General features: G+C 40.0%; 4 protein-coding genes across 15 annotated transcripts in view; 2 read left to right on the forward strand and 2 right to left on the reverse strand.

Moving 5' to 3' along the window:
- zfhx3b (zinc finger homeobox 3b) overlaps positions 1-38,515 on the forward strand; it is a 376,578-nt gene extending 338,063 nt beyond the window's left edge. For 6 of the 7 annotated variants that reach the window (XM_053237890.1, XM_053237886.1, XM_053237888.1 and 3 more), the window contains 6 exons: positions 11,133-11,240; positions 19,877-20,016; positions 21,408-21,608; positions 25,953-26,076; positions 26,221-31,701; positions 31,870-38,515. In XM_053237890.1, coding sequence (XP_053093865.1) covers positions 11,133-11,240; positions 19,877-20,016; positions 21,408-21,608; positions 25,953-26,076; positions 26,221-31,701; positions 31,870-33,587 — 7,772 coding nt within the window. In that variant the 3' untranslated portion in view covers positions 33,588-38,515. The remainder of the gene's footprint in view (positions 1-11,132; positions 11,241-19,876; positions 20,017-21,407; positions 21,609-25,952; positions 26,077-26,220; positions 31,702-31,869) is intronic. The other variant, XM_053237891.1, reaches the window with a different exon arrangement.
- A 32,622-nt stretch (positions 38,516-71,137) lies between these two features.
- LOC113536638 (myosin-11) lies at positions 71,138-243,559 on the forward strand. 5 transcript variants are annotated; one of them, XM_053238119.1, is made up of 42 exons: positions 71,139-71,424; positions 71,767-71,838; positions 72,947-73,039; positions 73,130-73,164; positions 73,360-73,463; positions 102,886-102,949; positions 126,030-126,114; positions 140,505-140,651; positions 141,435-141,518; positions 161,771-161,821; positions 163,047-163,130; positions 164,889-165,035; positions 168,865-168,948; positions 169,845-170,000; positions 171,978-172,052; positions 193,642-193,767; positions 194,674-194,763; positions 198,448-198,510; positions 204,600-204,779; positions 205,796-205,888; positions 206,378-206,524; positions 206,800-206,883; positions 211,119-211,286; positions 216,300-216,521; positions 216,815-217,045; positions 217,641-217,871; positions 220,413-220,535; positions 222,020-222,125; positions 223,405-223,562; positions 224,271-224,517; positions 224,683-224,866; positions 226,958-227,117; positions 227,757-227,924; positions 229,661-229,777; positions 230,555-230,680; positions 233,214-233,381; positions 233,493-233,665; positions 234,837-234,911; positions 234,999-235,092; positions 236,173-236,228; positions 240,400-240,496; positions 242,254-243,558. In XM_053238119.1, the coding sequence occupies exons 7-42, from the start codon at positions 126,040-126,042 to the stop codon at positions 242,488-242,490; spliced, it is 4,827 nt and encodes a 1,608-aa protein (XP_053094094.1). In that variant the 5' UTR covers positions 71,139-71,424; positions 71,767-71,838; positions 72,947-73,039; positions 73,130-73,164; positions 73,360-73,463; positions 102,886-102,949; positions 126,030-126,039; the 3' UTR covers positions 242,491-243,558. The 5 variants fall into 5 exon arrangements, with proteins under 5 accessions (XP_053094098.1, XP_053094094.1, XP_053094097.1 ...); XM_053238122.1 differs by having other exon boundaries at positions 240,403-240,496; positions 242,254-243,557; XM_053238123.1 differs by lacking the exon at positions 198,448-198,510 and having other exon boundaries at positions 71,138-71,424; positions 242,254-243,559.
- Positions 243,560-248,199: 4,640 nt separating this feature from the next.
- On the reverse strand, positions 248,200-269,163 carry dhx38 (DEAH (Asp-Glu-Ala-His) box polypeptide 38). Of its 2 annotated transcripts, none has more exons than XM_053238235.1 (27): positions 268,998-269,163; positions 267,089-267,450; positions 266,613-266,818; positions 265,730-265,885; positions 265,217-265,379; positions 264,975-265,093; positions 263,565-263,641; positions 263,323-263,478; positions 262,319-262,480; positions 260,739-260,846; positions 259,540-259,658; positions 259,292-259,429; positions 258,841-259,027; positions 257,900-258,085; positions 257,474-257,614; positions 257,226-257,336; positions 256,894-257,010; positions 256,086-256,193; positions 255,861-255,973; positions 254,797-255,005; positions 254,486-254,640; positions 254,103-254,258; positions 253,804-253,938; positions 253,090-253,215; positions 251,931-252,026; positions 251,144-251,265; positions 248,200-249,029 (listed from the first exon to the last, which is right to left on the reverse strand). In XM_053238235.1, the coding sequence occupies exons 2-27, from the start codon at positions 267,415-267,417 to the stop codon at positions 248,948-248,950; spliced, it is 3,777 nt and encodes a 1,258-aa protein (XP_053094210.1). In that variant the 5' UTR covers positions 267,418-267,450; positions 268,998-269,163; the 3' UTR covers positions 248,200-248,947. The 2 variants fall into 2 exon arrangements, with proteins under 2 accessions (XP_053094210.1, XP_053094209.1); XM_053238234.1 differs by having other exon boundaries at positions 266,613-266,821.
- Positions 269,164-272,314: 3,151 nt separating this feature from the next.
- LOC113536623 (cytochrome b5) overlaps positions 272,315-275,602 on the reverse strand; it is an 8,205-nt gene continuing 4,917 nt past the window's right edge. The window contains exon 5 of the mRNA XM_026930686.3: positions 272,315-275,602. This exon is cut by the window's right edge and continues 697 nt beyond it. The gene's annotated coding sequence lies outside the window, so the exon portion shown is untranslated.

A 275,602-nucleotide genomic window follows, 5' to 3' on the forward strand; every position in this document is an offset into this window, starting at 1 on the left:
CTGGTACATTCATTCAAGTTGGTTTTATTGTTATTGCACAAGAGACATCATCACAAAGCAGGTTTGCAGAAATCTGGATGTAGATTTAGATCCCTAATGAGCAAGCCAGAGATCACAGTGGCGAGGAAATAGTCTGAGGAATAAACCTTGCCTCAAAAGGGAATGTGAATGTGAATAAGAGTCCTGGGATGAGTCTTTATGATTACAGCAGCAGTTCATTTTGGACATCTTGGGTTTCTCTTTATTTATGCTTGTAAATCCATATTCAGTAAATATTACGGCATATTTTCGTGCTTGTTTTCTTGGCTTCTGTTGTTCTACAGTGTCAGAGTCACACGAGGAACTAGCATGGTCGACGGATTGAGAAATTTGTCCATTTTCATTATTCAAACCCTACACTAGTGCAAGCGAACTATCATCTTCATAGTCAGGGAAATATTAATTTGTGAAATAAATGAATAAAAACAAAAGAGGAAACGTTCTTGGGCATAAACTGTGTTTGGGAAGTGCAAATTGAATTATTTATTCAGGCTGTAGGACAGTAGCCTCGGATTTGACACTAGCATCTAGCGACATCGCTAGATACACATGATGGTGTACATTAGCTGTACAAAGAAGCTTTCTCTCTTTTTTTTTTTTTTTTTTTTTTTGGTTAAGAGCATTTTCCTCCATTCACTTCCCAGACTCAATTACAGTTCTCCAATTTAGTCAGCCCGAGCAGCTCAACCCCTGCAAGAGCGGAGTCAGGAAAGGAGAGGAAAGGTTTATCGAGATCAAATCGCAAAACTTTCTTTTAATTAAGAACACACTGAAGGGTATTTTTGCAAAAGAAATACGAAAGATAGAAAACAACCATCCGTTTTTTTCCTATTAAGGAGAAATGTCAAGCGCGGTGTCTCGCGCAATAGGCTAAGCATGTCCCTTTCGCTGTCCCTCCTGACATTGCAGGCTAATTTTTCATGGTTATTTGAACTGGAAAATGAAAGAGAGGTTTGCGATTATTTCCTATAAATGACAACACAATCGCATTACGCTTCGCTACAAACAGGGAAGAGGATATTGCCTTTTCATATTTCATGTGGAAGTAATGGATGGGTTATGCAAAGAGGGCCCGAAAGAAAGACAAATGGAGAAAGATAGCAGCGAATATTTGATTTGTATTAGAAAGGTCCCTAAGAGTGGGACGAACGAGGCGAGTTTTGCTTTTTTTCAATAACCGGCGGCGGTCGTGAAGATGCTTCAGAGTGTGTGCACAATGTAATCATCGGATTTCCATAGTGGATTGCTATTAGTGGCAGCCGGGGTGGAACTGTAATGATGGGTTGCGTGTGTGTAGGGGGAAGCTGTTCGCTGCACACAGTGGTCTTTTCTCTTTTTTTCTTTTCTTTTTCATTTTTTTTTTTTTTTTTTTTTGGCAAGGTGCAGCGTGAGCTGTGGTCGGTGGCTTTGAACTTTAGCTGTCACAGATTCCAGATCTGGAAAGTTTCACCACAGCCAATGTAAGCAGGGATGCTGAGTACACAAACACATCAATACCAGCCCCTCTCTCTCTCTCTCTTAGATTCCTTAAAATGAAATCGATTAACCAAAAAAATATTCAGAACTCTTGGATATTCTGTTTTATCAGCTAATGCGCTCTTATAAACTTTCATCAGCGCAATGAGCAGTCAAGTGCTTGGCCCCCTTGTGACAGGATGCAGTGTTGTGTGTGAGTCTGTGGGGTGTGTGCGTGTTGTATACACACGTACATGCATACACACAACATACATCCAGGCATTGATTTTCGGAGCCGACACCTCCTAGTGAGCGGTCAACACACGGACAGAGGTACTACAAAGATATGCAAATCCCTGCACTCGATAAATCAACAGGCGGTGGATCTTTTTCAGACGGCTCCCCGTTCAGGCCTGCGGTGTCCAAAGAGAAACGTAAACAGATGAGAAGAACGTTAACGGACAGGCTCAGACCTTGTATGTGCATACCTGCTTGCTTGGTTTGCTCATTTTTAAATTTTATTTATTTATTTTCTTTGAGTGAGGGTCCCTCAAGAAGAGATGCCAAGTGTTTGGCAGGTGATTGATGTTCTTGTAGGGATATAATTTTTTTTTCCCACTGACAAATAAGAGATCTATGTTATATACCAGGGTCGTCAACTGGTGGAAGCAGTATTTCAAGTATTTCAGCTGAGTACTTGAAAAAATGCTGTAGCTGAATGACAATCACTGTGTGAAAGAAAAAAAAAACCTGTCTGTAGTTCAGCAACTCTTGTGATTTCTGTAGAAGATCGTCTATTCCCATCACAATCATATTTATGATTTATCTGAAGGTAGCTCATTGGACCACAGACTAGCTACAGGGCTAGAGACATTAGTTCAGAAAGCGCAGAGTTTTCACAGGCTTTTATAGATTTTTCGTTTTATTTACGCTCTCTGGTCTGATTAGCAATCTGGCTTGTCTTTTAAAAAATTTAATGATGGCAACAGAATGTTAAAAGACAATTGGACAGAGAATATGTGTTTATTCACCGCTGCAAAAGCACCAGTGTGAAGCAAAGCATAACCACTTTGAATTGTCTTATTAATGTCACTAAATGTATAAATAATGTTTAAGTATTAAAATGATTCTGTTGTAACCTGATTTTTTGTTGTTGTTGTTGTTGAATACCCCCTTACACACCATAAGCTTATGAATGTGCTGCTCACGCTCCATCTGCTAATTAATGGCACTTCTGTGTCCAAACCTGAACATGCGGAGTGATGAGCTATGAACTAAATAGCTGTGACAATTTCAGGTTATGCGATTTTTATATCCATTTTTTCCCACCCAATGAAAAATCAATACTTTTTTTCCCGGCCTGTACATATTCAGAGTGCAGTCGTGCTTCCGCTGCTGATGGGGTTAGGGGTGTGTGTGTGTGTGTGTGTATGTGTGCGTGTATGTGTGGGTTGGTTTCGATGTGCGTGTTGGGGGGGGGATTGCGAGGGCGGGGGAGCTGTCAAAACTGTACCATCATATTTTCCGAGCCACTGGTGAATATTTCAGATTTGATGTGACTGTCCTTTGCGACAACACTGGTGTCCTCTATCCTCTTCCTCTTCTTCCTTTCCATCCTCTTCCTCTTTGTCCGCTTCCTCTACCTCTCAACTGGTGTGAATGAGAGAGAAACCCAGGATTAAAGAGTTTTCCCAGATATATTGTGCACATTTTCAGCTTGGGGTAATGAAAGCGAGAGGAGAGTTCCTTCATCCGTTGAGGGGGAGAGCACTGATGTCCATCTGGCCTGTCTTTGTGCACGAAGATGTCCTCGAGGCCAGTCCGGAGATGGGCAGTGAAAAGCACAGTCCACACACACACACACACACACACACACACACACACACACACACTGTCTCGTCATGTGTGTGACGCTGTCAGAAAGCCTGGGAGGAGGAGGAGCGGTTGTGACATTAACCCACTTTCCTGCAGCCAGTCCATTTCAATCTATAGGATAATGTTCATTTGTTTTTGTTTATTTTACTTTAAAAAATGTATTAATTTATTCATTCATTCATTCATTCATCTTCTGGTCAGGGTGGAGGTTGATCCGGAGTCTATCCCGGGAACACTGGGTGGGAGGTGGGAATACACCCTCGTCCGCACACATTCACACACTCATTCACACCTAGGGGCAATTTAGCACAGAAAATCCACCTACATCTATTTTTTGGGTGGTTGGAAAAAAAGGAGGACCCAGAAAAAACCCACACGGACACAGGGAGAACATGCAAAACCCCGCACAGACAGTACCCTGAGAACTGTGATGCAGCAACGCTACCTGCTGTACCACATCAACATACCAATCAAAATAACGACCATCAAGCCACTCATGAGCAGTAAAAGAAAATGGCAACTGAACAGAAGCCGTGTAATTAGTTTAATATTTCATCTGTCATTATTTGGAAATTTTCTCTTAGTGTGGAGGTGAACATCTCTGTCGCATTCGTGATGCAACGAGTGATGGCTGCTTAGGAAAAGGCGTCACTGCTCGTAGCGGCGTGTGTAAATTAGGTTTGCCGATCTCTGAAACAAATCCCGTCTGCGTGTGATCCCAGCTAAGCACCAAAAGTGACTTTGAAAAGGCTTGAGGGATCAAATTAAGTATTGCACAGGAGGGAGGGGAGGGGATGAGGAGGGGGTTACGGGGTTGAATATGGGGTGGGGGGGTGACAGGGGCATAAGGGGAGGGGGTGGTAAGGGGAGCCCCTCGGCTGAATTGTTCTAGGGTGGCGTGAGCTTTCCCTCCTGTTTGTGATTAACTTGCTGTTTAAAGTTTTTGGTTATTAGCCTCCCAGGCCACTGCATCACTTGGGAGCTGGGGTTCCTCCTGCCCCTGTACTGCTGCCTCTATCTCTATCTCTCCTCCTACTCCTTCTCCTCCTCCTCCTCCTTTTCTTCCCCACACCTCCTCTCTCCTCCCTCCTCCCTCCTCCCTCTCCAGCACAGAATATTCATTCACATTTAGATCACGGGGTCACGCTGGGGCCAGAGAGGAGCGAGGCACATGGATTTTTAGGAGCCCGCTCGGGGATCCAGCGTGTAACTCGGCCTCGGCCCTCCAAACCGAAAAGGTAGTCCGCTTGCTTTCAGTGCAATGATTGAGAGATGTAAGGTAGAGGTGTGTGTGGGTGTGTGTGTGTATGGTTGTGTCAGTTGTAGAAGGGTGTGTATGTGAGAGAGAAATGGCTGTGTGTGTGTGTGTGTGTGTGTGTGTATACGTGGATCTGTGGGATGTGTCTGAGTGGAAGGGTTGTAGAGGAAGGCAGGGATGGAAGGAGGGCGTGTGTGTGTGTGTGTGTTGTTAGCGAGTGTGGTCAGTGTGTGTTGCTCTGTGACGTTCAGGTCTCTAAGCATGACTCATGCTCTGTGTTTATGGTGGCAGAAGGCTTTACCTAATATACACCACAGCCGTGTGTGTGTGTGTGTGTGTGTGTGTATTTACAAGCATAGTATAAATATTTAGTGTTTAAAGCTGTTGCATATATTAAACCTTTATTATGTACTTGTTTTAGGTTATAAAGCCTCTTTTTTAGTCCGCTGAGGATGTTTGAGGTTCTCCGTTTGGAGTTCTCCGTTTTGGGTTCTGTGTTTCAACCTTTTTGCTGGCATGGAGCTGCGGTTTGCTTTTCCAGCCATGCTGTCTGACCACTGTGTGTCCGTCCGGATCTTCCAGGAGCGCAATATGCTGTGTGTTCTGGTTTTAGAGGAACTATTGTGTATGTGTGTATGTATCTGTATGTGTGTGTGTGTGTGTGTTTTGGAAAGCAAAAGGGGGGAAGGGGTTCACATGTGGACGGTTCACAGTGGTGCTGATATGAAGACTGTGCAATGCATGAAATCCCCCAGCATGGGCGCCTGTGCCTCCATTGTCCCTCGGACCCCTTCTGTCATTTTCATTTTCCGCCGGCCGGTCCGGAGTCAGTCCAGCTTTGATATAGGGAAGGGGTGCAGGAGCAAAGAGGGAAGGGGTGGTGAGCTCGGGGTGGAGGGGGTTAGGGGACTGGGGGGTGGGATCAAAATAAAAAGAAGAAGAAGAAACCAGACAGGCAGAGAGATAGAGTCCATGAGGTGTGAAATACGATTGCTTTTTTTATCCGACAGCACGGCTTGAAAGAAAAAGGAAGCTGTCCGGAGCGGGACGTGGAGAGGAAAAACAGAAAATGGGAAAATGGTTAGGAAGATTGGGGGGGTGGGGGGTGGGGGGGTAGAGGTAGAGGTAGCCAAGGATTTACAGTGACATGTATACGATAACCAGTGCCTTGATGATCTTAAAGGAAAACTCCACCCTAAAACACATTTAATATATTTATATTGAAATATTTATTGATTCTGCTGTTAATTTGTCACTCGTATTTGCTGCATTTTTGTTTTTTCCTGTGAGAAGATTGCGGTTTTCTGCCATGCTGATGTCACAGGATGTCACTATTATTATCAACACTCTCAAACATGCGTGATAAGAGTCAGATTTTCCAGTTAGCTCCGAAAAACAAAATAAGATCTTCTTTCTGAATCATTTTTCAGCGACTCCAACATATATATTTAAGAAGCAAATATTAAACTAGTGTTGTTGCAAACACTGGACTCAGAGTCCCAGAATGCAGTGCAGCAATATGACGCAGTTGTGCTCAGATATATTGCACATACTGTAGTTGGTTAGTTAGCAGTCTACAAGATTGATGGCAGTATTAGCTTGAAAGTTGAAGCTTTGGAAGCTGATCTGTTTGAGCGGAGTGTACAGATGAGGAGATAAGAAAGCTGGACAGAGGTACATGGTACTAAAGCGCTGCTGCATCGCTCTCTTTAGGTACAGACAAAGCGAGGGCTAAATCGCTATCAATAGTAGGTAGTCGAACAGCATTGTGGGTAATGTAGGCCAACATGTAGATGAAAGAAGTTTAAACTTTAAAAAAAAAAAATTACCAAATACTTCTTGAAGACGCCATTGAAAATGATAAATAATAATGTATACTAGTCAGTTCGGGGTGGACTTTTCCTTTAATAAGAGTATCGAGACAGTATAGGGGCTCATGTCTTGGTAGAAGGCTGCAGGTCTTCCTTCAATCCTTCAATTCAGGTGCGTTTCTGCTTGACCTTTTTTCTGAAGGATTGCACACTCCAGCAGGGACATCGGGTGCTCGTGCGAACGTACACGCTGGCCATGCAGTCGAGCTAGAGAGCGTCGGAGAGCAGTGGGCAGCATGTATTATTTATTTGGTGGTTTGCGCCTGTCAGTACGATTAGTATGTGTGTAATCACTGCTTCTTCCTCGGGAAAGGAGAGGAAAGGCTGCTCGGCTTTCTCATCTGAAGGTAATCTCGCTGTCTTCTGAGTCTCATCTCCAACGTTCACTTCCTGCCCAGCATCTGCTTTTGTCATCTGTGCATATTTCTCTTGCCATTTTTTTTTTCCTGAAACAGCCTTGTACTGTATCTGTCTGCCCCTTCCTCCATCCATTATGTGTGTGTGTGTGTGTGTGTGTGTGTGTGTGTGGCTTGCTTATTCCCAGCTTGTATAGGGTGACACCTATAGGTCTATCAGAGCCCCTACACTGTGTGTGTGTGTGTGTGTGTGTGTGAATGAGTGTGTGTGTCAGAGACAACCAAGGATGTTTTCATGTTTAAAAAGAATCCTAATGCTGACCCTTTTGAACATTTTCTTATCCTCTTTATGCAGTTTTGAGTTCTTCTGTGCATGTATTTTTTTTTCTGCCAGTGTAGTGGATTTATTCAAGATTAGATTAGAGCAAAGGTTTAATATTATTGAATTATCAGGGCTAATTAATATGATTAATTAGAAAACCTTCAGAGTAGCTATCCTACATTTTTTTTTTTTAGAGTTTGTTAGAGTTACAGATTGACCTCGGTTTTCCTCCCAACCTTCCTCCTCCCTCCATTTTCAGCCTCCTCTCGTGACCTTTCATTAATTATAGCTGGCCCGAGTTTAATCATTGTGTAGTACCGCGGCGTGGAAGATGAGATGAAGGATAGACGCAGGCGTCCGGCACTTAAAGACGTAGCGCTCGTCTGGAATTAAACGTCTATATTTCTGCATATATTATGTGGGTTTAGCGTGCGAGGTGCGGTGAGAGAGAGTGTCATATATCTTGATTAAAAAACTAAATGAAGAAGTCGTGTAGAGGCGAGGGAGAGGGTGAGGGAGAGACAGAGGAAGAAGAAGACAAAGCATGAGAGATAGAGCAGAGCGCGCTGACCGAGGCTGGCCTGGGAAATGTTAAAGTGACAGCTGTGTGAGTTTTAATGGACTTGAGTTTTAATGTGCAGAGACAGTGAGAGAGAGAGAGAGAGAGAGAGAGAGAAAGAAAGAGCGCATGTACCTGTGCAAAGTAGGAATTAGACACATGGTTAGCTCTTCCAGAAGTGAAAATGTACTCGAGGATTATTGTGTAATCTGCGTGCCTCTGTCTCTGTAGCGTGAGGTGGATTTCGTCGGATGGGGTTTGTCTCGAGCCCCGAGTGGTGGCTATCATCCCTGTTTCCATGGCTTAGACCCGCCTCACCAGCTCAAGGATGTGCTGTGCGGAGTGGAAATCGCCGGTTGCCTTGGAAACGTAATAGAACATACACATTTATGAAAGAATAAAAAGCAATATATAGGGTGTAATCTTTGGAGAATGCTTAAATCGGCATTTTAAAAATCTGATTGTTCCACTTAAATACTTTTGTTTAAACGCAGGATCGGTCCGTTCCGAGCAGCAATAAGCCCTAACAATGTAATCCATATCAGCATCATTTGCCCAGCTTCCTCCGCACACACAGCACAGACTAGAGAGTGAAGTATCGAACCCAGACGTTACCTGCGCCACTGCTCACTTATCGAACCGCTTTGTTTCAGAGCAACAAAAATCGACTTTGAACTACGACCGGTGCAATTTGCATTTATGAAACACAGCAGATCTGTTTAGCGACGCCATCCGGTGATGTAAAAATCACTGTTGCATTTACAACAAGTCCATTCACACCTTGTCTCGTTAAGGTTGGGGGGAAGAGATGCAGTATTTCAGCGGTGAGCTGAAAGAGCTGCTCTTTACTGCAGTGTTAGTTGTATTCTTTAATTGCTGTCTCATCGTAGCATCATTTTAATAAACAACTATTTAAAAAGAAATAGGTGATTCCATGATTTGGATGCCATTTAACCCTAATAACTCTTCAAATTAAACTTTATTTTATCATTTATGCAACACTGAATACACATTTAACCATTCAAAAACTGTGTTAACTCATCTCAGGCAACAACATTTTTGCATTGTATGTGGTTAACTAGCATCCCTGCTAAGGACACGAGAACATTAAGGACATTGTAATGATTTACTTAAATTGTATATATATTTTTTAATTAATGATTTTAGAGATTCTTTCAAACTATAATTTGTATAACAAGGTTGTACTTTCAATGTAACCTCCTCAGTCAGCATCACAGTATTAAAAATAAAGTAAATTGAATGAGAGAACATACGTTTCTTCTTCTCGTGATCTTCTCCAGAAAATTCGGATGACGCAACTTCCTGTTGAACATGGAACAACTTGGGGAATATTCCAAAATATTTCGTAGGGGTGAATGTGTTCAGGTAACAGGCCAAAGTGAATGAACTAAAAAAAATTCATAAGCTGATATGGACGATTTGTAGAAAAGAATGTTTCAAGCATGAGATGTTAAACAGGTTCACATATTAATGCAAAAAATAATACGATTTATGAAGTATTTTATGGAATCTTTTTGAAGGTAAGGTGTAGTTATAGTGAGATGGGATTGGCAAAACACAGTAGATTTTTGTAGATTTTAATAAAGTTTAAGTTATTTATTTGAAACATGCATGTAGGTTGATGTGGAGGAAACTCTGAATGTGTTTAAAATGCCTTTTAGCTTTGATTTAAATACATAGTTTTAAATGTACAAGACACACATGGTACCTCAGGAATGGAGGAAATAATTTAGGAAAGCCTGCTGTGAGTGGAGCATTGCAAGTTCCTTATTCATGCAAGTTAGCAAGAAAAATAGATAATTAAGCATTCTTAGCTTCCTGAAAATATGCTGCTTGGGCCCCTTTTCGATAAGGAAACACTCGGTTATAGAACCTTTCAGGGTTCGGCCAGAGGTACAAACCCTTAAGAGCATACACAGAGGCATAGTAATATAAAGTTTAATGGATTATCTGGTGGCTGTCGGAGCTGAGGCATGCGATTCAGGTTTCACATTCGAGCCTGAAGGCCCGGGCGAGTCTTCAGACAGCTGGAACATTATTGGACGGTAAAAAGTGTTTTAAGTTCGGGGTTGGAGTGCGGTGATGGAGCGCTCGTGCCAGCTGCACTAAACCACAACGGGATGAATATTTGAACAGAAGCTATTGTTGCCGCATCGATGTATCAATCGCTCACCAGATAGAGTGGAAACAGGAAGTGTGTGTGTGTGTGTGGGAGTGTGTGTATGTTGTTGTTTTTTTTTTTTTTGGGGGGGGGGGGGGGGGGGGGGCTGTTTTCAAACGAACATTTTAAGTACATTTGCTGAGAATTAGCTGACTTGTGTAATAACTGATAAGGTGTATTGACTGGACTGTAGTGCTGTTCAATCAATGGCGGGAGTGTTAGTGTGCAAACATGGACCGGGGGGATAAAACGGGGGCTCGAGGCTTGCACGGGGAGAAGTAAAAAAGAAAAAGAAAAGATTGATGCCCACTTTATTACCTGTTTTTCAGTGTCTTCCTCTCCCTTTACTTACACATAGCATTATTGGAGATCCATTGTTAGGAGTATGCTGCTTTTAAGCAGGGCTGATATATTGAACCAAGGGCTTTTAAAGATGGTTACAGGGGATTTCTGCGTTTGACTTGGCAAAATAAAATGAATTGTGGCCCCTGTTTTAAAAAATTCATGATTCATTTATATATTTTATAGATATGTAGTGCATTACCATGGGTTTGAGGAATGAACTAAGCCAGATATTGGGGAGAAGCAAAGGAGACAGCGGATTGGGACTGCAATTATGATTGTGGGGAGAGGTACCAGAGGGAAAAAAGGGAAATCTCTCGCTCGTCTGTAGAAGTTGAAACAGGCTCCTCGCACAGTTATTTTTCCTGTCTGCATACTTTGCCGTTTGGAAAATGTGTCTATGTCTCTACCACATGTGTGCGGTGTGTGTGTGTGTATGTGTGTGTGTGTGTTTTCTCTTCAGTTTTATGTACATATTAAAACAGAGGAAGCTATAAAGATATTTGTGTCATGGACTTGCATAAATGAAGAATTATATACTTATAAAGAGAGCTGTAAAAATGATGGCAGTAACAATGACTATAATTACAAAAGCAAAAAAAAAAAAAGTAAGTTCTAAAAAAATCTAATAAGTAATAAACGGTTAAATAAATTCTATTTGCTGCTACAAAATTTAAGGGGGAAAAAAGTTAATTACGGAGCATGTGATGAGGGAAAGGCCTCCACCCACTGTCTTTGTGAACACATCAGCCAATGCTCTCGCTGTGCGCTCCTATCGAGGGGGGAAAAAAAGACGCCGCCGTCCCTTTAAGTGCTTCCACCAATTCTGATGGGGTGGTGATTTACATATCCCGTCCTCTCCTCCCCCTTCAGGCGAGCTGAGTGAGGATGTGGAGGCTGCCAGCGAGACCACCACAGACCAGGAGGACCAAACCAAAGACAGAGAGTGTGGGGGGGAGAAGGAGCTCACTAAAGGGACAGGTAAGGCCTATCTTAACTCAGTCTGAAAGGGGGGGGGATGGGGGGGTTCATATAACACAGGGATGAGGGTGGGCAGGACACACATGTTTATTTCTCCAGAGTACTCAGAGTAACCATTTTTATCCTCGGCCTACATTCATTAACTAATTACACCTTTTACCACATCTTTTTTTTTTTTGGAAGCTAGAAACGACTTTCCTCGAATCAGACTTAATTTAATAGCTTTTCAGTTTTCACTCTGGAGGATTTTTCAGTTCATTGGAATTCCCTGATAAATTAGCCCAATCTGACGAAGTGACAAAAACACGTTCGGTCTCCGTAGGGCTCGTGGGCGGAGCTTACAGCACTTGCCATGTGACTTGGCTTCACACATTTTGAAGAGGGCTTGTTGAGGAGGAGGAGGCGGAGGAGGAGGGTAGTGGTGGTGGCAGGTGCAGGTGTCAGGTTGCATGGAGAGGTGTGTTAGGGGTAAAGGGGGGCAGGTCAGACTGTAAATCAGTTTTTTTTTTGCCGTATGTGAGGCGGCGGAGCTGGAGGGAGGCCGAGGATTTGAGAAGGATTGTGCGGAGACGGTGTGCGGAGGTGGGAATGTAGTATGTCGCTCTCAGTCTGCTGCTACGCTACTGATGTGCGCTGACGGCCGTGACAGAGACAGCACAGGACATGTGGCACTGTGTGAGGTCACGTGTAGGGGTTCATAGCTTTAATATGTATCATTCATATCGTAAAGTAGTTGTAGTGTACATTGAACACAGATTTTTGCTCATTATTTGACATTTTCCTCAACATCCGTTTATGCAAAGGTGCTTTTATATATAATAGAGAGTAAATTTTAAATATTTTATTAAATAATAATAATAATAATAATAATAATAATTCTATATAATTTTAATACTGCAACAGGTTTTTATATTAGTTGATATAAAAATTAAATATAAAATATTAATATTTAATATCTAGTGTTATATATTTGTAACATATATATAATAAGCCACAATATTTACAAAATCATTGACAATTTTTTTTACTTGTAGCTAAATCCATAATGGTAGCCTAGTACAGTATGATGCTAGCTAGCAATGCTAGTTAAATCCTCTGTGAATTAAGTAGATGTATGTAATGGAGATGGAGAAAAAGTGACGAAACAAACCACACCATGTTATGTGTATCCTACAGATGGAGAAAAATCTTTCATCCCTTCTCTGTAATCTATTTCTCTACCAACATCATTCAAAACGAAAATTAGAATAGAAACAATCCAGACCGTTTGCATATGATTCATATTTTATGCAGAAAGTCTGAATAGTCAGAATAAAGTTCTTTGCCGTGTTTGAAGCCAAATCTTTGTAAAACATCTTTGATATTCCAACTTTTTAAATGAAATATTAAACGAGCCTTAGCTGTTTGTGCGCTTTGAGCGAGTGGCGCACTTCCTTTGATGGGCAGAAGTAACGATATGCAAAAATAATGTGAAATATATAAAATAAAGTGGCGTAAAAAGCATTAAAACGAGCTATGCGATTAATAATTCAGTCATACCTGTGGTGCTGTGGGAAGATGACTCTTCACATTAGGACCCCTGCATTTGTTTCTGAAAGGCACGCAATTTGATACAAGAATATTCGATTCCTTTCAGGCCCCCCTCCTGTCAGTCGCTAATCACCAAATAAGTGTGTTTCTGTGTTTTCACCAGAGAACGACGTGCTTGCGTATGAAAAATTCACAGGCTTCCCAGCAGCTTATTAGAAACACTTAGTTTAAAAATAGCACGAGCGTTACGAAGCCAGGTCTAGGGTGCCGTTTGATGTCTGAAGAAAGGTGGAAGGGGGAGGAAAAGCAAGCAGGGGGATGGAGGATGGAGGTGAGAAACCTGATGGCATTGTGATCTCACATGCAGGTTACTGCTTAATGGAAGTGGGTTTTTTTTTTTTTTTTCCTACACCTCTTTTTCTATTTATATCCAATGAGGATGGTGTATGACAAGCAAGAACAGTTTACTAAACTCTTGTTTTTGGACTGAGCTGCGTTATAGACGCTGCTAAGCTATAATTTCCAGGCTCTGTTATTAAGTTCTGTGATTAACATTATTGAAGTTGCCTCTCGTCGCTGGAACCTGGCTGCTTTTGCAAATGACACTCGCTGTCAGATAGAGAGCATTAGTGCCAAAAAACCCAGCAACGTCTTCCTTTTTAAAGCTACCGTCAATCTGATGGCTGTCTTTTTTTTTTTCAAACTGACAGTGCTGCTCACAATTCATTAAACGCATTTAGAAAGACACAAGAGAGCCTGCTCGTATGTGTTAAGCATGTCATCTGCTAAAAGACTGCGTTTGTTTGTCATCAAACACACTGACGCTTTTTAAACACGCTGACAGCAGGAGAGAAAAAGAGAGTTTGTAATTATTCGGCATTAAAGGTGAGACGTAAAGACACTGCTTTGGGGTTTTTTGTACAGGGATTAAAAAGTGATGCACTGATCTGAAGGTGGTGATGTAATTAACTGCATTTATACCACAGTGCTTTTGAATTCTGGATTCTGATTGGCCAGAAGGTGTTGATTAATTTTCTAAAGCAGCAGCTCTGACAGTACCGCAGCTGCAAAATAAAAACATGTAATTTGTGATATGGTGAAGTTTTTTTTCTGTAAGGATTTTATTTTAGGTTTATTTAAGATTTATGGAAGGAGTCTCCAGCGTCAGCGCTTTGTTACCTCCAGAGTTAAAGCTGTAACTTTAAATTTTCTGACAATATTCAGGACAGAGCAGTTTATGCTTTGCGGTTTCTCAGTGGCATGACAAGCTGTGTTTTTTTTCATGAGAGAGGAAAAACAGAGGCTGGTGAGGGAACAACTGTTTATAGCTGCTTTAACATAAGTGAGAACTAAGTTATTTCATGGACATGATACATGAAATATAACTATAAACGGATAAAAACTATGATCTGTCATTGTTTGTTTATTAAATAAAAATTGTGATCATTGGCAAATTATGGGGAAAGAGGAATAAAACCCTTACAGCAAAGTAATCATCTTCAGTGTGGTCACAATAACGCCGCTGTATCACACTACACGGTCGCTGATTATTTTCCTGCAACGGCACCACACGGAGTGTTTAATTCATTACATAAGTAAGCATATTTATTTTGCATTGAAGTAAAATCAGCAAGCTACTTTTAAAACTAAAACAGACAAATAATTCCTCAAGGCAGGTTTGTGAATTTTTTTTTTTTTTTTAAAGAATCAAATCGAACTGAATCATTGAATCATCTTAGAGAATCGAATCATTGCCTGCGACTTACAGATTACGATTCAAACCTTCCAAATAAACAATGCAGCAGCTGTTATAAAATATTTAGAAAAGGCCACAGCCTCATCACAAACATCGTCCTCACCTAGCAGAGGCAGAATTAGTAAGATGGAGGGATAGTGCTATAATAGGGACCTTTTCTTTTTTTATCAAAGCTAACAATACACCTAAGCAGAGGGAGGATGAGAGAGAGAGAGAGAGAGAGAGAAGAGCAAGAATGAGAAGCAATGAGGTGGGGCGGAAAAAGACGAGTGCGATTGTTAATATACTTAAGGGCTTGCAGGAGCTGCCACAATATGATTTGACGTGTTTAACATAAATATACAGGGAGGGCTGCGATGGAGGTGCTTTTTCTATAAGGGGGTAAAAAAAGGGAGGGAGGGAGGGAGAGAGGAAGGAGGAATGGAGGTCCCGAGCAATTGAGGTTTATGAATAATTCCTTGCAAACCCCCCTCCTCAATCTCGTTTCATCGCATCGTCCCTGACTTTTAAATTACTGGAGCCGGAGCGAGGGAGGAAAAATAATTTTGCAGAGCAGGTCATCCGGATTGTGACACCGAACACAGCAGCCAGCCAAATTGGTTCCATCTCTTTTCTCTTATATTTACTCAGATGTATGAATCCAGGAGAATGGATACACAAGGGAGTGTGTGTGTGTATGTGTGTGTGTGTGTGTGTGTGTGTGTGTAAAAGAGAAAAAAAGGGGGTATACAGAGCAGGAGAAGGGCGAATATCCAGACACTGACTGTTTCCCTGATTACACTGGTGTACAGCAGCTCCCCCTGGACGCACGAGGTCGTTACTGCAGTCTCCGCTTTCTTTATCAAATGCATTTCATAGCTCTGATGTCCATCACTAGATTTTTATAGGAGCTATTGCATGGACGTGGGACATCATGTAGTGGTGAGTTATAATCGTCATAAATGTACCTGCTGTCAGAGTAGTCACTTGGCTATATTAATATGGCTTTTTAAATTGCTAATATAAAAAAGGAAACTGTCAGCTTTGAAGGGCGATTTGTATTTGAAATAAACTAACAGAAAAATATGATTTTGTATTGTTTTCGTGATGTCGAGAATATTTAGCACCCATTCGCATATCAGGGTTGATAAAATTATTTAAAAATTGTGTATAAAGTTATATTTCTGTTAATAAATTGCATTAAATTGGCATGACGGGTAAAGAGTTGGAATTAGGGTGCTGTTTGATGTCTGAACAAAGAGAGATTCAGTTATTGATTTGTATTTGAAAAACGCTAAAAACTATGAATTTGTATTGTTTTCTTGATGTATATATGCACCTGTATGCGTGTCACCATCTCTGAAAGCGTATCATTCCTTTAAATTATTAGAAATAAAGTGTAAAGTTCTACTTGTGAAGAAAGAAGAGGTAATTTAAATAGTTTTTCTATTTATAATTAACAAACAGTGCAGTCAACAACAGGGAAAGGTGAAAATGTGAGTTAAAAAAGCAAAAATTGTAGGCCAAGTCTAGGAAAAAAAACGCATTTTAGTTTTGTTAATGGATAAACTGGCCTGTGTGTGTGTGTATGTGTGTGTGTGTGTGTGTGTGTCCTCAGACACGGGAAGATTAATAACATGCTTGATAATTAATATCTCCTTTTTAATTCCCCGGTTTTAAATTTGGCTTTGTAGCAGCCGTTGCCCGTAGGCCTACACGGCCGCTTCTTTTACCGAGCACTTTGGAGGTGGTCCTTTCATTTAGCGGCTTTTACGCCAAGGATAGCGTGCTCAATATGATGAGGCTCAGTATGAAGTTGCTTTTGCAGTGAGGCCTTGGTTTGTAATTTTCTTTATTTGAAATTAATTGATGCAGAGTAATTACCTGAGAAATGTGAGGTGAAATGGAATATAGCTCTCTGTCGCTCAGGGCACTGGAGCAGCCCGTAGATTAAAATGACGAGATGTGAAAAGAGGGAGGGGGGGGACAGAGCAGAGGTGGGGTGAGATCTTTTTTTGAGATTTTTTATTTTTTTTTGTATCCGTGGATATTAAAAGTGAATGACTGGCAACAGTGGGGAGTTAAACCCACTTTTCGCTATTAAGGCTTAAATTATCAGGGGAACGAGAACTGGACTTTGTCTTAAAGAGTTTAGGGATATAAGTGAGGTTTGGAGGATAATTACCAGGTGGTGCAACGAGAATAGAGCTTTATATCAAGCTACGGCTGAGATAGGTGAAACAGGAGAGGATATTTTCTGCTTTTCTTAGCCTACATTCCAAAGAAATGTCATGTGGTGTCCAAACTCTTCCCTTGTTCTCCTGCGAACTTGTATTTTAAACCATTAATAATAGTCAGTGTAGGATACAGATAATATAATTGTTTCATATGTAAGGAATAAAACATGCTATGCCATGTTCTTGTAGGAAAATAATCAGTGACAGGGTGGTGTGATGAAGCAGAATTACTGTAACCAGGTGTTCATTCCTCTTATACTACAGCAATTTACCAACGATTGCAATTTTTTATGTATTAAGGAATATACTTTTTATTCGTTTATAGTTATGTCTAATGTTCTGAAACGTCCACGAGACAAGTTAGTAAGGTAACTGTTATTGCTTACATTATAGCAGCTAAAGGCAGTCTTTCCCTCACCAGTTTCCCGTTTTTTTTCTCTCTCTTGATGAAATAAAGACAAAAAAGCAGTTTGTCACCTTACCAAGAAAGCACAAAGTGTTTTTTTTAGTTCAAGGAAACTTTTAAGTCAGCGTTGGTCCGTTCTTCATGCTGCAGTCTCACACACGCTGAAAGCACAGTACGCACTTTTATTTGCTCCTGAGAAGCAAGAACCCCGCGTACCCAGTCAGCCCGTCCTGGCTGAGAAATGCAGTCCATCTCCAGGAGGTGAGAGAAGGTGCCAAAGTCCAATTCACTTACGGGACTCGGCAGCAGTCAGTTTACGGAAAAGGCCCATGAATTAATAATCACTTAATTGACTCGCGAGACTTTCGTTTTTACACTTGGCTTTTGCACCAGGAGAGGAAAGTCCCTGCGTTATTGTTCTTGTCCAAGTGGCTCTTGCTATGAGCAGAGGATGGAAAAATTCGGCAATTTGGTGAAGATGTGAACATCCTGGCTGTGATTTGCCCCAGTAATAAAAACATCAGTATCCTGATTGCGCACAAAACAATAATATGAGCAGTGTATGACACTTCCCGTCATTCCATGAGCTTATTTTTTTTAACATCACTGTATTTTTAGGGCTAAACGATGATGAATAAATATCTCTTGCCCACACATGAAGCTCTGAACATCACCCACACAAACACCTTTACTCCTGTGGGAGGACGAGAGAGACAGAGATCCTTCTGTTAAAAGCTTATGTTCTGGTCATGGTCTTTCTTGGTTAATGGATCTGACCTGCACAGCCGTGTTCTCTTGCCAAACCAACCGTGACACACACACACACACACACACACACACACCATATGAACCAGCAATCTTCTCTTCATTGCTGCCATATTTTGTTCCAGTTTTGCTCCATATCGCATCAGCGTTTCTTTTTTTTCTCTTTTGTGTCTCTGTACAACAGAAAACATGACATAGTAGCTGGACATTAGTCACGGTGGTTTGGTTTGGAAGCAGAAGTACTTTTTTTTCTTTTCTTTTCTTTCTTTTAAGTGAGCGATTGATCGGCTTTATGGAGTCCTAACAGGGCTTTATGTGGTGAAGTAGTGCCCTCCTCTTCACCTGGTGTCGTCTCTCATCCTATTCACAGTACGACTGCAAACAAAAACAAATTACAAACTACTTGTCTTGACTAGTTCACATACTGTATGTGCTGCTTTATAAACAGCTCCACACGTCTCGAGGATTTCCAACAAAGCAGGAAAAAAGATGGAGAGAGAACGGATTGTAGGGAACGAGGGACTTGTGAAGATGAACATGGAGCAAGGAAAGAGACAGATAAAAAGTGCATCAGTGCACCAGTGAGCTGACTCGAGTAGATCATGAAGAGGCAAGGACAGTGCTATAGAAGAGTCCAGAGGTTAATGGCGGTGAATGGGAGGTTCCTTTGTTTAACATTTCCTTTTTATATTGGTGGTTGTGTCTAATGGGATTCGCAGTGACTAGACGCTAATAAGGGCACACTGGATAGTGCACAGAGGCCACTCTTTCCAAAGCAACGGGTCTTTACTGATCCCAGCACTCAGCTGCCCTTGGCCTTGATTGGACCTGACATTTTAATGTCTGCAGAAGGAGCATGGTCAGCTGGGCTTAACCTGACCCACCGTCAACCCTTCACTCTCACACACACACACACACACACACACACACGCACAAACACTTTCTCCTGCTCTCAATTTGCCCTGGACAAATCAGGCCAAATTTAACTCTTTATGGCCTCCTTAGGGGTCTGTTATAGTTTTACGTTTCACACCGGATTCTTTCCAACAGAGGCTCACACACGGTACCTTCCTAGCTCTTGTTGGATTTAGCATCTTTACAAGCACCCGGCTTAACCCGAGTATTTTTACTCAGCTCATCCATGCCTCTGTGTTGTGCCCCTCCTATTCTCTCATCTCTCTACCTCCTAGACTGTGTTAGCCGTTAGCTTAGCGTTGAGCCTCTTGTTATTCGGCCTCGCTCTGTGGAGACGGAGAAGAGGAGACGGTTAATGGCTGCGCAGGTTGCATTAAAAGGATTAGCCGATTTTAATGTTCTGCCAGCTAGCAGAGCACATTAGAGACTTCAGTGACGGTTTGTGGCTAGCACAATGAGGGATTCTCTTTAAGATGAGCTAGGGATGAGCTGCCTATTCCTGAGCTTTTAACTTTCTTCAATGAAGATTGCTTTAATATCAGAAATAGCTAGAATGGTGGGTGCTGATAGTAAGGTTATATCTGGTCACATCTGATTATATCTAAACAGAGGGCTAGTAATGCACAGGCCGCACCAATCACCAGTTTACAGGTATAGAAGAATAAAGACAAACAGTACTGAGAGTGTTGCAGGTTGTGAATAAGAGTCCTGGGATGAGCACAGGACAGTCTTTATGATTACAGCAGCAGATCTTGCGTATAAATCTACTTGGATGAGACGTGGGTATAAATTGTTTTTGGGAAGTGCAGATCTTTAGGGTGTGTCAGACCACTCACAACAGCAGAAAGTGTAGAACAATCTGTGCTACGCCCATAAACATGGCTCTGTAATGATTTGTGGACTTGTATTATTGTAAAAGTACAATAATAATTTATTCACTTATTATTATTTTATGACAAGGTTTCAAGGTTTCTCTTTTATAAATTAAGCATGCTTTCTTTTTTCTGTGTGTGTGTGTGTGTGTGTGTGTGTTTGTGTGTGTTTGTAGCCTCAGGATCCAGCCTGTCAGAGAGGGATCAGACAGAGTCACCGGTTCCCTCCAAACGGCCTCCTTCAGGGTCCGGGGCTTCAGAGAGCTCTCTCTCTTCCAAGCGTCCCCGGACATCTGAGAAGAGCACTGGAGAGCAGGTGAGAGTGATGAATATATCAACTAAATAGAGTTATGTTTCAATCGGAAATGTGTTGACATTAGTCAACATTAGAACAGACATGTATCTGTTAAGTAATGTTGCTGGAGGTTGTCTGAAGTAATTATAATCAGTTCACATGGGGTGAGTGATCTCTGTATGAATCACAGAGATGGGTGTGTCTTCACAATGTACGCATGCTCGTCACACTAAAAAGTCCATGTGTACTTCATACACCTCATTTTAATACATGCTGGTTATTATGAACTTGAGTATACCTGCCTCTTATGAGATCATTAGTAGGTCACATGAAGGTTACATGTCTATAAGATATACCTGTGCTATGAATCAATTCTCTGACACATCCTCCTAAACGTTGCTTATATTTGATTGTTCTGAGTTTTAAACTCAGGCTTGGTTTCTTTTTGGTTTCAGTGGGAGACAACAGACAAGAGCAAGTACCATACAAAAGAGAGAGTGTTTATATACTGAAGAAAAACCGCAAAATCTCTCACATGATTTAACTTAATCTTTATCAAAATGTTACATGGAGTTATTTCTACTAGTCATTTTATAGAAGGATGGATTTGGACAGAACTAAGATCCCAGAGAGTTTATTACTCGGGTAATAATTACATTACCCCACCTGCCCATGTAAGCTGTCCAAACGTGTGCACGCTGTAAAAAAAAAAAAACCTTAGTGACAAAACAGATTCAGAATTTTGTTGCGTCAAACACAATGATGACAAAACTTTGAATCCTTGAAACTAATCCTGTCTAAGTGTGGCTACTGACATCCTGGAAATAATGTTCAGCTTTTGTGCTGTAGATTTTGTGCTGTTTTATTTCTGCATATATCTGTCCAGTTTGTTGTCACCTTTGCAAGATGATTGATACGCAGTATCATGACACGATCATTTTTGTGCTCGGTCATTGTGTTAACATTTACAGTTAACACCAAATTAACCTGAAATATTTTGCTGCCATTTTCAAAATACACATGACCCTCTAAAAAGAAAGGTGATTTTACAGTTACGTGAGAGAACCCACCTCATATTAAATATTTTTGAGCTTTTATCATGCGACAAAGCAAACAACAACTTGAAAATATGCCAGAATGCAGGTGTACGCAATCCCAGAATTAAACTGCCCTTTTTGCATTATGCATGCTTGTCCTGAAGATTACTTTTCTCCCGTTTTTGCTGGTCTTGCATCGCTAATTGTGCAAAAGGTGGAAAATCAATATGATATTCGACAGATGAGAGGCCTTTGAAGTGTGTGCCAGGCCTCTGCCACACTACAGTGCGGGTCTCACACGGACACACACTGTTTGAAAGGATAATAATTCTCTCTCTCTCTCTCTCTCTCTCTCTCTTTCTCTCGCTCTCTCAGATGTACCAGTGCCCCTACTGTAAGTTCACCAACACAGATCTGAACCGGCTGAGGATGCACGTAATGACCCAGCACTCGGTGCAGCCCATGCTGCGATGCCCGCTGTGCCAGGACACCCTTAACAACAAGGTCCACCTGCAGTTCCACCTCACGCACCTCCACAGCGTGGCACCGGACTGCGTCGACAAGCTCATAGCCACTGTGAGTGCCCCGTTTCCTACAGAAAGGTTTTGTTTGGTTCTGTGTGTGTAGTGAATTATGCCGAAAATGCATTATTCACTTTTTCCAAGCTTGTGTTTGGATTGGATTTCATTTTTTTTACCTGAAATCCGATTTCTATATTAAGCATATATGCATATTAATATGCTAATCATTAATAGGCTTTTTACATTTGGCAACCAAATGCCTGCATTGTTCCTCATTTTCATTTGTTTTTCGCAAAACAGGTTAGCTATATCAAAAATTGTGATTTTGCGTCCCCTTAAACGAAACCTCCACCCTCAAACCCTTTTCAATATGTTCATACTGAAGTATTTGTGATATGTTTAGAGATTCCGTTGGTTGTTGCTGTATTTCTGTTATTCCTGTGAGAAGTTAGCAGTTGTACGCTGCACTAAGGCATTGTTAGCACAGTTACAGTGGTGATTAATAGGATAATGGTCAGCTCCTAAATCTCCTAAAGTTCAAGATCTTTTCTCACTTGACTCTTTCATTTTCCATCAGTGTCATATTCAACTTCATATTAATGAGAAATCCAGTGTAGAATTAGTGGAGATGTTGGTGCAAATGCTAGACTCAAAGTCCCAGAATGCAATGCAGCTATATATAGCAGTTGCGCAGACTCGGCTTGGCTAGTTAGTGATTGACGAGATGACAGGCGCAGTGGCATTGACAGCATTATTAGCAGGAAAGTTGAAGCTTCGGAAGCTGATCTGATGAGGAGATAGAGAGTGCTGGACAGAGTGAAGGACTAAAGTGCTGCTGCATTTCTGTTTAGAGATGAAGCGAAGGCTAAATCTCACTGCACTGCACTATCAGCAGGTAGTCGAACAGCATCATGGATAATGTAGGAAAACCATCGAAACCAAAGTGGAAATAGAACATGTTGAAAGAAATCTAAACCAAAAAAAGTCAAACCAGAATTTTATTATAAAATAATAATTTATCACAGTTGTACTAAGTGAATGATGACGTAATGCATTAGAAATGTTTTTTTTTTTTTTTTGTCAAATGTAGAAACACCATGTACGTAAAATGCGTTTTAGAACAGATTTAAAGCTATTATAAAATAATCTCAGCTGTATTCATGCCTGCATATGTCAGATAACCCCTATCCTAATACTCATAACATATGAATTGACCAGGTATAAACTGGATCTATGTTCTGTTCCTGTCTTTTTTAACAACATTGTATGTCTGCAAGTAGAGCACATACTAATTTGTTGCCCTGATTGTATAGCACTATATTGTAAAAGACATCTTGTCCTTCTATTTCTGCACTGTTTACTTTTAACCTTCTGTTCCAAACACGTAAATAAAGATCTTTAATTGTACATAAGTACTCTAGATTCACTATACTAGGGCAAATGTCATGGTATTAGTCTTTTGTAGGGACTTCCTTTTTTTTTAAATTAAAAAAACCCAGAATCCTGTATAGGCTGGTATGAATGGGAAGAGTAGAGCACACGACCTCTTCCTTCTATGCTTTTGTCTACCTGTTTTGTAAGAAAAGCCGGGTGTTTAATACATCAAGGCCCACTGTGGTGATGGTGTGAGGGGCCAAGCCCGGCTCTATGAGGGTGACTCACTGCCTCTTAACCAGCCGCGCCTTAACAAACAGTGTCTCGTCTTCTTCCCTTTCATTGATGACATTTGGAAAGTGTTAATTGCGGCCTGCAGGCGTCCTGTTGACTCATTGCAAGTCAGATTTGATAGGGTGAGAGGTTTGTGATTGGTCGGGTGATCCTCTGCCCAAGTGGTTGTACCGACATGCCCATTGTTTTCATCAGTCGATACAGAGAGAAAGAAAATCTCTGTCTTCTCATTCCTTCTGTTTCGCAGCTCACTCTAGAGCCATTCAGAACAAGCAGATCATTAATATGGACAAATAATTGAATTGAATTTTTTTTCCTTTTTTTTTTTTTAAGCTGCCAGCACCTTCCTCTCTTCAGAAAAAAAGGAGAGAACAGGAAAGCATATATTATGCACATGTGCAAGTGCTCAACAACAAGCAAAATGCATTTGACAGAAAAATGTTTATTTAAAAAAAGAGAGAAAAAATACAAAGAGAGAAGAACAGAAACCATAGGGCGTACCCAGAAACCATGGGGGGTACAAACTTTTGCACTCAACTGTATGAATAGCCTTATCAGAAAACATACTTGGTTCCTATAACTGTACAATTTTGTGTATTTTGTGTACATGGAGAATGGCATACACAGTGACATTTACATAAAGCTTATAACATCGCTAGTTTTAAAAAGAATTAAAAATAAATAAATATATTGCCACTCGCTCTGTAATCCACTTCTTCTTTAAGCAACTCACCTTCATCACCTACCGCATCCCATTGACTCTACAGTGGAGCGTTATTGCAGAGCTGATGGAGGATGCAACAGCTCTATTTTTCCATATTTGCAGTGGAGAAATAATTATGTTTATATTTGTCTGTGGAGTGGAATTGCTCGCTCGCCGATCGCTCAAAGCAAGGGTGCCTCTGAATACCGTTATGCCGTCTCTACTCACCAGCCAGGAAACAAATGATGAACACATTATTAGGGCCAGGTAGCAATATTTTTTCTTTTATGGAGATGATAATGCATCGGTCTCCCTACACCAGTGGCACATTGTAAAAACACATTGGAGCAATACAATGCACATTAAAAGCAGCACCTTTTTTTACAAGTAGAAGGAGAGTAAAGCTACTCCATCCCCTCATGTCAGACAGGCACTCTTAATGAATTCGGAAATAGGTGACTCATTTCTTGCAGACAGTGCATAAAAATGCGAACAGGCTCTCTCTTTATTTGTCTGGTCTTCTCTCTCTCTCTCTCTCTAAATCCCTCCCTCCCTCTCTGTCTGTGTATCATTTTCTGTCTGTCTTAGATAGGGATAATGAAAATAATTGTGCTTCATTAATTCTCAGTCTGGCTCAGATGATAGCCATTTGGAGCTGTGTTTTTGCGAATTAGACAGTCCAAATTAAAAAATGACCTTGGGATACTGGCTGTGCTGGGCTCTCGTGACTTAATGAAGCACTTGTCTAGAAACAGTCCACTTTGTAATGTAAATCACTGCCGTGTTTTGCTTTGTAACTCTCCATACTGGCCACATTAATTTACACCTTTCAGTTTGGAGAAGAGTGTGGTTGAAAGAAAAAAAAATTAAAAATCAAATTTCTTTTCCAGCATGAATCTGCGTGCACTAATCAGATTTTAAAGGATAGAGCTGGCTTAACAGTTCCACTTAACCTCAAGACCAGCGAAGTAACTGCTGGTGTCCTTCATGCAGTCAGGTGCTCCATGATGATTTTGCGTGATAATGATTTATATTTTAGAGAAGCTTAGGAGCACTCTGTATTCTCTGTGTATCATAAAACCTGCCTATGATCATTAGTGGATTTAAAAAAACAGAATGAAGAATATATTTTGAATATAATGATCAGAATAGTTTCTTTTTTATTTAACACACAGATATGAAAGGGTGTGAGGTGAAGGTGGTGTGATGAAAAGAGAAAAGAAGATTGGGACACAAGGACATAAACATAGAATGAAAGTAGGAATTAGATATGGAAGAGAGGCGAGTAGGAGGGGGAGATGGAAGGAATGAGGAATTGAAATGCTGCCCGGGTAGAGAGGCTGATTGTTCTGTTAATTGAAGGAAGGTGAAGCAGACAGTGCTCCATCTCCCAGCCCTTTTTCCAATCTCAGTCACTGATTGTTGTTAAATAGGAGCTGGTTAATGAGTGATTTTGATGAATTGTTATCTTTTTTCCCATTCTGGAAGAGGGAGAGAGGAATAAAGGGGATAAGAGAGGGAAAGAGAGGCATCGAGATGCAACAGAAGCAGGGAAGCTGTTCGGAAAGACAGGGAATTTCTTTGTACTTTGTGCTCTGAGCTTTTCACTGGAATGTGATACACTTTTATGAAGAGAAAGAATTATTTAATTAGGCTCCTAATAAGCTTTTCAGCTGGCCAAGGTAGACTTCTTGGCCCCATCACACTAATTGGCTACAGCAGAACTTTCCTAGAGTTTGACAAACATCATCTGTGATCAAAGTGCAAATTCTTGGAATGGCAAATAAAGTAAGAACACTAATAACATGATTACTTGTGTGGAAGGAAACCTTTCATTGACAAAACCTTTACATGTGTGAGTGATTAATAAGTGATTAAACAAAATTGGACAGTTTTTCTGAGATGTGTTATTCGCTGATCTATTCGGAAATGATCAGACGTTTATTTAAGTTGTCCTGCATTCCATATCAGTGGCTGTTGAAAAGGATTTTAATTAACATGTGGCACACTGTGTGTTTTATTTTCCAGGTGGCAACGTCAGAGGTACTGCCAGCAAGCATGTTCATACCAGTCCCTGGACCGGAGAAAGATTCTCAAAACGTGCCGCAATCCTTGTCTAACTCAACCTCTGAAGACAGAAAGAAGCAGACAGGTGTGAAAGTTTGTTAACTTTTCTGAATACTTTCTGAATACTATCTGTCAAGATATTAAAATAGAATTTAATCATTTGTATTTACATACACATAAAAAGCCCTACTTTTATGTCACTAACATGTATCGTTGTATCTGATTGTAGATGCTACAGATGTTGAAGCTGATAAAGGAATTCCTCTGGTCTCAGACATAATTGAATCTCGCAAGTCACCTCTTGAAGATCAACATCCTGCAAGAGACGACACTACTGGATTCCTCTGCTGGAAAAAGGGCTGTAATCAAGTATTCAAATCCTCCAATGCTCTCCAGATACACTTCAATGAGGTCCACAACAAAAGGCCACAGCTCCCCGTCTCTGATCGTCACGTTTACAAGTACCGTTGCAACCAGTGCAGTTTGGCATTCAAGACAATTGAGAAACTGCAGTTGCATTCTCAATACCATGTCATCAGAGCAGCCACCATGTGTTGTCTCTGTCAGCGGAGTTTCAGGACACTACAGGCCTTGAAAAAACACCTGGAGTCCAGTCACCTTGAACTGAGTGAAGCTGATATTCAGCAGCTCTATGGAGGCTTACTAATGAATGGAGATCTGATGGTTATTGGTGACCCTTCACTTGGAGAGGACCAGGGAGGTCTCATTGATGATGAGAAAGAAGGTGAGGACAGTGATCCTGAGGAGAAACAGAGTCCAACTGGCAGTGATTCTGGATCATTACAAGAAGACTCTGGATCTGAGCCCAAACGAGCTCTGCCATTTAGGAAAGGTCCCAATTTCACCATGGAGAAATTCTTAGACCCTTCTCGTCCTTTTAAGTGTACGGTCTGCAAAGAGTCCTTTACCCAGAAGAATATTCTTCTAGTACATTATAACTCTGTGTCACACTTGCATAAGGTCAAACGGGCTCTGCAGGAATCCACTACAGGTCAACCGGAGCCAACCAGTAGTCCTGATAATAAGCCCTTCAAATGCAGCACTTGCAATGTCGCATACAGTCAGAGCTCTACACTGGAGATTCATATGCGCTCTGTCCTGCACCAGACCAAAGCCAGGGCAGCCAAACTTGAAGCAGCAGGTGGAGGCTCCAGTTCTGTCAGCAGTGGCGGTTTAAGTGGAGGCACCTCAAATAGCACTTCTACTCCCAGCCCTATCCCATCAACTAACTCAACAACCAGCTCAAGCAACAACAGCTGCTCTCCAGCAGGGGTTCAGACAGCACAGAGCATTCTGGGGGGAAACCAGTTGAGTCAGTCTCAGAACCTTGAGACCATGTCTAACTCAACTTCTCATCCTCCTCCTTCTGAGAACCATGAGGTGAAAAAAAAGAAATTTGCAGACATGCTGTCCTCAAGAGGCCACCAGCAGCTCCAGCAGCAGCAGCAGCAGTTGGCACAGGCTCAAGCGCAAGCCCAGGCCCAACTTCAACAAGAGCTCCAACAGCAAGCTGCCCTCATTCAGTCCCAGCTGTTCAACCCACTACTCCAGCACTTCCCAATGACAGCAGATGCACTTTTGCCCCTTCAGCAGCAACAGCTTCTATTTCCTTTCTATATCCCTGGGGCAGAATTCCAGCTAAATCCAGAAATGAACTTGAACAGTTCTTCACTGAACCTAAGTGGCTCTGCTGCCTCCTTGTTGGAGGAGCAAAAGAACCAGGCCCAGCAGGCCCAACAGAGCTGCCTACAACAGCAACTGATGCATCATCATCTTCAGCAACAGCACCAAGCCCATTCCCACTCCCAGGCATCAAGCCAAATGGCTTTGCTTCAGCAGAGTGCATCTCTCTCACACCCTGTAGAAAAAAAACCAAAGTCGCTTGTTCCTCATAGTGAAAAGGACAGAGATCTGCCAAAGGATAAAGAAATGAATGATAAAACAGAGGATCATGCTCCAAAGGATATCCCAGACAATTTAAAGTCCAAAGAAAAGAAAGATATACCACAGACTATAGCTAATTTGAATCAGGACAGTGGATGCCTTCCACCGAGGATTGCATCAGATGCTCGTGGGAATGCTACCAAAGTGCTACTGGAGAATTTTGGATTTGAATTGGTGATTCAGTACAATGAGAACAAACAGAAAGCTCAGAGAAAGCCCACAGGATCTGTGTCTGCACCAGGTGGTATCACTAGAGTTGTGGACCCTGTTGAGGGACTGGAGAAATTGGAATGTGAGGCCTGTGGAAAGCTCTTTTCCAACATATTAATACTAAAAAGTCACCAGGAGCATATCCATCAGGCCTTCTTCCCATTTAGATCACTAGAGAGGTTTGCTAAGGAATACAGAGAACAATATGACAAGCTATACCCACTAAGACCACAAACACCTGAGGCTGCTCCTCCCCCACCACCACCTCCTCCACCCCCGCCACCACCTCCTCCTCCACAGAGGGTACCAACACCGAATATTCCTGTCTCTGCCCCTGCACTCACTCCACCAACTGCGTCAACCCCACAGCCCCAGGGTCCACTACCTCAGATTCCAATGCCAATGGATCTTCCTCTCTTCTCCCCACTCATGATGCAGCCAATGTCCCTCCAGTCATTACCTTCTCAAATTCCTGCGCAGTTACAAGCTGTTGAGCCTGGTCTAGCCACTGATCTTGCACAACTGTACCAGCAGCAGCTCACACCTGCTATGCTGCAGCAGCAACAGAATAAGAGGCCCCGCACCCGTATTACAGATGACCAGCTAAGGGTTCTAAGGCAGTACTTTGACATAAACAATTCACCAAATGAAGAACAAATAAAAGAAATGGCAGACAAATCAGGACTTCCACAGAAAGTCATTAAGCACTGGTTTCGAAATACTCTCTTCAAAGAGCGACAGCGCAACAAAGACTCACCCTATAATTTCAACAATCCCCCTATCACTACTCTGGATGATGTCAAAATTGACTCTAAACCACCTTCACCTGAGCCCCAAAAACCAGAGTCCTATGGCAGTAAGAGGTCCTCAAGGACACGGTTCACAGACTACCAGCTTCGAGTACTGCAAGATTTCTTTGATGCTAATGCATACCCTAAAGATGATGAATTTGAGCAGCTGTCCAATCTTTTGAGCCTACCAACTAGGGTCATTGTTGTTTGGTTCCAGAATGCCAGACAAAAAGCTCGTAAAAATTATGAGAACCAGGGAGATGGAGCAAAAGATGGTGAGCGGCGTGAGCTGTCCAATGACCGATACATTCGCACTACTAACTTGAACTATCAGTGCAAGAAGTGCAGCCTGGTCTTCCAGAGGATATTTGATCTTATTAAACATCAAAAGAAACTTTGCTACAAAGATGAAGATGAGGAAGGGCAATATGACAGTCAAAATGAAGACTCAGTTGATCTCTCACATGAATACTTTTCATCTTCTGGGTCATCAGGTCACACACCAATGTCATCATCCTCAAGCCTTTGCCCTCTTCCACCTTCATCCACATCATTCTCTCATATAACGTCATCTGAGAAGGTAGAATCTACATCCACAAACACATCAAACTCTTTTGATGAGAAATCCAAAAACTCCGCAGAACCATCTCTGGGTCCAAGAGAGCAGTCATCTCTGAAACAGGAAAGCAGTCAACCAGCTGAGATTCCACAACAAAAACCACCACGAGAGGAAAAGGTTCAACTCACCCCAAAGAACACAAAGCTTTCATCACCTTCCCTCTCTCAACAGCAACAACATAGTGCTGCTTCAGCCTCTGCCTCCCATACCAGCCAAACCCCCTCCCAAAGTTCTCTCATGGCTCTTAATCCCCATTTAGCCTCACAGCAGCAGCTGGCCCAGCAAATGATTCCCTACCAGTGTGAGCAGTGTAAACTTGCTTTTCCTTCATTTGAGCACTGGCAAGAACACCAGCAGCTTCACTTCTTGAGTGTTCAAAACCAATTTATTCATCCTCAGTTCTTGGACCGCCCAATGGACATGCCTTTTATGTTATTTGACCCCAGCAATCCTTTGCTGGCTAGCCAGCTCCTTGCTGGAGCATTGCCACAAATACCAAGCAGCTCTGCCACCTCTCCATCAACACCTACATCCACCATGAACTCCCTAAAGAGGAAGCTAGAGGAAAAAGCAGGCACTAGTCCAGGGGAAAATGATAGTACCAACAGTGGGGAAGAACCACAAAGAGACAAACGTCTTCGAACCACTATTACACCAGAGCAGCTTGAGATCCTGTACCAGAAATATTTATTAGACTCTAACCCCACCCGAAAAATGCTTGACCATATTGCTCATGAGGTGGGGCTCAAGAAAAGGGTGGTGCAAGTATGGTTCCAAAACACCAGGGCCAGGGAAAGAAAAGGACAGTTTCGGGCTGTTGGGCCAGCTCAAGCCCATCGTCGTTGTCCCTTTTGTCGTGCCCTCTTTAAAGCTAAAACTGCCCTGGAAGCCCACATCCGTTCACGCCACTGGCATGAGGCAAAGCGTGCTGGTTACAACATAACACTTACTGGTTTGCTATCTGAACAAGATGGCATGCACTTGAAGATGGATCCTCAGGATATTGCTAACTTTTCTCATATTGGTTCTTCTAATAATGACGGCCAGTGCTCATCTCTGTCACCTGTGAGTAAAACCATGGACTTGTCTCCCAAAGCACTTTTAAGTCCAACATCGATTAAGGTTGAGGGAATGGAGGAATTTGAAAGCCCAACCATGTCATCAGTAAATATTAGCTTTGATCAGAGCAAGCTTGATAATGATGATTGTTCTTCTGTGAACACTGCAATTACTGACACCACTACCGGTGATGAGGCAAATGCAGACAATGACAATGCTGATATGAAGCACAGCCACAACAGTGGAGACTTCTTGTCTAAGACTGGAGGATCAGTCCCATCTCTTGAGAATGATGACCAGATGTCTTCAGGACTAGTGAGTCCTGCAACAAGTTATTATGCAAAAGACTTTGAAAATGAAAACATGGTGGATTACAGTGAAACATCTAGTCTGGCTGACCCCTGCTCACCAAGCCCTGGGGCATCTGGAAGTAGAAGTATTGACAGTGGAGATAGGCCAGGCCAAAAGCGCTTCCGAACTCAGATGACTAACCTCCAGCTGAAAGTCCTTAAATCCTGCTTCAGTGATTATAGGACTCCTACGATGTTGGAGTGTGAGGTACTCGGCAATGATATTGGACTCCCAAAAAGAGTTGTACAGGTCTGGTTCCAGAATGCTCGTGCTAAAGAAAAGAAAGCTAAGCTTAGTATGGCTAAGCACTTTGGAATCAACCAGACTTCATATGAGGGACCTAAGACAGAATGCACCTTGTGTGGTGTAAAATACAGTGCACGTCTCTCAGTGCGGGATCACATCTTCTCCCAGCAACACATCTCCAAGGTGAAGGAGACTATCGGAAGCCAGCTTGACAAAGAGAAAGAGTACTTTGACCCAGCCACTGTTCGTCAGCTAATGGCCCAGCAAGAGATGGATCGCATCAAGAAAGCCAATGAGGTTCTTGGTCTGGCACAACAACAAGCCATGCAGCAACAAGGGATGTTTGACAGTCCAGCCTTGCAAGCCCTCAATCTGCAGTCGGCCTATCCAAATCTGCAAGGAATACCCCCGGTTCTCCTGCCAGGGGTTGGAAGCCCTTCCCTTCCAGGTTTTAACTCAACCAACTCAGGTATGTCATTGGTAGCCTTCAAAATGTCAGATACACCATATATTGACTTATTTGATAACTAGTTTTGCAATGTATCCTTTTTTTTACGCTGTGACATTGATTGTATTGGTTATTTGTCTAGTGTTGATGCACAGATGATCGTATTAATTCTGTGTTGTTTTCTTTTAGCTTTAACCCCTCCAAAACCTCCAAACATGCTAAACATGTCCGGTGCCAGTGTACCTTCACCCAGTCTCCCCACATCTGGTTTACCCAACAAAATCCCCTCTTCTTCCTCTTTGGCCTCACCCAGCCCAGCTCAGGCCAGCACTTCTGTTGCCCACTCAACTACTACTACCACACCCACATCAAACTCCCTGACCACCCAACTAGGCCCCCGGGCTGATCCTCTCAAAGAGCGTGAAACTGAGAAAGCCAGGGAGAAAGAAAAGTCCAAGGAAAAAGTCGAGAAGCCCTCCACACCATCCTCAACTGCGGGTACTCCTGCTCCCTCCACTTCTGCTGCCAGTGCCAAGAAAGAAAAACCAGACACAGCTGTTCCAGCCACCTCAATGCCAACTCCTGGCATGGAATATGTGGTTGATCCTGCTCAGCTTCAAGCTCTGCAGGCTGCTTTAGCATCAGATCCAACAGCACTGCTTACCAGCCAGTTCCTGCCCTATTTTATGCCAGGTTTCTCTCCATATTATGCCCCTCAGATTCCAGGGGCACTTCAAGGTGGATACCTTCAGCCTATGTATGGTATGGAAAGTCTTTTCCCCTACAACCCAGCTTTATCACAAGCCCTGATGGGGTTATCACCAGGATCACTGCTCCAGCATTACCAGCAATATCAACAGAGCCTGCAGGAAGCACTTCAGCAGCAGCAGCGACAGCTTCAGCAAATCCAGCAACCGAAAGCAAGCCAAACCCCAGCTTCTTCTCAGCCTTCGGTGGACCGCAAAGATTCTGCCAAAGATCCAGTAAAAACAGAGGAGAAGAAAGGCACTCTCCCAGTTGATACCTCTTCACATAATAACTTACCCCCTGAGCAGCATGAAGTGGATGGTAAAGGTGCAGACCCTCTTCTTGACCAATACATTGTCCCCAAAGTTCAGTATCGGCTGGCGTGCCGCAAGTGTCAAACTGTTTTCAGCAAGGAGGAAGCAGCTATCAGCCACCTGAAGTCAATCTGCTTTTTTGGTCAGTCTGTGGCAAACCTGCAAGAGATGTTGCTTCGAGTCCCCAGCAGTGGCAGTATAGCTGAGGGTAGCCTCTATGACTGCCTGGCATGTAATGTCACTCTGGATGGGGACAAAGCACTTAGTCAACACCTGGATTCATCCTTGCACAAACACAGAACAATCACGCGATCAGCCAGAAATGCCAAAGAGCACGCTACTAGTTTATTACCTCACTCTTCAGCCTGCTTCCCCGATCCTAACACCGCATCTACCTCGCAGTCTGTCACCCACCCAAACAACACCGCAACATCCCCCCCGCCAACGACGTCAAACACCACGCCATCCTCATCTGTGTCTGCATCCTCATGCTCCTCTGCCACAGCTGCCACACTTAACACCACAGCTGCCAGCAAACCCTGGCCCCAGGCCCCTTTCTCTAAAGCTTTAGCTGGAAAGCCCAATGCCACCCCTTCGACATCATCCTCTTTTCCTCCAGTATCCTCACCTTCAACGGTTACCTCAAGTTCATTGAGCACCTCAGGGGTTCAGACCTCGATACCAACAGACGTCTTTACCGACGAATCTGACTCTGACAGCAGTCAGAAATCAGCAGACAGGCTGGGCAGGTTGGCAGAGGAGCCACAACAGCCCAGCTGTCTCAAAGACAGTGATAGTTGTAGTAGTAATATGGCTAGTGTAGGAACAGACTCCATCAGACTGTAAAAGAGCTTTCAACGATGGACGATATTTTAAAAAACAAAAAACAAAAAAATAAATAAAACACAAAAGCTAAAAAAAGCGGCGATGTTTAAAATATGTTTAAAAGTATACGAACCAATTTCAGAAAAAAAAGATGTGTAAAGACTAACTGCAATTCCAAAGCTTGTAACCAAAAATTTAAATGTTAGTGGATTGTTTTCCCATATGAACATGCTGGTTTTAATTTGTTTCAACTTAAGTATATAGCTATATGTATACACATATATTAAATTAATAAAGAAGAACACTGCAGCTTGACATGTGGATAATGCTAAGGGAGTGCTGCACTGCAAAGGACTGCCTCAAAACCGCAAAAATCAGATGGGCCCCAGATTCTGTCTATACAAAGAACTCGATAATGATGCACACCTTGTTTGCATAGGTATGTCCACCTAATAGCACAGTCACACAAAGCCAGTATGTACTGTATGGGAGAATAGTCTTACCGTTTTCTTGCTATCTAAGCATTCAAATACCAATGGCTTGCTAATGAAAAAAAGAATGATGTAATGTCTATTTTATTCTCAGGTCAACAGCTCACAACCTTTTTTATGTTACATTATTTTATTCATTTCGTTCCTGACAAATGAGAAAACATTTCTGTTTTTGTATTACTTTTAATAGAAATTCTTTTGGAAGTGATATGAACTAAGACAGAGCTTTCTGGGAATCCAAATGGGTAGCTAAACTGCTAAAATTCTGTTAAATGGGATATAAAACTCTCCCACCATACCCAAACAAGAAATGCAGTGAGGGATTTTTTTTTTTTAAGAAAAAGAAAAAAACCTGTATTTATGATTGATATAAACATTTTTCGTGTTAAGTAGATTGTTGCATTGGAAATAAATTTAAACAGTATGGTAGATTGAATAATCTTTGTGTACATTTAGCTTTTGTATTGTCCAACCTTAAAGCGCTTCATTTGATGTTGTCTTGGTCATTCCAATAGACTAGATTAAGGAGCAGGAACTGATCTGTACTTTATTTCAGTATAGTCAAATCCGCATCTTGGATTTTGTTCACCCAAACTGCCACCAACAGACTCGGCAGAATCCCTTTGGTTTCATGAGGGGTTTCTTTCCTTTGACGGTTGGTGCAGCACCTGACCAAAAAAAGGAAAAGAGATCTGTTTTGAAAATTATTATTCACTTATATTTGTGTTACCTATTGTGCACTTACAAACGTCTCGACTTACTTTATCTCTGTCTTTTTTTTGTGTGTGTGTGTTAATCTCTCCTTCCTTTTTTTGCTTCCACTGCATTTTGTAGGTACGGAGATCTTTCTCCTTTGGCACTACAAAGCAGATGTGTATTTTATGCAGTGTGGCTGCAGTCTGTTATGGGCTTTAATTTTTTTTCTTTTTTTTATTATTTCTTCCTTTTTTTGTTGTTGTTGTCATACAAGAAAAAGAATAATAATAATTCTCACGCTTTAAAACGAAAAGAAAATCCAAAGACTAAACACTTTCACCATTGGTGCATAAAGATGAGAAAAGAGGCTTCTTTATACTTGAGAATTTGTTGCAGTTTTTAAGAAAAGAAAACAAAGTTTTAAAATAAAAGGCGTACGCATCAGAGTTGCCGTCTTTGCTTCTTTGCAAGCAGACAGGTAGCTTTTTTACGTAGAAAAATACCAAGAATACCAAAAACCAAAAAAGGACATTCGTCCTTGCATTGTGGAGTAGCACCATTACAGAGCCATTGCAGTTTGTAAGATAGAAGTGGAGAATCTCTTTGTTTAACTCTTCTTGTCACACGAGATACTTTTTTTTTTTTTTTTTTTTTTAAAGAAAATGTATAAGGTCTGGTCTCTGAGGACATACGTTTTGCTGCTAATGTAGATTTTGAAAAAGAAGAATACCTAGATGCATGCTCATTTTACTTCTTGGCTAAGCTTTAAAAAAAAACAAACAAAAAAAAAAACTGAGTAAACCATTTCCCTGCCTCTGCGACATTTTTTCTTCTTGTTGCAAAAACGGAACTTTGAAGACTGTGAATATATGTTCCAAAGGACATTTTGGCTTTATTGTTTTCTTTCTTTTTCTTTCTTTCCTTCTTTCTTTCTTTCTTTCTTTCTTTTTTAACAGACCAATGTCAAAAAGCCAATGATCTGTTATGTTTGTAAAGAACAGTGCATTCCAAATAGCGCATCTGATTTCTTAAGAAATGACAGCATCTTTATATTGAATTTGAGTACAAGTCTATTTTCTCCCACATTAACAATGACTGTAATTCCGCCATCTTGGGTTAATGAACATCGCCGTTTTTGGAGTCGTGTAAGGGAGTTCACGTCCCTGCAGCCAGTTAAGGCTGTTTGCGCACTTGAAATAGATCATCATGTAACAGTGGCTAACCAAAAATGTACATATTGTAATGCATCTGGTCCTAACATGTCTCACTGGTCTAGTGTCATCATGCCTCTCCGTCTTTAAAGAGTCTGAGAAAGAAATAAAGTGTGGAATGGTGGCCTCCCCTTGTGGAAAATCAAGTAGGGACCTGCCCCAGGTTTCTGCAGGGTGTAAAGCCAATTTTTTGGTGTGTATTACTACAGCTTTTCCAAGGGACATCTTCATTCCAAAGCGTTATAAGACTGGAAAAAAGCAGCAGTGTTTTTATTTATTAATATTTTAGATGGTGATTCTTACCTTTTTGTCCAAAGAGGTCAATGGAAATGGTTCTGTTTAATCCAAATTTCCCCATTTTTTTTTTTTTCTTTTTTAATAAAGAGTCTTTTTCTCACCAAAAAGGATTCATTTGAACTGGCCACAACTGTACAGCAAGTGTATTGGCCTACATGGTACATTGCTGCAATCTAGGAAGTGTGTTAAAGAATGTTACGTCTTGCAGAGCAATGTGATTTGGTGTTTAAAAAAAAAATCTGCATGCTATTGAAATTTGGTCGATTATTTTATTTTATTTTTTGGTATGCAAAGCTTGCCACTTCTGTTCAATCCTGTTACCTAAAATATTTTTTTTCCATAATTATTTGTAAGAATTCTGATGTATAGTTTATTTTTTAATGCTTTTTGCTTCGACTTTCATTTCAAATCATGTCGGACATTTATTATTTTCATATAACTATTTGTATTTTATTTTCTGTATATTAATTTGTGTTGATGTTTTTTTTTGTTGTATGCATAAATTAACGTTGTAACACCAGCTTTAAATTTCAATCACTTTTTTTTTTATTCTAAGACCTGGCCACTTTAATGGTGTACCAATGTTCCTCTATTTGTCTTTCTCGACAATGTTTGATCTCTTGCTTCCAAAGTGTTCTCTTTATTTAATGGGCTCTTTATTTTGTGAGGGATGAAGTTCAGATCCTCACAATCAACTCTGCCAGCATGGACTGTGTGTGTTTTGTTTTGTTTTTTTAGGAGTCAACATCAGTTTATTTAGTTTTGTATTTTATTATTTTTCTCCACTTTCATTTCACACCAAAACATTCAAAACTGCAAAGCTGTTTCTTCAGTACAAGGGAAAGTTTTTTTTGTTTGTTTTTTTCCTCCAGAAAGTCCTAATAATTTGGTAATGAGAAATTGATACTGAAGCACTGAGCAGTTTTTTTTATTCACTTCATTAAATATATGTATGTGGCCAAAGCATAATGCAGATGAAAAGTTGGTGCCCCTGATGAGTGTATATTTATTGTGGCACAACGCAACACATGACTGAGATACATCAACTCTCATTGGGATACTTGATTTTTTTTTTTGGACACTTTGCAAAGAGAGACAGAAGGCAGGTTTTGCTGTAGAGGTCATCCTTTTTGCCCACTGTGAAGAAACATGTATACAGATATAGATATATTTAAAGAAGACATCAACTTTTTTTTAAATGACAAAGAAGGAAAACAAAGAGAACCGAACTCTGGGAAGCTTTGGAAAATGTCGTTAAAATGTCTAGGAAGGCTGTCAAAACTGGGGATGGGAGCCAAAGGCAGGAAAAATAATCAGAGGCGCCTCTTGATATCAAGTCATTATTTAATTACTGACAATATGCCTATGGAAACAGACTCAGCAACCAGTGGACATACAGAATGTGAAAACAGAGAGGAATAAACCTGGAGACTTCTGGAAGTGGCTGGATCAGCCGCTTCTTCGGAATCGTGGATAAAATCCACAGGATGGACAGTACCACGCGTCTCTATTTTCACCCAGTCCATGGTGTTGCTACCTGTTTCATTTCTTCGTCTCGCCGACGGACAGCACTGACCTGGAGTCAGCCGAAAAAAATCTCATCAAACCATTGAAAAATAAAGGACTCGCTGTTCAAGGAGTGTGAGGGGTTTTCTTGGCTGTCATTCCTGAGGAAGCAGTTAAACACGAAAAAGCAAATGAAACCAAAATTAACAAGCAACCAAACAAAAAAAAACCACGAGCTCCAATTTCAAAGACAAACTGCTACATGGAGCTCTCTGTTCCTTTCGTGACTCCTGGTGCCACAATTTTTTTTAATGCTTTTTTTGTTTGTTTGTTTGATTTTATTTTTTATTTTCTTGAATTATTCCTCCTTTGAGCCTCACAAGAACGGCTCAGTGGCTCCAGGTAGCCCACCCGAGGGTAGAAAAAACAGCCTTGCAATGTACAAAAAAAGAGCAAGTTAAACCAAAAATGTTGTTCTTGATGTCTTTTCTATACTGTAGTCTTGTTAGCTTTTTTGTTACTGTAATTATATGATGAAGATTTCCAAACTGTACCAAATTACATGGAGACTAACATACATAAACCACATGGAACTTCAGACTTTTAAAGAAAAACTTTTGTCACAAAAAACCTTGTTGTCCTAGTTAAGTTGATTGTAGATGGTAATTGAATATACTCCTTTGAAAATATTTCATCAAGTATGTTTCTTGCTCATTGTGATACATTAAAAAGTATGAGCATAAATGCATTGCGGCTCCTGACTTCATTTCCTGATTTATGAGACGAATTTCAATCACATTCTTACACAAACTCTAGCTAAGTTTCTTAAATAAATGAGAAATAATTTATGAAAAAGAATACTACTGCAGTGTTTCACAATTGAACAACAGTATATATGCTAGTATACAGTAAGTTAAAAAAAAATTAGTGAGGTAAATATATCAATGTAAATATTCGGAATATAGTTTTCTTTTATTGAGGTGCATATTGTAACATCATTTACAGAATATTTGGTTTATATAAATGGCATCACTGTTAAAGCGTCCACCTAAGGCTAAATGTTCACAATCTTAGTATAATTTTGGAAAACACACTTTTTGTTTGAACCCCATATTAGGTCACTCGCTAAAAACGCTTCGCAGCATCGCCTGGCTTCGACTCTTACATCGTCTGAAAGATGCTGAAACCCTGGCTTATTACCTCTCATAACCTCACTCTTAGATTGCTATAGTTCTCTCTTCTTTGGCATCTCAGGTAAAACTTTAAATAGATGCCAACATGCTCAGAATTCAGCTGCTAGAGTCGTTATCCTGTATTGAATCAACTTAAATGTAAAAAAACAACTTTTTCCTACTTCGTTCTTTTTTCTTCAAAACAAATTTCCTCTGTCTTTTTTTAACAATCTAGGATGTTACAAAGACACTACATAAACGGATTATTATTATTATTATTATTATTATTATTATTAATATTATATATTGAAACTATAACCAAGCCTAATTTTAAAAAAATGCTATTAAAATGGTGCACTTGGCCACTTTCTCATAGTTCATTCTCTTGTCTTATAAATAAAAAGAGAATCACATGAGAAGGCTTCTTTGGTCAGGACAATAGACAAGATTAATTGAATCACATTAAGAACAAAATGTGCATCCACTAATTAGAAGTGGCTGTTTTCAGCTAATTGAGGCTAATTGCAGCTTCGAACCAATAAAACTCAGTGTGAAGTTATATGATTCATTCTGACGTCTGTAGTGGTTCAAATACAACATTGCTTAAAATCAAGCTCTATTTTAAAGACTGGAGTCAGACAACAGAGGGTGATGACTTCTCATTTCGTGTATATGCATGTGCATATACACAATATAGCTAAGTATGTGGCATCACACCCGTATGTGGGCCTTTCCCAAACTTTGGCCGCAGAGTTGAAAGAATGTCTGTTTATGACATTAAGAATGTAATGCTGTAGCTTTACAATTTCCTCTCACTGGAATTTTGGCCATGCCCAAACCTGTTCCAGCATGACAATGCCCCTGTGCACAAAGCAAGCTCCATGAAGACATGGTGTGTGAAGGTTGGAGTGGAAGAACTCGAGTGTCCTGCACAGAGCCCTGACCTCAACCCCACTGAACACCTTTGGGATGAACTGGAACACCGACTGCACCCCAGACCTCCTCGACATCCCAACATCAGTGCCTGATCTCACTAATGCTCTTGTAGCTGAATGAACACAAATCCCCACAGCCACGCTCCAACATCTAGTGGAAATTTAGTGCAATATGAGATCAAATTTGAGGGGTTTTTTGCCAATTCTTTGACAGAAAAATATAGATACAGTATATTTCACCAAAACAATTGGTAAGTGTTTTTATTAAAGGTTACTTTCTAACCTTGTCTTAGTCTCTTTACATCTGTCTGCAAAAATCACGTTGCGTAAGGACTACATTACCAAACGCAGTGGTAAAAATGGTCAGTCTGTTTAATCATAAGCCTAACCAAACATAAGCCTAACCAATTCAGCGCTTAGACACTATGTGTAGATGACAATGCGCAAAGTTTTAAAAATGTTTAATTGATCTCATAACAAGACAATAAAAACAAATTTAGCAACAAAACAGAGTGAATCAATTAGCAATTATTTCTTCAACGATGTTACCGTGAACAGAGATCAGTGGAGTGAAGAGACGACGATGAGGCTCGTGTATAAAATGCCGCAGGTGATGAGACAGAGACTGATGTGGCTGATGCTGAGAATCATTGAGAACTTTCTCATTGTAATCTTATTCTTTTATGGAAGCCCATTTCCGCTAGGTAGAAAAGAAAAAAAATTCCATATCATGTTTATTATTATATTATATTTTTGGCAGCAGCAGTATGGCCTAAATAATGGACTTATTATCTCAGTTTTCACTTATATAAATTTTTTTTGTTTGTTAAATTTCGACGTCTCACAATTTTGATTTATTATCTCAAAATTTTGAATTCTCTCTCAATTTCAATTTATTGTCTCAAATTTTTTTGACTTAATGCCTCAAAATTTAAATTTAGCATCTCAAAATTTCAACTTATCTCTAAATAACTTTAACCTACTGACTAATAAATCAAAATTTCCAGATAATAAGTCAAAATTCTGACATAATAAAAAAAAAAATCACCTTTTTTCTTTTCTACCTTGAGGAAATGATCTTTACAATTTTTCAGTAATGTGGTTTTTTGGTAAATAGTTTGGGTTATAAATGTAAAGGTAGATGGCCATCTTTTTGTGGAATTGGACTGAAACCTTCAAATGCTTTAGATTTTCTCCCTTTTCACTTTAAAATGCTAAAACTTTACTTCTGATTAAGATACATATTTCAGGAAAGATTGTACTTTTCAGACCTCCGTCACTCAAATACATTCCAGTGGTGGATTCGAGCTGATGCGCTGCTAACTGCTTAATAAGGTTGTTGTTGATTATAAGGAGGACAGAAATGCTTCCAGATGGTATATGAAAACCTCAGGGTGGACATTAGGCTTTCAGTTCTGCAATGGGCTTACTACAATCAGATGGGTTCTCCTGTCCTGCTGTCACTGACACTAGCTTTATGGTCAACGCTTATATAACCAATATGGACACGTTTTTATTTCCGTACATGAGCAACACTAGAAATGTGCCGCAGCTTGCAGCTATCGATGAAGGCCTTGAGTAGCACTGTATTTTTATCTTCACTGCGCTGTCAAAATTCAAAATAATGCTTCTCTAGGCACAGTGTTCCCTTAACCTTGTCATTTTTATATACTGCTATTTTTAAAATGGGTACAGACTTCATGACACGGAATTGATAATTTCTCTACACCCCTCACCGAAATATTTTTTTCCTCTCATTACAAAAACAGCAGCCAGTAGATTCCTGTGAGGAATGTGACACAGTTGCATCATATTGGTTTGATTATAATGCAAGATGTCTCTCTGTATGAAATGAGATGCTCTCACAAAACTGGAATAACACCAGGGGGTGGATGCTGGGCCTCTTTCACTGCTCACCAAGGGGAGGAGGGAAGGAACCTCCAAGGCCATGTGTTCTCCTATTAAAGCTGCCTTTAATAATAATAATAATAAAAAGAACTGCTTCATTATTATTATTATTATTATTATTATTATTATTATTATTATTACAACTTTACCGTCATCTGCTTCGTGCACCTTTCCATCTGGCACCTCGTATCATCTGATTTAAGAGATTTGTACAAAACGAGAGGAAAAGTGATACCACAAGAAGGGTAGAGTGACAGGATCCACAGTAAGGTCAGTGGGCAGGGATTTGGCCTGGTGTCTGAAAACATGTTTTTCACCACATCCCTGCTCGTGTTTCCCGAGCCGTTGTACATAAGCTCTCCTGTTTCCAATATGTCTTGCCTGCGGGGATGGTATTGTTTAAAAGTTTCTATACGATACGTGCCAGTGGATCCCCTGCAATGTGTTTCCCTCTGTAAGCATATGGTTCTAAAGGAGCTAAAAGATGTTTTAAGGGTCTCCTAGGCAGTTTAGTGCTTTAATACCTCCCATCACTGTCTTACCAATCAGAGCTGAAAGCAAGGACCATCCTGGTGAGAAGGGGATCCAGATTCACTCAGCATACTGAGCCAATTAACATGCAACGGTACATCTCGAATAAATTAAAAACACCCTAATCGGATCAGCGTGAAAAGCCACTTCCTTTTCAGCCCTTGACCAGATGGCACCAACGCTCAAATGAGGCATTGTGCCAATGCCAGGTCCAAGCTGTAATGTGTGAAATTAGGTTAACGCCTAGGTTAATGCGGAGCTCCCCCTTTTACTTCATGTGGCCTGGAGGTGAAAGGCCCACCTCTCTGAGCTCAAATGTAGTTACCCCCTAGCAGACCACTTGGTGATGAGGAAGCTTGTGTTTCTCCCAGCAGAGGAGCCGAGGACTTGTAGAGGACTCTTAGGGGTCCTTGATTCTTCTTTCTGAGTTGCAGAAAGAAGTATTATCACATGGATTGCCCTATGGTATACAGTGTAAGCTTCACTACCAAGCATTTATAGTGTACAGTTAAATACAAAGGTCACAATCTTTGGGGGAAAAAAGGTTAAATTTAGCCTCTTTAGGCTTGCTGTTTTTTGTTTTTTTTCAAACACCTGTGCATGTTTCTACATGTAGTCCTATGGGAAGGTGGGTAGAATGTGGTTGCTTTTATGAAAGAATGTGGCGCTGCTACCAGCATTTTTTTTTTTTTTTTGGTCACAGCAGAACAAGTTTTTCAGAAAAGCTCCTATCAGACCAATCAGATCACAGCTCCGGGATCAGGCAAGAAAAACAAGCATGGGAAGCAATGAGTGAAAAAATGAGTCTTGTTAGTAAATGAAAATAAGGACATTTACAACAAAATATTTAATTACCAATATTCCAATGTTGTACCGTAACTGTTTATTTTTGGGATGTTCACTTTAATTGTACATACGATCTCCATTTCAACTGTATTACTGGTTATAGGCTAGGCTAGTTATTTAGCTGATACTAGCTAGGACTGGTAAGAGTGTTGTTATGGTTACAGTGTGAACGTCACTTGAGCAGTTTTTCTTTTTTCAGTGCAAAAAGTGACCTGGCCAGCAGCTTTTCTAAAAGCAGTGTAAAGGATTCTTTGGTGTCCATCTGGTAGAACCCTGGTTCTACCTGGTGGAACAACTGATTTCTTTTTATTTGAAGTAGAAATTCTTTAGAAATTCAAAGAACATTTGAGGAACTCTTTGTAAATGTCGGTATTCTTTCAGCCAGAGTGACTGCAATGGCACAGGTTTATGGAATGTAGCTCTGTGATCATTGGGATTGTTTTAAATGGGAAGCACTGTTGTTTCACTGGCCACTTAGAAGCCAGCTTTATGCCCACAGAAACTTGGAGGAAAACCACAGACCAATACAGCTTCCCTGGTTTTAAACAACCACTCCAGTAGTAGACTCTGCACTTAACAAGCGTATAAGCATTATCAGTAGCTCTACAGTCTTGTATATAATCCACAGACCTCTCTTTGGAGATATGTACTGTCACAAATTCCTCCTCTCCAACCCCAGCACGGTTCTGAGCATGGTGAGCACAGTATCCATATGCTTTTGTTTACACGTCTGTGAAGTGTTATTTTTAATTTGAGTCCACTTTCAAATCTTGGCTGTTTTTTAAAATTTGTTTACTGATATTCCTTGATTGATGCTATTGGCACACATGCGTCCTGTCCCTCTCTCACCTTTACCAAGAATCTTTCTTGAAATCTTTGCCCATGTTTCTTTTTCTAACAGTTTAATTGTTGGCTTAGCAGAAAACCTTCTGCTCCAATGCGCAGGACTAATCCCTAACACACAGTCCAATGCGATAATGCGATCGAACATAAAGTGAAGCATTTTGTTTGGTCAGGGACCATTTTGGATTGGTGGAATGGGGTAAGGTGGTGGTGGTGGTGGTGGTGGTGGGGTGGAGAGGATAAGGTTCATATCCATGCACGCTTTGAATGATTCTCCTCTCTCTCCTCTTTCATTCTTCCATTTCTTGCACCTTTAGCTTCGGTGCCACTGTGTCTTCCTTCCGTATCGATGTCAAAAGCAAATTACACTTGGGCTGTGAGGACAGGTCAGACTAATTCAATCTCATCTGTCAGGAGAAATGATAGCTGAGGAGGATTTGGCAGGAGAGGCGTTCAGCAAAGGGCTTGATAGATTTAAATAGGAAAGACAAGTCCTCGTTTTGAATTAGGTAAAGTAGTAAGTCTCTGCTTTAAACAAGCTCAAAACAGCCAGTAGATGGTGATCAGATGGAAACGTGATGGGTGAATAGGACCAATTGACCAGTCTGATATCCCAGTCCTCATCTTTACAGGTTTTGTCATTTATTTACGTACAGTTTATTAGGTAGCACTGTCATCTTACAGCTCTTGGGTCCCTGGTTCCATCCAGAGCTCAGGTTACTGTCTGGGTGTGTCTGTGTGGATTTCCTCCAGGTTCTCCAGTTTCTTCCCACCCTTCCCAAGGTGATTTGGTGGCTTTCAATTCTCCCTAGGTGTGAATGAGTGTGTGCACGGTGCACTGTGATGGACCAGCGTCCCATCCCGGTTGTATTCTCGCCTCGCACCCAGTGTCCCCAGAATAGGCTCCGGATCCACCATGACCCTGACCAGGTTAAAAAGGTCTTACTGAATGAGGAATAAAAGAAGTAAACAGTGTATTCATTTTGGTTCCAAACACAGTAAGCACAAAGATCATTTCACCAAAAAAAATACTTTTGCCAAATTAAAATGAATAAATTTATGTATCGGCAAGAAATAAATCCAAACTTAGTTTCTGTACAGTCAGTAAAGTTTAAAATAAAACATTACAAATGAAAAAGGTAGTTAAGAAAAAAAAAACAATAGAGAGTACAATCAATCTTTGCGAGTTGATTGCTGATATTCTTAATTATTTTTGTATTGGAACTCAATAATTTACATTTATTTATGCAAATTAGGCTTTCATCTAATTAAATCCACATAAATTTGCATACTTAATAAAAACCAACAGTCTAGTCTTTTGATGCTGTTAGGATTAAAATATTTTTTTCACTGTCAAGATGCTCTCAAGAGAAAGACTTTTTTTAATAATTTTTGAAAATTATTATTATTGCTATTAATATCATGCACTGCTGTAAAAAATATAGCATTTTTCAGTATAATATTTTGGGCAATTCCTCTGTAATATCCTTTCGAATAGGAGTAGGAATGAAAATAATGTAGTGATACATAGAAACCGAGATTTTTGTGGAAATTTATGTTTAAAATGCAATGTGGTTTTATTGACTAGGGTTTTTCCACTCTAGTAAGTGTGGTTTACAAACGAATTAGACATAAGACATTAAAATATTGAGGTAAGACATTACAGGTAGAAACAACTATTTTGGTCACAAAAATCATTTTTTTCATGTATTTGGATAAATTGTATCTGTCATCTCTTAGACAGTAGCAATAAATTCAACAGAAAATGTTTTATTTCACTGTTCTTGTCCACTTATGACCATCTAAAACTTTGGTGAAAGCTGTAAGCTCCACCCACTCAGCACAATCATTGTCATGTCATATATCCCTGAAAAGCTTGTTTCCTGATATATACATCAATGTATGTGCCATGTTATGGTTACAATGTGTGTAGACAGATTAGTGCCCTCCAAAAAATGCAGTTAATCTTATGTTGAGGTTCCGAAGTGTTCCTGTTGCAATTCTACAAGAATGTTAGGGGGATAAATAAACAGCTTGCGAGCTGTGATTGAACTTCACAGTTGTCATGGAGTTTTGCCGCTCTTCTGTCTGAAGCCCGGGGGAACGTGGATAGTGTGTGTGTAAGAGGGTGTGTTGGCTGCCATTGGCCCACTGGCGGTGCATTTCCGTCTTCTGGATACAGGATCAGGTGTCGCAGTTTTCACAGTGCCTTCTGGTTCTGTTTAACAGGAAATGAGCTCCATCAGATGGAGTCTGAGCAAAACTGAGCAAAAATCGGGCCTGACAGGCAGGAATATTAGCCTTTGACGGCAGCCAATAATTGAGTGATCGGCTCCCCCCTCTCCCCGGTAATGAAGAGAATATGTGCAGGGAATGTGGCTGCCCTTTTCTTTATTCACTAACTGTCTCTCTCTCTTTCTTTTTCCTGCGCTTCTCATTTCTCCAATACCAAATAAATCACTTCAACAGAAATGGACATGTAGTTGTTTTCACTTCAAAGTTTCTCTTTAGGTCTCATCTCAGTAACCTAAAAGCGATGTTATGTAGAGAGTGAGAGAGAATGCGCTGAGAATTCTACACATAAGAGAAAACTTCTTTAACCCCTGGGATGTTTGTGGAGATTTATGCACGGAATGTATATGGTGCCATAAGAGAGTGGATCATTACACTTCATTATGGCTGTTTCTTTTCCCAATGCAAAAAAAAAGATAATGCAGAGACCATGCACATATGGTCTTTATCCATTTGCTGTCTATGCTACTGAATGGGCTTCTCAGATTGTTGGAGAGGTCTGGTAAAGCAATTTAACAGCTGAACATGTGGAAGTCAGGAGTGAGTGAGACAGAGAGAGAGAGACAGAGAGACAGAGAGAGAGAGAAAATCCATATATCTCCAGCCATCACACAGAGGAGTGCTTTAAAGTGGAATAAACCCACTCAGGATCACAAGACCATGCTCGTATTTAAATCCCAGGTCATGTGTGCTTTTAAGTGTGAACATTCTTAACTTACACCTGCATCCCTGAACATTCCCAGTGTAACATGTCTGCCGGACTAAGTGTCTGTAGGAAGCCATGCTTGTTCTAGGTTTAAAAACAGACTCGGTTACACAAAACTCTGCATCAGGTTTCACACGGTTCTGGGAAAAGATCTGAGCCACAGTGAGGTTTTAATATAATAATTGTCCTAAAGCTTGCTCTTATTATTATTATTATCATTATTATTATTATTATTTTTTAATTCCAGCTTTCTTCATAACTCTCTCCTGCATTTTTTTCTCCCTCTCTTAACCAAAATCATTTGTTGTGTGCTGCTGTGGGAAGGGCTTTAGGACAGGGCCCTGACCCTGGGCTGCTTGCTCTAATGATGGGAGGATGAAAGCGTTTGCGCTGGTTCCCAGGCCGGCCTGATAGGGGGTGCAGGCCTGTGAAATGGGGAGATAATGGAGACCAGGTGTGCTGTGAGTGCCAGAGACACTCCTCAGCGTGTGAGCTCGTCTTGCCGAGAGGGAGGGCGTCCCTCTGCTGCTCTCAAACACCCAGTCAGGCATCTCAACACTCTCTCTCTCTCTCTCTGTCTGTCATCCACATCTTTCTTTTTATCTACATTATTATTATTATTATTATTATTATTATTATTATTATTATTATTGTTCCTTTTTGTTTTCTCAGCTTATTGTTGCTGTTAGCTTTATTAGTCCACCGGACTCCTTAGGTTTTTATTGTCTGATAGTAAAGACATTTCGAAGAATGTGGGCTCTACAGAGGAGTGTGATTTTCTGCACTTGTAATGCATTTGTGTTGCCTGGCAGTTCATTGAGGTATTTCTGGAGACTTAGTCGAGCAGTGCCCAGTGCTCCAACTATGCCCAGAATCACACAAGCCCTACTAGGTCTCAGTCTTGAGGTCCATGGTTTTGCATTGTATTTCTACCTCTTTCACTGAGACATTTGCATCATCTGGGATGGCTTTATTAACGTCTGGATGGCGTGCATTGTTTATTGCAAATAGGTGCCACATAAAGTGTATCAAGTTTAAGGTAGCAGTAGAAGGGGCTGTTGAGAACAACGGACCAGTAGTACATTTTTTACTTTTGCAAGTACATGTTTAATGCACTGATTCTCTAATTTATGTCACATTTTTATGGTTTTCAATTGACTCACCCTCGTACCTTTCTAAAAGTCTAGGTTGCTGGAGAAAAAAATGTATGAGGGAAAAGACTAGCAGGAAGAAGGAGGGGAAAAGTGTTGACTCTTAAAATGGGAGAAGGATGTGCACAATTTCACGACGGTCCTGGAGGACGGCATTCCAAACTGCGTTCACATATTCCAATCTTACACAGCAAAATATAACATAAAGGCAGGATGGGATACGTAGACTTTGAAAAGTAGAGGACCAAGAATAGAACCTTGAGGTACACCTCAAGTAACAGGAGCTGAAGAAGATTTGTGTTTGTTGATGGTAATTAAACAGGTTGTAAATGTGGGTTTAATATACTTTAATAATGTGTGGCATTTTCTTTTAGTTTCTTACATGCCTTAGCTACCAGCAAAAAAACACAAAAGAGGCCTTAGCTAGCTAGTGCAATAGACATAATAGACACAGCTAATTTCATTAGCTAATTTCTTTGTTTAAAAGCTTTAATTTGTATGGCACTTCACGGATGTGAAGTGTTCAAGTTCAAGTTCAAGCTAGGGTTTGTTTTTAGGGGGCTCTCTTGCCGCGCTTCTGCTTTCTCGCGCACCACTTGCAACGTCCTCTCCCCTGGCCACCGGCATCAGGCAACGCCGAGGGCTGGAGGCCTGGTCCCCGCAGCAAGCTGAGATCGCGTAGCTTCAGCAGATCATCATGCAGAGAAGCTGTAGTGTTGTTTCTGAAGTTTAGAAGTGTCTGGCGGTGGTATACACGAACGCCGGTAGCTCCGATGTCCATGTGCCGTTAAACGTCGGGCTAAAGACAAAAATAGCACCATTTTGTATCTGGAGTGGCCGCTGCGTACTACTGCCGCGCCGCCATCTAGAATTTTTTTACGTCTATTACACTATTTGATGTATTAGACATAAATTTAAATTCAATAGCTACATAATAAACATAGCTATTTTCAGCTTGCCAAAATAGCAAGTTGGTGGCCTGGTTCATAGCGCACTTCCACAGGTCTTCTGTTCACAAAGTGCCTTACAGAGGTTTCTTAAATTGAAAGCTTTTTTAATTTAACGAATTAATTTATTTTCAGGATACTACGCCACTTCACGTCCATTTTCAGCTCTGGTGCACAGTTTATGATTAAAATAACAGCATTCTAACAAACCATCTTTATGTACCAGTTATTATTGTGAGCCTGAACTAATCACGCAAACAATAATAGTTTTTGTCACAAATCCATTAAATCCACTACTCGATGCTAATGTCCAGTGTTGTTAGATGTTTAATTTGAAAAGAAGACAGCTGAAATAACTAAATGCTACCCACTGGAATCTTACACAAGGATACAACTAGTAAAAAAAAACATTTTCTGTTTCTGACTTACAAAGATGAGATGGATTTCAGAAAGGAGATCATATGTTTCAACTTGGACCCAACATTCTTGCATAATATCTCACGCTGTCTCTTGGTGTAGATTTAAGGGAGAAAAAAAGCAGATTTCTGGAAGAAAAAACAAATGGCCATCTCCAACTCCCTCCCCCACTTGACTTTCTTGGAGCACCGGTCCTTTAGGACACCTGGGAGTCATGATACATTGATGTACCACTTACCAGATTTGTCTCAAAGTCTGATGTAATATTGCATAAATACATCTTTTTATGGTACTGCAATGCTTTAAGAGAAGACAGATAGACTGCACATGCTCTCTCTCTCACACACCATCTGTCTTTCTGTCTGTCTTTTCTTATTTCTCTCTTTCCAGCATGCTCTTTTCTTCGTCTCTTTCTCATATTCCCTTGCTCTGCGATGACGAGTATCCACAAGTTTGCAGCGTAGATTAGTTTTCACCTTATCTCTCATTCAGAAACGCCTCTATTTGTTAAGCGTTTACCCCTGGCGGCCGTGGTTAATCTGAAGTAGTTGAAGTTTTAAAAGAAAGGTCAGGCAGATCAGGCCGCAAAAGTGTTTCTAATCAGAGCAGACAGGCTCGCAAAGCTCCTCCGTAATTACAATCTAATTAGCAGGCACCAGACGAAATCCAGCATGCCATTTGGCATCAATAATTTAACTCTTTAGTGACTGGATTTAAAAAACACGTGTGAAGAGAAGGCAGCATGTATCTCTACTGCTGTCTCTTCTTTATCATCTAATAACAAATAACATGGTTGCAAATTTCAAAATCACATGACTTGAGGTACTATTTGCATACTAATGATATCACATTTACAAATATGTACATAAAATAAAAATAGGCTGTGCATTTTAGTTCATTCACTCAACCCTGTTACCTGAACACATTCACCCCTGTGAAATATTTGGAATATTCTATGTCACAAATCACATGTTCAACAGGAAGTTGCATCATCCGAATATCCAGACAAAGATCATTGGAAGAAAAAAGAGTAAGTACAATCGTTCATTTTAGTTGACGAGGTCACTTTGAAAGTGTAACCCTGTTAAACACATTATAGATTGAATGTAAATGGTTAATTAAAAAAAGGTTTTAGACTGTTCTTAATGTCCATTAGCATGGATGCTAGTTAACCACATTTTGTGTCTTTGGTAGTTTTGTGCTTAAAAAATAACCTCAACCCTGTTCCTTTCATTTCATTTAAGAACAAAATGCAGTTAGTGAAGAAACCGTGTGAAAACATGAGATATTGTTGCCTGACATGAGTTTTCTTCTATTAAATGTTGAAAAAGGATCAAATTAAAGTGATATTTAAGAGGTACAAGATACCCCAATTGTGGAATCACCTTCAATCTGCTTTCAAAATCCGAGCATTTTTTAAAAAATATTGTATAAAAGTGTCGCACATTGATCATTATATCATCCTTGATGAAAACACATGGTCTGAAATGACAGACTGAGCTGAGTTTCAGATGTTTCTAGAAGGCAAAGAGGGGGTTTAGTCACTAAATGCCTGTGATGTGCAGAGACAGGAAGCTGACAGATGCTAAAGCAATCGTTTTCGAAAGAATATGGGAATATTTCAAAGAGGACGATTTGATTTACTCGGTCTGGCTATCGAATCGCAGGAAGAGCAGACACATGCATCACTTCCAAATGAAGCATTAAAAACACAGAAATCTTGCTGAGTTGGTATATTAAAAACTCGTGTGTGGTGAAAACAGTGCTTCGTTCAGTACATTTCTGCTGTTTTAATTACAGCCCAGGCCTGGTGGAGAGAATCATTTTGACGTACAATTGTGTAGCAGTATGTAGAGTTATTGGCGTTCAAAGTACTTCTGGCAGAAGAGAGCATGCTGAGAGTTTGAGCGGAGGGAAATAGGATTTCAAAGACAGATCCCTATTACTTTGTGAATTAGGTTGTTTGCAGAAGAAAAGTGAGCTGTACCATTGGCCAATTGACTGGCCTAGATCGCATTTTTGTGTCCATTCCTCTTGGACTGAAAGACCTGATGGAATAAGTATTGACTGGTGAGGAAGGATTTGCAGGCTAAGGTCTGCTAAGCCTGTGTGTGTGTGTGTGTGTGTGTGCGTGTGTGTGTGCGTGTGTGTGTGTGTGTGTGTGTGTTTCTATAATACACAATATGTATCATGATACAACGATTTTCCAGCAATACAGTAGTGTTGCATTTAACAAAAAAAAAAAACTCTTGTTCTATTATTTATTTAATGTCTACAAAAATGAATTTTTATTTAGAAATATAATACATTTGTATTATTTATTATAATATTAATACAATTATTTATCATATAAATATTTAACACTGCAAATATTTTTTAAAGATTAAGTATATTTACTTAATGTGTTAAATATTTATAGAATAAACAGTGTTAAATATTTATAGAATAAACATACAGTAAGTATTTTTATACATAAAAAGAGAAGCGAGAGGTGAATATCCAGACAGGTTTGTGCTGACAGGAAGGCTACAGTATCTCAAACAACCATTCTTTATACCCATGGTGAGCAGAAAAGCATCTCAGAAAGCACAGCATGTCAAACCTTAAGGTGAATGGGCTACAACAGCAAAACACACACACACACACACACACTTTGGGTTCCACTCCTGTCACTCAAGAACAGAAATCTAAGGCTACAGTGGGCAGAGGATCACTGAAACTGGGCCCAGGCATGGCCTGGTCTTTTTCTAGTCTTCCAACTTTCCAGTTTTTTGCTCACCACAGTTACAAAGCGTGCATATTAGAGTTATTATAGACTTCCTGTCAGCATGAAACTGTCTGGCAATTCTTCTCTGACCTCTCTCATCAACAAGGCACTTACACCCACTGGATGTTTTTTGTTTTTCACACCATTCTGTGTAAACTCTAGACTCCTGTTATGTGTGAAAATCCCAGGAGATCAGCAGCTTCTGAAATACTCGAACCAGTCCATCTAGCACCAACAGCCATACAGGGTCAAAGTCACTGATACCACATTTCCCCCATACTGATGTTTGATGTGAACTTTAAGCTCTTGACCTGTATCTGCACGATTTTTTACATTGCACTGCTGCCACGTGATTGGCTGATTGGATAACTGAACGGATGTTCAGGTGTATAGGTGTTACTACTAGGGTTAGGGTTACTTACATGGAATACAAACAGTAATATAAACATGTGCACAGTAGCAAATTTAAACTGTAAACAAGGAGCGCATAGTAAGACAAACGTGTGTGTGTATGTTGCCCTATATTTTCCCATTCCTGTCTCCTGTCACGGTGCAGAAGTGCCGTATTCTCTTTCACAAGCGTAAACAATATTTTTAACACATTATTTCCCTACATCAATAAGCGTCGACAATCTTGTTATGGCATATTTATGCAAGACACCTCATAATGATAGTGTGGATCTGTGCATGCGTAAACACAGGATGTGTTTCTGCAAATAACGACTTCATAATCAGAGCAACCTTCTTATTTTTTATTTATTTATTTATTCATTTATTTTTTGCAGTGCTTTATTGCACCTTAGAGGCAATGCGCCTTCTTTTTAAGAGCACCACACATCTCAGACTCACGAATATACAAGTTTATTAAAAGTCAATCAAATTTGAAAGTCATTAGCGTTCCTGAGATTTTGCATTTCAGTGAAATTCGGTAGGATGAGGTGACCCGAAACGAATAATATTACGGAAAAAAAGTTTCCTCTTTCTAAAAAGACAAATGCTCAGCAAAAACTAATCTCGTATCTGATGATAATCTCGTAACAAGAAAATTGCCTCTTGCATAGATTCCAACCCTGTGTAGGTGTAGGTGTGTTAAGCCCGGGACGAGAGATGTTTTTTCCGTTTCTGAATCGATCTTGTGGTGTGAGGACATCTCGTTATTTTGGAGCTTCTTTAGCAGCGACGTTGTTGGCTAACAAGCAGTTCTGGGTCACTCCCTCAGCGTGTCCGTGATTCACATCCATAGGGAGTGTGTTTGCAGGCTCCCACATGAATACACGCACACGCACACACACACGCACAGATAGGACAATCAACCCAAGGTCATTGCACGTTAATTCCACTTGGGTGTGCAGTTGTGGTCTAAAATTAATAAGGCCACCTTTTTTGAATGCTCCATATAGTAAATGTGGGGCAATTCCTCAATGCCCCCCTCACCCTGTCCCCCGCCTACTACAACTCCCCCCCTTCCGTCCTCCCTAGACATATTAATTTTTGACCAAACGTCCCCGCTTGACTACTGTAACGAGGTATGATGTATTGAGCCCGGGCTGTTGCCATGGAGACCACAGTCCCCTGTTAGTTGTCATTAGAGCACAAACAAGCGCTGGCATCTAATGTCATTCCAGTCTACATGAGGGACAGCGGTATACGTGTGTGTGTGTGTGTGTGTGTGTGTGTGTGGAGATATTCCCCTCCCTGTGCATGCATACAGAAACACCTCTTATAACACACTCAGCATTTAAAATATTTGGTTGGAGATTAATCAGCCTGTTCCATTTCCACATACAAGCAGAGATCAGTGTGTGTGTGTGTGTGTGCGTGTGTGCACGTGTGTGTGTGCGTACTGGGGGGAGAGCCTCTATCTTCCTCGCCTCTTTCCAACCTTTCAGAAATTGAAGTTGAATCTGTAGATTGGAAGATGGAGTCCGCATGTCTTATAATAATTGCGTTCCTCCTTCTGCACTCTGTCATTTTTCTCTCAGCCTGATAGTCCACACTCGAGCGTATTTCACTTTTTGCGTCTGAAGCCTGTCCATCTTACATAAAATTAGATATAAAATAACACACGTAATTATGACATCGTTCCATGCTTACTTCTGTGTTGTCTCATAAAGCTGTTTACAAGAGAAACATCATATTAAGGGAGACATACAGTTTTCATACATATGAACATATGAATATATATTATATAAATATACCAAGCTGCTAGGCTTTTGAACACATGGAGTGTGTTTTTGTATGTTTTATTATAATTTGCCCACTATTGCCCATTAAGTAAGGACAAATATTAAACATCAAATACCTAAATCTTGCCATTTAAGGACTCATCCACTCTCAGATTGTAATGAGACTCTAAATGCGTGCACTTGAAGTTACCGTAAGTCGAGGGTTGTCTTTCAGATGAAAGTAGACAGTGTTAGTATCAACTGTGCAGTTTCATTAGAGTGATCCGGATCAGCCTTTTCTAGATTTTTCCAATAAATAAACATTTCCGCTCACAAACATTTCACAGTTCACTTCTAACTATTTCTTGTTCTATTATTTAGGATTTATTTAATGTGAACCCATTTCTATGAGTTTTAACCAAACATGTTAACACAGGGTGTGTATAGTACTATGTAAGGAATAAAACACTTGTGGACATGCTATTATAGCAACAATGGGGGTGGTGTGATGAAGCAGAGTTACTGTTACCACCCAAAAGTTGATTATTTTCCAAAACCTACACACCCTGGATGAGTGTTTTATTTCTTTTTTACCATAGCAATTTGGCATTTAGAATTTTTCATTTCATATTAGAACGAACCTGTGATTTATATTGGCACGACTGTCAGAGCTACTGTTATTGAAAATTAAATCAAGAATTCAACAGCGCCTTGGTGTGTATATATATATATATATATATATATATATATATATATATATATATATATATATATAGTTACTTGACAGCAAACCTTTCAAGTGGATACATCTCATGTTCATTCAGGTTGCTTTTGTAAGTGACATGAAAAGGTATTTAACAAATTGCGGTTAAAGTGGCGCCGCTTTTGTTGCGAGATATGTTAGTGTGTAATTTGCAAGCCGGTGTCTAATTGTTCAAACTTGACCTGTTGCGCTTCTCTCAGCTTCTAGCATTTGCCGGATAAAACACCAAATGAACATCTCAGAGTGAATCTGTGAATCTAGAGTGGAACAGTGGCTTCTTACGCTGTCTGTGGAAGGAATTAGGGAGAAATGAAGGTGAATTATGGGCAGCCCTGCTGGTGCTGAAATGGCTGTAAAAACAGGAGTGTACGGGGAGTGATCACAGACAAGTCATCAAACTCATAACGCCGAGCAGAGGACAGCCATCCGCTCTGGAACCTTCCATGCAAATGCTCCCTGTGGAGTTTCCTCTTATTCTGTCATCACAACTTCCTCACTGCTGCTTTCTCTCTCTTCACACACACACACACACACACACACATACACACACACACATGCTCTTCCTTATGATGGCCTCTCTCTCTTTTTTCCTTTCATCTCTTAACTAAACTAGACTTTAATCCATAGCACAATAAACACAAGCTGGCCAAAGCCAATAAATAAGATCAACAACTTGCCAAAAAATGACCCAACATAATCAAATTTGTGGCCTTGTAAGAAGAATTTATTCCATATTCATACATTCACATGGAACTGCTTCACAGATGTCCTGTCCAACACTAACATATGTCTTAGCGGTCGCAGGCAGAGGACAGTTCATCCTGTAAAAGACAATCTTTCTTCTCTGTCCATGCATTTGTCTCTCTAAAAACCCATTCGCACAATTCTTACACACCCCTCCTCCTCACCTCTCTCTCCAACTTTTCTCATCTCCTCTGAGAACGAATGTTTCCTTCTGAAAAACAGCACAAAGCCAAACACAGGTTATTTCTTTTTTCTTCTTTCTATCTTTTTTTTTTTTTTTTTTTTTTTTTTGGGTTGCACACATCTGCCTGTGAGCGAAGCCGGGCTTTCACACCTGGAAGTAATAAAGGAGAACACAGAAAGAGAGAGAGAGAAATAAGGAAGGATTAATGTTCGGTGTGAGGAGGAGATTATGTTCTGAGAGAAGACAGGAAGGAATGCCGCTTCACTTTCAGCCCCAGACAACAGGAGCGAGGAGATGCATTTGAAAAAAAAGAGAACATGTGAGAAACATTAACAGCTACACACAACCACGAGTGATTAAAATGAATTTTTAATAATAAGACACCATAAACTGTCACATTCTTCTATAGTTTATAGTTTATAGTAAAGCACAATGCTATGCCCATTAACAAAGCTTTTTAAAGTCTATTATTCTTATACTACAGTTACATTTAGTCATTTAACAGATGCACATATCCAGAGCAATCTGATGATATAATATTAATATAATGATAAATTGTCACAGTACACTCTTCTGAGATATCAAGTCATCTATTGAATCTTTAACCTTTATATTGTGATACATACGGTGTATTGTGAAATGTCTTCAAGTATCATGATATGATATTTTTGTCATATAGTCCACCCCACATCCAGAGCAAACTATAAAACATGCAAATAGCTGAAGATTCAACATGACAGAGTGTTTGGAGAATCTGTAAGGATTCATAATCCAAGTGTAACTAAAAAACAAACTGATGATATGAAACCTTGTCCTCATGTATACAGATACATTTGAAAGGTTGAAGATTTTCACCATTTTCTCCATTTTGGTTCTCTGCCACATTGACAAGCTGGTTTTAAAATACACCTTTCGAAAACACTTTCCAACTCTGGCCAAATTTGAAAATGTGGTGAAACTGGAGCTATTTGATAAAGCTGACAAATTCTCAGTTCTGGTAACATAGTATAGTTACATTTTTCGACGTGATAAAGTGTTCAGTACAGAGGAGTTTATGCTTTGTGGTTTCTCTGTAACATCACTAGCTGCATTTTTTTTTTAACATAAGAGAGTAAAACAGAGGAATGACTGTTTATAACTGCTATAATGTACGTGAGAACAGGAACTAACTTGTTTTCTGTACATTCCACAACAATAAATGGATTAAAAAGTACTATGTGTCATTCTTTAATAAACAGAAATATGAGACGTTGCATTGGCAAATTGCTGTGGTATAAAAGGAATAAAACACTTCAGGACTTGCTGTTATAGGAAAATAATCAACAACATGATGGTAGTGTGAGGAAATGCAGTTGTGGAGCTGTTAACTCTTCGTTCCTATAACAGCATGTCCTGAAGTGTTTTAGTCATCTAATGTAGAAAAAAATTGATATAACTGGTATATACATTAGCATGGACCTAAACTGGATGATCAGTAACTACAAAGAAAAAAAGAAAAAACAAAAAAGTAATGCATAGAAAACATACTGTTATGTACTATAAACCAAAGAAGTTTCTTCAGATGCTTTTCCATTTCACTATCCAACATGGATGTCTCACTCACTTCTTGTTTTTTTTTCTTTTCATTTTTGATATCAAGCTGGACAACGAAAGCTCAGGATAAATGTTTGCTGAGGTTCTGAGAGTATGAAAGTAACAGAGAAAATCACGCCAGCTTGTTAAGGGAGTATAATTAATCCAACAAGCGCCACTGTACGTCCATACAGGATGGATTTTTTTGTGAACTGACTGAAATACCAGGCCCTCAGGACTTTCCCTGTTTTCTTATAAGCAGCTAAACTGAGATCCCATGTACTTGCAATGAAAAGTGACAGGAAATTGACTAAAGCATTGGAAATCAATGGAAAGTAAATGCACTTCTTAAGTACAAGTGAACAGCTGAGAGCTACCTTCTGTCTCTTCTCTCCTTTTCCCCTCTTTCTCCCCTCTCTCTCTCTCTCTCTCTCTCTCTCTTGTGCTTTCAATCTCTGTCTGGATTGTAGTCCGAGTCAATACCTGGCTACCAAAGGAACACTAAATACAAACAGCCTGAGATTGAAGTGTATGTGTAAAGGTTTCGACACACCGTAACTCCATAATGTCTTCTCCCACATGAGTTTTCTGTCCAGGATAGACAGCTGACTACAGTGGCCTGTAGTGGCTTGCATAAGTATTCACTCCCCTTGTAGTGTTATATCCGGGAACAGAAATGGATTAAATGGGATTATAAAGCATGGATCTGGACACAATATTGAAGTGGGAGAAAAGGCAATATTCTTTGCAAAATTATTTACAAATTTACAAAAAGCATCATCATCAATTCCGGGTTGTAGATAAGTATAGGTTATAAAAAATATCCCAAACTTTCAACGTCCCCATACTGCCAAAGATACACTTGAATGGTTCAGAACCAAGAACATGAATGTGTCAGTTAAAGCTCAGACCTCAATCGCAAATCCTCAATTCTTGAAAATCTAAAGTCTCCATCTAATCTGGCAGAACTTGAGCAATTTTGCCAAGAAGAATGGGCAAAAATATCAGAATACAGATGTGCAAAGCTGATAGAGACATATCCTAACAGACTTGCAGCTGATTTTGGCTCTACCAAGTATTCATCCAGGAATGGGTCCACAAATATCTGCTTTTTTGTTTAATTAATCTTTGTGTCACAATAAAACATTTTGCATGTTTAAATGTTAGACATATTGTGTAAAGATCCAAGTTATGTCCATTTTGATTCCAGAATAGGGATATGTCAATACAGATAGTATGATGGTATGAGTATCAGCCTGATACTGGGCTCATTTACTCGTACTCCAATACGGACATGATATACCAGGTGATAATATGTTACGTAAAACCTAGTACATGTTGTTGTGAGAATGAACAGGGAATGTGAAATGACTGCTATCTGGTGTATTTCATGATTAATGATGGCAATCAAAGCAGCTTGAAAAACTGTGCTCTCTGAAAATATCAAGATGACGGACTACAGAGTCTTCCTACAATATAAGTAACCTTATAAAAACATCCGTCCATTTTCCGTACCTTATCCTACACAGGATCGCAGGGGAGCATATCCCAGGGAACTCAAGGGACAAGGTGGGGGACACCTTGGACGGGGTTCTAACCCATTACACGGCACAACTGCACACACTACGGACAATTTGGAAATGCCAATCAACGCATGTCTTTGGGCTGGGAAGGAAACCCCCAAAGCACAGGGAGATCATGCAAACTCCACACACACAGGGTAGAGGTGGGAATCGAAACCCCAACCCTGGAGGTGTGAGGCAAATATGCTACTAAGCCACCATGCCTCCCAACCTGGTAAAACGTCTTAAACATAAAACTCACCATGATGCTAGGTGAGTGAAAGTAACAGCTCTTATCCAGTATGTTGGTCTTGACAATCAGCCGCTATCGGTTATTGAAAACGAGGGACTCGGAAGCAATGAAAACAAAAATGTGCTTTTCTTACAGCTGTACAGGAGCACTTTTCCGACGTCGAGCAAAACCTGCTCTCCACTGCAGCCCTACTCTATCCCAGGTAATTAATGTAGTTAGCTAATGCATGCCATTTGAAATTAACTAGCTAACATTATAAAGAACAAACGTAGTAATATAAGTGAGTTGACATGCATATGTATGCTTTTCATAGCTGTTTTTTTAAACCAGGGAAACATAAAGAGAGATAAATAAAATGTTCTGTGACATCCCTGATTGATTAATACTAAGTAGAGTACTCATTTCTGTATCTACAAGTACCAAAAAACATATACTCTGCCTGTAAAAAATGGTATCGATGCATCCCTTCTACAAAATGTGGAAAAGTTCAAGGGGGTATTGTTTCCTAACACAAAGGAAGATTGTGGTTTATGTCAATAAAACCCAAAGCATAATGAACGTTATTCCAGAAACCAGATCGCCATTATTATGCAAGCAGCAGCATAACTTGACATTGGTGTAGCGTTAAGGAGTCTGCAGAGGAAACAATAGCTCAGTATTATGCAATACAGAGTGCAATCCAAACACACAGTAAGTTATGTTCAGTGCAATCGAAGAGTAGGGCCCAGGAGAATGCTTACATAGCTTCTCTCTCCCCATCGGAGGAGGCGGGAGCCACAGTTAAACCAATTATTTTCAAAAACAACAACTCAGCTTTGCAGTGGGGAACCTTTCACTTCTAAAAGAAAACAGAAAACGGAGAGATATTGCGAGGAGGAAGTGGAGGTGTGGGCGTCGTTCGGAGGGAGCCGGAGTCGGCGTTCAGACGGAATCAAAACAATAAAGCTTGATTTATACTTCTCCAAATGATGTTCCTGTAATCGAGTCAATCCTCCCCCCCACCCCATGCCTCCTTCTCTTCTACCTCCTCCTCCTCCTCCTTCTCTTCTAACTCCAAATCCATTTACCATGTTTGGCCAATGAGGCCCCAGGAGTGCTTTGATGATGTAATGCCCCATACAGGTTTAAAAGACTTTCTTCTTAATCCAGACCACCGCTGTCTCTCCGGAGATCAATGGGGGTGGTGCCTGATCAATGGCATTACATACAAATCTCTGTCACTTTCCCACAAACGGTGCTGGCACACAATCTGTCTCGGTGCCAGCTGCCTGTCTCTCTCTCTCTCTCTCTCTCTCTCTGTCTCTGTTTTTCTGTCTATGGAAACACAGCTGATTGCAATAAACAGAGCAACAGGACCAAAACATGAATGCCACCTTTAATGAAGTACTTCTTGTGCTTAAGAACTACTGCTGTAATCATAATGAATATCCTATACTTAGTCCAAGACTCTTAATCTGCTCATCCTGACATCCTCTCTCTTTCAGAGTCTCAGTACCATTTTTTTGTTGCTCTTCTACACCTGTAAAACGTAATGATTTATAATCCCACCGTCTGAAGAGGACACGTTCCAGATTGAGTCAAGGTTTCTTCCTCATGTCGTCCCACTGTCGTCTCTGCCTTGCTCATTAGGGAACTAAAACTACATCTGGATTTCAGTAAAGCTGCTTTGTGACAATATCTACTATTAAAAGTGCTACAAGGAAAAAAATTGAAGTAATGAAGATTTTATAGAAGGTGGTGCAGTTACACAAATAATAATGTGTCTATTATGAGTATAGGTCAGATATGTGCTTGAATTTCTTTCTTTCTTTTTTTAAAAAAAAAAAAACAAGTTAATTCCAGTGGTCAGTTCCCTACGGTGGTTTTATGCACGTTAAAGCACAGTTGCTTGCTTTAACAAGAGCTTTGCTGCTCATCCTGGAAGCTTAATGGTGTGAGCACATGTGGGAAGAGAAGAGAAGCTCAGCGGATTTGTGCGTTATCAACTGCGGGCCTTGGTTTCATAACAGGAATGTTCTGTCGCCTAATCTGTAGCCAACACTTTCATTTGCACGTAGAAAGGATTCTCTGGGGAGATTAAAGGTGTTGTGAAGGTGGTGTGAAAAAAAAAAGAAAGAAAGGAAATTAGCGAGGAGGACGAAGGTCCCTGTCACAACATAGCCAAATGTAAGTAATAAACATGCAACGTCGTCCCTGACAGCTCATCTGCACTATTACACACACACACACACACACACACACACATGCACAGACAGGGATTAAATCTATTGCTCCATAAAACTGAGGCTGTTCACGAAATGGAGAAATACGAAGCAGAAATAATATTTCAAGTATGATTAGTTCATCCGCAGGGCACCTTGTGCGATTGGGTGTGGGTGCATTGTGCACGATGAGCGGTAAATTATATCCAGCCTTTGAATGATTCCTGCAGGTCCTATTACGACACTGAGAGAAGGGGGGGGGATGATGGAGGGGAATGAGGGAGAGGGAGTGAGGTGAGAGAGGAAAAGCAGCTGAACAAATCGGATGAATTCTGTTTCCAGCTGTCTGACTGAACAGGATGGGGTGGAAGGTTTTTTTTTCCCCCTGAATGCTCAATGCACTGAATGCATGGCTGGGTATGAAATAAAATATGCATTTTATAGCCCCAGTTCGTTGTTACATGCAGGTAGCAACTGCAAAAACACTCTTACTATCATTCACACACACACATGTTCCACCCTAAAGATAACTGTATCTATCCCCACTCCCCACATCCTCCCACCCCTACAACCACCAACACCACCCCCGACTGTGCAACCTGAATATTTGAGAAGCGCTTGTCTGCCATTCGTCACCTTGACTTGGTTATATAGTCGCTGACGGAGGCATTTGTGTTAGCACAGATTGCCTTCTTGAAGAGCAGGCATGCGGGATTGACCTGCTCCTTTTTTTTTTTTTTTTCTGCTCGCCTGTATTTCAGGGCGTTCACGTTCAGGGTTTTTCCTCACTCAGCTCAATTAAATGGAGTAGAAACTGGGTATTGTATCTACATTTTCCATTCTGGAAACCCTGTTATGAAGAGATGCTGCGCCTAAATGTTAGTCAAGTGCATTAATTTCTCCAGTATTATCAGATATGTGAGGAATAAAACACAACATGGTGTGATGAAGCGGAGTTTCATTTCCTCCAAAGTCAAACATTTTTCTAAAGCATCACAAAGAGTACTATTCTTCTTATTCCACAGTAATTTTCCATTGGTTGCATTTAATTATTTATTAAATAATGATACACTGTACTTTTTATTCATTAATACTTACATTTAATGTAGGTGCAACATCCTGGAAACAAGCTAACACTTACGTTATAGCAGCTATAAACAGCTGTTCCCTCACCAGCATCTTTGTTTTCTCTCTCTCTTGAAATTAATAAGACAAAAAAAAAAATGTTAGAGAGAAACCGTAAAGCTGAAACGTCTCTGTCCTGACGGTGTTGGAAAACTTAGTTACAGCTTTGTCTGTTACAAAGCACTGACACTGGATGCTCCTTCCTTATATGTTAAATAAACATCTCCTCACAGAAAACTTCACCATACCAACAGTTACACACAATTTTTTTGTACTGTGGCACATCCACCATCATACAAGTTCCTGTGTTAGTTGTCATGATTTGCAGCTGCACTACTGTCAGAGCTGCTGTTATAGAAAAATTCTGGCCAATCAGAATTGAGAATTCAAATGTGTTGTGGTATAAATTGGATAAATTTTGAATTGAAGTGAAAAAATACGAATAGTTGTTGATATCTTGAGAATAAATTCTGGTAGATATAAAGAGATAAACCAGATTTTTGTAGATTCAGCATCTATTTATTGCATAGTGTTGCAGTAACAGTTTTTTTTCTTGTGCATTTCATCTTATACATGACATTTGTTTTGATATTCAACTTCCAGGCTTGTTGTAATGCTCAGCAACCACCCCGGAACGCACATTAATGTTAGGCTGAAAATACTGCATGACATGTTCCTCATGCAATTTGCAGCAGGCTGAGAATAAATTATACGATTGAGTTGTAAACCAGCGCCGTGCGTTAAGGTTACAAGTCAATCACGTCATTCACATGAGTGAAATAGCAACGTCTAAAAATATGGCCGCATAAGAGATTAGCCTTTCAAACGGTCAAACGAGGCGCTGTTTTATAAATGGAATTTATGGACACAAGTGTTGACATCGGCCACTTGTTCTGAGGGCTCAACGTTCAGCACAGGATGAGCTATGAAAACAGGTGAGGCTCTGACAGAGATCCAGTTTCCCATAAGTCACCTTTCTGTCTGCGGGACATGACTGGCCTCTGCTGCCCGCGACCTCTCTCACACCTCCAGCCCTACAGCCGTCCTGCCGAGGTCAGAGTTCAGTTCAGAGGAATCGTAAAAAGAGGAGTCAGGAAAATACAGGGTTGAAAACCTGAAGCATAAAAAACAGTCCTTGTATTCACAGTCAAATGTGAAGAATTACTTGAACTTTACGTGGGTTTTACACACTTTTCACATGTAGTGCATGTGTTTTTATTTTCACGTGTAAGGCATCTGGTTTCACTTTTATGATGTGATTTTCTTACAGATTTCTTCTCAGCAGGTAGCATTCCCACCTCACAGCTCCAGGGTTCCCGGTTCAATCCTGAGCTCAGGTTACTGTCTATGTGGAGTTCCGCAAGTTCTCCCTGTGTCCGTATGGGTCTCCTCCGAGTTCTCCGGTTCTCCACCTCCCCAAAAATATGCCAGTCAGTAGACTAGTGACTCTAAATTGGCCCTAAGTCTGAATATATGTGCATAGTGCTTTGAGATGGATTGGTGCCCCATCCAGGGTGTATTCCCTTCTAGTGATCCCAGGATAGATCCCAGGATTCACCACAACCCCTGATCAGAATTCCTTTTCACATGTCGTCGCATATTATTTACAAAATCACACATGTAAAATGTGTGCAATTTTTCCGTAAGGGCTGAAAAGAAATTACAGAGTCCCTGTGCTTTCAATATACACTGTTCTTGCTGTACTTACATGTTAGAATATTAATCAAACCTTATTTTCCCACTAAACATGAAAAAAAAAACAGCGAAAAGCACCCAGGACATTTAATGCACAGCATTAATAATGTGAGTTAGGCTTGGGGGGGGCCTGTTACGAGCAGGGAAAATTAAAATGAAGGGAATCTTGCACCCCACCTCCTACTTTAATTGCAAATTTAAATTCCCCATAATGGATTCTGACATCTCAAGTCACCAAAATCCATCATTCTGAAGGGTATTATTCCTCAATTAACCTGTCACCCCAAAGCGCCTAGCGTCTTTCTGCCCTGGTCTGCACAAAAGAAATGAAGAATTCTAATTACCTTCAAATGTAAAGCAGATTGATAATTCACTCCTGCCACGTCTTCTCTCCTTCTTTCCACATATTTCCTACGCTCTCCTTCACTCAGGGGAAAAAAAAAGGCTGCGGAAAAGGGCCCATTCATTCCCATGGACTCTGTTTGGAGAGCTGATTTTTGACCTTGAAAGCAGAGTGTTCTGTAGCACATAGAGCATCCTTGAGCATCCTTGATTCAAATAAGCTTGAATTTGGCTTTGTTTTTTGTTCTTGTTACTCTGACTTTATTCAATATATTCATAATTATTCTTACTGTTATGGATGACATAATGTGAAATAATGAAAAGGCAAGTGCAATCGATCGAAGTCATACAAAATTGAGGATGGTCTGTGTCATGTTTCGGGAAATGCTAGGCTTTTCTTTCTTTTTTTTCTTTCTTCCTCTCTTTGTTTCTTTGTTTCTTTTTTTCTTTCTTTCCTCTGAGAGCATTTTTATCTATTTACTACAGGTTCCAGATTAGTGGAATGAACAGTGTTTATGCTCTCTTTTGTTCCTGCATCATAATTCTCAAACTATATACAAATTCAAACACCAAGTGGAAAGCTCTAAATCATAACTAACATAATGTATGGCATTATTTTGCTTTATCAAATAATAAATCTTGTTATTAATCAATTGTAACTGTAACCAACTAACAAAGGAGCATAGTATATTAACACGCACTGTATTCAGCGATATTTGTTTAAATGTTAACTAAAGACACATACTGTAATGTTTTTACTCATCCATGACTGAAAATAAGTGCATGTAAATTAGCATTAATTAAATTACAGCATGTAACTTAATGTTGATAATCAGCTGAACTGACCTGTTGTTAACCCTCCATTCAGTCGCAATTATGAAGTCTGTCAATTAAACACTACAAAGGTATTAATCAAGGCTTTAGTTCCTTTGTGAAGTTATCGTTACTCATGGAATAAACACTCATTAATGCTCATTATTTAGCTGATCTGGTTCATTTTTATCATTAAAAACAAACAGATAATACAAGAGTTAATTATTTTGTTAACACTTGGGGGGTGTTCTGTTATAGGAAAATAATCAACAACACGGTGGTGTGATGAAGCAAAGTTACTGTTACCACCCCAAAGTTGATTATTTTCCTATAGCAGCATAATTTTTATCCATTTATAGTTACTTGTTAGTTGTTGTCCATGAAACAAGTTTGTTCCTTGTCAATCACAGAGCATAAACTCCTCTGTCCTGACAACTAGAAAATTACTGCCTGCTACAAAGCACTGACACTGGAGACTCCTTACTTAAATGTTAACTAAACATCTGTTTCATCTAAACATCCATTTTCTTTGTTAAATAATGTGTTCGTTGTTAAATAATAATTTGTTTATTATTACACTTTGATTATGTGAACCTGTGAATGAGCTGTTACGATAGAAACGGTAGCATATTGGTAACAAGTGATCATATTTCTCCTGTTTTAGAATCTTTACATTGGCTTCCTCTCAGGTTTCGAGTTGATTTTACACCCCAAAACGTAATCTTCGCTCTTCGTCCGTCAGACTTGTTTACACTTCATGTGTGATAGAGCTTTCTCTTCTTATGCTCCTAAACTAAGGAATTCACTTCCAGCTGATATCAGACATGCACAGATATTTGGTATTTTTAAATCTTATCCTAAAACATACTTTTTTAGGTTAGTCTTTACTTGACTGTTGAATAGATTTTTTGAGTGTTGATATGTATGCTTATTTTTATGGTTTGCATTTATACATGACTGTGTTTTTTATGTAAAGCACCTTGAGACGCTACTTTTAAAGGCACTATATAAAATAAAGTTGTTTATTATTATTATTATTATTATATTAATATAAACCAGTCAGAGCTGCTCCTATAGAAAACTAATCAACACCTTATGACCCATCAGATTCGAGACTTCAACAGCAATGTGTTATAAAGTGAACTGGGTTTGTTAATGCTAACTAATGCAGTAAATAACGTCAGCTGCCATTATGGTCATTTCTACAAGCTTTGATCTAAGCTCTTTATAGGGTACACATCAGTAGGTTCACAACCTTCTCCTGAAAGCGCTCATTAACAATGTTGAAGCTTCTTTTCACTGTTATAGAACATTAATTATAGAGAATCGTTTATGAGGAACCAGCACAACAATTTAATTGTGCTAACTGACAATGTCTAGCCTTTTATGCGAGTGTGCTAGTCAACGTAGCATGTCTTGCTCTTTGTGACATTTTGAAAACTCATGCCACAATAGTTTTCTTGTCTGTTGCTTGTTTGAACAATTGTTGTACAGAGATAAAGTTCTTTACATAGAAAAAAAAGAAAGCCATAAGTCATTAAAAGAAGTCCTGATGTTACTTTCAGTGTCTCCACATGTAACAATTTTCATCTTTCAATAAGACAAAAGACCATGAAGAAGACGAAAATATTCTACACAACAAAGGCGTCTGACTGTTTGCCTTTTGTTGTGGCTAATGAAAAAAAGATTCCCGTTGACAAGATCCAGCTTAACTCCTCAGTCCGCGATGGTTTCTGTCAGCTACGGGCTATTTTCCTAAACAGCGCCATTAAGAGTGCACATAATTAGTGCTGACAGACACGGCTTTACTCACGCTGTAATTGTGCTTTCTAGCCTTGTCCATGTTATTGTCCCTGTTCATATTGCAATTCACTCACTTCCATTGTTTCCTTACATTTGCGTGGAATTAGATCTTATTATGCTGAAAGCATCATAACATCAGTCAAGTAACGAACAAGTCCTGTCTGCTATTGTATTTATAGAATGGAAAAGAAATCAAAAGCTCATCAATTTTCTTGATTGTAAGAGAGATGATAAAGTGTGGGCTGTGTTCATATGTGCAGTGCATATGAAAGTTTTCACAAAAGATTTCTGTGGTTTGTAGACGTGTTCACCCCCTTAAACTTTTCCACATTTTATAGTGTTATGACCTGGAACTGAAATGGACTTAATTGGGTTATATTTCATATCGCATAACATTAAAATGCGAGGAAAAATCAATATAATCTGCAAAATCTGTGTTCCAAAATTTGTGATTGCATAAGTATTCACCCCCCGTTACTATGAAATGCCTGAATTAGTTCTGCTGCAACTGGTTTGATAGAGAACACACCTAAACAAACCAGCAAGCTATCAAAATGAGCAACAGGACAAAGTTCTGGAAAAATATCACTCGTGGTTTAGTTATAAAAAAATAAAATAAAAAATCTAAAACACTGAACATCCCTTAAAGCACAATTAAATCTATTATTTTAAAAAATGGAAAGAATGTGGCACAACTGTGACTCTAAAGAGGGGATTAGTCAACCAAACTATATTACGGGCTATTTTGTGTAGATTCACGACATATAATTACAACAAATTCCATTTCCGTTCCAGGTTGTAACAGTACAAAATGTGGATAAATTCAAGGGGAGTGAATACTTATGCAAGCCACCACTGACAACTCTAAACAAAATATTATAATACGAATGGCAAAATCCAACCATATGTGAACTGACCTTACTGCTGGCGTTTAAATGTTAAACCAGGCAAAGCAGAAAAGAGGGAGGTAGTGGAGGACAAAGATGGAAAAGAGAGGCCTAGAAAGAAGTGAAGCGTGGTGGTGATGGAGGGGGTGGATGGACAAATGACTGAGATAAGGCACCTGCCTGCTGGCACAATGACGGACTAGCTGGCAGTCACATCGCAGTTGATTTTTTTTTTATTTTACGAATAATTCCGATTTAATTAAAGGGCCTGAGGAGGAATAGCCTAAGCTCATGGTATAATGAGTTGCCATGGGATATCTTTTTAATAATCTGGGTTTGTAACAAAGACATTGCCAAGTCGTGGTTTGCTTGTGAGTCACTTGGGCCTGCATGGCCATGCACTTTCACCGCTCTGATAAATCTTAGCAAGCCTTGGAACAGCGTAATCTTCTGATTAAAACGATGACCTTGTTCCACCTTCAGCACTCACATACTACAGGAGAGAGTGAACGTGTTTGTCTGGTAAACTTGTACTCGGCTTTGAACAAGAACCCATGAATTCTTTATTTTAAAAAAATCACAAACATTTCTCTCACTTATACCTATTTCTTGCTTGGATTTTGTAATTATATAGTTTTAACTTTAACTTGATGCTGTTTCTTGGGGTTTAACTAAAAATGTCAGTATAGGTTGTTGAAAAACATGATGTTGGAAAACAGTACTCGGTGCAGGAAGTTGCTCTATATTTTCATTTAGCCAAAAAGTGGTAAAAGTACTCAAATCTCTTTACTTTACTTAAGTAAACGTGCAACCTATCTATAAATAAATCGTCTGGTAAAAGTTGAAAGTCGTCTATAAATAAAGTCGTCTGGTAAAAGTCAGCTTCAAATTCTTCACTCAAGTTAAAGTAGTAAAGCATAAACGCTTACTTAACATTTTTCCTAAAGGACGAAAGTAAAGGTATAAGAAAAGATTTTAGTTAGTGATAGTAAATTAGTGCCTCTTTCACCAAGGAAGCAAGGAATGTAGTAAAACATTAGCTAAGGCTACCTAACAACAGCTTTATTCCTAATCGCTCAAATGTTAGCTAGCATGACAATTGGTGTGTCTCAGTCAGCTCCCTCGCTCCCTAGGTGGTGAATCAGTATATCGTGTACACGAGTTCGGGCGCTGGTAAGGACCCTGGCTCACTACACACTGGGACACTGATGAGTCAATTTCCGGTGACATGACTACGTACTCGCGTTATAAAACATCACCACTGGCATTTATCAACAACAGGCAGGACCAATATCTTTCTGACATTATATGTCATATAAATCTGTTAGCTTAATCACACGAGTTTCTGTCATGGTACTTCAAACAGGATCGTAGGCTAGCTAGTGGATTTTTTTAAAATCATTAAACACTTAAAAGTTGTTAGAGTCAAACAAACCATATATACAATGTCAAATAAAGTTGAAATTTGCTAATGTAAGTAATCATTTGAGAGCTACAGCAATAATAACAAACTACTTATATTTGACTGAGAGTTTGGCCGCCATTTTTTTGAGCCGAGAGGCTTTGGAAAATATGACGTCATTTCCAGTAAGGAAACATAGTGAGCATCGGTGCTCCCTGGATTTTGCGGTGCATTGTGAGATTTTTTAGGGAACGAACATCACTTACGAACGTTACTAACGAGCGTTAGTTACTCCTTCCCACTGGAAGGATTTTGTGATTGAGACAGCCCTTAAAATGTCTGACTCCCTGATCAGTGCCCTGACTACTGAACTAGGGAGCTGATTGAGACGCATCCAATAACTCTAACCACCAAATTAGCTAGCATGACAGTAACTCTAACCACCAAATGTTAGCTAGCATGACAATAACTCTAACCACCAAATGTTAGCTAGCATGACAGTAACTCTAACCACCAAATGTTAGCTAGCATGACAATAACTCTAACCTCCAAATGTTAGCTAGCATGACAATAACTCTTACTGTCATGCTAGCTAACATTTGGTGGTTACTCTAATCATCAAATAACCCTAACCATTGGCTACAAATTAATGCTAACAGCTAGCTGTCATAATACAGACCACCTCGATAAAGAAATTATTTTGAAGTTTTCATCATATTCAGATTCATTTTTCACAACATTTACCACATTTATCAAACGCCATTACCCAAAAGTGTTTTGTAGACTTTTATTAAAATTATTATTATCGTATTAAAAACATTTTCTTCATGCTAGTTAATTAGGTCAGGGGCTAAGAATACCATACCAACCCTTAAAAAACTGTTAAGGGAGGTTCATACAGCATAAAAAAACACACCAGTCAAGGGATATGTATTGTATATTTAAAAGAATTTAAAAACTTGAAATATGTTTGGGGTGGGCGGTATGGCAAAAATATTATATCGTGATACTTAAAGACATTTTCATGTTGTTCAATATTCATCAAAGTTAACAAAAGTGGAAAAATGGTCCAAAAAATACGATTTAACAATCAGTTTATGAGCAAAAAAACCAAAGCTAGCACTTGTTGGCGCTGTCGTTTACGGTTACCATGACAACCGTTCACTTTATTGCACCTGCCCTTTGCACGCGCCCTAGATGCTGCTATTCAAACGCCATTTTCATCTGCTCTGCTCGCGGCGCTTGCACGGTCACCATGGCAATCCTCTCGCTCTCTCGCGGTCTCCTCACAAAGCACCGCCCACTCCTTTTTTCTGTCCTGTGGTTGGTCCTCGGCAAACAGCGTTACGGATTTAAAAAATCCTATTGGCTCTCTGGACTGTCTGTCAGACTATGGAGAGGACGAGCGGCGGTAGACACAGATTGCGGGGCGGGTAGTTCAGATTTGTTGACCAATTTAAAAAAAAAGAGTAGTATGAAGTGAAATTACGTTTTCTTGTTTGGCTCGGAAGGGAATTAAATGTCGAATGGAGTGAAGTTAGACACCCAGAGAGATGAAGGAGAACGAATTTGGACGAAATGAGGCACCAGTTAAAGCTCAGCCCCGGCTCAAATGATGCACTGGGTAACAGGTAGATTAGCTAAGTTTTTAGCTAGCTAGCTAGTGTGTTTGTTTGGATTACTAGCCAGGGTGCTAGCTAACTACCTAAATCAAAAGCGAGTGTGAGCACTTAAAAAGTGACAGTGCTTAAATACAAGGTATTTTTACTCAAAGCACAGTCACCTGCAGTTGTTTAAACTGGTTTATCATCAACAGGAGCTGTATGTTTATACACACACAGCCCAAGGGAGAGATGATGCCATACATGTATACACTTCAGACCCTATTTTTTAAACAATGTATGACTGTTCAAAACACCTGGAAGACACTTGAGAATCAGTAATTAACTAGTAAATATTTTTCCCCCTCATAGTTTCCAAATGTTTGGTGTGTAGAACTTGACTGAGGAGCAAGCTGCACACTTGTAACTTCAAGTTAAATTACGGTAGGTCTTCAGAATTCAATATTTACAAGTTCATTTGAGCTTTTCATCATAAATTAAAATCTGCCTTGGGTGGATGATACTGCACACACACTATATTGTGATATTTTTTTATGACATCTTTATGTGAGCCCCAGTATTAAGCACAGTATAATATTTTTGCCATGTTGGCCACCGGTTATTTGTTATCCTGACAGTGGTGTTATAAAGACACCTGACAACACCCACAATATTAGGAAAGCATATTATATAAGGAATAAAACACTCAGTGTTGAGCTGCTGTAGGAAAACAATCAACAACAGGGTGGTGTGATGAAGTGGAGTTGCTGTTACAACTTTTTCCCTCCAATAACAGCATGTTCAGAAGTGTTACCTCTTAAACGACAGCAATTTGCAATCTTTAAACAATTTCTTCTTTTTAAAAGAAAGACACAGCATACTTTTTTCTTTTAAATAAATTCATTATAATTAATTTTGTGGAATGTTCACAAAACAAGTCTAATGTTATAGCAGCTATAAACAGTCCGTCCCTCATCAGCCTCTCTTTTGTTTTCTCTCCCTTGATGTTAATAATACAAAAAAATAAATAAATAAAATAAAATATAGCTTGTCATGTTGGCAAAAAACTGTAAAGCATAAACTCTTCTGTCCAAAGACTTTCCCGTGTCACAAAACTTGAAATTACAGCTTCACCCCTGAGTGTTACAAACGCGCTGACACTGGAGACTCCTTCCATGAACGTTAAATAAACATCTCCTTACAGAAAACTTCACCACATCTGCTGTACAAGTCTTTGTGTTAGCTGTTACTATGGAAACGATACCCTGTTAGAATGAGTGCATTAATATAAACATGTGGTTTGACTACTGTACGAGTCGTGCTATTATAGAAAATTAATCAGCACCTTCTGACCAATCAGATTGGAGAATTAAACAGCACTGTGGTATTAGATGTTGTTATATCTTTATATTGAGGTTGTATCATGATGTATTCGAGCCCTGAATCTGTTTAATTTACAAAGATGAATATATAGTTACTCTTTTTGTTTTGTGCACCAGATTCTTTCTGATTGGCTTTTCAGTCGAACTGACGTTATTTTCCTCCTCTGCAGGAAAACATTACTCAGTTTCCTGATAAATTACTGCTGCTGTGGAAGATGTAGTCAGCTGTTTTGTTCTGAGGCAGCAGGACGCCACAACTGCACGTAATTGTGAATCACAACATTAAATACAAAGACCTAGTGCATATTTTTGAGATTGTGATGTGTTATTAAAATCATCTGTCTATCCTAAAGGACACATTTCTGGACAGTGAAGAAGAAGAAGATTGGTGAGGCTTTACTTGTCAGGTGTTTATTTATGTATGTATGTATGTATGTATGTATTTATTTATTCATTCATTCATTTATTCATACTGATATTATTAAAATGTGTTACGTTTTTTCATAAGATACTGAATATGAAATATTTAGCACTAAATTGTGCAATTTCATTAGGATTTCATGATTATCATTCATTTTTGTAGATATCCAGATTGAAATGATGGGCGGCGAGTGGAGATGCATTAACCTCCTGACACGTTTACCGCACTTCATTTGATCGTTTGGTAACTCCGAGGATATTTTTCAGGTAAGATTTCACACCTAGATGGTTTGTTGTTGTTGTTGTTTTTTTCTGTTTCCTAAGTATTTCTAATTCAGCTGATTACCTCACACTTTGAAATGAAAGAAATGAAATAGATTTAATATTTCATTTCTTAATGATGAAACAAATAAACATTTATCATCATCTCCTCTTTTTTCCACATTATATAGTAATTTCACACTCAAAACCCGGGACATTACCAGTCGCTAGGTGTCACTAGGTGACGTCATAGACTAATCTGCATATTAATTTATTCATCATGAGCGTTGGCAATTACAAATTGGGGTACATGGAAGCTTTTCATGTGGAATAAAATAAAACAGAATAGAGTTTTATCAGAATAGAAAATAAAGAAATTATTTCTTATAGCACCATAAACTAAAGTTAGTACTATAATTTCTATCAAGAAAGCAGACGAAAGGAAGCAGTGACAGTGAGTAGTCGTTAAAGGTGACGCAGTCAGGCGTTACACACTCGTATGTCAGCGGCTGTGACGTGAGCTGAAGAACCATGTCGAGTGCAGGACAGTCACTAACACCTGCTCATAAAGTCACTAGGTTTCTCACTAGGCTCTTTTTTTTTTAAGTTGCCAAATCTAGCAAGGGTCTCTACCCTGGTGACGCTGATCACACAGGATGTGAGTCATCATGGAGCAATGAAATTGGAGAGATTTTACATTACAAACACTTGAATTTGTTCATCATCTGTGTTTTCTCTGTAAGTAAGTCACTTTCTTGAAGTCTGCTGCTGATTGGCTCATAAATGATGCTTTACTTTCCAGAGATTCCTCATGTTCTTTGTAGTCATTTTTTTTTTTCTTTTTTCTTTTTTTTTTATATATATATTTCCTTTTTGCTCCCTAGTGGTTATACCACAGTGCTCTCACCGCTGCGGCCCGGGGTCGATTCCCTGCCAGGGAACCAACCCCAGCCACTGCGGGGTCAGTGCCAGTCCCAAGCCCGGATAAAATTGGGGAGAGTTGCTTCGGGAAGGGCATCCGGCGTAAAAACTGTGCCAAATCAAATACGCGGACCAGTGTGTCCGCTGTGGCGACTCCTAACTGGAGCTGCCGAGAGTGGAACAACAACAACAGCAACATACAGTTGTGTTCAAGATAATAGCAGTCCAACATCACTAACCAGATCAATCACTGTTTTTGGTAGAAATTATATTTCTACATGGCAAATATTTTACTAGTAGGTGTAGTAGAGTAATAGAAAACCAAAAGACCCAACAGTCATGACATGCATGCTGCTGATTCTGTGTAATTCAATCATTAATTGAAAAGGGCGTGTTCAAAATAATAGCAGTGTGGTGTTCAATTAGAGAGGTAAATCATTCTGTGAAAAAAGTGGTGTCAAACAAGTGGCCCTTATTTATGGACGAAGGCAGCAAATGTTGTACTGTGCATTTCTCTCTGAAAATCTGAGTAAAATGGGTCGTTCCAGAAATTGTTCAGAAGAACAGCGTACTTTGATTAAAAAGTTGATTAGAGAGGGGAAAGCATATAAAGAAGTGCAGAAAATGATAGGCCGCTCAGCTAAAATGATATCAAATGCTTTAAAGTGGCAACCAAAACCAGAAAGACGTGGAAGAAAAAGGAAAACTACCATTCGAATGGATCAAAGAATAGCCAAAATGGCAAAGACTCAGCCAATGATCAGCTCCAGGGTGATCAAAGAAAGTCTAAAGCTACCTGTGAGTACTGTAACAATTAGAAGACGCCTATGTGAAGCCAAGCTATCGGAAAGAAGCCCTCGTAAAGTCCCACTGTTGAAAAAAACGACATGTGCTGAAGAGGTTACAATTTGCCAAAGAACACATTGACTGGCCTAAAGAGAAATGGCGCAATATTTTGTTGACTGATGAAAGCAAGATTGTTCTTTTTGGGTCTAGGGGCCGCAGACAGTTTGTGAGACGACCCCCAAACACTGAATTCAAGCCACAGTACACTGTGAAGACAGTGACGCATGGTGGCACAAGCATCATGATATGGGGATGTTTCTCATACTACGGTGTTGGGCCTATTTATATCGCATTCCAGGGATCATGGATCAGTTCGAGTATACTTAAAGAGTATTCATGTTGCCTTATGCCGAAGAGGAAATGCCCTTGAAATGGGTGTTTCAGCAAGACAACGACCCCAAACACACCAGTAAGCGAGCAGCATCTTGGTTCCAGACAAACAAGATTAACGTTATAGAGTGGCCAGCCCAATCTCTGGACCTTAATCCAATAGAAAACTTGTGGGGTGACATCAAAAATGCTGTTTCTGAGGCAAAAGCAAGAAATGCAGAGGAATTGTGGTATGTAGTGCAATCGTCCTGGGCTGGAATACATGTTCACAGGTGCCAGAAGTTGGTCGACTCCATGCAACACAAATGTGAAGCAGTTCTCAGAAACCGTGGCTATACAACTAAATATTAGTTCAGTGATTCACAAGAAAGCTAAATCTTCAAGCATTTTTCAGTTTGTACAGTAAATGTTTGACTTTGTAAAGAAAAATGCAGACACTGCTATTTTTTTTTTCGAACAGCCCAATATTCCTTTTTCTTCACTTTCTGTAAAGCAATAACAAATTTAATAAATTTTTCTTCATGATTTGATTTAGAATAGAATGTGCAGTGTTCCCAATGCATTTGTGTGTATTGGAATAAAAGTTATTACAAGGATTTTGAGCTTTACTCACTTTTTTAAACACACTGCTATTATTTTGAACACAACTGTGTATACTTCTTTTTCCTCCTGTTGTTGTTTCATTGTGCTAATGATTTAAAAGCTGTTGGAAAAGCTGTCCACGAGACGACTTCTTCTTCTTCTTCTTCTATTGGGAATTGTGTATCGTTTTCACTGGTCGTAATTTTCGACACGAAATTGGACACGTAGATCCCATACGAGAACGGGTTGCTTGTGCTTTCGGGAAATATCGGAATTACAGTTGCCACGTAGCAACGCTCCAAATCGGGTCATTTGTCCACAGGGAAGAGTTTGGGGTGCTTTTATTTTTAGTCATTAGGTCTTGCAGACCAAACCGCAGGATTCACAGAAATGAAACTTTATCATTATGTAGTACATAGGGAATCTAGCAACAGCCTAGCAACCAAGTGGATTATCATAGCAACCCGCTAGCAGCACCATAGCAACCACCTGGAATATCATAGCATCCACTTAGCAACACCCTAGAAGCCAGCTGAAATATCATAGCAACCACCTAGCAATACCCTAGCAACCAGCTGGGTTAGCTAAGAAACCACCCAGCAGCACCCTAGCAGCTAACTGGATTATCATAGCAACCTGCTAGCAACTCCCTAGAAACCAACTGGAATATCATAGCAACTACCTGGAATATCATAGCAACCACTTAGCAATACCCTAGCAACCAACTGGGTTAGCCTAGAAACCACCTAGCAGCATCCTAGCAACCAACTGGGTTAGCATAGCAACCACTTAGCAACACTCCAGCATCCACGTGGAATATCATAGCAGCGTTTTAATGCTTTAACCTTTACATATTACAAAATTTTAGCCTTTTAACCATTACATGCTTAATGTTACACATTTTAACATTTTAAAATCAATGTCAACAAGACATTGTAACATCATTAAAATTTTTTAGCATGTCTAGTGGACTCTGTCTAGCCAACATCAAAGTTCATACATGAACTTTAACCTGCTTGGTGCTTCAGTTCTATGAATGTCCGGTTTTATGTATCGATAAGGTGTTCTGTGTCCTCCGCTGACCATAACAACCCATAACAACCATCACCAAACTTAAAACAGGAAGTATCGTGCCAAGTTGAACCAATCACATTACTCGGCATGCAGCGTCGAGAGCGGATAGCTTCCACATCCGATGCGACTCGCACCAGGGTTCAGCTGAAGCGAGTCCCAGACTACCATTTTTTTTTTTAAAGAGGATCAGGGATCGGATCTCTGGACCTGTCCCGGACTCGAAAACAGCTTTCACACTTCAGTGAAGTCTCAGGCCAAAAAAACATGTGCAAAATGACTTAAGGTTGCTGCACCAGTCTTGGAGTTTCGTGTCTACGCTCACACTTAATCCCGTTCTCGATTAATTGCCGTTTAATTCCTGTGTAGAAGTGCTTTTGTGAAAATGCCTGGTGGATGTTCTGTGCAGCTCACCAGCTGCTTCATATTTGTGGCCAAATTCAGGGGGTTTATATTAAATGCCATTACGGTACTACATGCAGATACAAGGCATTGTTCCTTCTAGTCCAAAAAAGATTGGATCTGACAAGGACAGGGGATGAAAGCTCGTTTTTTTTTTTTTTTTTTTTGGCGACTTTATAACTTCATTAATGCCCACACATGGTGCTAAAAGCCATTGCACCATACTGAAAGCATGACAGGTTGATCAATGTTGTTAACTGAATTAGTGTCTTTACATCAAAAAGCTTTTTGGGTTACGTTTCTTTCCCCTGACTGTGCCCATTAAGTGGCCCTTTATTGAATATCTGTACATTACTGGGCAATGTTCCCTTTTAGCCAGCATTCATCAGTAAGAGTGGAGTGAAATATGCGTTATAAGACGGGGGAGGAATTTTCTAACCTGCACCCCCTCTCTGCCTATGTAAATGTATTACTAACACATTCTTCTCCTTCTCGACGTTTAAAGATGTGCTATTTTTCATATCCTTCCCCGCGCTGATGAATGATGAAAGTAGGGCGGAGCGTGACAGCTTGTGCCTCTGTTTCAGGCCTGGTTGGCTGGGAAGACAGGATCTGATGTGCACCTCCAGCTCCTGGTTTGATGAAAGCCGATAAAAGTTTTAGTGGTTTAAAAGAAAGGCGCCTTGTAGCTGCGGGTAATAATAAATGTCTTTTTTCTGTGTTTTAAGGAGTGCTGCTTGAAGGCAGAGATTCAGATTGTAACTGCATTTTGCCTGAGTGTTAGAATGTCTTTTTTGATCTACGGCACACTTGGCACTTGAGTTGCCTCAAATCGTATTGCAGAGGAGCTTCTGAATTGAAACTGAGTTGTGGGGTGTGAAAGTATCACGAGAATACTTTTTTGTATGCATGCACTGCAGTTTACAAGTGAATAGACAACAAAGTTTATCAGAACATCGCATTGTCCATGAGGGGTGGACAAATCACAAATTCATTAGCTAGTCCATGTTTTAGTTTAATTGTTAGTTTAGAAACCTGACTGACAAGGCAAAAAAATTGGTAGCCAACGTAATACGTTAACATGTAACCACCTGCAGACCCAATGAATGAGTATTAACTAAGAAAGTAAGTATTCACTAAGAAACATTTCAGCTATGAAATGTAGTGTTCTGTGCTAGCATCGCACCTAGAAGATATTATTCGAGTCTAGGGTTAGTGTCTGTATGTTCTTTTGATTTGCTTAATTACATGACGAGTAGTACTCATAGCAGGAGAATCACAATATAAGGCCGAAAGTTTGTAGACACCTGACCATCAGACCCATATGTGGTTCTTCCCCAAACTGCTGCCACAAAGTTAGAATCACACAGTTGTGTAGAACGTCTCTGTATGCTGTAGCATTACAATTTCCCTTCCCTGGAACTAAGAGGCCCAAACCTGTTCCAGCATGACAAGCCCCTGTGCACAAATAAATTCATAATAATTTTATTGTTCCTACACGATATTACATTGCCACAATATCCAGTGATGTTTATTTCACAGACCTGTCACCCATTACGCACTTTTTTTTATGCATTATCGCTCAGAAACATGCCAAAAGTGCAGTCTTTTTCTCTCCAGTAACATTGGAGACGAGCCAATAAACATGTGATTTATTTAATATTAATGGACACTTCCTGAAAGCCCCGCCCCCTTCCCCCAATCTCACATGCTGTGACTCACGCTGACTCCTTCGCGTTCCATAAAGGTAAGTGGAGCGTATTCTGAGTTCATTAACGTGAAATAAAATCTACCAGCATATGTTCGACATAGACTTTAACCTTAGTATATTTAGATCAACATTAGACTTTAACCTTACTATATTTATTAGAGGTGCCACCAAAACGCTTTAGCCGAACATGGTCAAAACGGAAGTTGAAAGAGGAAGAAAAAAAAAAGAAGCACAAATAATGTTAATGGTGATAACTAGAAGATGATTAAAGATGATGTTTTTTCTTCCTGCTCTCTCCTGCACTCTCCTGCTCAACAACGAAAATGTTGGCCATGTAAAAGGATTATATCAGTGTGTTGTGGTTGTGTCCATTTTAAAAAAGTTTTTACTGTTTACGGCACATTACTGCAGAATCACTTAAAAATCCACCATTTAACTGAGTTTTTACAATTGCCACAGTTAACAATTTCACAGTTAGTAATATTATTACGCACTGCTGTACTCTCCTTAAAACTGAAATGGTGGAAATGCTCACTTTTCTGTGTTCTTGAGCTGAACGGTTCTGGACGATTAAATCGTTTATGGCGATATTCTCAAGTGGAAAATAGTGAACAGGGAAAAATCAATATCGCACAAGCCTTGTGCATGCTAATCAGTCTGCCTAGTAAAAACCATTCTACCGTCAGACAGATCGCACCTCAGGCTGATGAGTGTGGTGCAGCAGGTGCTATAGTTTACAGCATCACAGTGCGTCACGCTGCCACAAAACGTGTTTAGTTCAAACATGGCTACATACCTAATGGAAACTACTGCAGGTAGTTTGAGGAGTAAATGAGGAGGATTTTTTTTTTTCTTTTTTTCCTCTTTTTCTGGGTAAAAACGAATAAAAAACAAATAGCCTAGACATGAGATCTGCTTGTCCTGGATCCCTGGGCTACTGTTTTTTCCACTCCTATCCATGCATATATCAAAATAATTAATCAAAATAAATTTAATTAAATTGAAATATTATGGCAGGTCAAACAAATATGCTTAGCAAACGCCATCTAAGTCTACACGCATGTGTAGATTTGTACATTTTACATCATTGTACCATTGTCATTGGTGAGATTTCGCTGAAACTGAATTTCACTGGTGACTGTCATTATTTTTTTCCTTTCCATGTTTGCATGCTCAGTGTGCGCTGATGTCCCCAGAACTCCTGACATGCCCTTCTCATGCCCCTCTGTGACATCTCTGTCCTGCCACAGAGATACACCGTCACTCACACTTAATGGCATTCTGCTGTTTACAAGTGGCCGCTTCCTTGCCGCTTCCTTGCCATTAACGTTGTGTAGACATGGGCTCATTGTGAACCGCCTCCCCCCTCTTCTTCCTCAGTGGAACTGGGTCTGAGTGGTCTATCGCTTTATAGGCTATATTCTCTTACACTCTTACACACTCAAAGGTTTATATAGACTCCACTGATAAATAAAGTGTCTCCCTGATGCATTGTGGGAATAGTTTTGGGTTTTGTGATGGAGTGCAGGTCAACACTCCCAGCAAGCCTGTGACTCTGGCTTTAAAGGCATAGTTCAGTGGAAAAAAAAATAATTTACACAATTTTCCACTTACTCCAAAATGTAGTTGTACAGTCTAGCCATGTTTGATGTCTTATTTTTGCCTTTAGTTTTGCACTATGAGGTTAAGGTACACTATATGGCCAAAAGTTTGTGAACACCTGACCATCACACCCAGATGTGATTGCCACAAAGATGGAAACACACAATTGTATAGGATGTCTTTGTATACTGTAGCTTTAAAATTTCCCTTCACTGGAACTAAGAGGCCCAAACCTGTTCCAGTATGACATGAAGCACGACAAGCTCCATGAAGACGTGGTGTGTGAAGGTTGGAGTGGAAGAACTCGAGTGTCCTGCACAGAGCCCTGACCTCAAGCCCACTGAACACCTTTAGGATGAACTGGAACACCGACTGAACCCCAGACCTCCTCAGTGCCTGACCTCACTAATGCTCTTGTAGCTGAATGAACACAAATCCCCACAGCCACGCTCCAAAATCTAGTGGAAGCCTTCCCAGAAGAGTGGAGCTTATTATAGCAGCAAAGGCGGAGTAAATCTGGAATGGGATTTTCAACAAGCACATGTAAATGAGATGGTCATTTGTAGCTCAGTAGTTAAAACATTGGATTACCAAGCAGAAGGTTGTGAATTCAAATCCCATCACCATCATGCTCTTGAGAGAGGCCCTTAACCCTCAACTACTCAGTTGTACAAAATGAGATAAATGTAAGTTGCTCTGGACAAGGGCATCTGCCAAGTGCCATAAATGTAAAATTTAATGGTCAGGTGTTCACAAACATTTGGCCATATAGTTTAGCTAGAAAGAAATGGAAGCAATATCAGTAAACAAAATCAATAAATATCTGCACGTATACCACAGCACTGTTGAATTCTAATTCTGACGTAAACACAGACCATCTGCATAATAATAAGTGAAAATGTTAATATGGTGATGTTTTCTGTAAGGAGATGTTTATTTAACATTTATGGAAGGAGTCTCCAGTGTCAGCACTTTGTAACAGTAAGTGTTGTGCCACACCAGGTCAGAACACTTCACACTTTTTTTTCAGTAACATGAAAACCTACATTTTTACCTTATTAACTATAATCTGATAAAAAGTAAAACATGTCATTCTATAATAAATAAAAGTTTTAATTGTCGGCGAATTGCTGTGGTATAAAAGGAATAAGACACTCTAGGATGTGTTAGTTATGGGAAAAGACTCCACTTTTGGGTGCTAACAATACCTTCGCTTCAGTCCATGCAGATGTGGATTACTTTCCTATAAAAGCACGCCGTGTTTTATTTCTTACGTATCATTCTTAGAGCAAGTCCAGTTCTTCAGTGATGTCACACAGACTTACCGATGTGGTTTAGGACACAGCATGACCTACTGTCATCTCGAAATGTGAACAACGCTTCACTGTGTAGCTGGATGCTGTATCACTGTAAGGACAGCCATCTTGGAAAGCTAGAATTTTTCCTTTTTCCTTAGTAAAACATGCTGGAATTGTAACAGAAATTCTTTCTGCATGATTTTAGATGATCTCAATTCTCATTATGTTTTTACATTTAATATTTTTTCTACATATTACCCAACCCTAGATGATGCTAATAATTTAATAATAGCAAGAAAAATGCTTATAAAAATAAAATAATAATTATAACTTGCTCGATTTAAGGATGCGCTCTTTCTCAGTCTTGGCTGACTAACAGCCTTCAGGGCTCGTCTTCACATTTGAGTGTGTGTTTGTGTATCAGGGGAGCTGAGGGGGTATTAGAAGAGAAGGAAGATGATGAGATGTCTGTCTGTGGTCTGTTTGGCGTTGCAGGCTGCACGAGTCCTGTGATACTTGATCTGATGTTAATGTGCTGCTGTGCGCAAGCGAGAACGTGAGCTAGAGAGGGAGTGAGAGACGGAGAGGGGGAGATGGGCAGATAATCCCGTCTGCCTGATGAGATTGAAGCCCCAGGATTGATTGATCGCCTAATCATAGGAGGAAATGGGCCTGAAAATGAACGGGACTTTGCCCTTGGTGCACCGCAGAGCCCAGGCAGCAGGACCACGGCATTGTTAGAGCTGCAGCTAGACACGGCCCTTAATGTGCACGGGACCTGATTTCATTTGTGTCTGATATACAGTTATACGATCCCCACTAAATGATCAAATAAAAAAAAAAAGGAAGAAGTGGAGATTGGTGCGAGGTGTAAATCAAGCTTTATTGCTGGAATATTACTTTTTTATACTGTCTGAAATTGACGCTTTGAGAAAGGTGAAAGGGAAAAAAAATCCAATATGAATTAGAATGGGTGGATGCCTGGAGACAGAGAGAGAGAGAGAGTGAGAGAGAATGAGCAAGTGGTGGGAAAGAGGGAGTACTGCAAGGTGATACAGGATGTTTTTATTGGAGCTGTTGCTTTTTTTTTTTTTTTTGTTATAATTAAGTTTGCCTTATCAGTCATTTGTCTTGCAGATTAGTTTTTTGGAGTTTATAAAGCAGGAGTATGGGAAAATCCTGTAATGTCACAAGATAACACAGTTTAAAAAAAACGACTTTAAAAATGTACGCAAGATGGAAGCCTCTGTATCTGTGATTAAAGGAGCTGCTCATCCCTGAACTGTCCAGCTGCTTAAGTTTAAAGCCTGTGCCTTTTGCCAGGTATTACTATAACGTCCAAGTCTTAGCGAAACTCAGCCAGTGTACAGATTCAAAGGTTAAATGAATACTGCAGCATTTGTAACTGAATCTCTAAAACTGCTGCTGTCATTGTAAAAAACTGTCCCGTTGCTCATCCCAGGAGTCTTATTCACAATTCATGGTATTAAGCCAGTTGTTTAAGGCCCTCTCTCTATATTTTTTAATATGTGACTGTACACTGGACCAGTAAAGGTGTGGGGTGACAGACATGAGAGAAATTCTTTCCAAGACTGTTCCTAAGGGATATTATTCAAATTTACTCGTCTTTCATTAATAAATTAAACTTATATTGCACACTTTAACGGTTCATATTTAGATTTAATGTCGTGGATCATCCGAGAGACAAGTTAGTTCCTGTTGTCACCTACGTTATAGTCATTTCTCCACCTCTCTCTCTCTCTCTCTCTCTCTCTCTCTCTCTCTCTCTGGGAAACTTTGTAATGCACTGTGACTGTTACAAAGTGCTTACAACTGAAACTCCTTCCATAAATGTTAAATAATTTCCTAACAAAAATTTCCTAACAAAAAAAAAACATCACCACATGAACGATTATTATATGTTTTACTTGTTAAAAAACACAGTTTTTAGATTTGTTTATTATTAGTCTCAGATTATGTGGAGGGTCCCCCACAGAAGTCCCTGTGTATGAGCTGTTACTATAGAAATAATGACGTACTAGAATGAGCGCATTAGTATAAACCTATCATTTATGTTACAGGTGGAACTACTGGCCGAGCCGTGTGACTAATCAGACTAATCAGATTCGAGAATTCAATCGCACTGTGGTATAAACAGGTTTAGAGCTTTGTTGTGGGTGCTACACATAAAACTGCATGTGGAAATACAGCTAACATGCATGAGAAACAGATTTAAATCTTATCTCTCAAACCACTTCAGTAGGTCCGAGATATATTTTAACCATGTTATAATAAATAAATCCGTCTCTGTGAGCTACATTTGACAAACTCCTCCAGCCCGAGACTTAAAAATTGTTAGCATGATTGGAAACAGCACGAAAAATAAAGTACGATTTCATTTTGTTCAAGGAACCCGTGCAGTTCCTGTTGGAATATAATCAGATAATTTGCGTATTAATGCATAATACAGCGATCAGCAGAGACACATTTGACTGCTGTGATAAAAATCTAATCGGAGTGCAGTCCAGATTCTATATGCAGGAAATGACCAGGTGGAAACAGGGTCTTTTGAATGTAGTATTAAACTAATATATGTTTTGACTAAACATTTGTTGGCAGAGTTTAGCAACTGCCTTTAAAGTGAGTTTGGTTTAAACAGTGTCTTTTTTTTTTTTTTTTTTTTTCCTTCTTCTTCTTCTTCCTCCAGAGAAATGTGTTTTCTTATTTGTGGCAATCGTATAATAATACATATTCTCCAGATGCGGTGGATAGCGATTAGGCTAAAAAAATGTTCATAAAAACCGTCCTTTCCTGTTTGAATTACTCCTAGCTGGAGCTTTTTTTTGATATAACTAATCCCCGGATGTGAGAATACATTTCACGTAGACAAGATTAACCTTATTACCAGCTGATGATACGATACAAGTGATTCAGAGTTATCGCTGCCTACCTGTCTGTCTCCTCCTAGAGGAAGGTGTGTGAGCTGCAGTAGTGTGTGTGTGTGTGTGTGTGTGTGTGTGTGTGTGGGCATTCGAGGCAGCTCAGTGAGGCTGCTGAAAGTGCCGGAGCCAACTGATCAATGGCATTTATCACCGAGTCAATACTCCAGTCTATATCACTCTCTGTTTACTCCTGCTCCGCTAGTGGCATGTTAAACTGAGCGTGCTCTAAACTGCCACCCCGGGGCCTCTCTAAAAGCCACCCTCGCCACCACCATTGATTGACATGTCGATTAGCAGAGGAAACTGTTGATAGTGCAGCTCCGTTTGATGATTATGGGCAGCTTGACAAAAGGGCTTTTTTAATTTATACGTTCTATATTAGATTGCGTGATCAGGCGATTCGTTTTAGTTTTATTTGTTAAGTTGGATTATGACAGACAGATGTAGAAAATGTTCACTTACTTGGATTTATAGTGCACAAACACTACATGACAAACATATAAGCATTAGTGCTGAGCAATATGGCAATATAACATAGTGTATTAGAGCTGCAGCTAGTGATGATTTTCATAATTCTGTTAATGTCGATTATTTTTTGAAATGTACTCAACTCCAAAAATATTTCAGCATTTTAATCAACTAATACTACTACAGACCTCGTAACTGTTTTGCAACTGTAACTTCTGACCAAAATAAATATCCGCTGCCTGTCTCGCTAACTAAAACACTCCGAAGCTAAAGTCACTTTGCTTGCCGTGAATCATTTTCGGCTTGCAGAATCGACTCCAAAGTTTGAGCTTGACTCTTTTTTTAGTTTCCGTGTCTGGAATCAGTGAATTAACTCTTTAGTGTGAACCGAAAGCAGGATGGAGACTTGATGTATTAAAAATATATATTGTGTATGCTAAGAAAATCAAACGATGCAGCATTCATCAACCTTGCTGGATGGAAAATAGTTTAACAACTTACAAGGTAAATGATTCACATAGTTTGCACATTCTTCACGACGAGTTTTGTGAGGGCATTTTTTTTTATTATCGATTTTGTCAATTAGTTGTTGCAGCCCAAGATGTAATGTGAGTAATGTGATAAATTATTTCGAGGCACACTTTTCTGAGATTTCACAGACGACATCAGTATTTTTATAACAGTTACAAACGCTGAGTCCAAGCTGCTGATTAGATGTTAAATCTTTACAGTTGTATTTGTACAGAATTTATTATTTCTCCTCCTTTTATTGTTGAATTATTGATTCACTCCTGAAGGAAATGTTTAGGTGATGAGAAGATTTTCTGTTCACAGACGGAATATTTAGTTTAGAAAGTTGTTTGTTGTATCCGGATCATTTTTCTTGCTTTTGTAGGGGTGTGTGATATGACAAAAATATCATATCACGATTCTCGAAGGTATGATAAACCATCAGCAATTGCACTAAAAAAAAAAAAAAAAAAAAAAAAGCTGTGTGATGATCTATTTAATGTCAACAAAACTAACCTTTTTATTTATGAAAATAAATAAATATTTAATACTGAAAAGGACAAAAAAATAAAAACCTATAAATATTTTAACATTTTACCATTTAAAAAATTAAGTACAAAATTTTAACATCAACATGGGTGAAAAACTAATTAAAAAATAACATCAGAACACTTACTTAGTATCTACTCTACAGGGACAGAATGTTTAAACTAAAAAAAATGAGAACATTAAAAATAAAGTGAGCTGAGTTTTAAAAACTGCATCACATAAATCAGATTTGTCAACAAGCAAATAAGTAAAATTTGGTTTTGACGTATAGAAGTATTATAAGTATACAAGTATTGGCACCCTTGGCTTACTATTGGTTGCTCGATACATTTACAGAAAAACAGTAGTTTAGTTACAAAAATCCAGATATAAATTTTACATTTTAAATTTATCCTTGGTGTTTACCCTGTGAGAGAGACATGTGACAGCACTGCATGCATTTAAACAAGACAATAGAATATGTTTCTATAGGATGGAATAATATGCATAAATATATGTACATATATAACCATAAAAATGTTTATATAAAAAAAAATTAATGACTATAACTAGTCCCTGCATCGTAACCTGCAGAAAACTCCTCTGACTTTCACATTTATCTTTGTGTGACGTGATGTGAGTTGTTATGTAATGTTCTTATTCCTGCAAGTAAAAGGTGGCGTTGGGTGTTTTTTTTTTTTTTTCTTTTTCTTTTTCTTTTTTTTCTCTCTCTCAGAGCATGTTTAAGAGAAGGTCAAGCGAGTTGATCTTCCAGCCAAAGTATTAAAAACTTTTCTCCTTTTCGGTTGTAAGCTAAGTTGTATTTCTTAATTCATCTTCTTAATTGCATTTGCTGTTAGCCTGGAAATAATCACAGGCTAATCTCAAATATGCTCTCAGACAGGAAGGGCCCTCATCATCAGTGCCTTTAACACGCAACATTTAATCATTGTCAGCTATTCAACAGAGGGAAAAAAAACGAATTTTAGTCATTTAGTCATTTTCAGGCCGTAGTTCATTATGTTCATCGTTGTAAGGTAATTGCCAATGTTCTTTTTGTAATGATGTACTGTACTTCTGATCCTGCAAAAATTCTAATTTCACACTCTTGGTATGCAGACCTTTGGCTCCTTTCAGTATAATGAGAGAGGCAATTTAGTTATCAAAACACTGTGTTTGGAGAGACTACTATCCACGAGAGTTTCACGTTAGTGTGAAGTCTACATTATAAAGTAAGCTGACAGCCATTGAGAAATAGTAAATTGCGAACTTAGGCACTTGACAGAAAAAAAAACCCTTAAATGACTGTTTTTGTTCTGGATTGTTCAAACAAGGCCAGAGTTCATGAATCTCTCTCTTTTGTCTCTCGCTCGCTCACTCACTTCCCCCCTCCTCACGCCACATCTCCATGCTTTGTTCCCTCTCTTTCTGCTGCTGACTCTAAAGACCTTGCAGTGATTTAATCTCCACACGAATTGAATAAGCTTGACCTTATACAGACAACACTAATTACAAAACCAGATCAGTCCTCTTAATACAGGCCTGCACTTTTGCCATGCAGACACATATTTTTGCATATTTGGCACTTTTGACGCACTGCAGAACCAATTCCATGATGGAGGACTTGGCTAATGTCGAGCTCATCCTATTTGCTTGTTGGGTCAAATATTGCATGGCTTTATTATTTTTTTTTTTTCCCTTGAGCCAGTGTTTTAATTGGCGCTAGGCTTTCCTTAACGTTATAGAACATGATTTCTCCCTGAGCAAGTCAACATTGCCCCACAGCATCTGCGCATTGAAGACTATGCGTTGTGTGCGAGATAAATTCTGAACTATCAGAACCCTGGTTAAGTACCTGCGTCCATTTTGTTATCACATAAGGTAGGTTGTGGGGTGGAGATAATTTTTTTTTTTCCGAAGTTTCTACATTGCTTTTTCCAGGGATTCCCAACATTTATTTGTTAGCCGAACTGCTTCTATCTAAATAATTTGCCTCAACTACCCCTGATGTTATGCAGGTTGTCGTTATGTGAACTTTTGCTTGTTGAAAAAGTGTGTTTTACTCATTTACAGCTTGTGTTGCTGTTTTAATCTGTGCAACCTTGCCTTGTTTGGTTTTATGGCCAGGTTTTCATGTTTGGTTTCCAAATGTCTATTTAAGAAAGCTGGCTTCGTACTTTCATTAGAAAGCTGCTTCAAACTTTACCACACACTTGGGAAAGGGTTTGGCCTTTCCATGCACACAAATCCAAATATTAACGATTCCTCGCTGTACTTACCGAAGGTTTCCCACTTTGGAGCTTTTGTCATCTAAATTGAGCTTGAATGTTCCTCCTAAAGATGGCGCTTTTAGCCATGAAGAATGATTTAGATACAGTAATTTACGCTTTGCTCATGACATGAACTGTGAGTAATTCATTCAACTTCCATCACTTTTTACTTATGAGGTTACAGTAAAATGATACAGGATTAAAGGTTTTAATTAATTTCATTTTATACTTTTAAAAATATATTAAAGTTTAATGCAACATGTCACTGACATTTCTAGCACAGTCTCACAAACCTGCTGCAATGCCACCATGAGCCCCTAATCGGGGAAACCCTGGCTTAGGTTTATATTAATGTGCTTGTTCTAACATTAAACAAGATTCAAGTCTTAAAAAAAAAAAAAAATGCAATCTTTGATACTGTGAAGTTTTCTATAAGGAGATGTTTAACATTTATGGAAGGAGTGTCAATGCTTTGTAACAGTCAGAAGTAAAGCTGTACATTTAAGTTTTCTGACATCTTCATTAAACTAATAACTTCATTAGGCTAATAACTATAAACAGAAACAGAAAATTGTACTCATCGGCAAATGGCTCAGGAATAAGAGAAATAAAACTCTTCAGTTTTGTGGTGTTATAGGAAACTCTGCGTCATCATCTTATCACTGATTATTTTCATATAACGGCACAACACAGTGTTTTATTCCAAATCTCTCTCTCAGGGTAAAGTCTATGTTTGACTGGTTTGGTACCCTGACAGGAAGGGAGACTAAATTCAGGACGGGTACTTGCTTATAGTACGGCTAGCTCGGTAACAGAAATAACGAAGCATAAGCTCTATAAGTGAGCGAGATGTTTTTGCGAAGTTAACAGGCATCTAACAGGCGACTATTTAACTTAAACCAGCCCTTTTTAAGCTGAAACACAAACCTGGTTCATGTTTTATGCATCATTTACTACCTGTAAACAGTTTGTGTAAAGGCGTTTATAGATGATTTATAAGCTCTCTAACACCCCCCACCCACACACACACACACACACACACACACACACACACACACACACACACACACAAACACTTCCCCAGCCCGTGTATTCTTGACTTGAGCAAACTCAAACCAAAGCTGAGGCCCGCTAATGGAAAAGCGGGGTAGATCGCGCCAGTGGAAGTGGTTTTGGGGTTGGGGCACATAAAAGCCTCACGTTTTCAGCCAGCACCAGCTGCAATGTAGAATGTGTGTGTGTGTGTGTTTTCTGCAGCTCTGATTCAGGCTGTGTATCAGATAAAGCATCTCCTTTATGTTGCCCACAGCTTTAAAACCTGTGGAGACCCCTTCACTTAGATTGACTTTAATCTTTGAGCCTTTTTCCTTGTCACCTCAAAGTGTGTGCTGCCTGACATGATAATGATGTGAACCTGTCCAGGGTATTAGAGTTAAGCTGACTGATTAGACTGCACATCGATTAGCCTATCACTCATTGTTGGCCACACCGGGGAAGCCGCATGACACACAACACAAATATTTCTTATACGCTTTTGGAAAGAGAGGCACTGGACCGGATCAAAATATGAAGAATAAATTTACATTATTCATGTAGTCTTATGAATGCGCAGTAATTACAGATGCAAAACCTCATTTAACCATCCTGACTAAAGTATCAAAGTGTAAACTTTTACATCTATAAATAATTGTCGTTCATTTCTAGCCATTATCGCAAAAAAACAAACAAACATTTAATGCTGTACAGTTAAATTCTGGATTCTGATTGGTCTGAAGGTGTTGATTCATTTTCCAGTAGTGCAGTTGCAAATCCTAGGTTTGTATAACACGCTCGATCTAATATGTTCTTGTTTCTATAGTAACTGTAATATTGTAATTCACAGGGACTCATGATGGCCGCTTCACATAATCTGAAACTGCTAATAAACAGATTACAACACGTTAATTAGGGAAAAAAAGTATAATCATTGATATGGTGAAGTTTTTGTACGGAGACATTTATGGAACGATTCTCCAGTTCAGGACTTTCTCTCAAGCTGCGTTTTTTTGTTTTAATTTCAAGAGAAAAGCTGGTGAGAGAATTTCTATGTTTATATATATGTTTATAACTGCTATAATGTAAATGAAATCCGAAACTAGTTTTGTAGACATTCAAAAATGTTAAACTATAAAGTATGAAACGGAAACTTTTAAAAATCATGACCTTCATTAACAAATAGAAAAATGTAATCATTGGCAATTTGCCGTGGTATAAGAGGAATAAAACAATTCAGAAAGTGCTGTTATTGGAAATTCATCAACCACTTCATGTTGGGCCGTATCACAACACCCCGATGTTGATTATTTTACTTTAAAAGCACACCCATCTCATGTTTTACTCTTTACATATTTCTTAACATGTCTGTGTCTAAGAATCAAAATAAGGCATGGAGAAAATTTTTAATTTTCAGAGTTTTAAATGCATAAAATAAACACAGTTAAGACTCTCTATGGCCGGAAGGATGTGGAAACCTGATTATGACACCCATATTTTCATACTAAAACCATAGACATTAAGACGGAGTTGATCCCTCTTTGCTGTTATAATAAGCTCCACTCTTCTGGGAAGGCTTTCCACTAGATTTTAGAGCGTGGCTGTGGGGATATGTGTCACAAGAACCACAAGAGCATTAGTGAGATAAGGCACTGATGTCAGGCGAGGAGGCCTGGGGTGCAGTCAGAGTTCCAGTTCATCCCAAAGGTGTTCATTGGCTATACAGAGACTATACAGTTGTGTGCTTCCAACTTGATGGTAACAGTTTGGGGAGGAACCACGTGTGAGTGTGATTGTCAGGTGTCCACAGACTTTTGGCTGTATAGTGTAAGTACAAAACGATCTGAAAGGGACACTTGTAGTTTAACAAGCCAGTGTCAATAAACACTAATGTCTAACATTAAGCAATTAGATAACTTAAGCTTAAAAGTATTGCAGACAATAATAATATAAAAAGGAGGTTTAAAAAAAACATAATTACAATTAATCATCCAACTATATTACATGCAGCTCTTACAAGTTGAAAATGGCAAGTTGACATGAAAACTAAGAGTATAATATCCTGGCTGTGATGTGCGTCAGTGTCTGTTATGATTTAGAGTCATTCTATTTCATATTTGAAAATGAAATGAAAATCAGATGTCTTTTTGTTTGTGCATCTCCTATACTACTCTCTGCACATTGTGCTGATTGGAATTCTTTCCTGTCGGATTATAACAGACAAATAGACCTCGTCAAGGTTTTCTTCTGTAAGCAGTCATTGTACAACAGCAATCGACTTTTGTTCTCCCTGCGCTTCTAATTCTTCGGATTCTGCTCCTGAGAGGCTTCAGTTAAAAGTCCACATTCCTAATGAGAAACAGCAGAGCCTTGCAAATAGACTGCTTTATACTTCAACGTTATTATTGTTGTTGGCACAGAGAGAAATATGCACATAAATCGACAATATTCCAGATGTCTCACGACTGCATCAGCTGTGTATCTTTTAGTGACCTTTTGAGTCGACAGCCTCAAAGGAAAGGTTAGTGGTCCACTGTGTGGAACGCGTGCTGGACCTGAGGCAGCATTCCCCCTCCTTTAATACACACTCCACTTTGTGTGTGTGTGTGTGTGTGTGTGTGTGTGTAAGAGAGAGAAAAGAGAGCAGTCTGGTAAAGGTTAGGACCCTAGCCTTGTCTGAACAGTCTGAGGCCTTTAATCCAGGAACAAAGTAATTAAGGTCCAACGCTGGAGAAAAGGCCAATTAAAGTGAACTGGAGGCCCACGTCTGGAAAATGAGCACGTTTGCTGCAGAAAGCGAGCCCTTTTATCAGGCCAGTGGGATCTTTTTGCCCGGGTGTTCAGGGAATCGTTAGGCCTGCCAGCCATGAGTGTGTATTATTCAACCATGAGTTCTTCATTTCAGTTGTAAGACCACAACATACTTAACACCCAGGGCTAAGCAGCATTCTGATGAATGAAATACAAAGAGCTACACTATACTGCCAAAAGTATGTGGACGCCTGACTGTCACACACAAATGTGCCCATTCCAAAACTACAGGCATTAACACAGATTTATTCCCCCTTTTGCTGTTATAATGAACTCCACTCTTCTGGGAAGGCTTTCCTCTAGATTTTGAAGCGTGGCTATGGGGATTTGTGTTCATTCAGCCACAAGAGCATTAGTGAGGTCAGGTTCACAGTCAGCGTTCCAGTTCATCCCAAAGGTGTTCAGTGGGATTGAGGTCAGGGCTCTGTGCAGGACACTCGAGTTGTTCTACTCCAGGCTTAACACACCATGTCTTCATGGAGCTCGCTTTGTGCACAGGGGCATTGTCATGCTGGAACAGGTTTGGGCCTCTGAGTTCCAGTGAAGGGAAACTGTAATGCTACAGCATACAAAGACATTCTATACAATTGCGTGCTTCCAACTTTGTGGCAACAGTCTGGGGAAGAATCACATATGGGTCTGATGGTCAGGTGTCCGCAAACTTTTGGCCATACAGTCTACCTCTGGAATAACCTTGCATTTATTGCCATAGAGAAATCAATTCATATTTTGAATAATGATCACATTGAAATAAATGGGAAATGCACCTTTTTTCATATTCTTGTGCTATATCTGTATTGTTGCGTTTTCAACGCAAACCTACTATAGGTGTCTTTGGCGAGAGATCCACTCAAGCTGAGCAAAGACAGTCTGCACTGATGTAGAAGATTTTGGACACGAGCCTGGCTTGATGATGTCTACACCAAGCCAACTTCACGTCAGCCAGTTATATCAGATTATGTTTCCTTAACCTCTGACCATCTAATTAATCTACTCACCCAACTCTTTGGTTCTAGCCAAGCTTTCAGGATCCTGGTTTTTCAGCACCAGCTGTTGTCCATGTGGACACACACTTCTGGCCTGCGATCGTTTCTGCTGCACTTAAACCAGGTCATTAGAGTGAGATTTGCCTGCACATCTGTTAAGCATGCACAAAAAAATTCACTTCACTTACCAGCCATGGGCATCTGCATGTTATTTTCTGCCCTCTGCAGGCTAATTGGAGTAATGAATGCACTACATGATGTAAGATCTTATCTTGGATGATGATGATGCTGGGAAGTGTCTTTGCTGTGAGAATTATTGACAGGATGATGTGAAGTATTGCGCCAATATATGAAGCATTTAATTCCAAAACACAATAAATAGAACATTTTGGTATTCAAGGATGTTTCAAGCCAGGCACCATGGACAGGAATTTCATATTACAATATTTAATGTTATTTAAGGACCTTGTTTGGATGCTTTACATTTAGGCCTGCTCTCAGAAGATGATCTTTTTCAAAACTCTTCAGTCTATACAAATGAAACTAACATTTTTATAGTTTAATACTTTCACAGTTTTTGCTAATCAAGTGAGTATGAAGCACATCAGATTATCTGTAGAAAAGCTGTCAGAGCTACAACTCCTTAACCTCTTTTTTTTTCTCATTATCATCTTTCACCCCTTAAGACAACCTGAGTTCAGCCACAATTAGTGCGTAGGCTAGTGTCACTGGACAGATGAAAATTTTAAATTTTTAAAAATATTTTCAATCTTAACTGTCCAGTTTGGGTGATCATATTTCCCACTGTAGCCTCAGATTCCTGTTCTTGGCTGACAGGAGTGGAACTCGATGTAGTCTCGCTGTTGTAGTCCTTCCACCTCAAGGTGGTGCATTCTGAAGTGCTTTACTGCTCACCATGGTTGTAAAGAGTGGTGATTTGTGTTTCTCTAGGCTTCCTGTCAGCTTGAGCCAGTCTGGCCATTCTCCTCTAACCTCTCTCATCAACAAGCTGTTTCTGCCTGTTGGATGTTTTTGCATCATTCTCTACATATTCTAGTGACTGTTGTGTGTGACAATCCAGGAGATCAGCAGCTTCTGAAATACTCAAACTGGCATCAGCAGTCATGCCACGGGCAAAGTCACAGAGATCACATTTTCTCCCCATTCTGATGTTTGATGGTGCACATTAACTGATGCTCTTGACCTGCATCTCTATGATTGGTTGAATGGATAATTGAATGCATGATCTGGTGTTACAGGTGTTCCTATTAAGTGGCTGGTGATCCATACAGTCTTTCTCACCACTCATTTCCTCTCCTCTTTCCTACACACTCGGGCGAGAACATCGTTCAACTTTATTTGGAAATTATGAAAAGGAGATGGTCTGTGAACAAGCCTGCTTTTCTCCACTAAGCAACAAGGCGGCTGTGTTATCAACTGTACAACATGCTCAAGCTCTGAGAGTCTAATTCATGTCTAATCAGTTCTTTGTGGAGGTGGTTTTATAGATGCCTTGTCCCCCATGGGCCCGATTTAATGCAGTGATATAATTATTATGGGTGTGGGACGTGGCAAAAGTAATATATCGTTAAAAAAAATATAAAAATCAAGCATTGAAATATGAATCACAATTCTGAGGTCGGAGTTAGAAGACTAGCAAAACAAGCTCCAGTGTACTGCTAATTGATGATGCTAAACAGCTAGTTAGCTAGTTAAGTGGATTAAATTAAGGCAAAAAAAAAAAAAAAAGAGCATAAATTTCTGGAGAGAGGATGACTGTCTGGCTATAATCCCTATCCTCTAAAAAAAAAAATTCTGATGTAGCAACGTTGTAGACAGCAGGTTGTTGTTTGACATTTCAGCTATGAGATGTGTGTGATGTGTAGTGTTCTCTCCTTGCGTCACGTAAAAAAAAAAATTACGTTCTTTATTTTCTCTCGATAGGGCTAGCCTCAAGGTGACTGTGTTTTGTGCCAGCAGGAGCGTTATATGATGGCTTTGAGCTTGTTGCTCGGTTTCGTCAGTGTTTCCACAAACCTGCGTGTTCCAGATTCGGAAAAGAGCGACAGCCAGCGCTACAGTGTGTAGTCCAGCAGGCAGCGGGATTCAGAACTACTAACTTGTGCTATAGTTAGAGCAGTGAGGTGTTTTTTTTTTTTGTTTGTTTTGCTACTCAGTAAGGAGTAGTTTTTTTCTTCTAGTTGTCGAATTGCTTGTCCACCCGGTGCCCAGTCTACTGAATTGCCACAATTAGCAACAATGGAATTGTACCAGTACTGATGACACCCACGTTATGTTATTTATCAAGAACCCTTAGTAGTAATCATGCTTGTTAATTAGTATTTCCTGTTTATTTTTTTAATGTGTAAACCATTTATATTATATACCCATTCCTGCCAGTTGCATTTTTCATCTCACAGCCTTGATTCTCTACATTACATCCTGCATGTATATTTCACTCTTTGATCTCCCTCTCGTCTCTTTCTATCACCGTTTCTCTTCCACATACCATTTCTTTGAGCAGACAGTGAGCCAGTAGTGTCCTTTTGAAAAGGTAATGACGCTGGTGTGTTGATATTATGGATGCGTGCGGCGCAGTGTAATGACCCAGCTCTTTATTGCCTGCCGCATACTAATCCCAGAGCTGGAGGAGTGAAATGACACCTGCAGGGTGGTTTGTGTGTGTGTGTGCGTGTGCGCGTGTGTGCGCATGTGCACAAGCAGCACACCCACATGAAACGATCAGCACCATTAAAAATGATCAAAGAAATTACTGCACTGTGCTGCAATGAGCCACTCTCTGATGTGTGGCTAAGTGCACAGACTACTCTCCGTACAGCACACACTGACACGCATACACACTGACACGAATACCATTTGCACTTTTACCTGAAATATACGTGTTCTCTGAGAGATCCCCTGTGTATATATGTTTCGCTTAAATTTGCCTGAGGTGTTTTGAGCAGCACAGGAAATGGCGCTCATGCTTACTCTATAAATTACTGTCAGTATTATGCCATGCTGCCATGCTCTTCAATTATTTATGCATCTATACTGGTAGTATTCGGCAACCATAATCAAATATTAATACATCATTAAATTAAAGCATTAACAGTGTTTTCAGTCTGGCACAAATACAAAATTGGCCTTTTTTTAAATTTATTTTTTTTAACATTGACATGATTTGCACAAACCAAAACCAGTTTTTGAGCTGCCTGTGTAAAGCGCACACGACGTTTCCATTTTGTTTAGCACTGGCGTGTAAATGAGATGTCCATTTTCCAAGGTGCGCTTATTTATTTATTTATTTATTTCAAAGAACTGGCATTTGAGTCACTACGTCATTTGCGTCCGCACGCTGCCCTGGACCGAGCGAGAGTAAAATACAATTTCACCTCGTCCACAGCCTGCAATAAAGCCTCTCTCTCTCTCTCTCTCTCTCTCTCTCTCTCTGGCTCTCATGTTAAATGGCCAGTCTGGAAAGGCAAAGTGCTCCCACATATAGCAAAAAATAGATTCTGAAGGTTGAATAAGTTCTGAGAGAGAAAGAAAAATGGTTGGAGGGGGAGGTGGCTGCATCCAAGACGAGATTGCATTTGTATTCTAATTATTTTCACAAATGTCATTATGATTTTTTTTTTTTTCCCTTCCTCCTAGCACCCGAGGCGAAAGATCTCGGGGAGCCATTTTAGTAAAAGAATCCTCCTCTCTTTTGTTTGTCGCTGGTCTGAGTGAGCAAGTGGCTGTGTGTTAGGTTTGGTAATTATTCCAGGTTTTTATTTATGTGTTGCAAGGTGACGAGTGATGTATGAGTGATGTATGCATGCAGAGGCAGCCTGACGTTTATTCGTGATTTCAGAGGCGATGCTTTAACTAAGGGTCTTGTTTCATTTTAAGGAAATCGGGCTTTAAAGGTGCAAGGATGGGGCTTCTACCTCTCCTCCCTCCCTCCCTCTCTCTCTCTCTCTCTCTCTCTCCCTCTCTACCCCCCCTTTTGATTTATATATAACTCTCTCCTCCAATGCTACCTTTGTCAGGCTTTACTGATACAAACAGCTGATATAAAAAGCAACAGCGGGGTGGATCAGATGTAGTCATTTGCTGATGAAGCTCCTGGTTAGTTCTCTTTTATCATCATATTTTCTTTGCAGTACTTCAATTAATCTTTAATTTAGTCAGGCTTTTAGTGGCTAGTTGACTCATACAATTGCACGTAGTCCTTTAAGAAATGCCATCAGTGTATGGTGCAAACAGCATGCATGCATCTCGGTGTGCTTCATATAAACCAAAAGAGGAAATAAAAGGGGTGTGTAGACAACGGTGTGCATCTTATTCTGTGCGTCATGAAGCTGTAGCGCCACCTGTCCTTACTGTTACCTTAGAGTAAGCTTCACACTCGTCCACACATTCAGCTGGACAAATACAAACACAACCAGACATTGGACCGGATTCCTGCTGCACCTCATTCACTCCCTCCCTCAACATTTCCCATTCATATTCGATTTTCTGGAGCAATGAGATATTAAATGAGAGCTTCCTTTTTTTCTCTTCATCAGCCCACATTGGTGCAGTGGTGCATGAGGAAAAAGGAACGGCCCGTCTTTGTGCTTAACATATGTAATGCCACACTAATCAGCCGACGCTGTGGCGCACAGCGGCCCCACGTTCATCCCGATATGATAAATAATGCAAATGTGGGCAGCGGCGGCAAATGCCAGAGCAGGCACGCGGACGTGGAGAGAGCTGATTGTTGTGCTGTCAGACAGATTTGCATGAAAAAGGGCGGCCTAATTGCGACACTTAGCTGCAGCATCCTGATAATACGGAACAGGACAGCGTTTCTCTATAACACAAATCCGACCAGACCAATTTACCCCGTGGATTTTTTCTTTTTCGGGGAGGGGAGGTGGTACAGACTAGAGACGATGTATTTTTGTTATGAGCAACTCATTGCCATCTTTTCTGGCCATGTAGATCACGTCACCGCGATCAGCCGTTCATTCGAAGCAGCACATAAATTTCAGCCTCTCCTTCAGTTCTCGCTACAGAAATGAACTGCAAAAGAGTGGTTTCAGGGTAAGGGCAGAGTGTGTGAGTGTGTGTGTGGTTATTTGATGTTTGGATGGAATAGGGTGTGGAGCATTGGCTGCCGTAGGCGAGCCTGCCTTCCTTTTCTTCCTTTAATAATAAATGATGGATGTTTCAAATTAGAAAACAATGCAGCGAGAATCCAATTTAGTCTTCGGAGGGAGTATAAATAAATAAAAAAAACCCTCTAGTGGAGTTCTGTATCACCATGCCCCTCTTTTGCTCTAATGCTCACACAGGGCCTAGCGTGTATGATTTAATGCGGCTTGTGAAAATGGCGCCATTATGTACACTATTAACAAATCAAGTGCTGTTCTGCTGAAGAGTGAAGCGCTGGCACTTAGGGGTTGGTGGGTGGCCTTCTGTCTCCTGACACTGATTTATGGGCCCTGTTTCTAATCAAGGCAAGGGCAGAACTCAAGATGGGGATTAGCACAATGCTCAGTGGTGTGGCAAAGCGGGGGCAAAAGCACACTAAGGGGTGGCACCACTTAATTATAGTTGAGTGAAAAAGTTTGCATCTCGTTACTTTGAAATGACGAAACGAGGGCATTTAATGAGTTCAGTTTAATTGGTGAAAAAGTGTATGTAAAGATATTGATGATGAGAAAAAGAATACTTTATTTCTAAGTGTTATATATATTGTTATATATCATGTTCTTGTGCAGATTGGACCTCATGTCTTTATAAAAGATGTTACTATTGATTGAGAAGATTTCATGCAACAACTAGCAATCATGGTGAAGGCGAAGAAGCTTCCTAAACTTCTCAAGGACAACGTTGTTGAACAGTCGAATGAAAAAAAGCTACCCATACCTTAAACATCCCTGTCAATTGGTTAGATAATATGCACGTGGAAAATTCATGGAAACACAACTGATCATCCTTGAATAAGTGTGCCACGCAAGGCTTCACAACTCACTCCCAGACTAATGATAAGGAATTTAAGAGAGAAGCCAGCAGTCATTTGAAAAAAGACATGCAGGATGACCTGAAAGCAGCAGGAACAGCCGTTACCTCATGCAAAACTTCTGCTGCGAACAGAGATACATGTAGAAAAGCATTTAGACAAATCAGAAACCTTTGGCAACATCATACTCTTGTCAAAGAAAACAAAGTAATGGCATGTATGATCTCAAGAACACCATCATAGCCGTGAAGCACAGTGAAGCACAGTGATGGGAGCATCATGATAAGAGGCTGCTTCTCTGCAAACAGTACTGGGCCATTACACATCATTGATGGAAACCTGAATTTAATCTCATCAGCCAAGAAGACGAATCTGTTAAGAAGATGGACGTTTCAACAAGACCACGACCCCAAACATACAGCCAAAGTAACTCAAGAAGGACTTGCATAGCTTAAATAATTTGAACATTGAGCATTTACGGAGAATTTAGAAATTGAAAGTCCATCAGAGGGGGACTTTGGGGATTGAAGATGATTTACCAAGAGGAATGAGCCAAAAAAAAAAAAGAAAGCTACAGAAAGCTAATTACAGCTTTATAACAAAGTACTAATTTTGGTCATTTGTGGCATCTAGATACTACAAACTTGCAAGACATTATGGGTGTAAATGTGAAGTGAATATAACATAAAAAGTACTTTTTCCACTTACTGTAAATGGGGACTTTACTGTCGCTTGGTGTTTGGTTTGTAAGTTAGTGAATCTCCCTGGAGTTTTCTGTTCCAGTTATTATTATTTTTCCATTTTTTGGTCCAGTATTTCCATTTCTGAATGATGGTAATGCTTCCACTAAACATTTTTATCTCCAGCTTTGTGAAAGATTCATATTTTCTGTATTAGGGCTTGTTTGTTTGTGTTTAATCTGATTGACTGGATATCTGAGATTATTTTTTTGGTGCAAAATGAACTGTGACAGAATGACGTTAAAGGCTTCATAATTGCTCTGTAGTTTCTTCATACTGAAGATAATTGACTAATATATGCAGAAGAGCAGCATTTACAGTTTAGCTTTAGAAGTTTTTCTGCTTTTTTCAGCTAAGACCAAACGCAAATAAAATTCACCCAGCTTTAAAGCCAATTCACTGAAGGGGAAAGGACCCTGAATATAAAAGATGCGCATTATCTATAGCCCTATCCAGACAGGATTAAATTTACATTGGTCCTGGGGTAATTTCCTATTTCCAGATGCTACTCTGTGATTTTATTTACGTCCGGATCGGCCATATCAGTGTTTTTCCCCATCCTGCTCTGAGAAAATTACAGGCCGAATTACTTGCTTTTTGTTTTTTTGCCAAACTCAGCACTCATCTGATAATTTTAGTCTAGTCCGGATACACATGTCCGTGATTTTCTATGCAGATGTCGCCTTGTGTTGGAAAAAAGATGTTTGACTGCTGCTGCTTGCTGTATTTAGTCTTGTAGCACGCATCAATGATCCTCCCCCTGATATTAAACACTTCCTGACTCATGACATGAAAAATTGATGCTTTTTGATATGTTGTTAATATGAACTGTGTGTTCAAATAATTGCTGGAACTTTGGGCTGCCTCAAACCGAAATAAAAGCCAGCATCTCTCCTCTACTCCAGTACCTGTATGACTGCTTGGACACCACGTTGTGAATGGAGCGTGATCATATGACCATGTGACACAAACATCTGGGTTCATAGAAAATGCAACCTTGTAGATACTCAAGTCTCCTGTGGTCATTTTATTGCTGTCCAGATGTGAGAGTTTTATCGCTGAGGAGACGTTAAAAAAAAAAAAATTCAGACGTCCCCTTTATAAACTAATCCCATCCGAATAGGGCTTAGGTAAACTTTGAGCTGTGAATTGCGGTCTTGTGAGCCAATAGAAAACAAAATGGCCAGTGTTTTGCATTTCTTTGTCGAAAAATTGGTCATTCAGTAATAAAAGTGCATTTGATATTTGCTTTCGGTATCATGTTTGTATTTGAGCAGACAAGTTGTTTGAGTTCCTTTCACGTCCTTTCATTTTATTATTACACGCAACATCTAACACAGTTGTATAAAGTAAGCATGTATGTGCATCTGGTCGCTTATAAATCCGAACATTTCTGCAGTTGCATATCAGTTCAGTATATGTTTTATTATTTATGTTGTAAGCATGGAGTTGTTCTGTCCACTGAAGTGCTCTAGGGGATTTTCTGGTTTAAAAAAAAGAAAAAAAAGTCCTCTATCTGCCTGCCAGAGAGAAGCAGTGTTGTTAGCAATGTTGGCAGCTCTCTGTATGATTCATTAAGTCTGCTTTTTTTTTTTTGACCCCCTGGAAATGTGATTAGGGGTCAGAGTTGGGGTGGCAGAACCACCCCAACTATTTTTTTTTTCTCCAAAAAGTGGTACCCTGTGAAACCTGTGACTGTTTATGGATTTGCCCAAGCATCTAGTTGCCTGTACAGCGATTCAGTTGTAGATTACTTTTGTCTCTTTTTCCCTTAGTCCACAGAAAGTAATGATGTGTATCTTTTCAGTTCTCAGTCTACATCATTTCAGCACTCTGTATAACCATTTCTCTTTCTTTTCCCTTAACCTTCAGCCTTCCTCCCGCCATTATTCTCATTCACAGTAGTAGTCTACCATATTCTCTTGCTCTATCGTCCCACTGCAGTCCTGTGGTCTAATGAAGCCAGCATGACCAGCGAACCCGAGCCAGGAGGAAATCTGGCTTTTCGCTCTTGCTACAGTTTGCCCTGTATTAAAAAATAAAAAGGGGGAAAAATATGGGCATTCCTTTTTAATGAAGCGTTTCCTCAGAGCCAGGACACAAAAAGCCAACCCATAAAAACTCAGAAAAAGAGAGAGTCGACCAAAAAAAGATTCATGAGCTGTAAAAGGCACATTTCCTCTTTTTGTTCTTGCTGTGATCACACTTCACATCCCTGCTGAAAACAATGTTAATTCCTGCAGCTTGCAGAGTCCAAAGTGGAGAAGGAAAAGTTTACTCAACTCCCTCTGGTGCTCAGCGATGTCCATATGTCCATAATCTCTAAACCATAGAAGTAATCATATTTTTCCTCCCTTCTTGCTTTTATTTCTCCCCTAAGGAACGTTTAAGAGAGGCAAAGCCGTCTGCTGATTTACATCTGCTCCAGAATTCTTTAACCTGAGGTAAGATACCGGCTCTGAGTTCACAAAACAAATCTACACAACAGAGACCCCTTTTACAAGTCTATTATCTATCTTAATCATGATCTAGACATCTTATAAAAAGGCCACAATACCTTCTATAATACTGACAAGAATTTCCCACGTAAGCAGACAAAGCAGCCGTGCAGAAATAACCCTATCCTTTTCATACACTTTTATTCAGTACAGACATTTCTCAATGTTTTTTTTTGAAGAAGCTTTCATATCCAAGGCCAGAGCTATGTGGATTCACCATGGATCTAACAGTTCTCTCTCTCTCTCTCTCACTCTTTCTCTCTCTCCCTCCCTCCCTCTCCTCCTTCTTGTAGTATACAGCATGCGATTTCGAACTATGTCAGCTCTATAAAGATTTTGCTTGGAAAGAGAACAACTCTGCCGAGTACATGTTAGTTTTATTTACACCGAGGTTCAATTTGTGATTTGAGCCGGGGCTCAAGTGGGTCTCCTGCGTATTGTACTTAAGCAGCTACAGATGTTGGACCGTTATGCCTGCGAGATCACGCGTTGAAGCTTGGTCGTCATGTTTGAACTGTATCAGGATCCCAGAAATGGGCAAAAAAAAAAATTCAGAGCTAATAAAATCTGTCGTTTATGCAGGTACAGTGTGGACACGTCACAATATCATGATACGCAAAAGGAGCTCATATCCTGGAGCTCGTATCTATTCCCACATGTATTCCTGAAGGCTTGAGTTGGACTTTCTCTTGTCAAGCCTACATCCTGATCTCATTTGGTGGGGTCAGAGATTTTAGGCCTGGATCTCCTGACAGGACTGTAAATTTTGGAAGAACACGTAATTTAGAGTGGTGACAAGCAGCGCTGGGGCAGCAGGCCCGGACCAGAGAGACTGAGTGATTCAGCAGGACTCTGTAGCTTTATTACATCAACGCTGTGGATACCTGATGCATCACTATACTCCTCAGTGTGTGCATGTGTGTGGGTGTGTGTGAATAAACACACACTAGTCAAATAGTGCAGAGGAGATAAAGCAGCTGATCTGGATTACGGTTGTTAATGTTTGATACTATTTTCATGGTATTTCACTTAGTCTAAAATTTCATGGTGTTAATAGACCAGGTAAAAACACAGTCTGGTGGTATAAATTAAAGGAAATTATATTACAGATTATTTGTACTTCTTTTACACCTCCTTGTGTGTGTATGTATGCATATATATATATGTGTGTGTGTGTGTGTGTGTGTGTGTATATATATGTATATATGTATATATGTATGTATGTATGTATGTATTTATACATACATTTTTCACGTTTTCAGTATTTATCACGTTGTTGTTATAAGCCGAGAGAGCGAGAGGCTGTGAGGAAAAATGGCAGGCTGAGGCCAAAAAAAAAAAAAAACCCACAACTAACTAGCGTGACAGTGTGCAGCACTAGAGTTGTTTGCTTTGGTTCTGTTTAGCAGTGCCGTGTTCTTATGTGCGTTTTTATAGCTGTCACGTATAATAAAGTTAGAAACATGCTTGGAGTGACAAAGTTAGCAATACAGCATAATGTAGCGGATTACACAGCCAAAGGGTTTTCAGTGCAGTCACGTCCCCTGTGCTGGGAAATGAAGGTAGTGTGATTTAGTGCGAGTCTAAAGCTAAATCCAACCTACATTTTTAAGGAGAGTCGCAGCTGGAAGCAAAAAAGGATGCGTACCACTTGAGTAAACATGATTTGGTAAACAAAATGAGCATTAATAATTGGAAATACATTTTAATATGTATTTTTGAAAAAAATCAGTGGTGAGTTATGCATCCAGTCATATACCATTACTAATTGTGACGGCATGACACCATAAGGTAAGGAAGCTATTTCCGCTCGCTGCCGCATACCAAGTAATGCGATTGGTTCAACTTGTCATGTTACGTCATGTTAGTTTTAGTTTTGTGATGCCAGGGAAAGGGTTGTTAGGTTGTTATGGTTATTAATATATAAAAACCAAACGTTCATGCTTACATTTGTGGTGCTTGCACTGAAAGCATCATGAAAAACTTATAAGAATCTTCTTAAAGAAGAACTGCTCTTCGTTTGATGGTATTTCTGCACAATGATATTCAACGATGCTTCCAAAATGTGCTGTTCTTCACTGCTTGAGTGTTGCTGTCAAGGAAAATAATTAAAAAAAACAGCAGGTGAATGTACCTAATGCCTGCTGTTTTGCAAACCTGCATTCACAAACGTGACATATCGCATTGTGCAATCGATCCACAGAAGAAGGTATTTTATGTTAAAGCAAACCTGCAAACCTGAACCCTGCTACGAGAATCCATCCTGAGTGCAGGCTCAAGTATTTGGACTAAGTGTGAAAACGCCTGGACAGGTACAGAAATCTCACAGCTTCCTAGGAAACAGTATGATGCTAGCAGTGTGAATTGTAACCGGAATCCAGTTATCAGATACAACGTGTTTTTAATTTCATGCAGGAGGTTAGAAATGAAAACTGTTGGACGAGGAGAGTAGCCAGTGCATGTTCATCTACTTCAGGAAAAAAGAAAGCAAGACGAGACCACAGCCCTGACTTTTTGTTTACTATGGGATCACATTTCCAAAGTTGTGGTATATTCAGAGCTAAATTCACAAAGTGAAATTCACAAAGTGAAATTAGCTTCTGCCACTGGAAACCAATTCTTTTTTTCACGCTCAAGTGAATTGGCTTTTTGCCCAGCTAATTTTCTTCACTTTGCGGCTAAATGCAAACAAAAGTGAGTTTGACTAGCAGGTACTGGATTTAAAAAAAAAAAAACTCTCAAGCAAGGCTAATAATACTCCAGAATATAGTATTCCATGCAGTTCGACTTAAAGGAGACAGAAGAGATCTAACAGGGCATTCATGCTCCTCCTCGAGCGCATGGGGAAGTGCTTTTGAACCCCATGGTGTTTCTGCATCATGGAAACTGCAGCCTGCTTGCTACGGTAATGAGATCAGAAAGATGTGCATGTAATGGCTCCCCTGCAGTTCAGGCCTTGTGGGAGCGATCAGGGGAGCACAGTCATGCACAGATCACTCATCAGGTTCCAAATGTTCATCTTTTCTTGGCCTGTAATGCTTTTGTAGCGCATTGGCCTATAGATTCCCTGTTGGTCTGATTTTCGCACATTACCTATGCGTGTGCACATGCACACACACACATATATATACATCTTGGATATGGTATTTGAGAAGCGTTACCCTTCTCTTGCACCTGTGTCAGTTCTCACCAAACACCGAAAAGAATTTAGCAGGAGAGCGCTGAAACAAGCCCCACTTAGCAGCACCAGTTTGCCTAATTCATTAAGACGTTTCCCACATTCCAAATGAGACTTGTCAGAAGCACTGACTACAGTTCGAATGCGTTAGCAAGCGCATACATTTCTCTCGCTCTGACCAGGATACACGTCATATCGCGACGACTGGTTTGGGAGCGGCAGTTTAACACTTAATGGTAGCCAGATGCAGGCTGTGAGAAAGCATACACACGTTTCTCACATCGTTTGGCTGATGTGAACTCTTTCCTCATGACCTCCATCTTGCTTAGCCCGACAATGTTCTACCCTCGAGTTATGACAGCTTCTAATTTAAACCGTTTCTGCCACGGCTAATAGCATCCTCATTTTGGCCTTAGAGGCTTATTATCATATTGTGGGACATGATTGACAGTTGACCTTCACGCAAGTTTCTGAGAAGCCAGAGAGCCTGAGCAGGTCATCTCGATCGCTGCAGCGACAGCTTATTAATACTAATCTGATAGAATTACTCAGAACCAATTACTGCCTAAGCTTGGGTGCTGGCAATGGCATTCTACTGCTGCTGCAGGAACCTTCATGCTCAGTCTCCCCATTAGAACATTCCCAATAGTTAGGAGTGCTGTCGGGGAGAACACTGAAAAGGCCACTGCTTTAAGGTCACTTAAGAAAAGTGTGCGCACACAATATTTGATTGCGGGAAACGGGGGGTGGATTGAATTGCTCATTTTCTACTTCTTCTGAAATTTTTATTAGCAAACGCAGTGATATTTGCTGGAACCGTTAAGCAGCTGTATTTTAGGCTGGCTTTCATCTGTATGTATAATCATCAATACAGACAGCCACCTTTAAAGATTATTTGCCACATTGTACAAGATCCCAATAAAATCCTAAATTCTATAAGAAACTATACGATACCATTTGTTCTCCTCATCAGATTATACAAAGAAGATCCTCTGATGATAGACCTGCAACTAAAGGAAATGACTTTTAATTGAACTACATTCTTCTTACATCATCAATCATTGCGATGCAGAAGACAGGCTTGCTTAAACACAAACATTCTTCAAAGTGAGATTTTCTGTCCATTGGCATGTTTCGTTTACCATTCCGGATCACCATTATCATATTTGTAGCTGTCCCATGAGTTTTGCGACATCCTATGCTGCCTTTCTATTGGTGGATTTTAGACAGGCATCATAGCGGCGCTCTCACTAATCACAGACTTTAATCAGAAATGTCTCACATTACCTGAATTTTAAATAACACGAATAACCCGATCTCAGCTCACGACTAAAGACTAAAGTCGCGACCGCGACAGCAAAATTGTGCTGATCATTCTTATCGTTACGTTATAAAAGCTGGCTTTTATTTCAGAGCCTCAGACACAGTTCTCTAGATTTGCTTATAGGTTAGTAGAAGACTCCTTAAGGTAAAACTGTATCCTGCTGTAGATGTGGCACAGAGCTGCGTTCCCACACGTCTGGGCTAAACTGTGAAAGCCTGGATTTAGTACATCCTGAAATAACACCAATTTACTGAACTTTTCATCTGACCTATTACTGCAGCAAACTGTGAACAGACTTGTGAATAAACTCAAACTGTCACTGCGTTTCTACTGGAGTAGACGGTATACTGTGTGCGGCAGCCTGGGAAAACTCTTAAGTTTTCTTTACAAATTTTGACTTTTTTCTACTATGTATTTTTAAAAAATGGTTGTTGTTTTTTTCAGAACTGAAATATTCTTGTTTGCATGTATAAGCCAATGTTTTCAGTAAAGTCTGGTTACCCCAAAAGTGAAAAGAGAGAAAATTGCATTTAAAGATTCAGTTCTAAGTCCACTGAAAGACTCCAACACAATGATGATCTAAAATCACTACACACTGATTTAAAAATCACTATGTATTGATTTAATTTGAATTTAACATGTAATAAATAAAATGTTTATTACTTTTATTCATAGCCTACAGCTGTTTTGCAGCCGTGTTTGTTAAACTGGCCTATTATCTACCTAAAGTATCTTTACAGAGAGCCTAGGCCAGTTTAGAAAGTTAATAAAACATCTTTTCGTCTTTATGCTTTTATAAAGTTGAGTTGTCAAAGTGTGTTATAGGAAAATCCAATATTGTATGCAGCGATATCCAACAGCTTTTTCCCGTCTGCCACACATTTACAATGATTAACACTTTTATTCAAAAGGCTGTTAAAGCCAACAAATCTACAGAGAGAGAGAGAGAGTTTTTCAGATAATGACTGTAAAGTTGCGGAAGCACAGCTGAGCTCACAAAACAATCCAAGCTGTCTTTCTAACATCTGTTTTATAGCACTTGGAATAGAAAAACTCCTTGTGTAACTAGTGTCATATTATTTGTCTTTGCATTGCTAAAACAAACTCTGACAGAACAGATGCGAGAAACTAGAAAAGCACATCTTGTTTCTTGATGACGATGAAACCAGAAGCCATTGCTCACATTAGATTAATTTAAGCAGTGGATGTTTCTGCCAAATATTTGACGTTTGCAGATCTGCATATTAGATTGTATTGTACCTGGTACTGTCTTTTTGCACAGAGTTGCCTATACACTGTATACCTATACGTGTCGGTCCTCTGGCATCGGCTGTCAATCCAGTGGGATGAAGCTGGTGGAACTTGGACTGATGAAGCTGTCAGTACAGTAGATATGGAAGACCCGGTACTCTTTTGGGAGCTTGATAAGGTCAAATGTTACTAGAGTTAACACTGATGGAGTGACTCAAAGCTGAGAGACAGGGAAATACTCCCTCCAGCCTTCACGATCTGTTGGCAAAAAAACCATCAGTTTGTCTCCACCAATCGGTTTCATTTCTTCCTCCCACTACGGGGTGGAAACGTGACCATGGATTCTCTACAAATGGGCAAAGACCCAGGCGGCTGATGATGCAATCTGTGTTGCTTGTTCTGAATGCCATGTTTTGGATGTGCTCTACCATGTGCAGTCACTTTTATGGTTTACTGCATGACAGGATAAACATCAGTGTTGGGTGAAACCACTTCAGAGCACGCAAGGTGGAGGATCTCTCTACATTTTTTTTGCTATAAGAGAACAAGAAGTCTTAGACCAAACAACTTACTATGCGACCAGTTCTCCAAGAAAGTGAAGCTCTAGGTATGGTGTGATAATTAAACATTCTGAAAGTGGCTAGAGAAGAGGAGAGGAAGGGGTTGTGTTTGCACAGAGAGAGATAACATTCCCCAACTGTAACAAGAGTCCGCCTGGTGCTTCCAAACAATATTGCTTTAGCACCCGGGTGAATAACAAAGCAGCTCCTTATGCATATTAATGCCACCACTTTGCATAATGTCTGTTCCATGCAGATGCCCCGTCGGTTCTGCCTTACCTTGCTTGTGCCTGAATAGCAATATTTTTTTTTCCTTAACAAATTGAGTGATTACTCCCCCACTCCTCCACACTCATGTTAATTATACCCCCACCCTCCCCAAAATCTAACATGGGCATGACTTTTCCAATGTATTCTGACCCCCTGCACACACAACGCACGTGTGCATCTTAAAACCATATGCCGGAGGTGTACATGGTGCCAAACGAGCTCCTCGTTACCTCCCCTCCCTCTCCGGCTTGAGCAAGTGCTTTCCGAAGAACTACAGCGACATCTGCATGAATCGTGGCTCCAAAGCGCCAGGCGAAAAACCCAGTGCCAGCCAGCCTGCCCACCCCCCTCGCCCCGCAGCTTTCAATATACCGTATTCATAAACGCTAATTGCACACCCTCATCACCCACCCCTTGCTCCTTTTGCATATTCTAAATCTGGAACCTGAGGGATTTGGTACGTCATGGGTGTAGCCTGGGTGCGACAATTTTGTAAAGCACCCGTTGTAAAACTTTTTAATAACAAATTATAACATATGAGCACTATTATTCTGTTTGTTTTTTCCTGGTAAAATTGGTAAATGAGTTTCTCAGAAAAACAGTAAATTGCATTTAGTTTTCTCTTATTATTTAATTTGTCTCTTTATTTAATTTAGGATACCTAATACAGATGTGTGGTTTAGAAAATATGTGAAATATGTGAGGTTATATTTTTATTTCACTTTCTTTCATTTTATCCGTTTTAATTAGTTAGCGGTTAAATAGGGTGTAACTGGAGACGTCTGTACAATTTGGGCAGTCATGTGTTTCTCTGTATTTCAACAATTCTTCCTCTGAAAAGGGCACTGTGCCAGACAGAAAGAAGGGGGAGACAGTGGGCACTTTTGAAATAAAAACAAAGAATTAATCGTTCGTAATGATTTAATATGGCCAATCACAGTCCAGGCAGGCATACTAATTTGTGCGTCAATTATGCACATAATAGGCTTCGTATACCAGGCAGGCAGTTGGGTGTGGAGTTGCAACTGGGGAAGACGTGTATTTTTTTTCCAACTTTACTCTTGGGAAAACAAAGAAAAAGCTTGGGACAGAATGCCCCTGGCAATTCCCAATCTTCTCCCCACACTCGGTTTCGCTGGGTCCCAACTCACTGCCCTCGGATCCTGCCATCCCTGGTGCCAGCCTGTCGTCATGCCCGCATGCTTTCAACTTTTCCTTTACAAAGCGTCCGTATTATCCAAAGTGTAATCATTTTATTCAATAGAATATCACATCCTAGGGTACTTCATACGTATCATTTTGCATCCACTGGTTGTAATTTAAAAAAAAAAAAAGTTTATCATCATTGGTGCCGAAATTGTCTGGGGAAATAAAAAACGAGAAATATAATCCTTTTTCCTGTGGAAATTAATGGAAACTGATGATCCTTTACATTTAAATGATTCCGTTAATATGTACAAATAATGTATCCACATAATTTAGACACATTTGTTATATGCAAGTCTTCGTGCTCCTCAGATTGTAAGACGTTCAATTAATCCGCGTTTGAAAGGTTGAGTGCACCCACTGCTCCCCCCACCCCCCCACCCCCAATTAATGTTGAATTAAAACGAATTGGCTGGTTGCCGGAAAAGCAGGCGCTCGGCTTTGAAGATTGTCATCGCATAATGAGTCGCTCTTTCCTTTTTTTCAATTTGTGCTCCTCCATTCCCTGCTCTCCGCTGCCAGTTGCCAGTGTGCCTTAGCGATTTAATGATATGCAAATGAAATATGCATAAAACCATTCTGCTGTACGATGATTAAGCACAGAGGACATTAGCCGGTCCCCATCCACAGTCTTGTTGTCTTTTCTCTGTTCCGCTTTGCCCGTCAAACGACACCACACTGTATCAAATCTCAACACTAATAACACCCGAGGACTCGTCATTTTAATAACGATGGTAATATCCAATCGCGAGAAATTAAATTCCAGGCAGGGTTTCTCTTGGCCATGTTTTGTAAGATCCACATACAGTTCAAGCTGCGATCCTTGGCATGTGAAGGATGTGGCTGCAGTGAGCAGGGAAAGAGGAGAGACAGACAAGGATTTCCAGGGAAGGTCTTGGAAGAGACTAGCCTTGCCAAGCATTGCAGTAGCTTTTCTCTGCTTGTTTGCATGTAGTGTGGTATTATGTGAATGCTGGCTTATGGAGAGGGGAAGGAAAATATTCTCCCTTTCTTTTCTTCCTGTCTCCCCATGTCTCCCCCTCTCTCTCTCTCTCTCTCTCTCTCCCTCTCTCTCTCTCTCTCTCTCTCTCTCTCTCCCTCCTTGTCTGTATTAGCAGTCATTTTTTTCTTCTTTTTTGTAATCCATTTGCATAATGAAGACAAGGCGCAATTAACATCCTAGGGGAATTAAAATAGGTAGATCCTCAAAACCTCATTAGCTCCAAATGGTTACAATATCCACGTATATTCCGCGGGAAAAAAAAAATCGTAAACCACGGAACCACGGCGAATTAAAGCTTAAAGCAATTAACAAATGCGTATAACGAATGCTTAATAAGCAATCGTGGCCAAGATCCCCCTCAAAGATGCCAGCATTTGCCAAGCCCATCCTGGTGGCAGCCTTGGCTGTGTCATTTTGAAGGTTATGCCAAGGCAGTGTAGGAAGCGCAAAGATCTTATAATCCCTCCCTTTGGATGACTTCTTCAATTATTCATATTCCACAGTCATGCCCCTCATCCAACAAAAAAAATCCAAGAGGACGAAGAACCTCAAGGAAAAGTTTGGGTTATCCATTCGTGATTACCATGAGTTGATGACGCTCCATCCCCCATGCTAATTCCTGTTTTAATTGTTGCGCCGCGTTTTAACAAATGAAAATGAATTTAATGATACGATCCGATCTTTCTTGTTCCGGCGGCGCCCGTCCTTGGCTCTGTGCCCCGTGCCCGTAGCCTTTTTTGCGGGAACCACGGTAGTGCTCCCCGAACCCGAGAGGTACCAATCCCGGCACGAACGAACAGTTGGTACTGTCTTAATAACATCTGTGTCAGACGGTAAACCCGAAACAAAAACAAAAGCAGGGAGGAGTTTGGCAGTTTCTTCTTTGGGTGGCAAGGTGGGGGCAAAATTAGGGTGCTGAAAATGTTCCCACAGCCCCCCTGCGCTGTTTGGCAGAGTTACAGGCAGGTTGGAGGGGCGGATTCTGCCTCCATTAAGTGTCTGGCATTGTGGCTGCAGGCTTGTTCCTCTGCCTTCTGTGCCCCCTCCACCAAGTTCTTGCTCAGCTGTTGTCTCAGCTGTTGGCTGTTGTGCCATCCCCCTCGTCTTCCCATGCTACTTGACGTTGTCCAGAGTCTACTGCGTGAGCCATTCATCTCCCTGGTGATTGCTGTGAATGTAGATAAATCACACACACACACACACACACACGCCTGCTTGCCCTGCTTTGCATGCCTACCTCTCTGTCATAGCTTTGCTTGCTGCTAAGGTAGAGTTTCGTGCTTTCAGTTTGTTTTTTTTCACGTTTATTTCCCCTCCCATTTAAAAAGTTGATCTTCACTGACCGAAATCCGCAGCCCTCGAACGGATTGAATGCGATTTTCTTTTTAACGAGTCGAGAATAATTAACGGTTCGTTAAGGGAGAAAAGCATAAATTAATCCCAGTCTGTCGACCTGATTATAATTTTATGTGGCGGTTCATTAGTATGCATCTCCGTGTTTGCTGTTTCTCTTTCTTTCCTTTTTATGTGGATTTTGTAAACAGCTGCTCTTGCCCTTGGCACAGTCCCTCAGGTCCTTTCTTGGTCCCTCCTCTTGCTGCAAGCAAGCGATTGGCAGATTGGCAGGATCTGCAGCAGCAGTGCCCATGGTAGACATTCCTCATCGCAGCGGTGAGTGACAGGCGGCTTGTCAAGGTGGTACTTTGTGAATAGAAAAATACTGTGGTTAAAGAAAAGGAGGGGTTTGACACAGAAAAGGAACCGGCATCACAACCCACCTCTTCTCTGTACCAGCTTTCCGTTTTTTTGGTTTTTTTTTGCCCGTTATTTTTTTATTTTTTTTTTTGTGGGGGTTCCTTTCATTGAATCCGTCACGCTAATTACCAGCGTAAACTTTTGTGTGTTTAATTAGTCAACGACGGCATTCATAATGTCTTTGTTTGGTCTTGATTCTCCTTATCTTCAACAACCGACCCGCGACGGGCACGGGATCTTCGTGTACCATTCCCACTGCTTTTCCCTCTTTCTGCGACAGATGCCACAGCAATTTGCTTGCCATCCTGTTCAATCAGCATGGGTATCGCGTTGGCCCTGTGCCATGGCATAATTCGAAAAACAAAATGTCGCCGCAAATCTGAACAACAGAGTCTCTGGAGAAGATGGCGCACAAAACCGCCTTGCCTTCTGCAGCTGTACTACAGCTGCCAACAGGGACGTTGGCATGGTGTCTACTGCCTAGCTGCCCGCCTGGCACGGGGAATAGTGCTGAGAGAGGAAAACTGAGGGAGGTGCTTCCTTACGTCCCACCCCTTTGCCACTCTTCGGACAGCGTCACCACAGCAACTTTATCCATCTTCGTTCTCTCCTCCAGTCTTTGTGTCCTCCATACCCCTTGTGTCCTGTGGGAGAGTGGGGTTTTAGCAGTTGGCATCGTTTACCGTGGCATTGCTTTCAGAAGTGAGATGATTCATCTCTATGCTGAAGTGCCAGTCAGTCTCTCAACCTGTACCCCTACTTCAGTTCTGTTCTAGACATCTGTAGTCCCGTAGTAACCATGCCCGGCAGATGGGTTTGTCTTCATTTTTCGATTCGAGTTTGCACTTCCCACTCAAAAGCCCCCATATGTCTTATGTTGGCCGTATACCAACCACAAAAAAACTCGCTCGTTTGACAGTTTGAGCCAAATGACGCTGGTCCCTTTTTTGGGTACGTTTACCCGCCTACCGTCTGCGCACGAACGCCAGTCCGCCTTGGCGCTACTTGTGAATGGATGGCACCGTGCCAGCTTTTTCCTGCCATCCACATTCGCTGCTTGTTTCTCTTGCTTGCCCACCCCCTCTCCTCTCTGTCTTTTCTCCGTTTTTTTTTTAATTCGCACCCGCCCCTTTTGCTATTTTCAGCTCTTCCTCTAATCACCCCCCCAACACACATACACATACACTCACCCACCCCTTTTTGTTCTATAAGCTTGACATTAATTAACATACGGGTTAATTGATTCTAAAAGCTGAATTGCGCATAACATCGCTCCATCAGCTTTCTGCTCTTAACCCATGCCTTCCTCTTTAGCCTGGCATCACCCACGTGTCCAGCCTGCCTTGCCCTCTCCTGCACGTTGGCGCTAGCGGAGTGACAGAACCTTCCTGCTGCCAACGTCCCCGTGGTAGTGAAGGAGTGAGGACTGCACACTGGGAAGGAGCTTACTGGACTGGAGCTGATTGCAATTCATGTTTTGCTCTCTGATCTCTCCGCAAGATGTTGCAATGGCATTTCGTTATAAATAATCAAAAGTCCTCCTTGCTACCACCTCCCACCTCTCTTTTTTTCAATCCACCCTTCTCCTCCCTCTTTTTCCCCTCCCACCTTTTCTGTCTTTCTGTTTCACCACACACTCTTTCACATATTCATATTCACCTATCGACTCTATGCCCAATGTCAAAGTTTTTATTTTTTTTTAATTATTATTATTTAAAATATATTTTATATTTATGCACCTTTACAATATCAGCATCAGAACATCTCTAATGTTTCTTTCATGAGGAAAAAGTTTAGGCATCATTGCAGGGTTACTGCAGTAAGCACGCTACATACGTCTTCATCGTAATTACCTTTTGTCTTCTGTGATTAGCGCTCGCTTGATGCCATTCTGTGAATTAGCTTGAATTAGCAGTACTGATTAAATGAGTATTACACACACACACTGCTTTCTATCTTTCCGAATTTTTTTTGTGTTGCATGTGCTGTTTCGAGTGTTTGTTAAAAACGAGAAACCGAGCTGCTTTTAATTATTTAATAACAAGCCAACCCCAGACCACCCTCCCCCCCCATCCCCCCCCAAGACCAAGTCTGCCAACTGCCGTTAATTAGTCTGGCATCCGCTCACACAAATGTGAAAAGTAGTACAGATTCATTAAGAGCGAGAACCGCAATCATGTGCACGCATTCTGTATGCATGCACACACTCCACTCTTCTGAACCAGCTGAGAATATAAAATATTATAAAATCTAGCCATTTTAGGGGGAAATTCTCTTTTTTCCCCCCCACTGGTCACATTTGTCCCTCGCTGCTTCGAGTCAAGGAGTTAGAATTCTGGCAACAGCAGCAAATGCGTTCAGGGCGCTAGCACCCTGCTCTGTGGGGTTCAGTTCGACATTCTTTATGACATTCTCTTTTGTTTTCTTTTTTTGATTATTAAATAAAAACGAGCACGAGCCAACTGAGGCAACAAGAGGAATCCATTATGCAAATGGGCTACTATTTGCATAATGTCTTATGCCAGGAATATGCAAATGAAGCGGATAATTTATGAGTGCCTGCGTCTGTCTCTGAGTGTTCCCATAACTTACAAAGAAGGATTTCCTTTTTTTTTTTTTCCTGTTTTCTTGCTTTTTCTCCTCCTCTTCAGGCTGGCACAGATGACATGCACGCACCATTCCTCCATTTCTATACAAAAAACTATACAAGCACACACTGTGTTCTCATAAAGGATGCTGGGGGACAGGATGAGGACTACATGGGGGCCAGGAGGAGGGGAATGCGGAAAAGGGGGCACATAATTCCTCCTCTTCAAAGGCGCCGTGGCAAAAGCTAATTTTCGAAAACAAAAGCGGCGAGACAAATTAATTAACACCACCACCAAAGGAAATTGGGGTTTGCTAATTTAAAATGCAGTCAACCGCCATTCCTCCTCCTCCTAATTTTCATTTTGGGGGAAGGTTTAAGCTGTCTTCTGCCCTGCTCTGCTGTCTTTGCCAGCTTGGCTCAGCACGTGTGCCCTTCTGGAAAATGGGCATCCTTTGCTCTCTTGTGCCGTCGATGCTGATGTAGGTTTAGTGTTGCAGCTTGGTGCTCAAGAGAGAGAGGAGGAGAAGAAGACGGAACGTGAGAGAGAGAGAGAGAGAGGTGGGGAGAGAGAGCCAGCTTCATCGGGGAATGTAAAGGCATGTGTGTGTCTGTATACACTCCTCCAGCGCCCGGGAATGCCAGCATGCCGCCCTGACCTGCACTCCAGCACCATGCTCCATTCCAGGATCCCGGGCACGTCATGCCGCCTCACCCTTCTGCACGCCTCCTTCTTTCCTTCTGCTGCTTGGCTTATTCTAATCGCCTGGCTCTTTTGCATACTTGATCTCTGCTTAATGTGACACACTGTTTGAGACAAAGCAGGCACAGAAGATGATGTCGTGATGGGAGAAAAAGGGGTTTCTCGCACCCTTTCTTCATCCGTTGATTTTTTTTTTTTTTGCATCCTCAAGGCCTCTTTGGTGAAAATAGTGGATCCTGTTGACTTCTTGCACTTTTCGGAGCTAATGTAGATATTTTTTCCATCATTCCATCAGACGAGATTGCCATCGTTGACACTGGACTCACCTGCTCGCTTCAGGGTACTGATGTCACCGAGGCGTGAAAACTCCAAGCTTTACGTAGTGTGTTTGAGAGAAGAAAAGGTTTAGGAACTATTCTTGCCAGCGCATGGACTTCAGACTGGTGTTAAAGGATTTTTTTGAGCTACAGACTTGACCAGGACTGTTGTTTTGTCATGCTAGCTTCATCTTTCTTGCAGATCTTGCTGAAACCTCCTGTTAATTGCCGAGCCGATGTCATTATCTCGCGTCTGCCTAATTTCGTTTTGAGATGCGAATTCATTTGTGTTGCTGTGGAATGATTTGGAGCCGTGCCTTTTTTTGTAATTACTTTTTAAAAAAATTTTAATCATCCTCAAGCCATCATCTTAATTATCCAGATATTGTGGTCCTCATTTGCATACTGATGATTTCACAGAGACAATGAATGTTTGCGTTGAAGATTATAACCTTGAATTCATGGACAGTGTTTTGAAGGGAAAAAAGTGTCGTGTGTAATTAATTCATTTAAAATAACTAGTGATTTTCTTTTACAAAAGAGTGCTTGACGTTAGAGGATTTTTAGTGAAAATATGCATGGCAGTTGCATTTAGAACATCACTATGACTTGTTTGTTGATGCGTATTCAGTTTAATTCATTTGTTTATTATGTTTGTGAATCATTTTCTTTTTTTTAATGCTGTGATGGTAATGATAAACCAAAGAGAATGAAGTGTCTTTAATTATACTTCATCTGAGAAAAGAAGATTAAAACCTTAAAATACCTCAACAGGGTTTTTTTTTTCTTTTATTTACACAATCTTTTGTTACAAGGTGGAGAAAAATGTTAATGATGCAGAAAAAAAGAAGGTGAGTGAGTTGTATAAATGCTGCGTCACTGATAGTTTGATTGAGTCAGCAAAAAAAAAAAAAAGACCAGCATAGTTGTACTTTACTGAAGAGAGAAAATTCATGCAATGTTTATCAGCTTTGCAATAATATTTTTAGCCGTTAAATGCAATTCTAATATTTTAATATTAATATTCTAATAACAATATTCTAATATTCTAGCATATGCGTGGGAACATACCCAGAATTAGGGCTGCACGATATTGAAGAAAAATGCGATATGTGATAACTTGTTAAATAACGCGATATGTGGTATGATAATGCTATGTGTGTAATATCAATTTAAATTATATTTATATATATATTTATATATTTAAAAACTGAAAATGACAACACGTACGTTTCATGTTCTTTTGAGGAAAAGAAAGCATTCTCTGCTTCTCATCTCCGTCACGCTAAAACTGACTTTTCGTAACTTTGTGAAATATTAAAACTCAGTTACTGCATAGCCCCTGCGATATGCATATCACGATATTTACATTTGCAATATTTCGATAATTTCGATATTGTAGAATATTGTACAAATATTAGGGTATTAAGCTATAAAAAAAAAAAGAGGATTTATTGTTACATGTCAAAATATGTACAAAAATGTGTTTTTTTTTTTTTTTTTTTTTATGTTTCCTTGATTGTAAAGTTTTTATATGCGTGAAATACTCTCAGTGCTTGAAACACAAATCCGTGTTGTTACTTAAAGCAAGACCAAATTCCAGCTGCAGAATGTTATTATAATAATATTATTTTCGTATTATCTCAGGCCATAACTAGTTGACTAGTAGCTAACTAGTTGATCGTTTTATGTTAGAGATGAAGATTAATTTGGCCCGTTATTGGGCTTTAATAATGATCAAGGGTCAAGCAAGGCAGCAGAGCATTTTGATCAAACTGTTTGCAAATGAGAAAGTGCTTTTATAACTCTAGATTTCTATATATGTTAACACATTTCTTGATAACACATTTCTTGATATTACAACCCTGAGATCTTGTTATTGAGTCATTTATTACATTTTGAGTTACATACAATTCTTTAAACAGAAATGTTTCATGTTTTTGGTGATACTGCCGTTAAATAGTAAATAGGATATGCCCAATTTAAATGTCCATGGTGATCAATTTGCTTAAAAACGGAACACCACAAAGACGAATACCTACACATACAAACACAGGCAAATCCGAGTCCTGTGACGTCTTCATGAAACACTTAGAGGTACTGAGAGGAATTTAACTTTACTCCCAATTGTACGGTGCTGGGTTGCTGTCACACTTTTTTTTTTTTTTTTTTAAAGGAAAATGTGCTGACTAGAATACTTTTCCTGCTGATGAGAAAAAGATCACGTGACTCACACATTGTAACCATAACAACAATACCATTGAGTCATAGTCTAGTACAGGTTGATATATATATATATTAATTATATAATATAATTATATATAAATAATAATAATAAACACGAAATTTATTTTTCAACGTTATTCTATATTTGGTGAGTGTCAGGCAGCTTAACTGAACATAGGATTGAGAGAAAATTCCCAGGAATCCTTCTGCCACTAGACAACATTTGGAGAACTATATGCGGTCAAGATCAATACAAAACACTAAAGATAACGAGTAAATTTGGTAAAAAAAAATAAAATAATAATAATAATTAAACAGAAATTTTCTTTAAAAATGTAAATGTACATGGTCAAAAAATGACTAACAGTGTAACATGAAATAGAGATGTATGGGTAGAAATATAAGTGTACATAAAGATGAAAATATTCTTTTAAAAAACTTAACAGTTATTTATCTTAAATTTTAATATTAACACACTGACAATGAAATCACTCATTAGAAACCATTTATTTTTCATACAGGATCTGAACAGAAACAGTATTTTTACATTCCTGCTCCAGCATTTTATACCCTCTGTTTAGTTTTAAACAAAATAAAAGTACTTGACATATGATAGCCTACTCCACTTACCAAACCAAAAATGTGTATTTATTTGTAACATTTTCTGAACATCCTTCTATCTCGCAATGTGATTTGTTGCTTGTGGAATCATAGGAAAATATTTTCTACACAAATTTTCCTGCTGTTGCTCCATCTTCCCGAAAACCGGTCTACAGCGGCTATCTAACATCAGGTCTTCCTGTAGCCAGGCAGGAAGTGACGGATTCTGGACAGGAACTTTGGCGTATTGGCAAAATGTTTAGGCTTAGACTATACTTTCGTGAAACACACTGGAACATGGAAAAATAACGTTATTACCTGGTTAAGCATTTCTTAAGAACAGTTTAGAGTGATTTTGTTCACGTTTTCGAATGCATTCAAAAACAATGCATTGTTTTTCAGTCTATGTTTTCACTCCCTGTACTGTATTTAATCCATGACTGAAATCTCTACAGACACGTTCTTCCATCTTTTTTTCTCACTTGTGCTCAGAGCGGCATCCTGATTGGACAGGAGATTAAAAGTGCACTACGTCACTGGGCACTTCTCTAAAGTTGAACACTGCTTGTGGAAGTGTTCCACTGTGATTGGGGGGAAAATGATGGGGAAAGAAAAAAAAAAAAAAACACCTAGAAGCTTTGTTTGAGAGCACACAGTTGTTCATTCAAGTCTCTTCTTAGCAACCTGTAGTAAAAAAGGAGGGTTTATGAGGGGAAAAAATAAAGAGAATGAGGTGTGAAAGTCGCATCTGAATGACAGTTTGAAAGCTGCCAGTTTGCTGTAGTATAGAAACTGAGACTTGATGATAAATATCCAATAAAACCTCAAAAACAAAATTAGGCAACTCGAAACCGATAAAACGCATCACACCACCAAAACCTCCAGAATAAACCCACTTTATTCTAGAGTTTTATTTTTATGTAAATAGCACACAGTGTCCTGATTGTGATGATCCTGAAGTGGCTCTCAAAAGTGTATCTAAATGTATGGTTCAGATTTATGATTGCTTTAATCAAAATGTATTTAATCAAAAACATTTTATTGTGAATTTAAGTATCAATAGATATAGTTAAGGTTAAAATATTTTCATAGGAACATCGATCTTGTTTTTTTTTTTCGTCTCACTAGGATCATTCTTGCATTTATTTTCATTCAGAAGTACATAATAGCAACGAGTACACAGCGTTAATTAAAATGGCTGTACATGTACGGTGTAAGTACATAAGCCGTGTGATGAGTTCCGGTAGTGATTTAGGCGGTTCATTTTAATTAACTCGCCATTTTGTATGGATTCCCATCCATTTGATCGTGGTAGTCAATCGGGATCTGTTTTAAGCCTTTGAAAATCCTTTCCTCAAGGCGTTAATAGTGTAAAGTAATGGAGAAATGCAAATTTAATCACCAGTGGCTTTAAAAAAACACAGGCGTTCATCGATGTGCAGGGAAAATGTTGCCTTTTGATCAGATTGAACCTCAACCTCTTAAGCAGTTCTTCAACAGTAAAAAATAAATAAATAAATAAATAAATAAAAAACAAGCCTGAGGTTATTCTCTCGAGTACTTTAGTGGATTTGTTATTGAGCTTTATTAGGACCAACAGCAGTGTGTCTTAGCATTAAAATAATGATGTTTTTCTCAGAATCAAACTGCACATTTGATCAGCATAATAGCTGTTATGTGTGGTTGAGTTATTAAAAAGCGCTACATAAATTGCATTGATAGTATTTAAGGTTGAACATTTTTAACCTAATTTTTCCATCTGCTATTTTTAATTTATTCTTTCTCAGTTTGAATGGTGAGAGATTCTTGTACACCCCTGTTTTAGACACTTTAAACTGATTGTGGTCGTCTTTCATTGTCAGAATTGCTTTTCTGAAGAGCTAGATCCTTTTTTACGGTTTTCTTTATTGCCCAGAATTCCTGTGGAATATTGTTATTTTTTTAAATAATATTCTCACATTTTTTACAGCCATCCATATGAAATGATAATTAAAGAGTTTTTTTTGTTGCGCTGCCAGCAGGATTATATTAAAAGACAAAACAGAAACCACTAGCACAGCAGTATTCAACTAAAATCCAGCTACATCAAATTCCTTGCTTACAAAAATCTGAATTTAGAATTTAGACAGTAGTTATCTTTTAACACTTAACCTTTTATTAGCTAATGTTCTTTAAATAAGACACATCAGTTTAAAGTGATTGTTTTATTTCACATTGTTGTTTCACTGTAAGGTGAATAATTGAAAATTTACATAAATGCATGTGATTAACCACAATACGCCACAACAGAGGTGCAATGGAGTCGCTGAACTATGGCCATTTTCTTTTCTTTTTTCTCTCTTTGGTTTGATCTGCGTCCGCATCCAGACCGCAGCTTGCCACTTGATGACCTCTGGACTAAAACTTATGCAGATGGATCTGTGCTTGTTGTCTCTTTTTTTTAAAAATTCATTTTGACAGTGAAGAACAGTGAAAGTGCAGCACCTTACCTGACATATACTACATTGTAGTATAATTTTTAAAATATGCTGTGTTTTTAAAACAAGGTTGCAAACTTGCAGACAAATAAACCAAAGGAAAGTAAAATAGCATTGCTTTTATTTTTTTATAAAATGCACAAGGGTAAGACTAAATCCTGTTTATTATAAATATTATAGAACAGGGATCAGCAATTTGATTTGACCTGGGGCTGGTACTGTTTGGGCCTGATCCCGACCCTCAACACCTCTCACCACCTTACACACTTTAACACACACTCATTGCATACAGTGTTGCATACAGTGGTGGAAATCACAACCCACCATTATCGAAGCTGTGATATGTATTATTGAGTTCTTTTAGTTATTACCTGGGATGACGGGCCACTTAAATTGAATAGGTTTAATCCAAAATTCGTTCATTCTTTTATTCAGGTTCATTAACCACTTTATCTTGGTCAGGGTCGAGTCGAGGTGGATCCAGAGCCTATCCTAGGAACACCTTGCGTGAGGCATGGAACATCAGTCCATCACAGGGCACCATGTAACCAAGGCATGAGCGATAATGATTTTTCGCAGATTGCAATTTTCCATTTTAAAATATCACGAATGCGATTTAATCATCCAAAACCATTAACCTAAAAAAACAAAGATGAAAAATGAGCATTTCCACCATTTCACTTTTAAGGAGAGTACAGGAGCTTGTTATAATATTATCAGCTGTGCAGGCTGGAACTGCGGCATTCACAAAAACTCCGTTGAATATAATACGTAGTAAACAGTTTTAAAAAAAAAAAATCACATTTTAACATAATCCTTTTAGAAATCGGTTGTGCGATGTCCACATAGCTCCTACAGCAAATTGTTGAGCAGGAGAGAGTAGGAGGAAAAAAAAGAACAAAAACAGTGCATTGAATCACTTTCTAATTATCATTTCCATTAACAATGTTTTAGACATTAAGGACATTCAACCATTCGTTCTTGAGATATCGTGCTAACCAGAATCTCGGGTGGACGTACAGACGGACCTAGAACAGGAGGCATAAAAATGTTTCTGAAGTGGCGTGCAGGGCTGAAACTTGTTAAACTTCAGTGGCAAAATCATGTACGCAAACCTTTAACAAGTGCACACAGAAATCTTAAATTCACCCGAAAGGTAATTAGATAACTAGATAATTACATAAATAACTGTGTCCTTTAGCTCAGACTGAACCTCCAAAAAAATGTCACCTGCACCCAAAAACATGCAACATTTCGGTTCATTTCCTGAGTCCAATCACTTGGCAAACCCAAAAGACACGGTATGTTTGATTCACTTCCTGCAGTGAGTTGACATTTAGGGTCAAAAGTTTAGAGCTGTTTAGACTATTTTTGGCTGTAACTTTTTAACATTGCAGATTCACATGTCAACTGGGCCATCTCTGGTTTTATTGGTGAGAAAAAGACTGCTCTTTTGGCATTTTTTGAGTGAGTACTCCAATGTTTTCAGAGCATGTAATATCGTGTTGGAGCAGTAATATTGTTACATCACACAAGCCTAATTTACAAACACAGTAACCTGCTCATTCACACCTTTAGCATTTAGCATAGCCAAGTCACATACTGGCATGTTTTTTGGGAGATTGGGAGAATATGTGAAACTCCACTAAGGCCTGAACCCAAGCTCCGGATCGAACTGGAGACCCTGGTGCTACCCTCCACTCCACCATGCCACGCTATCCAAACTTCATTAAATTAATCTGTCTTGAGTGCGCCCATGGAATTTTTCTTGAAGGGTTAAAGGGTTCCCTGGATGCAAAACGTTTGAGAACGCTGATACACTATATGGCCAAAAGTTTGTGGACACCTGACAATCACACCCATGTGAACATCCCATTCCAGATTTATTCCCACTTTGCTGTTATAATAAGCTCCACTCTTCTGTGAAGGCTTTCCACTAGATGTTGGAGCGTGGCTGTGGGGATTTGTGTTCATTCAGCTACAAGAGCATTAGTGAGATCAGGCGCTGATGTTGGGATGTCGAGGAGGTCTGGGGTTCAGTCGGTGTTCCAGTTCATCCCAAAGGTGTTCAGTGAGGTTGAGGTCAGGGCTCTGTGCAGGACACTCGAGTTCTTCAACTCCAGCCTTAACACACCATGTCTTCATGCTCGCTTTGTGCACAGGGACATTGTCATGCTGGAACAGGTTTGGGCCTCTTAGTTCTAGGGAAGGGAAATTGTAATGCTACAGCATCCAGAGACATTTTATACAGTTGTGTGCTTCCAACCTTGTGGTAACAGTTTGGGGAAGAACCACATATGGGTCTGATGGTCAGGAGTCCACATACTTTTGGCTGTATAGTGTATATGAAATGTTATGTACTGTTGCTGCCTTGTGACTCTTGACAAAAGTTTGTTTCGACAACCAGACTCACTTCCACAAGAGTGTAACTCAAGCCTCAGCCATGCAAAAATTCAAGTTAAAAGTTACTCATATGTTTGTGGCTTCAACATGCTGCGGTGCTGGTGTGCTTGCCGTTAGTATTCCATGCTCGGCTTGGAGAGGTGGTGTGGCACGCTTTGGCCAGCCCTGATAAAGCTCAAGCACTTATCACACATGATTGATTTGTTTACTTGTCCCGGGCTGGTCCACTTATCATGTGCTTTATCCCTGAAGCCTGAACAGTGATGGGCTACTGCCTCTCTCTCTCTCTCTGTCACTCACTCACTCACTTTCACTCTGTGACCTCATTCAGCATGCCATTTAACTTTAAAGATATTTTTAGGCAAGGTAAAGAAAAAATAACATTTTGAGATCATCATATGGGGCATTTCAGCACAATGCAGCTATCACGATCCTTGAATTTGCAATTCACTTATTCACTATATATGAAGCTTGTACAATTTATTAATTGATGAATTGATAAATCTTCTTTATACCACAGCGCTGTTCATTTCTTGAATCTGATTGGCCAGAAGGTGGCCAAAAAGGTGGCCAAAAAAGGTAATTTTCTATAACAGCAGCTCTGAGAGTAGTGCAGCTGCAAATCAGAGGTTTATATTCATACTTTATCTTTCCTATGGCAGCAGCTCATTCACGGGGACTTGTACGGCGGCGCTCCACTTAAACAGACTTAAAAACATGTTATCGTTGAATTTTTCTATTAGGAGACATCTATTAAACATTTTTCGAAGGAGTCTCCAGTGTCACTGCTTTGTAACAATAAGTTCTACGGCATGCAATTGGCTGCAAGTGTAAGTAATAACAGGAACTAACTTGTCTTGTCGACCTTTCGTTAAAGGTAATAAATGGATAAAAAGTATGTCATTTTTGTATAATAAATAATAAATTTCATAATAAAGAATAAAACACTTCAGGACATTCATCAGATTCATCACACCATATAATCATTGATTATTTTCCTATAACCGTACAACTCCAAGAGTTTTATTCCTTATTTAACTGACACTAAAGAAATCTCAAATAAAACTTTTTTTCAATACAACTTACACATCACCTATATATATATTTTTTCTTTTCTTTCTCCCCTAACTACCTGTTTCTTGCCTTTTTTTTTTTCTTCTTTGCAGCACACTCAAGATGGATACTTGTCAAGATGATTTGCTGCAGCAGCTTAGAAAACTTTCTCTGTCTGAGCAAGAAGCAAAAATGAAGGTAATTACCACATGACATTACTACAGCTGAACACAGGAGCTGCTACTGACTGGGGCTACCACCTGCCTCGAGAAGAAAGAGTGATGGAGGACAAAAAGAATTGATGTCATTTACAAAGATGGGGCTCAATTAAATAAATTGTGCCTAATTTTCTAGCAAACTGTATTTAATACTAAAGCGATTAGCTGAAAAATCTGTTATTTAGCAGCAAAGAGCTTCGAGAATGTTGAGAAAATCAAGTAAAAAAAAAAAAAAAGCTAAATGATTGATAAGGGATTAATAAACATAATAATAGTAAATGCATAAATAATAGTAAATAAAGATTTAAGAATAAAGAAATAACACCAGTAGCGATCAAGTTTAAATTAAAGTTAATATAGATATTGAAATATTGACAATTGTGAGACAGCAAATTATTCAAAATGGTCAATTAAATCAGAAATTAAAAAACTAAGGTAAGTGCTTTATGTCATATCATGTTGTATAAGTGGAACCACTTCTGATTAGACGTCTACTAGTTAGGAAAAGAAATGCAGTCGTTTACTTAGGATTAAATAAATAGTACTCAGTTCAATATTCATCAGCATACAGAACTGAGGTCTGTGTAATACTAAACAAGTAACCTATGTATTAGACAACAATATTGGAAAGCTGTATTTTATAAGCAGGGAAGCGTTTCTGAGACTAAGGGTGGGTGATATTGCAAAAATGTCATATCACGATACTTATACATTTCACGATATGCAGTTTGTATTGTGATATAAACTGTTTGCAAAAAAAAAGCTGAAGTTCAGTGATACTTTTATTTAAGGTGGACAAAACACTGAAAAAGAGAAAGAAATCTGGTAAATAAGTACAATTTTAACATCATAATAAGCTGCTTCCAATCATGCTATGTTATTGAAAAACAATTACAAGAAGATATTGTGGTGCTGAAGGATTGGGAACTTGAAATTACATCATTTTCGACCAAATGCATCTGAGCTACAAAGTAGGGGAAAAAAAGGTGCACGTCTCCATGTTTCTTTTGTTAGCAACAATCTAGCAGTTATCTGTGATGAGTGATGTGTATTTTCCTCCTCAAAACAGTGAACTGTATAGTCAGTGTTATAGATTTAACAAGCAAATATGTTTGTATGTTAATTAGTCTAAAGTAAATACATGTACATTCAGTATAACTCAGGGTTTTTGGAGACCTTCCTGACTTTCCGAGCAGGAATTCCAACTTAAGGGGTGTTTTCTTTGGTTTTCCTAGTCAGAGTTTTAGTCACACGCAGCATTAGTAGTATCAGAATATTACTGAGATATAAAAAACATGAAAAAAAAAGTATTGTTATTTATGTATGTATGTTGTTTAAATTATTTCTAAATGTAAGTACAGAAGATGAACAAAATCCAGAGCATTCGTAAACAATTTAGTGAAACTAGGAAATCACTAAGGATGATTTCACATGTGCAGTGTTTAGTTTGTTTGAGTGGAATCCTGGTGTGTTCTCCACCTCAGTGCGGTTCTTTAGGAGGGTGAGAACACAGCAATCACTCAGCTCCGAGAGCGTCTCAGTGAGGTGGTCTCTGTCCACTTCCAAGAGAGCAAGAAAGCAATTTGAATCTAAATCGACTCACTGCAGAAAGTGAATTAAACATGCTGGGTCTTTTGGGTTTGCCAAGTGATTCGACTCAGGAAGTGAAGCAAAATGTCGCATGTTTTTGGTTGCAGGTGACATTTTTTTTGTAGGCTCAGTCTGAGCTAAAGGACACAGCTAGTTATTTCTATAATTATCTAGTTATCTAATTATCACCATGCTTGAGTGAATTTTATGATTCCTGTGTGCGCTTGTTAAAGGTTTGTCACTGAAGTTTAACAAGGACATTTTCAGCCCTGCACGCCACTTCAAAACCATTTTTATGCCTCCTGTACTAGGTCCGTCTGTACGCACACCCAAGATTCTCGTTAGCATGATATCTCAAGAACGAATGCTTGAATGTTTGCAGGATTTATATGGAATTATCATTATAACCAGCAAATGAACTGGTTAGGTTTTGGAATTGATTCAAACAGGGCCAAGGACACAGCAAGGTCAAATGTCCAAAATAGTGTTTGAAGTATATTTTTAGCGTATTTAAGGTATACCGATTAGTCACAGAAAGATTAGGCTTGTTTGGCAGTGGCAGCGTCCCCATCAACACCGTCAGAGTTGAGTTCTACATGTTTGATTTTGGTTCCTTTGGTTACTGAAACCAAATAACAAAGCACTCAAACACTCAAGCATGTAGTACCAACAGTATCACACACTCTAAGCCTGTCCATCTCTTCTCAATCTTAAGGACCTAAAAATGACCCAAATTTATAATCAGATTTTCCTGCTCTTAGAAATCTTTCTCGTTCACACATGATCTCCAACTTAAGGGGAACTTGTCATCCCATGAGGCAGTGATGTGTGCAATAAACACTTAAGCAGAGAGCTAAATAATTTACACCAGCTAGCAGCTATGCAATCAGAAGCATCTAAATTATGGAGAGGCATCTCTATGATTTATCTGGATTAGTTTATAAGACTTTCAAGCCCAGCTTGCTCATGATCCCGCGTTTAGCCCGAAGGCCAACTTGAACCTCCACATGCAGATTCCAGGAATTAACAATGAGCATGCATGCAATGCATGAGGGATAACTCTGTAACTCGAGCACACAAGAATTCATCCTCTTAAGTACAGTTAGCTGCTAAAGGCGTGGAACATTTTTGACCAAAAAAAAAAAATTTTTGTTTTTGACTTATGTCTTCCAAAGAGATGAGGAACGTGATCTGAAATGGAAAAAATGCGCTAAAGCTGGTGGTATTTTTAACTGAAAGGCTTAATTAGTGTGTGATAGATGCCTTTAGCTATGAGTCTGGACTCTATCATCCTAGATGGTGGTAGGCTACTAAAGAGGCTATTGATTATGTTTATTTAAAGCCGCAACGAGCAAAACGAACGGCTTATAAAAGCGCACAGCTAATTAGTCACTTATCAATAAAATTGGGTTTGATCGAAAGCAACAGTTATCACTGACAAAAATCCTTTATGCCTTGCAGAGGAGAGCAAGGCAAATCAGAGCGAGCAGATTTTGTCGAATCATTAGCCTAAAGCAGTGTAGGTCCATCATCAGTCATAAAAATTCTCTGTTATAGACTGTCAAAAAAAAGTAGTGGTTGTGGTGTGATGAATCTGGCTTTAGTGGACAAATGAATGCAGGCACACACACAGCACACAGGACAGGAAGTTCTTCCCAACATCTGATTGGTAAAGGTGGAGCTTTCAGGCTAAATCTCACTACTGCACTGCTACAGAGAGCAGGTTACTGCTCACTGCCGAGCGTCTTCAGAAGTCATCTTTAGTGTGTGCTCCAAAAACATCTGGGCTTTTCTAGTCAAGTTTGCCTCACACACTTGCTGAAATCTGACAGCACTATGCTTCAGTATGCATGCGCTGAAGAGGAGAATGATCTCGTTATGCAGCCGGGTGTGGGTGTGTAATGATGTGCAGTCGCTGTAGTCCAGCCATTTGTTCTCGTGCCAGGCTTCACACAGGAGGCACTCTCCGGGATCATCTGTGCCCTCCAGCTCTCTCTCTTCCTTACTTCCCTCCCTCTCGGTTTCTTCGCTCTGAACTTGGCACATTGTGCACGGCGTACTCGGGCAGCTAAAGGTGCTCGTTAAAAGCTATAACTTATCTCGCGTTTGAAGCTAATGGGAGGAATACTGGCCGCAGTGAAAAATAAATTACGTTTTTCCCCCCTCTGTCGGCCTGCCCTCCTAACCCAGAGCGTATTATGGCAGCGGTGAGAGAGTATGCATTACAGATCGGGGGCATTAGAATTTATCTGAGCTGCACAAAGCTGACTGATGCATTCGAAAATAATGTACTTGAGCCCGAGCATTACGGGGACCCCATAACTAATGGACAGCTCTCGCACGTGGCCGGTGCTGTATATCATTCAGCCGGACTGCCTTCTCCTTCCAGACCAGCGCCTTTCTCTCACTTACTCACTTACTTTCTTACAGCTTGTCCGTCTTTTCAGCATGACCTACATGATTGGATGTATTTCGATGGCATCGAAGTCATGCTCAGTTTGACTCATAGCATGAAATAAATTAAGCTTTTATTCTGATGGTTTATTGAATCATATCTGTTGTGTTACACAATGCCATGGCTCTTGAACAATGCTAAGTTAAAGGTGGGGTCAGCGGTTTTTCCGAGCACATTTTATAATATTTGGCGAAGTTCTTCCCACATGTGGGCAGCTTCAATAAAAATATCTGCCCAGAGGAGATATTGTTGCCAGCAATGCAGTCTGGCCAGAAGGCAGTGGGAGATAGGATGCTAATAAGTTCAGAAGGGAAGAGGAGCGCCGGACCCCTGGGACGAGCATGAAAGGGTTTTTTTTGTATTCTTTTTAAAAATCATAAAACAGCTTAAAAAATTACATCTAGTCTGAAATGTATAAATAATCAGAACTGGGCTGGTTTTGTCCACAAACGTGGAATGTTGTCGAAGGTTTCGGAGACAAGAGTGTGTTTGGATCCGAGAAGACTTTTTCCTTTTTATCCTCATTATCTTCTGCTTCCTTAGCCTTGTTAATAAATGGAGCTCTAAGGACTGGAGCTCTGGTTTTGCACTGTGGACCAAAGGTCTGGAATACCTGAGCTAGCAGCTACTCATCTCTGATGATGAAAGATGTGAACGCTCAGCTCCTCTTTGTCCTCGGCCTAATTGGAAATTCATAGAATAGCTAATGAAATGAAACGTGGATGATGTACGCAGGCTTTTTGTATTACACGTCACCGCATGGCATGCTAGTCCCGTGCAGAGTTTTTGATTCTTAAGTGGATCAGATCCCTATTATAAAAGTGTAATGTGATTATAGTGCAGTATAATTGGAAAATACATTGTGTGTGTGTGTGTGTGTGTGTGTGTGTGTGTGTGTGTGTGTGTGTGTGTGGAGAGGGAATAGATAGTAAGTACGTTGGGTCATGTGAATAAATGAAAGTCAACACTCAGCAATTTCTTTTCACATCCTGCTTAAAGCATACTTTTGTCATATAGTAATGCATGAAAGGATCTAAAAAGCAAGATCCATCATTGATTGTGATGATTTAGAAGTCAAGAAGCTTGTTGTCGTTTTCCTTTCTGATTATGTGCACCTAATAAACCAAGGAAATCAGGAACCCCTGCTGATCTCTAAAGTTCTCTTATCATGGAACTTGGAACCACCAAGCCTCTTTAGCTAAAGCGTGACCGTTGAGCCTTGAGTAAAATGGTTCCAAAATTTATTATTCGGCTTTGGCTTTGAGTGGCCAGCATCTGAGCGTCGGTTATCCTCCTGAATAAGCTCGCCTCTGAATAATGGCGGGGTGAATCAGGCTGGAGAGGCACCGTAATAAGCCCGTGTAAAAGGCTTTGCTGGGGAATGGATTTAAACAGGGAGAAGTGCTGAAGTGGTAACGGCGGACGGCTATCGGATAACGCAGCGCCGTTAAAAGGTCGGGTGTGCGGCTATCCCAATTTTAGCTAATCCCCACCGCCTGATTGTCTCTTGAAGTGCTCCCGTGCCGCATACATTCATTAACAGTCCACTAGAGGATTTATTTGATTATTTCCTTTATTTCCGACAACCCCTCACCACACACACGCGTACACGGGCGGACTGTAATCGGTAATTCCCCAAACAGCGCCCATTGGCTTGGTTTGGAACGACCTCATAGAAGCGGAGTGCCTTTTTGTGGCAAATAACCCATGTCTCAATGTCAAGGCATTAACTGATATGGTGTGGTGGTGGGTGTATTTTAATTTTGATGTCCCAAACTATTCCCCGCACCCCCCCCCCCCCCCCTCCTTTTTTTTTTGCACATCAGTGGGCCCCACGACCTCACACCAAACCCCCGCCACGTTGCCGCCTTTCGACATAGCCTCTGTGTAGGTCTCAAATAGAATTTTTAATACCAAGTCATTATCATTTTGATTTCGCACCAAAGGAAAAGGACGACCTCTGGCATTTGTGTGCGAGGCTGATGCTCGGAGCACCGCAGGCAGTCTTGAGCCTGTACACGTCCTAAAGAGCACTGCTGTGAAAAAGAGATGACAGTTTTGTAGATAACAGTCTCGCACTCGTTTATTTCCACCTGCGTAGCTGCTTTAGAAGCAGCGCAGTATTGTGTGTCTCCGTGCACAGCTGAACTTTGTATAGAGGTGAGAGACTGTTGTATTCCGGTGAACTATATTCTGTTCATATAATTTTAATAATCAGATTAGCATTCTTATATAAACCAAAATTCTTCAGTAATTAGTTGTAATTTATTTCATTCTAATGGTAACACATGTATGCACCAAGCACACTGTTAACTGTCCTTTCTTGCGCGCATCGTTATTCAGACTTAAGCACTACCATGATGCAGAGTTTGAAAAAACAGTGGCGTGTCTCACATAAGCGCAATTCTGACCTTGAACTCAAGCGCTTTTTTTTCTTGCATAATGTTGGCTCGAGCGAGGAGCAGTATTAAATCGGTGTTTGTCATGAATCCTCACATTTTTCAACTGGACATGCACTACTTGGACTCTTATCATGACGTTTATTTTGTTTCCACTTCCTGGTTCTGTCTCCGTCCCTGTTTTATTATTGGTCAGTTTCCCAGTTGTGTTCATCTGTTTTCAGTTTAGCCTTTGGTTAGTTTGTTCTGTGTGTTTACGTGGTTACGAAGTCTCATTCATTTAATGTGCGTTTCTAATGATGTGTTTCTGAGTTGCGATTCCGTGATGTCACTTCAACATGGCTTCACTCATAGTGAAAAGTAAGAACAAGAAATAACAGTGTAATTTAAGGTTTTTTTTAAGCAGCCTTTTGAGTTTTGGTTTATATTTAAAATTGCTATATAGTGTGTGATACTTTATTATTTTGAAATGTTAATTTGCTGTCTTTCTGTTATTCACTCTCGTTTGTGTTCCTGTTCATGATTATGGATTACTCTTATATGATGCTGCCTTCCTGTGCTTTGACCAAATGCCTTCAAATAAACTGCTGATTATTGGATTACCTTAAATAAAGAAGCACTTTATTTTTATTTATTATTTATTTTTGCACTTGCATCCTGCCTCTAAGTATCACACATTACAGGTATTATGTCACACTGAAATGTAAGTTTTGGCTTTAAATACACTCTATTTTATATATTAATTGCATACACTTAACCCTTAATTAATCATATCATACTTGTAAATTCCGACTGAAACATTTTAATCAGAGATATTGCTCATCTTGAGTTTTCTATGGATGAAGCTATGATCTACAGTTACTGTAAAAAAAGTGGACTGTAAATGTAGCAGATGAGTGTTTGGTGTTTGGTCAGATTATCCTTGAATTTACAAAAACAACGGCATTACGTTATTAATTCCGTTAATCACTACGTGCAAGTAATTTCAATAATCTGAATGGACCGCCCAGGAAACAAGCTTATGCACCTGTGTGGTGATTAAATGATTATTACTCTGGTGCTCATGTTGGCCAGAGGAAAATGTCAAAAAAAAAAAAGAAATTCAGAATTGTTTTTTCTTTTGCAGTGGATTGTAAATTCAGATAACAGCAAGATTATGAAATATGCAAGTGTTCTGATTTTCTTGGCTAAACAACTGTGATAATCCTGTTATAACGGTGCTGTGCCACCAGGGTTAGCACATATAGTGGCCTCAGGCTTTAAACTATAATCATTAATCCTGGTAGTGTAGGTTTATCTAATGGAGGATTAGATTGTAGCGTGTGCGGTGAGTGGATTTGTTTGATGTGCCTGGAGAACACCATACTTCCATGTGCTAATTAACATCACGAAGAGGATTAAAAACTGCGTATCGTTGCATGTGAATTGTTTTGTTGTGAGGCGAGTACTGTAGAAGCAGCTGTGTTGCTGACCTGTGTGTGTGTGGGTTGATTGAGAGCCATTGGAAAGCTCACCTGTAATGACTAATAGCATTTAGGAGCAACTGAGGAACTGGCCTTGACTCTACACAAGGGGAACAGCTGCTCTCGTCCCGAAAGCTTCCTTTGATTCAGCCACACACACTGCAGTCTTTACCATGTTTGGGGGACGAGAAGATTCTGTAAATGTAATGTAAATGCCTTTTGTTTATCCACCAGCCTATTTTTGTGAAGCAAAAAAAGGAAAACGTCCCATAGCCTGGGCAGAACAAAGCACCTCTCTGCATGTTGTCTATGGCATGTGTATAGCTTTTTCTTTTTTTTCCTGTTCCTTTTAATTTTTTTTCCCCCAGTCCTTTTCAGCTCCGTGGATGAGGTTGCAATTAGCATGCTAATGACATGATCTAAGCCTCTAAAGATCAAGTCAGTAGGAGGCCTTTCTCTGTGTCTGGAGATAACAAAGAGCCTTTTATAGAAATCACCCGATGAAATGTGCTGCATTTATTCCACGTGTCCTGATTTCTTTCAGATACACACACTTGTGTTCTTTTATTATTTTCTTTTTGCCTCTTCGTCTCAATATGCCATTGAGGCCCTGTCTGTCTGTGGCTTGTTTTGGTTAAGTATATCAAGGACTTTGTATTATTCTCATTTAAAGCGCACGGCTTGGTGAATTTGCATATGTTCCCAGACCTACTTGATGGCGCATGCATTTAGGAGCAGAAGTGGCTCATTTAGGAGCGCTTGTTTGGCCAGAAAGGTTAGAGATCAAAGAGGCTCCCAATGTGAAGGTGGACAAGTGTTTGCTAGCCGGCTGTGGATATAGCGTAAGCGCAGGCCTAATGAGGAGTGGCTAATAGCTAGGAGTGGCAGCACGAGTGACGAGGTACTGTTGATGGACTGCACATTCAGCACCATTTGTTTTTGCCGCAGTGGTGAAAAAATGTTTTGTTGCATCCAGTTGACACATACCACAAAAAGGGCATATTGATATATCGATAATCATCATTATCAACAGACTGACCTAATATTTTTTCCAAACAAAGAGACATTCTTTAGTAAATCATTAAGTTCACTAGACGCAAGTGAAACTTGATTTTGACTGGAGTCAGGTTTTATGATCAAATGAGACCTTCTTTCCCTATTTTCCTCCTAATTTGGTCACCTGCCAGTGTAACACACTTTTAGGAAAGCGTTATCTGCCCTCTTTCACATACACAATCTTATGCCCATGATTGCCTAGCGTCACTGTGATTGACAGGCGATAGAGGTATAACATCCCTTATACCCAGAGAACATGGACACTTTTGCTCCCTTGTCTCCTGGCTGTGGCATCACCGGGATTTGAACTCACAATCTCCTGGCTTTAAATGAAAACGAGTTTAAATGAGTTCTTAAATGAAAATCTGGCTTCTTCTGCCAAGAAGTTATAACTAGGTCATGGTTGGATTTTCCAGCAGGACGGTCATCCAAATCTACACAAAAATGATCATTGACCACAGAATCAAACTTTGGACACAGCTTGTGTTACTGCTGATGCGGTGAGCAGCCATGGTGCTTTGACATCACTTGCTGAAGTTGGAGAAGAAAATCCCTAGTAGGAATTCTGAGTTGAGTGGGTAGTTTCTTTGTTTTGTTTTTTCCCAGGTCGAGGTCAGGAATTATGAGTTATAACCTCCAGTCAAATGCAGCGTAACCCCCAATGAAAACCTTTGGGGTGAGCTGAAGCACAGAGTTCACAGAAGAGAGATTCTGTACTGAGGAGTAGTTTTAGCTTCCTCACTCTATATTCTCAGATCTCATCAAACTTTATAGGAGAAGTCTACAACCTTAAAATGATATTGCACAATAAGTTATGTTGGCAAAGGGAGGTTGTACAAAGTTCTGAATGTGCCAATAACTGTCACACATGGTGGATTTGATTATTTTCTTTAAGCAAAGTTAGATTTCTCCCATATTTTCAGTGTGAGATTAAACTCCAGCCACCCTCATTACCCATCTTTACTATGGGGACCAATTCTTGAGCTGACTCTATATGGTCCACAGTTGGAAAAACTGAAGCAAACATTCATCCATATCTCAGGGATATACTGTACTGTCATAGACAAAGAAAACTCAGTTTAAAATTGTATTTCTTTTAATTAAAAATCCTCTCTCAAGTCAAATTCTGTGTTCATTTTTGATAAGCAATGAAATAAAAGCAGTGTAGTGGTAGAGTGGGAGTGTACTCTGCCTTCATCCTGCAGTCAAAGTGAACAAACAGAGGGGTTGAAAGCCGGCCCCTGACTGAGGGTGGGGTGGCGGCGGTTTAAAGCTTTGCACCGTTTGTGTGTGTGTTGAAAGCACCTGGGAGAGGATGCTCGGAGGCCTGGCCTTTGCTCGGCCCCTCTGTTCCCTTTGTTCTCCCAGCAGCGTTAACACACACATGCACACACACACACACACACACACACCTTCTGCTGTAGGCTGTGGATTTGAACCCTGAGTGCTGCATGATGCTGAAATTGAGCTCCAGTCCAAAATACCTCACACTCCGTCACACTCTCATGGCTGCAGATCTGATCCCCCCACCACTTCTTTTCTCCTTTCATGAAATCATTGCAGTGTTTTTCAGCTCAGTGTGTGTTTTGCTGAGTTCAGCGTAGCTTGGTGTATCTGCTATCAGAGACTGAAACGGTGTGTATAGATCAAAATGGACTCGAGCAATTCTACAAATGGACTCCCAGTCAACTAGACTGGAGAAGAAATGCGAAAATAGAGACAGTGATGGAGAAATCAAATGATTTGTTGGAGCACCAAGGAGTCTTTTTTTTTTTTTTTTTTTTTTTTTCTTCTTGTCTTAAATTTTACTGACCGCCCATATATAAAGTACATCAAGAAATGAAGCATCGCTGTTTGTTTGCTTATGTATTTATTTATTTATTTATTTTACTCCGAGTGGCTAGGCAAACTTGCATTTTAATGAACCCATTTGATATTAAGCTGCAAACTCAACAGCTTAGCATCTGTTGCAGGTATGATAAAGTAATCCAAAGGTGATTAGATCTTGATTAAAATGACTGACATTTGAAGCTCAGTTCATTATGCTGAAATGTACAGGGTCTGTTATCAGCACCAGAACTTTAATTAAAGTGGAAGTTCAATTAAGCTTTTAGAAGGAATTGATTTTATAAGCATAGTGTATGACGTGCACTCTAAAAGGGCAGATAATATGCCTTAATTAAAATGTAAATCACGTGCATCCACTACAAATTATATATATTACACTCTTATACGATGATGGGTTAAAAGGGTTTAAATTGTTTTATGTTTGAAGTTATGATCGTACATTTTATGATGTTTAGGATGGAAAAATACAGGGCGTGTGTTAAACTGAGACTAGTGTTATTAAGGTGCTGTTAATCTACATACAGAAATGCAACCATAAAAATTACTCAAATGTGGCTGGAGAATGAGCTTGATAAAGGCTACTTCAGACTATATGTAGCTAACAGCAGTCTTAGAAGTTTACTGTGTGTCGCACTGTATGAAGAGATGCCTATAAAATCCAATTCTGAAACAGACCGTGATATCAGTTACGGTCATATGCTGCAAGTCAGATTATATGATTAAAATCTTCTTACAATGGTGCTATGATGAAATAAAGTGACACCATTCAATTCAGATTTTGCTGTGAAATTCTGACAACTTGTTTGTTGGATATCTTTGGTTGTAAAGGTGCTAAAGTGGTTGCCAGAGAGCACAGCATATTAAGTCTTGTTTAATTTTCATTTATTTTTATTTTATCTTTCATTTAACCAGACAAGTCATAAAGAACAAATACTTAACCACTCGAAAGGGATAGAAACACAAAGTGGTGTGGGGGAAAAAAACAGATTACACCAAAAGCTGATTATCAAATATATAAAAGAGCAAAGGATCCATATCACAACATGGTGGGACAAATTTTAAACCATTTTGAAACAGTGTATTTAAAGAGAAAGCCGTTATCTGTGGTTTGGCCATAGCATTTACAGATTTTAACATTGTTACAAAGATTCAGGAGACACCTAAACTATGCTTTCTTCCTATTTCAGATAAAGCAGCAGTCAGAACAAACAAACAAACAAAAAAATCTCCCAGCGGAAAAACCAATTCACTGAAGGGGAAAGGACACAGTACATGAAAGACACATTTGCGTCTCATAATGGCTGATTTTATCTACATGAGCATTAACCTGTGAATTCACAATCCTCTGCCTTGTAGAAATCGAGTGGGTGGGGCTGTGGTCTCTTTGGTCAGTGAAAAAAAAATGTAGGAGCTACTTAATAATAAGCACTCACTCCTGACATTTCCCTCTCTATTTTTTTCTTACTGTTGCCTCTCACACATCTGAAAAACAAAATGGCTGCTTTGTTCACCGAGGGGGTTTGGGGTAAAATACAGTTTTTTTCTCTCTTCCTGCTAGGATTTTGTAATTTTCTAATAAAAATTGATTGATGATTTTTTCCAAACTTTTTAGGAACTTTTTAACTGAGTATGAAGAGAGTACCTGATATTATACTGAACAGACAGCAGTTGAAGCAAGTAAGCAGGGGATTGACCAGGAGAGCCTTGTAAGAGCGCAGTGATGTGTTTTGAAAGGAGCATTTACACCAAATTTAACTTTCATGATTCGCGACACCATTATACTGACGAAAATTGAAGTGTAAAGGAGCCTTAGAGCTTCATCTGCTAAAGACTAAGTGGATAGTAAAGATCAGACAATCTGGATTGATGCATCTGTTTAAAAGGCAATCCTAATAAACTGATTATTATCAAAAAAGGAGAGGCAACCTGTGTGTGTAAATATATTTCATATTTTTAAGTGGACATAATGTAATAATTTAATAGGCTAGCAAGGTGATCTGCCAGTAACTCTGATACTTAAACTAGTCCTTCTCTACGCCATTATCATTTGCAGATTAATGGTAGGCCTACTCCAGATTCTGAACAAACCTAGTCATTGCTTAAGAATCAAAATCATATCATGTTGTGTGGACGTTTTACACCCTTACTGCCATAATATTTCTTTTAGCATGCCTTACTGATGTTATTTGTATGGAAGATGTTTTTAAATAGACTATTTTCCTTAAGCATGAGTTCTTTCACAGTTCTAATTTGTCGCATTACTGAACATTAGGTTGTCAATTACATTTGAAGTAGCAGCTTTAAAGTCTTTAAAAGCACCTTCAGTTTGAAATGAGTGGTTTGTGTTGGCTGGATTGAGAATTGACTCCTAACAGTTTGTTTTGAGTATCTCTTAGCGTGATGTGCTACGGTTGCTCCTGTGAGATTGACCTCGCGTTCTTTTCCATCATGACCTGCCATTGCAGAGGCCAATTTAGTTATAGAAAATGGATTGACACGATCCCTCCAGTTCACACACGAGCAGTGCTGCAGCAGTGTCGCCCTGATGAGCATGTCCTCATAAATGTGACTTCTGTCAGGAGTGTGTCATATCTGTCTCGGATGTATCGCCATTTCATATTAACTGCCAAGTATGCACGCGTGGAGAGTGTGAGTGTGTGTGCGTGTGTGTGTGCGTGCGTGCTGTGGAGCTAAAGCTGGAGATCAGAGATACAGTATCTGCAATGCTGTGGCTTTTCATGTGGGATTCCCCTTTTTGAATATTATGTAAGCGAAAGCATAATGTGCATTAAATTCAGCAATACTGTATATCAAAAAGAAAGACGGTAAAAATACAGAAATGCGTTGTAATAAATAAGGAATAAAACTGTTATGAGAAAATAATCACACAATAGGAGGGTGTGATGAAGTGGACTTAAGTTGTACATTTTCCAATAACAGCACTCCCTGAAGTGTTTTATTTCTCTTATACCACAGCAGTTTACCAAAGATGACTATTTTTTATTTATTTAAAAAAAATTATGTAACATTTATCTGTTTATAGTTACATTTAGTGTTGTGAAACATCTACAAGTTAGTTCTCCATTTAATTTACATTAGAGCAGCTATAAACGTCGTTCCCTCAGTCTCTCTTCTTTTTCTTATTTTTTTAAATCAATATGACAAAAAAATGTCGTTTTACCAAGCAACAAAACATAGACTTTCCCATGATGCTGACACTGGAGTCTTCTTCTCTAAATGTTTAAACACAGAGACAAAAAAAACATGTTAATATAAACCTGTTATTTGCAGCTGCACTACTGTCAGAGCTGCTGTTACAGAAAAGTAAACACCTTCTGACCAATCAGAATTGAGAATTCAACAGTGCTGTGGTATAAAATGTGTTTATTACATGTTGTAAGTTCATCGATACACACACGTGTTATTTCAGTATTTTGCAGTCCTAAATTCTTTTCTGTTTCAGTTTACTCGAAGCAGTAACGGGCAAATCTTAATCTTCACTGATAGCTGTGTGCATACAGTGCTCATGACGTTGATGATGATCTCCACTCTTTGGCAGGTGGAGGAGCGTGAAGCTCAGATACAGGAGCTACAGGACACGATCACAGAGCTCCACCAGGAGATGTCTCTGAAGGACCAGGACAAACTCAGGCAGCTTCAGCAGCTTGTCCAGCTCGAAACCAGGGTCAAGGAGCTCACACAGGAGGTAGAGTGTTCATGGTCTTTTGGTTCAGATACAGATGTGTACAAGATGAGCGAAAATTTACAGCACTGAAGTCTGAAAAGTTTATACCTTCAGCGTTATTTCATACTTCCTCTAAACTCCTCTGACCTGAAGACTTTCCTGATAAACTTCGCAAAGCAGTGTGACTGTTACAGATGCGTACTACTGAGTCTCCTTCCCCAAATGTTAAATAAATGTCTCCTAACAAATATAACTTCACCACCTAAATGACTGTATGTTTTACTTTGTTAAACAAATTATTTTTAAACTCATTTTATTGTTAGTCTTAGATAATGTGGCACATCCATTGTACCCGTCCATGTATGTATGAGCTGTTACTATAGAAACAATAACATATTAGAACAAGCGCATTAATATAAACCTATCGTTCATGTTACATTCTGAACTACTGTTATACAGAAATAATGCACACCTTCTGACCAGTCAGATTCGTGAATTCGATAATCCTATAAATAGAATTATTCTGAATAAACATTTTAACAAAAACAGTTATTTTTTTTTTAAAAAGTATATTAATTAAACAGCAAATCTGGCTATATAGCTGTTTAATATTTAAGCTATGTTTTTTCTTTTTCTTTCGATACTTTTGACACAAATTTAATACCATATATTAATATATTAAGAACAAAATGAGAGGCTGGTGAAGGAACAACTGTTTATAGCTGCCGTAACAGCAAATTCTTAAAAATGCGTTCATTTTCGTCAATATACTTTAAATGACCTGCAGAACTGGTGTGTGTGCAGTTACAGAGCTCGGCACAGAACATCACTCAGCTCAGACACGAGGCCAGGGAGAGCACTACGAGCAACAGTGTGTTACACAGAGATGTGAGTAGCAGCAGCATCTTGGTGTGTGTGTGTGTGTGCGTTTGAAACATTACATGTACTAAGGTTTCAGTAAGGGAGTCCCACAGCATTTTTCTTTTTTAAAGACATAATGTACTTACTTTTTGCGTTCCATGTACCGCAGTGAATTTGCTCGTAAATGTTCTGAGGAAATGTAATTTATCGGCTGTAATGTTATGGAGACGCAGGTAGAGAATTCCTGTTCTACATTAAGTACAGTTGAGTGCTAAAGTGAAAGAAGACATCCGATCATTTCCTGTGGCAGCTCACTTAAAGTAACACGTTTAAGATTTGATTAAAATTCCTATCGTAATCATTTTACAAAGGAAGAAGATACTTCTGAAGAAACTTTGTTAAGAACTATCTGTCTGCCTATAGAAAGAGATAGATGGATATGGATATAGATATACACTGATCATCCACTTTACTAGGAACACCTGTACACCTGCTCATATATGCAGTTATCCAAACAGACAATCATGAGGCAGCAGCACAATATATGAAATCATGCAGATTCAAGAACTTCAGTTAATGTTCACATTGAACATCAGAATGGGGAAAAAATGTGATCTCTTTGACTTTAACTGTGTCATGGTTGTTGGTGCCAGCTGGGCTGGTTTGAGTATTTCAGAAACAGCTGATCTCCTGGGATTTTCACACACAACAGTCTCTAGAGTTTATACAGAATGGTGTGAAAAGCAAAAAACATCCTGTGTGCAGAGGGTCTGCAGGCTGAAACAGCTAGTTGATGAGAGAGATCTGAGGAGAATGACCAGACTGGTCTGAGCTGGCAGGAAGTCTATAGTAACTCAAATTAGCACTCTTTACAACCGTGGTGAGCAGAAAAGCATCTCAGAACACACAACACATTAAACCGTGAGGTGGATGAGCTACAACAGCAGGAGACCCCATCAGGTGCCACTCCTGTCAGCCAAGAACGAGAATCTGAGGCTATCATGGCCACAGAGTCACCAAAACTGGACAGTTGAAGATATATAATACATATAATACATTCATTATTAATTATATTAATAATAATAAACCAGCATTCCTCATACCCAAAGCCTGTGCATAAGAATAGACAGAACTCCTACTAAAAGTAAAAATATAAAAGCACTAGGATGGCAGTTTACCTGGGACGACGTGTAGTGATTCTGCTGCTATAACACACCTTCTATACCTTATTAAAGTCTTTAGAGGAAATCAGAAACACACATGAAGTTACACAGCTTTTTGAACAGAAGTATAAAACTACATTGATGAGTGTCTAAGAGATATAACGTTGATCAGGATGATGAGCGCTGATTGGTGATTGGACTGCGTGGCTGTGAAACTTGCTCTAACAGCAGATGTGCCACATGTTCAGTTCGGACTGATTCTGATCGGAGAAGCTTGGCATGTTCTCACATCTGGCAGTGGGCTTGCTGATGAAGCTAATCGGTTAAGTCTAATAAATTGTAATATTGTGCAGTTTTAATCAGGCTCTAATTTTATGTAATTGCACTAGAAATTCTAGATGAGGCTAGATTGCAGCTGGATCTGCGAAAAAGAAGAGCAAAGTCTTTAACCCTTTTGTTCTGTTCACTACTTAGCAAGGGATGAGCTGAGACAGATAATAATATTTGAAATGATTAAATATGATTCTGGGGAAGAGTGAAGATGCACAAATTCACTTCTCAAGTGTGTGTGATGAGGTCCGAGTCCAAATAAGACATTGAGGTAATGTAAGGAGGTAGTGTATTCCCAGATTTTGTAAAAAGCATTTGGTGTCATTTGATAATTCTAGAGATAATACAATTTTAGTCCTTTCCATTTGTTACAGGAAAGCACTGAATAATTTTTTTTTCCTCTAATTTTTTTTCTCCAATACCATTTTTTGCTGACAGATGTAATTTCTAGATATTTCACCACTTTTTCAGAATCAAAATGACCTGAGCATAACCTGTATAATATAAAAACTATGAGGGACTGCAGCAGATTCACCAAAAAAAAAAAAAAAGTCATTTTTCATGAGCCAGGCATGTAAAGTATTATGTTTTTTTAAAAAAAGAACAAGTGTTAGTATGGTTCCATGTGAAGTAAAATGGTTCATTCTGACCCAAACAGAAATCACATAATTATACAAAAGAGCGCTGACGTTTTTCTTTGTTTGCCTTTGTTATGAAAATTAAGAGTATTCTTCTCTGAAAGTTATGGATTTTTGGTAGATGGACACATGACAGCACGACACGACAAGGAGTCATTTTTCACTTCGGCTCAGAGACGAGCGTCTGATTGCGTTGTTGGTGATCACAGGGCACGAGGTCATGAACTCTCAAGATCGAGGTGAGGTGTTGAGACTGAGCACATAGTGTGGCATGTGTAGTGCACACCAGCGCATGGAGATGATGAAGAGGGGCCCGGAAACACCTGGACATACTCGGAGAAAACCACACACACACACACACACACACACACACACACACACACACAGATTCGCCAGTTGAGGGCTGTTGTGCCTTTGACCCAGCTTTTGAAAGAGTAGAGGTAAATGAAATGCTGAACTAATGGTGTGAGGGGAGTGGAATAGATCTAGTGAAGAAAAACATGCTTTTATATTGCTAATATTCCAATTTAAAAAAACTGGACATTGAATTACTGTCAGGTGATTATTATTGTTATTATTATTATCACTATGATCTGATTTATTTTTTTGCTTGTTTGTTTGTTTATAGATTGATTGCAAATTTGACAAAAGGATGAATATCCAGTTGAAAAAGTTAGTTCCAAAACTCCTATGAATTATAGATCTATATATTTTTAAAGAATTTAAAATAAGTCCGTTCTCTAAATCAGTTCTCATATTCTCAAAAATAATATTTTGTATTCATAGTTCTTTTTTGTCAGATAATTGTGATGTGGCTTCTTTATCCAGCACACAGCTCCGTCCGTCGAATGCTGCTAGAATAATTTCACACAATGCTCGAACCCTTCTTTGTTTCTCTACTTGCCCCGTGTTTGTGTGTGTGTGTGTGTGTGTGTTTGTGCACACACTATGGCTGTTATTTAAAGAGACGCTGTCTGTGTTTTGTTGTCGAGCGAATGAGCTGGAGGGTGTGCGTTGTCTGTTTAGGGCTAAAAATCTGTTCATGGTGTGTTCGCCGTGCCCCCCTCTCCACCCCTCCGGTCTGAAATCTCAGGAGGGGCTGAATGTTTATTGCTGTTCTAAAGTAAGCCTTTGTTGTTTTGGTGTGTGCTCTGCGTCCCCTTTCTCTCTCTCTCTCTCTCTCTCTCTCTCTCACACTCTCTCTCTCACCCCCCCAGTTCCCCCTTCTGCTTTCATTTTCATTTGGGAAAAGGAGGAGGGGGGCATCTTTCTGGCCGCGGGTGCGTGATTAGAGCGAGAGTGCTTCTCAGCAGGACTCTCTGCTTTATATTCATCAAAAAGAGCTTGCTTTGATTCAGTGCAGCTTTGACGTGTGACAGCGCCACCGAGGAAATCGTGCACTTACATCTCCCCCGCCATTTCGCTCCCTTCTTTCTCCTTTTTTTTTTCCCTCCCCTCCCCTTCATTCAACACTGTCCTCTACATACGCAACATGCCCAACCCTCCGGCCGTGCCATTTTATTAATCTTATACGATTGTTATTATTATCTCATTTCTTCTTCTCTTGTTTATTGAGATGAAACTCAATGCCAAATCACGACCCGAGCCATGTGCAGTTGACTTTTCATCAATGATGTCATTAACTTTACTTGAATGTAAACACTGGGATTTTGATTAGCATTTTACACATGTATGAATAGAGTTCCTTATTATGGTGTTTCGTGCTGATGAATTATTTATGAATTTAGCTGCAGTTTGGTGTGCCATGTGGAACCCTGGTCTGTTCTTCCTCCCTGTGCGGTTCTTTAGGCAGGTGAGGATAGATCAATCATACTTGGGTCCAAGAGCATCTGAGCGAAGTGGTCTCGGTCCACTTCCACGAGAATGAGAAAAAGAGTCGACTCTGAATCGACTCACTGCAGGAAGTGAATCAAACTTGTTGTGTGATTTGGGGTTGCCTCTTTTTTTTTAATTTTTTTTTTTTATGTAGATGTAAGCTGCCAAATTGAGCCAAAGGCCAGAGCTGTAGTGCCAAGTGTTCTGGAAAAGTGGAAAAACAAAACAAAAAAAAACAACAAAAACAAGAAAGGGAGCTACACATAAGTTATTTTTACATATTTATCTAATCATTTATTTAGCACCAGCTCAGTGTCCTCAGTTGGTTTATCTTTTTTTTTCCGTGACTGTATTTCTGACAAATGAGTGAAAGAGTTTTGTGAATATGTTTTCAGCCCTTCACGCTCCTCCTTTGTGGATCATGTGGAACCAGAAGTATAACTTTTGCTCTGACTGACACAGCAAACAGACTAATAGACATGAAAGCACCCTTTCTATTTGTAAGCTAATTTACATTCTTAGATGTGTACATAAAAAAGGTGAGAGTCCAGGCCAGGTTGGAGTTTGAAGATGAAGAGCAAAGGAGCATTTCAAACTCTTTTTTTCATATTAAAAAACAAAACAAAGGAATCAGGAAATTTGTTTTAAATTTTGCCTGGAAACATTTATTTAACATACATTGTATATTAGCGTATGGTGTAAGAAAATTCAACAGTCATGTTTTTTATATTGCAAGTAAAATAAAAATAGTAATAATTACATTGCCAGAAAAGTAATAACAACGATAGCATAGTTTTCTTTGCTTTTGACCTCATGAGTTGCTGCATTGAGGTCTAGTTTTCTCTCAAGCAGCATAAAGCCTTAAACATTAAATACCTTATTTAAAAAAAAACTTTTATATAAGTTAGCTTGTCAGTCTACAGTTTTATATGGAGTGCTAGTCAGGTACGACTCTTAGAGCTCATGCAGAAGAAAAATTTAAATCAAAGAAGAGCAGAACCCAAACTTGTAGCAATTTGTGATTCATGTGTGATGGTGAACCATCGTGGAACGTGTTCCCCACACCGTCTGTGTGATCAGGACTGCTTTTATCTGAGCTTACATGCAGCTTCAGGCCTTGAAAAGTTTACACAGGAGTCGTCTTACTTACAGGGCAGTCAATACCGTCGAGTCTGCGAGAGCTCCAAGTAAAAATCACACATTTGCTTCTCGATTCATGTACGTCACACCAGGGATCATGTGCACACACACACACATGCGCACACACACACACACTTGCCCATCCATATTTGCTTGCCTGCTCTGTGGCTGGCCAGGAAATTATCTGTTTAAATTATTAAAGCAAAATCTGCTAACAAAAAAAAAAAGGGTACATGAATATATGTGTGTGTATGTCCATCTGTACGCAAGCATGTATGTGTGTGTGAAAGCTCGACCAATAGGGTATTAGCTCAGCCCTTTATTCCCGCTGTGCCCTAACTAAGAGGGTCACACACACCCACAAGGTTAGCGCTGGCATTTCATTTCATACACCATCTTACACCCCTGTTTGTGCAAATTCATGCAAACACACCCAGGCACCTCTCTCAGTAAGTGAAAATCATCTAGTCGATTTGCATTCGTGGGCCACTCTCGCTCGCTTCCTGCATTTCTGTTTCTCACAGCTGGCAGCCTGCGGCGCATTTTGTACAGACTCATTCTCACCAAAGCTTTTATTTGGTTATCTGTACAAAAATACATGTAACAGTCATGCAATTCATCACAATCCTGCGTCCACGCGTATACAGATATTTTAAAACATTTCACGAAAGCAGAATTTTCCATCACTGAAAACTAAGCTATTTTGTGTGGACAGGTACGTTTCTGAAAACACTGGGCTCACATCGCCAAGCTGCACATGCACAGTCTGTGTGGTTTCTGTGTCTTTTATACCAGTATGTTCTAGTCCTCTAATCTGATTGGACAAGCAGCTGTCAGTCAGTCAGTGCGTTGCCTGGCAAAACTCGGCACTTTTTAGCTGAGAGCTCACAGACGGCCATGATTGCTCTCTTGACTTCTGGCAGTGGATGTCTGCAGCATCACAAGGATTCGAATTCCTAATGATACGTCAAACACTCTTCTGTTATGCCACTCTGGTCTTTGATAACGTGTTTCACAATTTAAATTTGCTTTGATTTATTATATATACCCTCGTGCCAAAGTGCCAAAATAGGCTACGTGCTGTACTGCTCTTGAAACTTACACTCCAGTGCTACAAAGCACACGGCAAGCAGAGCTTTTGGATAAGACCCCTGTAGTATAACCTTATGCAGTAGTTCCATCTTATTGCTAGTCCACACACATTAATCCTTTTGTTTGTCATTTTTTCATTTTGATCATGTTGGTGCTTTTACCACTCAATATCCACATACATTCATGTTATTTTTCAGGCATTTGATGTAATGTTTGACGGTGTATCACCACCTACTCTGCTGGCGTGCTCATGTGAGCATTTTAAATCCTTTTTTTTTTGGTTTTGTGTGGACAAAGAAATTTTCGAAAGTGGGAATTTTTTTGTTCTTGATTTAATTTCCATTGCAAGCAAGCCTCCTCAATCTGAAGCAATTGCCTCACTTTTATCCTCTTCTTCTTGTTTTGTTTCGGAGTGGGTATTTGAGTCCTGAAGAGCTCACCTCAGCTCTTGATGCTGGGTTAGGTGAGCATTGTCTCAGAATATGGCACTTTGCACAATGCGCATGCTGACAAATTGAATGCAGGAGTGTGTGTTTGTGTACTTGTGTGTCTACAGTCAGTGATTTGCAGTTAGAAAGCCACAGGAGCTATTAGAGTTTGATGGCAGTTTAAAGGCATTTTTATGACTCTGATAGCCATGTGAGGATCTCCTCCATGTGTCATTTTAGCTGAAAGTGAACACTTCAGATCTCTCGCCTTGTGAATACAATATATTTGCGTGTGAGGCTGAAACCGAGCAACCATAATAGAGCAGGAGCGCAAGAGTGTAAAAGTCATCCCTGCTCTGTAATTTCTGATGTTCTCTTGCATGACTAAACCCCAGGGATGACATCTTGTCCAGAGTTATATCTTGGAACTAAGGAAAGGAGATTGTGTTGCGCAAAACACAGTTCAATCTGTTTCTGTTTCACAGTTCAGTACTGTTTCTGGGAGTTGGACAGCACTTAACAGCATCTTTGCTATGCTCAGTGCCATGATGATGGCAGCCATAAACTTCACACTTTGAACATTGTGTTCTATTGAAATTTGCTTGGCTTGTTTTCCAGAAGATATTTGCTTTGCTGCTTTTTTAAAGTGTTTTTTCACGTGTATTTACCTTCTCTCTGACTGTTATTCTGGACTGCAGCAATGCAGATGATTCTTGCACAAACTGACAAGTCTCACTTGCCCGCTGTTTGCCCTCCATTTTTGATGTTTTTATCTGTAGTGTGCGTGTATGATTAAGAAAAAGATTTATGAATCAGGATAATGTTCATTCGAGACCTCCTCAGCATTGCCTCTCTGTCAGAATGTTGGCAGAGCTTCCCTTTGTTCTTCAAAAGCAAAGCTGCTTTAAAAAATAAATAAATAAATAAATCTGCAAGCTGTATATTTCATACCTGAGGAAGGAAAATAGGAAAATAAAGACACTTTGCTTGGCTAGACTTGACAAAGGGCAGAGCAAATCTGCAACATTAACGTTAGCGTCACTAAGATAATCATCCAGACACTTCAACTCAAACTAATCTCATCTTCTGGCACCATTAGATAGCAGAAGCGATCTCCTAGCAAAGCGGAACGGACCAGATCATGATAAGTACCTGTCCTGTCTTAAAATGATTTTAAGTGATGGAGCTAGAGCCAATTACATGCTTCCTGTCAACTGAGTAGATATGAGCTGGGGTTAAGCACTGGAATTGCTGACTATCGAGTCAAACCTCTGTTTGTCCATGACAGTGAATGAATCTGTGTGTCCTGTCAATTGCTGGAAGACCCTTGGAGGATCTATCTCACATTCACTTGATCCTCTCTGGTTCCTTTGGTTCCTCCTTCACTGCATTGATATCTTTGCAACCTGAAACATCTGTTGTGTTGGGTGAAATTGAGGCTTACAGAGTCCTACTTAGATTTGAGATGGGAATGTGCAAGTGTGTGGATTGTTTGTGGTCTGGCCGAAGACGTGATTGTATTTTGATGAGCTCTCTGCAGCAGCTAACACTCCTCTCTCTCATTCCCATCCCAATTTGACACCTGATGGGATCCCAGATGGAATACATAAGAGTTTGGATTGCTGGCAATGTACATAATGACCTAATTTCTTTTTCTTATCCCCTCATTCTTATCAGGCCTTTCGTCTCTCACTCCTGTTTAATCTGTGTGATCGTTCTACTTTCGCTTCCTCCTTCTAAACGCTCTCAATCACCCCATAGCAAGATTTCTTATGTCTTAGTGCCACCCTGATGTGGCATGTCCTAATACCACACACCAGAGGGACTTGTTCATGTACGTGTTGTAAGTTTAATTTCACAGAGAAGTGATAACTTTAAAGCAGCTCTGCTGTTGTGGGTATGTGTAGCAGAGGCACTATTTTCTGCACTGATTCTGAATGAATGATGGTAGACAGTTTCAGGTTAATGCTTAATGTGTCCTGGATCTAAAGAAAGTCAGAGGACTGCGTCAAAGAGGTATTAGATAGCAAAAACATAGAGTCCCTCATCCTGTTGCTGTTTCCATCAACAAGTGAGTCATAACGTGACCGAGTACCCGTGAGGAATTTGATTCTCCTTCTTGCAAGGTACACTATATGGCCAAAAGTTTCTAGACACCTGACCATCACACCCACATGTGCTTGGTCAACATCCCATTCCAGATTTAGTCCCCCTTTGCTGTTATAATAAACTCCACTCTTCTGGGAAGGCTTTCCACTAGATTTTGGAACGTGGCTATGGGGATGTGTGTTCATTCAGCTATAAGAGCATTAGTGAGATCAGGCAAAAGTTGTTCAGTGAGGTTGAGGTCAGGACTCTGTGCAGGACACTCAAATCCTTCCAATCCAGCCTTAACACACCATGTCTTCAAGGAGCTCGCTTTGTGCACAGGGGCATTGTCATGCTGGAACAGGTTTGGGCTTCCTAGTTCCAGCGAAGGGAAATTTTAATACTTCAGCATACAAAGACATTCTAGACAGTTGTGTGTGTCCAACTTTGTGGCAACAGTTTGAAGAAAAAGCACATATGGGTGTGACGGTCAGGTGTTCACAAACCTTTGGCCATATAGTGTATCCTAGCTATCTAGAATGGCTTTTCTACCAGATCCTACGACTTAGACGATCTTTAGCAGTAGTAGTGTCTAATAACCTTCCCATTGAGTACTATGGACATCCCAGGAAGTTCCATTTGGTTGGCTTCTTGATGTCTCTCCAAATGAAGCCATTAGTTATTACTAGTGTGGAAAATTATGTCACCACCCCCACAACTTCCAGAGAAGTTTCCCTACTTTTCGTGAGATGCAGATGACCGGGGTACACATAGTTCCGGATTTGGATGAATAACTGGACTATTCCATACCATGCTGTCTGGTGTCTCTAATTTCAGCATGTTTGGTTTGTGGAACAATTGTGATAGCATGAGAAATAGATTTCCTTCTGCTGCTTTACCTCTGTTTGTCAGTTGAAGAACAGTTTATCATTAAGCTTTCTCGCTGGTTGTTCATGAATCACAGGTCTGTACATTACACACTATAAACCCTGGAGCTTTACCCAGCTTCCTTTTACATACTTCTGTGCTGTCATGGCTGGAGTTACACATACACACCTCCACATCCATACATCATTTTCTGCACATTTTTTTAAAAAAATTGTCTTTACTCCAGTATGCCTTCAGATTTGTCTTTCTATTTATGGCATTATTGTGGGCTGTTGTTTCTCTAATGCGCTGTGTGCTGGGGAGTGTGTATTTGTTAGGATACTGTTTTTGCTTTCCTTCTTTTTTCCTTCCAAGCAAACCAGTCCTGTTTTATTATTCATCAGCTCGACACGGTGCCATATCTCCCTGCAGCAAAATGGACAGCGCGGCGGTGGAGGAAGGCGTGAGACGGATAGTCACGCGCAAGCAACCGCTCCTCCAATCCTCTTGTGGGTTGACGCTGTGTGACAACGGAATTCATTTCCAAAGAACCATTGCCTTTCTGTGTGCGAGAGAGAAAGACAGGCTGCGGTAATGAGCCTCGGCGTTCGCCGCTCCACAGAATTAAAGACATGCACACAAGTCGTCTTTCTCTCTCTTATTTTTCCCTTCTCTAGCTTCCATGGCTGTAAAGCTTGCTGTGCTGCAGTAAAATAGTTTACAGCAGGCAGGAGGAGAGGAAAAAGGAGATGAGACACTGAGCTCCTGCAGAAAAAAGGAGGACCGGATTACTGCAGTACCCCCCTCCAAGTCTAATCACTCATCCCAGGCCATCAATCAGGCCAGGCCAAGAGCCGTGTCGCTTTAAAACCTCATCACCGAGGACACTTTTAATCGCACCCTCTGTGCTAATAACGTAGTTAAGCACTTTTTCCATTCTTCATCACACCACATCAGGATCCCATAAAACCCCTCAGAGAGCGTGGCTAGCGTTTCCGAAAGTTAGGCTGAAACTCCAAAGGCCTTATGGAAGGTTCTGGAAAAGGGAGGGCGGGTGTGTAGCAGCAGAATAATGAGGCCGCAGCCTGGCATAAATCATCTCTCAGGATAAATTGGATTTATTTGCCATTCCAGGGGCCAGATAATCACTCCTACGAGTGATCCACTTTTTTTTTTTTTTTTTTTTTTTTTTTTCTTTTTTTTTTTTTTTGCTTTTTGGGATGGATGGTGGTTTTCACCGGTGGTGTGTGTAGTGAAGTGAGTTTTAGGTTTCTCAGTGTATTTTAAGCCTCTGCAGCTGCTCAGTACTGATTTCAACAAAATGCAATCAACACACTGGATTAAATGTTGTTGTGATTCTTAAATACTACACTCCTTTGCCACAATCAATAAAGGAAGTCAATAGCTAGTCGTCTCCCTGCGTAGCTATGATGTGTCAAACTCAAATGGACTTGTCTCGGCTTAACAACGTCACGCAAGCTACATATTGCAAACCCTCGAAACTGTCCTCTGCCAGTCAGGGCAGCTTTAAAGGCCAGGAATTTCAAAGTCACCCATTGCAAAAGCTTTTTTGTCCGACCTTCTGTCTGACATCTTTAGTTTGTGCACATGTATACTAATTCACTAATATTTCACTCTGAATGTAATCCAATGCTGAATTAATGTCGATAACTGAGGCCTTGACAGAAATTGAATTCTCAGCCAAACAATATCAGAATTCAAAGTCCTTTAAATTCTCATTTTTATTGTTGGGCTCTTTAAGAGCTCCAACATAGACAGATAAAGACTGAATAAAGCTGTGCCTGCTAGCTTTGTAGTATAGTGACCTCAGTAAAAGCAGGGGGAAAATGCTTGTACCTTTTAAGTGTTTTGAAGGACATTTATGGATTTTTATCAAAAATGGTCACATTAAAAGAGTTACGGCTTTTGTTGACCATGAACGGTGTTATGGTCAATTTTGCAAGGATAAGTGGATATGAACGTTGGGGTTTGGGATAAATAAGAAACCATCAGGTAAAAGGTATATTTCACAGTTATATAAATGAATGGCCTTATGACATTGTTTAACTTGAGCCGTCTTTAGACTTGAGCTGAGGTTTCAACTCTGGCTGAATCGCAGTTATTTGACATTAAATTCCCATGTGAAAGGAGCTTTAGACAAAGAAATACATGACACATGACTGTTAGCGAATTGGCTTCTTTTATCTCTAGAAAATAGCTAAATAAACTCGGCTTCAGAGAAAAAGCAGAAGATACACTGCTTTGAGAGAAACACTCCACTGAGTATTAGTCTCACAACTGTTAATCGACTGTCCGTTGTTATGAGACAACAGTGTGTTTCCTTTCGGTCCAGTCACGAGGTCACAGATTTTATTTTCTCATTTTTTTCTATAGACTCAGGGGTATAGTGGATGAAACTAGATGGAAAAAAAACACCTTCTCTAGATGACCCCCCCCCCCCCCCCCCCCACATAAAACCCCAGAACGGCACCATTCGTAGACTAATATCCGCCACAGCCAGCAGGCTCGTGTTTCACATCTTGATCAAATCAAGCTTCCTTTTTTCTGAAGCAGGAGATAGCTGGGCGCTAACTGAGCAGTGCTAATTACAGTCCGTGCCAAGCGGCGAGAATCTTTCAGCTGGAAATGACCCGGGGCTTTTTGTGAAGTATTTTTAGACAAGCCCGTCCCCGTTTACACAGCGAGGTCCGTCTGGTTCGAGGTGTGTGTAGGTGGTGTTTTAATGAATGTTTGACTCATGAGATTGAGAAACAGTGTGATATGATGTTATGCTGGACAAACACAGTGAGTTCTTTTTTGAAAGTGGACATGAAACTCTAGGCTTCTCTATCAAAGCAACAATAAGAGAGGAGGAAACAAAGTCCTGCAGTGAGGTTGCAGCTCTCACATATCTGTGTCTTTCTCTTTTTTTCTTCCTCGTAGAGCCTTCGCACACACTGGAACACCACACACTCCTCAGCATATATGATGAGTGGTGGGAGTGTAATAAACTGCAGCCCAGCGTAGGACAGGTGTCAGGGTGTCCTCTTTGTCAGCCATAAAAGTTAATTAAAGAAGAGGAATTTTTACTGTGCTTGGCCGTTCCACCGTGGACGCTTGGCTCCTGTTTCATAACGGCTTCTCTTGGAGCTGCTGTCAGGAAGCGAATGGCGTGTGTGTGCTTGTCTGTATGTCAGTATCTAACAGTGTGTGATTCTTCTTGTGTGTATCAATGCGTTGTTTACCGCAACTCAAACATGTGAGCAATGCATGATTAAGACCTATCCCACGCTAACATTTTATTTTTACGTTTTGGTCAAATTAGGTTTTTCAGTCCGTTTCGAAAACACAACAGTTATAGAAAAGGTTATGCACACTGGGCATCTGACCTATGATCTTTGTCATTTCCTCCCCCTATTTTCTCTCAATTTGGTCATATACCAATTCCCACCTACGAGCTAGCTCTTCCGTGTCAAACAACAACCACCAGCCAGGGAAGGTGAAGGCTAGCACACGCTTTCCAAATCTTTTCAAACTGCACTGCAGCCGAGCAATCAAAGGAAAGGGCCGTCTTCTGCATATATGAACTCACAGATGTCCATGATTGGCCAGTGTCGCTGTGATTGACAGGGGACAGACTAACACAGCAATGCTCTCCTTCCCATCCAGAGAGCCAGTTTTGCTCTCTTGGACACTTGAGAGATGGCTGTGGCACCTTTGGGATTCGAACTTGTAGTCTCCTGACTACAGGGCAAACTTTTTTCTGTTGCTCCGCTAGGGAGCTATTTTCGCTCGTTTTGACAACAGGAACATAAAACCATCTTTCCTGCAAGCCACAGTGTTGCTTGAATACTATACAAAGCAGTCCAACGTGAAATTGAAATACTTAAACAAAGAAAAAAAACAGTTCTGCCATCTTGGAATTGTGGAGATCTAATGTTTTCAAAAGGAGTATTAAAAAACAGTTGTTAGTGTGAATAGAAAGAAAAAAACGGATAAGGAAAGTGAGTGTTATTGAGTACTAGACATTTGCATTGTTGCTGGTGTAACGTGTATAATGTCCATGTTTGACAAATTTTGCAGAGTTAAGATTCACCTAGGTAAACACATCGAAAAACAAATGTGTTTTTGTTCTTGCATCTAAATCCGCATTTTTGCTCTGACTGCTCCAGGCTTGTTATATCCTAAAAGTGCAAATATTGAAATGAAATTGAAACTCATTGGACTTTTTTTTGTGTTGGTTAATAATAAAACCCTCTTAACATTATTTAAGTTACTAAATGTACAGTATATAAATGCAGGAATGATCAGAGTATGTGTGGTAGAGATGGCACCATTCTGATACACAGGATTAGTATCGAGCTAATATTAGAAATAAAAAAAATTGTGGATCGGATATCGGAGAAATCATATTAGAAATTGGATTATATCACAAATGGCAAAGATTGGAATTGTATTTGGAAAAGAAATGTACTTTTTGGACTGGAAATGTTAACAAAAAAAAAGAGACTGGCCTGATTTTTCTTTTGTTAGGATTGAGCTTATTATATTTAGATTATATGAAATTTAAAGTGGTATCATGTCATCTCCAGTTTGTGACAACAAGCTGTTGTTTGCAGATATCAGAGGAGCATGTTTGTGTCTGTATCTGGACTGAGTGCAGTGGTTCATGCTGTTTCTTCACTTGCAGGTTTGGGTTTAATTACCGAGAAGCAGCCACTGTATGCCAGAGAGCGTGGTGGGAGTGGGGCGACAGTAAAGGATGCATTAAGCAATTAAAGTTAGGGAGGGCAAGAACGAAGCGATGCTACGCTTTTTTTTTCTTTTCAGTAATTGCCTGGTGATCACAAAGGAGGCGAGTGGAGGAAGAGTGAAAGCAATATGCTGTACATCAGCATTTTATACTGACAGTCTTTAATACACACGTGATCTCCCTTTATTGCTCGCACACAAATTCTTCAATAAACCCCCCGTCCATGGCACCACACACACAAACACACACACACACTGCTCTGATTAAAAGCGCAGATCTTTGCATCAGCATGTAATGCAGTATATCATACGTCCCCCACCTACCAACTCACATACATGCAGCACACACTCAGCCTTGTCTAATTATACATGCTTTAATATTTGATGAACAACACGGGAGTTAGCAGCTCGTAGCATCAGCGAGGTGAGAATGCAGGGATTATGTTAACAGCGCTCACGCTGGCTCATCTATGATTTATCTGCTGGTCCTCGCCGCCACACCGGCTGCCCACGTTAAAGCATTTGTCTCGCCTGTTTGCGCCAGATAAGAGAGTGGAAATTCTCAAATGCAACACGAGAAAGCACGAAGACGTGCGAGAGACCCTGGGAGAGAGTGAGACAGAGAGAAAAGACGAGAAGAGAGAGGTGTAACCTTTTGTTTGTCGGTGGTGAGGAATGGGAGGAGGCTGAGGATCGGCGATGAATGCTAATGTATGCGGCACACAGGGCTTTCGGTCACTGATTAGCAGCAGGCAGGAGGAGGGAAGGAGCGAGGGATGGAGAGATGCAGAATGGAATGTAGGACGACCTGGACAGCCACCTCATTTCAGTTAATACATCGCAGCATGCAGTGGCAGAAGGTGCTAGAAAGTCAGGGAGATAATCAAGAACCCAGACACTTACAAATGCTCATGGAGATGGAGCGCCTGATATTGGACTTATTGCCTCGGTTCAAGCCATCATTCTGCTGATAAACAGTGAATGATTTTGTTTTAGAGTACCTTAATCCTCCTATTTTTCCGTTTGAAAAAAAATCTGATGAGTTTCTACAAATTTAATGCACTCACACACTTTTCTGTTTCAGCTACCTTCACTTTTACAGCACAATATAAATAATTTACACACCATGAATGCGCATATAATACATAAATACACATCATAAATGTCTGCACAAGCGAAATTATGCTCAAAAGAGCCTCCCAAAGCAAAAATATATGCACTTGCAAAACTGTGGCTGCCATCCCAGGTTGCACAGTAAACATACCACAAGCAATCGATTGTCTTTACCAATACAGGGCAGTGTCAGGCATTCTTACGCATTTGGAAATGTAGAATTTAGACATTAAATCAAAATAAATGTCTATAGCTAATGAAGGACATGCTCCTGATTGAAGGACAGTAGTCAACCCTGACCTGAAGAGATCTTTGCCTTCAGACACGTCTCTCCCTTTCCCACTGCTTAAACATGATTAAAACAAACAAAATGTGGCCTTATTAGATTATGCCAAAGGACACGAGTCCTCAGCGTCGATGATCTTTTTTCCCGTTTTAATGAAACGCTGCTCAGAATTAACATCGCATCAGCTAATTTGATTTAGTGCTGCCCCTAGAAATGCCAGACTCTCCTGATTGGTCTGTAGATGGCCGTGTTCCAGCTAGGCTAAAAGACTCACAGCAGTGAAATGATAAAATAGATTATGCCTTTAAATCTAACCCTCACTGCAGGTATATAAAGACTGAGTTGTTTGTCAGTTGACTAGACTAGAATTCACAGAGTACTGCCCATGTTGTGCACATGCAACTGGTGATTAGACTTGGGACGATTGTCGATAGTATCGAGAATCACCAACTGAGTCTAACTATCACAATGGCTATCAAGTTGGATGATTTAAATGTCTGACCTAAACACATGGTGTCTGCAAATTTAAATTCAGCAACAATAAATTAAGTAAATGTGGTCGTTTTATGAGGCTCGAGATTCTGGTCTTTAACATGCTACTACATACCCCAGGATACTTATCACACAAATGCCTCTGTAATTACTCAGATCCAGTTTTCCTCCACTCTTATGGATTGGTGTTATTATCCCTTGACACCAGATGTCAGACCAAGCTGTGGAAGAGCTCGAATATCTAGCGCAGCACTTTCTGCAGCTCAGGTGTTTTATGTCTGAGCATTTCCATCCTGCCAGGTCCACGAGCAATTTTGGATTTTAAAGATTTAATTTTTTGGCTCTGCTGTTCCAGGGGAACATTAGAATGGTCAAACTGAAGCTCCCCCACGCCCAATAATGTAAGCTCTGATATATGCATTTCAGTGGATTCTTGTCCTGGTGTTTGTCATCGTAATTTCTGTAAAAGCCCCATGCTAGCCTGAGATACCACAGAAGACGCATGTGTGTTGTCCTGTCCTCTCACCCCAACATTTTTTATTACCCAGGATTGAAAGTTATATTGGGATTGAAATAAGAAATCCATTTATGGTGGCCTCGGCAGCCTTGTCTGTCAGATCCGCTGGAGCCAGAGCCCTTTAAGAGCTATTCCCAGCATAGCCCTGCCTCAAACTCATTGTAAATACCCGCCAGACGGCCCACAGATCTCCCCTCCTGCACCCTGAGAGTCATATTTGCGATCTTAAAATACTTAAATTAGGTTTTAGAAGGTGTTTGAGATCTGTTTGCTTCATGGGTGAGAACAATTTGGAAGTGGTGCAGTTCAATTTATTATATTATTCAGAGTTATATTGTAAAGTAAGTAATGTAAATGTGATTAAAGCAGCTTTTTGAAATTTCTGTTTCTGTGTTAAGGATTTAACTGAATTCACTAAGCATTATGGCCATGCCTGAAAGGTTTTCCTTTCAGCTTTAACTTGAGTAAATTGTTGATTATTATAAATGTAAATTGGGTGCACAGTGTAGGAATTATAGCACTTTTTATAAGTGGTCTCCCCCTTTTTAAGAGACCAACAGTAATTTGGACAATTGACTGCTTAGCTGTTCCAAGGCCAGGTGTCTGTTATTCCCTCGTTATTTCACTTACAAGTAAGCAGATACAAGGTCTAGAGTTGATTTCTTGATTTCTTGGAATCTGTTGCTGTCAGCGCTCAAAGTGGAGCCCAAAGAGCTGTCACTGCCCATAAAGCAAGCCATCGTTAGACTGAAAAATCAAAACAAACCCATCACAGAGATCGCAAAAACATTAGGTGTGGCCAAATCAACTATTTGGTACATTCTTTAAAAGAAAACACATTGGTAAGTTTAGGAACTCCAAAAGGCCCAGAAAACCGACGGGAAACTATAGCGGTGAATGACTGAAGAATTCTTTCCCTGTCACAAAGCAGCTTTACAGAAATATATATATTCAGGATATAAGTTTTAAACTTACAAATTTATCCCTAATGAGCAAACCAGAGGCGTCGGTGGCAAGGAAAAACTTTGAGATGACATGAGGAAGAAACCTTGAGAGGAACCAGACTCAAAAGGCAACCTGTCCTCATCTGGGTGACAACAAATAGTGCAATTATAAATAACTCTCTTCTATAACTGTATACTACATGGTCAAAAAGTACAATTGTGTAAACAGGAAATTCATTATAGTTTTCACATGAAGTCTTATTTTGTTGAAGTTATCAACAGTTCACTGATGGAGACTTGAGTGCAAAATTGATCGTGGCAATTGCAGTCCTAATGCTATCATAGCAATTGTAGTCCTAAGCCATCGTAGCAAGACTGTTCATATCAACCTTTTACAACAGTTGGTCAGATCAAGAACACCCTCAAGGAGGTAGGCGTATCTGTGTCAAAGTCAGCAATCAAGAGATAACTTCACCAGAGTAAATACAGAGGGTTTACCACAAGATGTAAACCATTAGTAAGCATCAAAAACAGGAAGACCAGATTAGAGTTTGCCAAAATACATCTAAAAACCCATACAGTTCTGGAACAACGGATCAACTTGTGCCAGAATAATTAGAATAGAAGAGTATGGAAAAGGGAAGGACCTGCTCATGATCCGAAGTACCAAAAGTAATCGTACAAACTAACGGCTCATGTCTTGTGATTATCTGTCCCACATTTCTTTGCTGAAAGGAGTAAACTGTTGTCTCCTAGTATGCCAAGCCTTAATGAGCTTATGACAGAGCTTCTGAAAATGGCCACGAAAGGAGAAAATGGCTGTCCACAGCAACGGGCATAGCCTTCCTCAGCCCTCCCCTTTTTTGCATCCTCCCTCTCTTGCACATGACAGCGGCCCAAGATGGATTTCCCAGCCACATGAATGCATTCATAAATGTATTTCCCCTGGATTTATTGCAGCTCAATCACAAAATGATGAACAGACTGGAGACCCTTCGGCCTGCCGATCCTCACGAGGGAAAAAGAGAGAGTAGGAGAAGATAGACAGAGCTATAGATGGAGGGAAGGAGGAGTACTGACAGAGATAGAGCCCCCTTCTATATCCCCACCACCACCTGTGAGATAGAGCAGTATAGCGCAGTCTGCCAGGCGAGTCTGCGCTCATTCCTCCAAGCCCTGCCATCAGGGAGTACTGGGCCTCAGCTATAAACTTAATGAAGTTTGACTGAACTCATCAGCTTTTGAGCCATAGTCCCCAAGACTAGAAAAGCAGATGCAAAGGGGTGAAATGCGGAAATTTCCAGGGCTCACATAGAGGTCATTACTTTTCTCCACAAACTCTCACATGGATTTAGATGAATGGGGATCTATAATTTTAACAAATGAGATATATAATTATAAGTACTTTTGGCATTAGTGATCTAGACAAGAGGTCAACGTCCATCATTTTGTATTTAGCTTGCGATCTTTGACATGCATCTAACTTCTAACTTCTTTCTTTCTTCCGTTCACACAAATGCATTACTTTTCCTTTTTTGAATTGTATCTCCTTTATATACTTCTCTCATCTCTCTTTCTCCCTTTACTTTTTGTCCATTTTCTCGTGGTGGGTGGATCTTGCCATGCACTTCACGTCGGAGTCGGTGTGTGTTGCCATGGTGGTTGCTAGGGATTTATCCGGGAGTGACGTGAAAAGTCCGAATATTAAAGGTGTCCTTCTGATGAGGCGAGGCTGTTTGAAGCTGCTTGGAATGAGCAATCACCTTGCTGCGTTCAACACCCCCCCACCCCCACCTCCTTTTTTTTCCCCCACTGCACCTTTCATTATCACATCCACTGTTCTGGGAATATCAGTATTGCCTTTCAAAAACCCAGAACAAAAAGACCGAAGCCAGCACACTACACTATGCTTGCGCTTAATCTGTTTTTAAATTATTTCACATTAGCATCTATGTTGCTAGCAAGCATCACAGTCATCATATTACCGACACGTCTGTCTGCTCTCTATTTCCAAAATCCATGTATCTAACATTCTTTCCTCACCTTAACTGGAGTGCTGTGCTGCAGGCTCACCTCCTGATTGTGTGCTTTTCAAAAGTCCTTGAGACTGAGGCAGGGCGGCTGAGGCTACGGCTGCCATTGTGAGCAGGGCAAAAAGCAATCAGTATTACCTAACTGTTCTCCAAAGATGTTAATGTAGGGCCGCCAGCGCGGCGTAGGGACCAGGTGGCCTCTGCACTTGTGTTAATGGACTTTTAACTCTCAGGGCTCACAATGAAAGAATTCTGATTGACACACACACACACACACATATATATATATATATGTATGTATGTGTGTGTGTGTATATATATGTATGCCTAGAATGTGAGGGATGATTTATTTCCTCTCCCATGAAGTAAGCCATCTCTAATCGCATACACCTACATGATTCCAAACTTTGGGCTTCATTTATCACACTTTATTCATAAATCAGATGCAGTGGGAACAGATTTATGCTGATTATAAGTTGTTTTTTTTCCTGCAGTTAAAGAAAAATTCACAGCACATTATTCTTCACCGCATTGTCCTGACTTACTTTGTTGCTCTTTAGGTGTCCAGTGATCAAACAGCAGCAAGAGGACTAGAACTCTTGAAGAGTGAGGTAGCATACACACACACACACACACACACACACACACACACACACACACACGTAGATTAGAGTTTTTATTTTCTGACATGAGGCTAGTTCACCTATAGTCTAGGGTTTACTTTAAATAAACTCAGGTGCTATCTACGTTCAGGGCTGATCATCAGATAATATGTTTGGCTAGGTTTGCTAGTTCACGTCCTGTTTCAAGTTTCACAATCAGTAGAATAGACGATGCCTTTTAGATACATGGAAATATCATTATTATATTACTAAATGTCAGTAAAGGCCTAATGTTATAAAACAACTCCAGTATTGGAGCCAAGCGTGAAAGCAGCCTAAGCTAATATGAGCCAGTTAGTGTCGCATAGACGATTTATGCATCACAGTCCAAATTACTCTCTCAAATGAGAGAGAGTCTTTAGAGTCTAGTAATTCTTTAGAGTTTAGAATTTCTCTTCTTTAGAGTCATCAGTAATTTTGCCACATTTTTTGAGTAAAAATATGATATAATAAAGAAATTTCTGTGAGAATGATTTTTGTTAGAGCAAAGGTAAATAGTTTCACTGATTATATGATTAGACATTCTAAATGTGTGTAGAATAATAAAGACTTTGTTAGCAGTATATAAAGTTAAATTTTTATGAACTATTAATACCACTCATAAGATAGGGAGATTGGATGGATGGATGGAGTTAGCTAGACCTGCTTGATGAGCTTTCACCTTTCCATAGCCAACAGACTGGTAGTAATTCTGTGTAATTAACTCCTTCATCAACATTTTGCTTTGTGTCATTCTCTCTTATTTCTACAGTGTGACACAGAATAAGTGTTGTTCACTGAAATGTCAATAATCAACTCTTAAAACACATAAATAAGACAATCAATAGTTCTGTAGCACTAAGGAGGTAACTAATAATGATCACATGTTCAGTGTTACAGGCCCAGAGAGAGAAATGTCCTGTCCTGTATATCTCCCTACATCACCACACACACACACGCACACACACACGCACACACACTCACCATGATCAATAACTGATCAATAAGTAGAGTTGGCTACATAATTGCTCATTGCTTGGGAATTAGGCAGGTGCTCACTAGTACATGGCTATATACGAGCACATGACTTATTCTTTCTTTTCTTTTCTTTTCTTTCACGCCTCTATTTGGTTTCCTCTCTGTCTTTCCTTTGCTTCATTTCTCTACATTTTTGGCATGGGGGAAAAACCTGCAGCTGACGCATCGTGACGCGAGCATCCAGAAGCTCCAGAGAGATCTGCTTTTGTCTCATCAGGCCCGCGATTCCCAGAGTGCTCAGGTAAATCCGCTCTACTCATAACCAAACATGTTATACTCTCATTTTTTTTATTTGTCTCTTTTCCTTCATCCGGTTTCCTCATTCTCTCTTTTCACTTATCCAACAAAAAAATAAATTAAAAACAGCATTTCCTTCTTCTCTCCTCTTCTCTTTCTCTTCCTCTTCCTCTCCTTGTGTGTGTGATTGTGTCTCACTGAGCTCGAGCACAATGCTGTTTTGCATCCTACTTTATTGATTGCGCTTGTTGTAAATTGCATGCGTAAATGAATGTGTGAGGGGGCATTTATATCGTGCAATTAAGCTCTGAAGTGCTAAGACAAACATACGGGTTGACGTAAGCAGCATATCATTCGCTCAGGCTTAATAGGACGTACATAAACGTCCAAAATTTGTGTTGATTACAGCAGCGGCTGTGTTTGCATTTCATTTCCACGTCAGGGTGATGGTGTGATGGCAACCCTCCATCACGATTCAAATGCAATATTGATCAGGGAGCGGCTGGGGAGTTCCAATCAAAACCGCGCTGAACGCTTTGCATCCATTTCACCATTCGCTTTTAAGTCTGAACAAAACAAAAGAAATATTCTCACTCTTCTCTATAAAGGAATCCCTTTCTTGTTTCTTTTGTTCACCATGAGATGAGGCATTTTGCTACTCTTTCCATGTTTTTTCTACTTGTAGTGTGCTAATGTCACGATTTAAATGAAGTATTGATCAGTTTAGGAGGGGAGAATGGAGCGAGCGAGCAAGCGATTGTAAGGCAAAGAAAGAAAGAGCCGGGTTATCGGCTTGCATCACACACCGAAAGTCAGAGCGTAGGGATGAGACTGGGCTTTTTTTTTGTTAGGATTAACCACGAAAGAAAGATTCCTCTTCCCCTCACATTTTTTGAATTCTCGAATCCTTCAGGAATTTGAGTGGGATGCCAAAAAGAGGAGCTTGGGAAAGAGACGGCGCTTTTGCCACGCTTGTCCTCACAAGAGCGCAGTCAGTGGTGGAGAAGGTGAAGAAGGCGTACTCGAGTTAGGTGGTGGAGGTGAATTTTGTGGATTACTCTCGGGCCTCTAATGAACGCCGCTGATTAATTGATCCTTGGGATTGTCCCAGGGCCTCCATTTTTACATTTTGTCTTGGAGCAAAAGAGCAATTTGTCGTCATACTGGACTGGACTGGTACTATGGGGTCTGCGTACATCTTCCTTCCTTCCTTTCTCTCTGTGTTGTCCTCCTCCTCTCTTCTCCTCCCTTTTTCTCTCTCTCTCCTCTCTCTCTCTCTCTCTCTCTCTCTCTCTCTGGTGACAATGCTGTGTTAATTACAAGATTAATTATTTATTTTGCGATGCGACACTGTGGGCCTTTACTAAACTTTCTTGATCCAAATCATTACGTTTTCACTGAGGATTTTGAATGGTTTTTCAGAATATCGTACGTTTTTCCATTTCCTGATTGCGTTTATAGTCTTACGTTGTTGCAGTTGACAGAAAAGTGTTTACTTTTTAAATGTCTTGAGTCAAACAACGCATGCAAAATGCCTCGATTTCACATTAGGTTAAGAAGGATTGATTTTTGTTTATTTATTCAGCGAGAAGCTTTCAGTCAGGGGGAAAAATCGGGACGTTAGACATGAGGGACAGAGGAAGGATCGGTGTCTTTTTGCGTTAGGATAGCATCCATGGAGGGTTTCGGAAGAGGCGAGGCTCTTTGTAGTGGATTGATTTTTCTCTTCCTCTGCGCCCTGCCTCCTTTTACCGTTCAATAGCTGGACATCCAGGAGCAGAGGCTGTGGGAGCTGCAGAGGGAGCTGCAGGAGAAGCAGCAGGAGCTGCGGAGAGAACATAGCCGCCTCCAGCAGCTCAGCACCGAGCTCCAGAGCACGACGAGGAACGCTCAAGAGCTACAGGGTCAGGTAAGACGATCACTACCAGGCCCAGGCTGCTCAGGCCCTGTCCATCTCTCTTTCTCTCTCTCTCTCTCTCTCTCTCTCTCTCTCACACACACACACACACACCTTTTTTTTCTATAAACAGAAATCTGTGCAATCATGCGCGTCTTTATTATCGATGTATTCCTTAAATTGCTTTATTTTTTTCCTTTTATGAGCTCTCACCTTGTCATGTTTCACTGTAATTGCAGTGATCATTGTTATGATCAGTATGGAGATGACAGTCTCACCTTGTCTGTGTCACTGAGTTCTGGGTCCAATACTGTGTTTATTATTTTCAAATGATGTGAAAGGTAATGTGACGTGTGTATGATCTTTTCATTACAAACATGAATTTGAATGTGATTGCAATGTGAATGTGATCATGAAGACGACAACAAGAGGTTAGCATGTCATTAACGTGCTTCCAGGTTTAGCATGAAGTGCAAGTGCATGATGGGTGATGAAAGAACTGATGCTTTTCACTTAAGTATGTGAGTTAGGGGTGTAACACAGTGCCACTGTCTGTATCTGTATCTGTTTAGTGCTCCAAATATCTGTATCTGTTTTCTAATTTATATTGGAATTGGGTGTGGCTTAAACTGGAAAGATTTTTTTTCTTTCTTTCAGTAGTGTCAGCATGGTGTTTGTGTCATTCTAGCTCTGACAGTTCCTCAACCTCAGCTACATCACTCCAGTTCATAATTGTCCTCAATGAGGGTTTTTTTTTTTTAATAATTAATCACACTCAGTTATTATTTCTGTACTTGCATCCATAACAAATTTGGTTCATTCCCTTTTCCCAGAATATAGGCTAAGCAAATTAGTGGCGTAATTTAAATCACCGTGAACCTGACCAGGCAGTTACTAAGGATGAGTGAATGCTGTTCGTTCCTGTTAATGAACGTGGTCTTTCTTTGTGCCGCAAGCTTCGTATCTGACCACTCACGACTTTTTTTTGTTGTGTTTGGTGGGGTCCAAATCCCAATGCACCCCTCTAGTCTAGGTATGTTGTGAACCATTCTGGGGAGAGAAAAAAAAACAGTGCACCTCTTTTTCATTTCTGTATTTCTGTTTGTTTAGAACACATTATCTGTTCAATCTGATTAATATATTCATATTCAGTTAGGCCTTCATCTTTAATGTGAATTAGACTGGGCCATGTAGCTCTTACATATGATGTTTTTACTTTATACAGCTCATTCAAACACTAATCCTAATTCACAATATGGATGCCAGGATGGCAGTTCTTGCCTCTTTTACAGTCTCCCCTGCTCTGTTGGGCTGTCGGTTTACTCTGACACATGTTGGGAGGTTCCGGAAAGCTGGATTATCCCTGCATTGGCAGGGAAAAATACGAGCAGGCAGTATGTCTGTTGAGTCCTGTGTCTTCCGAGCACATTTACAGACCAGTGAACATACAAGTAGCACGTTCTCCTGTGAATTAAGAGTCATTTTGCACGTATGTCTAAGAATTCAGCTGTGAGCAGTCAGCAGTCTGATGCATAAACAAACAAGACGATGCCCCCGGCCTGACGCTGGAGCCGGCGAAGATTTGCTTCACCACAGCTCAAAGAATATTACAACCCTCCCTTCCTGACAAAAAAAAACAAAAAAAACTGCTGACCAATCAGAGGCTGGCTCAGCGGCGTCCATCAGGAAACAGCCGTGTCACCTGTCGCTAGGCGTCACGGCAGACTCGAGCGAGGAGAGAGAAAGAGAGCGTGCCGTGCTGAAGGAGGCTGAAAAGTAATTCAGCACAGGCATGACCTGCTCGGTTCTCATTAAGGCTGTGAGCAGTGAGCAGATTGCTGCGCTCTCTCTTTTCCATTCTGTCTACATGATGCATATAAATAATGAGATAGAATGGAAAAGAGGTATGATTGCTGCTTTTGAAGCATAACACTATTTTTATATTGTCTATCATGAAAGCTAAACATGATCAGTCATTTAGAAAACACAGTTATATACACTTATATGCCCAAAAGTTTTTGGAAACCTCACCATCACAACTATATGGGCTTTCTGAACATTTAATTCCAGATATACTCCCTCTTTGTTGTTATAATAAGCTCCACTCTTCTAGGAAGGCTTTCCACTAGCTTTTGGAGCGTGGCTGTGGGGATTTGTGTTCATTCAGCCACAAGAGCATTAGTGGGCATTAGTGAGAGGTTGAGGTCAGGGCTCTGTGCAGGACACACGAGTTCTTCCGCTCCAACCTTGGCAAACCATGTCTTCATGGAGCTCGCTTTGTGCACAGGGGCATTGTCATGCTGGAACAGGTTTGGGCCTCTTAGTTCCAGTGAAGAGAAACTGTAAAGCTACAGCATACAGAGACATGCTATATAGTTGTGTGCTTCCAACTTGTGGCAACAGTTTTGGGAAGAACCACATACGGGTCTGATGGTCAGGTGTTTACATTAAATTAAAAAAAATACTACAAAGAGCAGTAAACAGTAATAAATGAAACAAAGTCAATATTTGGTGTGAAGATCCTTCTCTTTAAAAAAAAATAGTCTCAGGTACAGTGTGTGCAGTTTTATAAGGAAATGAGCTGGAAGTGTTACTGAGCATCTTGCAGAAGCAGCCACAGTTCTTCTGGAGACTTTGACTGTCGACTCGCTTCTTATTTTTGCAGTGAAACCCAGCAGCCTTCATTATGTTTTTTTATCTGAAACGTGTCTCTTGTGTAACCTGCTGCTTTCTTTACTGACATAAAAACATTTTTCTGTAACATTTAATTTTGTGCTGGAAAACTAATGTTTGAAAATCTAAAATGTTTTTGTACTGAATCAATAATGTAGAAGTCATAAAAAAAATCTATAACAAAGTTTGTACTATAAAAATAGGGTGTTTATATATTATATATTTATTTATTTCAAAGTGTTTTGATAAGGTTAATTTTGGTCTAAATGAACTTGCTTGGAAAGAATGAACATGAATAACCAGCATTTTATTGGCGTAAAACAGGAAATTCATGATCGGGACTTTAGGGTAAGAGGGAAGACCTTGCTCTCTCTTGTTATCAGTCAGAGACACACTAGCTAATCTGTTAACACAGAAGAGGGCAGGTATGCGTCCAAGCACCAAAAGCTCATGATCCCTAGCACTGAGAGTTATCACTTTAATGTTCGCGATGTATTTACTTTCCCAAAACAGCAAAGTGTAAGGTCAGTGTTATTAATTTAACCAACTATGGTGAGTGATCAAAAATAAATACTACTATAACCTTATTTAAAACTTAGCCGATGTTGTGATACAACGTCATGTGCTGAACTCGGGGTTGAGGTGCCTTCTCGACGTTATAAATTAAATTGGAATTTCAAGCTGAGGGGGTGTTGCCTTTAATTTTTTCCGAGGCGGAGGTAGAATGAGAACAACTGATCTGATTGAATATTATAGCCACACATCTTAGCACACCTCTTGATAATGTATTACATTCATATCCCGTTTCTCTGTACAGTTACACTGCAGTGTTTTGTCTTGGTACAGAACTGCAAAACATATACAGATGGGTGAGACAATAAAGTAAAACAAGTGTGAGTGCATGGTCGTCTTTCTAAATGTGACTTAGATTGAATGAGTGGTAAGAGGTCTCGCAGAGCTGCAGTCTGATGAAGCAGTAAGAACAGTATCCAATCCTTGTGGCATACAAATCATGTTAGTGTTTACTAGTTTCATATCTTATATGTGTAATCTATTAAACATGACTTATGGAACAGATCCTGTGCAGACAGCGCATTGTAAAGGGGGTTTTATAGCTTTATTTCTAGCTGAATAAAGTGTTTTGTTTGATGTTATGTCTGTCTCGTAGCTACGTGAGGTGAGAACGCGTCTGGTCCAGGTGGAGGCTGAGAATGAAGATCTGCAGCTATATAAACGTCTGCATAGATCTGAGGTAACACTCGCGCCGCCTCAGATAGTCAGCATGTCTGACTCTAGTGCTACTGTTCATAAGCGGTGTTCCAAATTCACATTAAAATGGCTGCTTAGTGTCTTTTTTAAGCCATTTTCTTAAACTACTGTGACACAAAGCTTATAAAGTTTTTTGTTTTAAACAATTGCACTGAATACAAATTTTCTAAATCAATTCTACGGAATTAGAGTTAATAGGTACATCATTTACTGTTCTTATTAATATATATTAAATTTAGATTACTTTTTTATGAGCTATATCACATGCTGTATCATATATATATTTTGACAAAGCATTGTCTCTCTTCTGCAATCCTCAACACTTCTGCCATTTTGAAACTGAAAACGTTATGTACCATAACAAGCTCAGCCAATCACATCATTCGCTTCCTTGACTCTGGAAGCCTACAAAGCAAAGGCATTTCAGCATTCACAATACGTATCACGATATATAGGCTTGTTCTCAAACTGCCATCAATGCATTACATAAATCCATGATTTATGTAATGTTTACAACAATGCACATTTTTGAAATTTAAAGAATAAGTACAATAAGTACATTCGAATCACCTGCTTCCAGCCAATTTGTAGTTGAATTTATTTAAAATAAAATATAAATATATAAATCAAAGTATCCACGATATCTCAGTAAAGTGTATTGTGATTTAAGTTATCATGATATCAATCATTTATTGCCGTATCGCTGAGCCCTAGCCAGAAGCAACATTGACGATGAAAAATTCTCTGATATGACATGAGGAACAAACCTTGACTCAAAATGGAACTCGTCCTCTTCTGACACAGGTGTAGAAGAGTAAAGACATCAGTACTAAGTGCCTTACCTGTGTCGTGTGTGTGTGTGTGTGTGGTGTCCTGCAGGTGGAGAAGCTCAATGCAGAGCTGTCCTCCACACAGAGAGGAAGTGAGGAAGAGCAGGAGACTCAGAGGAAGTTCAGGGAGCTTCAGGCAGAGCTCTCAGCCACTCGGGCTCGGCTTAGAGACTGCCAGGACGGGACACAGGAGGCCCAGAAGAGGGTAGGAGCTGTCACTTCATACCTACATCACTGTTCATTGTTCAAATGTTAAAGCCAAACACACACTGGATTATTTTTACAGTCTTGTTTTTTGGTGATGATGCACACTGCACATTTTGTCTACGGTAAAAGCTTAGGACTTATGCTCATGCTGTACAACACTAATTACCAGTCTGATACTATTGCTGAATCAGCATCAGATCAGACATAATATATTTTACACTCTGTGCCATGAAACATGTATGATGCTGATCGACACAATGTCATGCACATGAACACCCAGGACACAACCTGTCTTGAAACGTGTGTTGTGAAGTTTTCTGTAAGGAGATGCTTTGGTAACATTTATGGAAGGACTCTTCGTAACAGTTGTAAGTTTTCTGACATCTTCAGGCCAGGAGTTTACGCTATGCGACTTCTCAATAACATGACGATCAGTTATTAAGAGAGAGAAAATAAGAAAGGCTTGTGATGGAATGATGGATTGTAGCTGCTGTAGCTGTGAGAACATGTTCCCCAACATTAAATGAAACTGCAAACAGATAAAAAATATGACATTTTGTTCATTAATTAATACAAAAATTATAATTGTCAAGTCAAATTGCTATGGTTTAAGAGGAAGAAAACACTTCAGGATGTGCTGTTTTTGGAAAATTATCAACTTCAGTGTTTGTAATAATCAACTTTGATAATTTTCTTATAACAGTACAGGTCAAAGTGTTGTATCCCTTACAAAAATCATAAAAAAAATCAAATGACTCACACACATTATAAGCTCAAAAAAACTCTATTTTATGTCTAACTTTTCTTTTCTTTGAATTGTCCTTCATTGTGTGAACATGTTTTTTTTTTTTCCACAATAAAAATAGCTTTGATTTAAATTGAACGGTATTTACTTCCGTACGTATGTGCACCTACCATTTATCTTTTATCCCTGGCTCACTTAATTTAGACCACGTTTCTTTAGCAAAGCTCTCAAACTTCATTTCAGCTTTACCAAGCAGCTGGCTGAAGCTAAGCCCTTCATTTGTACACAGGTAGCAATTTTATTTTCATTAATCTGCGCTGCTCAGCGTGGCCTCGGTGTCCAGCTGTAATTTGGCAAGCGATGTGCGTGCGGCGTGGCCTGAGGATCCGAGCCTGAAATAAGTCCTTCGCTCCGGGTCCTCGGCCCAGGCCTCCATTACTGCCCTGCGGGAGAGCCGCTTCAGCCACACACACACTCATACTGTCTGAATGGCCTTGATTTTCCACAGCCGACACTGTGTTATTACTCATCAGAAAGTTTGTTAGGGGTGTGTGTGTGTGTGTGTGTGTGTGTGTGTGTGTGTGTGTGTGTGCGTGTGTGTGTGTGCGCGTGCGCGTGTGCGTGTGTGCGTGTGTGCGTGTGTGTGTGTGTGTGTGGAGAAAGGATTATTGTTCATCCTGTTTGTCAAGAAACTGTGTACCATAGCAGAATCTCTTTTCCAATCTCTACATTTATTACTGGAGCACATCGCAGCTACGGCCTCATATTTATTTATATATGTCCCTCATTTTTCTTTATAGTCAAGGTGATGTGTATAAATTCACCTTTGTTGACTTTGTGTGTGTGTGTGTGTGAGCACGCGCACGGTGCATTAATGATGCATATATCCTCTATCTCCTGTCTGCTCTTAATCCCAGCAGTGCTGGCTCAGGAGCAGATTACTGACAGTGGACATGAGAAGAGTATAGAGCAGGGAGACCTGATGCGAGAGCGGACACACACACACACGCACACTCACACGCACTCACACACACTCCATTTCTATTCCCTCATCTACACTTCTCATTATGAGCAAACAGAGCAGCCATTTTCTCTCCCTCTTTATTTGTTCAGTCGCCATCTTTGTTCTGGATATTCTCTCACCTCGGAAATGTTTTTGTTTGATGATTCAACATTCACTGTTTGAAATGATCTGATTGTGTGTGTGTGTGTGTCTGTGTGCGTGTGCAGGCAGATGAACAGATCCAGCAGCTTCAGGAGGAGGTGTCCAGGCTGAAGCTACAGCATCAATGCGTCAATCAGCAAGTAGGTGCAGTTCCAAACTCGCCTCCATCTTTCTCTTCTTCCTTCCTTCTTTCATTTCACTTCACTTCACCCTCTCTACTACTCTAAAGAGCTGCAGCTTTACAGAACTTCGGGGTCCTCTCATGCATGATAGAAAATCCACCTGCACACATTCATTCAAATAAAACAGATGTGCTGTAAACATAATGATGAGCCGTGCAATCTCAAGGTAGCCCTTCACAACAAAATATGATATATAGTATGTATCGAGGAGAAAAACTATGGCTGTGTCATAGGATGTTTTTTCCAATGCACGTTTAATAAAAAAAACAAGAACTGGTCCAAACAGGAGCCAAGGGACTTAGTTCTAGTCACTTCCCATCAGCTTGAGGAGATGGTCATACTAAAAGTGAGGGTAGTAGTATGACAGCATGAATAGTTACGTCCAACATGGAAAAAATTCTTATTTATAATAAAAACAGTTCCTTTAAATTTATCAGCTCATGTTGGCTGCAAAGAAATAACGTATTACTTAAAAAAAAAAAACTCACTGATGATAACTGTAATGATACCATTTAAATTATTTACTGTTCAACCTGTTGTGGATGAAAAAGTGACAATGAAAACACTTAGGATTAGATTGCGCTTTTTGCATGAAGGGTTCAAGTTTAATTTCTCGAAAGCTATATAAATAGACGTTAATTTGTACAACATTGTGTAGGTGTTGTACATTTTGTGAAGGAATATGCGTAACTGAGCAGCGATGAGTAGTACTGCTAGCCCTGCTCTGACCCCAAGTGCCACTGGTTCCTCTTGTGAAGGTGTTAAAAACAATCCAGCTGGAATGGTACCGGACCAGTGACTGGTGGAAACAGGATCTTGAGACAAGCAGCACAAATCTGACTTTTTTGACATGTCTGTTTTGAGTAGAAAGGTTTGTGAAAGCACAAACAAAAATCTGATAAAAATCGAGTCAGATTCAAGGCATATTTGTACATTTGTATGTGGTTTCAAATCTGATTAAAATCGATTAGACATTCTGTTTGGTCTGATTGGTCAAATTAGATTTAGTGGTTGTTTTTTTTTTCATTCAACATTCATTCATCTTCAGTAAGCACTTGATCTTGGTCAGGGCTGGGCTGGATCCTGGAAACACTGAGCGTGAGGCGGGAATACACCATGTATGGGACGCCGGTCCATTGCAGTGCAGCACACACACACACACATGCATTCACACACATTCACACCTAGGGGCAAGTTAGAGTCACCAGTCTACCTACCTACCTTTTTTTTTTCTGGAAGTGGGAGGAAACTGGCGAACCCGGAGGAAACCCACACAGACACGGGAAAATATGCTAAACACAGACATGGACTAAATCCTGCATGAAAACACGTGATTGCAGGACCGTAAACTTTGTGTCTGTATGTAGGTTTTTGGGCAATGTGGATGTGTAAAAAATCTTTACCTGTGGCGTTACTATGACAACCAGCATGGTCTTGTAAGCAAATATGACTATAGTCTGAGCAGACTCGATTTTGGTTGCTTTATCTGCAATGCGAACACTCGGTATAAAAATCAGGTTTAAATAAAATAACTCAGATTTGCCCTGCTGTCTGAACACAGCCTTCGGGGTTCTTTGCCCTGTGACTGTCTGCCTCGGTGTGTATTTTTCTCCGAGCCCACAGTCCACACGTCCACTGGTGCTCTCAGAAATAGCCAGCTAGTGGGGCCTTTATGGGGGTTAATGAAGAGTCCAGCTCCATGTGAGAGTAATTGGGTCTGATAGCCTCAGTAATAGGGGTGCAGTGGGTACCTCTATGCTGCCCCCCCACCCCACCCCACCCCTTCATAGTCGAACCTGCTCCCCTACACATCCCCCTACCACCACCTCCCCTTTGGAGTGTTAGGGTCCAGCGCGTGGCGAATGATTGCCAATAAAACGTTTGATTGAGAGGAGAGCGGCGCGTGAGCCATAAACAGGCTGGATTCTGCCCTTTAATTTCGACACCACCAGAGAATTGCTTTTGCCTTGCTGCAGAGTGAGCCGCACACACACACCAGCAGTTAGCCATACACCCTAGGAGTGGGGATTTAATTTAGTGTGTGTGTGTGTGTGTGTGTGTGTGCGTGCGTGTGTGTGTGTGTGTTTACTAGTCCTGAGGACAAAGACGAAGGGCTTTTCATTGTGAATTCTCACTATTCTAGGAGCTGCCTCAGTGCTGATAAGGAGGGGGAAAAAAACAATCATTTCATACTGCAGAGTAAATTGGCTGTGCTGCAACTAAGATGGCTACAGCAGCGACACAAGCGAATCAGGATCCTAATTTAACCTCTCTCACTGTTTCTTGCATGCTTTCCCACTCCTCCGATATGACATCTGAAGTGTAGCAGGAAGCAAATGCGAGCTCTGCTGCTTCAAACCATGCTTTGTTTACGGCTTGAATGCCACGCGCGGCTATATTTTCGATGCAGGCTCATTTAGGCTACATCGTGAATCGTGCTACTTGTTTTGCCTCGCACAGGTGACACACATCGGTGTGTATGCATGTTTGTCTTTGCGAACACGAGTGTGTGTCGGCTGCGGCTTGAGCATTGCAGACTCTGATGAAAGGTTAGAGCCAGAGCATATATCAGACACACAACATTGCAGTAATGAAAGGCTGGCCGTGGAGCCGCTCCACTCTTCTGGGAACAGCACGCATTTTTACTGCCTTTCTGACAGCAAGATAAAGTGCTCGTCCAATTAGAAAAATATTTGGAGACATACCTTCCAATGAGGCTCTTTATTTTGGGTTCAAACCCATTTGCCTGTTTTTTTTTTTGTTTTTTTTTTTAAATTGTTTTACTATATTTTAGCCATGCTGCTAAATGATCAGAGCAAACATTTTAGGATTTTCTTTTAGGTTTTGCCATTTCTTTATGTAAGTACTGTCCTGATTAATTCCTCCCTCATTCGTCCAGCCTTCAAAAATAGATGCAGGCTTTATTTTCCTCCATCTTTCCTCCCTCTCTTTCTTTTTTTCTGAGATTGCATTAAAATTAAATTCTCTCTTGTTGTGAAAAGAGGCGCGCGTTAAAAATAATTGGATGTGGGAGAGAACAAAGGGCCGCCTCCCCTTCCTGCGGCTGCAGAGCCCGTTAAGGCGTTGATGCCGAGCGCGCCGCATTGTTCTGCTGTCTGCAGCCATCCCCCCCTCCCCGGCCAGACACTCAGCGCCGGAGAAGTCACTTTTAATGTCTGATAATCAAGGTGAATTTTCAAAAAGCTGCCATTTTCAAATGACGGTGTATACATTATGTGGGGAGACGGCAAGCTTTTCGGGGAGAGGAGGGGCCCCGCTGGTCATGCACAGTGAAAGAGAGACACCTAATGGCCACTGGTGGGGCAACAGCCTCGGTTTGGGTTCTGAAAAGAGGGAAAAAGGGAAAGAGGGAGGGAATAATGGCAAGAGAGCAGCTTCTTGGCACTCTCATGATGTGCGTCCTGCATTTCGGTGTATGATTTTTGCTTTTGATGTGGCAAGGTGTGTGTGTGTGTGTGTGTGTGTATGTGTGTGCGTGCTGTAAGAGATCTTCTGGAGTTTTTTTTTTTTCCTCTTCCAAATAGTGGCACTTTTTTTATTTTCTCCTCCAAAGACATTAGCGAATATGTGAAGGTGGACAGGAAGCGGAACGTGCACAGTGAAACCGGGTTGTGCATCTCTGCCCTGCTTGAGTGTACGCAGATGTACACAGAGATCGATCTCTCTTTACCTTTTCCACTGCAACATATACTGTATGTATATGTCACTTTTTATTTATTTATTTTCCCCCTGCACCTCTCGCCTTTCTCCCTGCCGTTTGCAGCTGCAGCGCAAGAAGCACAATCTGTTATTTGCAGCATGGAGAATGTGATAGTAAAGGTGTGTTTATTTTCTGCAGAGGAGAAGAAATGCTAGGAACAGGACCAGCTTTTGTGTGTGTGTAAGTGCGTGTGTGTGTGTCTGTTTATTTTTTTTTTATGCATATATTATATGCAAAAAAAAATGATGACGGTGTTTATTTTGACCTTGAGCCAGCTTTGGTTATGGAGTAAAGTAATCCGGTGAGCAGGACCAGAGATATAAGGCTGCCTTAGACATTATACATAATAAAAATAGTGGAGATTTGTTTATTTTTAAATACATTTTCTCCAGTATTCAAAACTGTACTGATATGTCAGCTTGTGATATTAGCTTAGCTTGCATACGTGAGGGGTGAAACTGCAGTGATTTTGATTTCCCGCTGAGATACACACACACACACACACACACACACACACACACACTTGGATTTTATGTCCACAGCATCTTATGGAACCATAGAGTTTTATATGAGCCATGAAACATCTTAAAAAGAAAGGACAAAGAAAAGAGACCTGTGATAAAAGTTTTCTTTTTTTCTTCACTACTAGTCTCTTTTTCAGAAGTAAATGTGAATGTAAAGAGTCTTTGGTTCAGCATGCATGTGTTTTTTTTTTTGTTGTTTTTGTTTTGATCATTGATTATCTAAGCCACAGGGTTTGTTTTAAAGCACCTCGTCTTCAGAGGACAGACTTAATGCACCAGCAGAGAAGCAGCCGACCTCGTCCTTTCTCTTTCTTGAGACGTGTCATGCTTTGTGAGATGGATTCTCTCCTGCATGTTTGTGTGTATTTCTGTGAGAGAGAGAGAGAGAGAGGGAAAGCATCTCCTTTGAGACAAGCTCACTCACACACACACACACACACACACGCACACACACTCTCCAGGAATATAGAGAGCTCTTTTAATAGGTCGCTGTCCAAAGTTGTCAGAGGTTTTTTTTTTTTTTTTTTTTTTTGTGCCACACGCTTTTACTCAAGTGGAAGCCGCACTTGGCTTTTAATCGACTGGTTTTTGCTCCAGATAAGCAGATTGGGAATAGAAATCACAGCCCACTTTGTGGCAACTGAGTAGATGTTCTCAGGCACACGTCTACACATGGATTGTAGATCTTAACCCAATTATTTTATTTTTGCTGTAGGCTGAAAAAGATATATTTTTGTTAGCTGTCAGAATGAATTTCACTGTTTAATACTGCTTGTTTGTATTTACATATTACCTATTTACTTATCAGAAATTATATTTTATTTGCTTAACATAAGTCTATCACACTGAAACATATTTTATACGTTTTCAGTTAAATAAGCCTTACATAGAAGAGGAGGCTTTGAATTATTGCATGTCAGTTTTTATCATATGCCTAAAAAGGATCAATTTTCTAAATAAATCTAAACACAAACTTGTCTTATTCTGTGACTGAGTCTTCATATTAGGTGTAAAGTGCATTACATAAGAGTTAATTCACGGGTAGGTGTGCATTACACGATTTTAATGCACGAAGTGGAGGCAAAGAACCACCCGACGTGAAGCGGAGTGCATTAAAGTCGTGTAACGCACACCTAGTCATGAATTATCCCGCTTATAACCATGGTCACTTAACAGCATTGATGTTTTTGGTGCAATATTTGTCGGAAAGGATAAAATAACAGTTTATTTTCGTTAGTTATTTTATGTACGGGTTGTTAGATCTAGAATTCTGCCTTTCTAAATCATACACAGAGATAAAGTAGTGTGATAAGATTACATTTATTTGAATGAATTATAATAAATAGTTATTAGATAGACAGACAGAGAGAGAGAGAGATTGTCTGTGTCTGTGCCGCGTCTCTACTAATAATGAAGCTGTGAGTTTAACTACTGTATGCAACTGTAACTGTATGGTATGGCAGCTGTATGGCATAGTTATAGTATCGTTACAATTGTTTATAGGCAGCGCATTAATATAGAACGGTGATTAAACTGACTGGAACTATCTGCGCATTCAGCGGGTTGAACGCACACCTTCCAGCCAATCAGAATCGAGTATTCAGACAGACCATGGTATAAATAGGGTTATACTTACATATAGTGTAGTGTATATAGCAAATCAGAGGCTGTGAGTGTTTTGAAGAGAACGTGACATTTGTAATATTCACCCTCAATTGGGTGGGAATTGGGGGTGCAGATCTTTAGCACCAAAATAGTCCAAAAGCCCAAGGGGTGGAACTGGATCTAATCCAACTCCTCCCATAAGTCAAACCCCCAACCTTAACCTGCACAATACTGTATAACACAAAACAACACATTAAACACACAACAGCATGAAACACACTGAGTTGTCTCCACCCTGTTTTCTTTTGGCTCGACTCTGCTTGGGTAGGAGGGGCTGGATCAGGTCTGACTCCTCCCTGACTCAACTTTTTTGCTCTGCGGACAGGGGAACTTGTCAAAGCCCGTCCAAACACGAAACATCCCCCAGGACCTTCATGATTGCACTTTCTTCTCCTATTTTAAGAGTCAGCATAAAATTTGAGTTGCTCTTTTGTCCTAAAACATTTTTCAACTTCGAGTACACACACAGTGCAGGTCGTCTTTCTATAGTAAATGTAGTTTAAAACTGCATTGTGTTGCTGCTTCCTGTTACTTCCTGTCCTTAAGCCAGAGCAGCTGGACACATGGGCTTTGGGCTCAAAGAACTGAAAAGTCACTCTTGTACAGAAAGGAAGTCTGTCAAACACTCTGTAAGATCACCAAGCCACGTTTGTGTGTGTGTGTGTGTGTGTGTGTGTGTGTGGCCCCCGCTTGTCTAGCGCCTGTCCTCCACAGAGACCCATATCTGTGTGTGTGGCCGTGGGGACAGCAGCACTCACACACCGCCTGCCCTTTTCTGTGCTCTCGCTGGAGAATAACACCACACCTAACCACTCTGTCCTGCACCGTTTAAAATCTTTCACATCCAAGCTCTGCTTTGTCTTTACGTAACTGTTTTTTTTGTTTTTTTGTCTTATTGACCGCCACACTGTTGTCTTTTTTATATCATGTTTTCAGCAAGCCCTGGAACCATTTTAAGGTTCTGTCAGAGGTGGGAACATCTACAGTTCAGCTGTAGTGTTTGATTTTTGTCCACTTGCTTCAGCGATGCAGGAGCTACCAGAAAAAGCTAAAGCAACGGTCAGTGACACGTGACGTGAAAGACTCACATTCACGTCTGGTAGCGATTACTTTTGCTCATTGACTTAATCGTTGACCTGTGAATTCACAAGCATCTCGAATCCAAAAGGGTGGGATTCTGGCATCTTTGGTTTGTAAAAAAATGGAGGAGAGGCTCTTTATTAAGTAGCATTCATCTTTTACCTCAGTGTTTTCTTATTGTTTCTTGGTGCGCATCTTTTTTTTTTTTTTACTGTATGTATCTCGTCCATCAAATTACACTAGAGTATTTGTAGTAAAATGTTGTTCTCTAAAAATCTACGTATCAATGTTGGCGGTTCTGGGTTGCTTTTTCAGTACATTGCCAGAATTGTGACTGCTAACAGAGGCAACGTAGACGTGATGTCAGATACGAGAAGCACAGCACCACAGCTGATGGCCATTCTGTGAAACCTGTTTGACCAATCACTTATGTTTACTACAAAGAACTAACAGGATTACTTCCTGGTCAGATGCTAACGCCCCAGAGTTTGGACTGGATTAGGACCTAAAAAGGTTTTCAGAACTAAGGCCCAGGAACTAAAATCGGCCACGGTTCCTCTGTGGTTCCTGTGTTGATCGCATTTTTGTTTCTGGGTTCCAGAAGTTGCTCCTGCAGTGGAAACGTTCTTGGGGCCACAGCGTTGGATATGTACTTTGACCTTTAACCTTTATGTGATTTATGTCTCTTGAATGTGTGGCTCTTGTTGCAATATGTCAGACAGATGCTGTTTGTATTTTGTGTGTGTGTGTGTGTGTGTGTGTGTGTGGGATTGAGGATCTGGACCAGAGCCAGCCAGGGCACAGTGCCCACGAGGAGGCAGTGTACAGTTGGCACACACCATGATCAGGCAAAACATCCACAACATCCAGCCCTTGTTCAGTCATGTGTTTTCTAAACACATTGTGTATCATGCTCATTTATGGAAATGGAAGAACGTCTCTCTTGTGCTGTGCATGTACTTATTTTTTTCTAGTTTAGTTGCTTTTTCTTTTTTCTTCTTCTCTTTTTGCCTCATCTCCTCTCCCAGTTCTCCATCCCTCCCTCACTCCTGTTTGTGCCCTTAAAATATTCTGTACATCCTGCAGCAGTTCCACATGACAGACACTCTCCTAATATAATCACAGCGTCTGAATTCTAATTTATACCGTCAGGAGAAAATAAATAGTCTGCTCTTAATTACGGGGAGCCGGCTCCTGCCTTCGGCCGGCGTGATTTATGAAGCGCATGCCGGCGCGCTCCTGCCGCATTTTTCTTAATTTATTTTTAATCTGTCTTTCAATTAATTCTGATGGAAACGTCTTAATGGTGGCAGAGAGGTGCGCTAACGAGAGCAGGCCGAGAGCAGCACTACTCTTTCACTGAAACTTCTTACACCCAGAGATCAGGAATCACGATCACAAACTTTATTAAAGAAGTGAACAGAGCACAGACTCGAGACTCAGAACTCAACTCAGAGCTGTGACTCAGATTGCACTTAGAAAAAAAAAAAAAAAAAGTCCTGTCTATTCCATAAATTGTGTGTACTGTAAATATGAAAATTCTTGTACAAACACTTAACATGTACAAACTCTCATGTGAACAGATAAAGTTCACACACAGTGGATATGTATGTTATTTCCCATGGATACAAAGACAAATCAAATGAATAGTCTTCTTAATTTAATCTGAGATTCTTTATACTAGATTTATTAGATAATCTTCTAAAGTTTGGCAGAGGTTACACTTTCACATACAGCGATTCAGCTAAGACTCAGACTTTACAGATACAGACTCTGGATTCCTCCATCTGTTGCAGCTTGGAACTTTAAAGCCAACTTGGACTTGAATCAGACTTGGCCAGAGACAGGAATAATGTCTTGAATGTAGTCTGACTAAAGTAGTCTGTTAATTCATTTCCTATAACAGCAGCTTGTTCTAATACATTATTGTTTCTGTAGTAACAGCTGATTCACAGGGACTTGCATCGCAGACGTTCCACATGAACTGAAGCAAAAACATGTTATTTAACAAAAGAAAACACAATAGCTGATATGGTGACATTCTGTAAAGAGAACACTTTTGGAAGGAGTCTCCAGTGTCAGGGCATTCTAACAGTCAGAGATAAAGGAAGGTCTACATGACAGAGGAGTTCTACTGCTTTGTGGTTTCTCTGAAACATGACAAGCTGCTTTTTTTTTTTTTTTTTTTTTTTTTAGCTTCTAGAGAGGGAAAAGTGAGCCTCATGAAAGAATGACTGTTTGTATCTGCTACAATATGTTCATTAATAAATTTGAAAAATTGTACTCACTGGTAAAATGCTGTATTATAAGATGAGTAAACCACTTCAGGGCATGCTGTTACAGGAAAATAATCAACAACTTAATAAACCCAATAACCAGTAACTCCTCATCAGCACACCACCATGTTGTTGATTATTTTCCTGTAACAGCACATTGCAAAGTCTTTTATTCCTTCCTTACTGTGTCATATCTTTAAGGAGAAATTTTAGTTAAATTTGACTATACTGATGATATTGTTTTCTCTCTTTCTCTCTCTTTCTACTCCTGCGCTTTTGGAAGGTGTTGGTGCTTCCATGTGTTTAAAACACACGATATCTTAATGCAACACGTGTTATTTCTGTGTTAAGGTGCTCACTCTCTCAGTTTCTCATTGTGAGTTTCTTTCTCCGAGCACTCTTTGTGTCTTATTCCTGGGTTTTCTCGCTCTACATTTATCTATTTATACTTAACACTGATGTGTCCTCTACTTGCTAAGCCTTACTGCTCTTCTTCCAGGGTCATACTCTGTGTGTGTGTGTGTGTGTGTGAGTGTGTGTGTGAGACTATAATCGGCAGTTACTTACCGTTTCAACAACTATCCATTTTTCTCTCTCTGCTTTCATTTTCCTCTTTAAGGAAACAGAGCCCACTTTCAGTACCAAAGCATAGCCGGCGTCACATGAGCAGCCAGAGGAAGATTTAAAATCGCTTTTTTTTTTTTTTTTTTTTTTGGTCTCCTCAGCCCGCTTGTTTCTTTCACACACAGATCATTGCACACCAAGGCCTCCGTTTTCATTTCCCTACACACACACGCAGCAGTTTTTAACTAGGCAGGCCAGGGCCGGGGCCCAGCACTGCCGATCGATAGCCGTGGTCGGCTCGGAGCACCACACGCTGCCTTAATGGGCCCTGCAGGTCCCACCATAAAACACCTCCATGGACCTTAGCGATGGAGCATCCATAAATCGCCTCTCTCGCTCGCGCTCGCTCTTTCTCTCTTTCTCTCTCTTTCTTGCTCTCTCTCTGTCTCAGAAAGCACCAGACTGATTTTGTGCTAGAGCTGCGCTGTGATGTAGAGAGATTAGATTAAAACAGTGATGAGCTCGTACTGCGTGGCAGTTCTCAGGCTTTTGGGTGCTTCGTGTTCCCTGAGATGAGAAACTGGTTTTGAGGCGTTTATAGGGCTTAATTTGAAGATGCGAAAAAGAATTGTAAAGCTGCCATATCTGTTTTTTCATCCCATTTGGATTCATGTTGTTAGGTTGTGTCACTTAAGATGTCTGTTGTTAATAACCTTTAGAAATGGTAGAAAGAACATGTCAAGATCTTTCGAATCTACTTTGCTAAAAAAAATAAATAATAAACAAGTATTATGACATAACGAAAGAAAGTTTCTCTTGTAATCTTTAGCATCCTTATGATATTTAATCAGGAATGTCACATTAATTAGGTTGATACAGTAGTGGGCTAGCTAGCTTACATTATGGCAGGATTTTTTTTATATTTTCTCCATACATTCATCTTCAGTAAGCGCTTGTCCTGGTCAGGGTCTCACCGGGTCCAGAGTCTATTCCAGGAACGTGGGTGTGACAAAGGGGAATACACCCTGGATGGGATGCCAGTCTATTACAGGGCACCGTGCACACACACATTCACACACTCGTTCAGACCTGGGGCAGTTTAGTGTGGCCAGTTTACCTACCAGCATGTTTTTACACAGAAACCAGAGAACCTGGAGGAAACCTTCACGGACACAGTTAGAATGTTTCAGCAATAACCCCGAGCTCATGATCAAACCGTGAACTCTGGAACTGTGAGGCTGTGGATTTTTTTTTTTTTTTTTTTTTCTCCCCATTGCCATTGTTTAGATTGGTTCGTTGAGTGCAATTTCAGATTAATGCAATGGCATTGGGGAAAAGAATCGCTAGATAAGTGAACTTGTTCTCTAAGGTGAAAAGAAAATCCTTCTCCTCCTTCATCGTTTGAAACCATCATCTCATCATTTTTTTAACTGGTAGTGACTAGCAGTGCTGGGATTTATCCTCACCATCTTCTAAAGAGCCACTTTTGGGCCCTTGATCAAGATTCTTAGACCTCAACTGTTTATCCACATGCTTAGATTGTATTCAGTCCTACTTGCAAGTCACTTTGGATAAAAGCATCCTCCAAATGAATAAATGTAATGTATTTACAGTGCTAATGTTCATTTTGGACGTGCACACCAGCCAAGTCGAGATTTGGCTACAGTCAGTACGATTGGATTAATAACCGAGATCAGGCTGGGCAGAGAGATCAGCTGACCAGCTGGCGTCTGTTCTCCTTCTCCCTTCCTGAGCCCCAGGCTGTGTGGACGAGCTCGTCTGTCTGTGTGCGCATTAGCCAAACAGATAGCAACTTTAATTGCCTGTACATGCACTTACTCACCCCTGACGCCCTCCAACCTCGTCCCTGCTGTCCTCTACAAATGAAGAAAAGAAAGCGAGAGAGAGAGAGAGAGAGAGAGACTGACAGGGAGAGGGTGAAACCTGGCATGATTACTTATTTCTGTGGCCCTGCTACACAGTGCCTCTCGCCAAAAATGACTCTAATTCCAAACGGTTAACAAGATTTTTTTTTTCTTTTTAATAGAGCCGAATACGTGTGACAGCAAATAGCTTTCCTATTTGCAGCCTTAATGGCTTTTCCTACTTTGCGCTTCCAATAAGCAGTAAACTCGGAAATTAATATTGCACGCCGCGTTATGATGCAAATGGGAACGAGATAGGAGAGAGCCGCACCTTCACGCACAAAGCTCTGATTAGATCCGTAATTGCATCTTCGTTGGTCCCCCCCCCTCCTCCTACCCACTCTGGCACATTCAATTTTGAATTCGCTTATATATTTATAGAAGTGTTTTAAACCTCGTCATCCGTGTCGGCGTCCGCATGGAGAACACGTTTGATTTACATTGCAGTGTGGTTTTGTTTTTTAAATCAGTGCTAATCAGCAATAATTGGCAGAGCAGAGGAGAAAAGCTTGTCCTTGAGGCCTAATGTCTTTGCTCTCACCTCTAACTGTTGTTTTGTTGAACCATCTATTAGCTTTCCATCTCTGTGTCCATTAAAATGAAAGAACAGTAGTTCTTTACCATGTATGCTGTAAGGGAACTAAAGTAATGGTGTGGGCAGAATTCTTTATTTTGGACTGATATTGGGTATTGAATGGAGTAATGATGCTAATTTGCAGCAGAAAACATTACACACTAGCTTCAAATTACACTGAGTTGTCAAATAATGTGAAATGGACATGTTGTGGTGCTTTCTCACACAGCGTGACACGCATTTGGGTATAAATTAACACAAACAGAGTGCTGAAAATTGTAGTGACAGCAATTTTGAATCACATCATTTATCAACATTTATATATGCTATATGGCCAAAAGTATGTGGACACCTGAGCTTCATGTCCATATGTGGTTCTTCCTCAAACTGTTGCCACAAAGTGGGAAACAAACAATTGTATAAAAAACTTGATATTATTGTATAAAAAACTCAAGTGTCCTGCACAGAGCCCTGACCTCAACCTCACTGAACACCTTTGGGATGAACTGGAACACCGACTGCACCCCAGACCTCCTCACCCAACATCACAACCACTAATGCTCTTGTGGCTAAAGGAACATATATCCCCACAGCCACGCTCCAAGTTCTAGTGCAAAGGGGGAATAAATCTGGAATGGGATGTTCAACAAGCACGTATGATTGTGATGGTTAAGTGTCCACAAACATTTGGCCATTTCTTTCCATTCCAAGTGTCTAGTTTGTCACATATCTGCCACGTGGCTGGCATTTACACCTGACTTCCACCCTTTATCTTGCATATGGTGAGCCCAAAAAATGGCTACATGTCACCATTTTGGCTGAGTCCAACCGGGTTACCAATTGGCTCAGTCAGCAGATGCTTGCTTGACACCACACTCATGCCTGGCTCCCAGGAGATGAGTCCCAGTAACCCTAATCTGGAAAGGGTACACTTTTTTTTGTACCTTTCATAGGGATTAATAGGATCGTTCTTTGTCTGACCTCTCCCCTTAGATCTGTTCACAAAGTCTGGCCTCACTGGAACCCTTTAAGCTCCCGGTGACACAGTCATGTCGTTCAACAATGTACCCAAGGTCTCGATCCACAAAAGGCATGTATATACTTACACATTTATATGTTTCTTTAGTTAAATAGCCAAACAAAATTGTGATGCTTTTAGAGTGATGCTAATCTGCATTCAGAAACTTGTATCACTTCTAAAATGTATGCACATCAGATTTACGCCCCCAGCCAATCCTTTAAAATGCTATAGCCAGCTTCTGTATGCATACATGTGTATTTTCCCAGAGTCATACAGCTTGTGGCTGTAATCTAACTTTGCGTCAAGCCACGAGCTTTACTCTCCACCTTGATTAATGATTGCATACTGGATTTACCTGCTCTGCATTAAAAATATCATTACTGTAACAAGTGCTTAAGGTATTACTTTAGAAAATGGGTATTAACTTCGGGAAGAAACTTTTTATTTAGGTTGCAAGGTTTTTCCGAGCAGTAATGAATCCGAGCCATAATGGATATATTAAACATCGTGCTATAGACCTGGAAGTGAACTCATTAGTAGCTGAAACTGCAAAGTGTGTGTTTGCGTGTGTGTGTGAATGTGGTTATGTGTGCATGCAGGGATGGTGTGTGTATCTCTCAGTTAAACCACTGATTTACAGTGTTCCTGCTGGATTAATGGCTGCAGGTGCTTAAGATGCAGATTATTCCTGTAGGCTGTAAATCTAGTTGGTGATGGAGTATATCTCTTCTTCTCTCTCTCTCTCTCTCTCTCTCTCACACACACACACACACACACACACACACACACACACACACACACACACACACACACAAAACACAACACACAAAGCCTGCTGACCTTTGGACACAAATAGCCAGTCCTATACACTCAAGTCTCTTCAAGCCCTGTGTTGTGTGTATGTGGAGGGGATTTGGGGGTGGAGGGGAGGGTGTCACATGACCAACACGGCAAGCTGTTTCTCGCTCCTGGTTTCCTTGGCAACCGTTCATTTCATGCTGCACGGCACTCTCGTTTCACCTGTCACTTTGGTAATTGCCTCAGAATTTTTCTGGCATATCAGGTAAAAATGATGACGATAATGATAAGACAATATTTATGAACCGCACATTGACAGACAAAAGACAGGTTGGGGCTCGGGTGGTGGTAGTGGAGGGATGTGTTTCATTAGAGAGGAAAGGTGCGAGAGGAGCCCATTAGGGAACATTCCAGAGTTTCTGCAGTCTCGTCATTAGCGCCGTTACCACCACCAGCACAACACAAACGCTCCACATTGTTTTAATTGGGTCACTCTCTCTCTCAGTCTGTGTTTTTCCCCACTATAGAGTGGACAGAATTGCTTCTCTGAATCTTAAGTATCTTTTTGTCCTTGGAGCTGCGCTACATGGGGTTGATTGCTTGACTATAGACTCACAATGTAAAGAACATAGAATGAAATGAGTATATATGTAGAATTCCTTTTGCAGATAGTTGTGGTGCATCTTCAGACATGAGTGCAACTCCCAGTGAACACAACAAGGGGAAATTGGCAAGAAAAATCACAATGATGGAGAAACATTTGTGAAAAGCCAAGATTCAGTGGGGCAATATTTTCAAAAGCATATAACCAAATTTATACCAAAAGCACTGATGCAAGGAGCAATCGTCTAAGTGGTTTCTTGCACTTGTTTAGTAAATATAGGTGAGTAGATATCTGTAATGATCATCAGAGTATTATAAACATGCCTTACCACTGTATAAAGTCAATCCAATGAGATTTCTATGCTCTGTGTGTGCTGCTCCAGTAGATATTACAGTACTACATACTGTAGTATTGCATGAATATAATTTTCTTTTTTTATTGTTTCTAGCTAGAAACCATGAGCGTGCAACCCAAAAATATGCTTGTGCACACATCAGTCACCAGTATCTGGGGTTAAGGGTTACTTTGATTAACAGGACAGCATGTTGCATGCGGCATCACTGGTGTAAATGGGCTTAAGAGGAGCTCCAAGCTGAAAGAAGGCCAATGAAATTGTAATAATTTCGTAAATCAAATTTATATGCATATAACTAGATTAGGAATAACAGCTGGTGAAAATCTTCTGCGACTCCAAGGTTGAGTAGGGGAAGTAGGGGAAGGCTATCCTCCTCTGGCCAGCACTGGGAACCGTGACTGATTTTTAGATCAGATATTACAGGAATTCTGGTTTAAATGGATTATAAGTTATACCAAGGATGCCAATACAGTAGTTATCATTTGTATCAGCAACAAAGGAGAGAATAGCATCTAAAGTGGAGCAGTAACCTGTAGGCCTCAGGTTGAAGAGAATGGGAACGAAATGGGAGCAGAAACTTGTAGGACCTGTAGACCACAGGAGGACAGTAGTAGGATCCAAATGGGAGCAGAACCTTGTAGGTCTCAGGAGGGCCAAGTGGGTACAGAAGCTAGTAGGCCTTTCAGGATGACCATAGTAGGATCCAAATGGGAGTAGAACCTTGTAGGCCTTGGGATGACATCGATACGATTGAAACTAAGCAGAACCTTGTAGGCTTCAGGATGACTGCAGTAGATTTCAAAAAGGAGCAGAAACTTGTATGCCTACAAGGGCCTCCATTTTAACCCCGCTGCTGTCATTTTGAAGCCTACAGGATCCAAAAGGAGCAGAACCTTGTAGGTCTCAGGATGATAGCATTGGGATCCAAGTGGGAGCAGGAAGTAGAAGACATCAGTGTGGCAGGAGTAGCATCCAAATGGGAGCAAAAGTTTGTAGGCCTTAGTATAATAGTACTAAGATCCAAACGGGAGTAGAACCTTGTAGATGCTTGGGTGGCAATAGCAGATTTTAAAAAGGAACATAACCTTTATGCCTTGGGATGATACCATTGTGTTCCAAATGGGAGCAGTAGCTAGAAGACGTCAGTGTAACAGGAATAATATCCAAATGGAAGCAGACCCTTGTAGGCCTTAGGATGTTCTAGTAACATTACTGATAAGGATTTCAAACGTTAAGGCACTGTCAGTCATAAGATTGAGATTGTTAGTCATAGCTAAGATCACCTTAGTGTTCACAGAAACCAGAATACACTTATTTCTCCATCTGCTCTTCATCAGATGTCTGTAACCGTTTGAAGTGATGTTTACAGCGATAACAAACATCCTTTCCTTGTTGAGGGTTTCAGAAATTAGAGGCTGAAAGTGAGGATTTGACTCTGATATTTGCCCTCTGTTTTGAAGAAGAAGAAGAAAAAAAAAAAGCACGAAACCCAGAGCCACATGGAATTTATATTACATGCTTTGGGGGAGAATGTCAGTGGGAATTAATTGATTTGCCCATATTTGTCAGGAAAGAGTAAGCGCGTAACCCAGGCCTGCATTATTAAAGCTAATACCGTGGTGGTTTGGGCAAGTCCTGCGCCGTGAATCACCCTCTGACATGGCCTTGATGATATATGGATATATTATTCAGAGGGTTGCGTAGGAAAAGAGAGAGCAGAGCTTCTCCTCCCTCTACACCCTCCATCCACCACTCATCCCGTCCCCTCTAGAGACCACCTGAGCTCTCCCAGTAAAAGTAAAGACCACTTATAGAATAGCCCGGGGCTGGCGCCTGCTCAAGTGCCCAGAGTTACCCATTAGAGCATGGAGGCCAGGTCTGGAAACACACACACTCACACACACACACAGTGCAATCAAGATACCTGGTGTTGAAGTCGGGGACGGACCTGTCCACCACACTGTCAAAACCGTCTTCAGTCTTTCCATTGACGTACATTTACACGAGCATATTTTGTCTCACCTGTCTGCCAGGAAATCTCACTCTTTTACTTTTTAATCATGGTGAATTAATTAACCCCCAGCCCTCAAATTACTTCTCATAGAGTAATGAGTAATAGTGATGCTCTGGGAGTTTCTTCGAACCCAAAAAAATCCCTTTCATGAATAAAACATGGTTTTCACTAAAGACAGGGTGCATTTTTTTTTTTTTTTTTTTTTTTTTTTTTTTTTTTTTTTTGTGAGGAGAGGCAGCTAGACGAGTCCTCTTTGACATTTGTCATCAAACACAGCCTAGGAGCGGGCAGAAAAAAGAGTGCTGTGGCCATAATCAGTCCACCTCAGTTGTGCTTTGACATGTCAGAAGAGGGGAAACTTTAACATGGACCTCAATGTTGAAGCCGCCCAGAAGCCCTCACAGACAGGGTTAATAACAGCAGCCGCTCTTCACTCTCCTGTCTGGGGAAATGCGATCTCATAAGGTGGCAGAGAGAGAGAGAGAGAGAGAGTAGGATACCAAGCAGCATTCATTTGCAGAGCTGAACAGCTTTAATATTTAAAAACCAAGCCTGTTACGGCACAAGAAATAGGAAAGAGCTCAGGGAAAAAGCTAGAATTAACTGGAAGTGGTGTAAATATTTAATGGCGGTTTGTGCATACAGGACTGGTGTAGGTTGTTTATGGAAGGTGGAGGATTGTAGTGAAGAGTGTATAGCAATGTCTATAAACTATATATCCTCTCTGTCAGTATGTCATAAGACAATAATGTTTACTTACAGTTATACAACAGTGCTGTTCAATTCTCAAATCTGATTGGTCAGAAAGTATGGATGCATTTTCTATAACAGCAGCTCTGACGTTTATATTAATGCGTTGGTCTAATACTTATCAATTCTATAGTAACAGCTCTTACTGGGGCTTGTATAACAGACGCTCCACATAAACTAAATAAAAATGTGCAATTGTTATTGCAAAAAACTTCACCGTATTGAGCCGTATGTTTAACGTTTATGGAAGGAGTCTCCAGTGCCAGCAGTAAAGCTGAAATCTTACAGAATTAGACATCTTCAGGACAGAGGAGTTTACGCTTTGTGGTTTCTCAATAGCTGTTTTTTGTTTTGTTTTTTTTTTTGTCTTATTATTATTATTCTCTTATTAAAGAGGATAACAGGTTCTAACTTTCTGCGGATGTACGACAAAATTAAACATAACTCTGACTGTATAGCACATGATGTTATTAAAAAAAAAAACTTTTTTTTTTTCCTTCCCATGAAGGTCATGCTAAGGATTATGAATTTGTACATGTGAGGCCATCAGTGTGAGTAGAACATTTCAGAAAATTTGTCAAAACATCCTGCACTTTGTAAATCATCATTGTGTGTGTGAGAGAGAGAGAGTGAGAGAGAAAGATGGTGTAATTAAGGTAATTTATCTGTGAGGACATTCACATTTAGCTGACTGATTCTATGGCTGCAGTCCAGACTAACGTCTGTATGTGGTATGTGTGTGGTGTGTGTGTGGGTGTGTGTGTGTATGTTTGGGCTCAGCTGGACATGTGTGTGTACTCAGAGTGTTACGCAAACACAGCCTGTTAGTCCAGTCACACAGCACGGCTTTTTCACATCACTGCCATCCTTTCTGACTGGCAGAATGGGGTTGATTATCAATCACTTTTCAGCTCTGTGTGTGTGTGTGTGTGTGTATGTGTGTGTGTGTGTGTGTGTGTGTGTAGACTTATAACAGATGGGCTCCTGAGATGGACTGAATATTGGAGAGCTAGACACTTTCTCAAGCCCTGTCACTTTAGCAAACATGGGCCAGGCTCCCACTCCGTCCTGCCGAGCGGCCAATAATGGAGTTCACACTTTTATTTCCATATTTCTCTGCCCTTATATTGATGAATGTTTTCATTTGGAGCGAAGTCAGCGCCGCTCTTTATTGTTTTGGCCTGGCCGAGGTGTTTTTGTTTAGGCTACGGCCTTCGAGTGCCTCCATATATCATGCTTGCTCGGCTCCAGCGCGCTCAGCGTAGCCTGCAGAGCCGCCAGTAATTAGAGCAAAGTTGCTGAAGTGATCAAGTTCGGCTCTTTCATTCCGGCTGGTGTGCAGAAGTGAAGTTTCTCTTGTTTACCCAAGGACAGTTCTTCACTTATCACAAAAACTGTAAGCGATCAAGGCGATGAGCTGCGGTTGAGTGTGAAAGTTTGCACCCTCCTTGGTGGCGAGTGTACAAAACAGAATTGCATGTTTATGAAATGAAATCCTGTTACAGCGTACAGCCTAAATATTACAGTAAATATGTCTCATTTAAGTCTCGTCTAAGGCATAAACAAGACACAAAAACAGCTCTCGCACAACTTAATAGAGAAAATATTGACCTTCCATCGAGATGGGGAGATAAAAAGATATTAAAGTGTTTTTTTTTTTTTGTTTTTTTTTAAGTGACCATCACCAACCGTGAAAAATTATTCAATCATTATTCAGAAATAATCCGTTTAAAAATGTGTGTTTTTCTGATTGTTTTTTTTTTCTTTGTTTCTCAGTTATTTTCATGACATCAAAATGACATGAAAAATAACTGATAAAAAATAAAGAATAAAGAAAATTAACTAGTGGAGGGAAAAAACAGCAGCAGGACACCTGAAAAGTCTTTAGAGACACCCGGGTTTTTTGTTTCCTGCGATAATTAAGGGATGTCTGTAAAAATGTCGCAAAGTAAGGGTGTACAAATTTTTTTGCTCTCCACTCAAGTGTATGTGCTACTCCATACCCCATTTCTTCTACGTGTGTTTGAGGCACTTGTGGTGCAGTGGCGCTCTCTCTCCACACCTCTAGGTCTCCGTCAGAGCTTCCTGATAGATCTTTATTTACAGCACAGGAGTCGGAAACAGCTGGTCAATCCATTTAGCCTAAGGCCACTGATTTGTTCGTATTTACTACAACACCCAAAGAAAAGCCGGGGTATTTTTCTCCTCTCTCTTTCCTATTGATCTGGCGCTTAGAAAATCTGCTCCGCTGTCTAAACACTATTGATCCCCATCCACTCGCTCTTCACCGAGCTCCCTGCGCTCGTGTATAAGGGGACTGGATGAATTGAAATTTCATTTCTAACAACTTATTCCTGTTTTTTTTTTTTTTTTTTTTTTTCCTTTTTTCTGCTGACGGCGTGATGGGACAGCAGGTGGCGGTTATGGTGTTGAGAGCAATGCTCGATGAAGGTCAATTGCAGGTGGAGATAAGTGGAGGAACTGTGCATTCAGATCTCTTTAGCGTTCAGCTATGGCCCCGCCCATGGCTGCATGCTAACGTTTAGAGGTAGCGCAGGTGCTAGAGAAGTTTCAGTTATTGCACATTGTATCACAGTTTTTAAATTATTTCGCCTAATTTGGATTTAGTCTCAGTCATCTGGTTGTTATTAAATTTAGTTGATGAAAAATTACAGTAACTTCTGTCACAACTGTCATTTTTTTAAGTTTCCAGAATGAAAATGTAATCATCTCAAATGTGAATACAATAAAGTCTGAATTATTTCCATTTAATATCTCAATATTTTGACTTATTACCTCAATATTTTTGACTTATTTCATTATTTCTAGATGTTATTTTAGTTTTATATCTCAGTATTACAGGGTAGTTTGCCATTATTTGATTTATTTACTCATCTTTCCAAGATATTATGTTGTTATTTTTGAGTTTTTTCAAGATATTTTAATTTCAAGTTATCCTGTTTTTTTTTTTTCAAGATATTATGTCATTATTTCAAGATGTTTTCTCATATCTCATTTTTGCAAGATAGTGGGTTTTTTTGGTCATTTCAAGATATGTTTTGAGATGCCTAATTTTTTCAAGATAAGTTAATTTCAAGTCATCTCATTTTTTTCAAGATATTATGTCGTTATTTTACGATGTCATTCATAGTTACTTCATTATTGCAAGAATATTATTATTATTATTATTATTATTATTATCTCATTATTGCAAGATAGTGTGTTGTTTTTGTTTACTTGTCATTTAAAGATGTCACTTTGAGATAGCTCTTTTTTTTTCAAGATATGTATAATTTCAAGTTATCTCATTATCACATTATGTTGTTATTTCAAGATCTTATGTGATCATTTTCAAGATGTAATAATTTTGAGCTACTTCTTTTTTCAAATTTCGAGTTATCTTGTTATTTCAATTTCATATTATGTTGTTATTTCAAGATACGTCATAATTTTGAGTTATCAAGTTTTCAAGATTGTTTGTCCAACCTCAAAGCTTTAATGTTTAATGTTAGCACACATACAGAGATCGAAGAAGACAGATCCAGAGTCTGTCTATATAAATCCTTTCTTATATATTTACGTTTACATTTATATTTGCATCTTTCTTTCTGTTGGAGACTTGGGTGCGAACATCACTGTGTATGTATTTGTGTGTGTGTTTGTGTGTGTGTTTTAGCTGCAGGAGCGCAGCGTGGAGCTGCAGAGTCTCCAGAAGGCCCATGCCGAGCTGCAGGTCCGAGACAAAGAGTGCCAGAGAGAGCTGAGCCGAGTCAGAGAGGAGCTACACAACGCCACCCTGAGGGTAAAAGCACCACCTATTACTCCGCTCCTCGCTTTTCAGCGCATGTTAGTGGGTAAGATATCGTGGAGCACAGGCCTTGTTTTAATTAACATAAATATTCATATAACGACCACAATGCCACCCCATGTTCCATTCCTTGCTTTTTAGTGGTAATGCATATTTTAATACATTATCATTACCACCATCATAATTCTTATTATGAGAAATGTAATTATGAGATTATACAGGGTTTTTTTTCCCCTCTTTCCTGCGGCCAGTTTTATTCAGCCAATTTTCATGAGCCACCACATACCCCCACCCCCCCTCGAATAAAAACACAGCACAGCTTGTTGATGAAGACAAACACAGAAAGCGGCCGCACCCCTGCCTGCAGGACCCTCCATCTAAATTGCACATCCACCAAGCTTGTCATAAGCCACATTAAGAAAAATGCTCACGCGCTTTGACGCAAATTGGAAAATGGCATTTTGGAAAGCGGGCATTGGAAATTAGAGGTATTAAAATTATAAATCAGATGATGTCGGAGCTGAGAGGCAGGGAGGGGGCGAAGTGGTGAAGAGGGTGAGAGATGAAGCTCCTCTCACACCCCGAAGCCCGAGTCTGATTCACACAAGGCCTCCAGGGTCTGAATGGGTGGGCTTCTCTCACGCCGAATAGGAACGAGAGAGCGGGGAAGATATGGAGAGATGCACAAGAGGATATTGTGTCTTTTTCCGTGGAGTCAAGTCAGCTCATTTAGCAGTTCTCACACCGCCACGCGCTAATGGATCATTTCAGAGGTGTGATATGTATTATGCAAAGGCATCCGCTTGACACTTTACAGCACCAGTGTTCATTCCCAGTGTGCCTCACCTCTGTGTGTGTGTGTGTGTGTGTGTGTGTGTGTGTGTGTGTGTGTGTGTGTAGGCAGAAGAGCAGCATCTGAAAGAAGTCCAGATTGATGAGCTCCAGCGAGAGGTTGACAGGATGCTGGTCCTGCTGGAGAAAGACAGAGAGGTCAGTGAAGTCAAGTACATCCTTATAAAGCTGCACACGCACACAGCAAAGAATTCCAACCCACTCATGTAACTTGTTTTTACCCACGTCTAGAATATTCCACAGTTTAGAGGAACCTGAAAAGCATGACAGCACGCAGGCCTTGGCTCACCTGACCTACCTGTGGTGCTTACTAGGGGTGGGAAACTTCGCTTGTGTCACGATTTGATTCGATTATAAAACAGTTCTTCTTGTGTGTCCATTATTCTATTCAATTCAATTCAATTTTATTTGTATAGCACTTTTAACAATGAACATTGTCTCAAAGCAACTTTACAGAACATAAGAAACAAAAAACATGCAAACAGTCCTAGATGTTAGACAAAAAACTCACTTAGATGATATGAGGAAGAAACCTTGAGAGGAACCAGACGCAAAAGGGAACCCATCCTCATTTGGGTGACACTGGCGAGTGTGATATGAACAATGTCCTTTCTGCATTTATGTATAGTCATGTAGAATTTTATGTGTATATTAATTTGGAGGCTGTTGTCTTCCTCAAAGTCCACATAGGGTTGCCAGCGATGCTTTGAATACCCAAATCCTCACGAGGCAGAAACCAGCTGGAGCTGGTGTATCTCTGGATGCCTCAGGATCCTCGTAGGGTTGGCCTCTGTCTAGCTTTTGTGTTGTTGTACAGTGTTGATATGACCATTTTCATGGAGGACCACCAGGATGGGATATTGTACCTCAGCTGAGAGGTGTGTAAGAGGAAAACAAAAGCCTTGGTTTTCTACAACTGAATAAGGGCACAGAGCCTTAGCAATAAATGTTGCCATAGATACACATTCCTGTTCAATGGTTCTCCCTGGTTAGCCACAATAGCCTACTAATGCTGTTTTGTGTGCTAACACTAGCTCCAAGAGGAAATGCCAGATGTGATTTCTCATGTAAGTATTTAATCTTGGCATAACAAATCTTGCAAATTGCAAAGGTCTCGTCAAGCTCGTTTTTTGACTTTCAGCCTTATAAAGTTCCCAAAAGTCAGCTTTTAATTGGCAGTCGTGACTCAGTGGTTAAAGGCTGATCAGAAGCTGATCAGAAAACTGTCTGCTCCAGGTGTTTCATATCATGGCTCACCCTGTGCTGGTTTCACTTCTTGCCGCAAATGTTCCTTAATTCGTCCACATCTTTCCCTCTCTCTCATTTTGAACATAAACACGACTTCCAGAAGCTGCGTAGCTCTTACGTCTGTGTAGCTATGTAAGAATCAGCCGAATTAAAAGATAAAAAGTTGAAAAGTGTTGAATTGTGTTTTTAATCACAATGCATCATACACACGATTATTTCCCCCACTGCTAGCACTCACACAGTAAAGCTCTCTCTATGCCAAATCCAGGCTAAATTGAGAGGTCTGTACACGTGAATGAAAGCGAGGTCAAAAGCGCTGGCATGCACTTTGTGGTGACTTTGAATGAAAGCGTTCAGTCACCCTGACCCGCGCTCATGCACATAATGAGATTCTCACAGAACCCCGGCTCGTTCTTTCTCTCCCGTGCGCAATTCAATTCAGTTCCATTTACTGGGCTTTATCAGCATAGCCATTATTTAGTTACAGCATTGCCAAAGCATCATCAGAAATAACAACTGAAATGAAAATATATATAAAGTCTTGATTTGAAATGGAAATCTTTTCTTTCTATGTTTTTCACTACATTATTGCTTCTGCTTTTCTTCCACATTTTCACAATGAATCCAGTTTATCATGGAGGTCAAACATGGATTGATTTGAATTCATTCACTGGTATTGGCTAGACACTAAAGCAGAATGTCAGCTCCCAGGATCCACTTTGTAAGGAATGAAACATGATGGAACATGCTGTTATAGGAAAATAATTAGCAAGTAGTGGTGTGATGAAGCAGAGTTACAATTACCACCCCAAAGTTGATTATTTTTCTGTAACCAGAAGTGCTGAAGTGTACTTCTTATATCCCACAGCAGTTAGTCAGACATGTCATACTTTTTTTCTGTACCCATTTTTACCCTTTTCTGAACAAATTCAGCACACCTCTGCCCCGAAGACTTTCCCATGTCAGAAAACTTCATGTTACAGCTTTACCTCTGTCTGTTACAAAGCGCTGACTCTGGAGACTCCTTTCATAAACATTTAACAGAAAACTTCAATAATTCTATGTTTTGGGGTTTTTTTGCTTTTTTTTTTTTTTTTTTTTTATCTGCTTATGTGAAGCGTCCATCATGCAAGTCCCTGGGAATGAGCCGTTACTACAGAAACAATAACGTGTTAGAATGAGCGTGTTAATGTAAACATGTGATTTGCACTTCTGTCAGTGCTGCTGCTTCTGACCAATCAGAATTGAGATTTTAGCAGTGCTGTGGACTCTTAACATGTCGCATGTGTGTTTTTCACACATTTCTGTACACACAAACACTTTCCATGTCTTCTAGCATGATTTATTATTATAATAATAACAGTAGTGCTAATAGTAACTGGTGTTACATGGTAAAAAATCTGTTTAACTTTCAATATGGTCATGGTAGAAGGCGCTGGAGTGGGAGACTTGCTACTCATTGATTCTCAAGCATAGCATTTCTACATACTCGATCTCTTGGTGAGGTCATATCCTCGCATGGGTTTTCATACCACTGCTATATGGATGACACTCAGCTCATCCTCTCCTTCCCTCCCTCAGACACTCATGTTTCTGCTTAGATCTCAGCATGTCTGGCAGACATCACATCATGGATGACAGCTCATCAGCTGAAACTTAATCCCAGCAAAACTGAACTGCTGTTCATCCCAGGTGACTCATCCCCACGTCAGGATCTTGCGATTTCCCTGGACAATTCTCTGATCTCTCTTTCGGTCACTGCACACAACCTTAGAGTAACCATGGACAATCAACTGTCCTATTCCTCTCACATTGTTAATCTGACACGCTCATCCCGATTTCTCCTTTATAACATCAGAAGGATTCATCCATTTCTATCCACATAGGCCACTCAGGTGCTTGTCCAGTCCCTTGTCATATTGAGACTGGACTACTGCAACTCAGTCCTGGCAGGTCTGCCTCTGAGCGCCATTCGTCCTCTGCAACCGATCCAGAATACAGCTGCGTGACTCATTTTGAACCTTCTTAAGTTCTCCCACACCACCCCAATGCTGCAACCCCCTCACTGGCTTCCTGTAGCTACTGCATCAGATTTAAAACACTGATGCTTGCCTACAAAGCCAAAAACAGGCCAGCACCCATCTACCTTAAAGCACTTATCACACCCCACACTGCACCACACTCCGTCCGATCCTCTAGCACTGCGCACCCGGTCCCACCATCTCTCAGGGTACAAGGAAGGTGTCTGAAAGCTGAGTCACTGTCAGTCTTCAAATGACATCTGAAGACTTGCCTCTTCGTGAGGTACATAAATTAGCACTTAAAAAAAACACTTTGTGTTGTCTGTGTGCTTTTTACTGTAATACCTCCTCCTAAAGTGTTTTTAGACTGATTTTTTAGACTTAGTCCGTGACCTAGCGAACCAGTATCAGAATGTATTTATTGACAGAGACTTCAAAGCACTTATGTAAGTCGCTCTGGATAAGGGCGTCTGCCAAATGCCGTAAATGTAAATGTATTCATTACTCTGTGTCTTTTTTTTTTCTTCACTCTTCCTCTCTCTCTCTCTGTCAGGATGGCAGTCAGGTGGAGGAGTTGGAGAGACTGAGGGACGAGCAGCTGCAACTCAAGGACAAGGTCTCTGTCTCTTTGGTCAGAACGTTCTTTATTCAGCAGATCTTCCATGCTGTCACAGGATTTATTGTAGCTGTTTAAACAAACTGTTTCTGTTTCTGATTGGCTGTCAGCTATGCAATAAGTAAGGAATAAAACACACTGTGCGATGCTGTTTTGGAAAATATTCAGTGACAAGTTATTATTACCATCTCGAAGTTGAATATTTTCCTGCAGCAGCACAACTCGAAGTGCTTTATTCCTCTAATACTACAGAAATTTAGCAACAATTGCAATTTAAAAAAAAAAAAAAAAAAATTCTATTTATTAAAGAATGGTGTTGTACTTTTCATCGATATATAGTTACGTTTAATATTGTTGAACGTCCACGAAACAAGTTAGTTCATCTGGTCACTTTTGTTATAATGGCTATGAATTTTTCTTATTTATTTAAGAACTAAGATGTCACTTTTTTATAGAAACATATAATAAAAATCTGTTTAAATCACTAATCATTATGTTGATATTGAGAAGTTCAAATAACATAAATGGGAGCTTTCCTATCTCCTAAATGACAGTTTCCTAAATTTTAGCTCCTGGTTATTAGTCAGCAAAACAAACGCAACGTGTGTCTTTACATTCCTCTCTGTCATAACTACACACCCTGGCTATTAATTACACTGTAATAATGATAAACTTTTATATTTATATAGCACCTTTCATACCTTCATTTAAAATGCAGCTCAAAGTGCTTTACAGCATGAATTAAAAATAGAAATGAGGAAAGGACGATAGACAAAGATAAACTAGTACAATAGACAAATGATAATAATGAAATAATAGAAGTGGCAGAAAAAAGAAAATAATAACAGTATAAAATATATGGAATAAACACTGTGTAGGAAGAGAATAAATATGTAAGTAATGTACCAGTAATAGTTAAAATATAATATTTAAAAAAAAATTGTTTTTTGGGGGGTTGGGGGTGTGTGTGGGTTTTTTTCTTTTTTTTTTTTTTTTTTTGGGGTGGTTCAGTGATAGATGGAGCCTGACGGGTGTTTATTGGAGATGTGTTCCAGATCTTTGGTGCATGAAAACACCACTCCGTCAGTTTCATACATGGAATACTGAGGTACTGAGATAAATAATAATCTTTAGGATGAATAACTGATTAATAAATTGGATGTGTGTGTGTGTGAGGTGTGTAGGGCTATGAGCTCTGAGCCCCAGGTCAGAGTGTATTCCCAGAGCAGCCTCACTGTGTTTTGGGGCTGCAATAAAGCACCGCCTTTAGAGGCCGTCCAAGCGCCTCTTACCGCTAAGTGCTTCTCCAGCGGTTGGACAAAGATTACTCTCAAAACAGAGTGCGGACAGCTTGATTAATGGAGGCCTCTGCCAAGGGCCCACGCCGCACTATATTTTCACACTTACTTACACTCCTTCATTTCACTTGCGCCAACTTTTATGCGCCGGCCCCGTCACCACAGGAGCTTGTCAGTTCGTAAAGGACAAGTCGCCACTTTGAGTCGAAAACTCATTAAAGGCCCCTCGAGACATTTTTGTTTGAACGGCTGTGGGGAAGCTGAATTCGACACGGATTTGGCTGTCGATTGCATGCGTCCTGGTGGTGCTGTTGTATAGTATAGTGTGTGTGTGAGACAGGTTTGGGGAAGTCATGATGAGTGGAGTCACCATTTAAGCATTTTCCAAGGAGGTCAGGAAAACGTGTAAGTCGTGTCACGTGTGTTTGTGTGCTCTCCTACTGTATCTCTTTCTGTGTTTTGTCCCTGCTCTGGCTCCGGTGCTTTAACCTGCCGCTGAGAGACTTGAATAGCGTCACAGAGCGTTTTATTTGGAGGCAGTCATGAAATAGAAAGTGTGTGGCTCCCTTAGTGAGCGCTCTGAAAGGTGAGCCACACTGAGAGGCTTTTAGAGGCTTGTATGAAGGAAAGTACTGTATGCGAGTCAGATGGAAAATTCTAGTCCGCTTTGTATAACAGGTTATCATGTATATACTTGCATGCACTTTTATAGATGTACAACATAGTCAGAATGCTCACAGAAAAAAAAGGCTATTGTGGTAACTATTAACAAATGATATAGCCAACTGGTAAATTATTGGCAGCCTTCATGAAAATGAGCAAGAAAAATGCATCATATGACACACAATGATGTATTTACACACAATATTTTTCCCTAACCTAAAATGTTTAAGTGCATATTTTCCCCTGTAGGGAATAATAGCGCTGAGTCTCCTTTTATGTTTAACAAGGTTGTAGAGCATCTTGAATTCTCCCCCATGAATAAGCTGCTTTATATTCTCAGATGTGTGTGCATGGACATCCATTTCAATTCAGATCACAGCTTTTCAACAGGGTTTGTATCTTGAGACTAAGATGGCCGTTACAAAACAGTGTTTATTTTATACACTGTGGTCAGAAGTATGTGGACACCTGACCATCACACCCATATGTGGTTCTTCTCCAGTCTGTTTAGAATTCTGTTGTATAGAATGTCTCTGTGGGCTGTCCCTTTACTGGAACTAAGAAACCTGTTCCAGCATGACAATGCCCCTGTGCACAAAGCAAGCTCCATGAAGACATGGTGTGTGAAGGTTGGAGTGGAAGAATTTGAGTGTCCTGCACAGAGCCCTGACCTCAACCCCACTGAACACTTTTGAGATGAACTGAAAGCCAACTGCACCCCAGACCTCCTCGGTGCCTGACCTCACTAATGCTCTTGTAGTTGAATGAACACAAATCCCCACAGCCACGCTCCAAAATCTAATGGAAAGTTTTCCCAGAAGAGTGGAGGTTATTATAACAGCAAAAGTGGGACCAACTTTGGAGTGGGATGTTCAACAAGCACATATGGTGTGATGGTCAGGTGTCCGCAAATCTTTAGCCATATAGTGTATGTTTTAGGAATTTATTTTTGCCCACGGTCTTCAGGGGTGCCAATATTTCTGTGAATTGACTGGTACACTATTTACGCTGCTTGAGTATACATATACAGTAAGTAAAAAAAAAAGTTTGGTAATTACACTTGGCTTATTTACATACATATGCACATAGAAATTTAACAGGTGGAAGTGTAATATCACATAGATAATGAGCTGGTGAGTTAAAATAATAGGAATGCCAGATCCACATGTAGATAAAACATCACTTTTATTATTCTGTGTGTTTGTTATAACCTATGTTGGGCACAAAGAAAGTGAATAAGAAGCAAGTTTGGGATTTGCTTCTTTTTGTTTCTAGAAGATGGTGGATTTTACTGGGAACACAGGGGAAAAAACGTAAGATGAAGATAAATAGTGATGTGAAAACATTAATGTGGGAAATGATTCATTAAATTACTGTTTAAAACTTGTGATGATGTGTCTTAAATCCACCAAAAAAGGACATTTGAGATGAGCAAAGAACTTTTGCAGATGCTACACAAACTTGCTACAGAAGATTTTTATGCTTGTTTGGTCAGAGACATTATTCGGTGCAACTGGCTGGCCAGTCAGGGGTCTGCACTATTATTAGCTCCGCCCACATATCCTGGCTTGGCTCTCATGCTTCTTGTGTGGGCAAGAAGTGGAACCGAATTCAGCACGGGTATTTAAGTAAGATGTGGCTTGGTGGAGGATTATGGGTAATCAGCTACAACATACATGTCTTTCACATACGAATATGGCGTAGCTTTAAAAATAATTTGCGGTACATAATTGGATCTTATAAAGGCAACTGTTTTACATTTAATTTGTTTTTAGAGTAACAGTCACTCTCCTAGAGTAAGAAACATACTAAAGGTACAAAGAATCCAGCAGCTAGCCACAAGACAGTTGAATTTCTGTCATGTTTTTGTTCAGCAGTAAAACAAAAAAGACCCCTGGACTAGCCTGAAAAGGAGAGAAGATGGACAGGAGAACAGCATGAGCAGGATGAAAACTGAAAAACAGAATGATTGTAGAGTGTAAGATAAATGAGGGAGAGAGTGGAGGACGTGGCGGACGCTGGTGGTCAGGGGACACGGAGGTTCATTAAAAGCCGCTCCACGATGCCTCTGTGCGCTCAGTTAAAATGCCCGTGAGCTCAGAGTAGTTAATTAACATTTTGTGCTGAGCCAGTCATCTACAGTGAAAAAATACATACCGTACATGTACACAGTAACTGGCAGCATCAGATACTTCTCATATTTGCTGACATTTGCCAGATGTCGTATGATTCGTTCTGAGCCTGAGATGACACTGGATACCAGAACCACAAAAAAATCATGTTGGATATTTGAAACTTTTTTACACTACAACATTAAATGCTTTCCTTCTGTGTCCTTCAGCAACTCTGGTCATTTTCACACTTCTGTTCCTGATTCCTATCATTTGCCCTGAGAGTTCAGAACATTTGCTGAAGTGTGAAAGCTGTTTTCGAGACCTGGAGCAACCAAGAGAACCAATCCCTGGTCCTACTGAAAACAACAGTCTGAAACTTGCTTCAGCTGAAACCCGGAGCGAGCCACATCTAGTGCGGAATCTGTCCACTCTAACTGCCACATGCAGAGTAATGTGATTAGTTCCGTTTGGGTCAAATTACTTCCTGTTTCAAGTTTGGTGATGGTGGGAAAGGGTTGTTACGAACAGTGAAGAAGACAGAATGCCTTATTGATGTACATTAAACCAGACTTTCTTACAACTGGAGCACTTTAATTAGCTCAGCATTGTGATGTGAATGCTTCCACTAAAACCAAGTGAAAAACACACATCTCGTATGGGACCGCATGATGAAAACACTTCTAATATGGGAACGGCTTTTGCACGTATTCCTACACGGTGATGTTCAGTGCATCTAAAAAGCACTGTTTTTCACTGCTTGAGTGTTGGTACCAAAGGAAAATAATAAAAACAACAAAAGGATGAACCTACCATCTACCATTTTTGCCTAAAATTGTGACCTGTGGAATTGCCATATGGAATCAATCCACTGGAAGGAATTCTTCTCCATGAAAGCAAACGAGAGATTATGAACCCCGCCCACAAACAAGCCTAGAATCGGTCCTGAGTGCACAACAAATATAAAAACTCCCTCAGACATGTCTCTCAGCATCATGTGCTAGTGTTGATGGTGAGCAAATGTTTAGCAGTTTTTCAGGTTGTAAGAAAGAAGAAATACAATAGTGTGGAAAAGAGTGGAGGCGAAAAACCCGACCCAGAGGTGCCAACATTTACGGCTTATTTGTCGCATCTGAACGTGTACTGTGAAGCAAGAATGCCGTGACTTGAGATATTAATGCTGTATTTGAGTACTATAATGCTTGCTTTTGTAGCTGTACTTAGTACTAGCCGATACATGGTACGTGGTACTCGGGACTCATATCAGCCTTTGAAATCTGTGCAGAAATAGAGTTTGTGGTAATGACCATCGAGTCATTTAGACATCAGAACTTTAAATAATTCAGCATTTTTGTGGTTTGTGGAATGAAAATGCTAGTGCATGTGTGTGTGTTTGTGGTAAACCTCAGTCCAACCTAATGCACTTGGCGCACATTTTTACTAACGTTCCATGCTTTTTTTAACGTTTTTTTCCACGTAATTAGCAACAAAGTGATTGGTGTGCTATTTAATCTTCAGTAGAAGCTCTAACCCCATCATGTTTTAAGGGATGTTGGATTATTACGTTCGCAGAAGCGAGGGATGAGGGATAGTTTAACAGATAATTATGTGTAATCCACAGTCATTTCAGCGAACGAGCAGCAGCATAGTCGGAGCTCGTATTAGCCATTTGCCATTAAATGAAGACGGGCCAAATCGAGCCATTTCCTTAAAGTGACAAATTGCCACTAAACACACATCACATTGTGGAAACAAAATGGACAGAAGCTCTTACTCTGCTGTTGTGCTCTTATAATTTCCTTATTTTATTTTAAGCGATTATTTCCATTTCTTTTTTTTTTTCTTTTTTTTTTTCTTTTTTTTTTTCTTTTTTTTTCTCCTCTTTTGTAAGTGTATTGTGCTTTGTTTTCATTACAGCTTTCTGTCCACTTTTGTTAGCTCTGATTGGTCCAGTTTATTCACTTTATTGGCTTTGTTTGTTTTTTTTCCTTTTTTCTTTTTTAATGCATGCCAACAGCTTGACGAGCGTGAGGACAGCGTAGCCGCTCTGACCCTGGAGGCGGAGTCTCTGAGACAGAAAGTGCGTACCCGTGACCAAGAGGCAGCCGACCTGTGCGAGGAGCTCATCACCTCCCAGGATGCATTGCAGCGGGTGACTGGTGAGCTCAAGAGCTGCCAGAGAGAGCTCAGAGAATGGGTAAGAGCATCTGATGCTTTAAATTCCGTGTTCTTGCACCAATCTGGAGTATGGAAAGTATGGAAATTAAGCTTTTAAAAGTATGAACACTGTATTATTAAATTATTAAAGATTTATGACACTAAGCTGCTGTATTATTTATAGTTTACTGAAGCACACTGATCTTGAAACATTGATCTGAAAAAGAAAAAAATAGGAAAGAAAAATTCAGTTTGAGTTTTCTGTACATTGTATGCTCCGGGCTACACTTTTTGTTTGTCACTATTATATAAGTAGGGAATAAAACACTCTGTGTTCTGCTTTTCTAGGAAAATAATCAATGATGGGATTTTGTGATGAAGCAATGTGACTACTACCACCCTGAAATTGATTATTTTCCTCCAACAGCACAAGTGTTTTATTCCTTTTATACCACAGCAGTTTGTGAACGAACAGTCATTCCCTCGCCAGCATCTTTTCTCTCTCTCTCTCTCTCTCTCTCTCTCTCTCTCTCTCTCTCTCTCTCTCGAAGTTAAGATGAAAAGCATTGCCAAAAAAACAAATATGTCCTGAATATGTCAGGAAACTTAGTTACAGCTTACAGTACAAAGCACTGACATTGGAGACTCCTTCCATAAATGTTAAATAAACGTCTCATTCACCACATCAACAGTTGCACACTTTTTTTTTTAATTCTGTTCATGTGGAGCGTCCGCCGTATATAACATATTAGAATGAGCGTATTAATCTAAAATTTATTTAAAAATGCATTTCTATCAATCTTTTTCCCATCTTGTTCTTACTGATAGACCATATTTTCAACCTCAGCCATGTGCAGACCTTCACAGCCGGATATTTAAGTGGTTTCCCATATCACTTTTCATTCATGTTTTTTCTCTACACGCATGGATGATGGCTGGAAAACTGCCAAACCCTCAGACTGTCTCCATGGTGGGTTGAGATTTCCCTGAAGACTTAAAGGCATGTTAGATTTGTGAGAATGATGAGAAGAAGTGTTTCTTTTTTTATTTTAACAGGAGGCTCAGAGAGGAGGACAGGAGCAGAGAGTGGTGGAGCTCAAGGCTGAACTGAACCAGCTACAGCACCAGTACACCACCTGCTACTCACAGGTACAGCGTATCCCCTACGTGACTGGACTTAGACTCCAGTCCAACTGGTCCAACCTCTTTCCTTCTCTTCCTCTTCCTTGTTTATCTTCTTCTTCATTGTCCTCTTCTTCTTCTTTTACTTTCTATTCTTGTTTTTTCCTTCTTCTTCTTCTTTCCTTTACTTCTTCCTATTATCTCTTCCTCTTCTTCTTTCTTCTTCTTTTCCTTCTTCTTTGTGTTTTTTCTTCTTCATTTCCTTCTTCCTCCTCTTTCTTCTTCTTCCTCTTTCCTTTTCTTCTTCCTGTTCCCTGTTTCTCTTCTTCTTTCTTCTTTTTCCTTCTTCTTTCTCTTTCTCTTTTATCATAGTAGAAGAAGAACTAAGATAATGTGGCTATTAACTGTTAAGCCTTTATGAGCCTTAATAACATTAACTTGACAGCCCCAATATCACCTGTGTGTCTTTTTGCTGTGTGTGTGTGTGTGTGTGTGTGTGTGTGTGTGTGTGTGTAGCTGGTGGAGGAAGAAGCGTTGGTGTCCAGCTTGAGGACTGAACTACAGCAGGCTGAAGGACAGAGAGACACACTGCTGTCTCAGCTGCAAGAGCAGCAGCATCAGCTCCGTCTGCTCACAGAGAAACAGCACACAGCTCAGCAGGAGGTACCACCACGTCTGCACCGTCAGGGGTGGACACATCAGTAGCACGGGATATTAGTTTGGTTCCCCTCAGGGGTCAGATTGCTAAATCTTTTTTTGTTAACAAACAAAATTAATGTATGTTAATTAATGATGCTTATTCTCTTATTATTCAGCTTCAGGCTAAATATTTATATATGCAGAATGATTTTCCTGTTTTGCGTCAGTCCAGTAGAAGGGTTTGTGGTGTGTGTGTGTGTGTGTGTGTGTGTGTGTGTGTGTGTGCGCGTACGCTGTAGGTGGCCTGCAGAGACGACGCCGTGCTGAAGTTAACCGCCGAGCTGAGCGTTGCTCAGGAACGTCTGACCTCCACGCGCAATGAGGTGCGACCTTTAAGAATCTTTTTTTTTTTTTTCTTCAATACATCCTACAAAGACTATTTTAAATCGAATTAAACCCCTTTACATCACATAGCCTCTCCCTGTCTTCCCTCTGTCACTGCAGAACTAACCCTGAAAATAACTATGAAATGAGAAAATGAGATACTGTAATATTATAATCATTCATTCATTCATTCATTCTTTCTTTCTTTCGTTTTCGTTTCATCTATCTTCAGTAAGCGCTTTATCCTGGTCAGGGTGGCGGTGGATTCGGAGTCCATCCCGGGGACACTGGGCATGGGGTGGGAATACACCCTGCCAGTTCCTCACAGGGCACCACACACACACACACACTCTCTCACACACACACACACACACACACACACACACACACACACACACACACACACTTTCACACCGAGGGGAAAATTTAAAGTCATCAGTCCATCCACTGGCATGTGTTTGGGAGGTGGGAGGAACCCGGAGGAAACCCACACAGACACAGCGAGAACGTGTGGCATTGTACTGTTTATTCTGTTCTTTTATTGTTTTAATTTTGCTAGACCATGCCTTCTTCCTTTTCATCTTCTTTTCTTCTTTTCCTTCTTCTTCCTCTTTCTTCTTCCTCTCCCTCCTCCTCCTTCCCCTCTTCTTCCTCTTTTCTCGTCTTCCTCTTTCATGTTCTTCTTCCTTCTTCTTTTGTTTCTCTACTTCTGTCTCCTTCCTTTTTGTCTTCTTCTTCCTCCTCTTTCCATTTCATCATCATCTTCCTTTCTTCTTCCCCTGCTGTTTCCCCTTCTTCTACTTTGTTCTTCTTCTTCTTCTCATTCTTGTTCCTCTTTTTTCTACTTCCTCCTCCTCCTTCTTTCTCTATTTCTTTCTCTTCTCTTCTTCTTCCTCTTTCCTTTTTTCTTCTTCATCTTCTTTGACTTGTTCTTTCTCTTTCCTCTTCTTCTTTCTTCTTCTTCTTTTTCTCTTTTCTCTTTTTCCTCTACTTATTATTTTTCATCTTATTATTCTATTATTATTATTATTACTATTATTATTATTATTAGACCTTCTCTGAAGGACTGTAAGACCCTCAGGGTTCTCATTTCCCGTCTCTCTCCCCTCCTCTGTATTGGTTAGAGAGAGACGGTAAACAGGAGAAACCTATAAAATCAATTCTATCCTTCATTCCAAGAGCACTCCCTGTAAATTGAACATGAAAGTAAACAGCGGAGAGCGGAGAACCCTGCGTCTGATCGACTGCTTTGAAATTCTCCGTACATGTGCATGCAGTGTTGTGAAAGCCTGCGATGACCAGGTGATCCCTCATCCCTCAAGACTCTTAGCACCAAGCCAGAGCTCTCCGGGGCATTCTGAGGCCTCGGCAGGCCTGTGGAAGGGCAGGATCGAGGGCACAGTGAGGATTAAGCATGGACCTTACCTCTGTCTGTCCGTCAGTTGGAGCAGAAAGCCCTCGCAGTTTTCTTCACTCATCTCTGACCGGTTGTTAGTTTGTTTTCCTGAGTGTCCTTGCGTGTTATAAACAGGACAGTCCTGTCACTTCAATGCCAACTGAACCTTTTGAGTTCCTTGATTATATATATATTATATTTATATTTTCTTCTTTTTTTGATGGAACATTGAATAATGCAACAGAACCTGCTCCCCTGTTGCTTTTTTATCATTAGCATGCAGCTCCAGTTATCCGCTGAATGCTTACGAGCTCCGGTGAAATGTTTGTGATGTTATTTATTTATGTCGCTCCTCTCAATTATTCATTTGTTTATTTATTCATGGCAGAACTAACTGCGATTGGAAAATTCATTTTTGCTGAAGGGCATTCGTCTCCGTCCCAACAAAAAAACAAACAAAAAAAACACTTTAGCATGAAGGGAAGGAGGCATCAGACTAGTTAGTCATTCCTTTATATAGTATTTTCTGAGACTCACATGGAGACATCTTTTTAATCTGAAGATGAAGATGGAACGAAATGGAGGGGGAAGTGAGCGAGAGAATGGGTGTGTGTGTGTGTGTGTTTTGGGGGGGTATACTCGTTTACTTTTTTCTTTTCTTTTCGTTGTTTTTTTTTACATTTTTTTTTTTTTTAACTTTTTCTTTGTCCTATTCTTAAAAACTTTGCACCACAAGAGCCTGGAAATACAGTTCAGAGAGTGTTTTGGTGAAATTACAGTGAAGGGGATGGCTCAGGGATGAACGCAGCTCTGCAGCAGTCTGTGCAGGACCACAATGGGCTTTGATCGCAGATAAACCCCGCCTCGTCCTGGCACGCTCGCCTGCTTTTACAGCCCATTGTTTGCTTACTTTGTTGCCTGTAATTACACGCTTTGGAATTCGGTGTAATTTCACACTTGCGTACACACATGCCATAATTAATTCTGCAAAGTGATCACAGCTCAGAGAACATTAAAGGTTTTTTGTGTGCGTTTGTACGTGCAGAAATATATTCTATTTAATATTCGTCCTGTTTCTGTTTGTCTGGTTTTCAGAGCGTTTAAGAGTTTGAAAGAGAAGCGTCTGCATTAGTGCTGATTTAGGAGTGTTTTGGTATTTAATCTTAAAGTTAAAATCTGTTTTAAGTTCAGAACTTGGGACATTATTGTCATACATTTATCATTAATGACCTCTAGACGATATCTTACTGGACTTTCATTCATTTACCATAAAACTCATATAACACGGGATGTGAAGTTCGTAAGGAATAAAACACTCCCTGTCATTCTGTTAGAGGAAATTAATCAATGACTGGGTGGTGTGATGAAGTGAAGTTACTGTTACAACACCAAAGCTGATTATTCTCCTATAACACCATGTCCTGAAGTGTTTTGTTCCCCTTATACCATATCGGTTTGCCAACGATTACAGTTTTTTTATTTATTAAAAAAAAACATTTTATCCATTTATAGTTACACTTAATGTTTTGGAACGTCCTTGAAACAAGTTAGTTCTCACTCATGGTATAGCAGCTATAAAGTCGTTCCCTCACCTGCTTCTCTTTACTTTTCTTTCTTGAACATAATAAGACAAAAAAAAAAAAAAAAACACAGCGTGTCGAGCTACCGAGAAACGAAACTCCTCTGTCCTGTAGATATCAGAAAAGATACAGCTTTACCTCTGACTGTTATAAAGCGCTAATACTGGAGACTCCTTCCATAAATGTTAAATATGAATAAATATGAAACATTTTTAATCAGTTTATGAGGAGTATCCGCAATAACAGTCCCTGTTACTATAGAAACGATAACATATTAGAACGAGCGTGTTAATATAAACCTGTGATTTTCAGCTACACTACTGTGAGAGCTGCTGTTCTAGAAAATGAATCAACATCATCTAGCCAATCAGAATCGAGAATTTAACAGCACCATGGCATAAAACAAATGATCAACATCTTCTAACCAATCAGAATTGAGAATTTAACAGCACCATGGTATAAAACAAATGATCAACATCTTCTAACCAATCAGAATTGAGAATTTAACAGCACCATGGTATAAAACAAATGATCAACATCTTCTAACCAATCAGAATCGAGAATTTAACAGCACCATGGCATAAAACAAATGATCAACATCTTCTAACCAATCAGAATCGAGAATTTAACAGCACCATGGCATAAAACAAATGATCAACATCTTCTAACCAATCAGAATCGAGAATTTAACAGCACCATGGCATAAAACAAATGATCACAGAGGATTTAGTTCATTCTATAACCTGTATTCTAGGTGTTTGCTCCTGATTGACTCATAAATGACATTTCTTTAGTGTTTTTTTTTCTGTTCTTTAGCCAGAATTGTTTAGCCAGAATCTAACCAGATCTCATTGTGGATTTCCATGTCAGCGTTCCCAGGATTTAAATGCTGGCTTTTGTTCACACTGAACCTCTTCCCACAGAAGTAGCGTTAAATTCTCATGTGAAGTGCCATGTGATGGTGTGACCATTATTACACATTTTTTTGTCCACTTCCTTGCATTGCGTGTGCTACTGGGTAAGAATTAGACATACTCTGTATGCATGGGATGGTGAGAGTCATTAACCGACCCCCTCTACAGCGCACGGCAATAGTGTATCAGCTTTAGTGCCAGATTTCCTCATTTCTCATCATTCTCATTATTTATTTACTGTAATTCTTTGCCCTGCTTTAATTACATTACTTGTTGCTTAAATGTGTCCTACAAAACACGGCAGATAAATAAAGATTGTGCACGTGTGCGTCGTTTGTCTGTAGCTCGCAGGCCAGGTTCAGGAGGTGAAGTCTAAAGCTGAGGAGGTCATGACCTTGGAGGAGGAAGTGAGAAGGTTACAGAAGCTCCTGAATCAGAGGGAGGAGATGCTCGAGGAGGAAAAATGCAAAAATGTTCAGCTTCAGTTAGAAAAAGAAAATCTTCATACACAGGTGAGAGCACCATCACCTTATTATCGATTTCCTTCATTTTATATCGTTATATTCTCCATGTTCTGGATGGTTACACAGCAATAACACAAACCAGTCCACTGGCTGTGCAAAAATCTTATTAAATGAATAATACCCTATTAAATTTTTCACATTCATCACTCCAGCTCTCTGTCTTCAATTTGATTTTTCTCATGTAGATTTAACAGACGCACATCCACTCTATATGTTGCATGTCAATTCGATGGTTACTTTATTTTTGATGCTCTGTCGTGGGGGCGTGGTTAAAACAGCGAAATCATGTTGCTGTTGGTTACTACATTGTGTGCATGAAATGCGTAATGATGATCTCACACTGTTATTCAGACAACATTTAATGCAGTGCATGTGACACATTTTGTGTACACATTTAATAGAAATTGTGATTTTAAAACTTAAAAAAATGGCTGGAATCTTTTATAAAGAAAGCAAAAGCAAAATGTCAGCCTCGAGGGAAAAAAAGAAAAGGAAGGGTGCTGTTCTACAGTCAGTCAGTTGATGGTGCCAAAACAGAAAGTGTTCATAATATATAATGGCGAATTTCTATTTAACGCTCTGGCATCAGGGGGCGTGGCCAAAGCAACACAGTAATTTTGCTGTTGGTCGCTGCATACTTGTGTCTTGATATGTTCCATTGTTGTACAAATAATGCTTACGCACCTTGAAGTTGTGTAAAAGATAATTTTTGTGATGTTTTAACACAATTTGATTCTCCAATCTTTTACCAATTTCTCATTTATACCACCAACCACTACAGTACACAAGAACAGACTGGGTGCAAAACGTCATGCTGATGAGGTCACAACACCAGTGGATTATTTAGCTGGTTTTTGGTCAAGTGGTGTGTGTATGTGTGTATGTGTGTATGTGTGTATGTGTGTGTGTGTGTGTGTGTGTATGAATTTAACGGGAGTATATTTACAGTAGGACAGATCTCTCGGGAGCAGACCACCCCTACACTCTCACGGACGCAGCATCAGCGAAACACATATCGCCGTGGAATTCCAATTAGCCTCATTTAATTAGGCGCTGTAGCTCGTGGCACGGTTCCTTCATTTATTTTAATCTCGTTTATGCACCTTGATTGGTTCACAATATAGCGCTTTTTTAATTAGAGAAGATTGATTCAATCGCATCGATTCGGTATCCTTATTAAATCTAAACAATGGACCCCTCCTTCAGAGCACTGCTATTTTTCATAATTAATGACTATCTTCAGGGGTGGTGTGGTGTGTGTGTGTGTATGTGTGTGTGCATACACACGTGTGGGTGAGTTTAGTAAAGGTATGGAAATTGCTGTTATTAATGGTAGGAGGTATCGGAGAGCGTGAACCAGAAAGTTACAGGTTTGGAACGTAAGCACAAGAAAATATAGCAGTGCTACCTGATCATTTCTTCCTCAAGTTCCTCCATTTCCTTTACTTTTCCTTTTTGAATGAACAGACTCTCTACTGCTCTTACAATTCCAATTCTCTCTCTCTCTCAGGGGTTATAATAATAATGATGATATCGAATAGATAAATGGAATTAAATTAGAAGAAAATTAAAACAAATAACAAAAATATGAAAAGGGTGGCGCAGTTTCAGGATCCCGATTCAGTTGGGAGATTGGGTTGCTGTCTGTGTGGAGTTTCGAATGTTCTCCCATGCAGGTTTCATCCGGGTTCTCCGGTTTCCTCCCACATCCCAAAAACATTCCAGTGGGTGGATTGCTGACTCCGATTTGCCACTGGGTGTAAATTAGAGTGTGAATCTGATGAAATGGCTTCCCATCAAGGGTGTATTCCCGCCTCATGTCCAGTGTTCCTGGAGTCTGAATCCAATGAGAACAGGACAATAAATACAATATTGTAATAAATACAATTTTTCTACTATTTGCATTCAGTCTAAAATGATTCCTGATTTGTTATAGGCTAACAGCATGTAGCCTAGATGTTGTCATTTTGAAAAATACACTTTTAGCAGTGTTTAAATTGCTTATTTTAAATTATATGTGGGAATTGGACCAGCCGAGTTTATCAGAAAAGACTGCAGACAGGTACAAACAGAAATATCTGCAGGATTAAAAAACCGCTGCCACTCACTGCTCTGGAGGGAGGAGTGTGTGTTTGTGTGTGTGTTTGGTTGGTTGCAGCATTATGCAAAGAGGATGAGCGAGGGTCCTCTTTATCTGAAAGAGCATAAAGAGGCTCCATGTCGAGCAGCTGGACTCCGTGTTGAACCCCATTTCTGGCCTTCAACCAAAAAAAAAAGTCGACCCATTTAACACTTGACACTTGCAAAGCAGCTCACAGCTCTTTTAATTTTGTTTGATAACTCAGTTTGTGCAGTGCCTGAGAGCATCCCATTTCTGTCTCTCCTTGTGTCCTGTCCTTTCCCTCTGCGAACACACACACACACACACCCCTTCTCGTCTTGTCAGTATGAAAATGATATTAGAAACAAAATGAGATTTGAAATTTTTATGTTTGACAAGCGACTTGATGAAGGGGTTTCATTGCAGGGGCTTGATCCATGGAAATTTTATGCTAATGGCACTGCTGGCCGAGTTTGGAAATTAATCAGTGGTGGAAAGAGAGAGAGGGAGAGAGATAGGGGAGAGCGAGAGCTCCATAAACAGCTTTCTTTTTTTCTCCTCTCACTCTCTCTCTCTCAGCCACTGAAACTCATCAGAAATAGCCATGGGGTGTTGTCTGTCTGTGTGATGAGGTTGGGAGAGAAATAGGGGAGTTAGAAAATTACACCGCAGCTTAGCACTGATTGATGCGGTAATGTATGCAGCCATGAGTGTAATATTGATTAGACTCTCTATCCGTCTGTCTTCCTCTCCGTCCGTCTGTCTCTCTCTATCGCTTTCATCCGCAAGGAACGTTCATGCCGTCTCTCCTCGTCTCTGCTTATTCTCTCGCCTCTTATTTCATTTATTCTGTGTTCCTGCTCCCCACTCTTCTCTTTATTTCCTTCTCTCTCAGTTAAGACCCAACACACACACACACACACACACTCCTGTTGTCCTCTCACCGTCGCCCCTGAGAGACATTGTTGCAGTCGAGTCACTAATGGAGTCATTATCGGATTTCACTCTCTTAAAACAACACAATTAGTGCAGCGCTCTTAATGACGCTCGCAAGGTAAATGCAGACCAATCTGCCTCTCTGCCTCTCTCTCTCTCTCTCTCTCTGTCTCTCTCTCTCTCTCTCTCTCTGTGCGTGTGTGTTTTACACTACCATGCTGAGGGGACATCAAGCTGAATAAATCACACAAAGCTAATACCGTGTTGTGTGTGTGTGTGTATGTGTGGTGTGTATGGGTGTGTTTGGATGTTTTGAGTGAGCCGGTGTGATTTATTACTTTTCCCCGACGAGACAGCTGTTCCACCGCTCCTTATTTTTGTAATGCATCATCAGCGGGAGGAAAAAAATAATATTATCCCATCTGGCATATTACACTCCGGAGTCTAATAATCTAATGCCGAGCTGCTGTCATTAAAGTGCCACAGGAGCGTTTGTCGGAGCGAGCAGGACTCGCCGCTCTCCATCGCACGCTTATCTCTGGCTGTGATTACACGCAAACATTTTCGTCAATCCGAATGAATTTCATTTTGACTCTAGACTTCGAATAAACTGTTTACATGTACACTAAATCTCCATTTATGTAGTGCTATCTAAAATAAATTTGTGTATGCGAAAAACTGAATTTAATGTCAACAATACTGTAACATCGACAGTCATGTTATGTGTCTTACACACTTTTCTGGCTAGTATCTGCTACCAGTTCTAGCTAGTAGTGGATAACTTACTAGCCTAGCTTGCTTTCTAGATTAGATTATTCTCAGTAATGCAGATTGGTGTAGCTCTGGTGATGAGGAGGTGGTTTGATTTCGCTGTAGATTTGGAGATGGAAAGTCAAGAGAATTTGAGCTGCTTGTGTGCCTTGACTGTACAGTTCAAATGAGACGTCACATCACGTACCGGTGAACGTTCCAAACATACACATGCTGTTATATTTATTTATACTACGGTGGAGTATTGGCGATGAAATATTAACATAACATCAACATGTGGTAAATCTCCTTATAGTCACTCACTAACAATGCTCTTTTTTTTTTTTTTTTTTGCCACCTGAGGTGCAACCTTGATGACACTCAGCTCTTTCCTGACTCCCGAGGAGAGTGTTTTTTAAAAGCATTCGTATTTGTGCACCGGAGGTTTACGAGAAATGGTTGTCTTAAACTCCTTCTGAACTCAAAAGTGTGATGTTTAAATTGTACCCTCCTCAGCATACCTATATATACATACATATATATATATATATATATATATATATATATATATATATATATATATATATATATATATATATATATGTATATATATATATACTCACACACACACACATACATACATATACATTACCACCTCTACTTATATATATCCTTGAATCATGTTCAAGGATAACAGCTAAGTAGAGCTGTTAATGATTGTGATGAACAGATAGTGGTTGTCGTGGTAACATTATAATTTAACAGGTTTGACTGATGCTGAATAAATCGGTGATGAAATGTTCCCGATACTGAGAAATGTGAGCTCGTTTACTAGCAGTTAGCTACCCAGCTAGCTCAGTTAGCTTATATTAATGATATTAGGGATGCCATAAAGAACATTGGGGGCGTTTCCAAATTTGCGTATTGTGTAGTTTGTATATTTAAAGAGTGTTTGAGCGTAGAGAAGTTTCTTGACCAGGTGTAGTTATTTTACTGGGATTAAGGCAAATTAAACGTTTTAAACCTATTAACATGAACTTTTGATTCCTTTCTTATTGTAATCATTTCATACTATTTAACAAAATTCTTTTGTGTGAAGATTTTTGTAATTATTCCAACTCAGCTATAAGTCAGAATGTTAATGTATTTTGTGTGCTTGCATGCTTCAGCCCTGCTAGTTTATAAAAAATTGAATGTCATTGGCTGCATTTCAGTGTGAGAGCCAGCGGGAGGCGCTGTGTGAACTCGGTGCCGAGGTACACCAGTGGCAGCAGGAGGCGCAGGGCCAAAGGGAGAGCCATGAGAAAGAAGTGCGTGAGCTGAGGAGTGAGCTGCGGGAGGAGCAGAGTCGCCTCCATCAGCACAGAGCCAATCTGGAGCGCCTGCACAGAGAGCTGGAGTCGATGCAGAGACAGCAGAGAGACGCCGAGGACGAGGTGAACCTCTTACATATGAGCCATTTACTAGTGTTTTTGTCGTTCCATACTCCTACCTACATGGTCACCTTTTAGGTGTTCAGTTAGAGACTAAAGCTCATATTTCATCCTTCATCAGGGTTCCATTCAAATGGACTAAACGCTGTATATGTGAAAACACACTAAAACCCAGGATACCACTGATGCACTCGTACCTCCACCTCAGAATTAAAATTAAAAGGCTACAGAGTGCAGATTCTTCTGTTATGTTCTTACTGAGCAGTGTGTGTGCGTGTGTGTTGGTGTGTTGCCAGGTCTCCCGTAAGGAAGCAGCTCTACGCTCGCAGGACTCAGAGCTGACTCGGTTGAAGGCCCATCTACTCGAGGCTCAAAGATCGGCTTCGGATGCAGAGGCCCGGCTGCAACCACTCAGCGAGTCTGTGCAGATTTACAAGCAGAAATACCAGACCTGTGTGAGCAAGATCGCGGAGCTAGAGAGCACGCTGCAGAGCCACGAGGAGGAGCGGAGGCAGAGCAGAGCTCAGGTGTTTCAAAGTCTCAATGTACTTTACCTAAAAGTTTAAAAGTCAGACAAAGAGTAAGACAATCCACAATCACAAACAATATGTTGAAGGTTAAAAGAACTTGAAAATAAAAGATTTTTTTACTAGAAATCACGGCAAAAATAAGTTGTAACGATAAAAATAAATCCTAACAAAAAATGAAAAACATAGTTGAAATGGATTTGCTTATTTGCTAACTGAACTTAATTTGCATTTAGACTACATGTTAGAAATGTAATTGTTACAAAGAAACCCTTTTTCTGCTGTATTTAAATGTCGTTGCTTTCTGTTTGGGGGAAGTGAATTAACTGAGTTCATTATAAAATATTGCATGTGGTATAAACTGAAATAATCGCAGTAAAAATCGCCAATCCTGCGCAAAGCTCTCAGTTCCACAATAAGAACATTGTTATAGACGGTTGTAAATAAAGTTCAAACGTTATAGACTGTAGAAGAGTGTGATTTTTACGCATTTAAGATCTGCTCCATGAGTCAGATGACCTTTAGGCCAGTGGTGTGTTAGGAGTGTGTGTCTGTGTATGCTTTTTAAACATGTGTGTTGTGTGTGTGTGTTCAGGTGGTGCAGCAGGAGGAGCAGGTGGTGCGTCTGCAGGCGGAGATCATGGTTCTACGGGGCGATGTGGAGGCGCGCTGTGCTCAGCTGGAGAGCGGTGACGAGGCCCTGACCGCTCTGAGTCGGCAGCTGAGAGACACCAAGAGGGAGCTGGAGCTAAGCCACGCCCACGCGCAGGAGTGTGAGCTGGTGATTGACACACTCCGAGACAACATGGCAACCCTACGCGGTCAGGTCAGAATGAGTATTGGAGATTGCAACTTCTCGGGTTTGGTGTTCACATGGCATGAAGCCAATATGACGTGACGGACTTGAAAAAAAAAAAAAAAGATTTAGAAATCAAGAATGCATCTGCCTATCTGTGTGTGTGTGTGAGAGAGACAGAGAGAGAGAGAGAGAGAGAGAGATGGTTTGGCCTACATTATTCTTATTACGCCATCGATGAGACCATGTGATGATAATACATTACTCAACACTAATAGTTTCATTGTCAAGCTTTTGCTAGATATTACATTTTAGCTCTCACAGCTGGACCAGATGTTAAACCTTTATCTTCTATTTTAAGTGTAATTTTTTTCTGATAAAAAAAAAAAAAAAAGAAGACGACGATAAGTGACCCGCTGCTATTAAGTGCCGAGTGTCTCGACTTGGTGTGTCAGCACATGGACAGGACAGAAAAAGTTAAGCAGCTACATGAGAGTATATTAGCACTGGAAAGAGGATTTGCAGGTGAGCAGTGATGGAGAGAGCGGACACTCTCTCCAGCGGGATTCTGGGAGTTGGAGTTTGTATTGATTTGTAGTTGTTTGAGAGGCTCTGGATTAAGTGTGACACTCTTTGATGTTGTGTAAATGTCACATAGACAGACACAAGCCCCTCCCTTTCTCCAGCTAGACATTTCCTCCCTTTTCATTCCTCTTCTTCTCAGAACAGGGGACATCGCTCCATTAGCAGCCTCTAGATGTTGCATCACACAGAGGCTGTATTGATCCTGCTCTCTTCAAGTTTAGTCCACATCTCACACACACACATGCACACAGGTCTTCCACTCATAACCCCTAGTGAATATGCATGACTTTACATGCAATCCTAAAAACTGTCTTTAACTGAGCGCCTAGTAAACTTTCAGCCTGCTGAGAGAGAGAGAGAGAGAGAGAGAGAGACCAGATGAAGAGAGACAGGAAGCTGGACATCTAATCACTGTATTGTGAGACAGTATTGTTTATTAGTTAGTGTTAGAGAAGTATCCTTATTGATCATTTGGTAAGAATACACACACTTGATGCACACGTGTTGATAAAGTTGTTCAGCTAGCTCGCTGTAATCTGTCTAAGAGCTCAGAGATCCCCTTTACTGGCTCACACAACCAACAGAGTGAGCTAGCCAGCTAAAGCTAGGAAAGGGGAGGGGTTTTGTTCCTACACTTACTAGTTCGTGATTATAATTGGCACATTGATGTTCACAGTTTTATTCTTATAACACTATATTGTTGCGAAGTGATGAATACTTGGGCTGCATCCCAATTAGAGATGTGCACGAGACATTTCTTATCTGTTCCTGTCTGTGAAATTTTCTAAATCGCAATTAATTTTTTAAATAAATTAGTCAATTAATCCACAGGGATCCTGACCAGGATAAATCAGATACTATAGATGAATGAATGAATGAATGAATGAATGCACATTAATAAACATAGCCTTTTTTGTCAGGTGAGTTTCATATCCAACTGCCAGCTCTCACTTTCTTTTTTTTTTTTCTTTTCATTGTGTTCTGCAGGATCCTAATTCCTATACACACCTCTATCCTAAGCCATATACTCTCATGTTAAACAGTGCGTCAGTACACTGGTGGTGTCATTACAGTTTAATGCCCAGTGTGCAGTTTGGACCGCAGCCTTGAGTTCTCCGTAGCTGTCAGAATAATTCACAGACCGGAAAAGACACAGTACAGCCAACATTACACAATGTCTTTCCACAAGGATGTTTTTTATCCCAGATAAATAGATGTACCTGTGCTTCTGGGAAGAGGGAAGTGATGTTATTTGGAGGAAAAGGCCCAATTTAACATAATACCACATTACAAATAAGACAGAGACTGAAATGTAACTTTTACAGTCAAGGCATATGGGCTTTAGGGGCATTTTTTTTAAATTCCAGATTTATATTATTATATAATATTATACTTTATAATACTGTAATATTTGAACATTTTATTATGTCAGTAAAATACGTATGTGTAACGTAAGTGACTAAAAACCATTCACTAGGCGGCATGTCAGAGTCAAAACTTTGTTTAGAGATTTTATGCAGATATTAATGTAAATGTGGCTTGTCTGAATGTGACTCCCATTAACATTTATAAATATTAGCACATCAAATTCATCTTTGATATTTCTAATATTAATTTGTACAATAATTGAATGAAACAGAAGAAGAGATTGTGAGTTTCTCTCGCAACACTGTTTGTAAACAGTGACCCCTAGTTTGGGAACTGCTGCTGTAAAATAACTGGAAATAATTTTACTGTTATGTTCCAGTGCTGAAATTGGATAAAATGCCATAAGAGCAGATTTGGTGAGTTTTTTTTCTCATGTCTGTCTCATCCACACACCTTTATTGCTACGGGAGTTCTGAATTTGCGTTATAGAGCTGCATAGTTTAAAGGTTTATTAAGGGATCTTTCAGTTCTCTTTTAGCACATTCAGATGCAAAGGCTGAAAAACCTTTGAATATTCTTTTAATAAATTCATTAAATGTGATTCTGTCACTTTTCCAGGTGGAAGAGAAGGAGGAGGCTGCGCTGAAGCTCCAGTCTGATTTCTCTCTTTACAGAGCGACTCACATGCACTCCCAGTCAGACTACGAAACCCAAATTTGTCGCATCCGCGAACTGGAACAGGTGACTTCCTCAAACTGAACGCAAACTGTGTGTGTCAAGATTCAGCCGCTCCATCCCGAGCCCCGTCCTGACAGTCTCGGCCCGGCTCTGTGTGACTAATAGTTTGTTGTGGCAGCGTCGTTGAGCTTTAATGGACTGTAGTGGAGCGATCCGTCAGGCTGTCGTATCAGGTGAAGCAGTGGCATCTTACTGTAGCTGCAGCTCCGTGTTAGCATCAGCGTGATTTAGTGGCCCTCTCCTGCCACCGGCCGCTGATTGATTACCCGCTGGCCATGCTGACAGTACCACCATCCACCAGCAACCTTTTAGTGGCATTTTACACACACTTACAGCCCCTCATTTGGCTATTTATACATCTGTAAGTGCCCATGAAATATAGATTTGTTCTGACGGGTGTCAGCCACCGAACCGCAGCCTCGTGACACCTCGTTATTTTAATGGGGTAAAATGAGGGAGGGTCAGACATCAACTTCTGCCACGAACTTGCCTGCCATCCATTTTCCTTTTTTTGTTTTTATTTTTTCCCTCTTTTTTGTTGTTTTTATGTAGCACTCAGCTCATTCAAAGTTGTTTACTGCTGTTTTAATCTGCATAGGTCAAAAGTGCAGTGAGTGGCACACACACACTCACTCACTCACTCACTCACACACACACACACACACTCATTCACTCACTCACTCTCACACACACACAGACACACACACACACACTACCTTTCTGTCTCTTTTGCTCTCTCTGTCTTTCTCTCTTTGTCTCTCTTTTTCTTTTGCTCTCTGTCTCTTTTTCTTTCTTTCTGTCTCTCCCACAATCTCTCTTTCTCTTTCTGTAGCTCTCTTTTTTCCTCTGTGTTTTTCTCTCTCCCTCTTTCTCACTGTCTCTCTCCCCTGTCTCTCACTCTCTTGTTCTTTTGCTTGTTGTCTCTCTCTCTCTTTTGGTCTCTCTTGCCATTCAAACCTTGATATAATAATAATAATAATAATAATAATAATAATAATAATAATAATATTTTACAGGCATCTTAGAGAAAATGTACAGGAAGGAAAAATTAGCCAAAAAATGCCCTAACAAATGGAAAAGGGATAGTGAAAGTGTTGAGAACAGAAAAGTTTTTACATCCAGTTCAAAAAAGGAAATGGAGTAAATGAGAGGAGAGGTGGCGGGTTACACACACTGACATCTGACATGACACACACAAGCTCCAGGTCGGTGTTATAATTAGTAGATGGGACACGTACACTTCCTGGTCTTATTGTCAGATTTGAGGTGACACCTGTCAGGAAGTCGGTGTGTGTATGCGTGGGACATTTCGCATGTGCAGTGGACACTAAGTGAGAGGAGAGGTGAGGTGGAGAGACGGCCTGAGGGCAATGAGGGGGTTTCACTGCTCAAGTGGACCGCTCTTGTGTCTCAAGCTTCTCTGCGCCTTCACCGAGGCACGGGTATAGATATGTGACGTGTGTGTGTGTGTGTATGTGTCCGTCCAGGCGCTCTCCCAGGCCCTGGAGCACTCTGGAACCTGTCACTCAGAGCTGGAGAAGCTCAAAGAGGAAGCACAGGCGCAGAAGCAGCTCAGAGATGGCAGCCTGGCAGGTGAGTGCAACTTCCTGCTCTCTGTCTGCTAATCGTCTTCCAAATGCTTTTCCATCCCTCCTTCAGCAGCTCACGCCACTGAAACTGACTTCTCATGTGGGTACGGCTGGGGAGCTAAAAATTTCAATCTTGCACCTAAACGGTTCTTCAGTTTGTCCCTCTGAGGAACCCTTAAAGGGTCTCTGTGGAGCTCTCTGTGTGGGTCGTGATGAATGCAGGCTTGATACGACAGACAACAGTCATGACAATTCAGCCGCTTGTTGACATTATAATTGTTTTATTTGTTTAATTAAATGTTACTGTACCTTCTTTACATAACTTCAGTATATTTTCTTTTTGGTTTGCCACTGGTTCTCTGTCTCATTCTGTCTTTTTCTACCTGTCTCTTTTTATCTCTCTCTCTCTCTCTCTCTCTGCCTGTTTCTTTGCTTGTGTCTCTCTGTCTCTATCAAATTCAAACACACTTTCTATCTCTCTGTCTATCTGTCTTTCTCTCTCTCTCTCTGTGTCTGTCTCTCCTTCTCACTCTCTGTCTGTCTCTGTCTCTCTTTCTCCCTCTTGCTTTCTCTGTCTCTGTCCGACTCTGTCTTTCTCTCTCACGCTTTCTGTCGCTCCTCTCTCTCACTCACTCTTCTCTCTGTCTCTCTTTCTCCCTCTTGCTTTCTCTGTCTCTGTCCGACTCTGTCTTTCTCTCTCACGCTTTCTGTCGCTCCTCTCTCTCACTCACTCTTCTCTCTGTCTCTCTTTATCTCTTGCTACCTGTCTCTCTCTCCCTTTCACTCTCCCTCTCTCTGTCTGTCTATCTCTGTCTCTTTCTCTCTGTGTCTCGCACTCTCTCCTTCTTTCATTCTCTCACTCATGATACACATTCATCAGCAAAATATATTCAAATCATTTTCAAATGTGATTAAGTATTAGAAACGAAAATACAATGATGAAGAGATTTCACTGCCAAACTGAATGCTTTTTTTTTCCTGAGATTTTGACGAAACTGCATCAGCGATGATGTCACCATTCTCCCTCAGCGAGTCAGAAGTGCTGAAACCTTGCAGTCATGAACAGAAATCCTGTTTTGTTCATTTAGTGTATTACGCGTGGGATATTAGACCATGCACAAGAGATAATGCTGAACGTTTATGTCATTTTAGACCTGGATTGCACTCAGTTACGAAAAAACAAAACAAAAAAATGACACTTCTCACAATTCTAACGATATACATCACAAATTGCAATGCCCTATGGGTTCATTTCTGTGTGTGTGTGTGTGTGTGTGTGTCAGAGGTGCGAAGGCTGCAGGAGTTGATGAGGAAGCTCCAGGCTGATGCTGTGTGTGAGGCTCAGAGCAGACAGGCTGACGTGGACACTCTGGAGCTCAGAGTCACCGAACTGGAGGAAAAACTAGAGGCAGCTCGTAGGCAGTGTGTACAGAAAGAGCAGGTATACACACACACACACACACACACACACACACACACACAGATAGCTTGGCTAAGGCTTATAAGCAGACACAGAGTTTTGACAAGGCCAGCTTCTTCTTTTGCTCTGTGTAGTTACAAACATCAGCTGCATGTTTCATGAAAAATCCTGAATGTTCGCTACTGGCATTTAAGAGTACATTCAAGGTTAATGTGTTTCAATGACAGCAAGCTTTTAAAAAGGTATTATTTGGATTTTGTGGAGTTGAGAAATGCAGTCAATCATCTGAGATCAAGGTTTGACAATTCGCCCACATGAGCCAATGCAGTTATATGAACTGTGAATATCTGTGAATACGAGTCATTTTACACATCGGCGCCTTCTCCAGAGCGCACATCATCCGACAGTCGGCTTTCTTTTCCATCCGTACACACTATGGTTACTCTTTGCTACAGTAGAAGTGTGTTAATCAATAGTCTAGTTAAATGAAATGAAATTGATCTCGTGAGCATAGAATGTGACACATGTACGTGTAACATCAGTAGCATCAAGGTCAACCTCGCCTGTTCTCTAAGTGTAGGAATACCTTAGGAAACGCAAATGTTCCTTTTAGTTGTTTGATGAATAGATTTTAAGAAGAAACTCTTAGCTAGGGTGTCATTCTCCTGACACATAAAGCATTCAGGACGTGTAAATAAGCTCATGAGTTTGCGTCGCCGTGTTCTGCAGGCCGTGCAGAAAAGAGACACGCTTCTGAGGCAGTCTGAGGCAGACCTGGTCCAGGCGCGGGATAAGATCCGAGGCAAGGCAGCAGAGGTAGAAAGGCACGCCGCCACCATTCAGGCTCTACAGGCAGAACTCCGGCAAGCCAAGAAAGAGAAGAGAGAGAGGGAGAACGAGTGCGGCAAGCTCCGCACACAGCTGCTGCAGATCCGTGATGAGCTGAAGGAGGCCCGGAGCAGCTGCAGAGACAGCGGTGAGAAACCCGGGAGATAATATATGAGTATTTGTCAAGTAGTAACTGATCATTTTATGTTTTATGAATAAATATGTTTTACAATGACTGGACATTTATACCATATTTGCATGCAAAACTTATTTTCCCTGTGCGTGTGTGTGTGTGTGTGTATTGGCCTTCCAGCGCAGGAACTGGCTCGTCACGAGGAGAAGGTGCTGCTGCTGGAGGGCGGGCAACAGCGAGCGCAGGAGCAGCTGGCAGAGCGAGTAGCTGAGGTGGTCCGGGCTGAGCAGAGCCAGAGGAGACTTCATGCCGAGCTCAGGAGAGTCCAGCAGAGACTGGAATCCAGCGAGCAGGAGCTCCACGACTGCAGGTACACCTCAAACACACACTCACTCGGTGAATATCGGAGTGAGGTAAGTGCACATCGACTCTCATTTGGATGAATTCTGTACCTCATGTAGAATGAAGAAAGCAGATTCTCTCCACAATTATTTGGGAGATTTGATTTTTGGGGAAGCTGAAAGTAAATTCCATTCAATCCGGAAAGTTCTCTGGCTGTTATCTCCTGCTCAGCCTTCAGAGCATTTCCACGCACACGTGGTCTTCATCGGTTCACGGCCCCACCTCGAGATCAGATGTTTAAACAATCATGAGACGACATGCAGCAGTGACTTCTCAGCACCTTAGCCAGCCGTTTGCCAAAGGTCACTTGTTCAGTCAGGCGTAGGAGCTAATGCTAAAGCGCCGCCATCCGCCTGCCAATACGCATTACGGAGGATTTAGTAATTAAGCGATAGGCTGAGGACTAAATTGGGTGTTTGTGGGCCGTGGAGACGCGGCGAGGTCCCTGCAGCCATGCAGATAGGGGATTCTAATTGCCAGGGATATTGATCATCCTGGCGAGGGTGGGCTCAGGAATCGCGCGGGAGATCGATTAGCTGTTACCGTGGTCGGTTTGTCAATGAGTGAGACAGAAAGAGAGAGAGAGACAGAGAGAGAGAGAAATGTATAAAGGAAAGCAGGGTTTTAAGCTCAGTTTCTCACACTCCCGTAATCGAAAAAGTGACACAGCATTTCATAAAATACCTACCTCATCACCCTCAGTCTGGTGACAGGTCCTGGCTTTGTCTTTCCCTTTTCCTTCTCTTTTTTCGACTGAGTTAAGTTCTTCCATGTTTGGAGTGTTACAGTTTGACATGTTCCTATTTTAAACAAAAATACAGTGAGGTTAATTAAAAACTCACACATCATGATTAATGGAAAACTGATTAGTGTTAGTATATGATAACGGTCTAGAATAGTGCATATGTATGTGATTTGAGACACAACACTAGTTTGGAGGTAGATGGACGGGGGAATTTGTCCTTTTTTTTTTTGCTGAACTATACTGGTGCAGAGTGTCAGGATGGTGAAAAGACTAAAATAGCACATATTAATTTAAACATGTCTTGTCTGAATGTGACTCCCAGTAATTTTTACAAATATTAGTGCACAAAAATATTAATTTCTAAAATAACCAAATGATGTGGGCGAAGATGTAGATACCTAATGAGCAAAGCAGAGGAGACAGTGGCGAGGAAAAAGTCTCTGAGACAGTGTGATGAAGAAACCTTGACTTGACCTTCCTCTCCTGGGTGAGAAGAGTTAAATATTTACAATATACAAGTGTAGAATAACAAAGACAAAAAATACTGAATGTATAGGATGTTCCGCATGAGCAGATTGTGAATAAGAGCCCTGGAATGAGTACAGAACAGTCTTTCTGATTAGAGCAGCAGTTCTACAGCAGCAGACTACAAAACTACAGTATCCAGGTGATTATCCACTGAAACAAGGAGCATGAGGGTCCATGTGGGACCAGCTACAGAGCAGAAAGTAGAACATTAGGATGAATGAGTGACACTGTAACACGTCTGTATGTGGAGTGATTTTACATGCTGTGCTCATTATGAGTTGCTGATAAAAGAGAACAGTGGAGAGAGATGTGATGGGACTTTAATTGGATTAGCTGCTTCGGTTGATGCTTTCTGAGTCGTGATTCAGGCCCTCATGCTCCATCGGTGGCTGAGCTCATCCTCCTCCCATCTCTAATTAGCTTCAGGGCTCGTTCATTAAATGTTTAAGCTTGCCTTGTCTGATTACAGCCAACAACCTTTTTCTGCCACGCTCACCGTTTCTGCACGGCATCATGCTCCAATTAAGACAGAGTGAGCTTCCTGGAGCTTGATTAAACAGTAGAGAGATAGAGAATTACAGCAAATTAGATGTTGTGGAGGAAGTGTGGACTGTAGCGTGATAAGCTGCGATGAAAGTACACCAGCTTTTTCACAGCGCTCACTTCCCGCCTGTAGTCCTGTGGTCACAGAATGTTCTACATTCATTTCTCTTGTATTGCCAGTTTACAAATATCCTGTACACCATGATAGACTGGACAGGCATCATACTCTAGTTTCACCTGCAGGACTCAGCTGGAGCAGGTGAAGCTGGAGGCCGGCAGCAGCAGGCAGGCTCATCTCAGCGCCCAGCAGGAGGCTTCACGGCTGCAGCAGGAGAACCAGGAGCTCCAGGAAGAGCTGAACAGCACCAAAGAGACCTTTACACACATGCAGGAGCAGGTATTTACAACCTCCTCATCCTGGTTGAACAAGGAAAACAGGAAGTTTTTGAATTCAGTTTTTGAACGTATACGTATGGTTGTATATGTCGTATACGTTCTAATGCCGATTTCTCTGGTAACATGCACCACCGTGCAAGGTCTGTGATTCTGCTTCTGCATCTCAATACCTGAATTCTTGCCACCACAAAACATTCCACTGATCCATATTAATCAGTACTGACTGGTCAAAGCTGCTCTAAGTGATTTTGCTTGCTAGTGATAGCTGTCAGGATGTAAAGACATTCATTCATTGATTCATCTTCAGTAAGCGCTTTAGCAGGGCATTACACACACAAACACACACACACACACACACACACTCATTCAAACCTAGGGTCAATTTAGAGTCACCACTCCACCTACTGGCATATTTTTGGGAGCTGGAAGGAAACTGGAGAACTAGAAACCCATGCAAACACAGTGAGAACCTGCACAACTCTACACAATCAGTAACCCAATCTCAGGAGATTTATTTAGCTGTTTTTAAAAATCACTTGTGGTTGCTTTAATGGTGTGCTTGTCACTAAGCATAGCTGATCAGTTATCAGTCTTGCAATTCCCTAAACCCTATGTGTGCGTGTGCGTGTGTGTGTTCAAGCTGAGGGAGCACTCGGTGACGGCTCAGGCTCTGCGTGTGGAGCTGGCACAGGAACAGGCCCGGCAGCAGGAGCAGCTGGACTGGGTACAGAGGACACGTCAGAGAGAGGACAGCCTGGAGTCTGAGAGAGATAAGCTCAGAGCTGACCTGCAAACGGTCAGAAACCAGGTATGCACACACACACACACACACACACAAACATATGCACATACTGTTCATTTTACATCATCCCTGTTTAAACCCTTGTCATCATAAACGTCATTTTTAATCTATCAAAAATAATTATTTGCTGAAAATCTCTCCACCTATACTCTTATTAAAAATACATGGATCTATGAATATATAGATATGCAAATTAGATATGCCCCGTATCCTTCCAATTTTATGAGAATTATCTAACTTGATTAACTGTTTCGCTAGCTCTCATTTTGTAACATCTGGCATGAGCGGAATTTCGTTATGAAAGTCTCGATCATCGTTTTGCTCACTGTCAAAATATACACCAATCAGCCATAATATTAAAACCACTGACAGGTGAATAACATTGATTATTTTGCTACAATGGCACCTGTCAAGGGGTGGGATATATTAGGCAGCAAGTGAACTCTCAAAGCTGATGTGTTGGAAGCAGGAAAAATGGGCAAGCATAAGGATCTGAGCGACTTTGACAAGGGCCAAATTGTGATGGCTAGATGACTGGGTCAGAGCACCTCCAAAACGCAGGTCTTGTGGGGTTTTCCCCGTATGCAGTGGTTAGTACCTACCGAAAGTGGTCCAAGGAAGGACAACCAGTGAACCTGGCGACAGAGAAGGGTAGAGAAGGCTAGCCACCAGAAGAGCTACTGTAGCACAAATTGCTGAAAAAGTTAATGCTGGCGATGATAGAAAGGTGTCAGAACACACTCGTGCATTACAGCTTGCTGCGTATGGGGCTGCGTAGCTGCAGACCGGTCAGAGCGCCCATGCTGACCTCTGACCACCGCCGAAAGCACCTACAATGGGCACGTGAGCATCAGAACTGGACCATGGAGCAGTGGAAGAAGGTGGTCTGGTCTGATGAATCATGTTTTGTTTTACATCATGTATCATGTGGACAGCTGGGTGCGTGTAAGTCACTTACCTGGGGAAGAGATGGCACCAGGATGCATTATGGGAAGAAGGCAAGCCTGTGGAGGCAGTGTGATGCTCTGGGCAATGTTCTGCTGGGAAACTCTGGGTCCTGGTATTCACGTGGATGTTACTTGTGACAAGTACCACCTACCTAAACATTGCTGTGTTTGCTTTTTATGGAATTTATAAAATTCATGTACATACAGATATGCATTACATTCAAAACAATGTTATTACATTTTTTTTTTTGGTTTGTTTGCTTTTATCTTTTTTTCTTTTTTTCTTTTTTTTTTTTTTAAAGCAGATGTAGCACATTTATTACGCTCTCTCCATATTTCCACGGGTAATTTCGTACCAATTTGATTAGGTTCCCTCCAAATTTCTCTTTCAGAACATAGTAATTACTTCCAAACCTCTCAGAGAATGAGTTAGCTAAACTCAGACTTGCTCAGATCCTGAAGAAATGCCCCCCTACCAACCCCCCACCCCAGGAAGGCAAAGCACATTGATCAGCTGACTGCTCGTCTGTATGCAACTTAAATCTAAATCTTAATAAGTTTAACAGATCTGATGCAGTTCGTTACTCATTTACAGTTAAAAATCTATCTCTGTAATTCCAGTTTAATATCTGTCACTCATAACAGACTGCATCTGTCATCTGATTGGTGTGTGAGCAAATCCTCTGGCTGTTAGCTTTAAATAATGCTCTGGTACACATGATAAAGACCAGAGATACCCCACGTGTGATTGTCACCTGTCTTTGTGCGTGTGTGTGTATGTGTGTGTGTGTGTAGCTGCAGGAGCGGGTGTGTGAGCTACACAGCGCCACCCTCAGGCTGCAGGAGGAAGAGGCAGACAAGCGGACGCAGCTGCAGGAGAGAGATGCTCGCATCGAGACTTTCAGCCAAGAGGTTCACAGCTGCTTTTAGAAAACTTGTGTTAATGAATCAAGTGTGTTATAGCATTAAAGAGAATCAGCAATGAACATATTAAAATATATCCAACATTTTACACCATAGTATTTTTTGCACTTTAGTCTGAAATACTACTGCTACTACTGTTACTACTACTACTACTACTAATACTACTGCAATTACTATTACTACTAGTACTATTACTGCTACTACTGTTACTACTACTGATACTATTACTATTGCTACTACTAATACTACTGCTATTACTATTACTACTAGTACTATTACTGCTACTACTGTTACTACTACTGATACTATTACTATTGCTACTACTAATACTACTGCTATTACTATTACTACTACTGTTATTAGTACTACTACTCCTACCACAGTTACTACTAATGCAACTAGTACCATTACTACTACTACTACTGTTACTACTACTGCTGCTATTACTATTGCTACTACTAATACTGCTAGTAATATTACTACTGCTACCACTACTATTTATACTATTACTATTACTAGTACTATCGCTACTACTAGTACTATTATTACTAATACAATAACCACTACTAAAACTACTACTATTACTATTACTGCTAATACTGCTATTACTATTGCTACTAGTACTACTGCTGCTGATGTTGTTATTATTATTATTAATAATGAAAACCTCAGATTAGTTCTCAACATAACAATAATATATTATAAATTCCTGACATGACTTGTGTGTGTGTGTTTGTGTGTGTGTGTGCGTGTGTGTGTGTGTAGCTGGCTGAGCGTAGTCAGGAGATGACACGCTTGCAGCAGCGGCTGATCCAGCAGGAAGAGAGAAACACAGAGCTGAGTACAGAGCTGCAGCAGCTGCGCAGTCAGAGCCGACTCTCTCAGGACGAGGTGAGACACCTCCTTCCTACGAGACACCAGAACTCGTGTTAATGGATGATTTATAAACAATAATTGTGTGAATCACATCACATCAAGTTGTGTAGAAACCCTGTGTAACTGAGTTTTGTGTGTGCACTGGGGCGAGTTCAGATCTCTTAGATAATCGCAGATGAGTCAACATGATGCTCCAGTATAACACCAGTTACAGGCAATGAGACACAGAAAGACTGTCCAAAAATACTATATATATATATATATATATATATATATATATATATATATATATATATATATATATATATATATATATATATAATATGAAACCAGTTTTCCTCATATTGTTTTTTCCTCATCAAGTTTTGATAGAGATTTTAAAAGAGGAAGGCATAATGTTGATAAACTTACTGTCGAGACTTGGTGAAGTCAACAACTGACAGAGACGTCAGGTAATACCTTCTTTTCATTTGTATTCATCTGCACACACAGTCACTGATGAAAAAGGACTTTCGGGTTTAATAAATCACACTGTCGGTGCTAAATGAAAGTATATGCATTGACATCTCTTTATTTATTAAGGCAAACATGCGAAACCAGACCACATATACAGTCTTCATAATGCTGTTCGCTTAGGTGTGTTTTCCAATAAACTTTTTTTTTTTTTTTTGAAACAGCAGCAGGGGTGAATACTTATGCAATCACGACTTTTACTTGAGATATGTATATTGATTTTTCCAGCTGCTTCAATATAATGGACTATTTTGTATAGAATCATGACAATCCTAGTGCATTTTAGTTCACTACAAAATGTAGGGGGTGAATACTTATGCAGGCCACTGTAGATGTCTTGCTGCTATGAATTAATATTAAATAAACAAGACTCAACTGTATGTTCTTATTGTATCTCACATACATTCCTCTGTGTGATCTGAGTGGCCTGTTGTTTCCTCTACGAATTGTTGATGTGAACGCGGTGTGGAAGTGTGACATGGTGGATCGATCGGAGTGTGGAAGTGGAGTGCACTCCAGTCAGTTCAGTCATCTGGACTCATCTCTCTCTCTCTCTCTTTCTCCCTCCCTCTCTCTCTCTCTCTCAGCCTTCACTTCATCCTCTTTAAGTGCTGTCAGTGTTGCACGCTCACAGGCCCACTCTCTGTCCCTCTTTAATTGGTCAAGGAAAAGCAGCCTTGTCATTTTGTGGTCAGCAAACTCCTCAGTCTAAAAAATAAAAAAATAAAAAATGAGGAGCAGAAACCCCATCCGGAGCTGCTTCTTCTCTGCCCTGATTGCAGGAGTAATGATCGGTGCTGGGTGTGCGTGCCGTGCCGTGTGTCAATTGTCTGTTTTCAGTTCTGCCTTTTAAAAATAATTGCTCGTGCTGCAGCTGGATCGGTGCGAGGCCACTAATGATCGCCGCTGGTTGTGCAGAACGCAGCAGCATGCAGGGGGAGTCAGAGCGAACCAGTAATGAGAAAAGATGAGGAAGCTGTATTTCTACGTGTTTGCATTTATAGCACTTATCATTTTGAAGTGTGTATGCATGCGCGTGTGTGTGTTTGCACTGCCTGCATTTTGATATATAGATTAAATATTTTGTAATCATGTATGTGTGCACAAAGCCGTGTGTGCATTCTGTGTCTGTTCTATCATTGAACCTACACACACACACACACACACACAGCGCTCTGACTACTTTAATTGTCTTTGCTTTTTTTTCATTACCTTTATTGGCTCTCTTCTACATCGCATGTGCTCAGGGATTGTGTAAAGGTCATTGTGAGACCTTCTGAATGTTCTCCCACGCACTCTCTCTCTCTGTCTCTCACACACACACACACACACACACACACAGGCAAACTGTCTACCTTACATGTCTTATTTCTTGTTATTAAAGACTGTGAATGTCTTGGATAATATTGCTGTGCAGTCAATTAAAATGATTTCATACTCATGTGAAATATGGTATTTTATATATAACAGTACGTAAGCGTAATATTACATTACAGTTGCAGTATCTCTGGACATGTAAACCAATAAATATAATCAATGTAGGAAGACGTTATTTATTTATTTATTTACTTACTTACTTATTTACACCCAAGAAACAACTGTAGATGGGCTAGGAACATCTCTACATCTTTACCCTCATTAAAACTCCTCCTGTCATCTCTGCTAGTCTAATATCACAAACATTGGCTAACTTAGCTCAGCGATTAGCTAGCTACTATTAAATTCTCTAACTTAAATTAGAGTCTCAGTTGACGTCAACATTTTCACGGTGATTTATTTAACACCAGAGAGACTTACCTTGTAATTGTCCCATAATCATGGAGCGTATTGAGTGTCATCACAAACTGTGCTCTTTGTTTATATCCATTTTATACAGATTTACTGAGAAAGTGATTTTTTTTTTTTTACAGCACAAAGAAAGATCTGAATACCAATACTCATAATTTCAGTATTATCTCCTCACTACATGCGCTTGACTCTGACACAGATAAGCTTAGACGGTTCGAGTTAATAACACTCTGACTTGTACTTTCAGACTCGGGCGCTTGACGGGCGTCTGGCGGAGCTAAACGGCCAGCTGGCACGCGCTCAGCTCTGGGGTCAGCAGCAGCTCGTCTCCCTGCAGTCCAGAGAGGAGGAACTGGTGCTCCTGAAGGTGGAGGTGGCCTCCCTCAGAGAGAACTACTGCTCCAAAGTAGCTCAGGTTAAACATGCTTGCGCGCGCACACACATACACACACAAGCTTTCTTCAGAAGGCTTCTGTCATATTAACCCCTTGGTGTGTGTGTATGTGTGTGGGTGTGTGTTGTACAGCTGGAAACCTTACACACTGAGCTGGACTCTGTAGAACAGAAGTACAGGGCCGCTGTGAGTGAGGTGGAGGTGTTGAGGCAGGCGTTGGGTGACGCGCGCTCTGACAGTTCCCGTCTGCACCGAGAGAGCGAGCTGGTGGTCACCAATGTCAACCAGTGGGTCAAAGAGCAAAAGTAAGATCACAGCACAGTAGGGTGAATACTTCCACACTGCAAAATATGACATCTTAGCAAGTAAAATTATCTAGAGTGTAGTCAAATGTATGTAGTATTTCCTGTTATATGTAGACAATAGGCCAAATCTACGATTATTAATCCTATTTCAAGACATTTTTTCTCATTTCAGGCTTGAAATAATTATATAATTATAATATTTTTATTCCTCCACCACAGAGCGGTAGTTTTTTCTTCAGTAGCTTTCTTCCTGTTTGTATGTTTTAAGGGTATTTCTGGCATACAGATTAGAAACAAGAAGCACTAGACATGGTTGTGGCATAGGCGTCACCATCCACACGATTGGCATCAAGTTCAACTTGTTCTAATTTTAAGCATTTATTTCTACAAAGATGCAAACTTATCTGCCAATAGAAAAGGAAAATTTAATGCTTGAAATGAGTAAAAGCATCTAAAAACAGGCTGAATGCTCTTATATTTGATTTATAATAATCTCATAATCAAATATATTTGATAAATTTGCCGTTAATCAAGATACACACACTGTCCACTTTATTAGGAACACTTGTACACACGCGCACACACACTCATGCAGTTATCTAATCAGCCAATCATGCGGCAGTAGCGTAATGCAAAAAAATCGTGCAGATACAGGTCAAGAGCTTCAGTTATTGTTCACATCAAACATCAGAATGAAGAAAAAGTGTGATGTCTGTGACTTTGAGCGTGGAATGGATGTTGGTACCAGAAGGGCTGGTTTGAGTATTTCATAAACTGCTGATCTTGTAGGATTTTCACACACAGCAGTCTCTAGAGTTTATTTAATAGTGAGCTCCACCATGCTCATGCTTAAACAATAAATTCACAGAGGTAAAGACTCCCAGCTCTAGAGATACTCTCTTAAGTTTTTGAATTTTTTCATAACATATTCTTTATAAAATACTATAATCTCTTTTGCTTTGTAGCTTTACACACTAGGACATCACTGTATTATTATATTGTATTTACTAATTTATTTTTAATGTCATTTTTCTCTGGCACTTATTTCCCAATCTGCAAGCGTGACCCTGTGAATCTCTGTCTTCTTTCATCTCACGTAACCCGAATCTCTGAGTGTTTCCAATGAGACATTACTAGTTCTCATGAATGCTTGTAAACTGCGTCTCACTAGGCAGGCCAACGAGAAGCTCGGCCTCAAAATCAGAGACCAGAGCAAGAAGATCATCCACCTCACAGCTGAAAAAGAGTAAGAGCTGTTAGTGTTTTAAACAGTGTGTGTTTGAGAGATGAGTAGTGTCATGCATAGGCAGAAACAAGTCTTTTCTTCTCCCAGTCATCTGCAGGAGAACGTGGAGAAGCTGCAGGCGGAGATCCGGAGGCTGAGGGCGGAGCTCGATGAGCAAAGAATGGAGGCAGAGAGATTCAAGGTATATTTACAGCATATTTATCTCTCTCTCTATATAGATAGATAGAAAGATAGATAGATAGATAGATAGATAGATATAGATATAGACATAGATATCACTTATTAAATCTTTTCTCGAGAAGTGTGAAATCCAGTTTGCAAATCCAGGCCAAAAAAAAGGATACCTGCTGGATTGTGGGTTTTTTTTTTAATTAACATATTCATGAGATGATTTTGAGATCATGATTTTGAGTCATGTTTGTGCGCTGTTTTCTGTTTAATCATTTTATTGGGGCTTCGAAGTCAAGCAATTTTTGATCCAAGACAGAAAAAAATTAGGTCTTGAAATGAAGTTTGGGTGACTTCATGACCTCCAACAAGCAGCTAAGGAGAATTTATGGAAACATCTTGACTAGAACAAAAGTACTCAGTGTGTGTTGTATAGCTAAAGAGTCTTTTATTTGTGTTTTTATTTCTTATATTTTTTTTATCATATAACTAAATATCTTATTAATTATTTATTCATATTTAAATATTTTTAACATTACTGTTAATATTATTGCATTTTATTATTCCTAATTGTTATTAATATTAATAAATAATAACTAAATGCAAATTATTTGAATTAATTGAATGTGTTATTGGAAATCAATCACATCAGTTACTCATATAATTTGAAAATCGGTTTGATTGTAGTTTTATTTAAAATAGGAAGTGATTTTAATAATTAATTTATATTTCAATACAAAGTAAAATAAGCAAATAATCTCTAATGTCATCAGTAAATATGAGGTGTGTATTTGCCTAATGAGTCTAATATTTGAATCGAGTTGAAAGTGTATTTGTGTATATTCATAAACTACACAACATATTGTGTATTTTCATAAACTAGATCTGTGCTGCAGTTTTAAGGGGAAGACCTCGGAAACTTTCTTTATGTTGGCTAAGATGTTTGAGAAGTCCAGATGTGATATTATGATGAGGACTGTGGGGAACTGATGAAATTCCAGGCACATTGACGTACTACTGCTATGACCTGGATGAATTACAACCTTCAGAGAGTTGTTATTGCATTATAATTGTGTTCACTGCTTTTTTGCAGGTGTTTCAGACCAAGAGCACGAGTGAGCAGCTGCACAGCCGTCAGCCTCCTGCACTGTGAGTGCTCGCACCATCACCACCGTATCTCTTCATTTGACTCTGAGGTTTCAGACAGTATTTATGTCTGTGATCAATTCTTACAAAAAAAAAAAAAAAAAAAGCAGCTTCACAAAAGTTTCAGAAACGCTGATTTTCTTTGTACTTGTGTGCGTATGTTGATCACCAGTAAAGTGCAAAGCGCGTTCCTGACACAGCTCATTTGCATGTAGTGACACCCACAAAACTCCATAAAAGGTCAAGTGCACAGACAGCTGGGAGCACGAAATGAACAATCAGGGTAAAAGCTGAAAGGCAGAAGTGGAAGTTATTCTGACTCACTTTGATGCCTGTAATTGATGCTAAATCTTCCATCAGCTGAGGCGTTTGTTTACGGCTTGCGACTATGCGCAGACAGACCGGCCTGTCCTCCGTTTATACACTGCCATTTCTTTTGTCATAACCGAATGATTTATGGGTTTTATATTGGCTCAGTTTTTTATTTTTGATATTCTTTAATTAACGCCAGTAATATATTAAATGACTGGTTTTCACAAAGTGCTCTCGATGGTACTCTTAGCCCCAGATACTAAGTTTTTTTCCGAATTTATTTTCATAATTTCGGATTTTCATGAATACCAAATTTCTTGTGTAAACATTCGTACAATTGTTTTACGAATAAATCCGTTCATATCCAGCTTTATAAATGAGTAGAAATGTGTGAAAATGATTGGTTGTTAATTCAGGAAAGTCCTTTGATTATGTAAAATAAAACACAGCATCATCGATCAGCAGTGTTGCTGAGTCTTCAGCGTGATGTTCCACTGCTCCACACTGGTTTCTTTCGCTACTAAACATGATTGTTCAAATTTAAAAAATATTGTGTGTGTGTTACTTCAAGTTAAAGGGAAGTAAAAGTGTGTTTTTTGTAATATATACCATTAACATTCAAATATTTCAAAATATATATTCAGAATATATATTCAAATATAAATTTCAAAATTTCTGGCCATATTGCCAGCCCCTAGTTAAAACCTTATATGTGTAAATGCAGTTATTATTTTAGTTTTATAGTATTATTTAGTTTTTTTCTTTAATCTTATATTAAAGATAAGCAAATACCAAGCTGACCTATCTTCACTCTTAGGGGAAAAAAATCCATCTAGCATTTATCAATTAAACATTCTCTGGTTTGTCCTTCTAGTGGAATCCTTAAACTTTCTGTGTGGAAACCTTCAGCAGAGACTCATCTTTCCCTCCCAAAAAAAAAGTTCAAAGTTAAACCCTATTAGAAAGCTAAAATCATGCAGAAAGTTTTAGAGGAACCAGTTCTATTACATGTGTGTCTTATCTTTAATAAACAGCAGTGTGTGATGCGCTAGGTCCATTAGGCAGAAGTGTAAGGCCCGTCGTTTCACTGACATGATTCTGCTCCGTGGACATTCGCTTATCTTCTCTAACGATGTGTAATTGTAAAGACAAACTGTGGAGGAATCTTTTGACATGCCAAACGCAATATTGGCTTTTCCCTTAAGGATCTGCCGCACAGCAGAACCCATTTGGGTTCTGGCCCAGTATCAGGTTCACTAACTGCTGCCATTACATCCTGTCTGTGTATATACACACACACACACACACACACCATCCTGCACCTTCAGCCATGTTAATGTCAGTGCTGGAGGTACAGACCTACTCAAAGTGCTGCACTTTACTAAACTTTACTGAGTTTCAGGGGAAAAACGGTTACTGGAGCGTTAAGTGGATAATCACCCCGGAGACTGTGACTCTCTTGACTAATCATTCAGAGAGAGACAGAAACCAGAGAGCACAGGGATGGAAAATTATACACACACATTAACACACTTGGCTTGTTCACGTAACTGTGTGACTAAATGAAGCCCAGTTAATGTTCGAAGACATGCAGAAATCCTGCAGGCCTGGATAGAGAGAGAGAGAGAGAGAGAGAGAGAGAGAGATGAAATTCAAACAAATAAGGAAGTGAAGTGCTTGATTTGATTTTTAAGGCATATGTGGGTTCTGGTGATCTTAATGTGACTGTGCTACAATACATCCACTAGCTACGTCTTGACCCTCTTGGTCTGCTAACCTAATCTGGAAAAGGCAATGTGTGGCATCTGATATCGTTACTACAGAGCATGAGGAAGAGTGTATTTGGGGAGGTATGAAATGCCACACATTTTAACTGAGAGGATCCAAAAACTGTTCAGAGGATATGAAAAAGTTTAGCAGTCTTTAAAAAGATGAAGAGAGAAGTTTGTTGGACACCTGACCATCATACCCATTTGTGTTTTTTTTGAACATCCCATTTCAGATTTAGTCCCCCTTTGCTAATAACCTCCGCCCTTGTTCTGGGAAGGTTTTCCACTAGATTTTGGCGCGTATCTGTGGTGGATGTGTGATCATTCTGCCACAAGAGGTGAGGTCACTGATGTTGGGTGAGGAGGTCTGGGGTGCAGTCGGACTTCCAGTTCATCCCAAAGGTGTTCAGTGGGGTTGAGGTCAGCGTAACTTGCCAGGAACTGGTCACTGGGTGCTCTTTGCGAAGGGTGCTTGGACGTGCACTATTGGACCAAGAATGTGACTCCTGACACACTAAACATCTTGTTGTTTTAAATTAAATTACTTTTTAAATCTCTTCTTAAATTTGGCATAAGGTTATGCAAACTTTTGCCCTCTGCAGTTTCCCAGAGTTGAGTTTTAAGATTCTTCCTGTGCTTCATTGGTTGGGGGTTTTATAGTCACACTCTCCGTAAACTGCTGGCACTTTGCCTGCACATTTTAAAGAGAAATAAAAAGAACATTGCTTTGATAAGATGCTTTCATCCAAAAAACCCGACTATTCATTAGCACTTTGCTCTTTCCGGTTCACTCGCTGTAACATCCCTCCGGCTGATAGAGAGCCTGTCCTGTTTATTTGGATATCAGGGAATAAAAAAAACTCGTATTCTACGCTTTTCCAAGCAGAAGTTATATGTGGATGTGGCATAAATGGTACTTGGGATTAGATTTTCAGAGCAGATTGCTGTTATTAGCAGGGAAAAAAGAGGGGGGCAGAACACACAGCCGTCTTACTGGGAGGCAATCTATTTTCTTTTCATACAGGGCCGGAGCGGCTCTTAATGCACTGAAGCAAAAGTGCTTTGGTCCGCAACCTTTCACGCCTTCACCTCCTTTATGTGATTGAATAGTTAATAACTTTGATTTGCCTTTGAAAGCGCGTGCTGTGGGGCCTGTTCATCTGTCGGACTACAGAAAAGAAACCCACGTTCTCCTGCTCGCGTTCTCCTCAGGCCATCCTCTTCTTACACAGTATGTGACGTTTGTACTTTGATCTTTTTTGTCTTTCCGACTTTTAAGGGCCCACTTTATCCAAAACTGGGATAAATGGTAGACCTAGAGTGCCGTAGACTTCATCTTGAGTTCATTTCTCGACTTGCCTCCCTCTCTCCCTCGCTCTCTGTCTCTCTCTCTCTCTCTCTCTCTCTCTCTGTCTCTCTCTCAGGCGTCTGCTCTCATCAGTGTGTTTGGTGTACTCAGACCCCCGTGTGAATGTGACCCTCCCTAATTGTGCCTCATGCTCATTTGCTCGCGCCACATGAGGTCCTGATTGCTTATTTATTCTCCTCAGGGCTCCTCATGGACATTAAAATGATTGACTCGTTTCATTCGGTGCACATTTATCAAGCTTTATTTGATAAGCTTTGCTTTCCTGGATATCCACAAACGCCTCATTCTCCCACTCCAAATTCATAACGCACCACTGCGGACTGTTATTCACACGTCTAATTGTTTCTCCAGCTAATTATATGCGAGTGCGAATAATTTTGCATGCACAAAACCTGTTTATCCCAGGCGGAATTAACGGGCACAAAAGGGCAAGCATTAGCAAAGCTGCAGGAGTAGTCAAAGAGCCGATTGTGTATGCAAAACTGCCAGATAGGACAACAACTTAGGAAACAAGGGAGCATGAGGGTTCAAAGATTTTTTTTCTTCTTCTTTTAAAAAGGGAAATGTATATGCAGCCCTGGTTTAAAAAAAAAAAAAAAAAAGATGCATAGTTTGTTAATTGGTTGTATTTTTTTGCTGCAAGTCTGTGCTGCAGAGAGCTCATTATACCTGAGGAAGCCGATGAGCTCCGCTGTGACATTTGACTGTTTGCACTTGTGTCCAGCAGTGACGTGGCCTCAGGGGCTACAGGAGATCCAGAGAGCTGCAGGGAGGTAAAGAGGCAGAGCAGGCTAGCAGAGAAACCAAACCACACTGGAAGGGTAGGTCAGGGTGACAGGAACAGGAAAGAGTCGACCAGTGTGATGCTGATGGTGACGAGCAGCTCAGAGAGCATAGAGCTTATCCGTATTGTCACTAAAATTCACATATGAACAGCAAAATATATGTGAATTGTAAAGGTGTTTAGAGTTCATCTACAGGGTGATTACATTTTTATTATGTATAAGGTGGATATATTTCTATATGATGTGGCTTCATGCACAGATGAGGTTGTTAAAGTCATGAGTTTGTATTAAAGGTAGCTAAATTCATAGATGTGGGTGCAAAATTTTTAAACAAGTTTGCTAAATTTGTAAATGAGGTTGCTGAATTCATGAATCTGTACACGCGGTTGCTAAATACATAAATTCCTTTAAGAGGTTTCTAAATTCATAGACGAGTTTGCTAAATTCTTAGATGAGGTTGCTGAATGCATGTGAAACGTTGCTAAATTCACAAATTTGTGTATGAGGTAGCTAAAGTCATAGATGAGTTTACAAAATTTATATACGAGGTTGCTAAATTTATGAATTGGTATATGAGGTTGCTAAATTCATAGAAAAGGTTGTTAAATTTATAGAAGAGGGTGCTAAATTCATAAATTTGTATATGAGATTGATAAATTCAGACAAGCGTGCTAGATTTATGAGGTTGCTAAATTCATGAATATATATATATATGTAAGTGCTTGCTGAATCATAGACAAGGTTGCAAAATTCATAGATGAGGGTACGAAATCCCTGAATTTGTATATGAGGTTGCTAAATTCCTTAATCTATATACAAGGTTCCTAAATGCATGAATTTATATACGAGGTTGCTGAATTTATATTCCAGGTTGGTGAATTCATGAACTCGTATAAAAGGGCGATACATTCATAAATAGGGTTGCTAAATTCATGAAGTTGTACACAAGGTTGCTAAATTCATAGACAAAGTTGCCAAATTTATGGATTTAGATACGAGATTAATAAATTCATGAATTTTATAAATGAGATTGCTAAATTTTATTAATATTTAATTAATTCTATTAATTTATATAAGAGCTTGCTAAATTAATACACAGGGTTGGTGAATTTGTAGATGAGGTAGCTAAATTCATGAATTTATAAATGAGGTTGATAAATCCATAGACAAGGTTGCTAGTTTCATGAATTTGTATAAGAGCTTGCAACATTCATGTGCAAGGTTGCTAAATTCATGATTTCATATGCAAGCTTTGTAGACAAGGTTGGTAAATTCATAGATAAGGTTGCAAAATGTATGAGTTCATAGATGGCATTGCTAAATTCATGAATTTATATACGAGGTTACTGAGTTGATATATGAGGTTGCTGAATTCATAGATGGGTGTGCTAAATTTATGAATTTGTCCACAAGGTAAAATTTATAGAAGAGGTTGATGAATTCATGAATTTGTATTGAGGTTACTAAATTTATTTATTTATCTACAAGCTTGCTAAATTCATGAATTTGTAAATGAACTTGGTAAATTTGTACATGAGGTTGCTAATTTCATGAATTTATATACGAGGTTGCTAAATTCATGATTTAGTGTATAAAACATTGCTAAATTCATAGATGAGGTTGGTAAATTCATGAATATATACGATTGTTAATTTTTGTTAAATTTCATAGTCGATGTTAGCGGATTCATTTTATTTGTTGTTTTTATTACTTTTTTGACATTTTGTTGCATTTGCTTTAAAAGAATATTTTTAATAAAAGTTGCATCTTCCGTTTTTCCTGCCGCGTTTCAGATCGGGAATCTTGAGCCATCAGCGGGAGAACGTGAGCAGAAAGAAGCCTCCGGCGCTGCGGCTGGAGCGGAGCTGAGGTGTGTGTGCAGAGCCACGCCCGGCTCCAGTTTCGCCGCTGAAGTGGCGCGGCGAGTCGCTCGAAGGGCACTGGAGAGAAGGACCCTATGTAGGGCACATCGCTGGGAGTTTACACCACAGCACTCACTGAATGTACAACATCTCAGGGATTCTCTGTGACACTGAGACTCTTTTTAAAAAGTAATACAGGATTGATGAAAATATCTAAATAGAAGTGATGGAGAATTGGGTTTGTTTATACCTCCGTTTATTTTATAAACCTGTTAAACTTGAATAATATCATGACACTATGATAGATGCTATATGGTATAAGATGATGCCGCTTTTCTTTAGCAGTGAAAACGAGTGCAGTTTTCATTTTTCAGAATGACAGGCGCCGAGTGTCAGTGTTTGTTAATCATCTTGAAACTTGTTTTGCTCTGAGGTAAGTGAAGACGTGAGCCGTTATTGCAGCTTTCTGTGTGTTTGTTCACTGTGGTGATATTTAATGTAATATTTTTTTTGACATTTCAGCATTTGTCTTAAATTTCTCAGAGGCTTTCAGATGAAAACTTTTAAAACCTGGAGGGATTTGAAACCTTTAGAAAGGATTTTCAAAACACATCTAGTGTCTGTTTTTACGTCTGATCTTTTTTACAACACTAATGTCTGTTTCTCTGAACATAAATCCATCAGTGTGCGCGCAATACCTGTGTTTTGTGTGACATTTTGTTTGTTCACGTAACTGTAGTGTGTAAAGTGTGTCATATTCCTGACAAATCATGTAGGCAATAATTTATATTTACATTCATGTAACGTCAATCTAGTGTTCCTGTGTCAGTGATGTAAAGTTGTGTTTAAGTCGGGACTGTCCCGTATGCTCAGGACCAGGCGAGTTGTAACTGCGTGATCTCTGAGCCGTAATCTCAGCACAAGGAGACCTGCTCTGCTCAGGCAAAATCAATAAACAGCATTCTCTCTCACCCAGCACTCAATACACAACACTTAAGGTGTCTGTGAAAACTAAAAACGCCAATAACTGTTATTAATGCCCTGAAATTTTCCAAAGCACAGCATTTAAGGCTAAGTCTGTCATTCTGGTTACTGCCAATCCTTTCCACTCACTGTGAATTTTAAATACTACTACTACTGATAATAATAATAATAATAATAATACATACATACATCTTGAATTTGATGTGACATTATGACATTATTCCATTAGTCATCATTTATTGTGTAAGGAATAAAACACTTCAGGATGTGCTGTTATAGAAAATTAATCAACAGTCAAGTTCATTATTTTCCTATAACAGTATGCCCTGAAGTGTTTTATTCCTCTTATAACACAGCAATTTACCAATGATTATGTCTTTTTTTTATTAAAGACACATTGTACATTTTATCCGATTATAGTTATATTTAAAGTTCCCTGAGACAGTTCCTTAAACATTTGTTCTCTCACCAGCCTCTTTTTTCTCTCTTGCAGTTAATAATTAAGAAACCGCAAAACGTAATCACCTCTTTCCTGAAGATGTTGGAAAAATTTAAAGTTACAGCTTTACCTCTGACTGTTACAAGGCGCTGACAGTGGAGACTCCTTCCATAAATGTTAAATAAACATCTCCTTACAGATCAACGATTACACACATATTTTGATCCATTTATATGTAGCGCCCACTGTGCCCTGTGAATGAGCCGTTACTATAGAAATGATAACGTATTTGAACGAGTGCATTAATATAAACCTGTGATTTGCAGCTGCTGTTATAGAGAATTAATCAACACCTTTTGACCAATCAGAATCAAGAATTCAGCAACACTGTGGTATAAATGAAAATAATCATCACTGCCTTATAAGGTGATTAATAAAAACAGTGAGATGCTTATAGGAGAAAATACGGTCCAAGTGAAGGAGGAAGATTGCACTCTGGTGATTTTTTTTTTTTTTTTTTTTTTTTTTTTTGAAGGAATAAAGCAATACATTGTAAAGCGAGGCACATTGCAGTTTCCTTCCTTTTTGATTTTGATGGAACAATACGCCCCATATCCCTAAACATCCCCCCTCTCTAAGCAGCTGATGTACACAAATACAACATAACATTGCCCTGTTACAAAAGCACATTAACACAGCCGCCATCACACTTGCTCAAGGCATGAGCCTGTGCATATCAGAACAACACAAGAGATAAGAGATTATAAAAAATTAGTCATTCTGTGAGACAGATTGCATTGCGGTCAGAACAATGAGCACTGCAGGACTGAGAGGGGAAAAAAGTCGTGTGTAAATTAACTGCTAGGTAATTCTTTCAGATTCCCAAAGTATGACAAAATGGGTTCCTATATTGAGTACAATTTTTCCACTGATCCCTTCAGTGTAAATTTTTCTCTTTTCTAGTTTAAAAAAAAAAAAAACTTATCTTACAGCCAACTGATGGAGGGCTGGTGGATTTCCAGCTCAACAAACGGGCCAAGTTAAAGTTACATTTATTATATCTGTGTTCCAAAAGTAGCTATTAAAGGGCAAGGCCTCAGTGTTACCTCAAGAGCCTCGCTGATGGTTTTAAAAACCAATGGCCAGTAATTATCTAGACCGGATATGTGCCAGATTGGCAGAAGAAAAAGAGCATCCATCACAAGCAGCGTCTAACCCAGGGTATATTCTGGCGAGCCGAGCCTTACTTAGATGAACCCTGTGCAGAACTTTGAAATGTAAGCCCTAGTCTAGCAGAGGATGATGATGAATGGACCCTTTTAAGCACCTCCTTCCAGTAGACCTCAGATAACTTTATACACAGTTCATCTTCTCATCTGGATTTAATTTTATCCAGGTTGTGATCTTTAAAAGACATGAGCTGAGAATACAAAATGGAGATCAGTCCTCTATTACTAAAATTAAGAGTAAGGTTGTCCAAAACTGAGGTAGGCGGAAGGTCAGGAAAAAAGAGAAAATTATCCTTGACAATGCGGCGAATCTGAAGATATCTAAAGAAGTGGTTGTATGGGCGGGCTTACATTCTGCGAAGAATAGCATTCTGCTATTAAATAAATCAGTACACAAATATTTGACACACGTCAGACCGCTTACTACCCACTGTCTAAATGTTACGTCCAATGTAGAGGGGGAATAAATGATTTTTGTAAATAGGGTCCAGGACTGATGCTGATGTAAGTGACATCAAAACTGATTAAAAAGTTTGACCCAGTGGCTGGGTTGGTTTCCTGCCCAGGAATTGAACCTGAGGCTGCAGCGGTGAGAGTGTGGGATCCTTCGCCACCAGCCCAGTAGAAAGCACTACAGGAGTGGATGGAAAGCTAGAGGTTTTTCAAGGGTAAGGAAGAGTATACTAGTGCAGGGAGAGATGAAGAGTGACACAATTGTGATTCAATTAGATAAAACATAAAACTTGCAAGGCCTAACCCACACTCTGGTGGTTCTGGGATTTGAACACATTCCTTTCTTGATGAATCACTGAGCCCCCATCACTACCTGATTAATATTAATCTAGTAGTATCACAATGTTTAATGTTTGTGGCTTTTCATTTCTAGGAATGTCTTTCTAGGAATGCCATTGCTATTAAATGTATGCATGTAATTTTATATGTACTGTAACTCAGATCATCTTTTGGATTACTGTGTTCGTGAGCAGGTGATTTAATGGCTGTAGAGAGATTCTGCAGGATCGGTGGTTACACCGCTTTCTAAAAATCCCATCAAGCGAAAGTCCCAGGCAGCAGGGACAGAAGAGACGGAAGAGACGTGTGAGACGAGGATCAGGCTGCAGTTATGTCTCGAGCAGACCTCAGATGGAGTCGTGCTGTAATTGGATCCCAGAAGGCTGTTCATTACTGGGAGGCAACAGACAGAGGTATTGTAGATGGAAAGAAAGAAAGAAAGAAAGGCTCTACAGCGCTCGTTGTCTTTATCAGGACGTTACAAGACCGGGGTTAATTAAAAGTGCAGCCGATACCTGAAGTGTTTGTACAGAAACCCACGAACCCTCCACCCCTCTCTGTACCAAACTGCATCAGAGTCAACAGGCTCGAGGATCTCAGATCCTCTCAGAAGTCCGGTTTTACTCTTAATCCTCCGACTCACATCCCCGGTGACACGCGCCATTTTAATTCCTTTCATCACCACAAAGGCCTCCAGCATAAATCGCTTATAAAGGTGACGCCTGCCACCGTCATGCAGTCGAGGGATTTTTCAAATGTCAGCCTGTACCACAGATTTGTCCCAATTAAACGAGTGCAGGAGACCATTTCCAATCTTCACAAGACCGTCTTTAAAAGAACGACTTAATGAAACCTTGCTGTCGATGTACAGAGGCATAGAAATCAGTAAAGTAGGGAAAAAAGGGGAAGTTTTTACCTCTTCTCTCAGAGCTCTGTGTGCCACTAATGCAAAAGAATCTGGACTACAACCCAGTACTACTACTGAGACGTAAATTTCACTCATTATCCATAACCCTGTTACTAAGTAAACACTTCTGCTTGGTGTAGAGACTGAACAACAGCTGCAGGTCTGCTGTCAAAAATCGAATGGCTGCGGTATAAGTGGAATAAACCACCTTGGGGCGTGCTGTTAGAGGAAAATAATCCATGCCAGGGTGCTGTGATGCCTGATACAAGGCGGACGTGCTGTTATAGGATTATTTTCTAACACCACCACGTCCTGAGGTGTTTTATTCAACTTATACCACAGCAATTTGCCAATGATTACTATTTTTATTTATTAAAGAATGACACCACAATTTTTAACCATTTATAGTTACATTTAATGTTGTGGAACGTCCGTAAAGACTAGTTATTCCTTTTATCACTTATAGCAGCTATAGAGTGTCATTGCCTCACCAGCTTCTCTTTTTTTCTGTCTTTTCTGTTAATAAAACAAACAAAATGTGGCTTGTCATAAAGATAACATATTAGAACAAGCACATTATTATAAACCCCAATTTAAATTACAGCTGGAACTATTGTCAGAGCTGCTGTTATTGAAAATTAATCAATTTTATTAATCAACAAAATTAATTTCAGAGTGACAGCACTATGGTATAAATAAAAATACACACCTTCTACAGAGTGCTTGTTTATGATCTGGACATAAACAAACAAACAAAAAAAAAAAAATCTTTCACACAAACAGTGACACTGCAAGTGGAATGCAATTTTTTCAGAAATCCAACATAAATCACAATTTTTTTTAACGTAATACTTTATTTTCGTGTTAGTGCTACTAAAGAGTAACTAGTTGCTTTGTTACCTACTAAAGATGTAATTTGTACTTCTCCTCTTGAACTTAAGTATTTTTTAGATTCTTGTCGAATTTATTCCTCTATAACAATTAACGACTAATCAGTCAGTTTTCCTTATTTCACCTGCATGACGAATAAACACTAACAATAAATAACAACCATTTAACATTACAGATTAATAAATGGGACATTTCACCTGTAAACTGCAAATTTGACTGACAGAAGTTGCCAAACAGGACGTGAGAGTATATTTAGCAAAGTCACAAACAAGTCATCCAAAGTCACAAACAAGATTTATGGTCATTTGCGGAGTACAACTTGGGAGAGCTGCTGAAAACATGAAGTGAGGCATGATCTCAGCATCTGCTTTAAGCTTTGCGTTTTGCCTGCAAATTTAGTACAGCTCGCTGATGGTCACAGTGGCTTCTGGCCTTCCTCTGTTCTTAAGTTTTGGGGCTAGAAAGTGCTTGGCCCCCTTAACCGTTGCTTGTAGCTATATTTTATAATTAGATTTTACCAAACTGGTATATTACTCTGGTTTACAGCTGCTTTAATGGATGCATTTACAGAGATTTTTCATGCTAAATTTCTTACAACTGTATTGCAATACAACAAGAAAACAGTGTATTCCATGACCATTTAAATTCTTTATATTTATTATGGTTGACAGGACTTGATAGTTTTTCAGCATTTACTGCAGATCCAATATTTACAGCTGCTAAAAATAATAAAAACAATAATAAAATAACTGGGGCACCCAGAGTCACAATGGAGCCTCCCAGAGATTCAGTCTCTTCCAAATGGGCTGGTGTTTATTTTAATAACACAACATGATAGTCAACTAGTCATTATATCATAAAAACGTCCATGTCTGACCACTGTACTGTTTTAAAATGTTTTATGATCAGTGTATTTACAACACTGTGTGGCTATTTCTCATAAATAACATGAAACTCATGATATTCAGTTTGAGGATTTCTGCCACACTGAACTGGAAAAACAAAGCTCGGAGTTGGTATACAGCACTGAGATGAAGCTAAACAGGAAAAAAAATTAAATATAAGTGTGAAGCAAATATTGACACTGAAAATACACAATAAAAATAAAGACCTATTTTATGTGTATGCAAATAAGTGTAAAAAATGGACAGTAATACACTGGACCTAAAGACTCACACATTAAAGGCAATGTGTGTAACATGAAAACCAGATCTGCAGTAAAACTACAAGCCATGAGTCCTCCACCATCACCACCACCACCACCTCCTTTCTCTTACTCTTCTCTTATGCAAGTGCTCCTACTGCTGGTGCATGCTGGGAAATACACCTTCACCAGATCTGAAAACAGCAGGACAACACGAGTGGTATGAAGCTCGGGGTGATCTAAAGGCCGAAGCGTGCAGGAGTTCGCTTCGGAGTCATGGGCACGTCCTCCCTCCTGCCCGGGGTGCAGATCTTTATGGACCTGTCCAGAGAGAAGGAGCAAACAAATGAAAAAAAAAAAACACTTTACTAATTCATTACAGCCTGCTGGCATAAAACTAATCATTTACCAACAACTTCGACTAGTTATTCCTTACATTTCTTACTAATATAGCAGTTTCACATACTGACCTCCATTATAATCAAAAATAAACCTATCTAACATGAGACATCTCAATCCTTCTGAAATTTATTCCATCCATCTTCTAATCTGTCTTTTAAGAACATAATATCTAGACTCCACTATAGCAGTGGTTCTTTAAGTTAAGACTACTTTTTTTTGTTTGTTTGTTTCTTGGGGAATGAACATAAAGCATATGATTATGATTATGATCCATGTATTACAGCATTCATCGACTGAAAAAATGATTATTTAATAACAGAGTGTTAGACGTGCTCCATACTTGTGTATTTATCTCAAATTTTGGTTTTCTTTTCAGCTAATCCTATAATGTGTTCATCAAGCTGGTGATTTTTTTTTTTTTTTTATAAATGAGCCATTTTGATTTCATTGCAACACACCTGATTACATTCTACCCCACATCAGTATAATCACAGGAGCAGATGTAACTACAGTCGATTTAATTAGTACCATTTTCATTTGTCTGTACCCCTTGTAGTACCTCCAAGTACTCAATACAATTTCGATTTATATAGCACCTTTAACTATGGACATTGTCACAAAGCAGCTTTACAGAAATCTAAATTTTTTTTATTTTATTCCTACCCCTCGTCTGTGGAACACTGCACGGAAATTCACATGTATTAGCGTTCAGTCAGCACAGAAACCGTTACACCTCATACAGCACTTTCGCGACTTTTCTGACAGACAGAAACAGAGAGAGGTTGAAGAGTCTGTAAGAGTTTGATACAAGTAGCAGAGTTGTCTCTAAATCCAGCAAGAAGCTGACGTATTACACAGAAAGGAAGGCTCCAGCTTTATTTTTAACCTAATCTTTATCTACTTTATCTGTAGTGTGTGTCTGTCATTAAAACAGAGGAATTTAGATGTTTTCCTGCTCAGAGAAAAGAACAGAAATGCCTTTTACACCAAACTCGCTTATAATGAAGGTCGTTTAGGTGCAGCTGGTGCACTCCGTTAATAAACATTTACATGAAATTTGTTTCTGTAGATCATGTTTATTAAATCTGTGTTCACACTCAAAATCTTTAAAATTGGTCCCTTCTGAGATGGAACTACTTTTTCAGGGTTGCAATTTGTGGTTATCAGTGTAGTGATGACGCCTTGATCATGTATGGATAGAAGAAAACCTTCGGTAAAGTTACTAGAACTACATTTTACTGTATTTTTCTCTCGTGTCTGTTTCATCCTCACACCTTTATTGCTCCAGTGAAGTGTCTGTAGTTTTAATTTTATGTTTAAACATTCAACAGCTGCCGTTAAAGGTGAATTTAATTGAATGTTCGTTAAGATGGTGTGATTAGTGTATACCATGCGTTCAGTTTCCGGCACCTCCGCTAAATACTGCGATCTTATTTAAATCCTGAAGATGTCTAAGAGCGAGACAGGGAGCACCACATTAATTATCACATCCTGCAGTCACGGAAATCAAAACTCAGATCTACCCCTTTAATGCGATCATCGCCACTGCTAGCCAGCTTTGATTTAGAGATAAATGTACTGATTAATTAATAACGTGTCATCTTAAAAAACCAATCTCTTCCCTTTGTGGTGCTGGCAGATGTGTGCGAAATTAATTTCTCGGATTAATCGGAAAATTAAGGCGGGCTCGTCTCCTGTGCCGCAGCATTACTGCTACAGTAATGGAGGTCAGCCAGGAGTCAATATTATTTCTGTTCCTCTCGGGCAGAGACGAGAGGTGAGAAAAGCTCATCACGGAGCTGGGGAGAGAGGGAGAGAGAGAGAGAGATTGTGGGTCGGACAGAGCCTGAGGAAAAGGTTTGATAATAGTCTTCCCAAAATGACAGCATTAGTATTTCGGCACAGCAGAATTTGGTCTGATATCTAAACGGGATGATTGTGCTTTTCAGAAAGTGAGAAAGAGAGCGAGAGCAGATAATTTTGTACAGCAATGAGCTGATGATAAAGTGAACGAGTGCAGTGAATGACAGTACCTTGAGCTGCCCAGTGTGTTCCTCTTCTCCTGCTCCTCTCTCCTCGCTCGCAGCTGCTGTTCAGCCAGAGACATCTCCTCCTCCATGTTGGAGATTTCCTCCTTCGCTCTCCGCCGATTCTCCTGAAAAAAACAAGAGTAAAAAATAGAAATGAAGTTAAAATAACTAACAATTTATGGCTGTATTTTGGAAAAATCTTATATATCCCGAATGACTCGCATGTTAATCTTTAACATTAATGTGGTCTTTAAAGGCATCCCAAAAAAAAAAAAAAACAACAAAAAACACCTTTCAACTATTTTCACTTTGGTTAAAGGTTTCCTAGATTACCCACAATGCCGATAGTGGTGCAGTGAGATTTAGCTCTCGCTTCATCTCTACCTAAAGAGAGTGACGCAGTGGCACTTTTTTACTCTGTCCAGGTCTCTCAACACTCCTGATATGTCAGAAAGAGTATTGGGACAATTTATCCTGATATCAATATTATATCATAATATTGTCCAGCCCTACTCAATGCCTGATAAAAAGACAATATAAACACTGTTACTGTTGCAAAATTGTTTAACCGAGCTTTAACCGAGCTATTGCTGATGGAAAGCTTTGATTTCTGTGTGTGTCATTTATGTTCAGCATTAAAGCTCACTAAACTCAGCAAAATCTCAATGTTAAAGCAGTACAGCGCAACATTAGCTCAGAAAAGCTAAGCTAACAGCTCAAGACACGAGCAGAAAGGTGTCAGTTTAAAATGTTTATCAGAACGACGCTGATGCTAATCGTCGGATCTTACCTGTCGACTCTTTCCTGCGTGTTTGATGCTGTAGAACATCGGGCCGAGCTCCGCCAGCCACTCTCCATCCACCGCTGTCACACACTGCATGTACTCCTGCAACACACACACACACACACACACACAACCGAATCTCAACATTAACATACGTTCTCATGCAACAGTGCAGCATGGCTTTAAGTTTACATCCCTCAGATAAAACAGCACCAAGAAAAGAGCCACAGATTTATTAAAGGAGGTGTGAGTGATCTCCTCCTCCAACCAACACCATCCCTTCTGCTTAAAGGAAGACTGGTGAAATGGGTAAGCTGTGAAAAGGAAAAACTAGCTCGATCAATTTCACAGCATTCAGAGGGTGAAGACAAACATACAGAAAATGCAACGTACTAAATAAAATGATCATTAAACACTAAATCATTCAGTTTTATATCTGTATTTACAATTAGCATGCACTCTTATGCAGAGCTTTATGGTCTCCAGTGAAAAATTCTCCATCATGTGTCACGCACATCCTGACTGCACTACTGTGTGTCTGTCTAACGCATCTTTAAAATTATATGGTGTTTGAAGATGTTATCTGATGTTTAAGGTTTGGAAACACTTCAAAACCGTCAAAAACCTTTAATATGAAAAATAACTATTATTTAGCTGTTTCATTCGACTCTGATAGGTTTGACTGTCACGTTATCTTTTCATTAAATCAGTTATTTCCTCATGTACGTGTTGTCTGGAACGAGGCGTCCTTGTGAGTTTTTGCGACGTCCTCGTAATTCGATGCATCTTGTTCAGCATCTTTTTTCTGCTGTGACAAAACAATTTCCCTCAGGGATCAATAACGCAATCAATAAATCAATTTCTCCATCCATGAATATGCCAAAAGCTACAATGACGCATTAAATAAGGATTTATGGATGCAGTGTAATATTAATATTTGAAAAAAATCAGAGCACTGAACATGAATCAGTTATGGAGACGACGAGGGTTTTGTCTTCTCTACAACCACACAAAGAGAATTTCAAACGGTCTGGGCCTCGGTGCGGGTTTGGGATGTGTGTGTGTGTGTGTGTGTGTGTGTGTGTGAGAGAGAGAGAGACAGTGAGTGAGGGAGTGTGTGTGTGTGTGAGAGAGAGAGAGAGAGAGAGAGAAGACCGGACGTTACCTTGGTGGTCATGACCAGCTCGTGGTAGGTGATGTAGTCGGGGGTGTAGCCCATGCCGAAGAGAGAGCTGGTGGGGTGGAGGTGACACGGCATCCCTGTTCGCACGTTCACGTACTCCCCTATGCCCTACAAACACACACACACACACACACACACACACACACACACACACACACACACACACACACATTACACATGTACACTTCTAAGGAATCTTCCGGCGCTCACATTTAGTGTTTAAACCGAAAAATGATACAATGGCACAGGAAGAATACAATATGGTAAACAAAATGAGCTTAAATAAACAGCATTCATTTTTATTTACATTTAGTCTCTATGTGCAGGTCTGTAGTTGTTGCCATGCAACTTTGCCTTTTTTCACACTTTACAGTAAACTCTGACTGACTTTTAAAGTGAAATGACTGTTGCTTTACCATGAAGATATCCCTGACTACATACGTGAGTACAAAAGTCAGAATTTCTAGGGGTGCCAATAATTGTGACATGGTTTTGTTAAAATATATTTTTTGGAGAAGAGATTTTTCTTCTTTTTGCAGAGTTCATCTTATTTACAGTGTGGCATTAGGCTAATTAATCCCAAAGATATTTTTCCCCTACCCATCTTTACTAAGGGTGCCAATCATTTTTGGACATGACTCATTTTGAGAAAGTCAGCGATGGATAAAGCGTCTGATGAAATTGTGTGAAACGCACCTTCAGCTTAGCCGCCTGGTGGAAATAAGCGGCGCAGATGCACTTCCTGATCACGTCCCAGTCCGAGCCACAGGAGATCAGGTTCATCTTCTGCTGCACCATGATGTCCTTGAGCTGAGCTCGCACCTCCCGTACCTGTAACACACACACACACACACACACAGTGAGCAATGTTCACCAAAACAGAACAAGAGAATCCTATAATTCACAATTAATCTGAACAAATCAGCCAAAAGCTAACAGGTAATTGTATGTATGTATGTGTGTGTGTGTGTGTGTGTGTGTGTGCGCATGTGTACCTTGCGCATGGCCTTGGTGTGGATGAAGTGCTCGTTGCACCAGATGCTGGAATAGTTGTTGTTCTTCCACTGCAGGTAGACGTTGAGGTAGGTCAGGTGATCACTCTCAGGTACAGCGAACTTCTCCCTCACCTGGTCGCTCTCCTCCTCTCGGCCCTGCCAGGAGCACGACATCACATCATGCAGAGTGATCGATTCTGACATTTTTAATGAAGGTGAAGGTGTAGAAACGTCCCAGAGCAATTTTTAAAAACAAATAAAGATACATTTTTTTTTTTACAAATATCTACTCTGCATAAATTTTCAGTGCTTTGAAATGCCACACTCAGGAGTTGTTTTTTTTTTTTTAACTATGTGAGAATTATAATAAAAGTGAAAGAAACCTTGGGCCTGTAGAAGATGGTCGGCACTGACAGCATGGAGACGATGATGAGGATGTCGGCGCTGCAGCCCATGTCACAGGACACGATCAGCATCTTGGACAGAGCTGGATCTAAAGGAAACTCCACCATGAGGCGACCTGTCGGCGTCAGAGCACCTGAGAGAGAGAGAGAGAAAGAGAGAGAGAGAGAGAGAGAGAGAGAGAGAGAGAGAGGGGTAAGACTGGTATACTCTTTCAAACAACTACTTTTTTTCACAAAAACAATTATTGTACGCAAGAAATAATGCACATTTATAATAGCATCTTTCTTACCCGTGTTGTCCAGAGCGCCGAGGATCCACAGCTGGTACATGGAGTTGAGCATGTTGTCTTCAGGTGGAGGATCCATGAAGTGGAAGAGCAGCAGGTCCTGCACGCCCAGAGACTTCAGCAGCAGCACCACGTTAGCCAGGTTCGTGCGCTGGATCTCCGGGATGGTGGTGGTCAACATCTCGTTCTTGAAGGCGCTCTGAGTGTACAGCCTACACACGATGAGAGAGACGCAACACGTTCGTGGAACAGGGGTAAAGAAGTCAGTCACGTGGTAAGAAACCTTAACATGTGATTTTAAACAATTTAAAAGACTCATGCAGAATTGTTTAATGTTTTCAATGTCTAACAAACTACTAAACATGGTCTAGGAACATGTCTAAACCTTTACCCTTACTGAAAATGAGAAGATTTATGAATATACATGAATATGCTAATTAGGAAATGCCCCATGCACTCCTGCTAACCTTAATAATCTAACATCACTAACATTAGCTTAGATAGCCAGTAGATAAGTGTACACTAGCTCAGATTAGTCAGGACTGAAGTATCAAAGTCTCAAATTACATCACTTTCTCACCGCTTTATTTATGAAATACAACGTCATCATAACAGCTCGCATCATTAACCAGGTTCTGTGCGTTAAATTTTCCAGCTAATACATACATCCTCTCATTTTAAATGTGACTGGACCAAAGTTTATATGCGGTCCCGCCCCAAACTTCAGCTTCCAGGAAAAGTTTATTATTTAAAGATCACACTTTTGGGATCTTGGGTTTAATCTGAAGAGGACATAGATGAACAGAATATCTTCTTCTTGTGAGATGGTCAGTGTAAAGTACAGCTTTCTGGGGTGTTTTTAGTTCTGGTATTTGATGGTAAAGAGGGACAGAATGACCTGTTAATTTCTTTCATGTCATGTCTGTGCACTACAGAGGAAGACTGTCTCTCAGTCTCACTTTCAGCTCTGTCCTGCTCTCTTCAGTTCTATGTGTCAGAGTCCAGGAGTCTGATACAGCTATGCTAATTACGTCTGGTGTGTGTGTGTGTGTGTGTGTGTATTTTACCGGTAACACTGGCCCGGCCCAGTTCTCCCGGCCCGGCCCGCGCGCTGGTTAGCGTTAGCCTGGCTGATGGGGTAAACCTGCAGTGCGTCCATACCTATGCGTGGGTTGAACACCTGAACAAATGAATATCAAAAACAACAGTTAAAGAGACTGCAGTGTTGCACGTCGCATATTTTCATATAAACTCAGAAGCATTTTAAATTTAAAATCACAGCCATCTAATACCTTGAGTTTGCAATATCCAGAATCCACAACAAACATGATGCCGTCTACAGTCAGAGACGTCTCTGCAATGTTGGTGGCCACGATGCACTTCCTCACTCCGTCTGGAGCCTGACACAAAATGAGACAAATCTCACAACCCTGCATTTTAACAACCTGCTAGCGGTGTGGAGCTGTACAGGCACAACAGCGGGAAACAGTTACACTATTAATATCAGGCTTTACAGATAAAAATCTTAAAACAAACATCTTTCGTGACCTTTTTCTTTAATCTGATACAGAAATAAAACTGAATTGATTATTCAATATTGCCTCAATGATGCACAAGTGTATTTTTAAGTTTGTGGCCTACACATTTGTGGGCACATGTTTTTAATTTACACACGATGTGTCCTTGATGCATCTGAAGCCTTGTTTGAATCCGAAAATTTCCACATCAGTGAGAAAAATAATGTGTTATATGTGTTATAATAATAGTGTTTGACGCAAGCAATGAAAAGGAGATTTGAATCTTATCTTTTTGCATCCCTCAAGATAAATGACAAAATTCAACATGAGAACAGCTTTTACACAGTATTTATAGCACACTTCAGTTACAGCTACATGTATTTATCCTGTAAGCTGCATAACATGACGAGCCTTACACATTAACAGCACAAAAAAAGGCCTGAATAAAGCAGATCTACAAACACTTAGAACAACAACAAAGTCATGACATTTAACTCAGTCCACTTTGTCATTACACACTTCAGATAAAAAGCTCATTGGTTTCTGTAAGTTTGCAGTGAAGCGGGTGGAGCAGATGCGGTACCTTCTGGAAGATCTTGGCCTGCAGGTCTGAAGGCAGCTGGGAGTAGATGGGCAGGACTGCCAGTGCAGGAGCGTTCTCCAGCTCCTCCAGCCGCTCCACAATCTGATCCGACGTCACCTGCAGCGAGACGCGGGCTTCAGCAGGCAAAAATACACTCCTAAAGCTGTATATAAATCCCTAACAAAACCCCTAACGCTCACACTAACTCCTAATGACTTGATTGATATGATATACCATGCATTACGTTTATAACTGTTTGAGATATAAATCTAAAAAAAAAATTACTTATTTTGTTAACTGAGGAAACAGAAAGGGTTCTTGGTAATATTCACCTCGATGTCCTCCTGGCCAGGCATAAAGATGAGAATATCTCCCACCAAGCCGCTGAGGTGGATCTGCAAGGCCTGCTTCACCGCAGCTTCCACGTAATCCTCCTGAGGAGTCTACACACACACACACACACACACACACACACACACACACACACACACACACGCCCACACACCGCTTTAGAAACACCCTTCAGACGCAAAAAATAAATAAATAAATAAAACTCTATTAGAGATCAAACCCATCTTACCTTACTGAACAGGATGTCCACAGGGAACGTCCTTCCGGGAATGTGGAAGATGGGAACGTTTCCGAAGAATGCTGCAAATTTGTCCGAGTCCATGGTGGCTGACGTGACAATGAGCTTCAAATCGGAGCGTCTGGAAACCACCTATTAAAGAGGTAAATGCGAAGGAAACGGATGAAGTGTTAAATAGTTTTAGCCATTTGTTTTCTTCAAATGGTTCTGACATTTTAGTCTTATTTTTACTCACTGAGGAAATTATTACATTTCATCTTATTTTGACAAGAGTGAATTATTCTTGAGTTATTTCTCAGTTTTCGACATGGACAAAAGGTTGTTAATGAACATTTTTTTTTGTCTTAGATCTCATAAACCGAATTAACACTGACTCCCACAGTGCTCTGGGGTGAGGTGGGGAGATTTTAGACCGACCTCTCGGAGCAGGCCGAACAGCACGTCCGTGTTGAGCGAGCGCTCGTGCGCTTCGTCCATGATGACGGCGCTGTAGTGGTCCAGATCAGACTCACGCAGAGACTCTCGCAGCAGGATCCCGTCAGTCATGTACTTAATTATCGTCTTCTCCGATGTGCAGTCCTCAAAGCGGATGGCATACCCGACCTACACGGATCAGCGCTAAGTCATTATAACTCAAACACAGACTGCATTCATGAGCATAAGGAAGATGGATAGATCAATTCATATGCATTCTTAAGTATTTTAAAAATAAATATTTAAATGAGGCAATGTAGAATGTTAAATTTAATATCCTACAGCATTATTTTCAATAAAAATGCCAGGGTCTATGAATATGCATGAATCTCCCACACAGCACTGGTCAAAAGTCATGTCAAAGTCATGCAAAAGAAAAAAAAGAAAAGAAAAAAAAAAGAAAAGAAATATCAACATCCAGTGAGTTAACCCTTTAAACAACTTGTTTTTTTCCGAAATGCCACATTTTCAGATATACTGTCTCAAGTCACAGAAACCTTGAAAGTGAAACAGATTTGTTTTATGACATAAACGCCATTTAAGGACTAAAATAAAACAGACAGATGGATGAGAAGAATTAAATCTAAGTATCTGCATTCTTTCTAAGCAGGTTTGTAATTCTCACTTTGTCCACCAGGTGTCAGTATTGATGTATAAAATCAGTTTGTAGTGTTTGTAGCATTTATTAACTGAGAGAACAGTTTCCTCTTTTTCAGGGAAAATAGGACTATAAATTCTATTTCTCCAGGAATTAACTCTCTCTTCTTGTCCATTGTTTTGCAATAAGGATCGACAACACCGTAAAATTATATAACAAGATTCAGAGTGTTTTATAGCTTTTCACACTATTTCCATGTACAGCATGTTTAGTAAAGGAAGCTCACCTCCTCTCCCAGGTTGCTGCTAATCTCCTCGCTCACTCTCTTGGCCACGCTCATGGCTGCCACCCTGCGCGGCTGCGTGCATCCCACCATGCCGTAGCTGGTGTAGCCGTCTTCGTGTAGGTACTGTGTGAGCTGCGTGGTCTTCCCGCTGCCCGTCTCACCCACCACGATCACAATACTGTTGTCTCTGTGTGATTATCGAGAAGATAAAATAAATCCTAGATGAAGTGCCAGCTGCAGGAACGATTCGCTCTTTACAGAATAAACATCTCCTTAAAGAAAAGTTCACAGTAGCAACTACTACACATCCGTTTACAGGTTGTTACCATAGAAACGATAACGTATTAGAACAAGCGCATTAGTATGAACCTGTGATTTGCAGCTGGTATAAAGATTTTTGACGCTTTCTGAAATGCAGTAAAGATCTAAACGCTCGGTGTTGTGCAGCAACCTGATGATGTTGAGCAGCTGCTGGCGAACGGCGAAGATGGGAAGATACTGTCTCTGCTCCAGGAGAGTCTTTCTCTTAGCAAACTCGCTGCTGGCTTCAGTCTTCTCCTTCATGTGTTCAGCAAACTTCTGCTCCGTCCTACAGAGGGGACAGAAGAAACATATAACCATAAAAACAACGAAATAATGATTCGTTCCTGTACAGCAAAGATGTCACAGTGTCTCAGAGTGTGTGTGGTGAACACGTACTTGTAGTCCACAGTCCCGTCCTCTCCGACAGGCTTAGCGTCAGAGCTGTCTTCCTCTTTCTTGATGCCCATGATGTCTCCCAGTTTGGTCCCGGCGAGCTCCCAGTGTTTGTGCTGCGCCTGTTCCAGTAAACAGAGTGAAGAAGAGACAGAAATGTGTCAGAATGAACATTTTTTATATGTTCACTTCAGTTACAGCTATGTTCATGTTTACTGCAATGAAACATGCAAAACTTTCTGACTTAATGACTTTTCTGTCAAATAATGTATGAACAGGACTCGGAATAAAAGCAAACTTTATGGACATATTGTTTAAATCGTGTACAAACTTTCATAAAAAAAAAAAAAAAAAAAATAGATGCACTTTAAAGATTTTAAAAAGATTAAGTACAAAATTTTAAAATCAAATCAGCTGTTTCCATTCAGTTTGTGACGAAATTCATTGAAATTTAAAACAAAAAAAGTAACGATATCTCATATTGTAAAAGCATATTGTGAGAGAATTTATCACAATATCGAGATTACAGTCATATCACTCAGCCCTACATTTCAGATGAGGATCCAGTGAAGTATTTATTTAAGTATAAAAACATGAACCAGCTGATCTTCTGTTGTGGTTTATCCAGTCACATGCATTTATGCAAATTATTTAGCTGGTTATCAAGAAAGAAAAGCATTTTCACAGACCTTCAGTTCTGACTACTGAAGTGACAAAATGGCCAGAGGATGTTTAAAGACAATGAGACAGAAAACAGTTTATTCTCTGCTTCAAGTTCAAATCAGATGTCTCATTTGTTCAAAGTCGAAAGTGGTAACTTGAAGCCCTTTCTTTAACGCATCTTATTTATAGCCATGAACTAATCATTTACATTTACGGCATTTGGCAGACGCCCTTATCCAGAGCGACTTACACTTCTCATTTATACAGCTGAGCAGCTGAGGGTTAAGGGCCTTGCTCAAGGGCCCAGCAGTGGCAGCAAGGAATTTCTAAGTAACAGGACCTTACTTTAAATATTAGTTTAATACCCGTGCCATGTGTGGTGAGTATATGTAACTCAATATCATCAATCTGAGACTGAATAATAATCTGACCGCCTTAAATCATGCACAAGGAAGGATGAATAATAAATCAAACAAAGAGTGAGTAAAGCATGGAGATCCATGTGAGCTGAGAGCTGAAGTGAGAGATGGAGACATCACCTTCTTGCGCTCCTTCTGCTCTCTGTGTTTGCGCACCAGCTGGCTGCCTTTGCGTGAGATGATGGCCATGTCGGAAGTGGGATCTTTCACCGGAATAACCGGCTCGGGCTGGGAAAAGTGGAAATAAACAGTGATTATTCCATCGTACATAATCATACATACATAATCAAAACAAGAACTGGTGATGATCCTGGATTAAACGTCTCGTGTTTTTAACGCCATGAGAGTGGCCACTTGCTATGTCCTTTGGAACATAGCAAATGAAATGTTTTTTTATTTATATATATTTATTCAGTATTTTGTTTTATTATTAAATATAAGAAACCTATATGTGCAAACCTATAAGTGCATTTTTATTTTTGCTTACTAAATCGGGTCATCAAACAAGACAAAATGCAAAATAAAAATTGAAATTTGAATTCATTAAGGTGTAATATTTTTCGTGTTATGTCGAACCACAGTGACTGTCAGAAATCAGATGAACCATCAGTTTCTGGTCATCAAGCAACGTGGCAAATTCTAAGCCGAGTTTTATAACCATCCGTATGGAAGTGCATTGAAAAACGTCTCGCAGGAGCACTGGGTGTTAATTATCCGTGAAGCCGCCTCATGTGGACTTGCTGATTGTCTTAAAAAAATTAACACGATTAACAGGACCACAAGCGGAGTTCAGCGACATGACTGAATCGGCGAGGGTTTAATAAGCTAGATTTCTTTTTTTGGTGTTTATTCTGGCAACCGTAAAATAATAAAACATGAGCTATAGAAACCTTAAAGATAAGCTTCACACTGAGGTCATTTAGAAACTGTAATTAAACAGAAAGATAGTAACTTTGGCTGCATGGAATAAAGAAATGTTAACAAATTTTTGTTGGAGTAATACAGATATTATTCATTTAAAAACAGGAATTCAAACAGCAGATATGGATTAAATGCCCATCTCTAGTCTGAAACACTGGATCAGCATTAAATTAGATTCATCATTAGATAATTTTTGGACCAGTAAATATTTTATGCCTTTAAGGCACACTGTTACAAAATGTTTGGGCACACGACCTCAAACACACCCTATATTTTCTGTGACTCCAAGCCATTTGGTTTCTCCTTGTTAGAGTCAGCCTTGTAAATCTATATTCATTAAATGTTTCGGTGCATTGTCGTGTTAATTTTCTTGACTGCTCTTGCTCCACTGCGTCATGGTCACTTGAAGTTTTTGAGGAACATGTCCATTTTTAATCGCTGAACTCCTACATTAGTGCATAGTGTAGTGTTAATTTGTAAAATAAATAAATAAATGAAACAAAAGATGAGAATGTGAGTTCTCTCACGACTGCTAGTTTGGGAACTTCCTTTCTTTAAGGTGTATGATGTTGACTGACACTTCACAGATCTTTCACAGGATTAAGATTTCTTAAAAACTCTGATAGACATCATATCCAAAACAGAAACACTGAATCAGCACATCCCCTAGACTTTACCTCTAACATATCCAAGGGCTAATTTAACAAACTTTGAGCTAATAAAGTGTAGGAACGGCTCAATGTAGTGTCAGTGATTTGATAATAATAATAGTACCTTACCTGCTTGGTGAAGACAATTCTGCCATCTAGGAAAGGAGGGACAAGGTTGTGGACGAGCAGGTGGACCCTTGCTGCGTTGTCTTCTTCAAAGTCCTCGTCCACTTCCAAGCGCTGCACCACACCACTGGTCAACATGCGGTTCGTCTCCCAGCGTTCGTTGTCCTAAAGAGGTATTTGTTCAATTACATTCAAGTCTTTTTTTTTATTTGTATTGCACCTTTAACAAGCAGCAGCTTTACAGAAAACCAGATGTAGGTTTAGATCTCAGAGGTGACACTGGTCCTCTGGATAGTGGGATTTATAAATCATCACAGCATACAGGTCTAGAAGAGTAAAGACAAACAGTACTGAGTGTGTTGAAAGAATGTTCATCCTCCAACAGAACGGTCGTTTAACTCAGAATTCTCAATCACAGACTCAAACAACATCCAACTAGCGTGAGGTCTCAGATATAAACACACCCGACGTCACAACAAAATGGCAGCGAACATACAGCGGACAGAAAACAGATTTCCCTTTGCATAATTTTCTACTTGATAAAACCTAATTTTTCAGCTTTTGTGGTGTGAAAAAATATGTTTTAACAGCGTTGTAAGTTTAGATGTGTAACGTAATTCCGTTGATTTCAGCCCAAATTTACTAATGCAAAAAGACCACTGTGACAAATACAAGCAAGGATGAACCAGAGAGCTGACTTGTCTAATAAATCATTTCTCACTACTTGCTATTCATGCAGAAATAATTTGTATAGATCTACTTTGTATGTTTATAAAATTCAGAGACCAGCCCTACAATATGGCCTTGCTCCAGGAGTCTGTGTTTTTCCGAGCCGAAGCACTGGAATGTGTTTAGATCGGAACTCTGGAAAAATCAACTTGAAACTATCTGAGCTCTGAGTACAATGGACTGCGGTATAAGATAAGCACAGGACCGTCTTTATGATTACAGCAGCAGTACAGAACCAAGACTGAGACTTTTCAGAGAGGTTTGTTAATTTGTTGTACCTCATTGATCTGCCGTTTCTGTGCAGAAATGCGTTTCTGGGTCTGCTTCTGCAAAATCTGCTCTCTCTTCTTCACATACTCGTCCGAGCTCGAGGTCAGAGGGTTGTGGAATTCGTCATAGCCCTCGTCCATCATGTACCAGTCTCTGTCTGCTTGCTGTGGACAATTTGAAAGGCTTCATATATAAATGATTGATAATGATTCCAGTTTGAAGGCTAATCAAATCAGAGCTGCACACTGACCCTCTGGTCTTCCTCCCACTGCTCCTTCTCAGTCTCGTTATCAAAACTGATGCCGTCCTCTCCGTCCTCCTTTTTACCTACAGCACACAACAGTACAAATAAACACTCCATCTAATCTATCACCTTTACTTATTTATTTATATACAGTCGGCCCTCCACATTCGCGGGTTTAACGCTCTCGGATTTGATTATTCGCGGGTTTGCCATCAATAATACAAAGGGAATTTTTTTTGCAAAGTTTTGCAAAGTTTAGTAAGTCATAAATGCATAAAATATATGTCTTATTAATCTATTTATCACTTATTACCATAAATATATACACACATTTATTATAAAAAGTTAATTTTTGTAAAATGTTTCAGTGCGCTAAAGAACTGTGGACTACACTCTTTGTCTCGGTACTGACCAGCCTCACTTGGATGTTTTGTCTCCTCGGTGTACAGAGTATCTCACTTTTCTCTCAACTTTTTGCATCTTTAAAGTGCAAAATATTGACCGTAATCATAGGTCCAAAGCGCAGTGCTTCTAGTGTTTTAACCCACTTTTTTGTGGGTTAAATATGGGGCCTAGAGATATTCACGTTTTTTCCACATTCGCGGGTGTCCTGCGCCCCTAAACCCTGTGATGTGGAGGGCCGACTGGACATTAAACACATTTATACCACATCGCTACTGAATTCTCATATCAGAAGGTGTGGGATTGATTTTCTATAACCGCACGGCTCTAACAGGTTTATATCAATGCACTCCTTTTAATGTTATCGTTTCCATAGAAACAGAGAAATAGAGAATAGAAACAACTCGCACAGGGACTCGTATGGCAGACGCTCCACATGAACAGGGTGTTTTTTTTTTTTTAATCTGTTTGTGAGTGTAATTGTTATTGATGTGGTGAAGGTTTCTGTACGAAGATGTTTAATTAATGTTTATGGAAGGAGTCTCCAGTGTCAGCGCTTTGTAACAGTCAGAGGTAAAGGTGTAAAGTTAAGTTTTCCGACATCTTCAGGACAGAGGAGTTTACACTTTTCGGCTTCTCAATAACGTGATAAAGCTGTGTTTTTTTGTCATATTTATTTCAAAAGAGAGGAAAAACAGAGAGACTGGTGAGGGAACAACTGTTTACTTCCTAGAACAGGAACTAACTTGTTTCATTAAATGTAACTATAAACTGATAATAATAATAATAATAAAAAAAAAAGTATGATGCCATTTTTTAATGAAAAGAAATTCTCACTGGCTAATAGCTGTGGTATATGAGGTATAAAACACTTCAGGACATGCTGTTATAGGAAAGTAATCAACTTCAGGGTGGTAACAGTAACTCCATTTCATCACACCACACCATCGTTGATTATTTTCCTACAACAGCACAACACAGAGTGCTTTATTCCCTGAATAAAGGGATACACACCTTTCCCTCTGGACAGACGAGGCGTGGAGCCCAGGTGCTTCCTGTCATTGGCCCACTCGTTGTATTTGTATGATGGCGTGGGCAGAGGCGTGTCCTCCGGATAACGAGCTCTCACTGACCTTGGAAACAAAAACACCACACACACACACACACACACTCAGCACAACGTGTGAACATCAGTAACATCCATTTTATCCATTCCAATGATCTCAGGTTTACTACAAAGCTGAAGAGAATCTCACTTGTCTCTCCTCTCGCTGTCTCGGCCTGAGCGAGAGCTGCGCTCCGAGCGATCAGTCTCGCGGTGTGAGGGGGCCGGAGAGGGGCTCTCCCAGTGGGACCGGCGCGAGCTAGCGTAGCCACTGTCATCTTCATCCCAACTGGAGGCAGACGGTGTTGGAGCATCTGTATACAACACGACAATAAAACGCTCTGAGCCTTCACGCTTTTAAGGTTAAATCAGGCTTTTGGTAGACAAGAAGCCCTTGTTTAAAGAAAGGACCTGCTACGTGATGGGATGGGAAACAGACACAGATACTCAATCAGGATACGAAGAGTCCTGAAAGATTAGTACATTTAAACGCATGACTGAGTCTACGCTTCTCTCTGGCATCCAAAAATAACATGCACTGAATAAATAGAGACACAGTAGACCAGCTTTTTTCAAGTTCAGTCAATATTTCTTGGTTTATGTGTCAAACGGTGGAATGCTGTTATCAGAAGCACCTCATCACAAGTCTGACTGATTCACTGACCTCTGGGCCGACTGCGGGGAGTTTGAGGTTCGTCCCTGCGACTCCCGCGGCTGATGCGCTCAGACCAGCCGTCCCTCTGCGAGCGCTCGCTCCTCACGCTGCTGTCCAAGTGCTCCGAGCGGCTGCTGCTGGACCCCCGGCTGCGCTCCCGGTCATCTGCACCAACCACCAAACAACACGCTTTACACTTATACAGGGAATAAAATCATGCACAGAAACGAAAGAGAGAGAGAGAGAGAGAGAGAGAGAGAGAGAGAGAGGAAGGCAAGAACAGAGGGAGGGAGAGAGTAAGGGAGGAAGAGAGGCGGGGAAAAGGGGAGACAGTGAGGAAGGGAGAAAGAGAAAGAGGCAGAGAGGAAGGGAGGAAAACAAAGGGAGAGGGGGAGTGAGGAAGGAAGAGAAAGGGGGAGAGAGACGAAGGTAGGAAGAGAGGAGGGGAGAAGGGGAGACAGTGAGGAAGGGAGGAAGTGAGAGACAGAGAGAGAGGAAGGGAGGAAGACAGAGGGAGAGGGGGAGTGAGGAAGGGATAAAGAGAGAGAGGAAGGCAAGAACAGAGGGAAGGAGAGAGTAAGGGAGAAAGAGAGAAGGGGAAAAAGGGAGACAGTGAAGAAGGGAGAAAGAGAAAAAGGCAGAGAGGAAGGGAGGAAAACAGAGGGACAGGGGGAGTGAGGAACAGAGGAAGAGAGAAGGAGAGGGAGGAAGGTAGGAAGAGTGAGGGAGAGGGAGGAAGGGAGAAGGAGACAGACAGAGAGAGAGGAAAAAAGGAAAACAGAGAGAAGAAGAGAGAGGAAGGTAGGAAGAGAGTGAGGGAAGGAAAGAATGGAGGGAGTGAGGAACAGAGACAGAGGGAGAGAAAGGAAGAAAAGAAGGAACTGGCACTCACCTCGATCACTTTTCCGCTCTCTGTCTCTCTCTCGGTTTCTGTCTCTCTCTCTCTCTCGGTTTCTGTCTCTGTCTCTGTCCTCTTTAGACGATGCGTAAACTCCGTGCTCTCGGCGGTCTCTCTCCCTCTGCTGATGTTTCCTGCGGAATTCTTCACTAACGCCGCCGGGGTTTGAGGGCGTTTCTGCCCCTGAGGTGCGGTAACGCCTGCTGTATGACATCATCACGATACGTTTACTGCCCGTTACATCCTCGCGTCATTACAAGCTTCACACTACAGAAAAAGCTTTCTGAGTAAACTGCACATGTACACAGTGTTCCGCTCATCAGGCTGCGTGATGACGAGCCTCAGAGCTCCAGCGTAAAACTAAGCAGCTTCACACACCTTAGTGCCTCTTCACGCTAAGATGAAGAGGATCACGGCAGACATTTTGTTCTGATTGAACTGTGAGAAACAGCGTGTGGTAAATGACTCACCTCTCCTTCTTCTCGTTCCTCCTGTCTCCACCCTCATCGTCCTCATCAGACCCGGAGTCGCTTCTGCTCTCCTCCCAGTCCCTGTAGGACGACACCTTGGATTTTTTCACTGTTCGGTCATCGAGGTCCGAGTTCAGCTGCTCCTTCCCTTCCCGCTCTTTGCGCTTCTGAGCGGCGAGTAGATCCAGGCCGAGCAGAGAGGTGCGAGGGGCCGGCGCTCGGAACACATGCTGCTCCGCCGAAGCGTTTTTCTTCTTCACTATCAGTCCTCCGACCTGCGAGCCCGGGCCGCTGCCCTCTAACCTGTGCAGGGACGCGTCGTCCTCCATCTCAGCGGAGAGACTGTGATCCTGCAGAGTGATCTGGAAAATTCCACAAAACAATATACAGTCTTAGAGACAGAGAGAGAGAGAGAGACACACAGACAGAGGGAGAGAGAGAGGGAGAGAGACACATACAGAGAGAAAGAGAGAGAAATAAGAATAGAGACAGAAAGAGAGAGCGAGTGAGCGAGAGAGCAAGAGAGAAAGAGAGAGATAGAGAGGAGAGAGAGACACAGACAGAGGGAGAGAGAGAGGGAGAGAGAAACATACAGAGAGAAAGAGAGAGAAAGAAGAATAGAGGAGAGAGAGACACAGACAGAGGGAGAGAGAGAGGGAGAGAGAGAGGGAGAGAGAAACATACAGAGAGAAAGAGAGAGAAAGAAGAATAGAGGAGAGAGAGACAGAGGGAGAGAGAGAGAGAAAGACACACAGACAGAGGGAGAGAGAGGGGGAGAGAGACAGACAGACAGAAAGAGAGAGAGACAGAGAGAAAGAAGAATAGAGGAGACAGACAGAGACAGAGAGAGAAAGAGAGAGAGAGAGAGAGAGAGAGAGAGAGAGAGAGAGAGCACGGGGGGGGGGGGGGGGGGGGGGGGGGGTTGGGGGGGGCTTGGATGATACCATGCCGCTCTGGAATTCTGGATTGTGATTGGTTAGAAGGTGTTGATTAATTAAGCAGCTCTGACATTAGTGCAGTTTTATTAATGTGCTCGTTCTGATACGTTATCGTTTCTATAGTAACCGCTCACACAGGGGGACGTGTACAGCAGACGCTACATTAATAATAAACCATTAAAAATACGTGTAACTGTCAACATGGTGACGTTTGCTGTAAAGTTACTGTTATGGTAAATTACTGTTTATGGAAGGAGTCTCCAGTGTCAGCACTTTGTAACAATCAGAGGGTAAAGCCGACACAGTTTAAGAAAAATAACCAACTTCAGGGTTCTAACATTAACTCCACCCACTTCATCACGCCATCTGATCGTTGATTATTTTCCTATAACGACATGACACTGAGTGTTTTATTCCTTACAGATCACCCCAATGCGCTTTCTATGCACATTATTAATGTCTTTAGTAAGTCAGGTTAAGGATTGTGGTTTTAGTTTTATTTTATGTGTATTATTAATGTTTTTAGTCAGTCAGGTGAACGATTATGGTTTTATTTTTAAACCAAAGGTTTAGAAAAGTGTTGCACAGATAAAGACAAACATTCAGATTAGAAACAAAACAAGCGAAAATCATTATTACTGTAATTCATTTACCACAAAATGATCACACACTCATTATGTGGTGCTGTTAATTACTGTGTAACAACTTTAACCAAAAATACACACATTTCTAAAGAGTATTAAATACTGCTAATTTCTAATAATCGTCACAAATCTTCCAAATCTACATCATCCAACACACACACACACACACACACACACACACACACACACACACACACGAGCTTATTAATACTGTGTCAGAAAGGTTTCTATCTAAACACGGATGGACGTCGCTACAAGCTAGCATGCTAACCGAAAACACAAAGCTACATGCTAACAGAGCAAAGAAAAGCAAACCTGAGTGTTTACCTGCTCACTTCCGCTCTTACTGAGGTGTCTGTATTAGCGCTGAACACATCACTGCAGACAGATTAAATGAATAAACAGAATTACCTGAAAACACAAAGCTAAAAGCGTCAACAACACGAACAAGAGGACGCCATTACCGTCCCACAATTCAACGCGGCACTTCCGCTTTAACAAAACTTTATTGGAAGAAAACAAACGACAAACTAGAAGAAGAGCAGCTGCTGAAAAACTTTTTTTTTTAAATAAATTAAGTAAAACATCCAATTCAATTCAAGAATATGCAGTATGACCATCTTTAAATTCAACTTTAATGAGTAACTATTTTCTTAAAATCTTCAGAGAACTAGCTGAGATTATTTTATGTATTTTTTTTTTTAATGAAATTGCTAATTAAAAATCACACAAAAATCCATATTAATTAAACATTATGTCTAAACTAACATGATTTACAGCATTCATTAATTGGTGTTATTATAAATAGCAATAAATACATCATTAACGCATTTTAATTCCATCTATGAAATGAAAAATAAATCCATAACTGAGGCTGGGGTCCAACATTTACACTCACTGATATTAACCATTTAATAACATGCCATAATTTCATTTATTCTGATTTATGTGGTCATGTTTCTAGTCATGAATGGAATAAATATTATTTAATTTAATTATTTAACTAAACTATTATTTAGTTATTTATGTATTTCAGATAATATTAGTTAACAGAGATATTAATGTCCTTTGATTCTCACCTTATAAACCTATATATATATATATATATATATATATATATATATATATATATATATATATATAGATACAAATATAAAATAAAATGTACAAAATGACATTTATGTGTTTTTGTATTTAACACATTGAACTTCAATGAGTAAATTTCTCCATCTCATCAGGCAGGCTAAGGCTAAGGTAAATTCACACATTTCCTCCTTTATTATTATTATTATTATTATTATTATTGAGTTCTTGACCTTTCTTTTAATGAAAGACTTCTTTTTTCCTGAATTTCTTTGCTCTTATTAACTTGCTTGCTGTAATTAACTGCAGGATTGAAAGAAAAAGGGAAAGGTATGAACTGTGCATTAGTGTTGCTGTGTTAGAGCGGAGAATATTCAGATGTAGAAACAGAGTCTGATGCGAGTCTGAGTTACGCTTCCAGCAGAACATTTCCTGAATCTTCACTCTTCCAGGTCTGAAACTGTGCAGAAATAAAGCCTGTTTGAATAACAGACACAGAGACCTTGTTCTCAGGGCAGGAGCAGCGTGGAGTGACCCGAGAGGACGAATATTCAGCGTTAAACATTAACCCAGTGGCACTGATTTTAATCAGACTCATCCACAGCAGGAACTGAGCACAGAGGACACGACAGCACACAGAGTGAAAAAACTCTTAACTAACTAACTAACTAACTAATTAATGTAAAAGAAATATTGTGTGGGAAAAACAGCCATCAGAATTTCTCCAAACTGGTCAAATAATTAAATCTTTTTTTTCCCTGAATAATTAATTAATTAATTTAAAATTTAATTTGAAATTTAATTATTTGATTAAATAATTCATCAAGAACCACTATATAGTTAATATCATCTGTGTTTCTGGTATTTTATGTTTTCTCAAGTGATTTGATTACAGATCAAATATAGATCATGATTTAAAACTTCATTTCATTTAAAATGAAAATAAAACCTGGAATTAACGTCTGCTTTCCGTACGTCTGCAGAAGCAGGTCTAATATATTTTATTTTGTTTTTATATAAAAATTAAATAGTGTTGTAAACATTCCCAAGCCTGCAACATCTCAGCTGAGTATTTCATTTCGGTTATGTGGATTTACGTGAAATGAGACCCAAGTCAGAGCAAAAATGTATAAAATTATTTATAATTTATGACCACATAGGTGTCCATCGTTCCTCTTTCAGTTCTTCTCTAAATCTGATACTTCAGTTATCAGGAAAAACTCTAACACAGAAGGCGAACAGGGTTTTTACACTGGTTCTGATTGGTCAGAAGGTGTTGAGAGATTTTCTAACAGCAGCTCCGACAGCTGTGCAGATGTGAATTCAGTCGTTCGAATACGTTATCGTTTCTACAGTAACATGTTCTCAGAGACGCTCCACATACCCGATAAAAACCGTGCGTAAATGTCAACATGGTGAAGTTTTCTGTAAGGAGGGGTTCGTTTAATATTTCTGGAAGGAGTCTCCAGTGTCAGCGCTTTGTAACAGTCAGAGGTAAAGCTGTAACTTTAATGTTAAGACAGAGGAGATTACGCTTTGTGGTTTCTCTGCAACATGACATTTTTTTTGTCTTATTAACTTCAAGAAAGGAAAAAATAAAAGAGGCTGGTGAGAGAACGACTGTTTATAGCTGCTATAACAAATAACACACTCCAGATTGTGCTCTTATACAAAAATAATACACTTCTCTATGCATTATTTTCATACAACAGCACTGTCTGGAGTGTGTTATTTCACTCATACCACAGTAATTTACCTGCGATTACAAAGTTTAATTTATTAATGAACGACACGTCATACATTGTAACGGTTTATAGTTAGATTTAATGCTGTGGAACGTCCGAGACACAAGTTAGTTCCTGTTCTCACCTACGTTACAGCTGCGATAAACACACATTCCCTCACCAGTCAGTCTCTCGCTCTCTCTTTCTCTCTCTCTCTCTCTCGCACTGTGACTGTTACAAAGCGCTTACAACCGAGACTCCTTCCATAAACGTTAAATAAAAATCTTCTAACAAAAAAACTTCACCCCATCAACAGCTATACGTTTTACTTTGTTAAACAGCAACACAATTTTTTAAATCAGTTTATTATTAGTTTATGTGAATCATCTAATCTAATTATTATTATATTATATAATAATTATTAGATTATGTGAGTCATCTGCCATACAAGTCCCTGTGTATGAGCCGTTACTATGGAAACAAGAGCGTGTTAGAACGAGTGCATTCGTTCATGTTACTGTCCGAGCCGTGCAGTTATACAGACATAATGCACAGCTTCTGACCAATCAGATTCGAGCATTCAACTGCGCTGTGGTATACAAGGAACTAGGACATTCTACAACATTAAATATAACTATAAATGAATAAAAAGTACATTGTGTCCTTCTTTAATAAATAAAATGCAGTCGCTTGCAAATTGCTGTGGTATAAGAGGAAGAAAACACTTCAGGACATACTCTTATAGGAAGATAGTGATCATTGTTTTCCTGTAACAGCACAACATTGTGTTAATAATAATAATAATAATAATAATAATAAGATGTAACACACATGACATCGGGTGGGAATGTACTTTTAATAGTCTATAATCGGAGCATAAATTACACTACATCAGTGATTACAGACCGGTTAAATCTCATTTCACTCCCAACATACACTGAATTTATGTCAAGGTATACAGGGAGCAAACATACCGAATCACAACATAAACTGTAACTAGGTAACATCTTTTACACAATGATAAAACATTTAACCACCACGTGAAATAGGAAATCGAACATGGAATATGGAGAAGGCAGGAACGCAGCTGCTTTGCATGAAGAGGAACTGCAGGTCTGGACGTATATATAACTTAAAATGTTTCCTTGGAACAGGAAAGCAATTTAACCGAACATGAACAAGTGTTGAAGCAACACATTACAAGTGCCAGTGATTTTGTAATGGAGGGGAAAAAAAAAAAAAAAAAAAAACAACAATGAAGAAATGCATAGAATATTCAGCACATGAATGTAGATCTTATGGACTGCTTGAGAGTTCAAGTATTAAAATGCTCAGGACCTCGCAAATCTGTTTCTCAAGAGACATGTTTAAAAAAGAAAAGAAAAGAGAAGACAAGAAAAGGGGGGTCGAGTGTTAATCACGTCACACACCTTCACGCAGAAATCCGATCCAAGATCAGAACTTTTTAAAATGTAGACCTTCGGACTATAAATGACAGGAGACTGCAAAAACTGGAGAGAAAAAAATCATTAACATTGCTAACATTAACGCTGTCTGATCTAAAATTACTTACACGAGTCGTTAACTTTTACACTCGGCTAATAATTAATGCTCGTATTCACTGGTGTTTTAAAAACGATAAACCAAATAATAAACCCATTCATTCACGCACAGTGTTTATTCCAGGTTCTGAGTAAAAATAAATCCAGTAATGAGGCCGAATTGTGAGTCTGAGTTCAGCTAAACATTCCACAGCATTAATTTTTCCCATTCCACAATTTAATTATGCTAATTTATGCAAATTTACACGGTCGTACTTATAGTCATAGAAGGAATATACATTATCGCGGTGTTCATTCATTAGCTAACGTTTAAACAACTAGCAATTCATACACGTTAGCTTACTGTCACTGGCTTTGCTTATTAATATAACAAGCAACACTTTACATTAAGTTTCCCTTAAATAACATTCACTAAACTCATTTACTGCATTAGTTAATTAACATTCATAAATTATAAAGACTCAGCATTAATATACAGAAGTAATATTAACAAAGAAACAAAGTTAACACCTGTTAGTTGACTGATGCAATCCAGGACTACATTTCTAAAATATTCTAATTTCATACATTAGAAAAAAATTTTTTTTTCTAATTCTAATTTCTACACCCTTTCACGTACAGAGTCCACACTCATTTTCAGAAAATCTAAAATGTAAATCACTTCTGAATCACTCGAGATCGTTCCTGTAAATGAATGTAAACTTCTGTAGCTCTCTAGACCGTTTGTCTTTCCCAGGTTTTACTAACTTCCTACATAAAACAATAAAAAAGTAGAAATGCTTTTTGTGCCAGACTCCACTGAACACTTTAGATTTTTAAAAACTAGCTTATGTTTGTTTAAACTAGTGGGTTTTTGGGGGAAGATGGGATTTTTTTTTTTTTTTTTTAACTCTTTGCATCATGCAACAGTGCTGAAATGTTCAGAAATTATATTTTTTTTAAAAATTGTCTTACATGTTAAAGTTTTGTATATTGGAGGATTTATTATTATTATTATTATTATTATTTCTTCAGGTATTCTGTTTTAGCCTTAACTCATGGACAATCCATTTACCTTTTTAATATTTGATATTTAGACAAAATCAAAATTCATACATGATTCCATATTAAGTAGAAAAAAAAGGAAAATCTAAAGAATCTGAACATGCGTATAAACAAATTCTGCACAAAGAGGTTTAATAAGCACATGCTCCTAGATGTTGAGAATTTCCTGAAAGCTAACTACGCGTCAAAAAAGTGAAAAAGTGCGACATAAATTAGAGAATTTTTTTGTAGAGGAATCTGGACGTTCTTTAAGCGCTGGAACACTTGCATTGAGCGAAATGAAGAAGATGTAGAAGAGTGATATATTTCTGTGACGCCTAAAAAAAATTTTAAAGTCTCATTCGACTCAAAACTTGCTTTCCAGCCTCAGGTCCGAATTTTGCCAGTTAACGTTTTGCCACACACGTTCATTGAGACTTTCATTTTATTCAGCGATGGTATGAACACTGCTTAATGCAGATGCTGATTATTTGGCTTATTTTTAAAAAATATATATTATTAAACAATACGAGTGTTACTCACTTCAGTGTTACTGATGATGTATTAATGACGACACTCTGGGTTTTTTCAGGGGATGAAAAATCTGCTCAATAATTTACTAATTATTAGTTGTACAGTCACAGGGTTGGGCAATATGATGACATAATACCAATATCATGATAAATTACGTCGCGATACACTTTTGAGATATCGCACATATGATTCAAAAAAAAAAAAAAAAACAATTACAAAGTGAGTAGAAGGCAGCTGATGTATAGAAACTTTAAAACTGTTTTTTACTGTAATTTATTTGATTGAATTTATAAAAATATATTATTTTCTTGCTCCTTTTCGGTTTTAAGCATTTCATATTTTGTAAATAATCCACATTTAAAAAAAGCAGACTCAGTTTGCACTACTGTTGTCTGTATATCGAGATTCGTATCACGTATCATGCATCGTAGAAATGTTTAAGTATCGCGGTATGATTACGATTTTTGTCGTACAGCTCTCGAGTAGAATTTTTTTAATTGCATCTTTGACGCAGAGAGAGAACGCACATTCACTCACAGCTGTGCATTTTAAACAAGCACTGTGGGGAATTTTTCAAATTTAATTTTGAAAACTGAACTTGTAGATGTACTATAAATACCAGGATTTTTTTTTTTTTTCTTTTGCATTTGTACTGGTTTAGCTTTTAATAAAATAACCTGACACGCTTAAAACTACCGCAGTCACACAGCCCTATTTGTGCTGGAAGAAAACTGATATAAAAGGCTGCATATCTATACAAAATAAGGGCATTTATATTAATCTTATTCATCCAAAAAGGAAACAAAAGTCACATGCGGGTTAAATGATGTCAATAATAATGTTAACTAGTGCAGTAAATAATGCAAGTTATTAAGGGAAGTTTAATATAAAGATTTTTTACTGAGTGTGTATGTTGTTTGATTGCATAAACCTTCGACCAAACCGATTAAAATAGTCACATGTTCATAAGCCATAATCCTGAAATCCCTCTGCATAACACTACGTT

This window comes from Pangasianodon hypophthalmus, chromosome 11 (genome assembly GCF_027358585.1).
Source record: "Pangasianodon hypophthalmus isolate fPanHyp1 chromosome 11, fPanHyp1.pri, whole genome shotgun sequence".
Lineage (NCBI taxonomy): Eukaryota > Metazoa > Chordata > Actinopteri > Siluriformes > Pangasiidae > Pangasianodon > Pangasianodon hypophthalmus.

Excerpts from the sequence above, each read along its gene's own strand:
- LOC113536638 (XM_053238119.1), top strand. The coding sequence starts at position 126,040 with ATGGATACTTGTCAAGATGATTTGCTGCAGCAGCTTAGAAAACTTTCT. Across the intron at positions 220,536-222,019 it reads GCATCCGCGAACTGGAACAG|GCGCTCTCCCAGGCCCTGGA; the intron begins GTGACTTCCTCA and ends GTGTCCGTCCAG. Across the intron at positions 235,093-236,172 it reads TGGAGGCAGAGAGATTCAAG|GTGTTTCAGACCAAGAGCAC; the intron begins GTATATTTACAG and ends GCTTTTTTGCAG.
- dhx38 (XM_053238234.1), bottom strand. The coding sequence starts at position 267,417 with ATGGAGGACGACGCGTCCCTGCACAGGTTAGAGGGCAGCGGCCCGGGC. Across the intron at positions 259,028-259,291 it reads CAGCTGCTCAACATCATCAG|AGACAACAGTATTGTGATCG; the intron begins GTTGCTGCACAA and ends ATAATCACACAG. Across the intron at positions 253,939-254,102 it reads ACACCAAGGCCATGCGCAAG|GTACGGGAGGTGCGAGCTCA; the intron begins GTACACATGCGC and ends TGTGTGTTACAG.